This window comes from Cheilinus undulatus, linkage group 3, assembly GCF_018320785.1.
Source record: "Cheilinus undulatus linkage group 3, ASM1832078v1, whole genome shotgun sequence".
NCBI lineage: Eukaryota > Metazoa > Chordata > Actinopteri > Labriformes > Labridae > Cheilinus > Cheilinus undulatus.
Genome location: NC_054867.1, coordinates 21897751 through 22186108, shown reverse-complemented (window position 1 = coordinate 22186108; position 288358 = coordinate 21897751). Strand labels below are relative to the sequence as shown.

Sequence of the window (288358 nt, the reverse complement as noted above, 5' to 3'; positions counted from 1 at the left end):
ACAGTTTAATTGGTCGAATTAGTCACGATATTCAAATCGCCTCTGTTGACCAGCCAATGACTGAAGTGTGTACCACTGCAGGCCGGGCCAACCACAAAACTCCATCCAGATTGCAAACGAGACACATTAAGCTTTCCCTTCCTGCCAATGAAACCAAAGTCCAGTGGCACAGCTCTTTCAGCAATGCAACTTCTTGAAAAGTTTCATTGCTACTTTCAGGTTACATGGAAAACATTGAAACTCCTTTATAATATCTGTCAGCTCCCCTAGTCTCCAACATAAACAGGTGTTCCACCCAGGCTAGTGTATTTACTTATGTCAAGGCTGTGCTTACATACACAGACACTCAGCACACTTTTAACATTCTCCTCAAAGCTACAGTCGAGCAGCACTTGGCATCAGTGTCTGCGGCCAGCTACACTGTAGCAAGAAGACAAATTAAAGCCATATAATTTGCCTGCTGAAAGACTGGCTCTGTATCACAGGTGTCAGGCCCCAAAGCAGGCATTAACTCCCGCCAGCCTCCGTAAAAAACACATGCACTGCATGCCTTACTAACATGTATAAAAGAAACACTTCAAAAAATATCTCAAGCAGTCACTTAAGTCCCCATAGCATGGTTAACATGGCTGTAAAACATGCTGGCCGGCACATGGCTCCAGTTTGTAATAACTAGTGATGACAGTAATATGAGTTTGAGTGTGTGTGCTTGTAGATTGTGTGTGTGATTGTGCAAAAATGTGTAGAAATTCATCAGGTTCAATAGATGAAGACTTGTGGAGTTATGGAATTAGAAATTTTAACAAGCTTTGAATGATTAACATATGCATAGTCACAAAAGTCCCATTCACATATGCACTGTACTCTGAAAATGATCCCACGTTGTCTCCATGAGCCGCCTGTTTAAACACAGACTGCAACATCTTTCAACCTGACTTTTGCCAGAGTTTTTCCAGCCAGCCCCTTAGAACAACATGAGCTTGATTTTCTTTTTTTCATGTGCGAAAAATCCGGACTAAATAAACAGACTCAGTGTGCAAAGGCCTTTAGAGTTGTTCTCCTGCTGATTATTAAGTTTTACAGCTAAATATTAAAATAAGAATAACACAGGGGGCTGCATAACAGGCTCTTTTTTCTTTCTCCCCATTATGCTCTATTCAGGCAGCATGATGACACGACAGCCTGCCATTGGTTGACAGACCAAAAACACTTTTCTGCACTCTTTTCTAACCATGATTCAGTCTTTTGGCTTCTTTTTTAAAATCTTTTTTAAAATCTTTTTTAAATTTTTAAATCCATTTGGCAGCAGTCCATTACATTTTCTATTTAATGTTGCATATAGTTCATGTGTTGCTTTGTGGGACATGTTGAGATTTTAAGATCAAGATCTGTAATCTTGATTTTAATACGGTGCAGTGGTTAGAACATTCAATGGACAATGTAAGACGTCGGACTGTAATCAATGCATCCAACGAGACATAAGACATTAAACTTTTCCCTCTGTGCTTAACAGCAGAGCAGAAAAACCTCGCACCACTGTAGCCTTGGGTAGATAATCTGTAAGCAATCTTGAACGGCTATCATTTATGAATAAAAAAACCTAGTCTAGTCTATGTCCAAAATATGGCAACACAGCCCAGAGAGGTGTGGATATCCTCATCATCCTCTTAATTTCTGCTGTTAGCTGTCTGTTTACTGCTAGTTTGATTAAGTGCTCAGAATGATGCCCAGCTGGGCAGAAACTATCAGATAGATGTGGGACAGATGTCAAAACAAAAACAGAGCTTAAATGTGACGGTGTAGATTGTTGTTTTGACTTTCTATCAATTTGACTGGATACTGATCAACCAATTGATGTACTGATCCACATTGATGGATCTTAAAACTCCTAGAAGCAAGAAAAGAAGCTAGAGACAAGGGGGGGCTGGAAAAACAGCTAAATCGTGATGCATGTCATATCAGTCACACCTTACATACTGCATGTATTTCATTCAGGAAGTATTCAGACCCCCTGACTGTTTTCATCCTGGAGCCTGATGCTACTGTTGGAAAAAGTATTCTTATTAATCTACACTCAATACCCAATCATAAAAAAATGAAAACAAAACTGCATTTTTGCAAATGCATACAAAAAAAATAAAAAACTGTAAAAATCACACTGACATAAATATTCAGACCCTTTGCTAAAACATTTGAAATTTAGCTCAGGTTCCTCACATTTCTCTGGATCACTGTGGAGATGTTTCTATACCTTGACTGGAGTCCCCCTGTGGGAAATTTAACTGATTGGACATGATTTTGAGAAGCACACACCTCTCTATAGAAGGCCTCACAGCTGACAATGCAAGTTGGAGCAAAATCCAAGCCATGAGGTCAAAAAATCGATTGTTGACAGGCACAGATCTGGGGAAGGCTACCAAAAAAATTCTGCTGCACTGATGGTTCCCAAGAGCACAGCGGCTTCCATAATTCTCGAATGGAAAAAGTCTGGCACTACCAGGACTTTTTCAAGAGCTGGTTACCTGGCAAAACTGAGCAATTTGGGGAGAAGGGCCTTAGTAAGACAGGTGACCAAGAATTGGATGGGCACTGACTGAGCTCCAAAGATCTTGTGTGGAGATGAGACAGAGTTCCAGAAGGACAACCATGGGCTTTCACATGTTTTGACCTGAGGCTCCTGTCTAACCTGCTTTAAGCCCAGATCAGTGGAGGGAAGGATTGATGGTTGTTTTTTGCACTTCCATGACATTTTCAACTATAAAGGCTGCTGCTTGGCACTGAGAGGCTAAAAGTCATATGTGAAAGGTGAACTGTGGACTAGGGCTGGTCAATTCATTAAATTAAATTTAGATTCAATTGCAATATGACCTGCCACAATTTTCGAATCACAGAAGGTGCAATATTTTTTTAGCCTAAAATGTGCAATAACAAAAAAAAAGTTAAAATTTTTTGTTTGTTGTTATGAAGTATGTACTTAGAACTAACATACTCATTTTAGAGAGATGGGGTATAATACCACCTAATTACCAGAGAATTGCCACAATAGTAATTACCAGCTTATTAAGAAATGACTAGATCATTACATTTATAACTATGTTTTAAACTTGGAAAGTAACAGCATATTAAATTGTGATTGCAATGTTGGGGGAAAAAAATCACAATTAGATCATTTTCCCAAACCGTTCAGCCCTACTCTGATCATGTTAGAGACAGGCTGTCCTGAAATTTTCAAGAAAAGTAAAGGTGCATGTCTAAAACAGACTAAGGAGAATTTTTGATGTGAGAGAAGTTTAGGAGATGTTTTGGTTTGCAGCACCTGTGCCTCACCTATAACAAGAAATACTGTAGGTCAAGTCTATTTACATGCCTTTGCTTGAGACGCTGCAAAAAGACACAGTAATGTTCGTCAGAGATAGTTCCAACACATTACTGTTTTTGTCATTTTAACTTTTCTGTTGATAAAGATGTAAAACATATCTGCTTAAGAGTCATTGCGTGTTTTGTTTGGACAATTGTTTCCAGACTAAGAAAGGCTAACGGGCTCTGCCTGAATCATTAAGAGGACAGAAGGCTATGATTTCTTTCCAGTGTAAAAATCTTCACCAGGAGATTCCCTATTGGCTCTAAACACACAGGAATGGTTTTGCACAGATGTACTGATATGGCCATTTGACACTTGTTTATTTTAACTGGATCAACAGAATGAGTATTTATTAGAGCCCCGTTAGGACTTTGTGATCATTCTGCTATGATTGTGAGAGGAACATTTAGGGTTGCTGGCAGAATCAGAGCTGCACTTCTAACTGTGGCCCCAGCAAAACTCAGCTAACATGCCTAACTCATACTAATCACATAAAAATGTGACTGATATTGATCATAACATGCCACTATCAGAAGAAAAGGCCTTTCTCCTTCAAAAAAGGAGGTCTTAAAAATGGATTCAGCAGAGGATAAGAAGGGGGGGGGGGGGCAGTGATCAAATAGTGATGTGCCTAAAGTAATAACCCTTATGAGACAATAAGGCGTGCACTCCCTGGTGTTCGTATGTGTGATAATGTGTCTTGGCCTTCAGCCACTTCCAACAGTTAAAGAAAAAGCACTGGAGAGGAGAACAGAGGCTGTCCCGTCCACTAACCTCCCCCCACCGCTCTCTATATAAATGCTTGGCAGTTTTACGCATGGCTGGGAGCAATTTCCCACAATGTGTAAATTAGTCAATCTCCCAAGTCAGTAAAGTGGCCTTTGATGGGGAGGACATTAATGAAGTGTACCATTAGGCCTCACATTTGTATTCTTAGGGGCTCTCCAAGCTTTTGATGTCGCGGGGCCCCATGGCTGATTATCCACATGCCAGCGCTGCATGCCTCTGTTACTTAGACGAGAGGGAGGGAGGGAAAGGGAGAGAGAGAGAGGGAGAGAGAGCAAAGATGCTGGCTGTTTTATGTTCCATCTCGTCTTTTGCTGCCCCGCTGGACTGTCCGCACTGTCCGAAAAATTGGCAAGAGAAAGAAAAGAACGCGGAAAGGAAGGGAGCCAGAAAAGTTGCCGTCTTGGAGCTGGACTTCTCCTTGACACTTCAAAGCGCTGTCTGGAGTAAATTGCTGTGGACTGCTTCATTCAGAGTCGAAGGGCTTTCCCTCTGTGGATGACAGTTGCATGGTGACAAAGTTCAATTGGCACTGGTTGGAGTGGAGGGGGGGTCCGGGGGAGGGAGGGCAGATCAAAGTGGGACCATTGTAATGGTTTTGTTCCGTGGAAAATCGCTTTTTGTCCCCGGCCTTTTCAAGCCAAACTCCTGGCTCCAGTCAGGGTAAATGGGATTTTTAACTCCCTTGTGTGGGTGGAAGGGCGAGGGGAGGTGGAGGAGCAGAGGGAGGGGAGATTCTTAGCCTCAGGGTGAGGAACTCAGGACCCCCCTTCCCCTCCACCACCTCCTTTTCTGCTCCTCCTTTAACCCCCCTCGAGCCCCTCTCTCCGCCCTCTGACAATGCAAGGCCAACTATGTTGATGTTATTGAGCCTTTCATCTGAACTTGCATCATGAGCTTCACAGGGAAAGTTTAACAGAGCAATTATGCAATTACGTTTATTGTAATTACCCTAATGAGAGAATGACTTATGTTTTAGAAATGCTCTCTCTTGAAGGCTCATCTGCACTCACATCAAAACAAAATCTTAGCTTCTCCATCGTTCTCATTGAGAGCCCCATATAATGCATCTGATTTAGTAACCAGGAGATAAAAACAGAAATAGAGACGGTCTATCTAAGCCAATTATGGACACATAAACAGTCATCATCTATCGCTGAGCAGCCATCTCCTCCTCCTCCCTGCTTTCCTTTTTTTTCTCATCTGGACACTCCAAAGAGCAAGAGATGTAAAGTCTCCATGGTTAGCTTAACACACTGATCAAACTGTGAAAGGAAAAATCTACAGCTCCGTTCAAAGAAGTGTGACCTTCTTCTGTGTGTCACTTTCTTATTAATTTTAACCTAGAGAACTGTAAGCTGTTTCAGGGATGCTCCACACTAATAGGCAAACACCTTACCTGATGGTACTTGTGCAGATTTCGCCAATATTTAAGGCTGATATATTGGCTGTAAATATCGGCATAAATTTTCATATCTGCAGATACTGAGATTTAACTCAAGCTAATATCTGCCAGTACTGAAATCAGGCCAATAATACATCCCTTCTAAAATGCATTCAAATCTAAAGACTAAGACTAAAGTTAAAAGTAGCTGCCAAAATTAACACTGCAGTAATATTTCATTTGCCTGTTTGTCTTAACCTGACACGCCAGAAAACCTTTAATACTAAGCGTTTGGGAAAAGGCAGAGGATTTGAAAAACACTCTACCGAGGTGCGCGTGCGCCGCTACCGAGAAATAACGTGAACCATGGCATCTACAGACATGTCAGTACATGACTTCTGTCGTTTTTGAAAAGAAAACAACTCGCTGCTGTTCTTTGTTCTTCTTTTAACAAAGAAATGTTGTCAAGTTCTGATAAAACTGGCGCTTTAGCAGCATCCACGCTAATGTCTTCCACCATAATTGCACCAGCCCTTTGTTGCTGCTTGCTTACATCACGACTCCGCCGCACCTGAAAGTACTGCCCCTTGTCGCTGATTGGTCCTGTCACTTTCTAACCGGGCGCAAACAGTTCAGACGGGAGCTTTGCGAGATGGATTCACCAGTGAGAAACAAGAAAATGGGCGTATCCATCTACTTTGCAAGGTTATGTTTGTCCATCTCTTCAGACAAACTGAGACAGCATATGACATTTCCTATGATCTTTCCCCACTTACACTTTGTGTTTTGCTAGGTGGTAAAGGTAGGCTTGTTAAAACATCTACCAAGCCCTGAACAAAAAATACTTTATTAGATTTTCCCAACTTTTTGTGGTTTAAACCAAGACTTATTCCTGCCAGGGCCTTAGTAAAACTTCCTTAAGAATCTAGAGGATCTAATGCGTGAATGCAGCAGGAAATATTCAGAAATGTCCCACAGTGAGAGAAGATGATAAGAAATTGTGATGATGAGTGTGGTGAATCATCCGAAAGTCATTAGGAGTGGAAAGGAACCATTAAAGCATTACACCTGGTTGACACTATCAAATAGTGTTTACATCCCAGTAAACTGGAAGTAGAGATGGGCTGATGGCAGATATTCATCTGGTTATTAAAACAGCCAATAAGGCCAAATGTTAGAACACTAAAACAAAAGAACATTATGTTTCACCCACACTAGAGGGCAATAACATTCCTGGACCTCAGCTGACTTTTTGTCACTGACGTTGCCTCTTGATTACTTGCGTCAACTGTAAAACAACAGAAAACAGCTCAGATCTTTCACATGAAAGTAAAGACAGTAGAACTATAATTGTCAGGCTTTAAAGTAGAAGAAGCATACTTAAGGACTGTATTGGATAGAAGCAATAAGATGTGACATATCAACAGGAAAAACTATGAAATCATTTCACTAAGGTCACTGCAGTTGGCAAACTGTGACGTTAGAGCAAATCTGTGTAAGGTGAGGTTCTGATCTCACATAGTAAATGATGATCTTACCTGGTAATACCTTCACACTATTATAATCAGCAAATATCAAAACTTCTAACATAATGAGTGAAATAATTTTCTCTTGAAAACAACAAACCTAGAACAAGCTCTGAGTCAGACCAAGCGGCAACCTCCGGTCCTGAAAAATGAAGCCAATGCAGAAGTGCAAAAAATTGCTATACCGCAAGTGTTCACTTGAAGCTGGCTTCAAGAACACCAGACACATGTTAAACAGCCAGTTTTGACACAAGAAACAAACTAGTTTACAGCCTGGTTCAAAACACCAAACGTGTCTCATTAGCTAGTGTCTTAATGTTCTCCCACTGTAAGGGGGGGGGGATTTTTGTACCACGATTGTTTGGATTATATTTAGGATGAAAGCTGATTGCCGTGTCTCATTTGATTGGCAGATAGCTTGGCAGGTAGAGGCTCCATTTCTGTCAACCAGAATGCTAGCTAGCAGGCTGACAGGAAGTCGCACTTCGTGGGCGGGCCGTTAGATTCATCCAAAGTTTGGTTGAGACCGCAATTTCAATATGGAAGCCTCCATGGAGTGGCTTCAAGAGCCATTTTAGTCCACCTATTGTAAGCAGACGACTGACATCACACGGGGTTTGTCCAATTCTTTCTAGAGTCTATGAGTCAGACAGATAAAAGTAAGGTTTCACCTCTATTACTATTAGACTCTCAGAAGTAAAAATAATTCTATGGCACATTTAGTGTTTTTGAATCTGTTAAAGGCATGTTTTGATGGACCGTCTCTCTTGTCATGACGCCGCTCATAATACGAGCGATCATCTGTTAAAACAAAACATGCAAACCCTTACATCTATTAAAATCTAGAATGCAGAAAATCAAATATACATGACATTTGGCATTAACATGTTAAAGTCAACAGATTTGGACTAAAATATCTAAAGTGACATTCCTAATTAAAAGATAATCAGGAGTTCTTTGTTGAAATGAATAAAAAAAAACATTTACAAAATTAAAAAGGACAACGTAGTGAAACTCAAATCATCATTCTTTTTGTTATTTTTCTTTTTCATTATTAAAACCCAGGTACCTTTCAGCAATTAAATTCCTAAACCTGCTTTTCTCTGTAACCATGAAACTGATGCATAAAATTGTCCAATATCTATCATGGGCGCTTTTAATAACCAAAAATGAATCAAAATCGTATCGTATGGCAGATTCTGTGATATAAGAAATACAGTATTGTCTAAAGAATGAATCTTGTGTTGTATTGTGATGAAACTGGTGATTTACACTCCTATTACTGATGTGAGGCTGGTCCCCATGCCATCATCCATGATACATGCTGCTGAAACGCCAAGTGAGGGCTGCACAGTTTGGGCCAATATGATAAGCGCGTAACCTTGCAAAGCAGATGGATTTGCTTGTTTCCGTGTTTCTCACTGGTGAATCCATCTTGAAAAGCACCTGCCTGAACCGTTTAGAAAGAGACAGGACCAATTAGCGATGAGGAGCAGTACTTTCGGGGGCAGCGGAGTGGTGACATAAGCAAGCAGCAAGAAGAGGCTGGTGCAATTATGGCAAAGACATTTTCTTTTTTAAAAACAACAAAAGTCGTGTACTGACACGTCTGTAGTCTCCATGGTTCGCGTTATGCAGCTTTCTATGGAGTTTGCACCTTGATCATGTGTTTTGTTGCTCTGATTGGCCTGTAAAGATGTGACAGAACACTCATCCAATCACCCTCCGAGGTTTTTTTTCAAAGGCTCTGCCCTTTCCCAAACACTGTTTATGAGTGGTTTACCAGATGGATGTTTGAACCAAATCTATTTGGCATGCTAGGTTAAAAATCATGATGATTTTGATCAATAATGGGAACTTGATTATTAATCAAAATTATTTTTCATTTTAAAGGACTTTTTTTGTCATTGCTTATTTTTAATGTCTAAACCCTTATATCCTGCTACTAACCTCTTTCCAGGGCTTGACTGAAAAAAAAAAAAAATTCTGCTCTTGCATTTTAGCCCAAACCAACTGCTGCCTAAACCACTAAGAGGCTTCACATTTGTACTATGAAGTACAAAAAGTAAGGAGTGAATGTAAAAGAATTAGACCCTAGTGCTGAGGATTAACCCTCATCTTAGAATGGATTTTATAAAAGAGAACTTAATATTTTTGGCGTAACTATGACTGCTCTGGGAAGTAATTCGGTTTTTAAAAATTAAGCCAGGAGGTTTTCCCAACATACTGTTCTTTTGCTTTTTAAAAGTCAGAAGTGTCTATACCTTCCCTTAGTTTTTAAACTGCATGACTTGAGTCAAACATTTTGGGCATCCTTCCACAAGCTTCACATAAGAGTTTGCTGGAATTTTGGCCCACTCAGAGAAGAAGAAGCCATTACTCCGAAGACAACATAAAAAGTCAGATCACTGTTTGCAAATGCACACAGGGACAAAGACCTTAATTTTTGGAGGCGTGTCCTTTGGTCTGATAAAACTAAAACTAAGGGCAGAGCCTTTGAAAAAAAACTTGGAGGGTGATTGGATGAACGTTCTGTCTGTCACATCTTTACGGGCCAATCAGAGCAAAAAAATGTGATGTAGCCGTGACCGAGGTTTGCCCCTACGGAGGAGTAAACTCCATAGAGAACTGTATAATGCAAACCATGGCAACTACAGACATGTCAGTACACGACTTCTGTCGTTTTTTTAAAAGAAAACAACTCACTGCTGTTTTTTGTTCTTCTTTTAACAAAGAAATGTGACGTTTTGATAAAACTGGTGCTTTAGCAGCATCCACACTAATGTCTTCCACCGGTCTCTTGTTGCTGCTTGCATACGTCGCGACTCTGCCGCACCCGAAAGTACTGCCCCTTGTCGCTGATTGGTCCTGTCACTAACTGGGCCCAAGCTGTTCAGATGGGAGCTTTGCAAGATGGTTTCGCCAGTGAGAAACACGGAAACAAGCAAATCCATCTGCTTTGCAAGGTTAGACCATCCTTACATTTGGAGGAAAAAGTGGGAAGCCTCCAAGCCTGAGAAAACCATCCCAGCTGTGAAGTACAGAGGCGGCAGCATCATGTTGCAGGAGGGACTGGTGTACTTCACAGATGGCATTATAAGGAAAGAACATTATCTAGAAATACTGAAGCAACATCTCTAGACATCAGCCACAAAGTTAAAGCTTGGGGCGCAAATGGGTCTTCAAAGCGGAAAACGACTCTAAGCATACCGTAAAATTAGTAAAGTAGCTTAAGGACAAAAAAGTTGATGTTTTGGAGTAGCCATCACAAAGCCCTGATCTCAATCATATAACTTGTGGGCACAGCTAAGGAGGCATGTGTGAGCAAGGTGGCCTACGAACCTGGCTCAGTTACACCAGTTCTGTCACTCTTGTGGGAAGCTTGTGGAGGGATACCCCAAACGTGACCCAAATCATACAGTTTAAAGGCAATGCTACTAATTACTAATGAAATGTATGTCAACTTCTGTCTGGAAATGTAAAAAATAAACATAACTGAAAAACTAGTCATGGGTGTGGGATGAGTCATCAATATTTTTGTAATGAATCAGAGAAAAACAAACTTTGAAGTATCCCACATAACTTTCTTTTTGAGTATTTTTGGGGCAGACATTGACTTAATCTGCAAAACACAAAAAAACTCAGTAAAAAAGGAAACTTTTATTATGATTAAATGGTCACTTTCACATCTCGATGTTAGCATTGTCTTTCTGAACATGTTAGCCTCTGTCTCAGCACTGCTGTGTGGCCTCAGTGAACTGCTAACACGGCTTTAGATTCTCATTTCATCAATGAATGAACTTTGAAAAGCATGGCAATTGACTGCTCCAAAGTTAAATGCAATATGTTCAACATATTATAAAGATATTATCAACATTTACACATGCATTCAAGACGTATTAACTACTCCTCCCTCAAATTTGTTTAGCTAATTCTACATTTGTAATACTGGCTTACATAATGAAACAATAACAGTTTTTGCATGAAATCCTCAAATTTCATCACACTAGTGACAGTACGTCTCTGTCTCCATTCCCTTAGAGTGTGTGTATGGATATTTTAGTAGCCAAGTGCGTCAGACAGAGCTCCAGCTCCCTCTGTGTGATTGACTGTACAAGCTGCTGGCCAAAATGTCTCCATTTTTTCCCTTGAGCTTGGGGAGAAAAGTGTTATTTCTTCAAAAGCCCCATTTGAGAAACCCTGCAAGCCTGTAATTGCTGGGGAAAAGGCCGGCGTACCTGCCAAGCCAAACACTTGAGAGGGAATTGGAAATATTGTAAACAGTAGAGTAACCCACTCACTGTCGAGACTGGAGGGGAGAGAGGAGGCGAAGGGGTGATGAAGGGCCGGGGGAGGGTTACACATGAAACATAGTGTGTGAAAAAGAAAACCTTATAGATTTATTCACTGACAATGACAACAGATCAGTGTCTCCTTTTAAGCTTAGTCCCTTTAAAACCCATGATAGAGATGTCTGAGGATCCAACTTTCTCTAAAACCAGACAAAACTTCAAAAATGTTTGACACATTTCAAACAGTGGCTGTAGTTTATCACCAGTAACCTTCTTTTATCCGTTGACACGATATTTTTCTTGTGCTGTCAAATAAAAGCAGGAGATTATTTTCCTTGTGTGACCCCATTTTCCTGTCTTAATGACCCAAGCTGTGCTCTCCTGGAGTAGCAACCATTAAAAATCCCAGTTTGGGTTCAGTGCAACTCAGTGCATTTCTGTGGGCTTATTTTTCCCCCTCTCTGCTCCCCTTGCCCACTTTTTTTTACCTTCTCCTTTTAAAAACCAAAATCCCCCGACACCAATTAGAAGGCAAAAACGGAAATCTTCGACCAAACATGACATTTACAGGCAAGAGCTCAAGATTAACAGCCCCTGCCCCCACCCCTCTCAAACACATATTATGCAGGAGCTCAGCACAAACACATTGGATTTGTTATAATAGTTTGGCTATGAAAATGTTAAATCACTGCACATTCATGAGTTTTATCCTCATGTTACGCCTCATTGTTTGATGTTTGGATAAAGTTTGTGACCTAAAAAGTAAAGGTTGAAGGGGTTTGAACCTAAAGTAACACCTCGTATTTCATTGCTCAACAGCTTAGCAGATTAATTCCTGCTCACGTCAGACTGCCACCCTCAGTGTTGATCGGCGTGTCAGTCTCCACAAAATTACACCTACATGCCTTTGCTTTAAACAGACTGGACCACAGCATTAAATAAGATGGAAACACATCATTAACTCAGACCCCCCTCCCTCCTTCTCTGATCTCCTCCCCAAACCAGGCCTACAGAGCGTATACAAAAACAGCCGGGTAATTACTGATAATTAAATCAATTACAGGCGGTCTGTGCCGTGCCAGCTCTGCATGGCGGCAGCCGTGTCAGGGCACTCCAAATATTTGAACAGCACAATCCAAATACTCTCAGAGAGCTGCTTTTTGCCATGGAGCTAATCGTCCTGCAGCCTTGCTCTGACAGCAGCCATCAGCGCGGCCCCATGGGCAGTGCCAACAGGCCCCCATGTGAGCTTGTGTATTAATGACGAGGTGATTAGACAGCTTTTCCTTCCTCCGGAAAGAGGCTCTGCAATTCCATCCCAATCATAGTCTGCTTTGAAAAGTTTTGGGACGACTGTAAAAAGATTGCAGGGGCAATTAAATTGTTTTTACTGTTTTTTTTTCTTCCCTAGATTGCTATCTGGTGCTCTTTCAGTCACGGTTGACAGAGAAGAGATAAAATGGACCATTTAGTGCCTCCTTTGGGGGTGGGCTTAAGCAGAGAGAGAGACGCTGCAAGCATGGAGAGTACGATGCTGCTTCTCTTTGTCAACGGGTCAAAATGCAACCTTTGACATAATTTCTAGAGCTGCAAATTTTCTCCTGAATGTGCATTTTTATCTGCACTAAAAACCAAAGGGGATCCAAATAAACACTAAACTGTCTCAGTGAATCAAAAAAATGGTGCCACCTTTCTTTGGTGTTTCCTTTAATTGCTATCTATATTAAAATAAAACAAAGACAAACTGATTTATGTTCCAACATGAGTTGCAACAAGTCAAAAAAATATCTAATTATTTTCTGTGGGTTGTGGTGCAGGTGGGAGCTGCCTTTGACTCTCCAACTATGGCTTGTGTGGCATTATTAGCAGTGTCAGAGGAGGATGGGGGGAGTTTATCTGAGGCAGATTTGGTGGGTAAGTGCAGCCACATTGGGGAGTGGCCACCGGTGTCTCTGTGTGGTTTTGATAAAGATTGAGATTTATGATCCGTAGGGTTTATGGGTCTGGGATATTGCGGCGATGCCGACTCAGACCTGCCGCCATCTCTGTCTCGACAAGCCAGGAGGGAGGCTGATATTGTAAATGGCTCATTTTGCTTAAACCCCACTTCTGCCACTCCCATAGATGTGTAACAGACTGTGGGATTGGTTTCTTGTCAAACGCATGTGGTGACCTGACTGATAAAGCATTCACATAAAGAGGCAAAGATGTGACGGCAGCAGAGTGGAGCTCCCCAGGGTACCTGTCTGGGACCATTGTCTTTTTTAAGGTCATCACATTAAACCCAAGTCATCAAAAAACAGCTACGAAGTCCCTGATCTCATTCATAAATCAAAGGGAGTGTTGAAGGGAAAATGAAGCCTCACAATCTTACCAATCTGAGTATTTGAGGACGAAGGAAGAAAAATGGACAAATTAAACTGTATTCTTCTACAAGCTTCCTAAAATAATTATAACTTGAGCATTTTTCACTCAAAGAAAAAAATCAAAAGAACATGCAAAAGTGTTTTTCAATAGAGAATTCAAAAGAAGCATTTCAAGCCGCTCCAGCAGTAGCCCTACAGACTGACATTTGTTGCAGATAGTCCTCAGAGGCTTCAGTCGGAAGAGCGAGGGCACAGAGGGCAGGAGGGGGAAGCGGTGCGCCGCTGCGCTTGTCCCCCCTGGCTTATTGAATTACCTAAATGAGCAGAGGAGACCAGGCCGGGGCTCTCAGTCGTTTGAAGTTTACAAATCATCCTGACTGCTCTGGGGCTCAGGGGGGACGTCGCGAGGGAGGGAGCGGGTGGAGGGTGTCTTTTGATGCCTTAAATAAAAACATGAGGGAAACAAACAAACAAGGGAGAGAGGGGGGATAGAGATGAAGATGTTGAAGGAGTGGTAAGGATACGCCATGTTACTCATGGAAACATGGGAATGATGGTCGAGGAACCACTTCCTGTGCACGATGGGAATGTAAGAGAAGTTTATTGTCTGGACAGGCTGAAGGCTGTGTGTAAAAATAAAAGGGTAAATAAGTTCAAGTAGTGAAGATGGCTTTGTCTTCAGGAAAAGGTGGAATCTGATGTAATGGATATATATTAAAACCATATATCTTACAGCCAGTTAGTTCAGCCTAAAGCCTATAAAGTGTGAAGTGTGCTGCCCACTGGTACAGCTAAGGCTCATTTAGTAGGCAGCATTTACATGCATGGTAAAAGAGCAGCTGCCAACACCCATGATGCACAATCCAATAAACACCTGTTCCGTGGTATTCGAAATGTCTATATTGAACAAAAAGTGTAATATTCAGCTGAAGGTACATGTACAAGCCTGTCCATCATGCCTCCAAATATGAACTAACGCCAACTGAGCCTGTGGCAGGGCCTGAGCACGCGCAGCAAGCATCTCATTTCATTTTACAAGCACACTTCAGCTTAGACACAAAGTTCACAAACTTGGCTGCCAATTAACAAAACTGCGGCTAGTAAATCAGTAATATGCTTATTTCATATCAGGCTCATAACAGAAAGAAGATGTGCAAAAATAAGAAATAATGTGTGTATCAGTCACCAAATGCATTACTTTAACACAAAGCAGCAGAAAAAATGTGCACGTACTCTTTGATGAGAGAACAGTCTGTCTGTTTTTATGGTTGAGGACGAAGGCATCAATGGTTTTTTCCGTGGTCCAGGGCTCTTTCTCCATTTGTGTTGGTTGCCAACTATTTTTAGGCTACTAAATGACCAACTATACACCAAAGTCTCGACTCGTCTCTGATGCTAAACTAGCGAAAAGTTGCACTCTGCCAAACAGGAAGTGTACGTAGGGTCAAAGGTTACGTAATGCACAATAGGCTGAATTTAATCGCTTGCTTGATTTGGCTGTTAATTTTTTTTTTTTTTTAAATTGGGGTTTACATTTCAATAAAAAAAAAAAAACGTTCAAATAATGTCAATAAAATTAAATGCGAAAATAAAATTAAAATGTTGCAGGGCTGGGCCAGTGGTAATACTTTTAGCATCCCCATGCTGCTGTTTGGCGCCACCTATGAAGTCCAACTATACTTGTAGCTAAGTAAGGCAATTAAACTGGACTACTGTCCTTTCCCAGGTATGCATGCACAGCAAGAGAGGTGATTTCTTGACAGGAGCATGTCAGCCTCCATAACAGTAGGTAATGGTTCAAAACCTTTCAGGTAGTTACTACGGACCTTCTTCCAGTCGACCTTGCTAACAAGTTAGCATGTAGCAAACCAGTGGTTAGCTTACTGTGATAAGGCAGAAGACAACATAGACCTGGCATGCATAACTTAGCATTTATACTATTGAACATAGTGGGACATAGAAACTGTGGAGCATGGGCAGAAGGCCGAGTCCAGTTTTGAGCTTAGCGAGGTTTACAGAGAGGGGTCTGATGGCAACTCACTTTTTTTATTTTAATTCAACTTTATTCATAAACGAAGTCTGGCAGTTACTCATGGAATATTCACATTGCAAACATTACAGAGTAAGCAACATTTCATAAATAAAACAGAGAAAAAGGTCAGAGTGCTAATCGGGAATTAAATTATGGATAGACCCATTTTAGAGGTAGTTATATGAACAAAGACTTGCTTTAGCTTTCTTAGCTTTAGCTAAAGATAACATAGCTACACTAGCTCATGAAAGTTACTACTTAAGCCAATATATCTTAGTTAGCTTTAGCAAACATAGCTTCGTAGATAACATACCTACCTAGCATATATAGCTGCTTTGTGAGTTTAGTTAAACTCGAAGAGACTAAAATACAAAAAACATTGTCTAGATGTGTTCATCCAACTCTTAGAAATTTGATTTAGTAGCACTTCAGTCAGGCTGACATGTGAATGCATCTTATCCATTTTTAGTATGACTAACACTACACGCCCCTGTCTTTCTTGGCTGGGTGTGATGAATTTTTGGGTCTATGCTGTTCATCCTAGTATTGTCACTGGCATTATATAAACATAATATGTCCATATTTCTAATATTCTTTAAGCTAAGCTAGGCTAATTACCTGCTAGTGGTAAATATATGAACAGTACAGGACAAGGGCATTAACCACATCATTTCAGTCTTTGAAGTATCTGCTAAAAGACATTTAGACCTTTTTTCAGCCAGATTTCCTGGATAGTGATCACTGAGCAGTCTCTATAAGAATGCAGATTGATATATTTAGCAAATGTATGTTAGATGTTTAGTTGTTTTTCCCTGCTCATTTGTATCTCAGTGTAGTTATTTGAGAAATTGCTTTGTTCTTACGTTATATGATAAACTGTCAAGACTTCTTTTGAGTTTATTTTCTTTCTTTAAAAAATCAGATTGGAAAAACTCTTAAGTTTATTCCATTCAGTCAAAAAAGGCATATTTTGCAAAATACCGCATTAAATAAATGCATTTGAACTTTGAAGTGGATTTATCGTTCCCTGCCAATGCAGACCACTTCATTCTCCCGTAAAGAGCAATCAATAATTGATTGTGCCTGGACATGATGAAGAAAGGATAGCATGTTGTTAGTACAATCAGGGGCCTTTTCCAAACTATCAAGTGGAACTAATTAATTATGGCATGAAAATGCGTTAAAATGTCTCTCTCCCACTGAAGACAACATCCATTTTCAAAATGGAAAAGCCTGAAATGTAATTAGCTACATAATCACGGAAAAATAAGGTTGACTTGATTCAAACCACATTGTTCACATTGCATGTCCCCATTTCTCATTTCCATTCCTCAAAGCAGCCGTAATACGGTATTTTGTTTTCAAAAGATATTTACCGTTCTCTCTGGTCTTCCCATTTGCAGTTGATTTTTCAGATTCATGAGGCCGGCTCATTTATATGAAACACATGCACACACCACTCATGACCAGAAACTGACAAAGGGGAAAGAGTGATTTCAGCATGCAGATTACCAGGAACTCAATCAACAGCTGTCTGGGGACGGCAGGAATCCATTTCAACTTTAGTGACCTGTTGGCTTCGTGTCTCAGTAACCACGCGACTGAGCTCTAATGAGACTGCACGACGTCTACGAGTTCTGAGGCTGGACAGAGCTCACGGCAAATTACCATTCACTTCCTGTTCAATCTGAGCGGGCAATGCAGTCGAGGCGTTGAGGGAGCTGTTGGTCTTTGAAATGTGTTTGCTTAGCTTGGCATCTCCGGGAACCGTGACCCTGCTGTAGCAAAGAATCATTTACCATTTTGAAAAGTTAATTTTTGTGCATGCCTTATTTACAAGAGCAACACAACAACAGAGCAGGAACAGTTCCAGTAATGTCAGCGTGAACGTTGACTTATGAGATTCAGTCCTTGAAATTATCATATTCCTTCAATGGAAGCAAAATGATTAGCATTCTTCTGCTTACATTAAAATGGAGTGCACTAAAGTGAGTATATAAGGAAAACTTTTTTTCATGGCAGTTAATTTGCCTATCAGTTGTTGTTTTTAAAGATGAACACAAATGAATAAAGCCAATCCATGCCTGATGACAGCAAAACATTTTATGTAGAAAACTACAAAAAATAATGTTATTAATTTCAACTGATAATGAAAACCAATTCAGCTGAAAGAAGCAACAAAACTGACATATGCTCTATGTAATCTTAATCTATGCCTGTGAATATTGTATTATTCCTTTATTACATGCAAGAAGCAGCAACTCCAATATTTAAACAGTAAGCCAATGTGAAAGTGCAACAAATTGCAGTTTCTCAAATGTCTATTTGAGGTTTGCTGCAGAAGGAAAGGAATCCACATAAACACCCATTTTAAAACGCCCATTTTGGCAGTAGAGATAAACAATTTTAGAGTCCAGTTCACAAAAAGATGTTGGTCATGATAGCCAGTGTTGTTTGTACTCTCTAAATGGGGTTGATACTTTTAAAAGGCATCAATTTCTATTATAAAAGTCCATTAAGAGTTATGTGTAAATTAGGATGACAGACCAGTCTATCATTGTAACTATCTGTAGGAGAGTTGGGATCCACTCCAGCTCCACTTTTTTTGTATTTTACTAGACTGATTGAAAGTTATGGAACCTCCAGACTGACATTTGAAGGTCGAATAGGTCTATCTATGCCTCACCTGCAGTCTGCAGTCAGAGGCAGAATGTAGGTCGAAGTCATCACCACCCTGATCCACTGATTAAATTTGCAATAGCTTTAATGTGAGATATCAATTCCAATATGGCAACTGCCATTAACCTGACATACCAGATAGACTTTTTGACATATCCATGATGTGGGTTATATTTCACATCCATCTGGGCCATACCGTGTAGATGCTGTCAGGGAAGGCCAAAACCTTTCAGAAATAAAAAAATAAAATGTGAGGGTGATTGGGCAAACGCTCTCTCTGCCACAATCATTACTGCCCAATCAGAGTAAGAGTACACAAGGTTTGCTATTGCAGAGGTGTAAACTGCATTACACAAGCTCAGCAGGCCTCAGTTATCATTGTTTCCTGTCAGTGAAGCCAGTTGGTAAATCCTCTGCTCTTGTTTTAATAAAGAAATGTCCACTTCTGTTTAAACAACTGCTTTAACTGCTTCTTCACCTCCTTCCTCTGTTTATAGGCATGCAGTTCAACCAAACCCCGCCTGTAGCTACCACCTCTTTCTTCTTAAATAATGCTGATTGGTCTGGTGTTTCTCTGACCAGGAACAAGGTATCAGCTTGAAGCCTTGCAGGAGAGATCCACCTGATGACACACATGTAACCTGACTAATCAGTCAGCTTCGCAAGGTTAGTCTGCAATCCCCCCTCAGGGATGCCTCCTCGGATTGGCTGTAGTCACTAAGACTGTCCATGTTTTATACAGTCTATCTGTCATGAATAGATTTAAGTACAAAATTGCATATCCCTGGGAATCACTACTTCTCAGGGAATGATAGAAACGTTTTTTAAAAATTTAATACTGAATGGTCAAAGTCAGCATCTTTTTGACACTTCTATTGGTTTAAAATTGGTTAAAGCCCACTGACAGATGTAAAGAGTGACCAACAGCACTGATTTATGAGAAAAAATTAAGATTCTTAAAAGGGGAGATGCAAGATTTTGAGCAGCGATATGAGAATTTCAAAATAAGACTCATGTCTATAAAAGCTCCAGTGAGGAAAATTTGCTGATTTTGGTGCCCCCTGTAGACAAAGTGGTACCTTTGGATGACTTTGTCCTATGTTGGTGTTTTTAACTAAACTTAAAACATAAAGTAAGGCAATTTTTGTTTGGTACATTATTTCTTCGTTGTTACAATGCTTGGTAATAAATCTTATACCGTTAGAAAGCCTGTCTATTACCCTTTTAAATGGTGCCACATTTGTAAGGATCATGCATTTGTGGGATGAGCAGCAGAGCTGAGTATGTGGGTTGTGCCCATGAAAAATGTGCCAAATCTTCTCTGCCAATGTCAAACATCTTATTTTGCTGTTGCTACTGACCCTGTGAGCATGGGCCCTGCTACAGTGGTCAGTAGATGTCTGCTTCAAGAATCGGCATGCCACATTTGACTGATCTGGACAGGGCCCGTCAGTTGGGCAATTTCAAGCTGGTGTTCTGCAAAACCAAGTTACGGCATTGTTTGGAGTGAACCCTAGTACCATCTCCAAACTGAAGGCCAAGTTCCTGTCAGAGACATGCCGCAAATTGGGCGTCCCAAGAAGACAACACCCCAAGAATACTGTTTTCTCACCCTGTCAGCAAGAACTCTATCCTCCAAGATGACAACACTTTCCCCCACAGAGCAGGGTTTATCAGAGACTACCTCCAGAATTTGGGAGTGGAGAGGATGGAATGACCTGCCAGCAGTCCTGACCTCAACCCCATTGAACACTTGTGGGATCAGCTTGGGTGTGCTGTTCATGCCAGAGTGACCAACACAACTACTTTGGCTGACTTACGACAAATGCTGGTTGAAGAATGGGATGCCATCCCACAGCAGTGTGTGACCAGGCTGGTGACCAGCATGAGGAGGAGGTGCCAGGCTGTTGTGTCTGTGTATGGTTCTTCCACACTCTATTGAGGCTCCTGTTTGTTAAATGAATAAATTGTTAAATTGTCAATATGTCTTGTTTCTTCAAACTTAAATCATCCAATCCACCAAACACCAAACAAGACTCAGTGGCAGAATAAGCTGTTTGGCATTGGCAGATTTGGCACATTTTTCATGGGCGCAACCCACATACTCAGCTCTGCTGCTCATTCCACAAATGCATGATCCTTACAAATGTGGCATCATTTAAAAGGGTAATAAACAGGCTTTCTAGCGGTATAAGATTTATTACCAAGAAGCATTGATACAACAAAGAAAAAATGTACCAAACACAAATTGCCTTACTTTTTGTTTTAAGTTTATTATCTCCCTTGCTTTATTTAAAAAGTTAACTGGCTGCTTTAAATAGTAAAAGTGGGTTGACTCTGCTGCAGACCGTGGGTCTGACATCTACCCTCTCCAGAAACAGTTTCAGGCATTAAACACAACCTTTAGAAATATTTGATCTTGTTGAATTATGATCTCATTTGCTTTTGTAGTTCATATCAGTATTAATATCAGTATGTGTCATGATCATTAAAAAAAAAAAGTCTCTAGAGGAGCTTTAAGGTAAAGGAAGCATCCTGTACTGTCAAATAATCCCCAGGTATAAAGGAACAGTGTCCTTTATTTTGAATGGTATAGTTACACAGGTAATGAACTTGGTGATTCTCTCTCTCTGTATGAACTTTGTCATTCTCTGTCCATGTCAGTGTGTTGGCTCCAGCAGGCTGCGTGTCTCCATGCTGTGGCTGCCTGGTGAAAGCAGCGTCCAGTGGAGAACGATTGGTACTGACATCTGGCAGTTTGATAAAGTGGATTTGGTTTCTTAGGGGCAATTCCCGGCTGCTCTCCCCGGGCGCCAGGCCTGCTCTGGTTAGTATATGACTTACATGTGTAGGCTGCTGAGAGCGATGTGTGTGTGTGTGCATATGTGAAAGAGAGGGAGTGTCAGTATGTAGAGTTTACTGTATATCTAGGCAGGTACGGTGTATGTGTGGGGATGTGTGTGCGGTTTGGTTTTATCAAGTAGAGGGGAAGCGGTTTGTTCAAATGGAAACCAGCAGTCGCACCACCACATACATTAATGCAAGCCTTTCATCACCAGCTCCCCTAAAGCACGCCCTCTCCCCTTCTAATTTACTTTAAACACACACATTAGTCTCATCACTAAACACTAATGGCTCTTTATGAAACTGAGGTCTGTTTCCCCATTTTTCTAACGATAGTCCTTTTTCCCTTCAGAGCTCCTGAGTCCACTTTAATCCATCTCTGAGATGTCTGAGCTGTCCTGTTGTGACATCTTCCAACACGACTGCAAAGTGAAGACAACAAAGAACAAGGTAACATGTCTAAACACAGAGTCCAGAGTTCGCTAACATGTAGGTGTGCTTTATTTTCAGCACATATAAAAAGTCTTTAGACTTCCTTCTGAGGTAAACTACTCCAGCAACAAGTCTGATTTTTTAAAGCAAATGAAGCTTTATAGAACTTTTTATGACTGCTCAAATTTAAGAATCCTCCTGTATTAATATGATACAACAAAAGCTTTTTTAAGCGACTATATTTATCTAAATGGGAAGGAGGGTTTTTGTTGCAGAAATATTTCAATGCAGCATTCAATTAAACTCTAAAGAGTAGTCCAATGTAGCAAACTAAAATACTGGCATCTCTTTAAAAAGCAGTTCATAGAAAGGCTAATTTAAGTTGCAACATATTCTTGGTCATTTCCTTTATATGACATGATTTGTTCTTTATGTGGCCTCAGAATTGGCTGATTTTGCCTGCATCTGTCCTGAGCGGCTGATTTATGAACATGTTGTGGCTTCCGAGGTTTGCTTTAGGATCGGACCACATGAGAGCCGAGGTGAAGGGCAAAGGACTGCTGTGGCTACAAAAACATCACTGCTGTTTTTCTGCCACGGCTCACACGAACGCACTCCGCTCAAGGACAGTTGATGTATTCTGCAGAGCTGCCATCAGAAAGAGTGCTGGCCTCAAACATGTAAACAGGACTTATCATCAGCAGGACATTTCATGTGCACCTGAAAATACAGTCTGTGACGTGATAGTCTGTTCACTCAGCATACATGAGGAAAAAAGTCAGATAAGTTTGATGTATGGCATCAGTGTCAAAGAGTTTGTTCTGTGTCTTCTGATCAAAGTAAAATAGAATAAATGTGACTATTACATTAAAAGCTTTAATATAAACTTCTAACTAAGATGATGATCTGTTAACAAAAAACGACATCAAGAGAAAAACACATGGAAGAGACAGAATAGAATAGAATTAAAACAATAAGAAGAAATAAAACTGTAATAAAGGGGTAGAGATTATGAAGTCAGAATAAAACATTGGAAGGATAGAAGCAGTAAAATGAAATAATCATCATCAGGTAAAACAGAATTAATAGCAAAATGAGGTCAATACAATAAAAGTGATGGTAGGGGGTAAAATCTCTAAAGCCAAATAAGAGAAGATATAAAGACAATAAGAACCAAATTATAGCATAAATTACACAACAGAGCAGATAAGACCTACTAGCTTTAAGTAAAATGGGGATACTAGGTTAAATTAATAACTAAAATGGAAGCAGACAGTAAAATATAGTGGACAACATAACATAAGATAACATAAGCAGGTCTTTAAAAAATTATTTTTAAGAAGTGATTTAAAGCAGGTGATTGATCAGCAAATCTTTTCTCCTCAGTCAGGTTGTTCCACAATTGAGGGGCCCTGATTGAAAAGGCTCTATCACCTTTAGGTCTCGACTTTGGAGTGACCAGGAAGCCCCCACCCAAGGATCTGAGGCCGCGGACTGGCTCGTAGGGGATTAAAAGTTCTGTTAAGTAGCTTGGAGACAGACCCTTAAGTGTTTTAAAAGTAATAAGTAAAATCTTAAATTCTAAAACTTACAGAGAGCCAATGTAAGAAAGCCAAAACAGGGATGATGTAATGTCATCTGTTCAAACCAGTCAAAGTAGTACATTGCCTGAAATATCTCATTTCAGGACACTTAAAAAGTTACATTTTTTAGCCCCGTTGGCATTTTTTATTTATAACAAACAGTAAAGGCCTTATTTTTTGCTTTTGATATCTTGAAAAATATGTATGGAAGAGGATTAAGACGAGGGTTGAAGGAAAAAATAATGCTGTGCATTGAGAATAGGTGTCGAAATGATGAGGAAAAAAGTCAAAATGTCAAGAATAAAGTTGAAATTTGGAGCATAAAATTGAAATACAGTTTTATGATTAAAGTCAGAATTTTGAGAATAAAGTCAAATTTTCAAGAATAAAATTGAAATGCAAAGGTCAAAACTTGTTAGACCATAATAAACCGCAGATCTTGACTGTCTCTGCAAAATGCCTCGTGTCGATGACCTTGTGAAACTATACTTCAGAATTGGATTTAAAAACAAAGACTTCCTTTTTTGAGCTCATAAACACAGTGTGATTTTCTAAGATTGCTCTTTTGTTATAGTCTTATATAAGGTTTGACTGTATTCTAAGAATTTTGGCTGTCATCCGACATTTCGACTTTTTTTAAATTATTATTATTTTGAGTTAACTCTCAAAGTGTACGGCATGATTTTATTCCTCTACCCCTGGCCTTAATCCTCTTCCATGCATGTAGGCATTTCAACTTTTTTGAGTGTAAGGGTCAATAATATAACGTGCAAAAAATAAATAAATCAACTGATGGCATATATCAGTAGTTCTCAAACCTACATTGTTTATATGTTCAATATATGTTAGTAATATAATTAATATTTTTATACTTTGGCATCTCAAACACTATAAATGTCAGCTGGTACAACCATATAAGTAAATGAACAGATTATGGACACTATTGAAAAATGGCATTTTAATTGTGAGAAATTCAAATTAAAATACTTTGACATGATTATGTGATTGAAATTTTTTAAATATAGAAATATTTTTAAAATGTATCAGTTTAAAATTAGCAAGATCATCCAAAAACTTTTGTTCTGCAATTTGCACATTCTCAAATGTCTAAGTGGCGCAACCAAAATCATGTGAATTTTATTGTGAAATGAAGTAATGAAAACAGACTGTAGCATAATTTATCATTAATTCGACCCCAGCAGACACTCATAGACAATTTAATGGTTTATTGATCATTTTCACATTAAGATAAAAAAAAACAACATTAATTTTAAGTTAGAGGTGGGTGGGTACGCTTTCCATGTCAGGTGCTACAACCAATGTAAAACCGCAAAAAATATTTTTATTTTGAAAATGTACGTGACCTTTTTCTAATAAGAACAAAAGTAACAACATGTGTCTGAGTATTTGCCTGTTTGTTTGTTTTTTTAATTAGTTGCAAATGTCAGGCAGCACAACCAATGTTTCAAGGGGTAAACTACAAAAAGTGTCATAACGTGAAATAAATAAAATGATTTAAAGCTCTAAAATATTTAATTTACTTCTAATTGGGTTATAGATATTAGACATATGACGAAAAATTGATTAATTGCAGTTTTGCATAGGTGAGCGGGTACAACCAAGGTAAAACAGCTTAGTTTTATTTGAGCGTAAAATTATCTTTTTTTTTTTTTAAATATGTGTCCATTTTCTTACTAGAATAACAGAAACAATATGTTTTTAAGTATTTGCCTGTTTAATTTAAAATTAGTTACAAATTTCAACCACAAATAAATGAAGCCTTATAGATGATTGACCAGTAAAGAGGAGTATTTTATCAGATAGCTGTAGCAGTTTTCCATTGTAACTTTTATTTAATGTTGGACCAGCAAACCATTCGTAGCTACAGCTGTCTGGTACACACAGTGGAAGGGTCCATCAAAGCCTGTCATTGAAACAGAATTATGAAGTTAAAGCAAATGCATACTGCTCTTTGCTTGAGTGGTTTATCTTTATTCTGTCTTTCATTTGCTGACCAGAATAAAAATGTGCTTTCTTTCAGTAAAAGTCAAACTAATTTATCAGGAAACTATGAAACTATGACAGAATGATAAACTGTAATATCTTTCAGGAAATTAACAGAGGATAAAATGTTTCAACTACTCAAAGATTGCTTTGGATTTAAGTGAAAATAATCATAGAGCTCCCACTCAGTTTTTTCCTTATTTTCATGATCTGATCTTATCTGAGAAAGCCGTGAGATATGAAACTGTTCATGCTGCTTACTTATCCTGAGCTAAGTTGTCTATGCCAGGTCAAACGCCTGCTTTAATAAACTTCATGCAAAAATGTCTCAATTTTAAGTTGCTTTTATAAAGAACAAAAATTAAACAAAGAGACTAGGAGAAGTTGAAAATGTGAATTTCAAAGCTACAGCAGACACAAGAAACATTTTGTTGTAGTGTGGTAACCGTCCTGTCCTTTCCCCTGTTATCTGCGCCTCTTCGTCTCCCTCTGTGTCTGAGTGCTCAGGAGGGAAAAGGATCTCCAGTCGGGCCTTACCTCACCCGTGACATTGGCGGGGGAATTACAGGGCTTAGTTCTCTCAACTTGACCCCGCTCCTAATTACTTGTCGGCTAAGTCTTTTGGCTCCTCGCAGAGTGTTGTCCTAACCTCCATTTGTCTGCTGTGTGTCCAAACATGGAGAAAGGAAAACACGTTCCAGTGGAGCAGGGGGCTTAGCCTCCACGCCGCTTTCTCACAGAGCCCAGCAGCCCACCACGGGCTTCATGGGACCAAACGCAGGTTAGACAGAGGACTCCTGCTCACCTCTGTCTCTCTCAGGATGGGGAAAATTGACAGGTTAGAAGTGCATTTTGAAGCAAAGGAATTTATTTTTTTCTGCAAAGTTAAAAAACATGTGTCCCTGTTTGAAAAGAGGCAACAAAGATAGACAGATAAACTTTAAATGCAGCATCTGCTATCCTGTCTTGAAAGCAGTGTTTTCCTGTTTAAAAAAAACTGACAGTCACTTTTGAGTGGAGGCAACCTGCAGTGAATTTGTCTTCGTCAGCCTTTATTGTCTCAGACATTTCAAACCTTTTTCTGGCAACCTTCCCTATAATTACGGCCCCTTCAAAGACGATGATCAGTGCAACAACTTAGTGTGTAATAGACGCTAATGATGGATAATAACACCGGTGTGCAGAGCAGGGGAGAGGACTCGTCATAATCTGATCTGTTTTCTCATGTGACTTCACAGACAAATAGGAATGTGTACTTTTGTTCTTTTACTAATAAAATCAACATGGTGTAGCACACAAAAATGCAACAATCATGATTAAATACAGCTAAGAAGGTTGATTATTTTTACCAGGAGGGAAAATTAAAAAGTTCAACATTCTCATTCTCCCCCTCCTCTTTCTCTTACCCTGGGAAAGAGCTCTTTGAGATTACCACACTTCCAATCAAAACTCCAAACAGTGATTATCAGGCTTTTAAATGAGACCTCTGTAGGTATGCCATCAATTCTGTCAGAGAAAATAGGGAGCGATAAGGGGGAGAGGATGATCCTCAGGGGACTGGATAAGTTAAAGGAGGGGAGTTTATTCCATTATTGTCTAATAGCTTCCATAACCATCACCCTTTACCCCCAATAAAGACTCATTGGCCCGAGGATTGGGTCTGGATTACATGGTAGCTCTGCTAATAATGTCAAACACATGAAGAGACCTGACCCTGAAAACTCAGCCATCAACATGGCAACAGGAGGTTACCTTTTCACCAGTGTATCACAGCAGTAAGGATGGGCTTTTACAGCAGCATTATTCATCAGCTCTGTTGTGAGGCACTTTTGAAACATGTTGTTACAACGTGTTATATCACTCTGTAATTTGGTGTTTTGCAGCTTTTGAAAGGAGCCGTGTTGAAACAGACAAGATATAAAAAGGGAACAACCTGTAAAGCCACAGGCTTTTTCTCATGTGTGTATGTGCATACCTCATTTCATAGGCTGGAGCACTGTACGGCTCCCCTCAGGGCTGCACGGAGAGGCTGGTGCCAGAGAGTCTCACCTTGTCAGGTTAGCCTGGGAACAAACTCATACTGCAGGCATTTCTTACACACATACACGCACAGAAATGCTGGCACACTCGCATGTCTGCATGCACACAATGCTTCCCACATCATAAGCTAATGAGCCATTATATCGCCATTAGTGTTTTATTTGCACCACCCAGTCTCTCAGCAATCTGTCACACTGTTCACATGCTGATGATTCACCAACTAAACAGCTGTCGTTGATTTGAGCAAGTGTGTGTATGCATGAGTGTCACCCTTTTAAGTGTAGGTTTGCATTGTCCAGCTTGTGAGACTCTTTATGCACATGTTCCTTACACATAATCAATTTCCATTTGTCCAATACAGGCAAAAAGTAAATCCATCATGGCTGTTCCCTGCAGAATCTTTACATGATGTAAGTAGACATGAAATTTGTTTGAGGGGGCATTTACTGTTTATGCAGGGCCTGTTTATTTACATTGCATGTCATTAGCTTTGCATCGGGATCAGATTTTCCAGCATATCTTGTGTTTAAACACCTTAAAAGATAGAATAAGCTGGCAGGACCACCCAAAATGAGCAATCACACACGCGAAAGAAGAAGAGGGATGCTCATTATGCCGCAGACAGCTTGACGCTCTGTCTTTGCATAATCTGAGTATGTTCAAGAGGGCTAAAAGTAGAATACAGACATATTATATATTGAAGAGCAATAACTCTAAGCATCATACAGTATTTGTCTCATAAGTTGAAAAGGTGATTCATCTTCTGGTTTCACAACAAGGCGATAGATTAGCACATCCATCAACATCATCTCCTGATAGCTGCTGCTGCACTAATTCCTCCTGTGTTTGCTTCCAAATGATCCCACACTTTTAAGGTGCCATATTGTAAGTTAATAATCTTGTCAAAACAAACAAATGAAACCACAGTGTTGAGCAATCACTCTTGTTGCTGCTGAAGGGGTGAGGAGGAGGAGGAGGAGGAGGAGGAGGAGGAGGGCTGCAGGGAGCCGGGAGCTCATGGCGAGCAGACGGGCTCTCCCCTGTGTTCACTCTCAGGAATGCAGCCTTCCTGCACAGCATTTAAAAAGCACCACTCTGAGTTACCTTCATTCATCCTGCATGCCAAAGCACACATGCACTCATCCTTAGATTCATCAGTGCTCAGCGCTTTGGATCTCAAACTTCTTTTTGAAGCTGTTTTGATGTGGTGAGAGCAGCACAACAACATGTAATGAGGGTTTATTGTGCAGCTAAAGAGCTGGCAAATGTGCTAATAAGTTGCAGAAGAGGTTGCTCAACATTTTGAAGCAGTCCTCATCAAAAGTACAGCATGTTAGAGTTCCCATCACCTTTGGCACAGATCACTTAAAGACTTATTTTTCTGTGCAGATCACGTTACAGCTTTCTCGCTGAGCTACACACTGTATAAACTGACATTTAAGCGAGTGTGTTTGCTTAATTTGTTGTAAAAAAATTATCCCTTTACACTTATTTTAAGCAGCATGTGAGTGGCAAGTCAAAATAAATACAATATTTCAAGATATAACCAGAGGTGTCACAAGTATTCACATTCATTACTCAGGTAGAAGTAGATACTAGGGTTTAAAAAGACTTCTGTAGAAACTGAAGTATCAATTCAAGCTTTTTACTCAAGTAAAAGTATAAAAGTACTGGTTTCAAAACTACTTAAAGTATTAAAGTGAGAGTAATGTAAAGGGGGGAAAAATGCCATTAAGGACAAAAGCTTACGGCGCACCACAGGGGCCTATAGTGCACTACCTCACTTCCCCAAAAAACATTTTTCTAAAGGCCATAATGACTATAATGTTATATCAAAATGTTAATGTTGAAAAATTTGGGATGCACCTGTTATCTAATCACTTAAAAAGCCAGTGGCAGCCAGAATGCAATAGTTTCTAACTCTCTTTTTCCTGTAGTGTCTTTGATCTATTTATAAAAAGAGACCAACTTCTAAAGACACAAAGATTTAAAGATCCTAGGCTGCAGGAGCAGCATACCTGAATCTCCTTTAACCCATTTCTTTGGACATAGCAAAATTAAGTCACAGAACAAAGCCTCCGGCACTTTTCATATGAATAAAAACAAACAAATGTGATGGAAGCAGGTTAGATACAGCATTATATACAGCATGAGGATACGCCAGTGACAAAAATGGCATAGATTTACATTTAACAGATTGGAAGACACTGACACGCACAGGAGAAGGCGAGACTGAGGAATTTCCTGCTTATTAAAGAAATATGCTGGTTAATTACAGTCAGACTTCATTGTACATTTAATCAGAACACAACCAAAAATTCCCTTCTCCCAGAGATCAACACAATCTGAGATTCATTCATCGCGTTATATTTTCTGATTAATTAAAAATTATTTAAATAAATGATAGCATTGCTTGAAAAATACATTTTGTATCAGGAAACTCAACAAGTAAAAGTGAAAATACAGTTACTCTGGTTATAACGTTATTTATATAAAAGTACTGGCCTGTAAATCTACTCAAGTAAAATTGAAAAGTATTTAAAGTTTACTTTAGGTACTGAGAACTGAGTGGCTCCAGGGGCTGAAAGATTCAGGAAAATAAACTTAAAGCCTTGTACCAATCAGGAAAATTAGACCTGAGCAATTTTGAAAAATATCAAACTGATTATTTTGACTCATATTGAAAATGCAATGTGAATTGTTGTTTTGAAGGGAATGCTCATTCTTGTCATTCCTATTTTAAATGAGAAAAACATTTACAAAAGTAAGAAAAGTTTGATTTGTTTACAAACTATTTGAGAAAAAAACATTTCAAGTAAAAGAAATTTTGCAGTAGGATTAGATTTATTGCCAAGCATATTAGCTACTGAGGAGTTGTATAATAGGAACTCTTATTGTCATTAACAACATTAGAATGTAAATCTACAACCAGGTTTTTCAGGTAAAGTCACACCTGTATAATAAAGTTAAATGTGATGTGCAATCATTCTGTCTCTTTGTGCTATTGTAAAGTCGTCAGGGTGGAAAAGTACGAGCCTATTGTACTTACGTAAAGGTACAACGACTCAGGATAAAACTTATGTAAGTAGAAGTAAAAGTACTGGTTTCAAAATGTCCTGAAAAAAGTTCAAGCACCCCAAAAAAACACTCAATAACAGTAATTTGAGTAGATGTGATTAAGTACTTTCCACCTCTGCTTACTAGAAGCATTTCAGGTCTTTTTAATGTGTTTGTTCTTTAAATTCAAGCCAATATAGCCAGGAACATTTGGAGGCTTCGGAAGAACCCACCTAAAGGCCAGTGTCAAGAATTTAAGCCATTTTTAGACAACTAAATGTGTTTTCTTTTAAATAGCTAAAAATGGTAAAAGATGTGACACATGTATGTTGTCGTTGCATGTATTTAATGCTCAAAACTGATTGAAAAAGATAAGAGAAACAGCAAAAGGTCTCCTTTTTTGATAAAAAAAAGACACACCCCTTTCCACAAGGCTGTCTGCAGGCCTGAAATTAATTTATTAGCTTGGCTTGTCAGGCAAACGTGGCTAAAATAATCTCAATGGTATTTTATTTAACACAAACACACTTGTTTTGATGAGAGTTTTTGCAGTGCAACACTGAAATAGTGTATATATTATAAAAAGAGGCCAAAATGGATCATAATATGCACTTAAGATTCACTTCTAATGATTTTTCAAATAAATATTTGCTGGCCATAGCTGTCACAACATCTAAGCTGCATCCTGCAGTGATTTTGTGTGCTTATAAATGTGACTAATAACTTTAAATCATCAGAGAGCGGCTCAGCATGAAGCAACAAGGTAATAATGCTCCTTTCGTGCCAACAACCCACTTTCTCTGCTCCCCACACAATTTTTTTTCCAAGCCTCTGCCAGCAAGTCTGATTTCCTCCACATGAGATATCACTCAGTGTTTCTTTTGTGACAATACTAAAGCAATAATTATGAGGCCAACACAGTATTTTCATCATTAAAGTGCAGCTGTGATGGATGTGTGTGTTTCAGAGTTTAGCCTTTAATTACCTCCGAGTGATTGCTTCTCCTTGAACAAAGCACAATGAAGCCGAGACATAATTAAATCGCAATTTTAATCACAAAAAGTCTCTCACGTGGTTCTGTTGTGCTGCCTTTCAAAGGTTGAGTGGGTAGAGTCCGCTTGTCCAACAAATCCCAGGAAGCTTTTATGAATCTAGTATATATTTAGCTCCATTCAAAGCTGGCCTGGCCCTCTGAGCCTGCTCCCCTGTGAGTCAGAGTTTCAGCGTTACCTGAAGAAATCTTGGCACGGCTTCTTGGCGAGCGATGGAAAATTAAAAAGCCTAGTTATGGCCCATGGGTGAGAAACAATTATGGGTTTGTGTTCATTACAATGGCGTACAAAGGGAATGAAAATTCCTAAGCTAAGGGTTTTACCATCAAAATGCCAAGAATAAAATGAATGTAATTAAGGCCACAAATACCCCCAGCTTTAGATACAAAGCTCTTTTACTGCATTTAGCAGCATGGGAGAACTTCACTTTACACTAAGTGGTCAATAGAAGATCTTTGGCAGGGACTGACTGTGAAGGATAACACAGCATGTCAGTGTATCATGTTTCATGTTTGTTTATTGCTGCTCAAATGTTGCTAATTTAGAAACTATAATGACTTTAAATCTGTATAAACAGCCCATTTATCCTTTTATGGCTCTTCCATTACACCGCAGTGATGTGTCACAGTGGAAAAATCACAGTTTCCTTAATTTAAAAAAAAATCCTTCGATGTGTCTCTCTCTTTAGCTGTGAAAAATAACTTTAATATCACAGTGAGTAAAGCTCAGCCTTGCTGCTTTCATGAAGGTGAAAACCTATAATTAATTTGTCTAATGACAGTTACCTAACGTTAAGGGTGTTGAGTTACAAAATAAACTTAGGAGTGAGAAAAACAAAGATGTTTTAAATGCCTGCATAACTTTAATGTAAATAACACTGCAGTTAAGAGAAGGCTATGAAACATGAGGATGTTATTATCATCTAAAATAATACAATACAAACAGTTTCTTTGAAAAGTTTTAGCTGCTTGTGTATTATATTGATATGTATTTAAGGTAGAGTTTTGGGAATTAATACATTTATCAAGACTGATTAAGGTCCATAATTATAACAACTTTTAATTTCTCAACTATATACAGTATCTTCTTTCCCCTTTTAGCAAACTTTGGTGAAGCCCCTGCAGCATCTCCCTGTAGCCACTGTGATGTAAAACAAGCCCACCACTGCTTTGTATGTCCCATTTTACTTTGAAAAGCTTACAGACAGCTCAGTGGACAAGTCATAAGTCATCTGCACCTTGTGTTATCAAACATTTACCCATTTTTGTTCCCTCATTTTCCTTTAAATTTATAACACGCAAGTGATTAAGTTCATATTTGTGTCTTTTTTTCAAAATAAAAGCAGGTCCATTACCAAATAAGAAGTCAGTTACCCTAAGTTTAAGACGGTCTAAAAATCCAAAATGACAGAAAAAAGCACACAGTGGGGTTTTATACTGGAAAGTTCAATTACAGTCGAAATTTCAATAATTTTAACAGCCCTAATTTAAAGAAACCCCTAAGCTGAACATAGCATGGTGAATGTCTATATTTTTTGTCTGCAGATTATACAAGGGCTGTCAAAAGATTACAATTTATCTCAGGATTTCTATAATTAATCACAATTAAGCACACATTAATCACATTGTTGTTACTACATTTTAAAATTTTTGTTTTTTAAACAAAGTTTAAAAGTTTACTTTTTAAAGCTTTTGTGCCATTTGAATTTTCTACTCTCTTAAACTAAGGGTGACTGGCTTCTTGTTTGGATTCAGACCTACTTTAATGGGTAGATCAAAGATCTTAACACAAACCTCACCTGGAAAAATAGAACTCGTTATGCACCTTAAAGGAAATAAGTGAACAGTAAAAAGCTAAATGTTTGATTATACGAGGTTCAGATGATGTTGACTTGTCCACTGAGCTGTCTGTGAGTTTTTTGATATGAAATGAGACATAGAGAGCAATGGTGGACTTAACATGACTGTCGTTGCAGGGAGAAACTAAAGTGGCTTAGCTAAAGTGTGTTAAAAAGAATGAGATTAATTGCGATTAAAAAAAATGAGTGCACTCATTGTGGGACCTTGATTAATTGTGATTAACTTGATTAATCTTGACAGCCCTAGACTACACACATCATAAGCTGGTTAGAAGTAACTTTGCATATGAAAACATTTTAGCATCTTTTACTGAATTGAAAATATACCAAATACTGATGATATTTAAGCTAAAGGACTGCAAAAGCAGATCATTCAGTGTAACAAAATTTTATTGATTGCTATATAACGATGATGCCCAAAACAAAAAGTGATAAAATAGTCAGATTTATAAATGAGTGTATAACTTTGAAAAGGAGGGCTTTTAAGGCTTTATTTAAATAAGACAGCTGAAGAGAGACAGTTTATGGAAGACATGCATCGAATGCTTCAAGACCAGACTCAATCAACCAAATATGTAACTATTTAAATTGTCCCAAAATCATTAAAGCATTACCAGATATTGGTGCTTTTATTACCCTTATGTCATAGTCTTGATGAATACTCGATTCTGATTGGCCCTGGAAGTTCCATCGATGTTAATTAGCTTTTGATATTTGGACACCTAGGTATGGAACTTCTCAAGTATTTATAGTCAAAAAATCTTAAAACTGTAACAAATTAATTTGCTGCTGCTATTAGATGAGAGGAGTAACCATAGCAACATGAAGCAGTCGTGTTCTCCAAGAACACAGATAGCACATTGAATACAACAATGAGCAATATCATAATTTCATTTATTTTTTGTAAGAGACAGATTCGATGACGGGGATGCTGCTGAGGAATGTTGATGTGCGTTTAGTCATACAGCCCTGTGTCTCTGTCCCTCTGAGCTCAGCTCTGCCCTGTGATGAAACTTCAGCCTATCCAGGCTCCACTAAACACTGAGAGGTGAGTATTGCAAAGAAACACAGTTCCCACTCATTCTAACTTCAAACTATTGTCAGAAAATTTAGCTCTGTTTCACATCAGCTTGTAGAGCAATGAGGGACATTTCCCTTTTTATTGACACAGAGGCCATTGCTAAAACAAAACTTTTCTATCAGCTGACTGTCCATGTTAACTTACAGGTTTATAGTCCAATCACAGATGACTCTCCATCTCCCTCATCTTCATGCCTTTTCACTGATAAATCTGTTAACAAAGTACACTTAGGTTAGTCATTTCTCCTGTTGCTCCTATATTTCATGGTGCATCCTAAGCTCTGGAGAACTGAACTAGGTATATATTTTATAAGAACGTTATGGGATTGTAATTATTCCAGTTATTAGTCACACCCTTGGGTGTTGCAAGGGAAAAGGAATTGTTGCTTTTGTAAAACTTTCTATCTTGATCCTAAAAATTGTGGTTTTATTAATTATTTTTTTCGGCAAGTGACCATGGTTTAAGCGGGTTAAAGCCGTTTGAGGTGTCCAGTTATCAGGGATTAATGGACTTTGCAAAGGCAACTGTCCTCCATTGCTTGTCAGATGATTCATGCCACCGTTTTGTCCATTAATCCCTTATAACTGGACACTGGACACCTTTAAGGGCATTAACCCCTACATAATGCACCTTAAACATTAAAATTTGCTGTGCCTGAAATTACACCCCTTTCTCTATGTGACACAATGCCGAGTAGATGTGCCATTTTGCATTTTATGACCTATCAGTGCACTCATTGTATTAGAGAATGCACTGTGAAGTGAAGAGAACTATCAATGGCCACTATTCCAGTAATATTTACCATCAGGCATTGTGGTCAAGCTTTAAGAAAGAGATATTTGACTGCTTTATTACATTACATAATGAGAGAACATCCAGCAAAATCTTTAATCTGTTTTAGTAAAGTGTAAAACTCTACACACATTCTGTTTGCACGAACAAAGTTACAAAAATATGAGTAATCATTTGCTAAGAGTCCCAGAATTTCTTATTCATGTGTCTGTTTTTCTGTGAAAATCCATTGCTTGTTGTATCAGTTTTCAGTGAATGGTGCTGTTGAATTGTAACAGCAATTCTGTCATCCTTGACAGCTGGATTGGAGTAGAATTATTCTTCAGTCTGGATGAGGGGACTATATTCTACTACTAACAGCTCACTATAAAGGGAATCATGAGTGTATGCTTTCAGACACAACCAGAGACTCAAATATGTTTTGCTAGCACGGCTAAGGTAGCTTTGAACTTCGCTTAACCAGGAGGCTGGAAGCTTTACTCCTTTCTCAGTCCACATCCCCATATTTTTTTAATCTTCATAAACTGTGAATAGTCTCAGCTTCAACCTACATTACCTCAAATGACATCACATGAGGATTTTACAGCTCTCGTAACCAATATGCAGACTTTGATGTGCATAATAAGAACTGTTTTCTTTTAGTCGTTGAATGTTTTGCAGGTAAAGTCAGTAGGTTGTGTTCATATAAAGAGGAGCATTAAGAGCTTAAAATACTCAAAGTAAAAGAATGAAGGACAAACTTCAATCGTACCACACAGCAGGGAGTGAAAACCCACCTGATGTGACTCATGATGGAAGTGATCCTGTACAGTTGTTCTAGTATGGACAGCATATGTTTTGCACTGCCGTTGTTACACACAGTCAGTTTGTTTTGTCTGGTGGATATCAGGAGGTTAAAGTGAAAATAAAGCACGACTGTAGCCTCCGTATCAGCCTCAGGATATTTGGACACAGTCTAAACTTTGCTGTTTAGGCCACTGCACTTGTGCGAAAACAGTTACTCAGCTGAATTTATAAAACAGTGAATGAAAATGTCAAGTAGCAGCATGAATGCAGGGCTGTGTGGGTGTGTGAAAATTGCCAAGCCTTTTGTATTTCCTTGAGTCCGTTAGAAACGATGAGGATTTTTTAGTTTAAGAAGAACAGAGGAAAGGCTCAGTGACATGACACAGCGTGTTTTATTTCATGTGGCCTTTGTTATTCTATCAAACCCTTACTCTAGCATGCCCTCATATCTGAGCTCTACATTTCCTCCAATTGAAAACATCTTCATTGAGATACATAAACACATTAAAACTCCTATTTGGCTCTGCATTTGGGTCCTCCCTGAGATCTGATTTCGTTCTCTTTGATGTGAACATTCATATTCTTCCTCTTCCTGCCAACATGTGTCCCTCGTTACATCACGTCATGCCAACGAACAATCAGTTTGTCAAAACACTAAACTCTCCGTGCTCCCCAAGTCGAGACGAGGAGAGCCTGTGAGGGGGCTGAGGTCCTGGAATCACAGGAGACTGTCAGGACTATTATTAAAGCAGCAACAGATAGCTGCTCTTAGCGTCGCACATCCAGAGGCTTTGGCCCTCGCCCCTCTAGCACCTTCTCCTTGATGTTAGCAGCGGGCCACTGTGGGACCAGATCACTGAGTGACAGCTTCAATAAGGCTAATTACAGTGGGCTGCAGGGCCCAGTAATGTTGTCTGGCGACTCCACCTACCGTGGAGCCAGAGTGACTGTGTTAACTACGGTGTTAGAGCAAGGTAAGCATCAGTCAGCCACCGCCGGACCTCACAGCAGTAAACACATACTCAGGCAGACTGAGGATGACAAGCATTTTTACAGTCACACTTACAAGAACGTGAACACACATTCAGTAAAACAGACAGGAAAATAGATGACCCTCAGGGAACATCTAAAAACAGAATCATTTAAATTTTATATATTCAGAAGAATTGACAAAAATATGTTTCTTGAACACTCCAGTACTTGTGCTATACTTGAAGCTTATTTGAGGAAATTTTGTGGGGGATTTTAGCCGTTAGAAAAAGCACTACTTTTTCTTGCTTTTGATACATGCAAAATAAGTATTTCATTATAAATCTGCCCTGATTTTTCGAACAATCTCTCTGAGAATTGTGGTTAAAAATGTCAAAAGCAAAATTTAGCATGCTTTTCAGCAGCATTTCAGACCTTATTGATAACTACGCAAAGACTTTAAGTCTTGTTGTTGATGGTGCTTGTTTTTTTAAATTTCGTAGGTCGTAAAGAGGTGTCATCTTGAGTTTCAGCATAATAACAAGCAAAAGACTCTTTAACTTGTTTTTGATATACTTTAAAAAGTACAGAATAATGCTTTAAATGCAGAATACTTTATACATGTTATTTTGGCACATTTGGTAATCCAAAATAAGACCTAAGATTCAAAATATGAAGATAAATGTTCTGGATATGAATACACTAATTATTAGGGCTGGCAGCCTCTTTAACTACTGTTACATTCAAGCCAATAGAGGAGGACAGGGTTTCTTCGTTGTTTCAGTTACAGTAGGTAAAATCAAAATTTAGATCCAATTTTAGATTAAAATAAAATTTAGATCTCAGATTAATGTTGAGATCTTCAAGTGGAATGATTATATTAAAAGTTTTGGTTGAGAACAGGAACTTTAAGGTGAAAATTACTCAGCGCTATATTTTTTACTTACATACTGTGAGGAAAAATCACCATAAAATAACACCTTAACACTGGTACCATTGCACCGTTTGAATGGATAAACGTATCAATGTCATGAACAGTAAATCAGCCTCCCTCTTAAATATTTTGACCCTGTGATCATGTTTATTCAGCACCGTTACACTCCCTGCAGTTTCTCTATAAATGCACACAGACTTGTATTTAAAAGCTAAAATAACTAAAGGGCTTGTATATACTTAAATGATATTTTCTGTTTTTATCTTTATTGTTTAATTCTGTACATTCAGAGTAAAGCTAACTGGAGTCAAATTGTGTGTAAGCACACTTGGCCAATATGAGACAGCCCCTCTCACAGTGTATTCATCTGACACCTTGTATCTCAGATTGGAAATGCCGTAATTTGTCAGTACAACTATTTCCAGTTTTAGATTTTAAAAAAAAAGTAACTTTATTCATTAATAAAGTCTGGCTGTTGCATTCATAAAATAACCACATAACAGACATTACATAGTAAGAATCGTTTTATAAATAAAATAGAGATAAAGGTCAAAGGTCTAATCTGGGATCAAATTATGTATAGACCTGTTTTAGAACAAGTTACATGAATAGTGGCTCACTTTAGCTTCATTCGCTATAGCTTAAGCTAACTTTAGCTATATTTGTAGCTACACTAGCTACATAATTGACATTACTACATAAGAAAGTGTAGCTTAGTTAGCTTGAGCAAAATGAGCTTTGGTAAAAGTAGCTAAAGCTAACATAGCTACGTAGATAATGTATCTACCAGGGGTGGAAAGTAACTAATTACATTTATTCAAGTTTAGGTAATTAAGTAGCTTTTTGTGAACTTGTACTTTTTTGAGTACTTTTCAAAATCATCACTTTAACTTTAACTTTTACTTAAGTACATTTTGAGGGAAATATTGTACTTCACTACATTTTAAAAAGCATCAAGTACTGAGTAAAAAAATAACACCAAAAGCCAAAACGAGGAGGTTCTAACTTTCTGCAAACAAGAAAATGGTCAAAAGTTTACCTTTCACAGCACATGACGGTCGAAAGGAGAATGATTCCACATTTCATCCTAAACAGCTGTTGCATTTGACATGAGGCTAAGTCTCATCTTCTAAAAACCTGGTTATAGATTCATATTCTCTTGTAGTTTTTTCACATAAAGAAAGGTCATGTTCATTGTATAAACCCCTCAGGTATCAAAAGTAGCTACTTGGTACTTTGACTAAATTATAAATGACTTATTTTTTACTTTTACTGGAGTAGATTTATAGCTTAGTACTTTTACTTATATAAATTTTATCTGAAGTGACTTTACTTTCACTTGAGTAGAAGTTGTGTACTTTTTTCACCTCTGGTATCTACGTAGTCTACATAGCTGCTTTGTGAGTTTAGCTTTAGCTATGCAAAGCTGCATTAGCTAGAAAGCTCTTATCTTAGTTAAGTTAGCTTTAGCAAAGTGAGCTTTAGAAAACAGTCAAAGCTAACTTAGATATGTAGTTCAAGTAGATACGTAGCTTATGTAACTGCTTTGTGAGCTTAGCTTAGATATGTAGCTACATTAGCAATGTAGCCTACGTAGCTAACAGAGCTATGTAACCAACATTTGCTGGATCAGAATGTTTTCATAAAGGATGATCTTTTTTTCCTATAATTTACTCTGCTTTATTAAATGTTTTGGAATGAGGTTTTTCAGGTTCGTTTTTTTTACTTTTTGTTTCCTAATGGTTACTGTAACCCTTACAGGATAAGTTAAATCCAATTTTATTTCAAAATTGTTAGTGTTTTTTTCTATTCTTAAATATATAGCATCTAAGATGAAGGTCAACATGCCAACATTTTCTCTCATGTTTGTCCAAGAAAATACCTCAGAGTTTGTCAAACAGGTCACATCTTGTGCAAGATGATACATCTCTGAATTCTCTGAATCAGCAGTTAGGTGCCAAACACCAGCATTAAATTGAAACAACTCAAAAGATAAAAATCTGCTGCTGACGTCAGTCTTGCCACATTGTCAAAAGCGATAATTTCAGTCAAAACTGTTAAATCGATGCATCCGTCAATCCCTAGAAAGGCAGAATATGTTTAAGTCAGAGCTGTTAAAGGAGCTTGTAGCTTCTCAATGGCTTGAAATGACTTGTTGAACCGGTGTGACTGTAGTCTATTTCTGGCATCTGGTAACCCCATGAGGGAGGGCACTCTGTTTGGCATGACTGAAATAAAATACAATCGCTCAATCCCTAACTACCCATTATAAAGCACTGAATGCATGTATATAATAACATGTACAGTAGAAGAACATATTTACTGCATTTTGAGTATTTTTGACATTTCCAATTCATGGCTCTGGTTGAAATTCAGTATTTCTGGTTTATATTACAATATTGCTATTTATACTTAAGATAAGGATCAAAATATCTCTGTGCAGGAAATTGTTTTGAAGGGCAGCATGGACATTGATGCATTTTATTTCATGATTGATTTATTTTGGTCTTGCAAACTGTCTTTCTTTTCTTTTCCTTATAATGCTTTGTGTCTCAGAAAATCAATAAATGCCTCACAGGCCTTTAGGGATTTTTTTAGGTGAAATGGTTCTTCACTGTAATCACAGCTAATTAAAATCCTGGTGTAGAGAATAAAAGGGGGGTCAAACAGCTGAAACTGTATGTTGGGTGTACATAGCAGATATTTAGTATGATCATTGTGTGCGCATGCGAGGCCTGCCAAACTAACGACTAGTGCAGTGTTTAGATACAGTATCTGGATGTCTCGTGTCTGGCATGTTTACAGGATAATCATGATGCTACGTTCGTGCTCATCCTTTCCCCTTTTAAAGCTTCATGCTCAAAGTGATTTTCCTTGTCTAACAAAGGCCCAGCTAAGATTTAATGTTTACTAAAATATGCTGCAAGACTTTGAGACGATTACATTCTAGGAAAGAGATAAAAACAGTCCTCTAGCTTCCCCGCCTACACAGCTAGAAGCCAAACTGCTTTGCTTCCCATTATTGGAAATCAGGTGCAGTCCTGCCTGTTTATATACAAACTTCAAATGATGCTTAATTAGGATCCAGGTTAATGTCTGTCATTTAGTCATATTGTAATTCATTATGGTAATTATTGGTTGCTCATCACAATAACCGCAACACCATGTTGGTGCATGTATCATTACATGGAGCTGGAGCTCAATCAAGAACCTGATGTTTTTCTGGTGCCGTGGTCGGACCACCTGAGGTACTCTTGCTCTGAGAGGAGGCTTTTTTAAGAGATCACTGTTTTATCTCTTTGATTTTTGAATGACTTAGCAGCTTAATGATAGATCATAAGAGATGTTAGCAGAAGAAGAAGACAGTGTTTGTGGAGCAGGCGGCCCGGTGTGGGAGGCCCATTCCTCAGTGGTGCCAGGACAGTTTAGAGGCCTGTTGTGTCTGGAGCCTCTCAGGTCACTTTAATATCAGCCCAGGGCCTGGAGTCGGCCCTCATGTCGCTCATGCAATTACAGGAGGATCCCCCTCATGCCTCTTCCTCCCTCTCTCTCCTTCTGCTGCTGTTAAACTGTTTTTTTTTCCTCCATTTGCTTTTTGTTTTTCCATCACTTTTTTACTCTTTCATTGAACAGCAATGATGCTGAACACAAAATATGACATAATACTCAGCACAAATCTTCTTCCAAACATTGTGTTTCCCTCAAAGAACTTTTAACCCCCCGAGTCCTTCATCAACCTTTTCAACCATCTCTGTTTATTCTATCATTGATCTCCCACTAAACCCAGTTCCTGTGTGTGTATTTGTGCTGAAGCGTACACAAGCCATCCCCGTGAGCTCGCGTGTATACAATAATGCTTTTAGGGGATTGGGCCTTTTAACTTCAGTCAGCGCTGCATCCTGATATCCTGGTGTGACTGGTTTGAGGGGGTAATTCACTCCACCAGAAACACAGGCTTTTAGAGGTTCCACATGTGCGTTGGCACCAGACAGAGGAGAGGCCGGTAGGTTTCATTAATTGTGGCAACATTCCTGTAGTGTTGTCAGGCACTTTTATTAGTATTAGCTTCACCCGCAGGCTGTCATTATGCCTCATTTAGAGCCCCAACCCTTCCCATGGCTGTCAGCTCATAACAGTTTGGGGTGATTGTAAACCACTAACAACTTAATCATCGAATCAATACAGCTGCTTTAATATTGGGAACTAATTGATCCAATCAGCATAACTAAAAGCAAACCACTAAATATTTTATGGAGGAGTGTGTTTCACAATTCAGTGTAGAAGTTCATGTCCCAAATACAGAGGAATCTTCTTCTTATTCTTCAGTAAGGTGAAGAATTTCAAATCATCACTGCCTCAAACTCTCATTTATGTAAAATCATACCACAAAAATGCGTAGCTAATGTGCTCCTTTACAGAGATGGAGTTTCAAAACTATTTGCAGGTTTCCCGTGTCAAACATCCCAGAAGAAACGTCAAATGCTCCTTTAATCCTGGCAGCTCACTGGGTGGATTCATAGGAGCAATCATCCTAATAACAGTAAATCCTCAATAATTGACGTGTCAAAATTACCTCCAAAAATTGACTTTTTTCCCCCCTTTTGACAGAGACCTTTAAAGAAACCGAGATGATCCAGTAGGTAGAAAATGAAAAGCAGACTGATTGCTTCAGCGGGCTTTGACCCCACCTCTGGTTTGATCTCTTTTCGGATCAGGTCCGGCTACCGAAAACACAAGCCATTTGACGGATTTGATGCAAGCCTGCTGACAGGGTCAGCTGTAACTAGCTGTGAGGCTGTCATGAATGACTTGCAAGTGCTCCTAACTCATCTGTGCGATCATTTGTCAGCATGCCATGCTGCTCAAATGTGTGGTTTGGTTGAAAAAAGGCCAGAGATGACTCAAAATGATATCTGCTTGTGTTTTTGTTGGCAAACTTTAAAATAATTACCATAATCCTCTACAAATTGTTTGAAGTCATAGTTAGAAGAGTCAACACTTACTGGGTTTAATTTTAAACCGCAGAGGTTGAGGTGACAAATTAACAAAAATTTGATCAGAAGTATACTTTTAATTTTCTTAATTCTGGGATTTAACTTCTAAGCAACCCCGTCCTGGCAGAGAAATGAGACTAGTTGCGTATTGTGCTTGTCTGGACATGATTTGTTTGCACCAATAAAAGCGCACAAGAATTGTTTGTTTTTAATGAGCATGTTATCCACCGTGAAGGCATGAAATTTTATGTCTTTTTTCCACAGGGACTTCCAAAATCACCCCAGGATGAGCCAATGAAACTAAATTGCACCTTATTAGAAATATATTTAGTTGTTTCAGCATATGAGTTAATATTCCACTTTGATCATGAGTGTTTATTTGCTTATTGCATGCGAGCACATATGCATGAACTGTTTGTTTGTGCAAGATTTTGTAGAGAAAAAAGAAACCCTGACATCATTCTAACTCGGTCAGAGGTCTGTTAGCGAAAAACTGGATGTACAAAGCGTGCTGTAAGTGGCTGCTAATTCGTATTTTACCACTGGGCTCCCTGCTCAAGCAGTGGTTTGCCGTCTCTCTGAGCAGTTTTAAAGATGTGAGGAGTGAATGAGGAGCACTGCTGCCATCCCACTGCAGATCAAATACACATCAGGCGGCAGGAAGACGACAAACAGTCAAAACAGAACCTGATCTCAGGGCCAATTACCAGTGTTTGCTTAATCTTTGGGACGTGCTGTCAAAACCAGGGTCACTGGCGCTGTTTGACTCTCCCTTTTTAGCGGGGGCGAGAACAGGGATTATTACTCATTAGGACTTCACAGTTTGGTGTTTGGGAGGTGGGGGGAAGGGGTGGGGGGTCAATATACAACAAGAAGGGTGGGTCATCTGGGAGTTGTGTGTTTACAACAAAGTAAAGAAACGAAAGTTTAAAATGATAGTATGTAATACAGAGTGTCTATAAAAAGTATTAACCCCCTTGGATGTTGTTATAAACCAATCATGGCCAAAAAGTGACAAAAAAAGACAAAGACAACGTGAATCCAGATTTCTACAAAGTAATGCCAATCTAACCAAAATATGTAAGGTAACATAAGTGACTTCATGTGAAATGGGGATCAGCTGAGTGCAGTGAATGTACCTCAAGTAATTGAAGTACAAAGACACCTGTGTCTGGGAGGTCCAGTCACTGGTTGATCAGTATTCATGACTACCATTACACCATGGAGACAAAGGAACACTACAAGCAACTCAGAGACAGGTTATTGAAAAGTATAAGTCAGTGGATGGATACAAAAAAAATTCCAAGGTGCTGATCATCCTCCAGAGTTCAGTTAAATCCATCATCAAGAAATGGAGGGAATATGGCACATGTGTAAATCTGCCTAGATCAGGCCGTTTGTAATATAATATATATAATACAACTGTTGCCGAGGTTCTTTGCCAGTCAAAAATTTAAGGGAGTGGCAAAGAGAAAGCTACTGCTGAAGAAAACTCATTAAATCTGGACTAGAGTTTGCCAAAAGGCATGAGGGAGACTTCGTGGTAGAAAGTGGAAGAAAGTTCTTTGGTCTGGTCAGACCAAAATGGTGCTTTTCGACCATCAGACAATACACTGTGTTTGGCAGACACCAAACACTGCACATCACCACAAACACACCATCCCCACTGTGAAGCACCATGGTGGCAGCATCATGCTGTGGGGATGCTTCTCAACAGCCGGCCCTGGAAGGCTTGTAAAGGCAGAGGGTAAAATGAATTTGGAAGATTATAGGAAAATACTTGAGGGCAATCTTTTAAGGACAAGAAGGTGAATGTTCTGGAGTGGCCTTGTCAAAGCCAAGATCTCAATCCAACAGAGAATGTGTGGCTTGGCTTCATTTCAACTGGATTCGATTTGATTTAATCTTTAAAGCCCTTACAAAAAATTTTCTATTTGTGTCAATTCTGGCGCCCCCTTTGGTCTAAGCCGTACATCTGATCCTTTTACTAGTTTTGTTCTTTATGTAAGTGATATATTTTACAATAATAATAATGTTTCCATGATTTAATTTAGCTGTGGTTAAGATGACTGTCTCAGCAGGGGTGATAACTCACTTTCTCTGACACTGATCTCCCTGCATCACTTTCTGACATTGAATATAAATATAAAAATATTTAGTCTTACTGGTGGTAGCCTTGTTTGCTCATTTAGGTCACACACAGGCATTAGTATTAATTGCAGCATGTTTCACAGCCAGCTAAAAGCTCCTAGCAGGAGTTTTAAAGCTTCGACCGGTCTAAATAAAGATTATTTTAATCACACTCAGGTTTAGTTTTATATTTCCCTTAGCTTACCTTTAACTTGTTTTGTGTCCTGACACTGACACTATTTTCCATCGTTAAGCCGCTGGCAGTGCTTTCTCAATGATTCTGTTACCTGTTTGTTACCTCAGCATCAATTAAAGCTATTTGAAACCTCAACCACCCACAGGCTACCACAGCATACAATTAGGGTGGCGTGAGACCTGAGTTAGCTTCACACTAATTCCACACCACGTTTAAATGACAGTGTTGAGGGCCCCTGAGGGTTGTGTGAATGGCTTTATTGGATTGCTAAGGATTTATAATTACTTCAAAAAGTAATTGCAACTAATTCCACCCAGCCCTTAGGACATTACTCGAGCTCAAAGTGGAGGTGTTCAGTCTCTGATTGCTCATAAAGGGTTTTAAACATGGGAAAATGGTTCCAAGAACATGATTTGTCCTCTAATTCATGTTTAGAATAATGACGAGATTAAATTACATGGATGTGACTATTAGGAAATTAATGTTAAATATCTTTCCACAAATACTCCCCATCTACTTCAATCTATCCAGGCCATAAATCACTTTATTTGGTAGTAAACCTTAAGTGAGCACACAAATGGTTCCCAAAACTCCTCAGTCAAGCAGAACTGTGTGTGACTATAACAGGCAGTCTGGTACCATGGCCCGACCCAATAAACTCATAACAGACCACTCGACCTGTTTTTTTTTTCTTATTCTGCAAGTTTATGTTTTTGAAAAGCCCATGGAAACTTAAGACTTTCAAAACATGCGTAAAAAATCAAAAGATAAAGTGTGACTGACAAGTTTGAGTGACAGTGTTACTTACTTCTTACCTTCATCTTCTCCTCCAAATGAGTTTGCTAGCCTTTGGGCATCTGATCATCTTACTCTTCATGTTTACGGCCTCGTTGGCTATTTTAAGGAAAATGTCTGTTATCCTGGGCAATCATGTGGAGTGCACAATATGTATTATTATTACCAAAAGATGGATTTAACAAAATTCAGTCCAAAATAAATAATAATATATTTAGGATCATAAAGCCCTTATCTCATCTCTAAGCTAGCTACCTGCCTCTCTACAAGCTTCTGTTACTCAATTCCAGATATTCAGAAAGAAGCCATTTTCTTGTGATAGCATGTTCCCGCCGTCGCAGACTTCATGCTTTGTTTGAGGATACTAAACTAAAACTATGGTTGCACATCAGCTAACATCAGTATTCAAACCCTTTACAAAGTTCTTGCTAACATTAGCATTAGCTGGGATTTGTGAGGGGTCTGGCTGCAGAGCTCCCTTTCATTCAGAGACCGCTACTGTGAGACATCGCCTCTGTCAGAATGGAAGTGACGTGTTCCCAGTTTTAGACTTTCTTTTCAGTTTAACTTTATTCATGAACAAAGTCTTGTGGTTACATTAATGAAATAACCACATTGCAAATATTACAGACTCAGCAACATTTTAGAAAACAGAAAAAAGGTCAGAGGTCAAATCAGGGATTAAATTATGTAAAAGGTGGCTTGCTGTAGCCCTTTAAAACCTGCGAGAATGCCAACACTTCCAGAATATCTATTTCGAACCGTGGGTAGAATTGCAACCAAATGAGATAGAGCTATAATTCTTTTTGCCTATTAAACCAGAGGAGTAGCACTAACATATCACATATTCATTGTGTCCCAGAGTACTGTCTCCTTCCAGAAATGTCCTTCCTTCTTTTGCAGAAATGTGCATTGAGCCTTATTTATTTTCATTTTTGTCTTGTATAGTCTATGGTCTTCAGATCAAACAGATAAAATATATTAGTTTGAGTAACTGAATTCAGGAAATATGTAACATTTTTTTCTTTCTCCTGCATAGGAACTCATAGGAATCCTGTGTTTCCATCCCTCTCACACACTCTCTCTCATGCACACAAACATCTTGTGGTCATGTAGTGACTAACCCGGGGGATGAGAAGAGGTTTCATGCTGACAGGATGTCAGATCTCAGTGGGAGACGGCTAACTAGTGGGAGCATCAAAGAGCGGCTAAATCAGCTCCCTTCCACCGCAGCACAGTCACCGCATTCCTCCAAGGTGCAGATATGAAAGGAAGTTTGTGCTTTTGCAGTCTGGAACACAAAAAAATGTGGCCTTTAACCCACCCAGGATAACACACCAAGGATTAAGACAGGAGGGAACATTAATAAGTGCCATAAACTGCTTCAAGTCAGATAAAGGTGCTGCCATTCAGTGCTTCAGGCAATGCATGGGGTGTACATATGATGTTCTGCCCTTTCTGCCTGCATGGATTTGGTTGGTTTGGTTTCTTGGCTCAGCAGCCAATGGGCAGAATCAGCAGGGACATTAGCAGTAAACTATTCACAGCTGAGTTAATCAGGCCTAAGCTTATGATTATTTTAACTTTAATGTGTGATAAAGACACTTATATTTGTGCCTCAACATGTGCTTTAAATTCCTTAAAACTCTAGAATTTTTTTGGGGTGTGAGGTAAATGCCACAAACATGCAAATTTTCAACCTCAAATGTACAGCCCTTTCTTTGCAAGGTAAGCTAACATGAGAAGATAGTTAGAAATATTCAGGAAAATTCAATAAGACTGAGGCCCCGCCCACAAAGAGACAAATTCAGGAGTATACGCAAAACTTTTTTGTCGTATCGGCGCTTCATCCACATGGAAACAGCGTTTCGGGAGGCCATAAACGCTATTTTTGAAACCAGGTCCCAGAGTGAACAAATCTGTAACCACTTACCGTTTCGTCTCCGTGTGGATAGCCAACCGCATCTTTCTTGAAACGATTACGTCTCACATAGCGTAGCCCACTTACGCTTGTGGGAGTGGAACCAAAACAACAATGGCGGATTACAGGGTTGTGTATGTGCTGCAGATGCTATTGAGCTCATTATGGCTAATTAAAATCTGATGCGCCTTTACCACCACCAAGAACAGCATACACCAGATGTTCTTAAATCCACCAGACAACCAGAGAACAACCAGGAGAAAAGTTTGTGGTATGTTTCTGCAATCTTCTTCTCTGTTGTGGTGCATTTAGATGGCAGGGTTACAGCGCCACTTACAGGCTTGGCATATATACTACAACACTTTCAGTCGTTTTCAGTGCTTCCATGCTTACGCGGACATTTCCTGAAATGATTCCATATTTACGGAAAACTTTTTCAAATAAAATAGAAATATATTGTTTTTGTCTCTGAGTGGACAAGGCCTGAGTGAGAGGTGATAGTATCATTGTCCTGCAACTGGTGTAGCAGCAGTATGATGTTCATGCTTCATTATGTTTCCTGTCACCAGTATGTTCTTCTCTTGTTGATTCAATGAATATGTAGGAATACATATAGTCAGGCCTACCCAAAGCACTGGCTGAGTCCCTGAAAAACCCAGAAAGAAGGCCCTGATGCAATGAGTAGCACTGGTGCTAGCATCCTGGCTAACAGTTACTGGAATTGAAATCTGTAAAGTGTTTCAAGCTAATATTGATTTGTGCCACTTCTTAGCCCCTTTTCAATGCTGTGTCCACTCATTTTTGCCACCTTTTTTTTTATTTCAAGCCTACTTTTTACACTTGTAACTCATTTTTTGCCACTTTTGAATCAATTTACTGTAATTTATCTGGCAATTTTTGCGTCTATAACCAATTTTGCCTCTTTTCATGATTTTTTTGCCCATTTTTACCACTTTTCAACACCTTTTCCATTCATGTTGTCCCTTTTTTCCCTTTGTAACACATTTTTGCCATTTTATCCCATTATGGCCTCTTTTGACTCCTTTCCACCAATATTTTTACTAATTTTTGCCACTCTGAAAGTTTTTGCCCCATTTCTTGACTGTTTTTTGCCTCTATAACCCATTTTGCTGCTTTTCATGATTTTTTTTTTGCCATTATTTTACTGATTTTCATCACCTTTTCCACCCATTTTTGCTTTTTTTTTGTAACACATTTTTGCTACTTTTATCCCAATTTACTCTCTTCTGACCTCTTTTCACCAATATTTTTGCCAAATTTTGCCACTCTTTTGCCTCTTTGAAACTTTTTAGCCACATTTCTTGACAATTCTTGCCTTTATAACCCATTTTTGCTACTTTCCATATTTGCTACTTTTTTTTTTAACATTTTTCACTGCTTTCACCACCACCTTTTCCATCTAATTTGTGCCTTTTTTCATTTTATAATACATTTTTGCCACTTGTATCCCTTAAAGCTACCCATTTTAGGCAATTTTGCATTAACTGAGTAATTTTTCCCTCAAAGTTGTCTCAGTTCCTTCTACCTTATTTTTTGGACTCCAGATTTTTGCACAATTATGGCTTAGCTTTGACATCTGTCATCACTTTTCTAAGTTGTTTACTTCAGTGTGCCCATCCACATTGTTAACATTACCAAAAAAAGGCAATTCTGTTTGTTAAAGAAAAAGGGTTTACATTTTTAAAAGGGCTATATTGTACTAAAGCATAAATAAATAAAATTCACTTTTTGTTGCTTTGATAAGATTGGTTATCCTTCAGGATAATACAATTATGGTTATCACAGCTTAACTTTACAATGGATAATGATTTTGCAGACCTCTATGTGCCCTCTCATTTGGCTGGGCCCCAGAAAGCATTCTCCTTTATCCCTCCTTATGGACGGCCATGCTTTTAGCACTGATATGAAGACAAAAACTATCATAGCTCTGAAGGGATAGTCTTCTCTCTTGTCTCTGTGAACTCAGGCTCAGGAGACTTTAGGGGCAGCCTTCCTAAAATTGAAAGACATTATCAGGAGGGTAAAATGACGATATTTGCAGACATATATGTATCTCTGCTCAACAATGCTGTTTCCTGCAGCACAGCTGTCTTCACTTCATAGTTTATAGTTGGCTCTTTTCATGACTTTGGCAGCAATAACACTGTAAGCACCATCTCAGAGAAAATCCCATATACCACTCAACGCACACACTCAGGGGCCTGCATGTGCATTTATGTGTGAGTACTTCCTGCAGTGTGGAGTGGTAAAAGTTGCTGCAGAGTGGAAAGGGAATATAATGAGACATTTACTTGCTGACAGCTTCACTCGCTGTGTTTCTGTTTAACACTTGTGTAAAAGGATGCCGTAAATGACAAAGAGGAAGTCATGAAACAGGGACACTGTTTTGATTTGAGAGGAAATAACTTCAATTGAGCTCTCCGAGGGTTGCATAAATTTAAGTAAATGTTTGTCATTCTAAAAGTGCATAAATGACTTACTCATGTTTGTTTACTTGGGTTCATTCATAAAAATAGTGGCCCACTTTACAACTGCCCCTCCCTTTTTCAGCACAGAGTAACTATAGGTGAGTAAACATTGACTTTTTTTCATTTAAAGTGGGTTTTTCCCCTCTGCGCTTCATAGCCTCTCTATTGTCTTCTCACCATTCTCATTCATCCCACACTGCCACCTCGACCCCAAACTCTCCCCTGCCAAGCCCGTCACACAGGACCTGCTTTGACTGCCACTTAATTACACACCGTTTTACTCCACAGTTTACCAGTCAAAAGGAGGGGCCGACTGGGGGCCTGTGGATGGGTTAGGAAGGGGGGATGGGGGTATCAGGGCCCCAGTGTCCTCTCCATCAATGTCGGCGGCCCCCACAAAGGCCCTCATGACAGAGGATGAGTAGTTATAATACCGTAGCAGTGCCTGCCGCTCAAAGTCACCCCATTCCTAATTGCCCTCAGAGATGGCAGATAATGGAGAGGCTTTGAAGTGAAAATGGCCCCTAATGAGCGAGAGAAAGGGAGAGAGAAAGAGAAGAATTAGAGGATGGGGGTGCCAATGGTGGGAGGATAGTAGATAAAGAAGAGAATGTAAGAAAAAGAAAGTTGCTGTACTTTCCAGCTCACAGGAGCAAAGACGAGCCCGAGACAGGAGTCAGAGACGGACGCTCAGCAGGGGTCTTCCTCATCCATCTCTCCCGCTCACCTCCTCCTCCTCACCCCTCTGTCTCCAGTGTAGCCTGCAGGCACCTGTCTCCCCCCTCCAATGGTTTCCTCCTCTTTCCATCTTTTCTCCCTTAACATCATTCTCTCCTTCCTTTTATCCCTCTCTATGAACCTCTGTCTGTCCTCCCGTCCCTCCCTTTGTTCCCCCTCCTCCCTCTTCTCACTGTGTGTTTGATGGACAAACTGACAATGGCATCGCCGCTCGGTCTGGCGTCAGGGCCATCCCATTCCAGCGGCATGCCTCGGATTCTTTGCACTGTCTTGCATACTTTCACATGACGCCAGGGAAACTCCAATGATTTACATACAAAGCTTTTTTTTTTCTTTCTTTTTGCTGCTCTCTGGTGCCACTGTCTTTTAATGACCTTTTCTTTGTTATTGTAATGAAGCTCTGAATCTGTCTGCAGGATACAAAGACACGCCACTGTAGTTTTGATATTGTTGTATTTAAAACTGTTGTGAGGAGTTTAAGCTGGCTATTTAACAGGCTAAAGTTACAAACTCAAATTCCATTAAAGTTGGGACATTGCCAATAAAAACATACTACAGTGATTTGCGAAAGCTTTTCAACCAATATTAGTGGAATAGTAAGACATTCATGATCAAACACTTTTTTGGAAATATACGCAGTTTGATGCCTGCAAATCATTACAAAAAAGTTGGGACAGGAGCTTGTTTACCACTTTGTTACATAAACTATTAAGACTTAAAGCATTTAACAAAACTGACACTAATTTAACTGTGAAGGGTTTCTATTGTTGTATTTCTCTGGCCAAAACCTCCTATCTCCATTTTCATGATTCTAAAATTTTTCTTAAATCAGTGCCATTGGTCATCCTCTACATGTGTGAATGGGTTTTTACAAATTCAAGCCAATAAAATGTGTCAAAGGATGCTGACTGTGACCATTCAGTGTTCAGCTGTTTGAATAAATGCAGCGTTTTCTCCCTTTCCCTGAAAGGTGGTGATTTTTGAGATAGGAGGTTATGGCCTGATAACAGCAGAACGGATACAGAACGGCACATTGCTTGGATCTGGGCAAAACTCAAAGTACATGGTGGCTGGGAAATATCCATTGTGGATATCCTCACTTCATAGCTTTCACCAGGACAGAGGAAGACCGGACAGCCCCTAGCCACTATCCTCTCATCCTCCAGAGTGAATCTTGTGCAGGGCAGTGTAGCGGGTGGAGTTAATATAGTTTCGGCCAATGTTCCATAACATGTTGTACTTTTTTTAAGATGTATTTTTGAGTCAGTCTAGTCTAGTACCCACACTCTTTTACAGTAAAGCCATGAAACTCATGCAATAGTCTTGCTTTAAATAAGCGGGGAAACAATGGATGGAAACACATGTTGCTCCAAAACCTGTATGTATGTACCTCTCAGCATTGATGGTGTTTTCACAGATGTGCAAGTTACCCATGCCATGGGCACCTATATACCCCCATCGTTGCAAGTTTATTTCAAAAACACTTTGAAATGTGGACTTGTCAGACCACAGCACACTTCTGGATGTTGTTGATATATAGTATGGCTTTTACTTTGCATGGTACAGTCTTAATTGACATTGAAACATACTGTGTTAACTGACGTTGGATTTCTGAAGTGTTCCTGGGCCCATTTTCATATATCACAGAATGATGCCAGTTTTTAACACAGTGCCACCTCAGGGATCGAAAATTACTTGCGCTTCATGTTGGCTTTACTGCACTTTTACACATTTTCACACATTTTGAATTTTGCTGATGGAAATAAGGTGGGCTGGCTTGTGATTTGCTGGTTAAGATTTGTGGGCAGTGCCCACAGGAAGCAGTGTCTAAGGCTCACCTACACCCTCAGCGCTTAAAGAATTGACATAGTAGCAACAGCTGCTGCACTGGATGGTTTCTTATAGCTCACTCAGGTCTGGACCAGCCTTTAGTTATGCTACTACATGGCTAAAGCTAAGACTGAGCCAGTCCTAACTACAAACTTTATCACACAGGAAAGTTTCAGGCCTATAGCCCTAAATATAGAGTTATAGTATTAGTGCAAACTGCACTCAATTTATAAGCAGTTACCAACAATTAACAACAATAGCAAAATGTAACCACCATTTGTAACATTATAGCCCAATTATCACACTATGAGTTTTTGTTAATTTTTCATGCTATATTATGCAATCGTTGTTACATTATTAGCTCTTCCAAGGCTAGATGCTGGAATGCAGGGATTTTGATCATGCTCATGCCGGTTTAAAATGACATGACAGTTCTTAACATTAGTTATTAGATTTTTTTATTAGAGCAAAAATAAACATAATAACAAACATGGAAAAAGTCACAAATACCCCAAGCCTGTTAATAGGATTAGATTTTCATTACTCTATGTATCATTCTTTACTGTTTGTTGCCCATGTCCTTTTTCACTTTCTATGTTAACCACATTTCCCAGTCTCTAGTTTAACGATCTTTCTGCACTCTCAGTCTGTAGGTAATCTTCTACATTGCAAGGATGTCTATAATGGGCAGCCCCTGTTTGTGATTTGGTGCGTCAGTCTTTTGCCAGTTCTTAGTGGTAGCTTTCTTTGCTGCTGCAAGGAGGATCTATCCCAAGTATTGACCTCCCAGATCCTTTCAAATGACCCAGGTATAAAACAAGATATCATCAAGGAACAACATAGCTTAGGACTTTACAGAGAACTGAATGTGTACCATCCCAGAAAGATCTCCAAAAGTATGTGTGTTCAGTGTCTATGCTGTTGCATAGTCTCCAACATGGTTGTTGACAGGGACGTCGTAAGGCTGTTTTTGGGGGGCTGAAGCCACGCTAAAATGTTAATCAGCCCCCCTAACAATAATTACAGTTTATTTACTTTTAATCCATGTATTATTATCATCGGTTGCACGCGACGGAGGAACGTGCGTTAAGGCCTGGCTATGCAAACTGATATTCTTCCAAAAGCTAGAGGGCAGTGTCTTCAAGAATCACGTCTGTGACGTGTTTTATGCTATTTTGACATCTGCCATGTCCGCATCTGTAAATATTTCTAGGATGTGTACAGCCAGACGAAAATTGGCCGCACAGGACCCCCACAAAGGGGCGTTTCTTAATATTTGATGTCACGTTCGACACGCGGACACTTGCGTCCTGTCGGATGTGTCAAGCATAAAACAGGCTTTAGAGAGAGCAGAGGAGGTGGTGGTGTCTCTTCAGTAAGCTCATTCATTGAACTGTGCTGTCTTGTGTTCAAACTGAAGCTTCTCATGCCCTCGTTTGAACAAGTTTCTTCAGTCGCTTTCTGCCCATGCTCTCCCACACTGGTATTTTATGATGATCATTGATGATCATACGTGTCGTTAGTCATCAACGACCCTCGCACACACGGATCACGTTGAGATAACATAATATCTAGTGAAACTTTTCAAAACGTGGGTGTTTTACTTGATCTTTAATGTACTGCTAATAATAGATACAGTCAAAAGAGTAGAAACAGGACACCAAAGCTACAGAATGAGGCAGGGTGGAACGATGTGTCTAAAGCCTGATTTATGCTTCTGCCGTTGTTGACCATTCAAAGTTCTGCGTCGAGGGAATGCATCGCTCTGCAATTCAACACCATGACGCTAAGGAGGTGTGGCTGTGTGTGTGTGTGTGGTTTCAGAGGGGTCACATCCGAATCCTTTTTTATCTTTTTTATCACAGGCTCCCATCCCACCTTGGTCACACTGGCGACCGAGGTGGAGCGGGCGTGTTTGGAGTTGGAGCTCATTGATATCGAGGAACAAATTCTTTTGTTGCAAATGTTGAAGCGCAGGCGACAGGGAAGACATTTGCGGAGGTGGTCTGTACGACCACTAAACAAGTCGAGGCTGAGAACGGGTGAATGATGTTTTGAGTGGACCATTCACAGCCCTTGCGGTCCGCGTCACCACAACACATAGTTAGGAGTTTTTGGAGGTGCACATCAGGCTACAGCGTAGGGGTCCGCATCAACACAGAGGGCTACGCGTAGCCATGCCGTCGACGCTATACAGTCATTTTGAGGCCCAGGGCAAAGATCAATATGAGGCCACTCCCCTATAACTAAAAGCATCAGTAATGAGTGGAAAAAAATTAGAAAGCATCTTTTTAAGTTAATAAAGCCACAGAACTACAGTAAATGTCCCAATGTGAGATATAAATACCCAAATAGCCAACCATCATTATTAGTAACATATCCTTTCCTCTAACACTATAGATATTTTATGTGGCCTATTGTCTCCCATCTAATTACAGAATAATCCAACAATTCACTGTTTCATTTATTTCATCTATGGATTTGCTGATCTATGGATCTTCTTACATCCCAGGTTTTGGAATGTGGCTCTCGCTAAAGTATTTTAAGACAATAACACTCTTGGCTAGAACAAGGTTGAGTACCACTACTAAAGACTGTCTTCAGACCGAGAAATATCAGTGACTGGCAGAAATAAGCTAGTTTTATTTGGAAAGCATGAACAGCCTGAAAGAAAAAAGAGAGGAGTAAAATATACATTTTTAGATATTATATAACAAATTTATATTTTACTAAATGCAATAATTGATATGTTTTCCAAAATCGAATTAATGAATTAATTAAGCATTTTTAGGCATGGAGACAAAAATCTGGTGCTCTGCCAAGCATATAGAACCCTTGAGGCTAAGCCCCCCCCTCCCGCCCCGTCTTTCAATCCTAGTGATAGCCCTGGTTGTTGAACAATTGTGTGCTTTTTTTTTGGTAAAATGAAGAATGATTTTTTTTTTTTCCCCACACAAATTTATTCTCCATTGTTGTGACTGTGTAGTGTTTTGATTTCCAACTATCACACCACACTTTCTCTGGGATCTCCTAATTCATTTCTCTTTCCTATTAAAAACTGGCTTTTTTGTTAGGACAAGTGCCTTGTTTTCTTGGTATTTTTTCTGGGTTTATTCTAGCACATTCACGCCCTTTTTTACCAGTACTACAAGCTTCAAGAAAATTTCCAGGCCCCTGTTTTTTTAATTGTAGCTCAACATTTTTGAAGGCTTAAACTCAGGTTAAATATCTCTCACGCTTCTAGATTTCTAGATTTCTTTTGGTTTCTTGCAACAGTTTTAAAACTCCATTGGCTCGGTTGTTACTGTCCATTGTTACCCTAATTTGCTAATTGCCTAGCAGTCTCTCTATTTTAAATTGTAACATTGCATCAAACTTCCTTAAAAACTATTTTGGTTTATCAACAGTTATTTAGTATTTGTAACTAAAACCTACAAGAGCTTTCTTGAAATGTGTGACGTCAAGCAACATCCTGTCCTTGTTGCACAATAACAAACCTTCCTCTGCTGACTAAACGGTCAGTTAACTGTGATCTACCTTTATCAGTCCTCATCCATTGTGATACTCCCTTTAGCCTTTGTCTCCCTCTATAAAAACCAGTGTTTTTGCTCTGGCCTGCCATTTCAAAGAGGACTCTCTGGTCCTGACAAAGCGCAGAGCCAGCAGGGCCCTCATGAATGACAGTCGAGCAGGATCACTTGGTATTTACTGCTGAAGAGGCTGAGTGCATAAGCCAAGAGACTGATTGTTGTTGTGTTTGCCTTTACTAATTGGCTGGAAGGCAGTGAGCTGCTGATACCATTCAGAGGAAAAACAGTGATCAGAGGAGAATGAGAAAAGAGAACGAGGAGGAGGAGTGGAAACTGCAGATTAAAAAATGCACGCTTGGTTGGCGTTCTGAGGGCTGATGAGAGCATTCAGATTAGAAGGACGTGCCAGACATGCGGTCAAATCTTGTTTATTCAAAACTGAATTACACTGTGTGTATTCCCACATGGACAATGAGGTCATGACCCACCTAATCTCCAACTTTGTGTACAATGTTGACGTCTTTATAACATGTATCAAGCAGGAGATGACTGATTAAAAGCAGGTTTATTTAAGGAGCATCTACAATCCAATGGGGTCTCTTGTCCGTCACAGAAACCTCAGAGACAAGGAGCAGAGAGAGCTGGTTCAGTCTAACCATGGGTACTTGTCTACTTAGTAATTAGGGCAAGCTGTGGGGAGACTTGGCCTAAACGCTCAACCACAATGTCTTCCTCCTTGGTGGAAGAAGACGATGGGGAATAGCAGAGGGGGGATCTGTGAGCGCTGAACATTTTGCTGCAAGGGCAGAAAAGTAGCCATTCCTGTGATGTGTGGCGAAAAATGGGGGCAAGCCACAGGTCTAAATGGGATGTAGTGTATGTACAATAAGTGTGTGTGTCACAAGTGGACCAAAGGCATGCATCAGTTCAGTTTTTGCTGACAAGAGCTGCCCCCAAAACAGAAACACTACTCATCAGCTTTTAGGTCAGAGGGAGCCCAAATTGAGTGTGTGACATGCAGCTGAGAGCAAGACAGCAGAAAGAGGAGGGAGGGAGGGAGGTGGGCTAAAAATCAATGGGATAGCCAAAAAGTGGGGCTCTCAAATGGTCATGCTTGAAACCAGTATTCACAGTGAATTTCCGGCCGCAGTGCCATGCCTAAGTCCCCTTGATTATTTTCTGGTTCAGGGGTTGCCGCATTTCAAAGGCTCCTCTCTGCCCACGTCTGTGATTTGGTCTTGTTAAGAGGTCTATATTTCAGCAGACAAAACACACGAAAAAACCCAAAGGAAAATTGAAAGTGACAATCAGTCACACAGAGTCTTCAGTCTTCCATTCATGGTGTGGACCTGGGCGCTCGGCGGCATGGAGCAGGCTGATATTTGAGTGTTATTTTGGAATAGAACGTTGAATTTACAGAGTGACAGGGAAAGTTTGAACTCCTTTAAAGCAGAAAATTGGTAAGGGTTGGTTTCTTCAACACTGTGTAGGTCTTTGTCCTCTTTAAAGATGCTTCAGTGGAAGTGCACAATCATCCTCTGTTCAATGAAAGGCTCCCAAACCAAATTGACACGATGTGAGTCAGAGCTTTTTGTATGAAGAAGATGCTTTGTGATTTAAATCTGAAAGATATCCAGAATCCGATCTTGGCCGTTTGCAGGCAGACATGATTACTTGCAGATCACATAAAATGTTTTTGTTTGTTGGTATAAACCAAAAGATGACTTCAAGAACATTTAATCCATCCTGTTATGTGCACAAAGAAAATGTGGGATATCCTGTAGTTTTGATTACAGATTTAGTAAACAGTGGTTTTAACACAGTTTTTTCTTTATGATATTATCAATGATGTTTCTCAGGAGGGAGTACCGCACTGTGGAATGATCCCTATATTTTTTTATTTTGGACAAAAAGGATGACACTAACAGTATAACAAAATTGAAGTTCAAAAGCATGTGTTGATTGGTTTCATTAAATTGACTGTGCTACACAGCCATTCCAATAAGGTGTACTGTATTACGCACAGCCTGTGAAAAAAACAAAAAAAAAAAAACTGAAACTAAAAGCTTCTGCCCAGTTTGCTGGCAGATTGTGAGCAAATGAAAAAGCTGTAGAGGTTATCACTACGGTAATTCTGTTATCAGGCAGCAGATTCACAGTGCCTGCAAAAAGTATTCCCCCTTTGATGTTTTACTCTGTTATAGATTTTATAAATCAAATATCAATAGTGTGGATGCTCAGCATCCCCACTAATCATGGTCAATAAAATTTGCCTATTTTGACAAAAAAAAAAAAAAAACATGCAAAAAGCTGTAATGTCAATGTGAAACCAGATTTCTACAAGGTAATGTCAAAAACAAAAACACGTAATTTAAATCACCGCAAAAATATTACTCCCCTTTAAAATGATGGGCTTAAATCAACAGAGGTCCAGCCTACTGGTTCTAGTTGTCCCACAATTAATGAAATGAGGATCACCCAAGTGCAGTGAATGTGTCTCAAGTAATTGTAGTATCAGTATTCCTGGCTACCATTAAACCATGATGATAAAATAACACTCCAAGCAGCTCAGAGAAAAGGTTTTTGAAACTTATAAGTCAGGAGATGGATTCTAAAAAAATCTAGTTCAATGAACATCTCCAGAGTTCAGTTAAATCCATCATCATGTAATGTAAGAAATATGGCACATCTCAATCTGCATGGATGAGGCTGTCCTCACAAACTGAGTGACTGTGCAAGAAGGAGACTAGTAACATAGGCCGCCAAGACACCAAGGCAAGAGATGGGAGGGACTCTGAACCTGACAAAAGTTGTCTGGGTTCTTCGCCAGTCAAAGCTTTGTGGGAGAGTGGCACGTTGAGAAAAACTCATTAAATCTTGCCTAGAGTTCACCAAAAGGGCATGTGGGAGGCTCCATGGTCAAGTGAAAGAAAGTTCTTTGGTTTGATGAGACCAAAACTATGCTTTTTGGCCGTCAGACAAGATGCTATGTTTGGTCAACACCATACATGGCACATCACTATAAATACAACATCCCCTCTGTGACGCATGGTGGTGGCAGCATCATGCTGCGGGGATGTTTCTTGGCAGCTGGCCCTGGAAGGCTTGTGTAGTTAAAGGATAAAATGAGTGCGGCAAAACATAGAAAATCTTGGAGAAGAATCTCATTCAGTCTGCAAGAGAACTCTGGCTTGGGGAAAGATTTTGTTTTTCCATCAAGAAAATTACCCAAAGCATATAGGTCCTATCAAAATAAAGGCAAAAGCCCAAAAACTAAGAAAGGAAAAAAAGAAAAAAGGTAACATGCAGTACCATTTAATAAATATTGCAAGTAGTAACCCATTATAGTCCAAATATGTGGAATACTTAGCATAGTATGTGTATGTGCCATGGTTGAAGTTCATGGCAGAAAAGTAATAAATCACTTGAAGACTAATAAAATATTGACGAAACATTATCCATTGGTTAATCTCCTGCAGGGCATATAAAGTTAAAAGGGAAGCCTTCAAATGGGGGACTGACTATCTGTTTCACATGGTCCCTGTCGCTGTTCTTGGTGCACCAAACTGCCCCTCCTCCCTCCCTGTCATGAGACATGAAAGAGTGAGCCTCATAATAAAATGGAATAAACCATCCTCCAAGGTTGAATTATTGTAATTACATGTAATTGAGTGTTTGGCGGCAAAACCATTTCCTCCTCAGATCCTGTGTGTACTTTTTGAAAATCACGATGACTTTGTTCTTGGCCCCGGCCACCGATTGACCTTCTCCAATTGCAGCCTTTCCTGAACGCCTGTGACATGAGACAGAGTGGGACCTGGAGGGGGAGCGGTGCTGCGTGCTACGTTGTCACAAGATGAGTTACTCTCCACCAGTTCCATATGGTTTCAGTCATCTGTTGGGCTCATTTCTCTCTTTCCCCCTTTTCTTTTCTGCCTATTTATAAATATGCGAAGCTATTCAGGCCTTGGCTGGAGCCTGGGGTTAAAAATGGGAGAAACCAACAGAGACACTAACTGGTTCACAGTTCACTGAGGTTGGTTTCTTCAGGGGCAGGAGTGCATGTCTGTACTGTTGGGTACTGTATATGGTGGTGGCTATTGTTATCAAAAAGATGAGTTTTTGGTTGAAGTTGTTGGTCAATTAAAATGTTGTGTGAGTCCTGAGGACAAAATACTGTGCCTCATTAAAATCATTGATTTGACTCTAACTTTTGAAGAAGACGCCAAGATATTTGAAGTGCTTCACCTGAGGCAGAGACTCATTCCCCACCTAAGGGAGCAATCCACTGTATTTTGGCAGAGAACCATGGCCTCAGACTTGGAGGTGCTGACCCTTGTCGCGACTGCTTCACTCACAGTTGCAGTACAAAACTTGAATAACGGAAAAGCTTCAAGTGGCATGAATAGAAAACAGATCTGCCCATTTTACCCACTGCAACTATCTTTTGACTTCCACTGTAGCATCTCTTCCTCCAGTTACTGCAACATTCTCACGCAGAACAAATGACAACTGATATGATGAGCATTAAGAGACAACTTGATTTATGCACAAAGTCACGCCTCATTACTTGAAACTTAGAGAGACTGAGACCACACTATGGCATCCACTGAAGGACAGTCTGGAAGTACAAGGCCCATGTTTTAATGTAGAGTAAGGTGAAAAATGAGGGAGAAATGTACTTAAAAGTACACTTCTGCATTCATGCCGGAAGCTGTCCCAGAATGCTCTAGGATCCAAGGATGTTCATGCAGTCTTGCATCACTTCCAGCAATCCCACAGAAGTGAACTCCTCACTCTCTATGAGCAACTTATGAATGAAAACAAACATCAGTGTTCTGTTTAGTAAGTATGCCTGATCAGGTACAGGAAGTTTTCAGGAGTTTGTGTTTTTGTGACAATGACCTTTGTAAGGCGCTTACATTTACTGTTCTACCACATGACTTTTGACTTGCACCAGGGGTGTCCAAACTATGGCCCATATTTGGGACATTATTGATTGGCTCCCCAAAAATGTTCTAAATTAAATTAAATATGGCCCTCATTAGACCATCAAGCTTATGCTACACTGTATTATTCTTCTTAGTAGCAGCACATGGCAGTGCCACCATGCTAATACTGTAAACAAACATTTTGACAAGAACTCATCGTTTTTTGTTTTGTTTTGTTTTTTCAGAACTAAATTGTGATGACACTATAAATAGTTAAAATGTTGGCAACCAAAATAATAAAGATTGATTTATAACACCCTAATGGTTAAAGCAGCAAATAGCAGCACCAATGATGTTCGAGGGGCGGGGCCAGTGGAAGCCAGAGCTGACTAGGCCCCTTGAAATCTGATTGGCCTCCCCAAAATCCTTCAAATGTTTGGCCATTTGCCTTGTCAGCCATCAACAAGCAATTTAAGCATACACAGTCACTGAGCATATCTTAACCAACATTAGTTTGGTTTTAACAACTTCAATATCCAGGTGAGATATATAAAAGTTGCCCCACCATCCTCATGTATTTCTGTACGTGGTCCCCAATGGAAAAAGCTTGGACACCACTGTCTTGCACATTATAGTATCTCTCTCAACATCTTACTTTGGATGAGGCCCATGATTCTCGGAATCATTTCAAACTCAAACTTAGATTTTCATCATTACATCTGCCCAGTGAGGATGAGGCAATCTTCTGACCAATGACCTCCTCCTTAAAAGCATCCATGAAGCTTTTCTACCCCTAAAAGACCATTGTGTCAGTGTGCCTATACTCATCTCTGTCAGCTTTGTCAGCTCCTAATCGGGAAACTGAACAGTAATTGCACAAAATGTTTTTTAAGATTCCCGATGACTGTGTTCAGATTTAGCTCATAGGGTGCAGCTCTGTCACTGTCTACTATAACACTGAGGAAGCAACATGATTAACTCTGACATGCTGACTTAATAATTCACCAAGCCCATAAGTTATATTTCTACCGTAAAAGCATGTGACTCTTTAATCAAGACTCTGTGGTTTTTCTAGGTTGTACAGATTACACGAAAAATTTGAGCTGAGAAAGAGTCATTTCATTTATTTTAAATGAATGAGCTATTCTGCTTGCAGTGTTACAGTTACATAGCCCAAACTGAAAGCCCAAAACTTTGGTTATGTGCTGTTAAAAATGTTTATAGTTATGATGATGTTATACAAAAGTAATGAGCATTGCAAGGGGTTATTATATTTAACAGTAAGAGGTAAAATAATCTTAATGAAGCGTTATTTGACTTCTGAATATAACCTTGATCATATAAATAAAATTTCCCATGCATTACAGTGGAGAAGCTGTAATTCTAGTTCTCACAGCCGATTTGTCAGTGGGTCTCTGCTCTCCCCCGTGATTACATGGACTCCAGCTCAAACATAAGTTGCTATTGGGAATGTCAGGTTGCCATTTACTTATGATTGGCTGATGAAAGGTATAATTTGGGACTGCCAAGACAGCAACTTCAAAAGCTTCCAATGCCACATTAGGTTGGAATGTGAAAGCTGTCCAGGCAAGAAATGATCCAATTTTCTACTGGCTTTAATTACAAAGAGGATCCCCTTTCATTGGTGGGGCAATTGCTGTCCATTTCTGAAGAGCATTGTGGAAAATGATCAAGTCAAGCATAGCCAGAATGCTGAAATCTGGACTGTCTTAGTGTGACCGTGACATGGTTATATATGAAACTCACATATCCACAGTCTGAAAAATGACCTCAAAACAAATAGTAACAAAAAACCAAGTGACTCTGTTGCGCCAGACGGAGCTCATGATGGCTAAAGTCCAATCACTCAATGTCCAAAAAGTAGTTTCCTTAATAACCATTTGGTTTGTGTTGTGGTGACGCTAAGACAAAATAAAATAAGTGGATAAAAGGTTATGCGCCTTTTACTGTCTCTTTGGAAATTTTCCTTTCCTTGGCTTTAACCACGCCAACAAAATAAAAGCATAAATTGTGTTTAATCCCTGGAGCAGAGACATTATGCCTGAAGCCTGTTGGTAATGGACTATGCCCTTTCTAATCTAAATAAAGCTAAGCGTTTGTAACAGCAGCTGCATTATGGAAAATCCAATTTGTGATTGCAACATCTGTACTGAACTCATGGGTCGCTCTTTGCAAGTCCAAGCAGCTAAGCTGCATGTCTTTTCCACCATTGCCATTCCAGGAAACTAACATGCACATGACCTTGCATGCAATAATAATGATTCAAATGCAAAAACTGGGCCATGGTTTTTATGGGGTACAAAGAATTAGCACATAGATATTCTCCAGCATGCAAATGTAAGCATGCAGTAAAAAACCCAGCAATAATGTTTAAAACATGTTGACATGCACATACAAACATACAACCATTCAAAGTCCATACGAGAGCATTGATAATGACGATATTATTGTTTTAGTTCTTGATGAAATTCAATTTTATGTGCCACTGAATGTTGTATTTCTTATAGAATGTTATGTAGTAATAAATTCAACTTTGAGACTCTTTACACTGGTTTTTAAACATCTCAGTCCAACAGTGATTTCTATGTGACATCCAAAGACCAAAGTATCACTAAAAGGTTTTTATGTAGTTATTCTTAATTCCTGGCATCCCTTACAGTGAGTCCTCTTCCAGCTTTTGATTACATTTTCCCATAAGATTGCAATGAAAAATTACATTACCAGTAAAAAGGAAATAGGGGGTGCAGACCCAGATAGTAAAATGTGATTGGACCAGACATGGCCCAGATGTACTCCAATTTTTGGTCCATACTGGGGAAACAGGTCCACCCCAGTGTCTTTCTGCACAATGGGCCTAATCTGGTGTGGATTCATATGATGGTTCTGTTACATTTTGAACTAGAACAGGTCCAGATAAATGGAAACCAAGTTCATTTTTGGCCTAAATTTGGTGAAAAACTGTCCCAGCCTGTGCCAGCTTTGAATTTGATCTTGACCAAATAGTGCCAGCTTTGAGCTAGATTTTGGGACGAATAGAACCAGCTGTAGTCGGGTCTGGGCCAAATGTTTTCTGAAAAAAGAAACAGACCAATCCTATGGCTGATTGGTGGGCGCCACCATCTTGAGCATTACTGCGGTGGAACCGCGGTGTCCACTACCACCTGCTGACTTGACTCTCGTAGCTGACTGACCTCCATAATTCCACTCATATACAACTAATGGACATAAACAGCATTAAAAGCAATAACAGACACAAACACAAACACTGTGATCCAGTGTCACGTCAAGGCTGGAGCCACATATTTCTGCACAAAACCCGACCTGAGTCCAAAACAGTAAAATCCAAACTGAACCTTAATCTGAGCTGTCCATCCTGTCATTACAGCCTGTCCTTTAACACAGATTACACATGACCGGAATTTGAAAATGACTGAGAAAAGTCACTATTTTATTTATTTGCATGTAAGTCAAGTAAAAAACAGTGTAAAGTGTGACCATCTGTTCCTTACATATGCCCTTTGTTGCGTTTCACACATTTAACAACATGTAGCTTCACGTTAGCTCCCGTTTAGCCCTTAGAACAGTCAAATATCTTCCACAAAAAACACCAAATTGTTAAACCAAACAGCTAACCAGCAGCAGGTTAATGTCAGACACTGTGCTAAAACTTCGCCTTTTAAATGAACTTTGTTGCTTACCGAGTTGACGATTTTGATCCTCATAAGCTGATAAATTCAGCTGCAACCACTTTCAGCTTACAACTTTAAAATCCAGCTATCCTTGTTCTTGGAATAGTTGAGGAAAAAACATCCCTGTTGATAGTTTAGTGTTGTCCTCTTCTTGTTTCTCCATCCAGCAGCTGAAGTTATGTCTTCACTGCTGTTAGCCTAACCTTTCAAAGCAGATGGATACGCCCGTTTTCTTGTTTCTCACTGGCGAATCCATCTTGCAAAGCTCCTGTCTTGGGCCTGGTTCGTAAGTGACAGGACCAATCAGCTATGAGGGGCAGTACTTTCAAGCGCAGCGGAGTCGTGAAGTTTAGCGTGGTTGCTGCTAAAGTGCCGGTTTTATCAGAACTTTATGGCATTTCTTCATTAAAAGAAGAACAAAGAACAGCAGTGAGTTGTTATCTTTTCAAAAACGTCAAAAGTCATGTACTTACATGTCTATAGTCGCCATTGTTCACGTTATTCCTCAGTAGCTGCGCACCTCAGTTGCAGCTACATCACGTGTTTTGTTGCTCTGATTGGCCTGTAAAGATGTGACAGAACGTTCATCCAATCACACTCCGAGTTTTTTTCAAATCCGCTGCCCTTTCCCAAATGCTTAGTATTGAATTCTTTCCATCCATCTGGCGTGTCAGGTTACTGTTAGCCTGGATAGCCCTGATCATGCTAACCAGCTTCATGTAAACAAGTCCGTGCTGTACTCCGCAGCCAAAAAGATCTGTTCTTTCCTGTGTGACTCTAATCTGTTTTAAATACAGTCCCATATTTTTGAGAATTGGCCACAGGTGGATTTACCTACTCTTTAAGTCCAATATAGTATAATCCCTGGGTCTAGCCCAGTCTCCTCACTCAGCTGCTACTTCTTCATGTTTGTGTTGCTAAGCTGTCTTCAATCCTCTGTATTTCTGCTTCATTATTCGCTGCATCCTTGACTGATTCAAAATCCTGCCATACTGCCGATTATCCTGCATAGAGTTTTGTCTGTCAATTCCCCACTAGTTCTGCCGATGTCATAAATATTTAACTAGCCATGTGCAGCTGACGTAGATCAATAAACCTGAGCACTGAGCAGGAAGGAGTATGCTCTCACAAAAAATGTAGGTCATAGAAAAATGACTTTTAGTTTATATTAGAACTAGCCAACCCTTAACTAATTCTTCTTTAGAAGATAAAATATAAAATATGTAATTATTTGCCATTTATTTAGCAATTGGCATATTTTCCAACTGGACATGTTGGCCACTCATACCTTTATCTGCTTGGCAGTTACGTGTCATAATGTCCGAAAAAACGATGTCGGCTCACATAAACCCAGCGTCTGTAAAAAAAAGATTAAAGGCGGTTTAATGACATTCTATTCAAATTAATTAGCGTAATAATATAAAAATGTATGTATACATATGTACTAGCAAAAACATTTATTTTTTAATAGTCGCTCATTACGTACATATCTTAAGTTTTTGATCATTTTTAAATCAGCTGTGAATCCATATGTTGTTTACCACGTCCTCTAACTTGTTGGGTAAAATAAAGTTAAATTGAAAGTCATGGCAAAAGAAGAAACGTTCACTTTACAAGTCAACTTTCATTAGAATGCATGGCTTAACTGGCGAGAGTCCACCACAGTAATGGCGGCTAGTCAACTTCCATTGTTTCTCCGGATTCGTCTTTAGCAGTCATTTGGCCTAGATCCATCTTTCAGAAAATGTGTGCTGAAACAAGCCGTTCTCAGATTTTCCCCTCATGATGTCATGTGTGAAGTTTGCAGCACGCCCAGATTCGGTGGGCCCTCCCCGCTTGGAAGAAAGTTCTGCCCTCCTCTCCTGATTCTCTTCTCAGCTGAGGATCAGTAGAGCCACACCCATTAAGCTACATCCATGTCCTGAGAGGAGCGAAGTCAGACAGCTCAATAACATTCAAAACCACAGACACAGAAACAGCTTGTTCTAAGCAGGGCTGAAACAGAGGTGTGTGTTTTTGGAGTGTTTTTTCAACAACAAACTTCACAGGCATGTTTTGGGGACCTTTGAGACCAATATAAACTTGTCTTTAAAGGGTAAAATATGGGACCTTTAATTTATTTTGCATGAATAAAAACACTAGATTTGTGTATTTCAAAACATTAAAATATATTGGCGGCTTTTGTCATACAATGTAGTCTGTGTGGTGATGTTATCAAGCTGCATTGTTCTTTTGACATTTTTGGAGTGTGAACAAAAAACAAGATACTCTCAGAAGTTAAACAGTCCAAGCACAACATAGAGAACAAGTTTCACATGATATCAGTGTTTACCATGATATTAGCAAAGAGAAAAAGAGTTTTCACCTTCCACAGATGTGTAAGATTTCTATTTTATTTTGACAATCCAGGCCACTTAAGACATTACTGTTGATAAGCAGCGTCTACATACCTTACATGGTATTGATGCCATGTTACATCTTTCTCGCTTTTTAACATATAAAGAATTATTTTCTTTTCTTTGGAAAAAAGAAATTTACTGAGCAACTAAACTTGTTGCTGTAGGCCAAACCAAGTGTAAATCAAGTTTGCAAGTTTCACCATCACTGTGTTTTTTAACCATATATAGCCATGTAAAGATGCCTTACCTCATCTCTGCTCTTTTACAAACAGCTGTGTTTAAAAGAGTAAACTGTATTCGTCAGTGTGCATCTTTCTTTCACGTGCTTCCAAAAAATGCACACTGACGAATTCAAGATCTTAAGTTTTCACTCTGCTGCTCTAACCTGACATAAAGCAAAAAAATAAAAAATAAAAATAAAAAAATAACACCCAGATGATTAGGAACAGAGTCAAAAACTAAAAAGTATCTTCTTTTCTTGGCCCTTAAAGACTTCTTCTACTTGTCTCAGTGACATAATGCCAACCAAAGCAAACTAGATGAGTTAATTCAGGCCAACGCCTCGGCCTGTACCCCCACCTGTCAAATCCTGTCAGAGCATATGTCATGAGTAGAAGGAAACCATGAAAAGGGACCTTTCTCACACATTTGGTACATGTCCAGAGGCTTATTTGTAAGCCTGCAGGGTGTGGCAGGTAAACCTCCACCTCAAAGAGAACAGCTCCCTCCCATGTAATTGGCTCCATCAGATCAGGCTGCATGACATTCCTGTAGACTGTTTCAAGTGACGACTGCCAAAAGACAGAGCTAACTGCCATCAAAGGAGACTATCTCCAATCTGCTGGTGCTTAATGGCATATCATGGTGTCATTAGCTCAGGTTTCAGGCGACACCCTGCTAATGATTTATTCTAACAGAAAATACAGCTCACTGAGGGACACAGCCAAGTAAAATCAAACATTAAACCTCAGATTAATTGGCCACAACATGCATAAAAAGCACTCATACTGAACAGAGAGTACTTACCCCAGTCAGAGATCTCTTTATCAGAGCTGGGGCCGTTCTAGCGAGTCGAAGGAAGGATGCATCCTCAGGCAAAGCAGAGATAAGAGCCTTTGATAGAATTAAGCCAATGTCAAACAGCCAGTAGATGAGTTCTGTGAAGATAAAGCGACCAGGACTGACAGGTCTGATAATGGTCCAAACAAAGAGAAAGTGGAGATTAAGGGGTTCCTTTTCAGCCAGTTAAGTGGACTGCCCAGAGGACACTCCAAAACATGGCTCATCTGTCACGGACGGGAGGAATGGATACCATCACTGACGCTTCATCCAGTGGACAGATAGTATCTAGGAATGCACGTAATGCTTGGTCTGACGGGCCATACTTTAGTTTGAAGGATATTATCAAGTCCACTTTATCTGTATTTTTTTCTTTTTACATACTTTCTTTAAAAAATTGCTGACATTCTGAATTTTAGCAACACAGTCGGGCTAAAGACCATTCATCTGAGACGCCATGTTTTTTCCCCCGGAAATCACGTAACTTACCGCTACGATGTATTTCCAGTTTTAGATTTTTTTTTTTTTTTATTCAGCTTAATAAAAAAGCAAAGTCTGGCAGTAACTTTCATGAGAGAACCACATTACAAACATTACAGACTAAGAAACATTTAGTTATTAATTAGGGTCAAAGGTCAGAGGTCTGATCTGGGATTCAGTTATTTTTATTGACCCGTTTTAGAAGTAGTTACATTAATGGTTGCTCACTTTGATTTTGTTAGCTTTAGTTCAAGCTTACATAGATACGCTAGCTAATTTAGTAATTAACTACTAAATGAGCCAATGTTGCTAAGTAAGCTTTAGCAATGTGAGCTTTAGCAATGTGAGCTAAAGCTAACTAAGCTACATAGATAATGTATATACATAGTTTATGTATCCGCTTTGTGAGCTTAGCTTTAGCTATATAGCTACTTTAGCTTTGTAGCTAACATACATAAAGGTCTATTGTCAGCTCAAAATGTTAGCTTATCGTTAGCTAGTACTTAGGCGACAAAGCTAACAACGGACAACTTGAATACACTTTTTTTTTTATGTATGAGGTTTTTTTGATTAAAAGTAAATAACACCCAGTTCATAATCTAGCCAGATTATAAGAATATTGGTACAGGTCAAGTAGGCAGACGGTGCTGCAGAGACTAAAATAAAACAACAAAACACACTGAAAACAACTGTTTTTAGTATAATCTGAGGGAAACTGCACACTTTCATTTTTGAGACAACGCTACGCTGTGAGAAACATCTTTAGATAACATCAGTTGTTGAAATAGTCTAACGGTCTGTCAAACCCTTTTTTCATTTGAACTGAGAACAGTACAAGACATGCTCACAGCAAACTGAATTACAGTGTTTTATACTGCAGCAAGATAAAAGCTAGGAAACTTTGCCGCTCTGTTACACTCCAAATACAAATACATTAATTATTGCAGATGTTTAATGCCTTTTTTGTGCCAAGCTTCTTTAAAGCTGCCCACTCTCCACGGTTAAAGCTGTGAGAGAAAGTGAAAAAATGATGTAAAGTTCATGCTGAGATGGCAGAAAGTAGAGACAGTCCCAGCACTCAACTGTAACACAGTCTGGCACAACACTAACAAAGGAAATGAGCAAACCACATAGCAAATAACAGCCTTTTATTCAACACTCTGGGCCTCACTGCTTACATCTGGGTGCCAACACCAGTCACTTACAAATAAACGGATTTATGAGAAATATTACACACAAATTACTACATTTGTCTAGACAGAACATAATTGTAGCTTTACTTACACTGGCAAGACCAAGTTGAACTTTCATGAATATGTACAGTATAATGGTGTATGTCAAACATTTATGGCTTCCAAATTCGCACTTAGGAGTAAATGGCATGAATCAGCAAATAAACATCTCTCACAGAGTACAACTATACATGAGTTAAGCTTCTCTACCTTATAAACTAAACTAAAGTCCAATTCCTTAAAAAAATAAACAAGATTTCAAGAATTTGAGAACATATTTGTTGTAATTCCACATGGTCTATGGCATTTACCTGTGGAAATATTTCAGGAATGAGAGCTGCTGTTCACAATTCATTTGTTATATGGTTACGTGAGAAAAAGCTCCTCTCATTACAGTATATGAATATCTATAACATCAGCTTTCATCAAAATGTAATTAAATACACAGTTATAGAGGGAAAATTGAATAACAATACTCTTTTATTTTTCAGAAGTTTTAATAAAATATGCCCTTAGGTTAGTTTAGTAATCTTACAGTACATAGAGATTTCTATCATACTGTATTACTGGGATTCATGAGTCTTCATGAAACTATATTGTTTCTCTAAATATACACACACTCTTGATTTGATGCCTGCAACATGTTCCAATAAAGCGGGGACAGGAGCAAGTTTACCCACGTGTTACATCACTCTCTGTAAGAGCCTAGGGACTGAAGACACTAACTACTGAAGCATTAAAGTGGGATTATTTCCTACTCTTGATTGATGTACATCTGAAGTTGCTAAACATTGTAAGGTTTCCATTGCTGTATTTTTTGCTTCATAATGCACCATACATTTTCAGTGGAAAACAGGTCTGGACTGTATGCAGGCCAGTCTGGTATCTGCATTCTTTACTGTGAAGCCATGATGTTGCAACTAGTTCAGAATATATCTTACTGTTCTCTTGCTGCAATAAGCAGGAATGTCCCTGATAAAGATGTTGTCTGGCAGACACATAAGTTGCTCATATGTACCTCTCAGTGTTGATTGTGTATTCATAGATGTGCAAGTTACCCATGTCATGGACACTAATTCATTTCATTTCATTCCATGTATGTGACTCAGACTATGTTCACATAGTATATAGCACAAACAGAACATACAATACAAATAGCAAAAAGACAGCACACTGCGTATATATCACAAAAAGTATTACTTTCTCTGATTGCAACAAAAATATTAGTTTAAACATAGAAGGACAGTTTTGATAATACTTTGGTATAACCTTTCTCAATAACTCAGTATGCTCACATTCTTACACTCAAACAATAAATGGTACTCATCACCTGGACCATCATCATTACAGAGGTTACAGATCCTCTGGTTTCTGTCCAGCCCCTTATATCTCCCAGTGACCATAGGGATCCTGGTGTTGTTCAATCTAAAATTACAGATAGCTTGTCTATACTTTTGATTTCCACATAATGGATAGGCTACTTCTCCAATTTGATCTCTCTCCCACACCGTCACAGATGCTGGCTGGTGAAGTCTGTATCAAGAACAGTCTGGATGATCCTTTTCCTCTCTTACCCAAAGGACAGTCATTATGTCTGAAAACATTTGAAATGTGGACTTGTCAGGCCACAGCAGACTTTTCCACTTTACCTCAGTCAATCTAACATGAGCTCAGGCCCCGTAGTTGGCAGTGATTCAGAGTATTGTTGATATATGGCATTCACTTTGCATGACAGTCTTCACTTACATTTATAGACACAGCAATGTTCTGTGTTAACGGACAATGGTTTTCTACATTGTTCTCAAGCTTCTGTTAAAATGTCCATCACAGAGTGATGCTAGTTTTTAATGCAGTGACGGCTAAGGGATCAAAGGTCATGGACATTCAGTGTTTTCAGCCTTGCCCATCATTTGCAGATATTCCTAAAGTCCCCGATGATTATCTGGACTGTAAACGGTGAAATCCATACATTTCTAGCAACTGCACTTTGAGGGACTTTTTCTTTTTTTTTTTTACTTTTCGACTATTCGTCCATGTAGTAATTTCACAGTCAGAGCCTTTCAAGAGTTGCTCCCTTTATACCAAATAATACTATCACCTGTTATCACTTATCTACCACTGATTGTTTCAGAAGCATTCCACAACATTCCCAGCCTTTCCTTTCCCTTGTCCCAGCTTTTTTGAATGTGTTGCAGGCATCATATTAAGAATATATGGGTATATATTTCTTTTTCTAAAGTTTATTTGTTTGAACATTTAGTATTTTGTCACTTTGTTGTATTCAACTGAATATTGGTTGGAAAGAATTTGCTGGGGTGCAGATGGCCTTGTGGTTTAAGGCGCGCCCACTTCGAATTTGACTTGTGGCACTTTCCTGCATGTCTCTCTCGACCCTGTTTCTGACTCTACCCACTCTCCTCCTCTATCTAAAATAAAGGCACAAAAAGCTCAAAATAAATCTTGAAAAGAATTGCCAGTCAGTGTATTCTGTTTTAATTCACACTTTACAAAAAGTTGTAACATTTTGAAATTGGGGGTTGTGCATCAAATTCTACAGTATTTAGGTGTTTGAAAATGTAAAATTTTGGGCAAAAAAGAAATGTAAATACATTTTTGTAATAAAAAGTTACAATGGTAGATTATTTTTAAAAAACAAAAGTTATCTTTATGACTGAAGCAGGAAAAAAGATTTGCAAACAAAACCATCTTACTGTAGTATGATGGTCATGGGTGTTATAATGCAGAAGACAAAACAATTTTTGTGGCCTATACAAAACTTAATTTTGAAATATTAAAAAAATATTATTTAATATTTAAAAGATTTTGAGGTTTTATTTGGTTGTGATGAACATAATCAGCCTTTATTGTATTTCAAAATGTAGTGTGGTCATTCTCATAACAATATGACTGCCCTACACAGGCAAAGTAATTGTTAAGCCATAACCCAAAACACAGACATAGTATGCTTTAAGGATATTTCACTTTTTCTTAAAGCTTAACACTGACCGCTGGAGCTAAGAACAGAGCATTTCCTTGTTTAAACATCCACACATGCTGAGGCGCTGGTAGCTTGGTGGTTATGTCTGCATGTCCCATGTAGAGAGGCTGTTGTCCACAGATCCAGTCTCTTTGCTTAGATGTCATTCTCCACACTCTCCCCACAGGTTATCCACTGTACTATTTCTAAAATATTCAAGTCTGCAGTTAATATCCTCCTGCATTTAGGCTCTAGTGCATACAATTCACTTTGTGGGATACTGGGGAAGCCCGAGTTCGACACCGGCCTGTGGCATGTTCCTGCATGTCTCTCCCCAGCCCTCTCATCCCTGTTTCTGGTTCTGTCAACTGTCCTCCTCTGTCAATGAAGGTATAAGGAACCCAAATTTAAATCTTTAAAAATAAATAAATAAATAAAAAAAGAATTCTTATGATTTTCCACACTCTACACATGCACACCAGACAGCAGTGAAAACAAGGGTTTAGCCAATGATACTGATTGCTGCAACCTATTAAGTCCCAGGTTCATGGTAATGCACAAAAGAACTCTCTGGTAAGGCATAAAGGTACTCTTGGTATTGTGTCAACATTAGCATTGGTAGTGTTTGCTACTGTACTGATAAAAAAAGCTTAAAGACAGTCCTGTGAGCCATCTAGGTAATATAGCCAAAATAACAGGTATCACAAAAATTGCTGACTTTTATTTAAATGGAGAGAACAGTTGATTTGAGGTGATTCTTAGCATCAGATGTGAACAGGAAGACTTCAATATCCATTCATCCTTCCTCTCATTGCGTATAGATGTTTCTCAGTTTTTCCCGGTTCCCCTCTTTTCCTGCTCTGGTAAACAGATGGTTATTAGCGTTTAAAACAATCCTGTTTTGCTAGACCTCTCTTGGCCAATCATCCTGCTTTTGTCATATTTTAAAATCTGTTCTCCTCTCCCTGCAGTCAGTTTTTATTTCAGTGTGATCCTCCTCAACCTCAGCCACCTCCTTCCCATCTCATCTGTGTCCAGGTTTGGGTTCAGCTCCTCAGAAGTCCACTTCCTATCTCACCACAGTCTCTAGACTTCATAAATAGGGGAATCCTATCCTGCTGTTGGACTTACTACCCCTTTGAGGACATAAACACATCATGGTGGAGTCTATTCGCCAAAGACATTTTACATTCTGTTCTATCCACACTAGTAAAATAAATAATTGCTCACTGGTTTTCAAGTCTCGTCTGATTGAAATATCATTATACTTCACTATCCAAAGAGGAGTTTTGGATTTAACACAAATAATTCAGAGTATTACCAAGAGTTGTGTCGACCAATAGCCACATTTCACAGCAGGCACAAAAAAGGTAAAACAGTTTGCATTCCACAATTTCAGTCCTTTGAAAGCTGCTTTTCCATTTGCTGTTTCATAAGCTTTATTTTTAGAGTATAATATTCTTCCTGCAGCTTTAGGACTGCTTCTTGTCTCCTTAGCACACTCAGTTCCAAATCCATCCGCTCCTGCAGAGTTGTGCAGTGTGCGGCAGGTGTTGATCTAGGATCTGAATGTTCTGCCGAAGCGGTAAAACCAGCAGCACGAGGAGTGCCAAACTGCGATGCAACTGAGTTGGATATGTCCGGAAAAATAAGAACTTTTTGTTCTGGTGGAGAGATGGATGCTTCCTCATATGCAGGGATCTGAAGATCTGTGTGAGAATCGGAGTTTATGAAGTGTGACTCCATCATGTGGCCATTTCCATTTTCATCACTGCTGGAGAAAAAGAGTGAATATTTGAAAAATGTTTGCATTCATCTCAAAACATAAGGGATCTGAATGCTACAAACTATTTTTAAGAATTTATTTGAAAGTGTGACCTGTTGTGTTGAGTTTGCATCATCTCTGAAACTGAAGAGTCCTCTCTATCTTGTTGCAACATGTTTGATAGATTCATTACAGATACCACAACTCGGGTTACAGTACTTAACTCTGTGAGGGACACATCTTCTGTGAAAAGAAAGGAATAAACAATTCATGCTTTGATTTAAAAAAAAAAATCTTAAGGTTAAAAAAGGTTGCCTGTTTGTTATTGTTAATTTAATGACACAGATATAATCACTTTTTTTTTTTTTACTCATAAGTGGTAAATTATCCTCACCTGTACTTGATTGTTTTTTCTGTCGTCTGATCTCCTCCCTTGACTTTGCCAGCAGATTTTCCCACTTTTTGTTACAGTCTGAAACTGTGCGCTGGATATGTGGAAAGGCAGCATTAATAGCTTGGGCAATTTCCTCCCAAGCTTGTCTTTTATCCTGTATCGAAACTCCAGCGCTGCACTTTGCTTTAATTATTCCTTTTCTCTCATGCATTAACTGAGCAAGAAGAAGACACTCCTGGTCCGTCCAGTTAGGTCTTCGCTTTCTGCTTGACATTCCCCCAAGAAGTTGCTGGGGCATTTTTTTTTTTCTGAAAAAAACAAAACAACAAAAAAACAAGTGAATAACTATTTATTATGTATGTGCACCTTTTGGTCTTTATTACATTACAGCAAAACAATTAAGTGCAGAAAACTGAACAACAATACAACAAAACAAAACAACAAAATACATGATCACACATAAATAAGGTAGAGACTTATATTTAAGTTTTTCTCAACTTAAGTCATTGTGTTTAAGAGGTTCTTCAAATTTTATGATTTTCGCTACCTGCAGATCAGTCAAGGCGAAGAGTAATTTGATTCCAGGTCAGACACTTAAAGAATGTAAAAAAACAATGTGCAGGACACGCTGAATTAAACATTTACTGAAAAAACCTCAAGGCAAAACGTAAGGCTTTCTTCTCCGTCTCAGGGAAAATCCTCAGTGTCGCAGCTCGATGACGTCCTCACTTGGTGACGTGTCAGTTTGTTTACAGCGGTGCCTGAGCCGCAGCTGCACAGACATGGCTGTGGATATAACCCTGCTTTTCAAAGCCAGTGTTAAGACAGTGAAAACCAGGAACAAGGCGATAGGGATAGGCTTTGACTCTACAAAAGATGAAATTTTCAAAAGGAGCAGACCAAAAGGAGGCTTTTCCCCGAAGGCGAAAGAAGTGGTGAGTGTTTCCGCAAGCTAACTTTGGCTAGCTGTGCTAGCATCGACATAAAGTGACTGTGCATACTGTGACAGCTGAATGAATGCTGACTGTTTGAATGAACTATCACTCTTTATACACTATAAAAGCAGCGGTGAGCTTAGGAATGTATTTAGCACGTAAAGACACCCCTCTATGTCTAAAGTTGTCAAGTTGAAACCCAATACTTGGGTTTGGAACCGCGTGTGCCAGCTGGGCAAAGTTAGCAAGGCCTGTAACTTGAATACTGCATTAATTAAATAAGAGTTAAGCAATCAAAATAGTGTAAGACTGCGTTAATATTCTTCTAACTAACAGAAAGACTGTTGCAAAAAACACTGACAATATTGACAGTTTGATGCAAGTCATCTTATGAAACATTAAACTGTTAACACACCAATGAATTTATCCTGGCCATCAATCATATAGATCTAATATGACATCTGTGGCAGTGCTTTATTTTTAGAAACTAATTTGTTGTTGTTACATGTGTCAGCTCTGTTTGTTTATACTGTTCTGGTCTTATGAGGACAATATCCCAGCTGGATCCTAAATACTACAGTAATTTAGTCATTAGAGAGGACAAATAACTTAAGTTTCTTTGAAAAAAAACATCCATTGTCTGAGGGGATAAAAATGATGGAATAGTGATGATTCTGTTTTAATTTTGTTCTAATTTGTTATTTAGGGTGTTCTTGATGCTATCAAAATATAACTACTAGAAATCCAGTCTGGTGGTCTTTTGAGGACAGCAGTCAGATTTGTTTGACGTTTATATGAACAGAGGTGGGAAAAAATATGCAACTATTGTACTTAACTAAAAGTACAAGTACTCTGGTTACAGTTTAACTAAGTACAAGTATCAGTTTAAATCTACTCAAGTAAAAGTAAAAAGTAACTTATTTCACGTTTACTACGAGTACTGAGTAGTTAATGAAGAGTTGGAAAGTAAAAAAATAATCTTTCCTGATTGGCAACAACAATAAGAGAACTCAAGGCAACCTCTATAATAAAGTAAAATACACAGCAAAATTGCCAGCATTAATTAAACTCATATAGAGTTTCATTTAAGGATTTAAAAGTGTCTATATTGGTCCACAACACGTAAAGTTAGGCTATAATTTTTAAAGTGTTAGCCTAAATGAGGAAGGAAGAAAATGTTCTATGTGTCCTTTAGGAGCCCCTAAAGTCACAGATGGAACTCTAACTCAGTGGATAACTTCACTCATGGTGCAAATGTGTCTACAGTTAAAAACAATAACAATACAACGGGAAACATCTAAACACTAATAAAACACATCTAAACACTAGGGCTGGGTATTGCCACAGATTTCAATTCGATTTTTATTCACAAGGTCCCGATTCGATTCGATTTCCGATTTGATTCGATTCAGTTCAATATCGATTCATTGAGGGATATTTCAGCTACAGCACCTGTTTTGCTTGAATATGCAAGGGGTCTTAGAGATCTAATGGCAGAAATTATACTTTCAGTTGAATTATTAATAAGAAACCTTCTAACTAGGCCCAATATTTAAAATATTAAAGTTCACACCAAAAACTGACCCCAAACATGTTTCCTGAAAATACTTTTTATTGACCAACACATTTGACCAATCAACACAATAAAGTGCAACATAGACTTAAACATCAGTAATAAAAGATAGATCTTTGAAAAAAATGAATTGATATCGAAAAGTCAAACAAAAAAATCAATCTGAATCGGAAAATCGAATTGTTGAACCCAGCCCTACTAAACACTCTGACCAAGGGCATGATGGAGAACTCTGCCCAGAAATCCCCCCAGATTTGAAATCACAGCTGGCTGATCTTAGAACAACTGACTCTTAATGAGTTAAACTGCCACTGGTGGTAAAAGTACTGATTTCAAAATGTACTCAGAAAAGTACAAGTAGCCCCCCAAAAACACTACTCGATTAAAGCGCTTGGAGTAAATGTAGCTTGTTACTTTCCAGCTTTGATTTTGAAGGGACCATTTCACCATCATGGGTAGGACAAACTCTCATTTATACTCTATATTGTGTTTATAAGCACATTTTAAGAGCACCAATTCAAACCAGAACAATAATCATAGCAGACATTTTGCCTGAACTTTCCTTTTTAGAGGTGAATATGTCAGTTATTTACAACTCTTCAACAGAAAAACAAAAAATGTTGCTTTTGAGGGATGCATTTTTTTCCATTCCAAACATAGGACCTTTGCAAATAGTCATTACCGCCACAAAAACAACCTTTGTCTGTGTTTTTTGTCAAGCAGAAATCTCCAGTTTTTTAAAATTAAAGCCAATGCAGAAAAAACAATTCTGATCACAATGATAAATACCTTTCTGGGTATAAACTGCACAGGGAAGGAAGTTTTAGTTTGAAGGAGGTTATGATCATAATTAGAGGCATGGCTGATGAAAACTGCAAGCCACCAAAAATCTGATAATCAGGAGGCATAAGACCTGCCTTAGCTCCATGCCTGTCATGTAACTAGGTTGATCTGAAGTCAGTTTGAGACAGAGTATGGCACCTGCTGTGGATTCGACACAAAACACCCCTTCAGTTACCACATGGCTGACGCCACTCAGGTGATGTCCGATATTTTCTACTGTCTGTGGTTTTTCTACATTATTGTTTCAGTTAGGCTTAAGCTAAATGCTTTCTCTACAAAGTCACAAGGTTCGGGGAAGAGGGTTTAGATTACAGTCAAAAATGGGGAATGGTCTGAGATCAACACTCTTGTTGTTTTTGGTCAGTGATTAGTTGTATATAGTGTTGCTTGTTTGTATACCTTTATGTAAACAATAAAAACCAGTCAGTATGTTTTTTTACTTTGCTAGCTAGTTTGTTACAGCCCAGCTTACCTGTCACATTTCAGCAAAATGTGAGCATTACATTGCTGCGGCTGTTGATGTTTTGGTACTGTATTTTAATTTCTCATGAATATAAGAATGAAAGACACAAGAAACTTAACTCATTCCAGTCGACTTCTGCAGATAAATCACTTAGACAATAACATCTCATGTACAAAAAAAGAGAAATCCAGGCTACTGAAATTACATAGCTCTCTGAGAAATGCTTCTATTTTCTCTTGCACCTAGGTTAGACGACTGAAATGTTCAGACTCTGCCCAGTGTGGGAAGCTCAAAATAAATGACTGCTCTGCTTGAGAAGTGGAAAGACAAAAGCTAAGTTGTTTTAAAAAGGGGGAAAATCATCAAGCCAATTTCAACTTGCCAGACTCAGTGTATTTGAGCCCAGAATATTTTTTTGCCAAATGTCAGGTCTGAGTGCCACTTTTCCCAAAACATTGACAGAGCTGGATTCAGGGACTTGAACTGACCTGGAAAATTACCTGATGCGATTAAGACTTCAAGCTGCCAAACTAATTAGAACAGGCACTCAATCAACTATTGGTCAATTACACTGTCAGCAGTACAGAAACTGTGATTTTAGAACTGCTATTGAAAAGGCTAACTTTAGCATGTCCTGGGCTTTATTCAGATGTAAGAACTTTAACACAAATATACTGTCAAGAAAGGGTCATTTTGAGCCTCATTTGAAGCAAAACTGGCCTTAATTAGAAGAGGGCACTGTGAAAGATTTCCTGATTTTTGTTTTTCATTCATGTACGGACGCATCATGAATGCAGCAGAAGGATCTCTCGCTCCGTTCAATAATTGTTGCCTCGAGAGCCTGAAGTCCGTGGCCTGACATGTATATCTTGAACACAAACCTCTTCAAAGGCACCTTGAAGAACCATGTTACGTTTCCCTCGGGGAGTCGGGACTTTAAGTTGTACCTGATGTCTCCAACGATCAATGTGAGCCCAGTCCCAGCAGCTCCTCAACAACCAGGTTTTTGTTATGTTCTGTTACATTTATATTAGAAATGGTGGTTTAATAAAATCAGTGGTGCTGATTCAAAGAAACCTAAACCTATCCTGTGGTGCCTGCCCTCTGCTCTCCTCCCCCCCTACTGCTGTCTCCCTCTCTCTGCAGATGTAATCTCAAAGCATCTTGTTGAAGCAGCTTTTGTAGAAATTGAAATTGCAAGTTTGGAATGTCCTGACCGCTTACAGTAATGTCGCGGTTTTCGCCCACAACTCCACTCGCCATTCCTCTCTGTGCAGCATTTTTTTCATACGAGACCCCTCTTCACATGTATGATTCCATAAACATGCTGCAATAACATTTTCTTTCGGCTCTCGAACAATTTCTCAGGGAAAGCCGATCCTCCCAAGAGCCAGTGATTAAAGGTAGAAGATCAAAACAGAGAAAATATTAAATTAGGTCCCCAGTAACAATGTTGACGGCCGGCACCTAATGCACAACAGATGTGGGTGCCCTTCAAGACATGCCTAGCTCTCCAAGTTCCCACTGAAGCTCCACAAAAATAGAAAGGAAACATCAAAGATGACAAACACACAGTGGTCCTGTGAGGCTTTTTTCCTCCTTCACAAAGCGGCTCGATGAGAAAGGAAATCTAGCGTCTTTAGAAGCGATGCAGAAAAAGCAGCTTGATTGACTAATAAGAGGGTCAGTGTTTACAGGGTGGGGTGTGTTCTGGGGGAATCTTTTCCCTCTTAGGGGTCGGTTTGGGGCACTGTGATCTCCATTTCACCGCTCACCTCGTCTCTCTCCGCAGCATGCTGCCCTTCTCCAGTTTAAATGGAGGGGGTCACTTTAAAATTGGTAAATTGTGTGTAGAAAATAGTGCTCAGCTCCCCACTGTGCCTTTACTATTGGTATTCCAAAATTGGCTCCTTCTCACAGTGTTTTCTTAGAAACCCTGAAAAGTGTGGCCCTAAGCCAGCATTTAAAAGTACGCTGTGCTGTTTTTCCTTTGATAACTTTCACATGGAAATAGTGTGACCATATATTCTCATTTTAGTAACGATTGATCAAGTTTCACAGGCAAAAATGTTTTTAAAAAATGTGGGGCTATATCAGTTCAAATCTTATAAGACTTTGGCTTCAAAAGTTAATATTTTCCTGATGAAATAGACAGGGATATGTTAAACAAATAAAGGCATATTTGAAGGACAGCTTCATGATGCCACTGATGGCATATTTCAAGTAAAACTGCTATAGTGTTGCATTTAAAAAATACTGTTGTGCAGCCACTGCAGCAGATGGAGTACAGAGTTGACATTTATGAGTTGACATTAATGCCAACCACATAGGGAATAAAATGCACAACAGTGGCAATGTGCCTTTTTTATTTTAACAGGCTTTAACTCGGAAGTGAAATGCGTTGTCAAAGAAGTAGCAAAATTGGAAAACATTCACAAGTCCAGTAAATAATTCACATGAAAACCTGGAATGGGCAACCTGTCATTTTATACAGTATTAAAACTGCTGTATTGATAAAAATGAACAATTCTAACATCCTTCAGGCCTTTAAAGAGATTTTTCTTTTCAGTATCTTCTCTCAACCAGTCCCCACGTTGGCACACAGGTCAAAACCTGCTGGCACACAGCTGTCAAAGCCCAGGCTGCTCTCCTTCAGTACTCAGCCATAGGGAAGTGATTTGCAGGATCACTCTGAGATGAACACGCTGGTAAACGCTCTCTTTACCAGTCGGCCTAATCTCTGCAATGTTTTCCCACAAAAGCCGGGCAAATTGAATTCTGAGGTATTTGCTGTCAGGCCAGAGCACAATCTTGATTTTGTTTCACTGCGTGCAACAAAATGTCTTTGCATGATTCATGAAAATCAAAGAGGAAACTGTGGTGAAATACTGATTTGGTGATTTATGTCAACCCCTAAATCATGAGACAGGCAGCAGATACTCTGCAGGATGAATCATTTTAGCAGAACAAAAGTATCGCTGAGCTCGAGAGAACAGGTTTAACTTTAACATTCAAACATGAAACAGCTGCTGTGACAGTTTTTGAAGAATGTGTTGGGCTTTGTCATTAGACAGTTGTACTTACTGTGATTTACAGTCAGTGAAATGCTCCCGTACAGATGACAGCGGGCTGCATACTTCACCCTGACACTGAAAAGCAGAGTCTGAACCATGAAACTGCAGCAGATGTTTGTTCCTGTTCTCAGGCATCATGCTAAAAGGGAGCTCTGTTCCTTTTGTTCTACATTAACATGTTAGTCCAATCAGACACGGGGTATTTGTTCTGTATCGTCATTTCACATTTATATTGAATGCATCAAGTGAAACTGAGGCAGCTAATGTTGTTTAGCTAACAGTAAACATGTTGTTTATTTTCTGTTGTGGTCACCGTTCATGTAGAGCAGATGAAGGGGATTGTTTAAGATGAAGGTCAACAGAGAGGGATTGTTTTCAGACTCAAGCTCGGCTTGTCTGTTCCCTGCCTCTGAGCTGCAGACCTAACAAGGTTTGTGTCTGTGTTTTTAATGAGGCCTGAGCGCTACAAGATCATTACAATTTGTAATCTACAAAGCTAAAACGTCTGTTTCCAGGCCTACTCCATTTGTTTATAGTTATTTTTTTCATTCCTAAAGTTATATGGCTTTATTCATTCTTAAATTGTGTATTAGGTACTTATAAGACAGTTATTAGAGCATAGTGCCTCGGTTTTCTTCTTTCTGGATATAGCTTAACTTACAAATAAATAGAAGCAGCTTTGAAAAACAAACAGCTCATCATTTACCATTATAAACTAGCAGTTGTGAAATTGGTGCAAGTGTGAATTAAGGGCCAGACCACATAATATCACCAATGTTTCTCTGTTCACTTATGCAAATTTTCTCTTCAGTTGAAAGAAAGAACTGGTTGACTGTCATCAGTGTTGTTTTTCTGCTTTAATGTTCAATGTCAAAGTCTCTTAAAATGTAATTGGTTTAACGGTCCATAGTTATTGTATGCATTTTCTAATCACAGGCTTTATTGTCCCCATCAGTCCAGATTAAACTGGTGCTGTCTCCATGCAGCCACAGTGATGTAAAATAAGTCCACCACTGCTGCTTAGTCTCATTTCACTTTCAAACCTCACAGACAGTCCTTAAGTCAGAAGTCATCTACACCTTGTGTTCTCAAGTATTTCACTTTTTACTGTTCCCTTATTCAATTTCAATCCATGTCAAGTTCCTTTTTCCACAGTTAGTTCATGTCATAATCTTCAGTCTACCTAAAGTTTCTTGTTTAGCAGGTCCATATCCAAGCAGGAAGTCCATCACTCTTAGCTCAAGGCAGTACAACATTTCAAAATAATACAAAACAGTATAAGTTTAAAAAAAAATTTAGATTTCCTTTTAAACTTTAAACTTTTATAGCAATACCATAAGTAAAAGCTATTATTAGAAACTTTGATTTTAAGTTACTTCTGGCAACCCCATGAACAAAATGATCAATTTTTTTTACATATTGCTACAAACTGAAATTAAATGTAGGTTTTTTGTTTTTTTTGGGGGGGGGGGGGTTCCCTGATACTGATTCTGCGGCAGAGATGATAAGCATTCAAATACGAATACAGAGATAATCTATAATGTTCTGATGGTCTTGTGTAATTGCATAGGTCATGAAGAGACATCAGCATTACTCTCTTATTAAGAAGATAAAAAATAGTTCATAGCCTGAGTGTTCATGTGAATAAATCTCCATAGTGCACTTTTGAATTCAAAGCTTACAGCTCCCACTTTCACCTGTAATGGATAATTCAGTTCAATTTGGTTACAAATTGTTGAGAATAATAAAAGAACCCTGTCTAAGTACTTTCTTTTTCATTTGGAAAATAAAAAAAGTCTATTCAAATCGTAAATCAAGTTTGATGTGAAAAGATTTAGTTCTTATCCATATTGTCCAGCCCTAGGAATAGGCTAACTAAAGAAAATCTGAAATTTATCACTTGATATATAAACTTAAAACAAAAAGTAAGGCAATTTGTGTTTGGTACATTTTTTCTTTGTTGTAACAAATCTTCTTGGTAATAAATCTTATGCCATTGGAAAGCCTGTTTATTTCCCTTTTAAATGGTGCCACATTTGTAAGGATCATGCATTTGTGGGATGAGCAGCAGAGCTGAGTATGTGGGTTGCGCCCATGAAAAATGTGCCAAATCTTCTCTGCCAATGCCAAACAGCTGATTCTGACATTGACTCTTGTTTGGTGTTTGGTGGATTGGATGATTGAAGTTTGAAGAAACAAGACATATTGACAATTTAACATTTTATTTATTTAACAAACAGAAGCCTCAGTAGCGTGTGGAAGAACCATACACAGACACAACAGCTTGGCTCCTCCTCCTCATGCTGGTCACCAGCCTGGTCACACACTCCCATTCTTCAACCAGCATTTGTCGCAAGTCAGCCAACATGGTTGTGTTGGTCACTCTGGCATGAACAGCATGCCCAAGCTGATCCCACAAGTGTTCAATGGGGTTAAGTCAGGACTGCTGGCAGGCCATTCCATCCTCTCCACTCCCAAATTCTGGAGGTAGTCTCTGATAAACCCCGCTCTGTGGGGGCAAGTGTTGTCATCTTGGAGGATAGAGTTCTTGCTGACAGGGTGAGAAAACAGTATTCTTGGGGTGTTGTCTTCTTGGGACGCCCTGCCTCTGACATTCCCCGTTATACTGAATTTGGCCTTCAGTTTGGAGATGGTACTAGGGTTCACTCCAAACAATGCCACAACTTGGTTTTGCAGAACACCAGCTTGAAGTTGCCCAACCGACAGGCCCTATCCAGATCAGTCAAACGTGGCATGCCGATTCTTGAAGCAGACATCTACTGACCACTGTAGCAGGGCCCATGCTCACAGGTGCTGACAGCACCTGGGGGTACCAGAAGCTCAAAACAAGAGTCAATAGCAACAGCAAAATAAGCTGTTCAGCACTGGCAGAGATTTAGCACATTTTTCGTGGGCGCAACCCACATACTCAGCTCTGCTGTTCATCCCCCAAATGCATGATCCTTACAAATGTGGCATCATTTAAAAGGGTAATAAACAGGCTTTCTAACGGTATAAGATTTATTACCAAGAAGCATTGCTACAACAAAGAAATTATGTACCAAACACAAATTTCCTTACTTTTTGTTTTAAGTTTAGATTTACTTGAATGCACACATAGCTTACTTTACTTAATAAAAATTAAATTAATATTCTGTAAATAGACTTGACATTGCAGCTCTCTGTTAAACTTATCCATGCAGTGTGAAGGTATATCTGACACTGAAACGCATACATGCTGTAGGTTACTAAATCAGTCATTGCATAGGTCAGGGATGAGCATCTTTGATTTTATTCTCACTGCCACAGCGCCAAATTGTCACAAACTGTGAGATATTCTCAATTTTACCATTATGGTTACTTTTGATTTAACAAATGAAACATAGCTTTTATCATGCAGATGCAGAAATTAATGTTAATTGAATCAGCTTAACTCAGATATAAAGCCATTTAAACTGTTTTAATAATTCAATAAATATAATAGTTAATGGTTATTTTGGTATATTTTACTTGCATATATTTGTATTATACAAATGCAGTTATTATGCATATAAAAGATCTTTGCTGCAACCATTAAAACCAGTTATATCTCTAATTTCTTGCTCACTTGAACCACAAAGCAAAGATAATTATTGAAATGTTTCTACCTTTAATATTTTCATGGCAGATTTAAGGAGGGGGGGGCATGCAGGAAAGTAGCCACAGGCCAGCAGACCCGATCCCAGGCTGCCTGCATACATGGGGTGCCCCTTAAACCACAAGGCCATTTGCGCCTCTACAGAAAAGAAATAATAATTTAAAAAAGATATTGCAGGAGTCACACACGTCACTGTGTTCCATTCAGATCTGCTGGTGACAAGTCGCACATGCTCTTTAATATTCTCTCTGTCTTTATTTTATTTTTGAAGATGTTTATTTTATAATTGATTATTAAACTGTATTTAGATGCTCTAAAATGCTGCAGTGTAGTTTCAAATGGTAATTTGTCCAAAAACAGGAAGCAAATTTGGTCTCTTTTTTTAATTTATGTTAGATCTTAGCTTGTGATCGTCAAGGAACTTAAATAATCCACAGTACTTTGTTAAATTGCAGATAAAATATAGATGTTAGAGTGTTAGAGCACAATAGCACTCATACTGTTTCAGTCGTCTATCTAAGCACTGATGGGCATCAGTGTTTGTTTCTGTAAGCCAACATTTAGTATTCTTGCATGATCAAAAATGAAAAAACACGAGACGCTATTCATGAGCTGCTTATTCAATAATAAAACCTTGACCCATAATTCACAGAAGACGTCAAGGACTGTTCAGAAATAGACGTAAAAGTGTTTTTTAAAAGCTTTTTTGTTTGTTGTTGACAGTACTGAATGAAATGTTCTGACTGCAAATATCCAAAGACTAAACTTATTAGAGAATCCGAAATAAACATGATAATAGAATCAACATGCGGCGGAGTCTCCTTCGCTGAAGCATCCTCTCTGTATCAGAGCCCCATACCTAAACACAGGCCAGCGTGGCGTCAGTGTGGATCGCCCGGGGTCAGGACACACAGTCAGGGACTTAAATCAAAGCAGGGCAGTCATCATCAAATTCTGTCAGTTACCTGGATTTAACAAAACAAAGAGCCATCCAAGCTCTTTAGAAATCTGCTGGCTAAGCCCTTTTCTCTTTTCTTCCTCATAATAATCCCCCCTGATGGTTTGTTTGGGCTCAGCCTGGGCTGGAGGGGAGCAGGGGGGACGGAGAAAGTGAGGAGGTAAAGTGGGGGTCTTTGATGATGACGAGATTAGATGTAGCCCGGCAGACTGTCTCCTTCTGCCTTTTCGCTGCGAGCTCTGCCTCACACACACCTACAGACTGCACATATACACACATAATGCTACACACACATAGGTGTATACATACGCTGAGCTGCATGCACAAGGCCACCCCCTTCCTCATTGTTGAGGAATTACTTGCTCTTTAGGGTCTTAAGTTACAAGAGCAATTGATCCCACTGACCCCCTGCAAACCCTCGAGGTTGTGCTGGGAATCTGAGCTCCAATGTATACACACAGGAGACAGCTCAACCCCCAGAGCAGCACTCTTGACACTCCCCAACACCCACACAACACACACACCTCTTCATTTATGCATGCTTGTTTGCTGTGGATGTAGCGCTGCCTGCTGGTGAGAAAGGTGCAGCACCAACTCTGCAGGAAAACAGTTTGTACATAAATAAAAGGCTGCAGCCAAGCACTAATTGCGAGCAGAAAATATAATTTAAACTGAAAGATAAATTAGTCATGCCACATGAGAGGTTATATTTTCCACTTTGTGAGCTGCCATAACACTGAAATGTGCTTCATGGTGGTTTGTGCTGCTATATAGTTCAATTTTACCAGCAGATCTGAGATAGTGGAGTCAAAGGCTTGAAAAGATCACATCATGACAATCAGCCACATCTAAAACACTGAGTGTCAGGGATAGCCTACTTTTTAACTTCTTCCAACACAGAGATAAATATTTACAGAGGGATTCAACAGAACACTTTGAGAGTAGGTATTTAAAACATTTTCAAAGATTATTTTTCTGAGAAGAGACAGAAAATGTAAAAAAAAGAAAGGGGATGGTACGGACTAAAACTGTCACAGAGAAAAGCCAGACCCACATCCAGTGTATTGAGAACTTTAAGAGCTATAAATATGAAATATCAGCTCCACTGACTAAGCTGCAGCAGCCCATACTAAGATTATGTCTTATTGGGTAAAGTTATTGTTTGAAATGTTATCAGATAATTAAAAAAAAAAAAAAAACAGGTTTCAAGGACTGTGTCATAAATGTCCTATTTTTCCCTGAACAGTTTTTATAAACATAACTTTTAAAGGAGGAAATCAATCAAATGAAGAGGCACATCCCTTGCTAGGGGCTGGATCCAAAATGAAGTAGCATAAAGAAGCATGGTGATCCACAAACTTTATGTTAAAAGATTTATTAAGCAACAAGTGACATTTAGAGCCATCATGCTCTTCTTCAAACGTTCAAATGTATTTTTTGAGTTGCCATCTTTAATATGACACACACATGAGCAACACAGCTGAACTCCACCATTTATATTTTTTGTAATGTTACGGGCATGTCACTCATCTACATGTAAAGGGCTCCTATCTTTGAAGCCTGACTTACCAATGGATCTGAACAAAACACTTGCTTTTTGCTTTTTTTTTTTGGTCTAACATTTAAGAAAAAAAAATGAAAAAAGCAAAGCTTTCTCACTGCATGAGGATGTGTTACCCATGGATGGAAGTCTGAGTGCACGGATGATACACCATTTGAAATAGAGATGCACAATATTATCAGCGTGGCATCAGCAGATATGACCATTTCTGTCCATATTTAAAACTAGTACTGTAAATACTAGTCAGTGTTGGTGTTAAACTGTATGCACAAACAAGTTTGTGAAGTTTTAGTCAAAATCAACAGACCTACTTCAGCTGGAGTCTTATTTTTGTTCATCCTCAGTCCTTAAACTCTGGAGCAGAAGCTCTCAACTGATCCCGCCATAGGAGCCACCACCACCTCTGTGATGGGAAATGGCAACCCTAATTTCCCAGATTTTTCAACCACTAAACTTAATTTTATGAAAAATGTAGCATTTTGGACCTTAGATGGAACAAATTGTTACACTGAACAAAGACTTGACAAAACTTTGGAAGGACATGCACACAAGCATTTTATTTTACTTTGTTTTGCCATTGTAACGTTCACTTTGTTTTTTGTTTTTTTTTTGAAGGTCTTAAGCAATTAAAACATTTTCATAGCCAAACCGACTTTCTTTAAGATACTTATGTCCAAGATAACAGAATAAAAAAGTCAAGATGTCAAGGAAATAACAAGAATTTTCTCAGAGTAAAATGTATGAATGCACATCCGCCTTGGAATTCCTTGATATTTTGCTATATATTTTCTATTGTGACACTGAGAACAGCCCTGTGACCCACTTTTGGGTCCGACCCACCAGTTGAGAACCACAGCTCTAGAGTGTGATTTTTTAAGACCTAAAGTTTCTTTATTCGTTCATCTTTAAACTTTTAAGTGTGTTTTAAGGACCGATGTTCTAGGTCTGAACCATAATTATATATTGGTATCAATATCAAGACCACTTAGATAAATTTGTAAGTATAAGCACATCAGCAATAGTGTGCATCACAAATTTGAGGCTGTCATTTAGCTATGAGCTACCTGCAGATCAAATGGTGCAAATTTACTGGTCAATATAATGAGGAAAAAAACACCCTCTATTTCTCTCCCATCACAAAGTCTTCTTTCCAACCTGCACAGTCTCCCAGAGCATAAAAAAGTAGTTTGTTTTATGGTTGTAGTTTTGGGAAGTCTTATCAGTCCTCCAGGAGCTCTCTTTAAAGCTCCCTCAGTGACTGAGACTCGACAACATGGACAATATTTAGAAAGACTTAAAACCATAAAGAAAGGTTCTTTTCTCCCATAAACCCCCTCTAAGCTCAACAGCTCTGAACAACAATTAACTCTTGACCTCTAATAATTGTATTATTACAGGGGTCGGCTTGCTTTAACAACCCTTGCAGTGAGTTTAGCTTCCCATAGCAGCGTCAGACGTTTTGGAATAGCCCTTTAAACCAAAAAAGGAGCTTTTGGTTTCAAACAAATCACTCTGCTCCGTTTGTCTTGACACCTTCTCTCTGCTTTGAAAAACTTTTCATTTTTCAGGAGTCAGCTGAAATGAAATAGCACCTCGGGCCGCTGTGACACTGAGACTGAATGTTTAGAGACATTATTAGACGGCTGGTGCCTGGTTACCCCTCACAGACAGGGCAATTTGATAATTGAGGTTGTTAGAGTGAGAAAGCTAGAGCCAAAGACAGCGTGGTTTTGCTATCAAAATAATCTCCCACGCTCTGAGGTCACTGTCACAGTCACACTCATTGTGTCATTTTTCAATCCTCAGCTTGTCTCACTTCTGTCTTCTCCTGGATCTCACAGAGCTTGCTGTATTCACACCTACTCTCACCCTGCCAGCACAGCTCTGAGCACAGGGTAGCAATTTGTTTTTTTCTTTATATTTGACCGAATTACACGAGCAAATATTGGATTTAACAGAGTTTCCTCTAGTTTCCCTTTGCACACTCACATGGGCATTTTCTTTGAGATAAATAGCAACACATCATGAATTAGAGCTTATTAGAGATGGCTCTGTCAGTGCCCTGTCTGCAGACGCTCATGGTTTTTATTTATGAGAGCTGTTTGACGAGGAAATTGCATGTTTGTTTTTTGTATTTCCGTGACTTGATGAATTGTCAAAAGCAAATATTGAGCATTCACGGAGATAGACAGACACTGGTCGCCTGTCACATCCAATAAATACAAAATTATACATTTGCTCTGGCTCTGGCTAAAAGTCGTCTGGAGAAAATAGTTTCCTGGTACACGTTTAAAAAAACCTCTCATTAAGCCGTGTTGACATGGTCGACATATTTAAAGGAGCAACTGAGGCATAGCATTTCAAGAGACTCATTGACATGCAGTCAAGTAATGCTTCTTCTCTCTTTTTCCTTGGCAGATCACAAACATCACCAAGCTCAAAGACTTTCTGCTACAACACAGGAAAGATTATGTGAGCGCCGGAAGGTAAGCCTCTCCAAACAGTGGCAGTAATCCTCCGTAGTCAACAAAAAGCAGACGCGAAACCCTTCAAGGCTGCAGGGTAGAGACAACACTTTGATTCTGACAAAACTCACAGAAGGACATGAGTCAGGGCTTCTTCAACGTCCACTCGGATACGTCTGCAGTATGTGCTGCAGGGCCTGTGTACTGGCACGGGGTCAGCAGCGAGTAGGGTGGTCCGCAGCGGCAGGCTCCAGTCTAATTGTCTGGAATAATTGAGCTGCAACCAAGTGAAGAACAAATCACGCCCTGGGACTAATCCAGGCCTTCCTCCCACTGTGTTTGGTAGGTGTGGGTGTGTGGAGCAGCCTGTTGTTGATAAAGTCTCAACAGAACACATTAACATTACGATGTAGGTAGGTGGAGCACAGGCGTATTTAGTGGTGGGAAAATCCATCAAGAGGCTATCAGGGATTTGAGTGCAAGTCTCCAGCAGTTCCTGTCTTCTAGTTTTCTTATCAGCCTTCTCCTTCCAGCCAAAGAAAGATTTTAACCAGTAAGGACACTTTAAAGGGACAATCTGCAGAAATGACACACCAAAATGTAGAAATTAATTTAAAAATGACTGCTCCTATGAAATTTATTTTGTTTTCTGCATACCTATGTTACCTCAAATGTTTACAGCTGTTTTAAAAGCCAAAGAAAGCCTCATTTTTATAGTTCTAACATGATGTGTCAACCAGTACAGAGCAGCCATGAAAGGCATGGAATTAAATTTGTGGAAACAGGATGTTACATGAAAGAAGTGGGAACTGGCGCTGAGAGCTGCCATTCTGTTGCTGTATCTCATTCATGTTTTGGACCACGATTGTTCTCTCCTAGCGGCTGCACATTCCTCATAATGTTTAACTCCAACCCCTGACCCCGCCACATGACATTTCCAAGTCAAGTAGAAACATGTTGCTCATGTCTGTTTACTTCTGCGGCTCACTTTTTGTTTGTTTTTTTTCAGTTGAGGAGTCTTTCTACCAGAAGTTGAAGTTCGTAAGGCCATTTACCAAACAATAGGGCTGCACAGTTTTAGCCAGAGTGTTTCTCACATTTATTTTGATCAAAACTAAAACCATGATTATCCATCACAGCTATTCATTAATTCTACAGACCATTTTGTATTTTTTGAGTTTATTTTAGAGGTGTCCAGATTAATTGAGTTGATTGCGATTACTCAAGGTCAATAATTAGTGCACTTATTTTAGACTGTCCACCGAGGTCAGCACTACACATGGGTCTGTATGTCACTGAGTGACTGACTGACTGCTTAACTAAGTGAGTGACTGTACTTTCAGAGCCATACAGTTATGGTTATGTCAGTGTTTGATGGAGCATATAGGACCTCCACTACAGCTAACCCTTGCCCCCATGACTATCACAAAGTAATGCTGAAGCAGGTAGACAGAAGAACGAATACATCTTTCCCATCATGAGAAGCTTTTAGTGTTGTTTTGATTCTGTATTTCATACAGAAACATGGTCCAGGTGTAGTAAAACTGACGCTATGCAACAGCTACATCCGAGGTAATCACCGCACAGAGGCAGCCAGTGGAAACGGCTTTGAATAGAACTAAACCCTGGCTGTCGCTAGCGCCTTGTTGTCCTCAACTGACAGTGATTGTTTTGAACAATGTCTGGCACCAAGGTTGTGGATTGGAGCTTAATTTTAAGATTTACCTGATGATAGACATGGAGTCTGGCAAATCCATTTGCTTTGAAAGGATAACAGAGCAGGGCGTCAATGGAGGTCCACTACGCTCTATCAACCGCCATTAGATGCCGCAACTCCTCCATTAACGCAACTCTGTACGGCTCTGAAAGTAATGACACTCACTCAGTTACCCACTCAGTCACTTAGTGACATACCGGCCTTATGTATAGGGCTTACCACAGTGGTTAGCCAAAAATTAGTGCACTAATTATGGACCTTAATTAATTTGAGCATTCATGTCACTAAACCATAAGGCTCCTTTGAGGTCCTTCTGGTTTGGGTTGATATTGACCCACCTTGTGAACAAAGCAGTATGTCCTATCTCTTTGCTCCTGTTCAAATCAAGTGTGAATTTTATCATTTTATGATACCAAAATATTATATGGCTTTCTTTTAACAGTAAAATTTAACACTCACACTGATTTTTTTGTGTCAATTTTACAGCTGTTGAGCTGATCTAAAAGGGCAGTACTATTCATGTCAGTCTGTGTTAAAATCAGTTCATTGAGGCACAAACTTTGGAACTTGATTCAAGATGCTCAAGTTCCTTCAAAACCCCATTTTGTCAACTGAAATTCACTTTGTCATGGACACCAGAAGTGGAGCGTTGATGTCCACTAGAGGGAGCCACAGCTACACATCTGTTAATAATAAAGTCCTGCTGAATGTTTGAGCCATTATCATGTCAATGTCTGTTTCCTTTTTCTCCTTATATTTTTGAGTTTCCTCACATTGTCAGTTTTGCCACAAAGGACAGAGGGCCCAGATGAATCTGGAAGGCTCAGCTCTATGTAATCCCTAGTAGTATACATGTGTTGAGCACATAAAGTGTAAAATGTATGAAGGAACATCTCAGCAACTATCAATATACAGGGCTCTTGTGATAATTATTGCACTTTGTTTAAACTTCAACTAAAATGTTAGCACAATAACTGTGAATGGTTTTGTGTTTCAGTCTCATCTCATCAGATCTTACTCGTATGACAGACAACGAGCGAGACCAGATTGACCAGGATGCTCAGATCTTCATGAGGACATGTTCTGAGGCTATCAAGCAGCTACGCAGTGAAGGTGTCTGTCTGTTTTTCTCTTAAAGCAAACCTAGAAAAGCTTTCAGGCACTACTAGATTTGTTCTTGCATTATGCAGGATACATTTAGGATGCCATTCTGAAACTTTAATGTTTAAACCCAGCTTTGAACTGTGCTGACTTCATAGCATTAAGATGGAACTTAGAGGAATTTGATTTGTGTGTACCATTTGTCTTTTAATGAGTGAATATTTACAGCAGAGAAGCAGGTGACATCACTACAGGTGAAGGAGCACAGGGGAGCTGTGCTGGACCTCATAGAAATGTACCTGAAAGGTGAGATTATGCAGCTAATAGCCGTTCATGCAGCACACACCTTATTTCTTGTCCCCGTCAGAAGACTGGCATGGTAATGTCGTGTGTTTTGATTGTTCTACAGGAGTGTGTAAGCTGTACTCAGAGCAGAGAGCAATAAGAGTCAAGAGGATGGTGGACAAGAAGAGACTGTGAGTGTCTGCAGGATTAACCTTCACTTCCTCCACAAAACTGGAGCATGTTCACACTGCAAGCTTTAATGTCCTACTTTTCATATGACTTTTTGATATAAGACTCCTGTACTCACTTCAGGTGGTCCACATATACGTATCTGATTTGAAAAGATCTGATCCCATGTGACATAATTTGACATTTTTAAAAAAAGTCTCAGGTGTAGAAAGGCAAATCAGGTCACTTTGGCCTGCGGTGTGAATGCAACTTTAGTCTCACCCCAGAACAATATAATTTTAGAGACTTTTTATTCAACAGATATTATGCTTCATGGTTTCAGGTCCAGACTGGCACCAGAGCACCACAGTCGGGTGGAAAAAACACCAGAGGTGGAACCTACAGAGGAGAAGATAGTCAAGGAGGAAAGTTCTGGTAAGTAAGTGTGTAAGAGATACAGGCATCCCTGGGACTACGTGTTCTTTTGCAGTCTTTTTCAAATGGTGGGACAAGTCTAGGTGTGCCATTGGAATCTGAACAACCATAAGTAATCACTACAACTGTTGAACAAATTTAAGCTCTGTAACATGTTTTTATAGATGATTTTGTATGCCTGTGGATTTTGGCTTGATCTCAGGTGTGCCATGGCCCAAAAGAGGTTGAAAACCACTGTTCTTGTGTATTTAGTAGGGCTACCAGAATAAACACATTAATCACAGTGAGATTAGGCCCTAAATTAATGCATTAAATGTTTCATATCACATTAATCGTGTGCTATTTGTGTACCATTGCTAAGATACCACAGAGCAGTGTTACTTAACCCTAATCAACAGAAGAGCGTAACTGTTAAAAAATAAGTTAGATAATCATGAAATTCTGAGATGAGATGCTTCAGATGAGTGAGATATTTATAAAAAAATAGTGAAAATAATGCATTTTATAACTATAAATCATTACTGAATACCAGTATTAGGTAACTGAAAAAATCTGTTCCTTCACAGAACTGCTCATTTAGATCTCAACCTGCACAAATATCCACTTATTGACAGTCATTGTCATGAAACATTGAATCCTTAAAGTCAAAATTTTAAAGAACATCTCTTTACATTTATTTGATTCCCAGATAATAAAACTGCTATGAATTACTTCACACTGTCAATGCAAACTAAAAAAAAGCAAAAAAAATGAATTTTAACATGTAATTAAAGTTGTGATTTTTGCATTTGTTCATCAAAATTTTGCAATACTCATACATTTACCAAGTAATCTTATGACCGCATTAGCTCTTCTGTGCCTTAAAGTGGCTATTTGCTGTCATTCTGACAGTCAACAATGGATTATTAAAATGTTAAACATTACTTATTTTCCAGAATACCTTTGATGAAAATCATGTTTTATACTCATGGTTATGCAGTCTGAACTGCATAGAGGATTAATGGTGTTCTTATAGCCTCTGTATTATCCATTTTACATTGAATAACATTTACACTGAATACAAAAAAACTCCTTCCCCTTCTGTATGTGTCTAAAGGCAGTGGAAAGCATTTTTTGCAGTCAAATTTGAAACCTTTTATTTGAATACTGTGATTAATAGAGAGTGGTGAGTATAGAAGACAAAAAGTTGTATTTCTGCAACCTAATGCAATCTTAGAACTCAGGTTAATGATTTTTTCAGAACTTTTTAAATGTCATTTTTATTGAATTTTTTATGGCAACCTAAGAACAGAGCACAAAACAAAACCTATAGAGGTGACATCTAGAAAACAAAAGTCCTGAAGCTGAGTAGCTCATGCTTAAATGTGTGCGAAGGGAACGTGTTTCTCCACAAGGATAGTCACCATAAAAAAGAGCTCATGATAGGTAAGTCTGTAGCAGCACATTAGCTTTGCTGTTTTGTTGTTTTACAACTGAACCACTCAGACAACAATAACATGTAAGAAGGCCCTTGTCTCTCTCATCTTCATTTGATGAGTCTTTTTTAATATGCACCACTCAGTGCTCAAACAAGATGGGAGATGAGTAATATCTGATGATAATGTGGCCTTAACATTGTGGCCACTCCCTGCTTCATTATTTCAAGAATATTCCCTCTTCATCCAAACAAAAACCAAACTGGATTATATTTTTACTTTCAAAATGAAAATCTGCTGTCAAATGAGTGGTACAGGTGAGGAAAGAGAAAGGTAGAATAGTATTTTTGGAGTTGCATGAAGACATTTTATGTTGTCTGTTTCCTCTTCTGTAGAGAAGAGTTTATCGGAGGTCATGGACAACCCAGTCAACCTGTGGGAGGAAGGCCGAGTAGAGGACGAGCTTTCTCCTGAGGAGATCCAGATGGTGTTGCATCATCATTCAATTTTCATTTCATGTTTTTAGTGTAGATTTGTATGGTGCATGTGCTTTGTGAACATACAGCCACACTTGGACACCTGAATGCATAGAAGCAAGTATAAAAGCCACAGGAGACATGAACCAGGTCAGCCTCTTTAAGATGAGACTGGCCAGAGTGCTAGCATGGAAGGTAGCATACTGCTGGATGACTTCCTAAACTCTCTGTGCTTTTCAGTAGTTTATCTCACTGCTGTAAATGTCTCAGGAGCAAAACTTGGCTGCAGAGGGGGAAAGAGGTACTCTATCACCTTGATGTCCTACATTGTTGTTGTGCTCAATGTCACAGCAGTTTTGTGCAGTCAAGCTATGACAACATGTTTGCATTAAGGAGGTACTATCAAAGTATGCACTACAGTGGAAAACTAAGTGGCTGGTACCAAAACTGAGTAGGGTTGAGGCAAGTTAAGCTGGTATCATATATGAAAAAGTACTAAATGTGTGTGATAGAACTTTCAGATAGCATTCATTTGCCCCAGATACTACATCATTTAGCCTGGTTTCTGTGCACTCTGGTCACTCTCTCCTTGAAGGGGGCATGCTAACCAACTACTCTCCTGAGGCTAATACACTTACCATTGATTTGTACCTCATAAAATTTCTCTTCTGAAAAATAACCACAAACTATCCCTTTAAGGGAAGATCATTATTTTTGTAGATCACCAAACAACAGAAAAATTTTTTTTTAAATACTAAATAAGACCCATATGGTCAAGTTAAATCTAACAAAGCAACACAATTAAATCAATCATTCTTTCTACTTTCATGTCTGCATATCCAGATGTTTAGTAACACTGTTAAAAACATCTCGCAGTGACGTAACCATTACTGACGGGCATCCTTTATTTTTGTTTGTGTTTAGTTTGAACAGGAGAACCAGAGGCTGGTGAGTGAGATGAACAGCCTGGTGGATGAGGTCAGGTGAGTCACACTGAATCTCTCTCTCTCTTTTTATTAAAACTGTGGCGTTCCTGCTTTTACCAGGGATGCTACTGATATAATTTCATTCACAGGGAATCAGTGGTGAGAAAATGAAATTTATCTTTAGAGAACCTGTTAAATCCAGGGACATTCTACTGTGAAAGCATTAACACAATGCTGAATCCTGGCAGTAAAATACTTAAATGTCAGGAAATGCCAGGTGAGGAAAGACAATAATTATGTAAAAAACCATCCTGTGCACTTGGAGGCTGAAAAACAAGTTAGTGATATGCTTTTAACAGATGTGAAAATTACAAAGCATCAGGGGTGTTGTTTTGATGTCTTTTTCATGGGATATTTAATGATTTCCTTCCTGTGCCCGGCAGGCAAATTGAAGGTAAAGTAGTAGAGATCTCTCGACTACAGGAGATATTTGCTGAGAAAGTCCTGCAACAGGTGAGAGGATTACCCTCTATTTTGTCCCCCTGGTTGCCTAAATGTCCAGAGTCTGAAGAAACTCTTGAACTAATTCTCTTTCTCACTTTCATGGCAGGAAACGGAGATAGACAATATTCATCAGCTAGTGGTCGGGGCTACAGAAAATGTCAAAGAAGGCAACGAGGATATACGAGAGGTAACACACCTCTACTGCATGTTTAACTTTACTTCTTTTGGTTGATGTGAATAAATCTGATCAGTAAAATGTTTTCTTTTTTCCTCTGTCATAAGGCAATCAAAAACAACGCTGGCTTCCGGGTTTGGATCCTGTTCTTTCTTGTCATGTGCTCTTTCTCCCTTCTCTTCCTGGACTGGTACGACAGCTAACACAGCTAGCAGCATGGACTTTATACAACAGGAATGTTTGACTCCGGCACATAAAGAAGCAAAGGACAATACTAAGACTGAGAGTACACCATACAAAGACACAAAGGTGTTCCTCATGACAATCCTGCATTCAAGTGGAAACTGGCTGGTCGTTCTTTCCCTGATGCTTACTGTCTGTCTTCAGAGTTTGAAGCACTTCTGTAAAGGCAAGCTTTGTATTGAGCAGAGTCCACTTTAAATGTGTGTATGTTGGGTTGTCTGTCTTCCTGTACCACTTAAAGCAGTGAATTATACTTGTGTAACAGACAGAAAACAACAAAAATAGCTTCTGTTGATCCTTTTTGAAATTACCCAGAGGAAAAACTTCTCTGCAGACTGACATTTCATTTCATCAACTTTCTTACTATTAAATTAGATTGTTATACTTTGGCCCTAAGTGATATTCAGCTCACTTCACTGTGGAAATACTGAGTTTTTTTTTTGTTATTGCTTTTGCAGCCGAACCATTAATTTTGCATGAATTAAAGGGGACATATTTTGCTCTTTTAAGAGAAGTTTATATTGGTCTCAGACATCCCCAAAACATGCCTGTGAAGTTTTGTGATGTAAAAACACTTGTACAGGATTTTTGCATGTCTAAAAACCTCTCTGTTTCAACCCCTCTCAGAACGAGCCTTTCTGTGTCATTAAATGGTAATTAGCTTTCTGACTCCGCCCCTGACCACACCCCTATCAGGAAATAGATGTGGCACTCCTGATGACACACTGAGATATCCAGCATTTCAGCTGTCAGAAGAGAGGAAGATCAGGAGAGGAGTGTGGACCTTTCTTCTAAGTGGGGAGGGCCAACCCAACCTGGGGGTGGGTGCTTATTCCCCATGTGACATCATGAGGGTAAAATCTTAGAACAGCTTGTTTCAGCACACATTTTCTGATAGGTGGAGAAAGAGAGGGTGGAAGGGAATGGATTTTTCTGGTATTTGAGGGAACTGGGGACAGGCCAGGGGCACATATTTTTGTTAGCAAAGCCTGAAAAAGTGTATTTTGCATAATATGTCCCCTTTAAAACATAACTGTACTGACACACCACTCACTCTAGTAAAAATAAACAATTCTTTTCATTTCTGGATCATTTTCTTTACATTGATGCATTTGTTAGCACCGCTGCTTCAGAAGAATAAAGTATGATATAGATGTGTTACTGGTACAAAAACATGCAAAATTGTAGACAAATTTAAGAATGTGTGAAGTTATTAAATGCTGAAAAGTCTGTTTCCTCCCGAAGAGCTAAAATACACAGATCTTTAAATACACTTAATGAACAGTTGGTTGTTTACAGCTCACTTTTGCTACTCTTTTTTTTGGTGCTGGATATTCCACAGCCAACTTTAAGCGGTACTATCTGAAAGTGGAAGTGTTTCAGAACAACGGCAACTCTGCTATCAATAGAAAACCATGTTAATTCACAGGGTGGGGTCAACGACTGCTACAGCGTAATTGCTGCCAATGCACTGCTGATTCCATAACTGAAGAGTTCTGAACTTTCACTGGCATTAATGTAAGCACAAAAATGCAGTGGGAGCTTCATGGAGTAGGTTTCCATGGCAAAGCAGCTGCATCCAAGCCTCACATCACAAAGTCCAATTCCTAGCGCAGGATGGAGTGGTGTTGCCCCTGGTTTGTGGAGCAGCGGAAATGTGTCCTGTGGAGTGATGAATCACGCTTCTCTGTTTGGCAGTCAGATGGATGAGTCTGGGTGTGACAGATGCTTGGAAAACTTTATCTATCTGACTGCACTGTGCCAACTGTGAAGTTTGGTGGAGGAGGGATAATGGTATGAGGCTGTTTTTCAGGGGTTGGAGTGGGCCTCTTATTGTAAGTTATGTCCATAACTATGGATCTATGAGACCGAATGATGACCGTCACCACGGTCTAACCATGAATGAAGCCATCCTTCTACCTATCTTCAAGACCATAATTTCAACAAAGTCACGTGACTGACCTTAGGAGGCTGGCCTGAGGGCATATATTGCATCCAGGGCAGACGACTCTTCCTCTTGCCTGGAACGCCTCAGCGAGTTCCGAGCGACAAGAGATGGTGACGGTCATCATTCGGTCTCATAGATCCATAGTTATGGACATAACTTTGATCTATTTCGACCTCACTTAGACCGTCACCATGGTCTAACCACAGATGAATCATGGCAACAAGGTTGCGAGGAACTTAAGATTCTACCTCGTCATTATGTTCAGCTGCCGACATGAGAACCGTGGAGCCGATCACTGCAGACGTCACATTGACTCTGTAAAATCTGGCAAAAGTACATGGCGTGCTCCATGATGCTGCCGCACATATGTCACCGAGGGCTGACCCCCTCAGAGCTGCCCATGAGGTGGCCATACTGCGCATAGAGTGTGCCACAAGGCCCTCAGGAACCGGGAGCCCCTGAAGAGAATATGCCTGGGAAATAGTTTCAACCAACCAGTGGGACAAGTGCTGCTTAGAAAGTGGGTGTCCCAAGCGCCTACCACCATAACACAAAAACAGCTGAGTATGTGCCTGTCTCAGCTGTTGAGTACGCTCAACATATGCCCTCAATACCCGTACTGGGCACAGTGTGTGGAGAGCTATTCCCCCTTGGCAGGCTGGTTCAGGATGAAAAGCCTCTAAATCAATAGCCTGGTTCACAGTCTGAGGACTCACTACCTTGGGTAGGAAGAACGGATTTGGCCAGAGAGACACCCTGGCATTCTCAGGTTTCCACCTGAAACATTCATCACTCACAGAGAGTGCATGTAGTTCCCCCACCCTCTTAGCCTAGCACATGGCTAAGAGAAAAGCTGTCTTATGTGACAGAAGTTTAAGAGACGTCTGTTCTAGTGGTTCATATGGGGCCCCAGCTAATGTCCTCAACACCAGAGGGGGGTCCCACAATGGTGTTCTCAGACATCTGCCAGGTTGTAAACGGCCAGCCCCCTTGAGAAACTGGGACACTAGAGGGTGCTTCTCTACAGAAAGACCCCCTACCCACTCATGAAACACAGAGATGGCTGCGGTGTAAACCCTCAGGGTGTTAGCCGCCCTCCCCGACTCCAGGAGAGACTGGAGGAAGTGGAGCACAGAGGCCAGTGGGCAGGTGACAGGGTCGAGTTCTCTGTTCTGGCACCAGGAAGAGAACAGCTTCCATCTCTGCAGGTAATTAGCTCATGTGGAAAGTGCCCTGGCATTGTTTATGGTCTCCAAGACAGCCTCATTCAGATCCTGAGAGACAGACTGAGGCGGGGCCAGGCCCACAGCTGTAAGGTATCTAGGTTTGGATGCCAGATTTGTCCCGTCGCCTAAGAGAGAAGATCTGCCCTGAGTGGAAGAGGGCAGGGTTTGCCATGTATGAGGCGAAGAAGGGCCGGAAACCAGTGTTTCCTTGGCCAGTGTGGTGCTATCAACAGAACCCTGACCCTGGTCAGTTCATGGGCAATCAAGGGTAGTGGAGGAAAAGCGTACAGTAACCCTTCCAGCCACTTGTGAGACGGTGCATCCAGGCCCAAGGGCCCACTTGGATAAGTCAGGGAGAACCACTCCTGACAATGACTGGTTTCCTGTGATGCAAAGAGATCGACCTGCAGTGTACCAAAGCAAGCCCACAACCCTGTCACTACTTGTGGGTGTAGCCTCCATTCTCCCAGGAGTGGCCCTGACCTGGAGAGGAGATCCGCACCCCTGTTCAGGACCCCTGGTATATGAACCCCCACACATGAGCCCCACACAGATTGAAAGGGGTGTCGCTGACCTGCCGGGCTCTGCCTTGGCGCCCCCTGGCGTCTAAATGCACGCTGAATGTACCCTCTAGTTCACACAGACTGTTCTGTTTTGTCCAGCACACACTGTGAATCAGTGTGAAACACTCCCTGCTTCCACTGGCATATTGACCAGCTCCTTCCGAATGTTCTCTGGGAGGGTTGTCTGAGCTAGCCAGATCTGTCTGTGGGTCAGCATGGCCAACAAAATTGCTGAACCAACATCCCTAGTAAGTTGGGAGTGAGTGGAGAGGGCAGCATCAATTAAATTTATTGTATCCTGGTCATTTGTGTTTGCGGTCCTTCTAATAGCTGCTAACAAAATAGCGAGAGCATTTCCAGCTGGAGCGGCACGGGCAGCAGAATTTTAGGCCTTAGAAACCAAATGATCTGTCTTATCACACTCCCTCCGAGGGCAATGAGAGTCAGCTGTCACCCTGTCCAGGCCAAGAGAAGTCTAAGAGGCCATCTCCTTCTCCACTGGTGGCATATCACCCAGTCCAGTCCCAGCTGGATACTGAACTTTAGCTAGCTTCCTGCAACCTGCATTAAACTGGGGTGCACTGCTAGGCACATTCCAAGCCCACTTCAACATCTGACAATAGTCCCCCGCTGCCGGGATAGCCACTGAGGGTCTGGCTTCTGAAATTCCTGTCCAGACTCTGCTGGACTTGGGGCTTCCACTGGGGTTGTCAACCCCATAATCTTAGCAGCACTAAGAACACTTGAGACCACATCAGAGGATTAGAGTCTTCAATAACATCATCTACAGACACAGACCCCTCCTGGTGAGATGAGTTACCCTGCATGTCCTCAAAAGGGTCTGGATGCCCCTCTTCCTCCAGAAGGGAACCTTGGGCATAGAGGGATATGGAATCTGGGTGGACCACAGATGGTTCCTGATATGCAGGCAGGTGTGCAGGGGAAACCCCCTCAGAATGACCTGCTTCAGCTGGGGCTGCGTTCTGAGAGCGGGCCACTGGCCTCTCTATCACTCAGGCCCCGGTTGGCAGCCAATATCTGCAGCCGTGTGTCCTACGTATCCTCAGGGGGATGGGCAGGGCTGAGCGGTGGAGGAGTTGTACTCCCACAAGATCGCTTCTTATCATGCTCATGGGAATGCCTGCCGTAATGTTTGCGTGAATGGCCGTCAGGTTTACATCCCTTTTCCCTACTATGCATAGGGGAGAAAGGAGCTGCAGCTTGGACTCATCCAGGAGATGAGCTCTGCCCAAAGAAGAAGGACACTCACGATGGCCATCATGTGGGTCCATGGTGACCCCACAAAAACGGCAGGCCTGGGGAGCCATACTATAGACAGGCAGAAGGCAAAGCTTTGTCTGACTGCCGTGAAGAAAGGCCCCGCGCACCGCAAACAGCGCACAAGGGGCACACGCAAAGATATATAAACAAAAACACCCACTATTAGCACGCGAACATACAAGGGGGAAAATCAATTCCAGCATCCGTGCACGGAAGCAAAGAGAGATAGACAATACAATTAAACTATCAGATCAACTTATATCAGTCTGGAATAACCATTACCTGTTTAATTCACGCAACAGTAACTTAAATCACATCCCTTGATACGTAAACACAAGGGTAAATAACTTAAATCTTGTTCATTCTCTTGCAATAACAACATAAACATCACTCCTGTACGCGAACGTACAAGTGGCAACAATACAAGGAAAAACACTTCTCTAAACAATTATCTTCAAGATGGTAACAAATACCACACAACTTACGCAAAAGCACAAGTGGAAAAGAAAAAACAACCCAACTGGGGTACTCACCCAAACACCGACAGGCTATGGGAAAATGTCAACAGGTGTGTGTGATTACCAAACCTGCATGCAACAAACAGAGGAGAACGTGAATAACACTGCCGTGGAGCTAATATTAAAACTTGCAATGAATTAAGAACAATAAACAACCAGTTCACAATCCTCAGAGACACGAGGCACCTGCACAATAAGGTGACGGATTACTGGTCTGAAAGAATCAATTTACCGGTCTCAGATGAGGCGAGAAAGGCAAAGAGGAAGAGGCGTCTGCCCCGGATGCAATATATGCCCTTGGGCCAGCCTCCTAAGGTCAGTCACGTGACTTTGATGATATTATGGTCTCGAAGATAGGTAGAAGGATGGCTTCATTCGTGGTTAGACCATGGTGACGGTCTGGGTGAAGTCGAAATAGATCTCCAGTGAAGGCCAACCTTAGTGCCTCAGCATACCAAGTTAGACAACGCTAGGTTTTCAACTTCATGGCAACAGTTTGGGGAACGCCCTTTTCTGTTCCAACATGACTGTGACCCAGTGCACAAAGCGAGGACTATAAAGACATGGTTTGATGAGTTTGGAAGTACTTGACTGGCCTTTATAGAGCCCTGACCTCAACCCTATCAAGCACCTTTGGGGTTAACTAGAACGGAGATGATAATTCAGAACTTCTCATCCAACATCAGTGCCTGACCTCATAAATGCTCTTCAGAATGAATGGGCACAAATTCCCACAAAACAATGTCACTACAGTCTCAGTTGGTATAACAGTAAGGTGGCCAAACACTTCTGTCCAAACAGTGTACTATAGTCACGGTGGTGTCCTAACTATTGACTGCGGGCCAATTGCAGCCTGTGGTCCATTTTTGCCTGCTGCAAATTCTAAATAAGGCCCTGATTTAAAAAAAAAAAAAACTTGGCTATATTGTACTAGTAAGTTTCCACAATGGATTGTGCAGTTGTGCTTATTCTGTAAACAAACATCCTGACAAGAATTTGCTGGCCTGCTCATTTTCAAGACTAAATTGAGACAGCATAAAGGGTCAATGTACTGACAACCCAAACGATATCTTGATTCATAACACTCCAAAGAATAATGGCAGCAAAGAGCAGCATGATTTACACTCATTTGCTCTGATAGTATATCATAGTAATCATCTTTAATCACAAACACCTGTAAAGAATTGAGCCTCTCTGCTGCATGTAGTTTTTTTTCTCATCCTGACCAGAGGTGGATCAGGGTGCCCCCCCTCCAGCAAATAGGTTGGCCTACCCCAAATCCTGAACTATCATTGGCTATCTGCCATCAAAGCCAGTGGATACTGATTTCAGCAGTTTTTCTTTAAGTGTATTCAGTTACTTAGCATATGTTTAGCTACATTGCACTGTGGCCTGCAGTGAAAACTGTTTGGACACCCATGCTCTATTAGTAAGCTGAGTGCCTTTAAACTGTTTTTTATTACATGGCTAGAGTAGGACAACATAGGATAGAAAGATATTCCCCTTTTCTTTCAGGATTTCAATTTATGATTAGAAATTTTATTATGTGGCGCTTTCAGGTAACAACAAGACCATAAAAATCCAGTCTGTTCAGTTAATACCAGTTTAGGAAAAGAGGCTTTCAACAGACTTTTCCCCGAAGTCTCCTGATAATTCTTCTAATCGGTTTTTAGGATTATTACAGCTCAAGCTTTCAAATGTTTCTGGGAATCTAACTCAAGAAATATTGAGCTATGTCATACTTTTCTGACTTGAGACAAATTTCAGAAGTTTACTGTTCAACTAGTTTATGAAAACCTGCCTTCTGTTATAAAATCTTCTTGGACACTGGCATGAAATGTGGGCACTTTATTTCAGTTTTTCATTTACATTTTTATGTAGCAAATGCACTTCAATGGTAATTGTTACATTGTTTGAAAAATGTACAGAATTAGTGACATTTTAAGTTAAAAGACAATTACAGAAAAAGCAACAGGACAAGCGACAGCTGTCAGATTGTTTCACTACATCAACCTAAGTCTAGAATCAGGGATGACTACAGACAGCCATCTGTAATGGTGACATTTATCAATGCGAAGCATTGCACAATACAGTGTCTTCACTAGAAATGCAAAAAACATTCAGTACAGTAGCATCAAATTTATGCTGAGAAAAGTAACCATTATGTGAGTCAGTAAAGAAAAGCACGTGGTTTCACAGAGAGTTTAAATGAATGGAGACAATCATTAATGCTGGTTCAAAGATATGATGATTCATAGACTAAAAACTCCTAAACAGCACCTTACATTGAGATCAGTCTGGGCTGTATCAAAACAACTACTTTATATTTGTAATTTTATCGCTGGTTAAAAGGTTTCCTTCAGGTCAATTCCCATGTATTCACAATATGACAGTTACATAGTTTGATACAGACGACCTCAGGGGTAAAAATGCTGCAAACTGTGAACCATGAAAGCTTCATGGAGATTTTACCACTGGCTGAGGTCTGACATGCAATAACAGTACTTCATGTGTTTGAAAGGAAAGAAGATTCAAAGCAAACCATTTTTTAATCCTGCGTGCATGTATGTTCACACTAGCAACGCAGACGAGAGATGGTTCACAGTCATTTCACAATGTGAGTACTAAAGTGAGTTCTCTTACTTGTGTGTATGTACAAAGACAGTGAGTGTGTGTCTGTGTTTGTATTCCAGTGGCTTTTTTATACACCTCCGCCACCCTGTTTTGAAGTGTAAATAAATAACAACATATGCTATTCAAACAAACCATGAATCCACCAAACTGCAAGGCTTGTTCAAAGCTTCCACAGATTTCCTGCTACAGCACACATCAGCAGACCAAACTACATCAACAAGGCAGCAGAGCACCTCAGGCAACAAGAGAAGTCATTTTTTTCACCTTCAGAAAGTCACGGGACTCTCTGAGGTTTGCTTGAATGGCACGACCACATTATTTATTTGTTTATTCATTTATCTCTGCAGCAGGTGAGACCACCTCCTCATCTCAGGTTGGTTAAGCCAGTTTCTGGGCCGTCTCCGTCTCCTGCTGTGTGACCTTCTCCTCAGACATGATAGTCATCCACGGAGACACTGAACGAGTGATGGTCTGCTTGGCGAGGTTGTAGTGGTTGATGAGGGTGAAGAGGCGTCCGCGGCCCCCAGGACCCTGAGGGGGGTAGCCGCCATACATCCCAGCAGGCATACAGCGGCCTTGCTGCCACCAAAGAGAGAGAGGACAAGATTTTAAATGCCAGGATTTGAAAGTGTGAGAAGCACAGCAAAGGTCAGAAAATTAAGATTCAGATGATTGTAATGGAATTAGATTCTCAATACTACACAAAAAGCGGCTCAATACCAGTGATTTGGGTAAATGTAATAAGTTACTTCCATCCCTGCCTCTTATCCTTTTGCTAATTATATCCTGAATGTGTGTGTGTTTGTCATGTTTTTTCTTTAAACAAATACATCACTCATTAAGAATCTCTGCCATGAAAAATGTAAGGAAAGGCTATCTTGCAGCCTGCTGTAACCAGCATTGAAGCGCAGCCTGCAGATGTTGGTAGACATACAGTATAACCCACTTTTTTAGTGACCCATCTAGCATAGGATAAACAGTCTGTTATAAACTGCTCTTGCATCTTTAGTTCACCTAAAAAAATAGCCTTTTGTATGTGCACAATGCAGTAAAGATCAACATAAAAATTATGATAAGGGACGCAAGCTGACAGAAAGCTGCACTGCCACTTGTTTTTGCGTCACTCGATATCCCAGAAAACTGCAGACGTCACCCATATTTGCTCTCAAATTTTGACAGTATTATGCCACCATAATGCACGATCAACAATAGTCACGTGCAGACAAGGCTGCCCACAATGGGGTATAAATAATAGATATAGATATAGATATTTTTTAACCTGAATAATAACCGCTCTTATCAAATAAAAATTGTTTTTATTCTATTGTGCCATAGTAAGTAGCCTTCTTAAAAATGTAAATCCCTTTGCTCAAAAACAGAATTAAAATGAGTTGAAAATGGCAAAAATTGGTTAGAAAGGTGATGAAAAGGGATTTTGAAACTAGCAAAAATGGGTTTAAGTGGCAAAAACAGGCATACAAATTGGTAAAAGGGGATTACGCGGCTCTTCTGCAGCCGTGCATGCCGATCTCGTATTCGCTCTCGAATTTTGACAGTATTATGCCGCCATAGTGCATGGCCGTGTTCAACCACCTTCAGGTACAGTAGGGGTTCCCAGTCTTTGGCCCCTTTATTTTGGGGGTCGCGGGCTGAAAAGGTTGACAACCCCTGCTCTAAGGAGTCTAAAGAAGTGGGTATACTCCATATACCTTTGTATAACCTGCACTTCACCACTGGGTATTACTTTTTTGTATGACACTTACCCTGAGGCAAGAGGTTAAGCCTATTTCACCATGCAGAGATGCAGTGCCATGAAAAAGTATTTGCCCCCTTTCTGATTTCTGACTTTTTTGCATATTTAACACACTTAAATGTTTCAGATTTTTGTATTTCACAAATGCAGTGTCTGAACGATTATTTTATTTTTTTTAAGTGGGTAAAAAAATCCAAATCTATTTGGCCCTATGTGAAAAAGTAATTGCTCCCCTGAACCTAATAACTGGTTCTGCCACCCTTGGCAGCAATAACTGAAATCAAGCTTTTGCAATAACTAGTGATGAGTCCTGGAAGAATTTTTGCCCACTCTTCTTTGCAGAATTGTTTTAACTCAGCCATACTGGAGGATTTTCAAGGGTTTCCAGTCGTCGTCCTGCTGCATAACCCAAGAGTGCTTGAGCTTGAGGGCACAACTTGATGGCTGGACGTTGGCCTTCAGGATTTTCTGGTAGACAGCAGAATTCATGGTTCCATCAATCACAGCAAGTGGTCCAGGTCCTGAAGCAGCAAAGCAGCCCCAGACCATCCCACTGACACCACCATGTTTGACTGTTGGCATGATGCTCTTTTTATCAAATGATGTTATTTTCACTCCAGATGTCATGGGCCACATTCCTGCCAAAAAGCTCAACTTTTGTCTCGTCAGTCCACAGAATATTTCTCCAAAAGTCTTGGGGATCATCAAGATGTTTCTTGGCAAATGTGAGATGAGCCTTTGTGTTCTTTTTTGTCAGCAGTGATTTTGGCCTTGGAACTCTCCCATGATGCCATTTTTGCCCGTTGTCTTTCTTATGGTTGAGTCATGAACTCTGACCTTAACTGAGGCCAGTGAGGCCTGCAGTTTTTTGGATGTCATTATGGGATCTTTTGTGACCTCCTGGATGAGTCATTGTTGCACTTTTGGGGTAATTTTGGTTGGCCAACCACTCCTGGGAAGGTTCACCATTGTTCCCACTTTTCTCCATTTGTGGATAATGACTCTGACCATGGTTCGCTGGAGTCCCAAAGCCTTGGAAATGGCTTTGTAACCTTTTCCAGACTGATAGATTTAAATCACTTTGTTTCTCATTTGTTCTTGAATTTCTTTGGATCGTGGCATGATGCGTTTCTTTCTGAGATCTTGTAGCCTACTTCACTTTGTCTGACAGCTTCTATTTAAGTGATTTCTTCATTCAACAAATCTGGCAGTAATCAGGCCTGAGTGTGGCCAGTGAAATTGAACTCAGCTTTCCAAGAACTGTGGTTTAATCACAGTAAACTCGTGATTTAACAAGGGGGGCAATTACGTTTTCACATAGGGCCAGATAGGTTTGGATTTTTTTTCCCCCTTAAAAAATTAATAATCATTCAGACACTGCATTTTGTATGTACTTGGGTTGTCTTTGTAAATATAAAAATTGGTTTGATGATCCGAAACCTACTTTTTCACGGCACTGTAGATGATCGTTAAGCTGGTGGTCTCGTTTGCTTTTAAAGGTCATACAGAGGCCTCAATATTCAATTCAGGGTTTCTTGACACCAGAGGAGAAGTTCCCACAGGTTCTCTGTGTGCTTACAGGTGGGAAAAAAAATGTTTTCCACTTCTGATAGAATGACTTCTATAGCTTCATCCAGGTTCAGGTTACTTTATTTGTACCTGTAGGTGGATTTGTTTTGCAGTCAGTGAGATTGAACATCCATTATGACACACAGGTCACAATTCAGAAGTTGCATGAAACAAACAACAGAAAGAATGAAGGTTATTATTCCACACTTATCTCTTCACCAGCCACTATGTTCACAGGCTGGCAGTCTTTCCAACTAAACCACACATGCAGCTACAGCCTCTTTCTCCTCAAACAACTCCGATTGGTCCAGTAAATGTCAGACCAGGAACAAATATATCAGCTTAGAGCTTTCAAAGATGGATCTACCTGTTGACAGATATGGACTCTGGCCAATCCACTGGCTTCTAGAGATGCACCAATTGTAAAAATTAGGACTGATGCAGATGTTCAGCTTAACGATTCAGCTGATGATGATGATGTTTTTTTCAATCTTTTTTTGGTGTAAGACTCAGTTTGATTTACTGGAAATTTCTTCTGCCTCGTAAAAATAATCGTATTTGATTCAGCAGCCAAAGCTAACTGGACCCCAGGAAGACTAGATATGCTCAAGAGTACAGCTAATGGAAAACTAATTTTTGAGCAATAAAAAATGTCAAGAGATACGTTTTTTTTTTATTCCCTGAAAAGTGGTGATTTTAAGAGATACAAGTCTTTAGTCCCACACCAGCATTATGTAAGTTACATGTGGCCTAAAGCTTTTTTAAGATATTAAAATGAGCTGAGTTCAAGCAATGAGATGCTTTTCAAAGAGCTGATGAATTATGGTTGGCTATTTGGGTATTTATATCTCACATTGAGGCATTTACTGTAGTTCTGTGGCTTTATTAATATAAAAGAGATGTTTTCTAATTTTTTCCTCTCATTATTCATGCTTTAGCTAAAAGAGAAGGGGCCTCATATTGGTCTTTGCTCTGGGCCTCCAAATGACTGAAACCGGCCCTGCTTCACAACTGCAGCTCTCCCAGACACATCGATCCGCCCAGCCTCATTTTGTAGCTTTGGTTTCTGCTCTTTTGACACAATTTATTATCAGTAGTGTATTAAAGCTAAAAAAAAAAAACACCAACCTTTGGACAAGTTTCGCTAGATATTAGGTTATCTCAACATGTGATCTGTATGTGTTGGGCTTGTTGATGATGCATAATCATCATAAAATACGAGTGTGAGAGAGCATCGGCAGGAGGTGACTGTTAAAAAAACTTAAAATGAGAGCATAGGAAGCTTCAGTGTGAACACAAGACACCTCAATGAATGAACTTACTTCCTCTGATCTCTTCTCTTACACACTCCTCTGCCAAGCGCAATAATAATATATAGGTTGAAAAAAAATAAAAGTTTTCATTTAAATTTAGAAGTTAAAGCCTGTCTTCTTTGTGTGGGTAGCAGTTCTAATGATGTGACTTACAATGAATCCTAAAAGAAGCCTTAAAGAGAGCCGCAACTTATCACTTCAGAGACACATGCAGCTCAAGAGCTGGGGGTTGAGTAGCAATGATTTATACTATGATGACAGTCTGGCTATCTATGTGGTTATTTATAAGGCGTATTCATTGTATTTATTATTATTTAAACTACTTAAAGCACCACCAGCTGTTAAAATACTTAAACTAAGTACTGTCAAAGTCACTGTATAAAGTTAAGTGAGATAATCAACCAAGCTATCATTCGATTATATGAAGATATAATCATCACCAGGCAGCATTACCAAAAATGATGTGTCAAAATAATGTTTAAGTTATTACCGTGTAAACAAAGCTGTCAGGGCAGGGCTGCTCATACTGATAAACCTTGTAGACGACCAGAAACACCACACAAACCAGGAAAGCCAGGGCACATATCACCAGCAAGGTCACCTACAAGAAACACACAAAAGTCAAATCATCGGACCATCAGACACATGTACTGAACGGGTATCAATCACAGGAAATGGGACAGGAATGTCAAGAATTTAGCTACTAAGAATGTTTCCCTTGTCTCTTAGATAGCAGGTGTAGTGTGGATGTATATCTAGCTATATCTAAGATTTACTTGTCAGGCATTTCCCCTATCTAGTATCTCATCAGAAAAAATGGCTTGTGTGACCATCTGTACAGCCCAGCGCTTAGCTCCCTGGGGAGTTATGTAACAGCTACTGGTGCTTCTGGGGAGTGGGAGGGGGAGAAGACAAGGTGTGGGTGAAATCGCCCCATTACTGCTGTTACGTAGAGCCTCAAGGAGTATGGAAGTTATTTTCATGAGTTGAAGAATGGGTTACTTCCCTGTTGAGAACTGGAATATTTCAGACAGTCACTAAGAAACTGTAATATACTCTGATAAAAAGCTGCATCTGTGAATCCCTGATACAAAATGCTGGTTCTCATTACAGGCTGTGACAGAATATATTAAAGGATTTCTTGGACTCAGAGCAAGCTGCTGTGGATCTAAGTACATTTTGTTCTGTTTTCCTGTGTTATTGTTTCCGGCTTGATAAGACTTCCTACACCCAGTATTAATTTGAATAAAGAATATTCTTTTATCTGTCTTTTTAAACTCTGCTGAAACAGAGTAGGGAAACATACACAAAGGACAGCAACAGGAGATTAGAAAAGAGGCTATCTGTGATGAAAGGGCCGACTGAAGCATTTCAAAGCAGCGGTGTGAGGATGCGAGCTGTGTTCTCAGACACTCATGTGTCTCCTTTTCTTTTAGATGTTGGAGAATTAAAGCTGTATCTTGAAAGGGAGCTTGGCTCATCTCACAGAGACAAATTCAACTGTTGATTCTGAGTAAAGGAGGGAGATCATTGCATAATCTGAAGATTTATGAGTGTTATTTTCTATATTTGTAATTCAGTAAGTAGAGCCAAGATTGGGCTTTGACTCTTTACAAATTTTCTTATCATTCTATATTATGTGGATAGTAGAAGGCATCTGCTGATGAGGAGGGGGGTGGGAGAGATGCGGCCGTTTGGAGGCCATCGCCATGGCAGCGGCTGAATTAATGAGCGTTTCAAGGCGGGGTTAAGCGAATTATAGTGCATTATGGCTCCCCGTGTAGCCAGGCAGGACGAAACGGCTGCACAGGACACAGGAGATGGAGGTGTCCTGAGTGAAGAAGACACAGCGTGTAACTGAGATTGGTTAGGGGCTTTTAGCATGGAGGTGACAGCTGTCTCCTTCCCCGCCTCACGTGCATGTGTGTGGGAGTGTGAGAGACAAATAGGATGATCCTTGAAACACAGACCGTAGCAGTAATATTATTCTTACTTTGAGTCTCTCAGATACACCTTCAATGATGCTTATGGAGAACTCCGCAATTTTGGGAGATCGTAGCTTTCCCTTCTTGCCTTCCCCATCATAGTCTGCCTTTGTCTTTACCACCACCTGAGAGAGAGAAACCACACAAAACACACTGAAGAGGATCGGGAGGAAAATAAGTGTTCACACAGGGTTTAAAATCCACTGTGGAAATAGATATACACACTGTTTAACACTGGACACCAAAAATGTGTGACTGTAATTAACACTATATTAATTAATTGGGGTAATATTGGTTTTAGAAATGCAGAAATAAAGGTTAAACACCATTAAATCTTACCTTATCAGGTGGAGGGAACTGCAGCTGACTGGCATCTAACGGTGTTATAAGAGGAATGGTGTCAAAACCGTCTTCAGAAACCACCTTCCCGTTATTTTTCTCGCTGAAATTATTTCCTAGTTTAACCATTTTCCTTTCTCGAAAAAGCACAAACCTGAAGAGGTAAATATAAGCACAAATGTGGTATTCATTGCTCCTTTATGAATGCATTTAAGGCAAAATATTTGTTTTTACATACACGTAAACAGCAGCACAATTCAAAGAAAACGTTAGCATGGTATGGGTCGCTTTGTGGGCCACGAGAAAGCCTGTTATCCACAAAAGCGCAGCAGAGAGGACACACAACGCTTCGACATAATAGACTGATGAACCAAGGTGAAAAAATAAGATTTACCGCATCAAAACCCTCACCAGTTCAGTTGTATGGAGCGTTTTAAAACACCGTATTTCTCCTGATGTGCTGGCTCTGTGCTTCCAGCGCTCCTGAGTGTTTTTAAGGTGTGACGCAGCCGATTTACCGGGGAGCTCGTGCACAATATGGCCAGCCGGGTCTGTGCGTCGCGTTACCTCCGAGCTGATGCTGCTGCTGGTGTCTGGCTGCACAGCTAGTGATGTAACATCCTCATCACATCCACCCGTTCACATCTGAGCAGTGGCAGGATGCCAAGGCTGTGATTAGAAGCCAAGATTAAGTTTTATAATCTGAACGTCATAAACTGTTTTATTGTCTCCACTGATCATGTTGCTTTAGAAAAAAAGATGGATTTTAGAAACTACATTTCTTAGACATTTCCGGTGTGCTCGGTATAAATTTAAGCCAGCAAGTGTTGATAATTGTAGGCGATCAATTAGTCTATTCTTGCATAATTTAGTAACTTCATGCTGTGATAGGCTAATGGGTGACTGGGAGTATTTCTTATATCTCTACTGACTGGTGTTGTTTCACTGAGTAAACTTACTGATTACTTAGTTTTTGATCTGAAAATAACTGTAGTCCTCCAAGATTTATAGGCTACATGTTAATTAAGGATGGTTAGTTTTTCTGGGTAAATATTTTCTAATGTATTTGGATGATTTGCAATACTAATCAATACAGGTGCATCTACGAGAATTAAATATCATTGTTATGTTTTTTTTTTTTTTTTCAAATAACTTTGAATGGTTGGAATTTTTAAAGCTTTAAGTCTTGATTTCACATCTGGGAGGTGGTAGTTGGTCAACTAGATGTGTGGAGAACCACTGCTCTGGGCTATTCTCTGACTAAGACTGGGAGTTAACATTTTTTCAAAATTCTATGATCCATTCCACCAAACAACTCCAAACAAGAGTCAATGGCAGGATCAGCTGTTTGGCATTGGCAGAGAAGATTTGGCAACTTTTCATGGATGCAACCCACATACTCAGCTCTGCTGCTCATCCCACAAATGCATGCTCCTCACAAATGTGGCACAATTTAAAAGGGAAATAAACAGGCTTTCCAAGATTTATTGCCAAGAAGCACCGTTACAACAGAGAAATAATCTACCAAACACAAATTGCCTTACTTTCTATGCTAGGTTTAGAAAGGAGAGAAGTCAGGTAAGGAGACAGTTTACCAGTGAGTGTTCTTTAAATAAACAAACTGCTGTGCTGTTTCCCGCATTGACCAAAGAGGCAATAACAGAAAAGCTGCCACAGAAATATCTTACAGGTGTTAACCTCAAATCTTTCTCTCTAAAACTCGTGTTTTCTATTAAACCGGGACAATGTAGGTGCGGTTTGATCCTGTGTGCAGCTGTCATTCGATTTAGATTTAAATTCTGCTTCATACGAAATGATTCATACTTAACAAACTCTCGGAGAGCGCAGACCTCCGCCATTAGCCCTATCTCCCAATAATAAAGAATCCTTTAAAAAAATTCCTGGATCCAGACGGTGATCTGGATCACTCCCAAAATCTAATCAGTTCTTCCTTATGCCATTTCTGACATTTCCTGGAAATTTCATCAAAATCCGTTCATAATTTTTTGAGTTATGTTGCTTACAAACTAACAAACTGACTAACTAACAAACCCTGCCGATCACATAACCTCCTTGGTGGAGGTAACTAACTAACTAACTAACTAACTAACTAACTAACTAAACTCCTTGAACTACAGCTAAGATGCAAAGCAAATTCAGTTTTCTTCTGGTTTATTGTGAACACAGCTGATTAACTGATGTCAGAACTGATTCCTCTCTTCCTGCCTGTTCATTGTCTCTCTCAGTAACGACTTTATTCAGCACCTGAAGGTCAGATTGTTTTTCTTTCTCCACTCCCACCCATTGGAATCCAGCGAGATGACGAGCTTATAAGAGAAAGGTAAACAAAAAAATCAGCAAAGAAAAGCAAAGAACTGTTTTGCTCAGGAGAGAGAATATTGTTTAGAGACCTGACTAACCAGACAGCAGACTGAGAAATTTGTGATGTATTCTGTAGTGACTCACATTACACATTAATCACTATACCCCTCTGACTTAAAGCCTGTGAAGATGTTGGTATACAGAAGACTGTAGATGCATTTCACTGAAAGTATCTTGAATAACCAACAAACAAACTCACAAAAACTACTTAACCTGTGTTTTAAAAACAAGTTCTTCTCTATTACAGTGTGTCTCTGTAGGTCTTTCCATCATGAACAGTGCTATTAAAAAGTACCTAGAACTTATGACCTGAAGCTGTGCCGGTGCATATTATCTAGTACCTTGTTGCCTGGCTACTGTGTAAGTGAAAGGGTGTTAGAAGAGAATGAAAAAATGATCGCTTCTATTCTGTTTATAAAAGGAGCTGGAGAGAAAAGGATACTGATCTGATAGCCAATTGTGATAGATATCACAGACTGTTAACTGTGCTTTGACAACATACATTCACCGACCACTTCATTAGGAACATCTGTTCAACTGCTCATTAATGCAAATGTCTAATCAGCCAATCATATGGCACCAATCAGGCATGGTCAAGATGGTATGATGAAGTTCAAACTGAGCATCAGAATGGGAAAAGGGTGATTTAAGTGACTGAACGTGGCATTGTCACTGGTCTGACAGGTTTTCATGTTAACGCTACTCTGACCCCAGCGTTCAAATGTCACAGCACAAATCAAGACTTATCAGACAAGGAAACGTATTTTCGGTCTTTTATTCTCTATCTTTGGTGAGCCTGTTTGAACTGTAGCCTTTGTTTGCTGTTCTTAGCTGGCAGGAGTGATACTTAGTGTGGTCTGTAACCCATCTGCTTCTAAGCTTGACATGTCGGTGCATTCAGAGATGTTCTTGGCTGTAACAGGCGATTATTTGACTTACTGTTGCCTCTCTACCAGCTCTATTCCTTCTGATCATTCTCCTCCAGCTGCTGGCTTTAACAAGGCATTTTGGAAAAGCAGGTCACTGGATATGTTCTCTTTTTCAAACCATTCTCTGTAGAGATGGCTATGTGTGAAAATACCAGTAGATCAGGAGTTTGTGAAATATTCAGACCAGTTGTCTGGCACCAACAACCAGAGCATGTTCAAAGTCTATTAAATCACCTTTTTACTCATTCTGATGCTCAGTTTGAACTTCTGCACATCCTCGTCACCATGTCTACATGCCTGAATGCATTGTTCTCTGCTGTGTTATTGGCTTATTGGATATTTGCATTAATATGTCGTTTAACCAGTGTACCTAATAAAGTGGTCAGTAACTGTAAGAGGCCTTTAGTTTGAGACTCTGCAGAACAGCGCTTTACTCTTATTGAAATATTTATCCTGATTCTGATACCTGTGTTTTTTAAAAAGCCTCCGGGCAAACAGAAACTAAATATGATTCCAGCTCATACAATATGATGGTAAAGTACCCATATGATGATCTGAAGCCATTTTAAAGCCCTAAGCTTCAACCATAAGAAGAGGAATGTATACAGTGTCTATAAAAACTATTCAGCCCCTTGAATGTTTTACCCTTTTATTGATTTTTAAATCCATTATGGTCATTATAATTTTCATTCATTCAAACCTTTATTTATTCTCGAAAGGACATTGAGGTCTCTCTCATTTTCAATGCCATTCTTGGCTTTTGTGACAAGAAATTATGGAAAATAAAACCTCTTTAATGTCAAAGTGAAAACAGGTTTATACAAAGTAATGTCAATTAAATAAAGATGTGGAACACAAAAATAAGTGACTGCATAAATATTCACCTCCTTTAAAGTGTCTCAATTTAACAGAAGTTCAGCCAGTTGGTGCTAGCAGTCTCACAGTCAGTTAAACAGGGATCCCCTGAGTACAGTGAAAGTATCTCAGGTGATTGTGGTATAAAGACACGTGTCTTTATTCCTGGCTACCATTACACCATGAAGACAAAAGAACACCCCAAGCAACTCAGAGACAAGGTTATTGAAAAGTTAAGTCAGGAGATGGATACAAAAAGTTTCCAAGGCACCAAACATTCCCCAGAGTTCGGTTAAATCCATCATCATGAAATGGAAGGAATATGGCATGTGTAAATCTGCCTAGATCAGGCTGTCCTTGAAAACTGAGTGAGCATGCAAGAAGGAGACTAGTGAGAGAGGTCACCAAGACACCTTTGACTACTCTGAAGGAGTTACAAGCTTCAGCAGCTGAAATGGGAGACACTTTGAAAAGTGTTGTCCGGTTCTTCACCAGTCAAAGCTTTATGGGAGGGTGGCAAAGTGGAAGCCACTGTTGAAGAAAACACAGATTAAATCTCCACTAGAGACACCAAAAACCATATATCACCACATACAAAAATAAAATCACTAAAAGGGTACTTACAACAGGCACTGTATAGCAGTTCTACTGCAGTTGCATTCTCAAAAAATGCCACAAGAGGGAGACACCAGCTCACTTATTCAATGCAGATTTTCAGGGAGGCAATTTTGACTTTGGTAAATAAAAGTTCTGCGTTTCACAAATGTCCAAATTACAAAGTTTAAAAAGCACTGGAAGTTTAGAAAATACTACTTGTGCAGACAGGCTTCAGAATAATGTATGTTGTAATGTATGTAACACATTTTAAATTATTACACAGATGAGTGCACTAGTGCCTGTGGGATCCTAACAATGGGACAATAGTTTTAAGGTAATTCACCAAAGAAAGAAATAACAAGATTTGGGTTATGAAATAAAGTAAGACAAGATTACAGTAACCACTCAGGTTTTTTTTTAAGTTGTGAGCAGCAGCAAAGAGCAAGGAAACAACAAAAAGTAAATCACACGGTGCACAAATAATCAACAGTTAAGAAGCAGTAAGAGAGCTGTAAGTGTTGCATGAGTAGTTTGAAATTCACAGACAAAATACCAAACAGTCAAATAAAAATTTTAATGCACAGGTTATACTGCAGGTCGATATAAATACCAAAGTGTTGCAAAAAAGGAAAATGCTCAAAGTATCTCAACATTGCATATAAAAACAGTAATTTTATAAATGTACCTGTTAACTTACTTTCAAAGCACTGAAAGAGGGAAACTGAGGATTAAACAAGCCATTAATATCAAGATTAACCAATGAAGTTAATATGACATTATTGCCTCTGTACAGTAAATCAATGTAAAACAATCATGTAAAGTAAAAGTTTAAACAGACTGAGCAGTATTCATAAGATTGATAAATAGAGCAGCTGAAAATGTCTCTCCACAGCATAAAGTGTGACTAAACCCTGTGCTGCTCTGAAATCTGCTGTGTCTTTAAAACCCACTCTATGTTTGGCTCTTTGCCCAGAAAGTTCATTTCCCATTTCCCATCCAGCCACATGGACTGAGCTCCGCCACGCAGAGAGAACAAGTATTTTCACTCAGAGAGCGCGGCAGTCACAGAACAACCTCCCAAACAGGACCTTTGAGGATTTCTGTCAGAGGACTCTTACATCCCAGCAGATTGGTCAAAGCCTGTCAGTCCTCAGAGAAGAAGAGGTAGGATTCACTCTAAATGTGACAGCCGCTCTGTCTGTTTGTCTGTCTGAGGCCGGTGCCCTGTCACTCACATCACTGAGTGCTTTCAGTGATCTATGTTTGGTCTGGTAGCTGACATACAGAAGTATTGATCTGCTGACTTTTGGAGCATATTGTATTTTAGATGGCTCATTGAATGTGTCATGTGTGGTTTAAAAAATAATGCTGCCATGTTTGAACTTTTGTCTTTTTGCATGAACACAAAGCTTCTTTTCACAAATCTATGAATCTGGTCACAAGTTGATCCAGCAATGTTTTGTGAGAGTTATGTAGCTGCTGGGCTGGGCTTAATGTTCTTGTGTTCATTCATGCTGCGGCTGGAAGAAAGATAATAAATATATTAATGAAAGAAAATAGCAGAAGTGTGATTTTTAGCACTGGAGTAATCCCAGCAGTTTGAATGGGGGGAACAATGAGAATCAGAGTGAACTTTCTCACAGCAGGCAGCAGTAACCAGGCTGTGTAAACAGGATGCTAGTCTCCACACAGACAGACATGCTGGTTGATGCTCTGGTTATGAGCACACTGAGGCACCGGCACCACCATCAGCGCTGTTGATGTAACTAGCAAAATGGCATGTTTGTCCATAAACGGAGTAGTTTGTTGTTGTGTATCGTTGTCTTGGAGGCTGCATCATGTGACTGACTGTGCCGCTGAGGTTTCTGGAGGATTTTCTGGGAACATGAGGTCACAGTGAGGGAGACACACCCAGGGGCCCGGAGCAGGAAGGGGCTGAGGGTGGAAGAGCTCTGACTCAGTCACTTGCAGAGAGGAAGCTGTAGTTTCATTGGAATTTCCATTCATTTTGGAGCAAAGGAATTTCAGTGTGGATGTGGTATTTATTACAGTGAGACACATGGCATGAAGTACCACTCCACTTCCCCCAAATACTGAAACAGAAGCCTTATGAAGGCTTTAGTAGGATTACACAATCCACTTTATTTTTTGCACAAAAGATAATTTTGCAACAGTTTTCTGCTTTCAAGTAGTTTGTTTCCTAACTGGGAAATGGCCTTAAATGGGTCAAACAATTGGCAAAGAAACAAATATACTCATACTGGAATGTGGCTGGAATAAGGATCATTTCCTTTCAGCTAAAAAGATCAAGATGGATGACTTTTGGACTTATGGAGGCATTTAAACCCCAAACTTCCTGACAGCTCCTCACATGTGCATTCAAATCCAAACAAGTGTGCTGATTGTCATTCAAGCATTTCCAACTTCTGAGGAGATTTAAACACTTTTTAAAGTTCCTGTGTGTTCTTAGTTGTCTATAGACAAATTGTAATTAACACTGGTTCCTCTGTATGTCCTACAGATGCAAAGGAGACCATCAGATAAGGCACTGATCATTCTATATAGTAACTTCTGATGTCTGTAAACACTGCTTATCATTCTTCCTTGCAGGGTCGGCTCTAGCCATTTAAGTCCCTAAGTGAGAGTATGATTAGTGACCCCATGCCCCAGCACCACATCACCACATCTAAGCAACAATTTTCTGCCAGAATTAATAGATGATAGTATTCTGTGTGATCACGTAAAGGTGTACTGTTTGCATGCACAACCTCAGATGTTCTAGATATTTTAAAAATTCAACTCTACTATTAAACAAAATCTGACAGTTTCATTCATGAAATAACCACTTTGCAAACACTACAGACTGAGAGACCTTTCATAATTAAACAGAGAAAAAGGTCAGAGGTCTAATCTGGGATTAAATTTATGTATGTACCCGTTTTAGAAGTAGTTACATGAACTGTGGCTTACTTTGGCTTTATAAGCTTTAGCTAAAGCTAGCACGTATAGCTTCGCTAGCTATGTAAGTATCCTTACCACATAAGCCAAAGTAGTTAAGCGTAGCTAAACCTAACAAAGCTATGAAGATAACATACCCACATAGCTGCTTTATAGGTTTAGCTTTAGCTACATTAGCTATGTACCTACGTTATCTACATAGTTCATGCAGTTAATGGAGCTAACTTAGCTTTGCTTGCTGCATTGGAATGTTTTCATGGAGGACAAGCTTTTTTCCTGTAAGCAGACAGTTTACTCAGCTTTATGAAAAGTTTTGCAATCTCTGGCAGGTCCAATTTTTAACCTTTACATTGCAGTAACCTAGGCTTTAGTTAACCCTTACCTTAAAAAGAAGAAAGTTTTAGCGTGTATTTCCGCTCTGAAAGTGACAGTGATAGCATAACAAAATTTTAAAAAGTGAAGAGGGTCTAAATAAGAATGCATTGTTCTTTCTGTCAAAGTTTTTATTATCAGAGATCTTTTTTAGCTTATCATTCCATCTTCCTTAAGGAAAAGGTTGTTGAAAAACATTTTTAGTCATATTTTGGTCAGCAAAATGAACACAGTCTGAAATCTCCTATCTCTGTGATTGTAGTGGAGAGCAGAGTGGGCGAGCCCACACAAGAGAGAGAGGCTGAATAAATCTGAGCAGAGGGAAAGGAGCTAGGATTTTGATAATCTGGTAGTTAGTTTACAGTTGGTGTTTATGTAGAATGTTATCAGCTCATGCCAGCACCCCCTAAGGCAGTGTTTCAGCCCCCCGACATGTACCTAAGAAAAGCAGAGTCACCTCAGGACCCAAGAGAGAAGAAAAAGTGACACACTGCCGTCAAAAATCAAAATAGATTTTAATTGTTTAAGTGGCAAAACCCTAAAAAAGGCATGTTCATACTTTTCTTATCATAAAACCTTTGTATAAATTATTAAAAAACTGCTTTATCATTATTTAAGTCAACATTTGCAGATCTAATTTTGGCAGTCTCAGAGCAGACAAAGCCTCGTGCCTCCCCTCGCCAGTGCCCTAAGGAATGGTGCCTATGGTGACCACTTACATTGTCTATGCCAAGAGCCAAGCCTGCTTCCTTAGGAGTTACAATTCAGGCTATCAAAGAATAAACATGGATCAATTTAATAGCGATTAATGTTAGAATTTCTGTTAATTTCAATATCTTTTTTGGTAGCATTTTTCTATTCCATTGTTTTTGTCTAAAACTGTTTTGTTTTTTTTCATTTTCTTTACTTTTTAACGTCTTAAACGTAGGGTAACTGAATTTCCTTTGAAAGTACAGACCTGCTTTTATTTTGAAATAAAATAAGGAACCATAGATTGAAAATGATTATATGAACTTAATGGCAGAAAAAGGAACTTGTGATGGACTGAAGAGGAAATAAGAGTTACAGTAAAAATGTAAATGTTCCATAACTCAAGGTGTTGATGATTTGTCCACTGAGCTGTCTCTGAGTTTTTTAAAGTAATATGAGATTTCACATAGGAGTGGTGGACTTATTTAACATCGCTATGACTGCAGGGAGAGACTAACAGTGGCTTTACCAAAATGTGCTGAAAGGGACAAAAGGCATGCAATTGTAATTCGTAGAAATCAACACTAATTATGGACCTTAATCACACTGCATTAATGCTGACAGCCTTAATCAACTAAATAAATACATTACAACTGATGCTACCCATATACTCCACTGCCCTCTTTTAATGAATGTTAAAAGATGGATCCTGATGATGCAGTTTCACATGAAACCTCCATTTCCACTTGTATTGCAATGTTTGGTGAAATGATATTTTTAACTCTAAAAAGAAAGCAGGATGAGAATTTTGAGAAAAACTCTACTTACACATCAACAGGAAATAAAACAGCAAAGACACAGTGGTATCACTTTGGGCTAAAATTGACACACACTAGAGGACAGTTCCTCACAGGAGCAGGAGCTGCCGGAAGGGAAGTGAAGTAGAGGGGGCAGAAGTTAAGTCAACACAGGACTGTCTCACTTGTTTGGCTTTTGGTCTCGTGCCTCTCAATAGTCAGAGATTGTGAAAACATGGAGTTACAGGCGCAGGCAGAGAGATACAACAAAGTTCAAATGTAAAAGTCGATTTTCTGCTACTGTCAGGATACAAAGAAGGGAAATAAGTGAAACTTAAATGGCCTTTATACAGATTTATACTGCTCTTTATAGAGGTATGACAGGGCATATACTGATTGCATCAATCGACAAAACTGTAAAGGCATAAAGGGTTTAAAAAATGCTGGATCAGATAACTGAAAGCATTCTTCAGTCATACACAATTAACCATACATGTCTGAAGCTTTAATCTTCACTTCTGCTCCTCACATGACTGTTTTTGTGGAAACAGTGTATTACAAAAGGACTTCATTCATTCTGCTACACAGCTGCTCTGATTAACACATTGTGTTGTGTGACTGGTGTTTCGAAATAAAACAAGCTGTGGTCAGCACAGAGCAGCACAACACACCACACAAGCTCTTGCACGAAGACCTTTAAATAATAAAACCGGCATAATCTTCCCCGAGTTGCTCCAAAAATTACAGACTTTAGTCAGTCAGCAGCATAACCCAGCCCTGGACCGTGATGGAAAGTAGTAGAAATGAATGACGTCCTGCCTGGAGTAGGGAAACCATGAGCGATGATGAGGAGGAGTAAGTAGCTTCTATATCTGAACGACAGAGCATAGGCTTGTAATGACACCAGTCTACCAGTTGATGTCAGGCTTTATAACCTGCATATTTCATAGACTTCTGTCCAGAAAGTGGAGTAGTATATGAAAAGTATACTTCCAATCAAGTTGAGCAGCAGACACCTTTAAGCTGTTCAGCCTGGAGCATAGTTGCTCTTTAAACTGTTCCATCTAAAGAAAAGAATGAACAATTTCATATCAGAAATATTTCATTGTACCTTTAAGATCAGTGTTGCCAGGTGAGTGACTGGCCTTGTTTTTCTGTACAGCTGCTTACAAATAATGTCCATCACGGGCTGATTTTTCAGGGGCTTGCTTTACTCCCAGTATGGATCCCTCCTGTTTCTTTCCCATCTTTCTCCAACAAAGTGATACTGGATAGTTTGTCCTGTCACAGGATCCATCACACCAGGGCCAGTTCTGAGTAAAGGTTATATAGGCAGCGGTCTGGGGCGCCAAGCTGAAGGGAGTGCCAAAGGAACAGATTTTCAACTCCTGAGCTTCATACTCTAACCTCTGCGCTCCTTGGTCCAGCCTCTCTATTTTTCCACATGCGTGCAAATGCCCCACATTTCAAAATAAATTTAAGTTTGAAACAAAAATTAAAAATAAGATGCTGTTTGATACAAGGTTTCAGAATAAAATGCCAATTGAAACAGCAGTTCAAATCAAAACACTATTTTAAGCACTGTTTTAGACTGTGTTTAAAAAAAATAGACTGAACAGCAACAAGTATCAACATTATGTTGAATATAAACACTGGTTCCTCACCATTTATGATAACTGGTGGTAAAATAGATTCAGATATAGCCATATCTTACAGTGGAGGTCACAGCTTCCAGACCTGGGGGATTTTGCAAGGCTGTGCTACAGGACACTCCTTTTTATCCTTTTTAACCTGGGCAGATATTTTGTCTATAATTTCTTCTTTTATATAACATAATGCCATTATATATATATATATATATATATATATATATATATATATATATAAAACCAGACTTTTCACATTTTCAGTGACTAATCACAAATAAAGTGCTCTGAGTGCATAAAATACAATCAAAATTGAGCCTTTTATCAAAAACACCTGTTGGAGAAACCCCCCCCCGAGGTCTGGACTGTGCCTTAATACACTGCATTCCAAATTATTATGCAAATAGGATTTTAGTGTCATAAACATTCAGTTTTTTGGTTTTTCAATGAAACTCATGGATGGTATTGTGTCTCAGGGCTCTTTGGATCACTGAGCTCAATCTCAAACACCTGTGAAAATTAGTTTGCCAGGTGAGCCCAATTAAAGGAAAACTACTTAAGAAGGACGTTCCACATTATTAAGCAGGCCACAGGTTTCAAGCAATATGGGAAAGAGAGAGTGCAGTAGAAGAATGGATATGACCTCAAAGGGAAGATAAGTCAAAGGCACTGAGCAGAATTTGTATGTGAGATACACACAAAGAGATGGGCACGTTTCCTGCAAATAAAAGATTTTGTTAAGTCTGAATTATCCGCGGAGAATTTACTGACATAAATTAGCCTCTAATGTAGAAAATCTTGTTTGTATTCTGTTAGGAAATATTGACAAATAAATGTAAGATTACATGTTACAGATTATTGCTGATAACTTATAATCAGGTGGCCTCTCTCTGTTTTGGGGATTTAATATAATTATATCAAGCGTCAAGCCTCTTCTTTTGGGTTTGCTTACATAAACCTGAGTGAAGTTTTTCTCATGAGATCTGGCACACTGCTTCTTATATTCATTATAATTATACTAAAACACTTAACTCCCTTGATTAACTTGATTTTTTGATAAGATTAGTTTTATTCATGTTATATCCTGGTGTGCATGTGGCCAGACACCCAGTGTGGAGAAAAAGGTCATACCTTTATTCTGTTGTATATTAAATAATAACAAAAAAGATCAAATTAGGGCTGACATATCTTTAAACAAATCATCAACAACTAGTAGTAAAAGCTGAATGTTAGGACTCCTATGTTTTTGGTCTAAGAAATTTACCATTAGTGTGTTCTTAAAATTTTTATGCCTCCTTTGTAAGTTACAAGATCCAATTAAAACATTAGCTTTAAGACTGATTATTTCAATAGTTTTATTTTTGAAACCCCAAACCACTGCTACACAACGTAATTCACATCATACCTTCAACATTTGTTTTGTTTGGTAAAAATTACCCTGTAACGTTTCATATTATGAGATAAATATGACCACTCAAAAGAAACAGGATATGTTTGTTGTTGTTTCAGAAAAGGGCTTACACATGTAAGGGAAAAAATCAGTAAAGAAGAATGAGGTATTGTGTTTTTCACAAGGGTCTTCAATATTGTCACAACAAAAAAGTTTGTCACTGAGATTACAAGATCTTAATCCTGAGAGAAGTTCCATCTAATCTAAAAGACTCTCTGAACATGAGGTCATTTCATGATTGAATTTGGCCCAGTTTTGTCTTGCATTTAATTTATTTTAATTATGAAAAACAAGTATACAGCCATAATTCCAAAAAAGTTGGGGCACTGTGTAAAATGTAAAACCAGATTGCAATGATTTGTAAATCTCACAACCCCACATTTTATTAAAGGAAAATTATAGCTTATTTTGATGGCAGCAACCCATCTCAAAAAGTGGGGACAGGTCCATGTTTACCATTGTGTAGCATCCCCTCTTCTTTTAACAACCATCTATAAACATCTGGGAAGTGAGGACATCAGTTGTGGGATTTTTGGGAGAGGAATGTTGTCTCATTCTTGCAGCTCAACAGTCCTGGGTCTTCTATGCAGGCTGTTGTGATGGATGCCGAATGTGGTTTGGCATTTTCTTGGTGAAATACCTGTATACCTTTCAGCATTGACAGTACCTTTGCAGATGTGTAAGCCGCCCATGCCATAGGCACTAATAAAACACCATACCATCAGAGATGCAGGCTTTTGAACTGTGTGCTGATAATAAGTTGGATGGTCTCTCTCCTCTTTAGTCCGCAGCACACAGCATCCATTGTTTCTAAATAGAATATCAAATTTTGATTCATCTGACCACAGAACAGTTTTCCATTTTGCATCAGTCAATTTCAAATGAGCTTTGGCCCAGAGAAGATGGCAGTGTCTCTAGATCTTTATTGCACGATACCAGTTTAACTTGCATTTATGAGTTGCAAAGCCAACGGACAATGATTTCTGGAATTGTTCCTGAGCCCACGCAGTGATTTCTAGTACAAATTATGCCTGTTTACAATGCAGTGGCACCTGAGGGCCTAAAGATCATGAGCATCCAATATTGGCCTTTGGCACTGCCTCTTGAGCACAGTGATTCTCTGAATCTTTTCATCATATTATGTACAGTAGATGGTGGGATATTCAAAGCCTCTGCAATTTTAAATAGAAGAATATTTTTCTTAAATTGTTACACAATTTTTAGATGGTTTTTTTTTCGTGGATTGATGGACCTCTACCTATCTTTACCTCTGAGAGAATCTGCTTCTCTAAAAATCTCCTTTCATACCCAGTCATGTGACTGACCTGTTGCCAACAAACATAATTAGTGGCATAATGCTCCCCCTGCTGTTTTTTATTAGTACCACTTACTTCTCCAGCCTTTTGTTCTCATGTCCCTACATTATTTTAGATGTGTTGCTGCCATCAAATTCAGCATGAGCTAATATTTTTCATGAAATGATTTAATGTCTCACATAGTTTTTGTTTTTTTTCTGAATGAAATACGGGTTTATGAGATAGTAGCAATGCAAATCATGGCACTGTTTTCATTTACATTTTACACTTCCAACTTTTTTGGAATTGGGGTTTTACTTTGCTGATATTTAATAGCCTCTTCAACTGTGTTTCTTATTTTAGTTATAAATCTAGAATAATCTTCTAAGATTTTATTTAATATCACAAAACAGGATTTTATTTTAGGAATGATAAGTACCTAGCATGGGAGTGGTTAATGCTAATCACAGTTTTAAAGAAATGCTTTTCTTTTACATCTTTGAAGTGTAACATCAGATGTATTTTGTCACCCATCAAGATTTCAGTCTCAGGACATAAACCTCATCTGAATACCTGAAACAATCTATTGACAGTAGGAGCATGCCTCTGTTATCTGCAGATATGAAACCCGCCTTCCTTTTTTGTGATCTTCCTTTAAACGCAGCATGGGTCACAGGTCTGTGTGATTGGCTGCATGTGTGTGATGCAATGTTTGGTATGAAAAAAGGAGGGGTGACTTCTGCCTGATCCTTGATCTTTGACCTTGGTTCAGCTAAGAGTTTGACAAGTTGGAGAACAAGGTGTTATTGTGAGACATTGCAAAGGCCATTTTTGGTGACTGCAAGAATTCAGGGTAGTTTCACCTTTCAAAACTCTCATCAGTCCAGTCTTCTTGCCTGGTTTTGTTGGGCTTTACATGACAGAAATATTTCAGCAGCTTTCTTTTCCTTTGTCTGCATGTGATCCTAAAAAGTGTGACCAAAAACACAGGTGACAGCACCAGTTTCCACCATTTCACACCCCAGGAGAGATGCTGTTTCAAATGCTTATTTTGAAGGAGAAATGTATAAGCTGCATACATTTGCTGCAACACAACCAGAGCAGAGAAGGGCCTTGAACAATTTTGAGGATTTTTCATATCTGTGACTTACACCAGACTCCATTTCAGTTCAAAATTAAATGTCAAAGAACGAGTTTTAGCTTGCATGCGAGAGTCCCACTCAAGAAAATTTGACGCCTTAGGAAAAGCCACATTCTCTCACTGGAAGCCAAATTCAAGCTTATTCTAAGAGATTTATATGCTCTTGCACTAATTTTTATGTTCCGTACACTCCAGGGTTTAGTCTGAAAAATTTAATTCAGCATGGCCAGCTAACAGAATTACTGCTTTATCTTAAGCATGCAAAGGCTACAGCGAGAACTCAACGAAGATGACTTTGCCCTGAAGGACTTTGAATCACTGCATGTTTAGCTTAACAGCATCTGAAGAAATTACATTATGGAGAGCCTGCACTTGAAAACACAGTGGCTCTGTGTTTATCTGAATACTCCTGCAGTGTGTTGAAACTGGTCAGGCCAGATCTCTGGGAAAAAAAAAAACAAAACATCCTCACTATAGACTGGATTCCCACTTTATCTCATGACGCTCGTCTTTTTATGGCTGAGACTTTCTACCCGACTCAGCCAGACATCCAGGACATAGGCTGATCCCTCTTAGTTTTATAACTCTTCAGTATCAGCTGCTCAATGTTTACTTACAGTCAGAGCAGTTACAAGGGAGGAGACATCAAGTGGGAGGGACGGGAGGACCCACCTGTCAGAGAAAACCTGACAGTGTAGGGATTGTGCCGACTGATCAGTCTGATCACGGTGAAGAGGGTATGCCTACCAGCTTAAGGAAACGTACTGTTGTTGGGTTTAACCACTGACTGAAGAGAGATCAAAATGGGAGGAAATATAAGTCAGAGGAAGAACAGCAGGAAAGCCAGCTCAAGGAGTCACAACAACAGCGTCATGTGAGTCAAATCTCTCACCTGTTTGACGATTATGCCATTTATGGATTAAAGAAAGTCTGTTGTCTGTGACGTTTGAAGCAGTTACAAGCTAGCATTTTTGGATTTGGATAATTCTCCACTATTTTATATAAAATAATACAAAAAAGTGCCAAATCCTTCCATCTATTTTGCAGAGACAGGAGCGTAGGACAGGAATTAATCCAAAAGAACTGCAAGCAAACTCCCAAACACTGTCTTGCTTGCAAGAATATGTTAATATTCTCTTTTTGTGCAGTTTAGACAGTATACACGTTTGCTTGCATTTTTTGATAAAATAAAAATAAAGTCCCTCATGCTTTTTTCTTTCACCATGGTGCCAAAATATTTAACAAAATTGTCTCATTTTGACTAGTATCAGAAAGCCCTACAGCTATTCCTTTTATTACAATTAAAATTATTACACTACATGAAGCAGTGAGAATATAAAACTTTAACGCATGAGTTTTATTGACTTGTAAGCTACAGTGCTGATCTTGTAGCTCCTCTTGCATTCTTTTTCCATTCAGTGTGACAGTGGCATCTTTTCAAGTGTACGCTTGCACACACATGCAAATATTCACACACCCTCAAAATGAACCCACAGATAAAAGCCTGCACACAGATGGACTGTTAAAAGTGTTTGCTCACTGCCCTTACACCCAAGGAGATGTATCTTTCCACGCACTTTTGAGCAAACAAACCAAAGACAGTTAAATAGGATGTGATCTTGGCAATGAATCAAATGAGAAGGTTGGGAATTGTGTAACACTGCAACATTTATTTAAAAAAAAAAAAAAAAAGGAGGTCTGAAAGTGTTACGCAGAGCAGTTGTGACTGGTTTAACATGATTTGTTAGGAGGAAGTCTAATCAGATCCAATGTAGTGTCTTTAGAGCATGATCTCATTGTGAGAAATACAGCTTCACTGTGTCAATGTTTGCTGGAGGCGATTTTTGTCCTCTTTGTTGTGTGAGGTGTAAAGGCAGCTCTGCCCTCTGTAGGTTACACTAAAGACACATACAGCATCACCACACAGCTGGTTTTCTTTGAGGACAGGAATCATTTCCCAGAGTTCACTGGACACAGTCTACAAACTCACTGTGACTCAACTACAGTTACATTCACTTCTCTTTAAGCAATGTTTCCTAAGGCTGAACTCTGAGGTAAGACAAAATCTTGTATGCTTAGTTCAGTGCAGAAAAATAGGACTTCCTATACCGAGTATATAAATCCAACATGAATATCAACAGTCATTCATGCATAACTTGTCTTTCAGCCTGGCTGTGAGTCTGTCATCTCCATCTCTTCTGATTTGACCCAAGCCTTGGCACTGTCAGTGCTGTTATTCTGTGAGTCAGGCTGACATGTATCAGCAAATCTCTCTCGTGCTTTCTCCCAGTTCTTCTGGGATTTTGATTTGGTCACAGAGACACTATCCAAAGACATAGCAGCACTGGCCCCCAAACCTGACTGAGACTTTCTGATTTTCAGTTCAATCTGTGAAAGGAGGAGAAAATCATCAAGACCTCATGCTCTGCTTTCTGATACATTTATGTCAAATCTGTGTGATATCCTTACCGGGTCCTTAATTCCAGTCCCCTCTTTACCAAGTCCCTCTCCTTTCTTCCAGCCCATCTTTTCCAGCATTTTTCGTCCTTTATTGACTTCACTGATCTCCCTTTAAGAAGGCAAATAACACATGATTATAAACTCAATCATTGTTTACCTCTCTAACAGTTAGACAGCAGCATTGTACTTACTCGTGAACTGAAGCAGGTGCATCATCTCGCTGGAAGACTCCCTCACTACCCACCGTCTGTCTCCTAGACTCTGCTCGATCCTTGTATTTAGGGTTTTTCAATGCTTTGGTCCCCTCAAATTCACTGCTCTGTTCACAGAGATACACACAAAGTGTTACAAGTAGAAGACACAAACTTGTATGTGCTGCTGCTATCCATGATATCACTCACCTGCAGGCCATATTTAGCTTTCATCTGCTTTAGCTCCTTTTGTCTCAGTGCTTCTTTATCCTCTTTGGTGAGAGTAGGGCCTTTGGGAGAATACAGAAGTATGGTTTAGAAACTGAGATCAATGGTCTTTTTAAAACAATGTTAGCCACAGGATATTTCTGCAATTTGATCAATGTTTGGATGCATTTTCTCTTAACGTGGCTCACCCGTCATCTCCTCTCTCTTGTGCTTGCTGAGGTGAGCCATAATCTGACCAGGCTCACAGCCGTCACAGGTATCTGTCCCTGAGTGTATGTGGAAGGACAGCACAGTCTCTCCCATCTTCACCTCGTCACCGTGCATCAGTGCATGTGGCTCACACTTGGTTTTCGGCTAAAGAAGAAAGTGAAATAATATGTTACTACTGAGTTCAATGTTTACTTGTCTTTTATTGTTGAATTAAAAAAAAAACAGAAACAAACTGTCAACCTGTAATATCCTGTTTCCGTTAATGACGGTGCCATTCTGGCTCCCCTGGTCAACCAGCATGTAGCCCTGCAGCTCTTGGTCAAAGTACACCTCTGCATGGAACTGGAGACACAGATTACAGGGAAACAACAATGCATAACTCTGCAATAAAACAGTTAATCTCATTAAATTCTTGTGAAATTCAAAGAGCAGAAGGGTACCTTGCTGACTCCCATCTCTGGTATTCGGATTGCATGGTCCATTTCTTTCTCTCTGCAATAGAAAAACAGCATTCTGTCTTGAAGTTTGGACTATTATTTCCACCTCTGGTTTCTTGATCTAAAATCAAACTCTGCCACTTCTATGTATCAACAGTATGAAGTATCAAATTCTTAGTTGAAAAATACAACAAACCTGCCAATGGTGGCTAGAGAGTCAGCTGTGATGATGAACAGTGTGCCCACCTGCAGCACTGGAGATCTGACCACTGTCACTCTCACACAGGGAGGCCAAATGTCTTTGACTGCTACAAGGAAAGAAGACACATCATTATCAGAGACTAATGTGTCCTTAGTGGGATTTAACGTTCTTTAGCATTCTACAAGATCAAACCAATAAACCTAAGAATAAAGAGTGATGACATGTGCCTGACCAAACTCTGAATTCCTCTCCCCTCACCTTCCTGAATTTGAGTCTCCATTTCTGACTCTGGGCTTCCATGAGAGGGAGAAAGCGGAGAAGATGATGAAACTGAAGGAGATGATTCCCACTCCTCCTTCTCAGACTCTGTGATTTCACCCTCCTCTGGTTCACTGTTCCCTTCTGAGTCATCACTTTGGCTCTTTTTCTTCTTCTCCTTTTTCAATTTGGATTTCTTTTTTTTCTTCCTTGAACTACCCTTATCGTCACAATGGGTACCATTTTTCTGTTTCCTCCTCTTTGAGGATGACTTTTCTCTCTCCTCTCGTTTTGAAGAGTCTCTTCGTCGTGGTGCCACATCTGGACTGTGAGACCTTTGCTTGAGTTTTCGCTGTTCTGAGGTCCTTTTAGTTGTTTGTTTTTCAACCCACTTGGTTTCGTCTTCCTCCATCCTAACCTCATTATGCGTGACTCCCTGCCATCAGACAGTCAAGAGTGAGACCAACATCCCCCGAGAGTCTCTGACAGCGGGCAAGTTGGCTTTGTAGACATAAAACAAAAAGTAAGGAAATTTGTGTTTGGTACATAATTTCTTTGGTGTAACAATGCTTCTTGGTAATAAATCTTATACTGCTGGAAAGCCTGTGTATTACCCTTTTAAATGATGCCAAATTTGTAAGGAACATGCATTTGTGGGATGAGCAGCAGAGCTGAGTATGTAGGTTGCGCCCATGAAAAATGTGCCAAATCTCTCTGCCAATGCCAAACAGCTTATTCTGCCATTGACTCTTGATTGGTGTCTGGTGGATTGGAGGATTGAAGTCTGAAGAAACAAGACATATTGGCAATTTAATAAGTTATTCATTTAACAAACAGGAGCCTCAGTAGCGTGTGGAAGAACCATACCGCGCTACAACAGCCTGGCACCTCCTCCTCATGCTGGTCACCAGCCTGGTCACACACTGCTGCGGGATGGCATCCCATTCTTCAACCAGCATTTGTCGCAAGTCAGCCACTGTGGTTGTGTTGGTCACTCTGGCATGAACAGCACACCTAAGCTGATCCCACAAGTGTTCAATGGGGTTAAAGTCAGGACTGCTGGCAGGCCATTCCATCCTCTCCACTCCCAAATTCTGGAGGTAGTCTCTGATTAACCCCGCTCTGTGGGGGTGAGTGTTGTCATCTTGGAGGATAGAGTTCTTACTGACAGGGTGAGAAAACACTATTCTTGGGGTGTCGTCTTCTTGGGACGCCCACTTTGCGGCCTGTCTCTGACATTCCCTGTTATATGGAACTTGGCCTTCAGTTTGGAGATGGTACAAGGGTTCACTCCAAACAACGCTGCAACTTGGTTTTACGGAACACCAGCTTGAAGTTGCCCAACCGACAGGCCCTATCCAGATCAGTCAAACATGGCATGCCGATTCTTGAAGCAGACATCTACTGGCCACTGTAGCAGGGCCCATGCTTCTCAGGTGCTGCCAATCAGGCACCTGAGTGGCAGCACCTGGGGTACCAGAAGCTCAAAACAAGAGTCAATAGCAACAGCAACATAAGCTGTTTGGCATTGGCAGAGAAAATTTGGCACATTTTTCATGGGTGCAACCCACATACTCAGCTCTGCTGCTCATCCCACAAATGCATGATCCTTACAAATGTGGCACCATTTAAGAGGGTAATAAACAGGCTTTCTAACGGTATAAGATCTATTACCAAGAAGCATTGTAACAACAAAGAAATAACGTACCAAACACAAATTTCCTCAATCTTTTTGTTTTAAGTTTAGATCCCACATTTTTGTTGTATCTGGTAGTGTTTTGCACACGGTCTCAGTCTTCAAATACAGTTTACTTCAGGCCTCCACCAAATTCAGTGATTTAATACAAATTCACAAAAATATTATTACATTATCAATATTATGGAGTCAAGCCAATGAGACATTGTTGTGAATGACAATTTTCTAATGATCATTGGATCATCATTAAAAACAGAAATAATTATTAGATTTAAAAAAAGGTTTGAGGACTGTGACAAGACAAAGAGCAATACCTTTATATTCTACTTATACTATTCTTTTTTTGTTATTCCTATCACATCATTCATTTTGTCTAATGATTTACTTTCATGCTTTTTGTTACAATACTGCTCCTTCAGAAATCTACAATTATATTCAAACATTATATGGGTTACTTGTGTGAGTAAAAGACCCTGGCAGGTTTATTGTATTGGTATGAATTATACATAGTGATATATTTCAATAACTTTGATGGCAAAATATTTGGAAGTATGAATTGACATCCTTCTTAAGAGCTGTTTTGAATATAGAGATTTAAAGATGTACCTCTGTGATAAGCAGTATTCCAGTCAGAAGAAATCTTCATTTTAGCCAATGAGTTAGACACCTCTTGCACCTAGGTCAGAGGATATGCCTTTAGTCAACTATCCTCAATTTCATAAAAAAGAATATAAGTATTTGAAGGCTGAGACCCAAATATGACTAAACACACCAGTGTTCCAGAGGAACTACAAAGTCAAAAGCCAGCTGTCAGATATCGATAAAAACATATATTTGTTCATGCATCCATCCAGATCCATGTGTTACATACCTTCTCATCCTGCTGTGAGTTCTTCTTGAACCCTTTCTTAAACTTTCTGCCCTTCTTTTCAACATTGCTAATATCTGGATAAGGTTCTGTTGTGGCTTGTACAGCAGGAACCTCGATCCGGGAATGAAACTGGTATCGTCCACTCTCTGCATCATAGTAGTAGTAAATGCCAGTGTTGGCATCATAGTACAACTGACTGGCCTGCAGAAGAAAAAAAAACATTTATTCAGAATCCCAAGTTTCTGCTACTGGAAACCTAATGTTGATGAGATGGTAATGTTTGACAAACCGAGTCATAGTAGAAGCCTGTGCTGTGGTCATAGTACATGCCAGTGGTCTCATCAAAGACAAACCCAGTCTGTGTCATGGCCTCTTCAGCAGTGGCCCTCAACATGTCAGCTATTGATCCTCCATCACCGCCCTGAAAGAGAGAATTGCATTTATTGATCATTATATAAACCCCAATTTCCTCATTCATTCTTATAACTAAAACCAAATTAAGCATCTACAACAACCTCCACTCCAAGAAAATTTTGAGTACAGCCACTTTATCAATAACACAAACCTCTGCTGTGACAGCTACACTGCTGTCAGGTTGTTCTGACACATCAGCAGCTTCTGCTTCGTTTGTTGTTGGCACCTCGGCTGCCTCGCTGCCATCAGCTGTACTCACTGCACCCTCCGTGCGCTGGCCTTCCTGAATGTACGAGGCCTCTGTGTCGGGCAAAACCTGTGTGCTCTGAGTATACGAGGCTTCTTGGTTCTGTGTATAGCCTCCATAGTAATAGTTGTAATAATCTGGAGAGGAGAATGAAAATTTATTGAATAGGCAAATCCTTTCAGACAAAATTGAAGGCCCATTTCATTTAATTAAACCACAAATTGAACACACCTGTTTCTGTCCATACATATTCTTCTGTCTGAGTTTCACAGTCAACTCTGTCTTTATCTTTCTTCTTACGTTCATGAATCTCAGCACTCAGCTGGTCAACCTGGGAAAAAAAAAAAGATAAACTGAGACATTCTTAAAACAACTTCTGTAACAACGTACATCATAGTGTAAAAAACAGAGCAGATTGTTTTTTATGAAAGACTGCACATGATATGAACATGGCTATTAATTTCAGTGATTGGCTTTAATTTATTAACTGAACTAACCGCATAAAAGGATGTGTTAAGATCTGCTAAACAATTTTACTGGGGGAATCTCTGCACAATCTGACAGCCGTGAATAAAGTAAGGCAGTATAGCATAGGGATAATATTCTATTACTAGCAGCAAGTAACTGTTTTTAAGTGCATGTGATTTCAATTTAGGTCTTGAGTTGTGTTCAAATATCAAATTGGAATACAATAAACAAAAATTGAAGAGTAGCCCAATTAATGCATTTTTCATTGCATGATGTTTTGATCCTTTTGGTTGTCATCCCTGACAAGTAACCCATATTGCTGAAAAAAAACTAAAGCTAACAACAAAACCAATAAAAAAAAAAACCCTAAAATGAAGCATCTTTGCAAAATAAAAACTAAATTTACAAAACAGCAGTAAACAAATAAACTAAACTGAAAATGAAAACTAAAGGGGAAGATAAAATAAAGATAAAAACCAATGAAAATCCAAAACTGTTAAAGAGGTCTGGGTTATATCTTAAATAGGCATTGTCAATCTCTGACCTGTTTCCTCAGGTCCTCGTTGTAGCTCTCTGTGCTCCTCTGTAGTCTCTCTGACTGGTTCAGCTGTTTCTGTAACTTGGTGAGCTCAGATCTGCATTCACAGAGCTCTTTTTGCAAGGACTCTACTTTTAGCCGGAGATCAGCCACTTCAGACTCTGGTTCCTTTTCTTCTTCCTCGTTTTCCATCAGTTCAACTGAAAATTTAAACATTCAAACTTAACACAGGTGCGAATATTTCTTTCGATACTGACATTTTTATGTGGGGTTATGAAAGTGCCGAGATTAATCTTTTTGTTACTATTAGACTACAGACAGTACCTTTAGTTGTGACAGACCGGTTTCTTCAGTGTCTTTTGCTCACTTGAACAGACACTATCGGTGTCGGTGGCTGGCGTGAGCCAATTTATGTACAAATTTAGCTTTAAAATAAACTCTTTAGCCTAGCTTTCTTCTTGTCATGCTCTTGTGGATTGACTGCAACACTATCCTTATTGTCAAGAAGTGTTTTGACTATTGAATTACTCGTAGCCATTCTGATGTGTCGTTTGACTGTGTCTGTACCTCTTTTCGTTCTGATGCTGTTACTCGTTAGCTCCAGCATCTATCGTTATGCATCGCAGTTGTTAAGCGTTATTTGACTGCGCCGTTATGCATTATACATCGTCAAACAACACATCAAAACACATGGAAACAGCAGGGGATAGATGCCAAGACGACAACTGACGGAATACAGATGATGCAGATGTCTTTTTACATATCAACTACATCGTACTGTATCAACTACATTGTCTAACCAAGCACTACTGTTACATTAGCCCACTGACATGTAGACAACAGTAAATCAACTGCAGAGTTTGACTACACTACGCTGATATCACTGCCTCTGGTTCACTCTTACCCTTTGATTCGTTTTCGTCTCCTCGGCGGGGAATTTTCGCTCCGTCTGGGACATTTACTGACCTGAAAGTTGAAAATAGAAATTTTGTAACTACTCTGTATTTCCGACACAGTCGAGTACATGTTTGTTGATAATTAGACAGTTACAGTTAGAACCGCTGTAATGTTTACTGTCCACCCTGTTCGCAACCGCCATTTAGCATAAAAGCTAACTACGTCATAACGGAAGTACCTCTTCTTCTGGTTTGGCGGGCTTTCAGCCCCGACACTCTGAAGAGCTTTGCTGCCACCCATCGACAAAATTTACAACTTAAAATGTATAACCTTTACCCTAAACTGTTTCAATTTCTACATTACAGTTTGTTCACTTTCATTGTCTAATTTGGTTCCAGCGACAACCATGGAGCCCGATAAACGTGAGAAAACAATTTACAGCACTTAATCTGCTTTTACTGCTACAATTGTCTGCCCTGTATGTTTTTAATGAGGAGTGTACTGTAAGCCTGATGCCCAACTGTCTATTAGCTTAGCTTAATATAAGTGCAGCATTTGTGTCAGGAATAACATTGACGTTAAACAGCTTATTAAGTGTTAGGTATTTTAGGTCAGTTTAAGTGTCTGACTCTACTGAAATATCTATAAATATGCAAATTGTACAGTGTTGTATTAGCATATGAATTCAAGCAAACAGCACGTTGATGCCCTTTAGCCAATAAAAACCTCATTAATTTTATTTGATACCAGCAGCTTTACAAATGACAAACACATATTCCACCACGTTGACTCTTAAATCTGTTAGCTGATATCTATATGTCTAATCTGAACAATCTGGTTGGAGATCTGTTCTCTTGCTGTTCTTGCCAGTAAGAAGAGATCACATTTAAACGTACAACTCCTCAGTACTTAAAGTAAACTATAAATTGAATACTTTTTACTTTTACTTGAGTAGATTTGTCCATGCTGCACATTACAGAAAAAGTAATTTCTGCAAGTTCTCCAAACTTGGGGGAAACTTTCAATTGTAATTGAAGTAGTTTGCAGATTATCATAGTAGATGTTCTATTTGAAGTGTTGGTTTACTTTTGCACATTTAAATGAGTATTTAAATTGACAGATAGAAAGTCAATAATTACATTTACCTGCGCTACTTTGATTTTTTTTATGTGTGTGTACTTGTACTTTGATTTGTTTTTAAAACCTTTACTTTGTTTTAATATAAGTTTATTTGGAGGAAGTATTGCTCTGTATTATGTTTAGAATCCACGACTGAAAGAAGAAAAACAGCAAGAAGAGGAAAGCCAAGCTTTCTATAAACTCCATGAAAGTGGCTATTTGTTTGGATGGCACTTCCATATGATAGATCACAGCCAAAAAAGACAAGGATTCCTCATTACATCCCGAATTTCCAAAATATGTTGTGATTAATATGTGATTTTTTTCAAAGACTATCAATGCCAGGATATCGAAGTTGACTACAGTCCGGACTCCCTTGAGTAAACTATAGCCTAGATCAATTACTATTAATTTTCCTTTAGTTGATTCATAAAAATCTTACTTATATTTAAGTACATTTAATTAAAGTTACTGTTCTTTAACTTTAAAACTTCTTGCACTCTTTCCAACCCTCCACATTGATAAAAAGAAAGCATTTTAGGTCCTGCGTTGACATGCGTTTTCACCACTAGATGGCGTAGCAACACAGGGGTTCTGCTTTTGACAGCTCAGAGAATCAGTTTTCTGTTTTTCATGAAGACTTTTTAGGCCTGCAATGATACTTATCCTTTACAGGATGTGGTCATGGCCTGAAGTAAAACTATTCTGTCAGTAGCTATCAGCTTTGAGTGCAGCTGCTTGATGATGATTGTTTAATTTGTTTTACTTAAGTCTTATAGTTGTGTGTATTTGCTGTTTGATTATAGTTTCCCTCTCAGCAGTCAAAAGTCATAACCGCTGTATGCTAACAGAGGCTAACTGTTGCACACATTATCTCCTAACATGTCTAAATCTGGTGTTCTTTGTCCTCTGTTCCTTAAAGACACAACTATCCTCCTCACTTTGTCATTCTCTTCCTTCCGCTGTCTACACTTATTTTAGCCTGCACTTGGTGAATGTTATATAATAAGGTGGCTCCACTATTGTAATATGATTCAAGGAAAATATGTTTAAAAATATTTTACTGTTAGCAGAGCATAAATATACCGTGTGTTTATGTGAACATTTTATCACCGCTGCATTCTTTGTAACACATGAGCTGTGAAGTTACAGGGCTGAACAATATTGTTACAGGATGTTATGGCTTACACATTGAGAGTAATGGTGTCTTATTTTACAAAGATGGGTAGAGTTGAATTGCTGTGCCAGCTGAGAATAATTTCACAATAGGTGAGGAGAGCCACAATGTTTTCCTTTACTTCTATCTTTAGTGAATTTCTTTTCCTCAAAAACTCCCGTTTGTGTTCATCCCTCTGTTTGAAATCTGAGCTCTTCACAGTTTAGTTTTGGACCTTTGGACGAATGTCAAACTCCTTGGCAGGAGTTCTGGTGGCTGTGTTGGTGCTGGAGCAGCTTTGAAGAATAGGTTTGAGTGTTTTTTCTTGAAACACACAGCTGCACTGTCAAGCTACGTACTGATGTTTACTGATGCCATTTTTAGACTAGACAGGCAGGAGAGGAGAAGATGGCGGTAACAGCTCAGGTTTCTTTTGTGTTTTTTTGATTTACTGTAAATACATAGCCACAAATTTGGGGATGTTAAAATGATCCTGTTCTTATATAACCTACTGATCCCTGGCTACCATGAGTTATTACTGTCCCCAGCTCAACACTAGTGCAGGATGAAAAATGGTGACTTAATGGAAACAAAGAGTTGAATGCTTTTTCCACTTTAATGCATCAGTTTAGAGTTAAAAATAACTGCCACTATCACACCACCTCTCTAACTAATCTCAGGTATCACAGCTTTGTCTATAACTCTAATATGTGTTCATCAAGACGATGATTTCTGCTCATCATTTCTTTAAAAAAAACTTGTCTCTGTTCAGAGACTTCAGAAGCCTTGTGATTTTTGATGGCAGAGAAAAAAGAGATATACAAACCCCAGCATAAAGAGAAAAAATGATCCAGGGGCTTTGTTGATAATCTCTTTAGACTACCCCCTGACTGCTGTTCAGCATGATCAATGCGAGCAGAGATTACCCCCGCCTTCACCTCAGCCTCCAGATCTACCACTCAGACTTTTAATAAGTGGGCAGAGGACAAACCCCACCCTTTCTGGTCCGATGTGGAAACTCTGAGCCTGACTGAAGCACATTTTTCTCTGTTTCTCCAGAGGAATTTGGGAGGAGCTAAGCTGCAGTGTGGCCAAGTCAAACCCTGAAGGAGCTTCTAGAGAGAGGTTATTACAAAACAGCGTAGAGAGGATGCTTGATCATGATACATTAACAAGCTCACAAACACAAAAATCTTCAGCTATATCATCAAGGTACAAATCAAAATGACTAAATCATCTTAGACTAAATGCAACGACTCATTCAAATACCTGTCGATATCAGCCTGTACCATGTTATTTTCTTGATTGCATTAACTGAAAAGCTTTGTATCTTCAAATCCTACTTCTACTGCAATTTTCAAATCACAGATAGCGCAAAATTTCTTTAACCTGAAATGTGCCAAAATACCATTTAAAATAAAAACATATTTTGCAGTAGAGATTTTGTGCTCTAAACATTATTCAAACATTAAAGTTTCACATTTTAAAATAGTTTCCAAACATTCCTACTTTCATAATTTTGTTAAATGTTTTTCGTAATTAAAATAAGATTGACTTAAAAATAATCATTCCCTTAACTACAACAATTCATATTGTATTTGTAACATAAGTAAAAAAAAAAATCCCAATCAGATATTTTTTTCCAAAATTGTTCAGACCTAATTCAAATCTTAAGGTAATTTATTTTAAAAGTTTTTTTTTAAATAACAACCTCAAATTAAACATGAGCTGCTCAGCGGTGCAGGGGTCAGCGCTGTTGCCTCACAGCAAGGAGGACCCTGGTTCGCTTCCCGGTCAGGGCCTTTCTGTGTGGAGTTTGCATGTTCTCCCCGTGCATGCATGGGTTCTCTCCAGGTGCTCCGGCTTCCTCCCACCACCAAAGACATGCTCATTAGGTTAATTGGTGACTGGTTATAAGTGTGAGCATGCCTGGTTGTGTATTTCTATATATCAGCCCTGTGGTTGACTGGCGCCCTGTCCGGGGTAGTGATGGGGATTTTGGCTCTTTTCAGTGGTCTGGATCATTTAGTTTGGCTCAGCAAGAAGAGCTGGCTCTTTCGGATCCAAACAGCTCCTCATTCGGGTGCCAATTATGTTCATCTGACCTGCCAGATTTAGCAATGTCATGACTTATAATTGATATTTTTGCTAGTATTTTAGTCTAACTGTGCTCAATTTTTTTGAATTGATGAAGATATCATGCTATTATTTTTTTAAGAATATGCTGTCCCCCTCAAAACACCTTGTGGGCCGAATGAAATCTGCTCACCGGCTGGACTATATGACACACTTGATATAAAACATCAATGTCATACAATCAAGCTTGTGTCCCTAATGTGGGATGTGCCTGTGGAAGTTTATGTTGAATATATCATTCCTACTAATCAATGACATAACACACAAACAACTAACATAAAAATAATAAAAGTAAATGATATTTATAGTGATAAAAAACTGCTCTCAAACAGGATCCAGCTCTTCTCGTTAACATAAAGAGCTGGCTCTTTGAAGCGGGTCGTTCACGAACAGCCCATCGCTAGTCCAGGGTGTACCCTGCCTATCACCCAATGACAGCTGGGATAGGCTCCAGTCCCCCTTGACCCCCGACAGGATAAGTGGTATAGAAAATGGATGGATGGACAAATTCAGCTCAACAAAGTTAAATAAATAAGGCCAGTAAAAGTACAGATAATGAAATATAAAATACCACATAATAAGATAAGAAAAGAGAATGATTTGGGACCTTCAGCATGGGATCTCTTAAAACTGAGACATTGATGTATGTAGGCTATTGTTTCAGTGCCTTAAATGTGAGTATTAGTTATGTGACTTATGGTAAATAATTTTGATTGCAGGAGCATGGCTATAAGAACAGCAATAGGCCAAGGATGTAGCCCTGGGGAACACCTCAGGTCTGAAAGGTTACAGAGAGGAGGCATAATCAACATTTTGAAGAAAAGTGCCAGTTCTTCCTTACAGCATGCTTTAAGACAGTGTTTCCCAGTTATCTTTCCTTGCAGCCCCCCCTACATTTACTTAAGAAAAGCAGAGCCCCCCCAGGACCCAAGAGAGAAGAAACGGTGACATACTGCCACCAAAATCAACATAAATTTTAATTGTTTCAATGATAAAACCCTAAAAAAGGCATATGCATCCTTGTCTTATCTAAAGCCCAACCTGGGGGGTCACGGATTGGGAACCAATGCTTTAAGACATTGTGAGATGATTTCTCTGCGGCAGACACAATTGCTAGGATCAAATTAAGAGGTATGATTTAAAAAGATTAGCATTGCACTGCCATTAGCTCACATGTAAGTAATAGACTGTAATAGTTATTACCTCTGGCTATTTTTTATCAACTGTTTTTGTTCAGCCTGTAATGTGCTTTTTGATTTACACAGAGTCCTCTGTTGGCCGAACTTGATGGCTTTGCCTTTGCTGTCGTTTATTTGGAGAACAGTCTCCTTTATTGTTGATTAGCAATTTGTACGCGTGTCAGATGGTACAATGGGGTTTTAACCATCTGTTAATGAGTGCATTCAAGGCAATCCCTTGCTGTCAGCGCAGTGGTTTGAGCTGTTCTCTCAGACAAATTCAATCCAGCCAGGTAGATCTCCTGAGGCTAACAGAACTGGTTCCCCTGGTCATGCATGCCTGCCTACGGATGGGAGAAACAGTTAGTGGTTAAACTGCCCGGGGGAGCAGAGGAGGCTTCAAAATCCAGCCCCACATTCCTAACCTCTCTTTGGGCTATAAAGTGTGGAGCCCCAACAGTTCAGCTCCTCCTCTTCTCTTCCTTCTATGTTTGTTTTCTGACTCCCTCCTCCTGCTTCAGAGTGCATGAGCGGTCTGACAGGGACGTACCATTCTCCAGCCACAGGGGGAACTGGTTTATTTGAGTAAAGGGAGGCTGTGTTTGCTTGTAGCGCTTCAAGCTTCCTGCCTCCCCCACTGTGCTTTTCGTCAGTGGACCGGCCCGAGGTGGAAGGGAACGGTTGGAGGGAGGTTTCAGAGGAGGAGAGGGTGAGAGCAGCATTTGGAAACCCAGCTGATCAGAGCTGTGGTATTTTGCCACAGAGGCAGAGGAAGAGGGTGCGTGACTGGAAAAAAAAGAAGAGAAGATAGAGTAAGCAGATACATTTTTTAATCTACACAGTGAGAATTTACAGACAGAGGAGCTGTTAAGCTATGTCTTTTTCCTTTTATGAGAAAAAAGGAACTCATGTGAAGAGAGACTCTTTGGAAAGATGTGAGAGCTGTTGGCAGGGTGGGAATCTGAGGAAGAAACGCACAGAAAAGGATCTGTCAAGCTCTGGAAACACTTTCAGTGAACACTTGAGTCGACAGAGGGTTGAAGAACCCTTGTAGGAAGAGGAGGAGGGATGTCTTGGCTGTCACCGGTGTCATGGGCCAAATGGACGTGGACGGCCGTGCGAGGGGGAGAGGAAGAGGAGGATGGTGAGGGGCAGAAGGCCAGCGAGGAGGGAGAGCAATTTGGAGTGAGAGGAGAGGAAGAGGAGGAGGAGAGATCTCAAAGCTGCAGGCAAGTGTGCTGGAGCCCCTGAGACTACTGAAACTGTGATTCAGGCTGGGTATTTTCACATGTGTGCTCACGATCGTACATGTTGGTGTGTCCACCTGTCAGACTGAGAAACCTTTAACATTTGAAATATTAAATGAAAAGGGCAGACAAAAACAGGAACACATATCAGTTCTTATTTGCATCAAGGTTTTTGTGTGCATGCAGAAATGTCAGAGCTGATATGTTTGTGCCCTCTCTGTGGTTAAACTGTTTTTCTCAGCTTCACTGGTACATCCCCACATCTGTGGCTTCGCTGAAATAACACTCAGTCCAACACTGCAGTCAGGTAGTTTAATGATGTAATCATTGCCAACAGATTACACATGACTTATCTTTCCTCCTCATGAGTGTTGATGTGATCTTTGCCATTGTTCTCACTTTGTAAATACACACTTCTCTGGCTTGAGTTCCTGAAGTGATAGGTCATGTAGGTTATGTACTATGATACCATACGATGAACAGAACTGTCCCCATAGGGAAATTTGTTTTTGACTCCAGTTGTTATACATTTCCTGCTTTTAAAAATGAATAATCAAAGAATAGAAACAAACAATCAAAACAGAAAAGCATATACCAATTCAAACCAGAAAACCACAGAACATGTATTGCACATCACCCATATTGCACAGATCTGTATAAAGCTCAGCACAAGTAAGAGAAAAGATAAGAAAATATAAGAACATCATGATGCTATTGAGCAACCCACACAGCTTTAAGAAACACCATTTGATTGCCATTTTTATCTTGCTTTGGGTTGGTTTCACATGTAGCTTGAACATTGCAGTCTAATGCATTTAGCTGTCAAGTGCTAAAGAAGTGACAGGAACTGGTGCACTGACTTATTTCCTCTTTCTCTCTGACTGTTACTCAATCTTCCACACTCTTAACTCTAACTGGCCTGAGTGAAGGAGTGCTGTTTTCTGCCAAAACACAGCAGAAAAAAAAAACAGATCAGGACAAAGACAAGTTTTAAAAAGATGTCTTGAATAGACTTTTATTCGAGGTGTATTTTCCCATGAAATATTTAGTGTTGTGTGCTTTCATGGGTTTATGTACCTTTTGTGGTTTTTCATCTGGTGTTATGCCTGCTGTTGCAAAGTGAATTGGATTGGATGATACATAGAAATATTTAAGTTTTTATATATTTTCAAACAATATCTGGGATATGGCACTATCACTTTATCATCATAGTTTATTCTGGTATTGATTTGGACTCAGTTAAATGATTGTGCACAATCAGAAGTACTTACTTATAATAATCTATTTGAAATGTTTGGTGTAAGTGTTGAATTTTATTATTTTGTTTTGTTTAAGAGCATTCATATTATTAAAACTAGAAAAGCATTCAGAAAGTGCAGACCTCCGCCATTTGCCCTATCTCCCAATAGTACAGAATCCTTTAAAAGATTCCTGGATCCAGACGGTGATCCGGATCACTCCCAAAATCTAATTCCTTCTTCCTTATGCAATTTCTGACATTTCCTGAAAATATCATCAAAATCCATCCATAACTTTTTGAGTTATGTTGCTAACAAACTAACTAACTAACAAACCCTCCCGATCACATAACCTCCTTGGCGGAGGTAACAAAGCAGTGGACATTGATAACATTAATACAGTGGCAACCCACAGAGTCTCAGACACTACATACAGGGTAATTTATTGTTTTTAAAGATCAATAATTGCAGTCGAATGCATTCACATTGCCTTAAATTTTCAAGATCATGGTTTATGATTATTAAGATCATTAAGTTTCTGTGCTTCTTTTTACCAGTGAACATTATAGTTTTGGACATTTTACCATTTTAAAACAAACACTATTTTGAAAATTGAACAACTTCAAATGATGTTATTGTAAATTTGCCCAATAATTGATTTCTACTAGAATATCATAGTGTATAATTCTGATATTTTGATGGTTTTATTTACTATATAGATTTATATTTCAACAAAAAGACAACCAAATTTCTTTAATGTCAAAGTGAAAATAGATTAATACAAAGTAATGTCAATTAAATAAAAAACACTTAAGATAAAATAAGTGATTGCATAAATATTCATCCCCTTTAAAGTGACTGACTTAATTCAAGGTCCAGCCAACTGGTGCAATCAGTCTCACAATTAGTAAAATGGGGATCACCTGAGTGCAGTGAATGTGTCTCAAGAGATTGAAGTACAAAGACACATGTGTCTGGAAGGTCAGGTCAATTAATCAATCAGTTTTTGTTTGTATGATGCCAATTCATAACCAAAGCTGTCTCAGGATGCTTTACAAAGAGGGCATATCTAAACAATACTCTCTGTTGTCACTGGTTAATCATTATTCATGGCTACAATTATACCATGATGACAAAAGAACACTCAAAGCAACTCAGAGAAAAGATTATTGAAAAGTATAAGTCAGGGGATGGATAAAAAAAATCCAAGGAATTGAACACTTTCCTCAACTGATAAAATGTAAAGGTTCACATGCTAAAAAACTTCAAAACACTGCCTTATATAATAATACCATGAATCCAACAGTATCTTAAATCAAGTCATGATGCACGGATTAAAGAGAAACTGTTGAGAAGGACATAGAAATAACGCCTTGCACATTTTCTTTTACTTGCATGTTTCATTGCTGTCTTGCATTTGTGTTTAGTCAGGTGTTGTTTACACTTGTCTTGTTTATAAGGCCTTTTCGAGTGTACACGGTTCCAGCATTTACTGCTCGGTTATGTAAGGAGCTGTCCGTCCTCCTACTGTCTGCTGTTTGTAATGTTTGGAAACTTCATGCTCTCTCCTTCTCCTTCTTTTCTCCACAGCTCTGACTCAGAGGAGCATTTTGACACTCCTGAAGCGGCGACTCCTGTCCACGCTCCTCCTCCCATCCCAGGAGAGCTGGAGAACAACAACACTGATGCAGACAAAACTGGTGAGGAGACTGATAAGCATGTGAGAAACACAGCAAGAGAAAGATAAGAGGAATTAGAGCTAGCATACAGTCTGAGCCAATGCCTACCTTTGAGTTGCTTGGAGTTCTCAGTGAAACCCTGAATATATAAATCCCAGTGGAAGATGTTTCTTTTCTAGCACACAGCATATTGTAGAGAGGGTGTCCCTCCTTTTAGTTGCCATGGAAACAAGAGTCTTTTAATGCTGCTGTAAGTGAGCCAACATTACAACACGTTGCATGTGTTTGTCTTTATTCAATGAAGGAAAAATGTTTATAAGATGAATCAAAAAAGTAAATGTTTTTTTTTTTGAAAGAAATCACCCTGTGTCATTCTTTGGAGCCTTTATAAATTCCACATCTGTGTCTGACTGTGTATCAGGTTCACCTTGTCAGAGTAATTGGATACATATGTTGGCTGACTGTTCAGGAATGTACCTTCTTACTGCATTTAAGCATAAAAGTGGATTTTACCATGACATTTTTACTTATAAATACAGTGTTAAGTAGATTTCCAGTCCACTCAGTTCTTCTGCAGATGTATGGTTGCATTGTTTTAACACAGGTAGCCACCTCAGGTTAATAATTACTCTGATATGACCTGCATACCTGGTATGGGAGCTGGTATGCACGCTGAGAGGATTTTGGGTGTGATGATGGTGGAAGCATCATTGTCATTTGAATCACTAAGAGGAGGAGCTAGTAGCAGAGTCAGTGTGGGAATGGCCTTTGCTCTGGAATTCAACAGGTTCAACAAAAGCTTTGGTTCACCCTGTTTTTGTGTTTGTGAGTGATAGAGGTCACAGTGAGGGGAGGGACTGAACAAAGCATGTTATCTAACTAAAACCATCATGAGACATGCCTTTTAAGAAGAAGGAAACTGCCATGTGGTTATGTTGTGGTTAAGTCACCATTTTAGATGAAATCAACTGATCCTGTTGAAAACAGAAACTTTTCCAGAAGTGCAGATTGTAGAGGTTAATCAGTACCGATCGAGGAGGGAGTTCACTTTTGAGCCAACCATAAACATCTGTTTCTGCTGCAGCTGTGAGTGGAAGTTTTAATCATGGCAGGCGGGAGCAGAAATGCTATAAATAGCTGCTTCTACTTGTTTATTTGTTAGAAGCCCATTAGCTGTGCCCTGGAGAGTTGCTAGTGTTCCTGAAGTCCACTTAAAAAAGTAGAATAATAGGCATATCAGGTATACATTTAAGCATGCAACAAGTCTTCAAGGTCACACATTATGCAAAAATATCTTTCAGGCTTTTCTAACAAAAATATATGCCCCCCCCCCCCCCCCCTTCAGAAAATGTGTGCTAAAACAAGCCGTTCTCAGAATTTTCCTTCACGATGTCATGTGGGGAGTTAGCACCGACACCAGGTTCGATTGGCCTTCCCCACTTGGAAGAAAGTTCCGCCCATCTCTCCTGATCCGGATATACTCAATACACCCTGTAGTATGACAAAAATGACTGTGAGAAAGACAAGGGATACATACATAAAAGTCCTAAAAACAGTACAAAACTGCTATTAAGCTGCATAATTTGCATGGCAGACTGCCTCCTTTCAATGACGATCCAGCATGAAAACAAGGGAAACAATCCACCATAACTAGCAATAGAAAAACATATTAAACCTGGGTGTAGGTCAGTAAACTAATTGCCCTTTGGTTTTAATATCATTAGAAATATTTCTTTCAAACCAAAGCAATCATAATACAGATGTGTATTTGTCTAAAAATAACTACAATGCACAGTGTCAGTGCTGCATGCTGTAATAGTCACTCAAAAATATGAAGTATATGATAAACAAATGCAAACAATTCATTTAGAAATTCAAATTAGACCACATTTTTTGGTTCTTGATGTACGCAGGGTGCTGTGTCGTGTTCAGCCTTTATAAAAACAACAGGGAGACAACAGAAGGAATGTTCTACCTGTCTACTGAATATGCATGTGGATTTACAGAGAACATGTTTTTATGGGCATGTCGGATTGCAGGAATACTTTGAGAGTGACACTCTGGCGACATAATAATCTGAATGGAAGTAGGTAGAAACACAGCAGGCCGTGCTAGTCTCCTAGCAACATAATATTACAGGAATATGGTGAGGATGACAGGCGTACTGAAATATGTTGATGTGTCAAACTGCTCCCTTGAGGGAATAATTGCACAATAACAATCACTTCTGTCCCTGATGTCACACTACAAATCAATCTTATCTCTCTTGTTATTCTCTTTTTATTTTTCAGTCAGTTTATAAATGTCAGAGCCCTCATAGTAAGACATCGCCATGGCAACAGCAGCTAGCAGAACAGTTGGCTGGCTTGTAACCAATCAGGCATCAACTACACCAGACTCCAGATTTGATTGGAGAGATGATCACAGGCAGAAAAGTGTGCATGTTGTGTCTTTTTAAAATGTTTAATGTTTTATTCTCTCTTTTATTTTTCCTTCAGATGTGGATCAGGAGGAGCACCTGATAGTTACTGCTCCTGTTGAGGATCAGGATTCGTTTCTCAGTATGGGTCAGGATGAGCCTGCGGTGCCCATGGGACACCCACTGGAAGTAAACATCCAGACCCTGGAGGAAGAGCAAACAGAGAATCTTCCAGAAGCCTGTGAGTCTGTGTCAGAGCCTTCTGTTGCTGCATCCTCACACAGGGAAACACCTGAAGTGGCTAATGAAAATGCAGTGCCAAAGTTTGAGCCAACCCAAGCACCAGTCCCTGTCCTAGATGCAGAGCCTGTCCCAGATGAAACTTCAGTCCCTGCTCCAGCTTCAATTCCTGCTCCACTTCCTGACCCTGCTCCTGCTCAGATACAGGAGCCAGACTTGATCAAGAACAGTGAACTTGAAGTCAGCCAAGCTTTAGAGCAGAAACCAGAACCAGAGAGCATTGACCTGAAACAGACAGAGCCCACTAAAAAGACTAAAACAAATAAATCAAAGCCTCCATCCCTGAAGCTGAAGACCCCCAAACAAGAAGAGCCCCCCCAAACAAATGACGAAGAAGAACTTCCTGTTCCTAAGGCTTCCTACAAATTTGACCCCAACCAGCTGGATGACAGCTTTAACCCCTTCACAAGTGGCGGGTCTAAAATCCAGAACTCTCCCCCACCATGCGGTCCGAGCTCTCTCCCCAGACTCGAGCCTCTCAGTAGCTCACTGCCTGTCAGCGAGGCCAGCTCAGCAGCTCCAGCAGAAGCAGAGACGTCATCTTCAGAATCAAAGACTATGATGTTGGAATTTGGCATGGACGAGGGGACAGTCAGCAAGCCACCGCCGAGGAAATTAGGAGGTAAAAAGACAATCAGCAAACTTGCAGTAAAGAAGCAAAAGCCTAAAGGATCCGAGGCTTTAGATAAACCTGCACCAGAACCTGCTGTGCCAGAAATAGACTCTCAACCAGTTCCAGAAGCATCTTCAGAAGTAGTTTCAGACCCTCTTCCAGAGCCTGATCCACCAGTTTCAGACTCTTCCGCACCTTTGAACCTCGATGATGTCCCTATTCCTAAAAAAGGAGCGTATAACTTTGATCCCAGTCAGTGGGACGATCCAAACTTTAATCCGTTTGGGAGCAATAGCAAGATGAGCAGCTCTCCAGTGCTGCCCAGGGGAACGTACAGTTTTGATCCAGACAATTTTGACGACTCTGTGGACCCTTTTAAATCCTCAAAAACTCTTAACACAGATGACTCGTCCAGTAGTGCGCCTCAACCAGAGAAAAACGTGAAAGACGTGGACAAACAGACAGCAAAGCAGCCTGCAGGGCAGAAGAAAGTGAGGCAGATTCCCAAGAAGAGCAAAGAGAGGACGGTCAAGTAAGTACATGTTTTGTCCTGTTTTGTGCATTTGTAACATTAGCACCAAAAATTAAAATGCATATTTCAGTGTGATTGATATTCTCAAAGATATGGATTAGATTAGCTCCTACTGGTTTAGTGATGGCTGAATGCACAGCGAGCAATGCTTTGAACACATGCCAAACACTTAACACTGCACATTGATGCAGTTCTAGCAGGCTATAAATAGACTTTCAGAAGTGTCTTAGCTGGAGAGGTTTGGGCTTTACAGCGCCACAAAAATTAAGAGGCCTCGTGTGATTTTCTCTCTCTCTTTCAAATAAAATTGTCTCATCTCTCTCTCTCTCTCTCTCTCTCTCTCTCTCTCTCTCTCTCTCTGTCTCTCTCTCTCTCTCTCTCTCTCTCTCCCCTATATATATATATATATACAGAGCTTAGCAAATTTATTAGACCACCGCCCAAAGTAAGGTTTATACCACAGCTGCCCTAAATTAACAGCATTGGTAATTACCAAAATCATTTTTTATGTTTTTGCAATGGTTAATACACCAATATGTAGAAGCTCTTAAACCCAAATGATATTTTTAATGCTAAAACATAATTATTATTGTTAGCCATGAATTTTCAAATTTACTGATTTACAAAAAAACTGAAAGAATAGTAAAGCACACTAATATTTCTTGATTAATATGTCAAATTATAGTTATTTACTTGCATTCCTGAACAGAAAAATGAGTTTTAGTGGTTGAATGTTATGCTTGATTAATTTCTGACTTCTTAGAGAAGCCCAGTGAGCCGGCTCAAATTTGGGTATAAAAAGGTGAATTCAGTTTGAAATTCCTCATTCCTGTTCAAAATGGTAAAACATGAAGAGCTCACTGAAAATGAAAGAGTTCGCATTAAAGCACTTCATGATGCTGGATGGTCTCTGAGACAAATAGGGAAAGACATAAAGTGTTCTCACAATGTGGTCAAGTATGCATTGGAGTCAATTGCCGAGACTGGTACTTACAAAAATGCGCCAAGGAAGAGGCAGGAAATGAAAGTTAACTAAAGCAGATGTCAGACACCTCAAGATTTTAAGTACTAGAGACAGAAGGAAGACCACTGCTGATCTTCAGGCAGAGATGAATGCTTCTAGATCAGAGTCTGAGAAAGTCTCCTGAATGACCATATGCAGACGGCTGACGGAACTAGGGATGCACCGATACTGATCCTGGTATCGGGTATCGGCCCGATCCAGCCCCTTAAAGCTGGATCGAGTATCGGTGGGAAAGGGCCGATCCATGTTGCTGATCTAGGCAACCAGCTCTAAGCCTTTTTTACAAGGTTGTTTGCACTATTTTCTCACAGAATTGTCACTTTGTTTACAGTATGTGGTTAAAAACACTTGTGTAATACAGTTTTGTACTGGAATGTTACCTCTGATGCACTTTCTTTGTTTTTTTTGCTGCATTACCAGTCTACAGAGTATAGAAGTTTACAATTTAATTGTAATTTCTGTAAGTTCTGAAGCATTGTTTTTACCAAACTGCAGGTAAACATTTAAACACTTTATAGTTTAAATACATATCAACTTCATTTATCTATATATACTCATTTTTTGCCTTTTACCCAAAACAATTACCAGTCGTATCTTACAGAAGGGCATGCAGGTTATTCTTTTAAAACTGGTACCGGATCAGTATCGGTATCAGCTGATACCCAAAGCCCAGGTATCAGAATCGGTATCAGGACCAAAAAAGGTGGATCAGTGCATCCCTAGACGGAACAAGGCTTAAAGGGAAGAATAGCTGCTAAGAAGCCATTATTGAGGCCTGCAAACATCCAGAAACACCCCAGATTTGCCAGGGAGCACTGGACTGTTGATGACTGGAAGAAGGTACTCTGGATGGACAGGTCCAAGTTTGAACTCTTCAGTCAGCATCGTGGTGTTTATGTCCGCAGAAAAGCAGGAGAACATTTTGATGCCAGATGCATTGCACCCACAGTGAAACACAGTGGAGATTCCATTATGGTATGGGGTTCCATTTGTGGATACAGCGTGGGAAAATGGACGGTATCATGAACAAGAACGTCTACCACAACATCTTGGTGCATCATGGAAGCCCTTCTGGACTGAATCTGATTGGTCGTGGGTTCATATACCAACAAGACAATGACCCCAAGCATACTTCAAAGCTGTGAAGAGACTATTTTAAGTGAGAAAAAGGAATCTGGAGTACTGGAACTGATGGACTGGTCAAGTCAAAGTCCGGATTTGAATCCTATTGAACAAATTTGGGATTTAGTAGATTCAAATATTGATGGCACAGAAGTTACATCTAAAGCAAGGCTGTGGGAACAGCTAGAAACTATTTGGAACTCAATAACAAAAGAGACTGTGGAAAAGTACATAAAAACAATGCCAGTAAGAATGCAAGATGTTGAAGTGACACAGCTAGCCTCTCTCAGTACAAGACTGCTGCAGGCTCTTGTCTCCCTTCATCTGGCTAGACATGTAGTAGGAGGTCTGCAGGACCTCCTTCAAATCAATTTGCCTGGGGGGGGGCTTTTTTGGAAGGGATCATACCTTATGTACTAGAAAATCTGTGATGATCGTGAGGGTCCACCTGTTTTTTTTTTGTTTTGTTTTTTTTTTAGATTATTTTGGGTCTTTTTGCCTCTGTTTGGTAGGACAGCTGAAGGGAGACAGGAAACATGGGGAGAGAGTGGGGGAAGACATGCACTAGACATGCACTAGACTGGGAATCAATCCCATGACCAGTAAATGGGCACCTGCTCTACCAACTGATAAACAGGCAGTGTTGCCCATGGGATTTTTAATATTTAGATCTTAATGGCAGCTTTTATATGCCTTGGCATGCTTTCTACTCGTCTGTCATATTGCTGTTGGATGATACTGTACCACTCTTGGAGCAAAATTAAAGCACTTCAGTTTTTGTTGAACAATCATATCAGTGTCTTGTTAAGTGAAATGAGGTGTGCTTGTGTTGAAATCAACCAGACATTGAGAGGGGATGGTTAGAATAAGATAGAGATACTAAATTAAGGAAAAAGTGGTGTTTTAATTTTTAAGAGACTTCTTAAGCAATCATTCTGACTAATGTAGATTTAGGAGCCTTTCCCAAGCCAAATATTATTATTCTGCTGTTTAAAAATCCATTTGAGCTTGATTTTGTTGCATCATCCAGCCTGAAAAATACTCTCACACAAATATAAAAAAGTGCTTGAGGATAACATATTTTCTCCATTCTGGAGCTGTATTTAGTCCTACCAGATCTGTCTACGTCTTGTGTTTATGCTCAGACTTGAAACTTCTGCTGCAACGCTGAGCTGATCCCCTGTAGTCACTCACACGCTCTCCTCTCTCTGTTCTTCATCCTCTTCATCAATATCCCCCTCATCCTTCATCCCTCCCTCTTTCTGTCTGTTACGCAATCCCCCCAAACTCTGCTTTCTGCTCCTCTCTTGGCCTCAGGACATCTGAACAAGTCAAGTTTCTCTGTTTTCTGTTGTAAGTACTCACTATAAACGCTCTCTTTTTTCTTTCATGCATGCTGGCTTCTCATATTACTCTCACTGGTGCAAATGCTGCATCAGAACTAAATGTTTCAGAAGCACATGAGGGAAATAAATGTCTGTCTCTGTGTCACCTCATCTCAAAAAGTAGTCCCCTGCTACATCTGCAAGTTGATTTGTACCATCGTATGATCCCTTTAGAAGTAAGGCAGCACTGTAGAAGCTTTAATTGATATGGGAGAAAAAAGGATGTTTGGATCTATACATTCTGACATGTTGTCGTTAATGTGTGCTTTTTTTATAGGAACACCTGTAAAGTTCAGAAATATGACGAGAGCCAGTCGTTGGTGCTGGATGTGTGTAATCAGGTACAGTTTGACTTTCTGTGTTAGTGTTGTGTCAGCCAAAATGTTTTACCCCACTGCAGGGAGGCTGCAGTGCCCATTATTCAGCAGCTGTCCAACCCTGTGGCCTCACCTCCTTACAAACACGCACAGATATACACAGTAACACAAGCTGACAGGGCATCAGCAGCGTCTCTGCAGTGCTTGTCTGGCATGGTGACAGACCAGTGACTTAGCGCTGCTCTGCAGTCGAATATCAGACCTCTGCTCCCGTGTGCCCTTGACAGTATCTCTGATATGATAGAAGAGGCTGTAAGATAATTTTAACACCGTTTGTCAAGGCCAACAAATGACAGGACTCAACCACAATATTGTAGTTGTAACGTCATCGTTGTTTGGGTCTTTGCAGTTGTACTAAATCCTACTTTTAAGTTTTAAGGATTAAGGAATATAATAAACACAGAACTGCTCATGAAAACTTTTAATCCACAACTCTACTTCATATATTAACTTTCCTGTAGGTATTAAATTTGTTTTGTTGGTATTGTTTGTTCATTTTCACTCCAGATGTACCTTAAGCTCTTGTTATGTGAATCTAATCTTGCTTTCCTCTCCCAAGGAGGAGGATGAGGTGGTGGTTCGGACCCCAGAGATCACTCAGCGGGTTCATCACGCCACTGATGAAGAGAAGCTCGCCTCCACCGGCATGATGGGCCAGGCCACCGACAGCCAGGAGGAGAAAGCTGAACCTGAATGCATCAAAGCACCTGTCAAAAAGCAGCCAATCATCGAAAAGTCTGTTATGGATGGTATGTTTAGATACAGAATTCATTCACTGCATATAAGACATTATGTTTGGAGATTTACAAGAGACTTTGGGCTTTGAAGGCAAAGATGTTGTAAGTTCAGCATTTGGGGATGTACAAATACTGATACCAGCACTGAGTATGTCATCTCGTACTCTTAAGAAAAACATTGCCGATACTGCACTCAGTATCATTTTACAGCATGAAGCAGGTAGGCAAAGTTGGAGCCATGTCTGTGGTTTGTTGATGTTTTAACCTAAACAAGGATGTCAAAAGTGATGCAGAATGCAGAGTACGCACAGCTAAATTGTCAAGAGTAGCAGTGAGGAACCATCCATCCATTTTCTATACTGCTTATCCTGCTGGAGCCTATCCCAGCTGTCATCAGGCAAGAGGCAAGGTACACCCTGGACTGGTCGCCAGTCAATCGCAGGGCTGACATATAGAGACAGACAAGCAAGCTCGCTCACATTCACACCTACGGCCAATTTAGAGTCACCAATTAACCTAATGAGCATTTTTTGGTGGTGGGAGGAAGCTAAAGTACCCAGAGGGAACCCATACACGGGGAGAACATGCAAAGTCTGCACAGAAAAGCCCTGACTGAGAATCGAACCTTCTTGCTGTGAGGCAACAGTGCTAACCCCTGCGCCGCCATGCCGCCCTGCAGTGAGGAACATCTAATGAAAATAAAGATAACTTTGAATGTAATGCCAAGAACTGTTATGGTATTATGAATATCTGTATTTGTAATTGGTACCAGTGAGTACACAATTGTAAGTACTTACAGTGCTTACAAAAAGTATTCATCCCCTTGGATGTTTTACCCTTTTATTGATTTTTATAAATTAATTACGGTCAATATAATCTGCTTGACCCTACTAGAAGTGTTCTTTTGTCATCATGGTGTAATGATAGCCAGGAATACTGATTAACCAGTGACTCGACCTTCCAGACACAGGTGTCTTTATACTACAATCACTTCAGACACATTCACTACACTCAGGTGATCCCTACTTCACTAACTGTGAAACTACTAGCACCAATAGCTGGACCTCTGTTGAATCAGGTCAGTCACTTTATTTAATTTGTTTTATTTATTTAATTTTTTGTATCTATTTATCAAAAAGCCGAATTATATTGACCATGATTGATTTATATAATCACTGAAAAAGTAAAACATCCTATGGAATAAATACTTTTTATTATGCACTGTATATGTGGTCCAAAAAGTGCAATCGGTTCATCCCTTTTAACTTGAAACACCTGTATGATATCTATGCCCTGAACGACACTTTTCCCCTTAGATGCACTCTTATGAGAAAGAACTCTTCTGTATTAATAGTTCACAAAGCTCTGCAGTTAAACAAACGGCCCGCATAGACTAAACATCAGTCATGAGTGTAGAGTTATTATGCTTATGGTAAGTAGTGTTTAAAGGACACATTTAAGTCATTTTTCACAAGATATATGCATCAGACATGGTGCCAAATTATCAACCATGATCAGAAGGGTATGAACTAGACAACTGGAATATGAAACAAGACTGTGTCAGTTATATAACAAATTCTGCTAGACCATTGGAGATGGCAGTGCAGCCAGAGAGAAAGTTTAAGTTAATATAAGAGAAAAATAGAGCAAGCTTGCTCAGCAGAAATCTGTCCTGGATAGAGAAATGTTAGAATTATAAGACTTTCCAAGAAATCCATTATGCAGTTGGGTTTAACAATCAGTCTGTGGCAGGTATCACATGTTTTTTTTTTTTTACTGAGTAATAAGACAGTCCGCTAAGAAATGAGTCTTTAGTTCACTTAAGCTTTTGACAGATATACTTCTGTTTCTTTTCTGTCATTTTTGTGTAGCTAAGTTCAATTAACGTGAAATTTCTGTATTTTTTTCTCCCTTTAAGTTGCAGAGACTAAGATGTCAGACCACCTTGAGGAGAAGGACACCTGCAGTCTGAAAGATGAGACTGTAAGTAGATCATAGGAACTGGTATGTGAACACCAAAGTATATCTGGTTTGTTTGAACCAGTGGTTCTTCATCTCAGTTAGAAAGCCATAATTCTTTTCAAGAATTTTATAAAGCTTAATTTCTTTGGCCTTACCTGCAATTTTGGATAGATTTTAGTTGATGTTTCTTGCACAATATTTGTCTTAGGCAACCACACTTGCACCTTCAGGTTATTCAAATGTTTGATGAACAAATTCAACACAAATTTTAAACAGTGTTCCCTGAGCACTCCTTGCAAAGACATCATGTGATTTTAAATGGAAAGTTTAAAAAAGCAGCTTAAAGGATTTGTTACAAGCCATAAATCTGCCAAAATTTTGCATATCTCAAAGTGAGAGTACATGATATTTTTCTACATGCTTTACAGAGTGAAGTAACTATAAGCCAAAAAGCGAAGGTGACGTTTAGCGAGACCACAGATACAGCCGACCTGTCTCAGGATAACGCTCCCATGAGTGAGATGGACAAAGCTGCGGTGCTCACTCTAATCAGAGAAGAGGTACATCACTGTTATATGAGCACAAATAAGGCCTTTACTGTATCATCAAATTCATTTTAAACCCGTTTAATCTGTTCATGTTATGTCTTACAATCAGATCATCACTAAGGAGATCGAGGTCAACGAGTGGAAGAGGAAGTTTGAGGAGAGCAGAGCTGAGGTGTTGGAGATGAGGTATAAAGCTGCAGTGTCTTTAAAGGCGCATTTTTATTTTATCATAATGTGGTTTAGTAAAATAGCTGAATAATGTGGAGAAACACAGAGATGATTGGTGGTTAACTCTGCTCTTATCTTAACAGGACAATAGTTGCAGAATATGAGAAAACAGTTGCACAGATGATTGGTGAGTTGCTGCCACCTGCTGGTGATATTTTGTAATTGTATAGGCTGTTGATAAGTAGCAAGTTATTACCTCTGCCAAGGAGGTTATGAGATTGGGAGGGTTTGTTAGTTAGTTTGTTAGCAACATAACTCAAAAAGTTATGGATGGATTTTAATGAAATTTTCAGAAAATGTCAGAAATGGCATAAGGAAGAACTGATTAGATTTTGGGAGTGATCCGGATCACCATCTGGATCCAGGAATTTTTTAAAGGATTCTTTACTATTGGGAGATAGGGCTAATGGCAGAGGTCTGCGCTCTCTGAGTGCTTTTGCTGTTGCAGAATTCCTTTTCATAAAAATTCAGGGGTTTTCCTGACTTCTCAAAAATGGTATCAAGTTAAGGTTGATTTAATGTTTGTTGGCAAATTTTTACCTTTGTTTTATCTCTGGTTTTAATTTTGGCTCACTGTCATTCTTGTTTTTTTACAGTATGGGAATTGTTGTGTTTTTAATGCTCTGATTTTCTTTTTTTTTTATCAAATCAATACATTATTATTCTACTATTACTTTCTGTCTGCTTTCTGCCTGCATGTTTTTGTTTATGAAAAAAGCTTTACACACTATATGGACAAATACCATCATCCCTCCTCCACCAAACTTCACAGTTGGCACAATGTAGTAAGGCAGGTAATCTTCTCTCGACATCTGTCACACCCAGACTTTTTACATTAATGCCAGTGGAAGCTCAGAACCATTAAGCTATGGAATCAGCAGAGCATTGGCGACTTTTCGACCTATGCGCCTTAGCAGTCGCTGACCCCACTCTGTGGTCTTTCACTTTGTGGCTGAGTTGCTGTTGTACCTTGATACTTCCACTTTAATATCAGGGAGGAAACTTCCCAAACCGTTTTATAGCAAAGGTGCACTCATCATAGTACCCCGCTTGAAGTCACTAAGCTCTTCAGAAGGACCCATTTGGTATCACAAATTATTGCAAATGGAGTCTGCATGGCTAGTTGCTTTATTTTAGACACCTGTGGAACTCGGTCTGATTGAAACACCTGAATTCAGTAATTGACAGGTGTGGCCAAATACTTTTGTCCATATAATGTCGCTCTTACAAAGTTGGGTTGAATTGCGGCTGTTGGCAGAGATGGGCACAGTTGTTTAAAAATGTAACTCTGTTAACCATTAGTCACTTAAAAAAAGACATTAATGTTGAAAACAGTCTGTTAAATCTGCTCAAAATTAATGGAAGTTAATGTTAACGATATAACACTGACATTTATTCCTTATGAAAGTCAGACAGTCTGCCCCTGATCCTTTGTGTCTTTTCTCCTCATTCACAATCATTTACAAACCTGCCAGCTGTGCGATGCAACATTGAGATCTTCAGATGTTCATCAGATATTTGTCTTTGGCAATTATGTACAGTGATTAACAAATTTATTAGACCACCTGTTATATTTGTCTCAAAGACCATCCAGCATCATGAAGTGCTTTAATGCGGACTCTTTCATTTTCAGTGAGCTCTCCACGTTTTACCATTTTGAACAGAAATGAAGAATTTCAAACTGAATTCACCCAAATTTGAGCCGGCTCACTGGGCTTCTCTGAGAAGTCAGAAATGAATCAAGCATAACATTCAACCACTAAAACTCATTTTTCTGTCCAGGAATGCAAGTAAATAACTATAATTTGACATATTAATCAAGAAATATTAATGTGCTTTACTATTTTTTCAGTCAATTTGAAAATTCATGGATAACAATAATAATTATATTTTAGCATTAAAAATATCATTTGGGTTAAAGAGCTTCTACATATTGGTGTATTAACCATTGCAGAAACATAAAAAATGATTTTGGTAATTACAATGCTGTTAATTTAGGGCAGCTGTGGCAAAAACCTTACTTTGGTTAGGGTCAGGGTGGTCTAATACATTTGTTAAGCACTGTATATTTAGTTAAATTAATTTGAGTTTATTATCCAGTCTACGTTATTACATAAACATTGTGAAAAGAAACTGCAAGAATCAGTAAATAACTAGTTTTTTGTGTGTTGTCCCTGGCAAAAGTGTCTTATATAAACCAACAAAGCAATCTAGACACCACAGTTGTTTCAGTTCAGTCAGTTGGGATGACGTTGTACAGTCTCTTGCCTCCTTTAGTTCTAATACTGTGACTTTTCTGTTGGTCTCAGAGGATGAGCAGCAGCAGAAAACCGTGTCCTGCACTAAGACAGTCAGGCAGTTGACCTTAGAGAGGGATCAGGCCATAGCTGATCTCAACTCTGTGGAGCGCTCCTTTGCCGATCTCTTCAGGAGGTACGAAAATATGAAGGGCGTCCTGGAAGGCTTCAAGAAGGTCAGTAGAGAATCTGTATGAATCCCAAGAGATGCTGTCAAACGCATTGTACAATAACAGACACATGTCTCTGCATTTTCTATTATGTCTTCTCCAGAACGAGGATGTGCTAAAGAAGTGTGCACAGGATTACCTGATGAGGATCAAACAGGAGGAGCAGAGATACCAAACACTCAAGGTTCATGCAGAGGAGAAGCTTGACAAGTAAGCATTAAATTCCACTTGGGTTGATGATTGTTTATTAATGTTTCTAAGTATTTTCATAGCAAGGCTTATCATCTAAAAACGTCTCATCTCGTTCACTTCTTCCCTCACAGGGCTAATGAGGAGATAGCACAGGTACGTGCCAAGGCCAATGCTGAGAGTGTCGCACTAAACGCCAGCCTGAGGAAAGAGCAGATGAAAGTGGAGTCACTTGAAAGAGCTGTCCTTCAAAAGGTAGGCTGACTACAAATGGGATTAAATGGATTCTCTAAATTTATACAGGCTGAAGATCACTAAGGCTAAAGCCCTTTCACTAGAAGAGTCTCAGTGGTTTTGCATTGTAATTTCTTTGCTGTGGTAGAGATGCTGAGGTGGACATCATAAAATATCAATGACTTGTTCAATTTCAAGATGTATGTTTGAAAGAATTTTTAACGTTAAACATGCTCACAGTGGACTACTTTTGTTTCTAAAAATAAGGCTATTATCTCTACATGCTTCAAAATCTGCTCATCCCTACCCATGATTTTTGTTTCATTAAACTGATGTAGAAATGACTAATCTTATCACCTTTTTCCTGATCTGCAATGAACTATTATTCTTGCTTTTCTCTATTTCATACAGATTTATGTAAAAAAAATGTAAACAGTTCTGTGCAGGACTTTTAGGCATGTTTGGGCCATAAACTGAGGCTTAAGTAAGGTGTCGATGTGACAAGTTAGCCTGCCTAAGGGCACCATTAGGTGGGAAGTAGGACTTGCACAACTGCAGTTTTGCTTTGGATGTCCTTGTATATTACCAGGGGCATGGGAAAATAATCTACTGAAAAATTAACAAAGTCCTCCCCTTTAGGGCTGAGTAAGGGGTGGATGTGGCGAGTAAGCATTAGGGAACTTTCTGGGTGGGTTGTCGGGTTGCCACAAGCCCCTGGTAGTACTGTGGATGTCCCAAGGATCTAAAAACCACCAAGCATGAAAAAACCCTGACAAAAGAAATGCAGTTGAGTTTGACCTTGACTCCTGAGTGATGCACATGTCGACATGTATCAAGCCTGACTTTGGCCACGCCAGTCGCCATGCATGCCTAAAACTTATGCACACAACTGTATATACCGTACAAAATCCTTTTTCTTTTCACATATAGTATACACCAAAATTGTGCCAAATACTCAAAAATAAAAGTAGATAAAGACGTTATTACTGTGCATTAAAACCATAAATGAAGATAAAAGCAAAAGTATGAATAAAAGTAAGAAAGAAATTAATGAAGCAGAATCTTATGATAGGGAGTGATGCCACACCAAACATCCATACAGCTGTAAATATTGAAAATAAAATGCAGAATTATGCAGTTTGAATGCGTTAACTTAAGAAGTCCTTCATCTATAACTATGACCTTCAAAATCATCGTCTCCCACCATGTGCATGCAATGAAGGCAGACCCTGTCAATGTGAAGCTGCTTACACATCTGCATGGTACCTGACACAAGGGGGCAGTGTTGAATTGATCCTAACCAGAACCTGCAATGGTACAAAGAGCCCCAGGGTCATTCCCTTGAAATATTAGTGAAGGTATGCGATGAAAAGGAAATAGATTTATTTTGAGAACAGTACAGTGGATGAACTTAATTTATCGGTGTACACACGTGCAAAGCTGTGAAAGATGTACAGATACATTTTTCTCTGACTTACAGATTCAAAAACCGAAGATGATTCCTGTGTGTTTGTGTCCGTTTATTTCAGCTTCAGTTTTAACTTCTAAAGTCTCTTCTGTCTTTCACAGAATCAAGAGATCGAGGAGCTCACTAAGATCTGCGATGAACTCATTGCAAAACTAGGAACAGAATGAGAGGTCTTCAGACTAACAAACGACACTGATGTAAATTCTGTATAGCATCACCCATAAGCACACGTCACATTTTCTTTCTCTTTTTTGACTCTGCTGTAGAGAATGGCGATAATTGCTCTTCTGATATTTTCAGACCTAAATCTGAAACCAAGACTATGACTGATCCATGCGTTAATCATGTCATGGCAGTTTGAAGAAGCACAAAGTTTCATGATAGAGTAGATGTATTAATTCAAAAGAGATTGCCACGTTTTTTTTATTGGTTATAGCAAAGGTTAATTTAATGGATTATCTGTTTTGAACAATTGATCCGCTTCTTTTTGTGTGCATTTTCCCGAGTTTAATTTTTAGGGAAGTATGGAAAAGACAGAGCACAGACATAATTCACTACAGTATTTCCTGTGTGTTACTGGTAGTGATAATACTGTCTTCAAAGATAGTCAATTTCTTCCAACTGAGTGCCTGAACTCATCATGTAGAGTTATTTTCTCTCCTTGCTGCAGATTATTTCAGGGTGCAGACTTTTTGGTTCTGATGGTTTCCTTGCTCTGTAATTTAACAATTTCATGAGTTGCCTTTGTGTGCTTTTGTCTTATTGTTTAAATGGTTACAGAAAGTGCAGGTTAAGTCCTGCGGAGTTTTGATCTCATGTACATTACACTCCCCAAAATATCTTTGGGATTGTTAAAAATGAAGAGCACTTAAATGAATCAGCTTTTAAAATCACTTCTGTGATACTTCATCCATTTAATGACACTTTGACAGTGCTGGGTGGAAACTTACGTTTACTTTGAAGCTGAAGTAGTCAATATTATTCTGTATTATTCAATCATGTGCCATGTTTGATTTCCTGGCTCTGTGTTTGAGAGTTAAAGCATTTGAAACACATTCTGTTGCTGCCATGTAGATATCATCGACTGTATTCCTGTTTTCTCTTGGAGTCCAAATGTTGCTGGTGTGCCTTTTGTCTCTAATGTAAACCTGCTGTTTCCAAATGGTGTTGCCAAAGTGTACTGTAACATTATACATCCTTAATGATCAAAATATGCTGAACAACAGTGAGCTTAAAGGATTGATCCTGCAGCAAATGAATGAACATATCATGAACATATACGTACAGTCAGCGACATAACTCTTTAAGGTCTGCTTTCTGGTGAGCATGCAATAGCATCTTTTGGTCTGATTGAACCTAAAGGAGCACACAAGTGCATTTCTAGACAGAAATGTTTCAGATGCAAAGGGGAGGTTCTTCTTTACATCAGCACAATCAATTGCCAAATGTCATTGTAAAATAAATTGGTTTGTATGTGTCATATTGTAGTGCTGTTAGTCTGAAGGTGCTTTTTAATGCAAATTCATTGTCAGTACAATATGTGTAAATTTTATATTTTATCCTAAGAATATTTGTAAAATTTAAGAATTAAATATACCCAGATTGTATGTTAATTGCTATATTTTGTGCATTTCTGAATAAATGGTTAAGACTGAGTGTTACACAAGGTTCCTTTTATGTCTTTGTTGTGTCTGATTTTACTGCTGCTGCATCCCTGAACATAAACAGAGGTAAACCCAGACGTTGTTTATTCCTGCAGGTCAGCCAGGGGCCAAACTTCAATCCTGTGCTCATGTGTCTGTATCCAATGTACTCTGTCTTTTTCAAACATATTATTAGTGGTATTTTGTTTGTGAGTCGACGGCCTGTAGTTTCCTCCGGCAGACAGATAAAACAATGTAGTCATAAAAAAAATTTCCAAAACTGTGCTTACGGTCTGGTTCAATACAGTAGCGTGTCAGTGTTTGGAAGTAAACACCAAAATATGGAGTACATTTACATAATCAGATTTAAAGGAAAAGTCACAAACTCGGTGTTAGTCTTGCTCTCATTTGTGCAGTCTGCTGAAATTGTCTGGCTACAAGTTTCTTTACTTCGGCAAAATTTTACATCATAGGTTTAATTGACAACTAACAGTTAAGTCTTGCAAAAGATATACTGTTTAAGATCTGATTTTGATCAGAGGACTGAGAATTGCTTTTGCATATGAAAGGGATGGCTGCTGCATATTAACAACATGTAACAAACTGATTTGTGTTGGCATAAAGTGTGATCCCCTAATCTAGTTCCTCCTTTTCATTGCAGCTTTTGAAGTACAAAAAACAAGCAGAATTAAATACAGTTTTGATATATTTAAATATTATGTGATACCTAACCAGTATATTTTAAGATGTATAAGTTCTCATCAGGGCTTTTGCATTAAAAGCATGATGAAATACCCAGCTAATATGTTTCTAAACGTTATAGCTAGTTATAAACAGTTCCATTTGTTCAGTATCACTTATAAGCTGAAGACTGATCTTTAAAGGCTCAAAGCTCTGTGTTCTTAATCACAGCCACACTACATACATTTTCCAGAGCTCTATCAATGTTTCCATTAACTCTGCCTTACTTTGGGGTCACTCTTTGCTGCACCCTTTCCCCACACGGTGGTGTCCTAACACACAGCTGCAGCACAGACATGGGGTCTGTCCTGATGAGACCTCAAGTGGATTTTTTCCAAGATGAGTCAGAGGGTACAGAAAATGCAGGAAATAAGATGATTCAAACTCTTTGAGTTGAACTATCAGCTTTCCATTGAACTTCTCTGTAAGTCATGATGAAATCCAGTGGACTTGATGATGAGAACTCCAATCACACATGAGAGCATATACAATGTTCTCAACAAAATAGTCATCAATCTAATTGGAGCAATATGTCAAAGGAGTTGTTTTGCAGTAAAATCTCTTCCACTGAAATGCTTTAGCAGTCACTTAATTCTATTCTAATATCTACAATCAAGACTGCCCAAAAGAAGGGATATCAGGGAGAGATTTCTGGGGCCCTGCCAAATCGGAGGCCAATGGAGGTCAGAAAAATCATGATCCATTCTAAAGTTAAGCCGTGATAATGATATTCAATTTCTAACTTTAATGATAATCACTCTGTTCAGAGAGACAAAAATCAACTTTATATATTACTGCTGTAGTAAAATAAAGCCTTTTTCAAGACGTAAACCCCTTTTCATGGGCATACTGAAGTAAACTATTTGGAAAGAAATGCCAGATGTCAGGAATAATTAAGTAATTAAATAATTGTAAATTGACAAAATGGGCAACAGGTGACAAAATTGGGCTAAAAGTCTTAAGTGAGTGGGGTGATTTAAAGTGGTAAAATAGTTGTGAAGATGGGTGAAAAGCGGTGGAAATGGATTGAAAGCTGCAAACAAGGGGTAAAAATTGTTTTAAAAGTGGCAAAAAGATGGGTTATAAATGGCAAAAATGGCAGAAATGGCTAACAAGTAGGAAAAACGGAACAATATGTTTAAAGTGACAAAAAAGTGTCAATAACTTGGTTTGAATTGGCAAAAAAAGTTGTGAAATGGGTTACAAATGGCAAAAAAAAAAAACATACTGAAGATGGGTTATAAATGTCTGGAAAAAGTGGTGGGAAGGAGGTTAAAAAGTGGCTCAATTAACACTTTCAACATCAGATCCAAACAGCTTGACAAACTTTTTTGTTCCAAAAGGAGGAACAGTTAGCCAGGACTCCAATAATGCTACTGATACAACACACAAACACCGATACCCTCAGTACATCACAATTGGGGTGGGCCCATTCTGTGGGTTTTTTAGGGGCCCATCCAAATCTGTGGGCAGGAATGTCAATGTCAATAATATTATAGACTGAACGTTTATTAAGCACTCATAACTTACAGGCACTGTAATTGGTTAAAAAACGGTCATTTACAACGAAATCCAATGTGCATTAGCAAAAGATTTAGAAATGTGGAGCTACTTACTGATATAAAACATCGAATCCTCTATCTAATAGAGCATTTTATTGTTGTAAATAGTTGTTTCCTTATCTAAAAAGTACAAAAACATGTATAGCATTTTAAAAAATCAACAGAGGAAAGGGTGTATTAATCAATTAATTACTTCTTGATTTGTAACATGAAATAAAGAATGTATTGTCGTTTAAGTCGTGAGTAAATTAAAATTTTACTTAACTTAAGCCTTTTGTAACCAAAGAGCAGGTCCAGTCTGTTTCCAGCTCCTGCAGATTGTTTGTGTAACCCTGGTGATCGGGCAGGAGTGGGCGGGATCAGGATGCTGAGGCGGCCTCTGATTGGCCGCTCTGGCGCTGATGAGTGGGACTGGCGCGCGGCCAGCTGTGAGGGGAGCAGAGAGACGGGTACTAAAGGGACAAAGAGCCGAGGACTCACATCTCATCCTCTGCAGCAGGTTGGAAGCTTCTACGTCTGTGTCTTCTTGGAAAAATTGTACTTCATTTTCTCTGTCTGTCAAAGTAAGTGTATTCTCTCTCTCTCTCTTTTTTAAATAGCCAAGTTTACCGCCGCTGGGAAGTTGTTTCGCAACTGCCAATCTGTGTAAAGGTTATGACAGAAAACTATGTTTAAAGTTAATTCCTATGTATTCGACGATAAAATTATTACCATAGTTTTTTCTTATTAAGCCAGTATGTTTTGTCTTACATTTATTCTATGTCTCGTTTTTAAGTGTCGTTGCCTGCAGAAGTTGGCTTCATGACAATATTGGCTGCTTTATCATTCTGCAATTGCGCAAATGTCGCACTGAAGTAGCATCATTAAGCTAGCTCTTCGGGTGTCGTGCTGAGTTTCTTCAGAAGTGGCATATCTCTTTTATTAAACTGTTAATATGAGGATTAGTGCTGTTCAGGGATTAGCAGTCACTTTGATTTTTGATTTGTGCTTTCCCGAAATTAACAATGGGCTACAGCCCACTGTCAGAGAATTGGCTTTTGACTGAGCAAGAAATAAGTTCAACATGTGGCTCTCTGGTTTTCCCCCTTGATTTGACAACATTTGGCCTGAGCCTGCACTCATTGTTGAGCAGTTTTGCTCTTGTGCAAGACTTCATGTTCACATGTACATGCAAAAAGTCTGCGTTTAATACATTTACAAGCCCATATAGAAGCTGCTGTAAATATAAATCATGTATATTTGTGTTTAAACTGCGAGCATTCCTCCATGCAGGAAGTGGGCGTGTCTCCTCTGGTTTTGTTAACATTTTTATCTATCACACATCAGAAAGATTCAAGACAAGTGTTATGTTCTCATAAATCAGTCCGTTGAGTCGACAGGTGTGGCTGGAGGGATGTTTGTTCAGTGTAAGCTGTTCAGGAGTGCCCTCTGGACCCTGATGGGTTAATTTAAAACTTTCATAAAGCTGAGCCTGTGACTTTACTGCTGCAAACAGAGACACGCTGGAAAGTACATGGCAATATTTAAGTAGCTTCTGCTTCCTTTGAACTTGTTCCATTCATGGAAAGATTAACCAGATGTTTCAGATGATCAGAAGTGACGTGTGGGCGCTCCAGGGGTGTCCTTTCATGCCTGTATACTCTGCAGTTTGTTTGGCTGTTTCTATGACGTCAGCTCAGAGAGAACCCCCCTTCCTCCTCCTCACACTAAAGACGTGGAGGTCTCCTTACTTTCACTGTCTTCCTCCTCTCCCTTAACTCAAGAAACATTCCTCCCTCAGGGGTTTTGACCCCTCCCTCTGTTGACACTTTCATGGTTTACCATGAAATATTGAGGTGGAGTCAACTTTTCCCTCTGACCCTGAGTGGAGCCTCCAGGCACAGATCAGCAGCAGATAAATGAGAGGGGCAGCACCCACCCAGCAGGAGCCCACATTTGCTGCCCATTTGGCTGTCAGACAGTCAAAATCAGAAACCAACAGAAACCCTTCATTCTTACACAAACCTTTTAAAATGTTCTGTTTTTCTCTTTCTGGCAGTCAAATAGATTATCACTGTTTGCACAAAATACTGTAAAACTGTGGTCAGTTCTGTTAGTGATTCACAAGCTTCAACTTGTGGTTACGTAGAGGCCAGTATGGAGTCAGATGATGGCCAAACCAAACTGTTTCAGCACAAGACTTTATGCAGAAACTGCTCACTCGCTCAAATTATGGACAAAACTACCCTCATACACCACAAATTACCATCTGCCTCTGCGTGTCTTTAGATAACATCAAGCCTACTATTGAAGTGCCAAGACTTGGAAAATTTGGCTATTGAAACCTATCTTTAACAGAAATAATCAAATGCACAGAGCACCCAGAGAACAAGGAAAAACTGAAAATGGTTAGCATTTTTCAGTCTGGACATAAACTGTAAAAAAGACAGAAAGCTTGAAGAGCTTTATTTGTGTCTATCAAGGTTTATTATTCTGCCTAGTGGAATAAAATAGCCATAAGAGCTGCAGTTGACCTAAGAATTGCTCCTGAATGAGGTTAACTTGATGCTTGCCGAAACTACTGTAACTACCAATTAAGGTTGTCCCAATACCAGATTTTTTAATTCGATACTACTCTAGTAAAACTCACGTTACGCTGATGACACATACCTCAGCAGCAAAATAAAAGTCCTGACACCCAATGTGAGGGCATTTCTTGAACTGAAATAACAGAAAAATGATAGGAAAAAATTTAAATTGTGTTGAGGAGTTTACTTGCATTTTTTGATGGATTAAATCCTCTCCTACACACAGGTCTGAAGGAAAAGATGTAGTTTTTTTAAAGCTTCAGTATTTTACAAAACACTTGATAAAAATGTTCCATCAGAAAGTTTCAAAGCATTTTGAAAAACTAAATTGCATTACAAAATTTTTCTGTTTTTTTCTTTAAATAGTTTTTAATGAGGATGCACAGAGGCATCAGTTTCAGTGACACTGGCCCTTTTAGCAAACATCACAACAGATCTTCATATAGCATATCAATCTAATGCTAGCATCTGGCACACATAACCGCTGATTTATTTGTGGGCTCAAGAGGTGACCTGTTGGACAAACTCTGATCTGTTTTTCTGGTCAAACATGAGAGAAAATGTTGTGGAAGTCTTACAACAAAAGAAGTGGCATCTGTATCGGCCTTCATCATAACCTGACACGCCAGATGGATTTGTTTCACACATCCATCTGGGAAAGCTTCAATAGGAAACATTTGAGAAAAGGCAGAGGATTTGAAAAAAACTCGGAGTGTGATTGGATGAACGTTCTGTCTGTCACATCTCTACGGGCCAATCAGAGCAACAAGACACGTACGTAGCAGCTATCGAGGGATAACGCGAAACATGGCAACTATAGACATGTAAGCACTCGACTTTTGTCGTTTTTGAAAAGAAAACAACTCACTGCTGTTCTTTGTTCTTCTTTTAACGAAGAAATGTCAAGTTCTGTTAAAACTGATGCTTTAGCAGCATCCACGCTAAGCTTTTAATAATAATTGCACCAGCCTCTTGTTGCTGCTTGTTTACGTCACGACTCTGCCGTACTGCCCCTTGTCGCTGATTGGTCCTGTCACTTTCTAACCGGGCCCCTAGGTTCAGATGGGAGCTTAACAAGATGGATTCGCCAGTGAAAAACAAGGAAATGGGCGTATCCTGTTGCTTCGCAAAGTTACCTTCATCAACCATGGTCAAAAATGTTATTTTAGGGCTTGTGTCCACAGCCAGCATTTTTAGCACTGGCAGAGCTCATAACCTCCACCTCTCCCCCTGAGTGCTTCTCACCAGCCTTCATCGTTGCTAATTACAGAAGTTGGCTCTTTCTTTCCTTGGTAACATCAGTTACATTGTTTTGAAATAGCTACATGTGCCTTATGTTTAATTTTTTAAGGATGTATATCACAAAGAAAACATAAAGACAATGTAAATGGATACCCTCCTGACATAGGAAACAGCTGTAAACCTGAAAACTTTACCCTCAAAAGGATGAGTCAGATTGGTTAGTCTTTCAGCATTTAGTCCTGCTCTTTCTTTTATTTGACTGACAGGGAAAGGGACATTGAAGGGTGCAGCGCTGTTCCAAAACTTGAACCAGTTTTAACTGAGTGTGCTTTTAGAGCTGTGACAAAAACAGCTGATGCTGGGGGTGTTTCTTTCTGCTCAGGGCGCTGAGAATGCTGGACGTCATTGGGTTTGAACTGAAAATGAGTGCTGCCAACAAAAAAAAACAGCAGCTGTGAACACAGGCTGTTAAATATCAGTTTTGTCATTGGCCCTGATTTTACAACCCATGCATCTCTACTTTTAACGTCTTTGTTATAGATGAGAACTTAAGTCAGATTTCTGTCCAGAACATAGAGCGATGCAAATGTGTGGAGCTTCTATTATTATTCATACCAAGTTCTCTAAAGTCAGTGTGATAAGTTGTTTAACATTTTTAAACATTTAACTATGTGATTAAACGCTTGCTCAGCCACACCAAATGATACACTTTTGATAAAGAAAGAGATGTTATTACCTGAGATCTCCTACAGAAGATTTGATTTTTTTTCTGTATTATACATGTCCAATTTAGACGATGCCTATTTATTTGTTCTGCATAAAAAATAAGTAAACAAACGCCAGCTCAGAAAAACAGTTTAATTCCTGCTCCGTCTGTAGGGACTTGGGCTGGGAATCATGGAGTCCCAGAATAGACCAAAGTATTGAGACCCTGACTGGTTGCTGGACAGGTGCCAGCTCACATCCCAGGCACTGCTGAGGTATCCTTGAGCAAGGCACAATGATTTTAATTATAGTATAGTAAGTATAACAAGGGAAAACAATGATTAAACCTGTGGTTCTAATTGCATTTGAGGGTATTAATGGCTGTCTCACAAACTAAATAGTGCACAGACTTAAACTTGTATCTCACTTTTCTAATCTTTTGACTACTCAGTTCACATTTACAAACCTTGTCACATTCACCCATTTACACACTGATGGCAGATGATGCTATGTAAAGTTCCCAAACTACCCATAGGTCACACATCTAATCACCACTGCAGCATCATCATGAAGCTAGCTAAGCATCGGGGACAATTTGAGATATAACCCCGATTCTTCTGGTTGAGAGACAACTGAAAAAGGGGCTACCCTAAAACTAGCTTTCCCTTGACAAAAACCCTTTTACTATAGTGTTAATTACCTTCAATGTATTGCAGCCTGTAACATCTTCTATCTCTAATTCTTACTGTGTTTTATTTTTTTATCTCTTGCCAGATTGCCGTCCAGGTCCATCATGCTTCGTCTGATCATCGTACACTATTTCATGTCCACTCTGATGTTACTATGCAGCACCCAGTCAGACTCTGGCACCCCTGCTATCCAGCTACGTCTAGCCGGGGAGAAGCGGAAACACTATGAGGGTCGTGTGGAGGTGTTTTACAATGGAGAGTGGGGGACAGTATGCGATGATGACTTCTCCATACAAGCTGCTCAAGTGGTGTGCAGAGAGCTCGGCTTCTTGGATGCTGAGTCTTGGTCGCCTTCATCCAAATATGGAAGAGGAGAAGGTGAGAAAAGCAGCATCTTATACATTTCAAGTACTGACTGGTTTTAAGGGTTTGATCCGAACCTTTGATTTCTGGATCAGAACCCTTCAAAATAACCTTGAAATAAAGTTTCTAGGTGTCTCATGACTGAGGTAAGACTTTTAATGTGTATATTAGCAAAATGCTCAAAGTAAGTTTATTAAAACAGTTTAATGCATTAAATGAGAAGCGCTGAATGATGTATGATTTCCTGTAGTCTGACTGCTAGTACTCTCTGGTACTGGTTTCTCCATTAGAAGTGAACTTAGACAGTCCAGTCAGGTCTGAGCATGAGGGGGTTTCGGGGGAAGTCTGCGTGGTAGTGGGAGTGGAAACACTGATTGTGTAAACCAGACACATACGCAGACGTAATCTCACTCCTCCTGCTTTGTCTTGAATAAATTCCTGCTTTACTGTAAAAATACTGATGAGATTCCCAACAATAAACGTGCTGGCTGCTGGCTGCTTCTGGTAAATGTCAGTCAGTGGCTGTTAATTAACTCTGTGGCCCTCGTTAAAAGCACATGTTTTCCCACTGGGCTTGCCACATCCAGGCGGCCACTACAAAAAACCCAAGTGATTAAATTAGCTACTTGCTTCCAAAAGCACAACAGTTATTAGAGCAGCTTAAAGAAACCCATTAATAGCATATTACCTCATGTATATGATTTTAAATGAGTAAAGTAATAATTAGGGGCAGTTTTATCTTTGTATTTGCACTCTTGGACTGACAGACAGCTGTTTGGATGAATTTTAAGCAACGTGGCTTTAGAATTGTGTAAGAATATACAAATGTTCTTGGCGCTTCTCCAAAGACGCTTGTATCTGATTAAATGTTGGGATGCTCCAGTGAGAGGCGGGGCAGGAAGTTTAAGTTTAGCATCCATTGTTTTCTGAAATAACAAGTAGCCCTTTATAACTAGAATTACCAACTATTTTAAGTAAGGATTAAAGAGTTCTTATTGACTTGGCAAGTTTAGTTTATGGGAGGATCATCATGAAAGCAAAGAGGACTTAAAGTGAGTGAATGGAAACTACTGTCGTCATTGTTTAATGTTGGTGGTGTAGGCCATAAAAGTGATCAATAGCATTTTCTGCTCTCCCTCATGATGACTTATGGACCAGTGAAAGAAACCATGAAATGTCTTTAATTGAAGACATCACTACATAACCAGTAGAAGGATATCCTTTTTGGATGCATGTTTTCCTCCTGGCATGTTTAAGTCTGCTCCTTAGCTCCTTTAGACAGCTGTGATGTGCAGTAGTAATTCAACTGCACATCATAGCTGTGCAGCTGAATTACTGTTTATTTAGATGTTTTAAGGAGGATATCCTGCCTATTTTGTCCTAATTTTAAGTTGAGGCTATGTGGTTGAATTGAAGGGAATTTAAAGCTCAATTTAACAATACAATTTTAATGTCTCTGCTGTTTTTTTTATCATTGGCATCCGAAAGTGTGAAAGCTTTGAAAAAACTTCAAGTTTTAAGTCATGTTTTTTACCCAAAGCCAGTGGAAGCCAAAGGGGGGCACACTGTCTGAATTATACAATTACCTTGGCCATTGGCGTAGCACAGGGGGGAAAAGGGTACTGATTACCCCAGCTCACAGTAGGGAGAGGCCCTTGGGAAGCCTTCAATGAAAAGTATGTTTTTATTACATTTTTCTTGTATTAATTAGTGCCATTATTGAATCAAAAGCAACTCTTCCTGCAGACATTCGTAGCGCTCCATCTCTGGACATTTTCAAAAAAACGTCTCAAGCACCACCTGTTCACCACAGCCTACAGTCTTTACTTAACCACCCCTTACACTCATCCTACCCCTCACATAGTTTGTCCATGTATATGTGTTCCTGTAAAGCGTCCTTGGGTTTCTTGAAAGGCGCTATATAAATTCAAGATATTATTATTATTATTATTATTAACTAAATGAATTAGTCAACAGACAGAAAATTTGTATCAAATAAAATGAAATAAAATGATGGGAGGCCCCTGCTCCTCCCTCAAAAATGTCCAAATGGTATAGTCCAGTGCTGGGAAATAATGCAAGTAAATCTAATTTAACCATTGTAAAATATTGCTCATAAATCCAGAAATTATGGTTCAAAATTACATTTAAATGCATAGATATTTGTAAAAATGATGCAACATGCCAGTGGGGGGGTTAAGTGAGGAAAATGTGTCTGTTAATTTGTGTTGATATGTGATCCAAACCTCACTCTGATCATGAATAAAAACATTTGATCACAAAAAAAAAATGACGCAACATTTGTTGCTTGGCTAGGCAGTTATGGGAGGCCCTGTGTAATATTCTTTCTGGGGGTCCAAAATCCCTAGCTACACCCCTGACCTTGGCATATATGCAATTGTGCATTTTAAAAAGTGTGCAGGATTTTGTCTACAATTTTTGGTGGGGAAATGTTCCAATATTGGGTCCCTTGGACTTCGTTTTAGCTACCATGGAATGAAAACAGGGAATTATGTGGTCCAGTTTTCACCAGTATAAAAAGTTTGTCCCATGACAACCCTTATATGCTCTATACCCCCAGCTGTACTTACTGGCTAGTGAAAAAAAAGTTGCCATCAGGCCTTTAAATGGTAGTTTGAATGCTGTAAGCTTGAATAATCACAACTGGCAGTGCTGAGTAATGGTTAAGAAAACGTGTTCTGAAACGAAGTTGCTGTGATTCAGCTCCTGAAGACTTGGCTCTAAAATGTTCCAGAGGTAATCATCTCTCTGCCAAAAGGCAGCAACGTGAGCGTACAGCATGCAGTCAGTTCCCTGGTATGATCAGGATGTTCCCCAGAAACGTGTTGAGACTGTCACAATGATGAGCAGCCTAGTGGTTGCTTCCATGGTGACAGTCCTGTGGTTTTCACGTCTGAGTGAAGTCAGACAGCTGGACGACAGCTGACAACATTACAACATGTACTGGTCAGGTTTTTGGCTAAGCGATCCTAAATTAGTCAGTTTATGTTGGAGACCAAACACATCTCCACGTGAGTAGGTTTGTTGTCTCTGTGAATGGACCTCAGAGGAACTGATGCAATAGATGTCAGAGGAGGGTACTCTTGAATTTATACTGTCAACTGTTTAACCAATCTCATGTTTATTCTTTCACATGACTTAATTCTTTATAAGGGAAAGCTACTTGGAACAAGGGCTGTGGACTTGCATAGCTCAGTGAGAAAATGTGTTACTGCGAGTGTGGAGATGAAATTTGTCAGATAAATTACTTTGGAACAGTTATGTGTTAAGTCAGCACATTAGACTACAGTGTAAAAGTCTGGTGACCTAAAAATAAAAACGGCAACCCACAACTCTTATCTAAGGTTAAAACTAATATGAAATTATTGTTTAAACATCTGCTATTCTTTCAAAAATATTTTGTTTTGTAAATGAAGTAGGTTTCATATCGCGTCTTTTGAAAGGTTCTAAAATATAATAAAACATATAAAATAAACAGCCAAAATAAATAAAACCATCATGCTTATGACCTTCACCGACTAAAACGGAGCTAAACATTTCTGAATAAAACCTTCCTTGTGGGTGCTGTGAATACACTCTGCTTAAAAGCACATGCCCACTTGCACATATCTTTGCCTCTCGCCATTTCAGGCCACATCTGGCTCGACAACGTGCATTGCACTGGTTCAGAGAAGAGCCTGGCTCAGTGTGAGTCCAACGGATTTGGAGTGTCTGACTGCAAGCATTCAGAGGATGTCGGAGTGGTGTGCACGCAGAAGCGCATTCCTGGCTTCAAGTTCATCCGGAACCAGGCCAACAACGATGAGGTACATTCTCACAGAGAAACACTCTCACACATCAGCCTACTGTATATGCTGTGAATTTTTGCCCTTTATGCATATAAACTCACACATATGTGAAACACCCAGGGCAGGATTGTGTAATCACATAATTTATAACACTCCAGTAGCAACCACACATGGTACAAGTACATGTAGCTCAAACAGATGTTCAGAACAGTAAAAAGAGTGAGAAAGGATAGGCTAAAGATGAAGGAACGAACTTATCAGGGAGCAGACATTTCTCCAAGCAGTTAGAAGGGAACTATTTTCTTTAAATCCTTTCAGCTTTCCAGACAGAGCCAGACAGTTCAGTGGGCCTAGTGTAATGTCTGTCTGTTGGCAGGTATTAAGCTGAATAAAATGATGAGACTCGCTGAAACAAAACAGTCAAAAACTTGTCATGTGGAATATTCATTATCAGTGTGTTTTTGATTCACTTTCCCGCTCCAAATCCACCCTCCAGATTTGATGCAGAATAGGATTGCAGCTTGTTAATCTATCAGTGGATATCTGTGGATACAATTTTCAGTTTTATTCTAACAAGTTTCAAAATAAGAGTACGCCAAATCAGGTTGCTACATGAAAAACGGAGAGGTAAAAGCTGTTACTTTTTGCTGTAATGTTAGCCCTTCAGAAGAACATTTTTTTATTATTTTGCCTTTATTTGGATTGAATAGCTGAAGAGAGACAGGAAATATGAGGAGAGAGACTGAGAATCTATCCCATGACCAGTTTGTCAAGGATTACAGCCTCTTTAGATGGGCGCCTGCTCTACCCACTGAGCTAAACCAGCACCCAAAAATAGTTTAAGAGTGCCTTATTATGAGCCAAATTTAACCAGCCTTCCTCTTTTACATATATACAGTCCATGTGTGTACTCATAGAAAAAACGTGGTGTCAGAAGCTGTAGTATCAGAACAAGTAAAGAAATTCCCTTACGCAACAGTTACTCTGTCATATCCAAAAAATAATGGCTGAGTGTTTTGAAATTCTGAGTTTATTGTGTGGCAGAGATATGTCAGCTATATTAGCAAGCTAATGTTTTAGCCGCTAAGGTAAAAAACTGCATCATAACTTGATGTTTTGATATATGGGTTGTTAAATTTTATCTTAATTTACTCGTTATGATGGGTCCAACCTGCCTTAATTTAGGTCTGTATAAGATAGATACTTGCATTATAATAAGGAAAAGTTTATTAGGTACAAGCCAACAGCTGATGAAGCTCTATGTATTTTGTCGCATTAAAAGGTAAGACTTTTAGTTGAAAAATTGCGCTAAATCCACACGTCTGGACAAAATGAGATACTAGTGTTTCATATCTGCCATTACATCAGGCTTGTGAAATAGTCATAGAACCCTCCAAAGTTTGCACTAATGACTTTGCCAGGCGTGTCTAACCTGGCCCACAGCAGACCCCCGCTCTGCAGCTGGGAAGATTTTGGAGATGACTCAGAGAGAGGGGAAGACCATCCTATCTGGCTGCAGAGAACGCCTTTGTGCTGGATGGAAAGTCGGTGTGGGTTTGTGGACGTGACTGTAGAAAGAGAGGGAGGGGAGAACAGGGGTATTATTCAGCCTGTCAGAAAGCAAGTTATTAAAACACACTGCCATGAAGGGTTTCCCTATTAAAACCAGACAGACAGATGAAGCAACATTTCTCTGGCAGCTCACAAGACTGGATGCTCTAACAGTATGACTGCATTCATACCAGAATGCTGTGCTTGCTCATATTAGAAGGCGGGTCTGTTACAAGAGCAGTGCCTTTGTTTTTTACTGGATTCAATTAAGAAGACACACATCTGAAATCCATGTGTAGCCTTTTTCCCATGCTTAGTGTGTCAGGGACATAAAGAAAAATATGACAGTGGAATCTTTAATCATGATTACTGAACCCTTTTCAAAGTGGTCCTCATTTTAAAGCCCATGTATGCCCACAGCACCCTCTGGGCCTTATTTGTCGTGTGTATTTAGTGTCTCTAGGGTGTTAAGTCCCCCACCCTGTAAATATTTCCTTGGTCTGGCCAAAGCCTTTTAAGTTGCAGGGGAGAGGAATGGTAAAAGGTGCAGCTACACCTCTTTAACCATGTTTGGTCTGACGTCAGCAATGGCAGCACTGTTCCTTTAATCTGTTTACTCACAGCATGAATCGACATTTTGTGCTAAAATCTGGGAAGTTACCACCCTCACTGATTGTGAAACCCAAGGGCAGAGCTAAAAACGACTCAAGTGACTATTATTTTTACTTCCTTGGGAATGCTTTCACTTTAAGAATGCACATTTTCTTTAGTGTCTTCACCGCAGTTCAACAGCGCATTGCAATTGCTTTAAGCTCCAGTGTTTTCATGTTCATGCTGATATAATTTACAGTGCCTATAAAAAGTATTCACCCCCTTGGATGTTCTATCCTTTCATTTAGTTTATAAACCAGTCATGGTCAAACTAATTTGGCTTTATTGAAAAAAAAGTTGTGGCTCACCAAGTTACAATTAGTTTGTTTTTGTAAGGTAGACATCACGACTTCTCTGCAGGAAATGCAAGTATGCAAGGATAAAAGTGCAGCTTTGAGCACAGATAGCAATCTACTGAAAGCATCTGTCTGTAATTAATGAAAACAGATGCTTCACCTGGCAAGAGGTGCAACTGAGGACATTTACCTCATGAACTAATGTTTTGTCAGGGCATTCGCTTCACTAAGTATAAAGAGCCGTTCAAGTTTTGCCGTAAACTAATTCCCCAGTGTCTTTCAGTCCCTCCAGTCTTTCAGAGCTGTCATTTAACTGCTGACCTCTTTAACCTCTGCCTTGTCTAAGCAAAATCACTTTTAAAGCTGTCTGCTACTGATCTTTCTGGAGACAAAAGCCATGTCTCTCACCACTTTAACCTCTGTCAGCCTGTTACACAACACTCATAACAAAGTAGAAGAACATTCATTCCCGAGTGACTGAATCATCATAAATGTTGTTTAGCATTTTCCCATGCATCATTACGATTACACACCATCACAGCAACCCTCTCTGAAATCTGTTAATTTTTAAACAAAGGAAAGTACTGTTTTGTCTTTTTTTAATCCAGCTTGTCCTTTTATTAATAAGCATGTGTTTGTCCGCGTCAGATGGAGCAGATTACTGTAGCTGCTGTCTGTGAGTCAGTAGATGTGGGAGATTACATTCATCAGCAGAACCAAACAGTACGAATCCAGGAAACTTTGTTTAGCATCTGTTTGGGACATTTCATCCAACTCTGCCATGTCTCATTGTTGTTCACGTGTTAATGGCATGCTGCACGTGCCACCAGCCTCCACAGGGTCATTACTAAACACACTCTCTTTATTAGAAGATGCCTGAAGTTTCAGTCGGTATATGTTAGGTGTTTATAAGAGAGGGTGAGGTGTTATTTAGGGATAATTATAGGTTGCGTTTAATAAGAGCCATACTAGGGCATCTAACTGTGTGATTTCCTGAAAAGTCGGTGTTACGTAATAGATTGTCTCCAGCAGAGAAGAGTTCTGTGAGAACTGTTGCCTAGGTAAGCGGGATCACTGTTATATGAAACCTTTAGGTTTTGAATAAAAAGTGAAACTGCTTTCAGAAAATTCTGCACATTTGAAGTCTGCATTATCTCTTTAAGAACGACATAGTGGTGGAAAAATAATCCCCTCAAAAGCAGCTGCAGTTACCAACCAAACACTTACATCCAGGATCAACACAAAGACGTCAAAGGCCAGTTGTAATAACACATATACTGTGGCTAAAAGCATTTCCATTCTTTGCACATCTTCACAGGGCAGAGGTTGCACTTCTCCATCAGGCGCGATGGTTTCTCCTTACAAGAATTCAGTGCTTTACATTCTTTGCTGAACACCAAAGGAAACCCGAGCAAAAGTTGGCTTTGCCTCTTACATGATGTATGCAAAGGGCTTGTGAGGAGGAGAGGGACCGAGGGGAGAAGAGGTTGATGCGTGTCTGGAGGCTGAAGCTAGTTTCTCCCTTGTAGATTAAGTAGCAGACAGATTTACCACATGTTCAACAGCTGCATCTCACTGTGGCCTCAGCTCTGCTGTAGGTTGCAGAGAGAAAAATCCAGACTTAAAGTATTCATACCTACAATTTTTGATCAACCGATCATGCATTATGTTGACTGATGTGCAAGTAACATCTTTCCAGTTTTTGCTGGATTTAAAGTTATAGGTGTAAAGACTTTAAAGATTTGTTTTGGGTGTTTTACACTTTATTCGGAATAGAAAATTGGGGGGAGAGAGTGGTGAAAGGCATGTGGTAAAAGAGCAATATGTAGGTATAGTTCGTTCATATAGCACCTTTAAAGGGCAGATGTCGCCGTTTACAAGAGCCGTAGCTCAGTCCTAGACCCAGGCTGTCCTCTTGAGGTGCGATCAAACACTAGGCTGTTTACACCCCTTTATCAGGGTATTTTTGTCTGATCTTGTCCGTTCACATTCCCTAGACATGTCTCCAGGAAATAGCTGAATTTGGATAAGAAGTGTTTTTTTATTGCAGTCCTGTGGGAAACAACAAATTGCTGGACTGATTAAACTAACAAGATTAAAAAGGTTGAAAAGGATGCTGTCTATGTGCTAGTGGAGTCAGTTTTTAGCTTGGATGGAGCTAAGATGCTTCAAATCTTAAACTATTCTTGCTTTGGCTTTATATTTAAATAACAAAAATAAGAGACAAAAAAACAACACAAGTGGCTCGTCTGTTTCTGATCAAGAATACAGTCATCATTTCAATTCATTGAGCAACTGAGGCAACTTGAGAGCAAACCCTGGTGAAGTTATATTTTACACCGGTCTGCAGACTGGGCTTATAAAAGCTGTCTTAATAAATGACATATGATCTAGATATACTGTTTTTAAGAAATTTGTCATGATTAATACATGTGGTATGGCTTTCTCTTACCCAGTCAGTAATGATGGAGTGTAGACAACCTCACCAGGTTGAACTATTTCAGAAGGAATGTTATAAGTTGATAAATATTTACATTGTTTGAAGTCCAGAGGCCCATTTCAGAAGGCAGGTTTAGTGCAAACCTTGAAACGAGTGGCGCTCTGTGTTTTCCTTCTCAGAGAGGAAGGTATCTCAAACCTCAGTAAGAGGAGTAACTCAAAGCTGTTTCACAAAGAGCAATCATTAAAGCTCTGAGTCAGTAACTATAGTTACTGAGTCTATGATCCTAGTCAGGAGCAGGTTTTCCTCGAGTTTCTCCCTGTCTTCTTCCTCTTACAGAACCAGAAACATGGTCTCATTTCTGCATTTCTTCATTCATTCATTCAGTCTGTATCAGGCGCGTTATCTACATTTAATCTGGATACAATCACAGTTTATTTTATATGAATATAAACAAAAAAATAGGCTACAAAGAGCATACCTTTATAAATTAAACATAATATTCTCTTGTTGGGGAACAGATGAAGGGGCTGCATTACTCTGAAAGAAGTTGCATTTCCAGTTATAGTTACCAGAATTATACTGAGGATAAAGCTAATGCAGGGCTGCATGGTGGCGCAGGGGTGTTGAAACACTGTTGCCTCACAGCAAGAAGGCTCCTAGTTTGCTTTTGTTAAGGAACTTTCTGTGCAGGGTATCATGTTCTCCCTGTGCATGTGTGGATTCTCTTAGGCTCATTAGGTTAATTGGTGACTCAAACTTGGTTGGTGTGAGTGTGAGAATGCCTGGTTGTTTGTCTCTATATGTCAGCTCTGCGATTGGCTGGTGAAAAGACCAGGCTGTGCCCTGCCCAGTGACAGGCTGGTAGGCTCTAGCCCCCACGACCCTCAATGGGATAAGCAGTGTAGAAAATAGATGGATGAAGCTAATGCACAAAATGTTTACGTTAAAGATTAAACATTACATTAATCAGGCAACTATTTTATGGGCAATTTGCAGGTTTCTTTCCTTGTTTACTCCTAATGTCTGTTTTGTGTGCTTAACAAGTTATGAGTTAAAAGTAAATCGTTAGTGTCTTCAGAAGCTAGGATTCTCTTCTAAAAAGTTCATACTGTCTGTAGATTATTTCAACTATTATCTAAAAGCTAGCATATAGCTTGAATGCATTTGGCTACATAAATTTAACATGGTCCTTCAAAATAATAGATCCAACCATAGACTATAACTATGATTTTACTCCCATAACTCGTTTCATGAATCTTTCAGATTTACATCTTTATGCTAAAAATGTCAGACTTTATTCTTGTGGATTTACAACTTTAATCTTTAAAAGGCATTTTTTTATCTCTAAGTCATTTTTTCTTTTATGTGGCCTTTATACTCTGTCATTCTCTCCGTTGTCGATCAAGCAGAGTGACTTTTTTCTTTTCTAAACATAAGTTAAAACTTGCCATCTATCCACATGAGGGTTTCTGCATTTCAAAGCTAATGTAGTTACACAAGCAATGTAATTAACATTACTACATAAGCCTATGTAGCTAAGTTAGTTGTAGCAATGTGAGCTGTAGCAAACATTGCTAAAGCTAATGGAGCGACTTAGATAATATAGCTACGTAGCTGATTTGTTTTCATCGTGAATGACCTTTTCCCCTGTAAGCAGGCCACTTACTTGGCTTCATAAATTTTATGTAATTATGTTTTGCAGATCAGGTTTTTAATTTTTAGCTCTTGGTATACTAACCCTTACCTCATTACCTACCCTTACCCTATATGGAAGTTTAATCCGATTTGATTTTGCAAATTTTTTTGTTAATGCAGAGACGGCGTTTCACATGGAGGGTCTGCAAGAGAAGCAGCCGGACCCTTCTCACTCCCAGGCAACCTACTCAAAATTGACCAAACAAGTTTAAATAAGCTGTTCTGAAACCAAGAACTCAGTTTCTCATCTGAGGGTCAATCAACTCAGAGCTCAGGGCTATAATCAGAGTTTGTTGGACCTCATTTTTGAAACAGGCTCCAGTTTTAGGTGTAAGTGAGTTTTGGCTTCTATTTTCCTGTTAATGATGATTCTTTCCCTTTCCATGGCCATGATTGGAGTTTTAATACTAAGCTAATAGGCATTCCAGATGCAACACATGCACAGCTACAGAAACACATGCACATACACAGCACACATGCACAGCTACAGGCACACATGCACATACACAGCACACATGCACACCTACAGGATCACATGCACATACACAGCACACATGCACACCTACAGGATCACATGCACATAAACAGGCACTCTTTCTCAGTCAAATCAGGCAAACTTGGGGCCAGTGAGGCAGAGTGGGGTGGAGCAGATGTGAAAGTCATTTCAAAGAGTCTCCCTGTTCTCCTGCTTTTCAACTAAACTGTGGACTGATAATTATTCATACTGAACATGTTTTGTAGGGTGGAGCAGGGTTGGGTGGATGTGGGTGGTTGGGTGGGGGGCACGTGCAGATGAACGTGCAGCATGGCTGGGAGGCTGAATAAAGCGGAAGAAATGCACAGTAGTGGAAGCGTTAGTCAGACACTGGCTAGACCACCGGCTCATGTTCACACACCTCCTGAGTGAGGAGAACCTGGCAGAAAAACAAACCAGCTCTCCAACTGGAAACACTTCAGTAATGGTCAAAGCTCAAGTCACATACTGGTAATGAAAAGAGCTAAATGGAGACTGTTTTCTATTTTAGTGAGTCACCACAAGACCAGAAATGTGCTACTTTTTTTAAACATTTATTCTCATAAATAGGTGCTGTGTAATGTGTGTAGAGTGGTTTTATTCCTTAATTCAATAGATCCAACACAGCCAGTCATGATGTAGTCATCCTGCAAATATTTAAAGCATGAAATACTAACTATATGGTATTATTATTATTTTTTTTTTACCAGAAAAGATCTAGTTTTTGGGGAATAAAATACACAGAGTGATTTACTTACTGTGTGCAACATAGAGAGACATGCCCAGTGAAGAGTTGGCTTAAGATGGAAAAGGGTTTTGGTATGTTTTAACAACCCAAGTCTGCTGTTTTCTTGTCTTTGTGCTAAGCTAAGCTTAGTTGATTGGTGGATGGCACTTGTCTCATCTAGTAATAATGATGCATTTTATCTTTAGGCGCCTTTTAAAGGCAAAGCCTTACCTTCTAAGGCAAAGTTAAACAAGATATAAATAAGGCAACAAAACACATAACTTAGCAATGAATTTAAATGTTGAATTGAACAATGAGTAGGTTGGCAGAAAGAAATCAGTCCAAATCCAATTTGTAATTTTTAAAAGGTCAGTTTTTAAACAAGATTTGACAATGGAGAGAGAGTTTATGTCACGGATGTCTGGTGGGCGGGAGCCCTGGAGGTAAGGTGTAGAGTGGCTAAAGGCTCTAGATCCCATGGTGGTCAAGCAGGCAGGCGGGACAGTGAGGTGGATGGAGGAAAAGGACCTGGGGGGTGTGCTGATGTGCAGGAGGTCAGAAAGTTAGTAAGGGGTGAGGTTATGGATGACCTAGAAAGTGAGGAGCAGAATCTTTAAGTCAGTAAGATAGTTGACAAGGAGCCAGTGGAGCTGCTGGAGAACAAAAGTAATGTGATTACTAGATGGGGTTCTGAGAAATTTGGACTAATTGAAGTCTGTGAGGGAATTTCTGAGGGAGACCAAAGAGAAGGGAGTTACAGTGGGCAATCCAGGAAGAGGCCAAAGCATGCACTAAAATAGTGGCAGAATTAGGAGTGAGGGGTGGATGAAGATGATTAATGTTACATAGATGGAAGTATGCAGGCCTGGTAACGTTGTTGATGTGTGATTGGGAAGACGATCTAACACCCAGACTCTTAACCTGAAGGGAGAGACTGAAAAATTATCAGTTCTGACGAAAAAAAATGTAAGGTTTGGCTACGGTGAAACCAGGATTAATTTTCCTGTAGACATTTGAAAAGGGAGGAGGATGGAGTTAGTATGTTGGATAAGTAGCGCTGGGTGTCATCTGTCTAGCGGTGAAACCTGATGCTGAATTTCCAGAAGATACGTCCAAGAAGAAGTAAATAGATCATAGTAGGGGGCCTGGGACAGAACCCTTGGGAATGCCGACATAGACTGGAAAAGGGTAGGATTTGAATGATTTGAGTTATCTGAACTGAGTGCAACCAGAGAGGAATGATTTAAACAAGTGAAGGGATGTGTTTGTGAGGCCAGTTTGTCAAGGAGGTTGTGGAATCATGTTAAAGGCTGCACTCAGATTGAGATGGATAAGAATGGTTAACAGCCCAGAGGCAGCTGCCATGAGGAAATCATCAGGGAGTTTTGGCTGTTTTTCTGCTACAGAGGGGTGAAAACCAGGCTGAAGGTGTTTATAGAGGTTATTTTCAGATAAAGTTAGTGTGGAGCTGAGATGCGACTTTTTTTCAAGGATTTTGGAGATAAAAGGAAAGTTGGAAATAGGACGAAAGATAAAAATATTATCACTGATTTACAAGGAACTTTTGTTTTTTTGTCAGTTTTTGTGCTCCTATGTGGTACATCTTATCTCTTTGCTTGTCTTGTCCTGTGCATGTGTGTCATTCTTAGTGTGTAGTACTTCTACTAGTATAGTACTGTATTTTTTCAATCAAAATCTCATCCAGATTTATTTCAAGAGTCAAATTTCTATATGTCACTTGCTGTAAATTATTGGCATGTAAAATGGAAAGAAAATGCTTTTTTTGGCTTGGTGCTTTTAAAGCCTGTATCCACTTAAACGCCAAGGGATTTTTTTGTTTTGTTTTTAAAGATTATTTTGGGGGTTGCCTTATTTGATTGGGCAGCTAAAGACGGACAGGAAATTCGAGGAGAAAGGAGTGCCAGGATCATGATTTGAACCTGCAACCACTACAGCCTCTGTACATGGATCCCTGCTCCACTAGCCGAACCTGACAGCCACGCTAAAGATCCCCAGCTGTACAGAATTTTAAAGTAATTCTATTAATCTGATCTTTATTAATTTGATCCTTTCAGATCAAAATGAGACAGCTGTATTAATTTCAACCTATGTCATAATCAACAAAAAATCCTCAAGAGTTTAAACTCCAGTCTAAAGGTTTAAGTATTCTTTAAATTGTTTAACCATTTCCTTTTTTTCCTAGAAATGTTAGTTCAGTGTTCAAAGTTACAAACATGAATATTTAATTTTTCTAGACACAGAAGTGGAAACAGGATCTTCACAGGTTCATGTTCTTCTGCTTTACAGTAACTTTCCGGCGTTTTTCCACAAACAAAGCTGTAAAAGTGACCAGTGTGTAGATCTGGGCTTCTGCCAAGTGGGATTATGCTGAATTTATGTCTGGTGGTCTGACTTTGAGGAGGGGGAAATGTCTGGACTGATCCCAGCTGTGTGGGTGTGTGTTTGTCCTCTTCCTTCACACGTTCAGATGGGCAGTTTCCTCCGTCTGAGCCAAATGTAACAGCGGTCAAACACATTTCAAACTCACCTCATGCCCTCTGTCCACTGTTGTTTTTACTGTCACACCTGGATTCACTTTGACTGCTCACGTTTTTTATTTGGATCCACCTTCTCCAGCACTATATGTATGATTCTTTTCTTTTTTGTCATAAAGTTATATTTCTAATTAGCTTTGTGGTTTTGATATAATCTTTATTATATTTATGTTCTTGAAATAAAGCAAAGAAAACCAAAGCAGTGAGATTGCTGAGGTTTTAAGTTTAGAAGATGAGATCCCTGATTATGATCACGTCTCACCTTCTCCTCCTGCCAAGCACAAACGGAAAGCACTCTGTCATGCTACGGCCTGCAGGAATCTTTTCATGAAAGAGTGGTTTCTATCCGCTCCAACTGCTGCGGTCAGTGGGAGGACGGGGGTCACTGTAGAAACATTCTGGCTCCTCCAGTGCAGCAGTCCTTGGTGTGTAGAGACCCTGAAGCCTTGAACATTCCCTCAGGCTGACGCCATCTCAGGAAACCACCCTGTGGGCAAACGTTTAATATTTCTGCCTGGATGTACTTTTCTTCTTTTTACAGCGGTAAAGAAGCAGGCTGTGTCAGCGTTTGCATACCACAGAGCAGCTCAGTTTTGGCTCTTTTTGGCGCCCAGAGCTCAACCTCACAGCCAGCCAGGAGCAAACTACCGAACTAGGCACACGGAGGAAGCAAACAGTGGCAGGGTAATAAGGTTGTTGTTTTCCCATAAAGCCATGGGAGTCAAAGGTTACCATTCCTGACTGATTTAGGAGTTTTCAGGACATATGATATCCTATTAGCTGTGGTGCTGACCCTAATTCTAACCAACTGACTTTACAGCCTTTATAGTAGACTGGACCACCCGCAAACATGCTCCTTACCTGGACTCTGCCACCAGCTTCAGTCTTAAATAGCTTTATTTACAACCACATCTTTCAAGAAGATGTTTTTCTTTTTTCAGAGCTGACAGGTGGACTTCTTTCTGCAGGATTAATCCTGCTGTTTTGTTATCATCCAAGTTGTCAAAGATCCTCCGCTACACATTGTTTTAAAACAGCACTTCCCATTTTTTTATGAGCAATGAAACTGAAAAGTACAAACCTTTAAAAAAAAGTCCTTTAGTCCTATTTTTGAAAGAGAGAGCCTCTGTGGTTCATTAAAATTCACCCATCAGTTCAACTGGATTGTAAATTATTATCTGTGATAACTGAGATGGGATATTTTTGAATGGGCCTGTACTGTATTTGGGACAATAGAAGACTGTGTAAATTGGTCAAAACCATTGGCAGCTTTCCAAACCTTACCTAATAATTCAAAACAAGTGTGAAAATTGTTTGTCAGACTTTACTAGTGAGCATCAAACTTTAAACATCTATTACACTCACAGTCCTACAACCAATGTTGATGTGTCTCACACCATATTTTATATTTTGTTACTTTTCACAAAGATAGTTCCTTTAATTTCAATTCCAAAGGCTCGAGGTGCAACAAAAATGGGGGAAAATTCCAGAAATCCAACCTCAGACAGCTCAGCAACCTTAAACAAGTTTGGGCAAAAATTTTATCTGCAGATTTGTTCCACTTTTTTGTACTTTTAAGCTTATGTGCAAACTATGCAGCGTTTGAAAGGCCTCAGTAGAGTTTGTTTACATTTCTTCTCAGTATGCACCTCTTTTATGACTCAAAGGCTGTACAGTATTTAAAATAAATCAAGTGTAACAGTGAATGCAAAATGCAAATAAAACTACATATACAAGTGAAATGCCTGTATTTTTGACAGCTAACAATTCATGTGAGATTATGTTCACTGATTACATAACTATGTTTGTAAAGCAATAAATCTTAGTCAGTGTGGTTCATGGAAAGTTGAGCTGCACGTATATGGAGACATGATTGGAAGGAAAATAGATGAATCACCAAGTTTATTATGATTCATCCTGCAGCTGTATCAAGCTAAATAGAAATTCATCTGTGGACAGGTCTTTGGCCAGAGGTTGACTGATGCTTGTACCTGATGTGAAATAACACTTTTTAAAGTCTTTGTTGTCTCCACAGTTCCTTCTTGGTGTCTGCAACCTTTAAATGATCATATGTATTTAATGTGTTCTCAGGCTATGACGGTGCAGGTGGAGGATGTGAGGATCAGGGCCACGTACTCCCACAGGAAAAGGATTCCCATCACTGACGGCTTCTTGGAGGTGAAAGACGGGGGCAAGTGGAGACAGATCTGTAATGAGGGCTGGACAGCGATGAACAGCAGGGTCATCTGTGGCATGCACGGCTTCCCCGGGGAGAAACGCGTGAATACCCGACCATACAAGTGAGTGATGGTGCCAGGGGGCGAGCAGCTGGGTTTGAATACAGCCAGTTACATATAATGGGGTCTATATGAGTTCAACTCTTACATAAATGTTTAGATTTGGTTGAGTAAATAAGACAGATACATTTCTGAAAAATATATTCAAAGAATAGTACTATAAGGTCCTAAATCTATAGATTATAGAAGCCTTAAATTTACAACAAAATGTTATACTTTTATGCAAGTGTCAGAAAAATCCGTAAGATTTCAAAAAGATAGCGGATTGCTGTCTCATTTATTACAGGGAGCTAGTTGATCTTTTAATACTGCCCCATGACTTATTTTTCCTAATCTCATGCCTTTAATTTTGTAAAATTAAGATCTTTTAGTCATGAATTTACTGCTTTATTCTGGGATTTTTGTTTATTTATTATATAATTCTCTTAATTGTTTTCGGAAATTTAATTGTACAACTTGTTTTATTTAATTAAGCTTAGGACTTTAATTTGTATTTCTAACTTTATTGTTGTAGATTACTTCTCTTTATCTTTGTCTTCTTATGCTTCAATGTGACCTGTATTCTATACTAAGCTAATACTATTGCTAAATAAGTATTCTTTTTTTTCTGTTTTTAACAGTGTGTAAAAAAACGGTGTACTCTTGAAATTCCTAAAGATTGTTACATCTGTTGGGAGATCCTTTTTTAACAGCTGATTTTCAGTTTTAGTCCGTTTGGGAATGTTTCGTGCAAACACGCTGATGTTAGGGAAGATTACGTAACGTATTTGTTTACACTGGTCATCACTCAACCCTCCATCCCCTCTGCACACTGAGATTAAGCAGACGTGAGCTGCAGATTCTTGACAAGAAGCCAAACACAGCCAGAGGAAGTTTTAGTGGATGAAGAACGACTGAGAGCAGAACGCTGTGAAACAGTGGCTCTTTTGGCTTCATATAACTGTTTCCCTCTGGCGTGAGTGTGAGCACGCTGTCCTGTCCTGTGTGGGCACGTCTATTCCCCACAACACTTGTCCCTATAATTTTTATCTGTTTATGTGGGCAGGCAAGGTTGAAAAGAAAACAGACACATACTACACATTAGCTCAATCATGAGGAAACGTCTGATACTGCAGAAAAGAGAAAAACACATTAAACAGCTAAGCCTAAAATATAAATCGAACCGTTTTATGAAATAAAATTTGCTACCTGCTCCCCAAACAACATTTTAGCACAACTATTATCATCTTGATTTTATTTAATGGAAAAATGTAGAAAAAATGCCCCAAATAAAGTCTCAAACCTGTTTTTCTTCTCCAACACAGAATCCAGCAGCCAAATACTATTTTAATATCATACTAGTGGCATAAAAGCTAAAAACCTAATATTTTAAAAGCTTGAACTAGCTCTTCTGTGTTTGAAAACTAAATAAAACAATGTGTAATCAGACTAGATGTCAAATGATTTTATTGACATCAACTTGTTAATACACTTGCTAAGTGTTCTAGGTCTAGTTTGATGGTTAAGTAAAGTTTACACAATTACACAAGCAGGGATGTCCCGATCAGCATTTTTGGCCTCCAATTCCAGTGAAATTTATTAAAATGGATTATCTTTTGATTCAGAGTCCTGATCTAATACTCATATTTTCCTAGATAAGGGTTTCAGTGGTTTTTCTTTACAAAAATAATTTAGGTAAACAGAATAACAAGACTGAGACAAGCTGAGACTGAGACAAGACCAAGACCTTAAAAAAATAAATTTAAAAACAACATAAAAAGGTTGAACAGTTAAAGAGTAATCTCTCTTTGATTTTAGTTTTCTTTTCAATAAATTTGACAGATAAAAACTAGGTGTCTGCTACTGTTTCAAAGCACAACATGCAAAAATCTCAAATCTTAACAAATTTGTTCAACTAACTTCTTGTAAAAAATAAATCCTTGTAAGTATTTAAAAGCCACTGACAAGTCCAGAATTAATTCAAGTGTCTGAAAATGAGATGTTTATCTAGATTTGTCAGGTGAAGAGGCCTAAAGTAAGTGTTCAGAGGAATTTCTGACTGGCAACACGATGGACTGATGTCCGAGTTTTTGCAGGTAGAGCTACGTATTTGTTGTTTTAACAAGTGGTTCTTCTTATCACATTGATGAAGTTGGAGAATAGCAGAACAGTGCTGGATGGAAAATCCCAAGTTCCACACCACTGGCATTTTAGCCACCAGGTCGCAAATGTTGCTACTCCTGCTGCTACTGCTGTTGTCTTATTTGCATGGTTATTACCCGCTGCTCTGTTCACGACCGCTGACGTAAATTAACTGTTGGGCTGGTCGGATCAAATTACCGATCTCCGATCAATTAAAAGATGCCTCTATCGGCTCTGATTCAATACACGTGATCGGGATCAGGACATCCCTGTACACAAATGTATGCTGGTTTATTATGCACAGCCAGTCAATATGAGTACCAAGAGCCACAAACCAACTACACTGAAGACCTAGACAAGGAAGTATGTTCATCTAAAAGAGTGAAGCACCTGGATTTTCACAATGATTGTTTTGCTTTAAGCAGCATAGAAATGAAGACAAACCAGCTGACTTTGATTAGAAATGTTTCTACTTTTAAAGCTTTGATAAACATGATCTCATCTGGTTTGATGCAAACCTTACATGTGGTTGCATTCTTGTTAAAAGAAATATCAGATTCATCCAACCAGCATAGAACATCTTTAGTTGTTTATTTCACTTCAAAGCATATGTGTTCATCTAACAAAGTTTTTATTTGACTAATCTTTCACCAAACCTGCTGAATTAAAAACTTGACATCCCCTCAGATTTTACTAACCATGGCTTATTTTTGAGCTGCGTTCTGTTTAAAGCATCTGGATAAGCTGCATGAGGGGTTGTAAATAAAGCTCATGCTGGTTTCATTTCATGGTCTGCTTCTTTTGAGGCTCAGAGCAGCCTCAGACCTCACTGTTGTCAGGGTCTTCAGTGACCCCCAAGTTGATGGCTTCCATTCAAGTATGGGGGTCATGGGAATGTTAAGGTATTCTCACAACAATTACCTCCATTGTGCTTCAATAGGGGCCTCCTCTTCTCATTTAAAGAGGTAAAACTGTACACTGACGTATAAAGATGCTTTGTGCAGCCATTGTGCACTTTTTTTTGTGTTCAAGTGTATTTTAAGAAACTTGTGTTAAAAAGAAGTCGTTTCTAATCAATAGTCATAAATTCTTAGGTAACTTAAAACTTTCCTCTCTGCTTGTTGTGCCATGTGGTCTTCAAAAGCTCTCGACATCTGGGTCGTAAAAGTGAATTGAAACTCAAATGTAAGATAGCAGAGTCTTTCATCTGCTCCTGAACGCACCAAAAGGAACATTCTGAAATAACATATGCTATAGAAACTCCATGCCTTGATGACATAACATACAATAACAGAAAAGACAGATGATTCATGTCCTCTGTGATGGATTTTCCCTCTGAAGAAAGTTTCCAGACTGCAGGTTTTAGCTTGAACAGATTCACATGGTTACTTTAAAGGCCAGAAAAATGTTAGCCGTTCATTAACCCTCAAGACTTGTTTTATAACTCAAAACTTACAAGCTTGAACAAAAGTCTAAAAATCCATTGCATGCATTGTTCCCTTTCAGAATACTGGCCAAGCGTCGTAAGAAGAACTACTGGGGTTTCTCTGTGAACTGCACAGGCAATGAGGCCGACCTGTCTGACTGTAAGCTGGGCAAAGAGATAGAGCTGAAGGGCAACCTCACCTGTGAAAACGGCATGCCTGTAGTGATCAGCTGTGTGCCTGGACGTGCCTTTGCTCCTAGTGTCAGCGCCGGCTTCAGAAAGGCCTACAGGGTGGAGGTGGGTCAGATTTTTGCACATTTTGCTGCAGAGATGGCTTGCATTAAGATCTGTTGCTGTTAGCTAGATTTAAACTCAACTGCTTCAAGTGCGGAGATGTTGTTTTGTATTTGGAATAACAATGTTGTCCTGTTATGTGTTCAAGGATGTGGGTGAGGGTGAGGGTGAAGAGTTTCTTTGGAAATTGGTGATTTAGTTAGACACAAAACCAGATGCCTAAAAGACGAGTTTTTACTAAGGGAGAGGAGCTCTTCCATTTTAAGAACATAGCGTTACACCAGAGGAGAACAACAAGCCAGAAACATTCAACAGGCTGAGACACACTTTTATGGTGCCATGTGGATGATGTTAGCTCCACATTTGCAGATGTTTGTAATGTTTCTCTAACGCTGTCTTCAAGAATACATCTGAATGTCTCCAAAAGAAAATCTGCTTTTGATTTGAAAGGGCAGATTTAAATTCCCCTATCAAAGCCTGTTTGCTATGAAATCATGTTGCTGCATTGTTTTTACTTTGTAAGAGCCATAACATCTTCAATGTAGGCCTAAAGTTGAGTCAGCACATGAAATCACTTGTAGTTCAGCACTGGATTATAACACTGCCTGATTATTAATTAAATAAATGTGCAGACAAGCCACTGGAATTATCTGAATGAATAAATGCCAAACATCTGCCATCTTTGTACTCTGCTATCATTGTCCCACTCAGTGTTTTTAGTATATTTATCAAGTTGTTACTAAGGTAACACAAATTTATTACTGAGCCAGCAAAATGTGGAACAATGGTGATCCACCTTTATTTCAGCTCAGTCTGAACCGAGCTGGACACCACACAAGCTTTTTATTGTTCCAACTTGTTTTATTTGCATCAGTAGTACAGTTTTCAGCAGAGTGAGCAATGGTAAGACACAGTTGCTTTTTTATAGAACTTGAGAAAACCAGTATTTAATATGAAAACCAGAATGATATACATTTGTCATACATAATTGAAGCTTGTTTAATAGCTAAACTGGCTACTACTCATTGCAAATATATGTCCAAATTAAAGAGTAAAATGTATTAATCAAATTATGAAAACAGTATTTATTTCTTAAATATTTAAAGATTAAAGTTTAAAGATTTTTATTGATTGTTTTCATAGCAACCCTTGGTGCGGTTAAAAGGCGGTGCTATGATCGGCGAGGGAAGAGTGGAGGTGTTGAAGAACGGAGTGTGGGGGACCGTGTGTGATGACAACTGGAACATAAAAGCAGCAACCGTGGTGTGTCGAGAGCTCGGCTTTGGGAGCGCCAAAGAGGCCTTGACCGGCGCCCGACTAGGACAAGGTATGACCTCGAGACTGACCCCTCTAAAGCTGTGGTTCTCAACTGGTGGAGCCTCAGGACCCACCATCAACACCTGAATGAGAAATCCCAACTCAAAATACAGATAATATGACCAATCAGATTTATTTAATGAATATTAGTATGGTTTGGATCTCATACAGTACAAACATTGACAAAAGACAAAACAAGCATCTTACAAAAGAGGTTCTTGGACTTTTTGGCACTTTTTCCCACTTAAGAGGGCTCTATGATCCATTTTTGGGTCTTAGCCCACTGGTTGAGAACCACTGCTCAAGCATTGAGGAACTAGGCATTCTACATGATTAAATGTTTGAAAAAGTTCTGGTTATTGATTTAAAGAATTAATCAAGTTAATCACATAAAGACACTGCGATTAATCATGATTAATCATACATTTAAAATACTACCATTTAGCTTTTTTTTTTGGTTTGAGATAAAGGGAGTACAAGTACGGTAAACTATGGTTTTTAAACTGAATTTAACATCTCTGCTCAGTTGTATGGGTTTGAAAATTACAATAGCTTAATTTGGTGAGCATTAATATCCCTTAACTGCAAACTTAATGAGCAGACAAACACAAAAAAAGTATAAAATAACTTCTGCTGTGAATGTAAAATGCTTGCCTTGAAGCCCCGTGTCTTTAATGATGATGGTCTGTAGTCTTTGGTGGCCTATTTAGCGATTGCCTAAATTTCCATGTTTGGGATCAATAAAGCACATCTATTGATCTATCTATCTATCTATTGTAGTAGTTAGCTTTGTTGTTGTTGTTTTGTTGACAAATCCAGGTCTGCTGCGCTCCACCAGTGTAGCTTGATGACCACAGCTGTGTTGATATTAGCTTCTTTGCTAACATAACTTTTGGTTTTATCTAAACTTCCATTCGTTTTACTTTTAAAATCCTAATTTGCCTTTAAGCAGACCCGGGACTGTCCCATCACTCATCACTTTCACCATCACATCTGTGCTGTAGGACTACGGGAGGAAATTGTGGTCAAACTTGGTCATATGTTTAATTAGCATAATTTTTTTAAATGCTAAGGTTTCCAGATTAATCATGAGTATTAAGATTAATAGCCCCAAAAATATGATTTCAAAAATGTGTTTTCAAAAAGGAGGGATTATCATTGTCCCCTTTTTATACAGCTTTGTTTTGATCATAAAAAGAAGGAACTAAACTCCTTGTTTTTTAAAAAATGCTGTGAACTACCACAAAAAGTAAGTGAAGTGTTGAGATTTTCTTTAAAAAGTGAAGCCATAAAAAATGTCTTTGCTTAACTGCTTGAATATGCATAAGATATGTTGAAGGTTATTGCTAAACATTTGCACATTTAATAGAGTGACACCTGTGAGCTACTTCAAGCAAACAAGTCAAGCTGACGTGCATCTTTATCTACAGTCACCTGACAAACATCTTCCCTATTCGGCTGATTCCAGTCTCTCTTTCTGCTCTGTTGGTGCCAGCTCTGCCCCTCAAATGCGCTCTGACTTTCCACTCCACCACCACCCCAGAACCCACTTGTAGGCTTCAACTTAGGGGTTCAAATCACTATCACTCCCCAACAAAGCTTAGATGTTTAACTCCTGAGACCAATGTTGTTGTATATGAGAAGAAATGACAGGTGTTATTCAAAGCTAAAAAAGTTATAACCATAAATTGTAACCGCTTGTTTTTTCCTCTGTAAGCTTGCTATCGGTGCTTTCTAAGCTCTTACAGAAAGTTTTTTTTAGTGAACATGGAACTTGGCTGACTGACAGGAGTCTTTAGAGATTAAATCCACATCAGTAACTCTGATATTGAACATCTTTTTATCCATTTTATAAATCATTTTTCTATTTTCTTGCAGCTAGCGGCTAATGCCATCTACCATCTTGTGTGTTTTTATCCCATAATGCAATGTGCCTGGGCTGTGACAACCAATGGCAGGCTGTTCCATCGTCATGCCATGCTTTGTCATACATGCCATATTTGCAAACACTTGAGAGAAGAGAGCCTGAATGACTCAGAATTAAGAGAAAAAGAAAGAGAGGCTGTGGTGTGGCCCTCTGTATCACTGCAAAGAGAAACTGCTTTGAATAATGACTAAAATTTCCAAAAGTGCAATGACTTTTTAAAAAAAAAAAGTGAATCTTTTGAAGACTTTTTTGTCACAAAATGATTTTTTGTGTCATTTTTTTGGTCCCCAAGAGATGGGAGAACAGGTTTGTACAACAAAAACCCTACGTCCTTATTGTTCACTGTGTATGATACATAAAAATCTTTAAATTTCATTTCCATTAAGTTTTCTATTTTGTCTTTATAGTCCAATTACTTTAACATAAAATTCAAGTGACATTGCAGCACACATATTCTTAAAGCCGAGGTTGTCCTGAGAAAATTAGGTTTAGAGCTTGACTGTGCACCATAGGGTTAATGTTTTACAAGCTTTTAAAGAGAAAAAGTCTGGATGAGACACAATGGTTAAAAAATACAAGCTAACGGCTTAGAGGGTTAACACAATGCATTAAACATTTCAAACCATTCAAAACACAAGTTACCTGATTGACCTTAATGAACTACCTTCCCTTCATCATTTCTCCCTAATCGTAGGATCCTTGCCCAAAATGTTTGAAAATTAATAGATGTGTTTGTACCTTTTTTTAGAATAAGTCCTGAATGATCTGCAGATCTTTACACAACAATCATGTAATTATTCTGTTGGCAGCCCACTGCCTCCATACACTGTAACACTGGAGACCACAGTCATTCACTGATCCTGTAGCCTTAAACACATTTCACATGTACCGCACTAATCACTCAGCAAAAGTCCAAACACAACTTCAAGCAGAGCTCATTTCCAGCTGTGAAAATGAAAGGTGTGGTCTTAAACTGACCACATCCACCTCCACCTTATCTTTGGCCTCTGTGTCAACCAGCTGCTCTCGTCCACTTCAGTCAGTCTAGACCTTCAGTCAGCATTATCAAGACATGGAGAATGTATGGGGTTGCATATTAACATTCATACCCTGACCCAGATTCTGATTCTGTATAATATAAAAATTGAATGTGCATTGAAGCAGTTGTTCCCTCTCAGGCCTACTTCTCACAGCAAAACACAAGATCGCACAAAATGTTCCAGCAAAGAAAAAAAAAAATTTTATGAGATCCAGCAGAGGAATTCTGTCTTGGAAAGTGCATAAGGTTATTTCAGGGCTTTTCTGTATGATCTGACCACTGGTGTCACATATAGACCAGAGACTCAAAGGAGATGATTGTGTTTGTTTTCTGAAGTCTCTGAAGTTGACAACAGGAATGTCAATAAAACGTAAATGGTTGATTTACAGAGTTGAATGCATGTTTGGTTTCTAGAAAAAGCTTTTATATAATCTATGTACTTCTCTTTTTACATTTTCCTTATTTTCAGGTTCAAAAGGATGCCAACAAGGGATGTGTTTTGTTGAACTCATTGCAATTGTGGTCATGCATTTCATTAGTAAAATAATAAGTAAGATTTTCATGATTATACTTTTATAATCATGAGTCAAAACAGGAAACTGGTGATGAGATAACAGCATCACTGACTCTATCCTATTGAGGTTTTATTTTTCCTCCACTGGCTGCCACTCAGGCTCAGTCTCTGGCTGTAGTTTCAGAGCTCACATCACTGGAGACATTCCACCTCAGTCACATGTGAATAAAAGACAGCATGGAGGGAATATTCTCACATGTTATTGTGGAAAGTCTGATGATTTTTTGCTCTTGAAAAAAATACACAGAGGGATTTTTAACTTTTTTACAAGCCTCCAGTGCCTCATTTTCGTTTGACATGGCTGACTGCTTGTTTCCTTTGTGCTGGGGTTCTAGGAAACTGGACATCTTACATCCGTCTTCAGATGGACTTGTTGTTCTGGTGATACACACGTGGGCTCAACCACTGCTTTTGTAATCAGGATTACACAAACAAGATGTTGATGCTCCACCTGTTTGCCCATCTTTTAGTCCCAGCAAGTTCAGCCATGAGTTAAACTACGGATCTTTTATACGTTTGCCTGATGTTTTTGTTTCCCTGCAGGGATGGGGCCGGTCCACATGAATGAGGTGGAGTGCTCTGGCTTTGAGAAGTCGCTGACAGAGTGTTATTTCAACCGTGACGCACTGGGCTGCAGCCACGAGGAAGATGCAGCAGTCAGGTGTAATGTTCCTGCCATGGGCTTTAACAGTGGAGTAAGTACCTCTATTTACATCACAAAAAAAGCATAATTATTATAGATGTGGAGGACTCATCTGTCATCTCTTTCCTTAGCTGCGGTTAAATGGTGGCCGTAATCCCTACGAGGGACGTGTGGAGGTCCTGGCAGAGAGGAACGGCTCTCTGGTGTGGGGCACGGTGTGCAGTAACAGCTGGGGGACCATGGAGGCCATGGTGGTGTGCAGACAGCTAGGCCTTGGCTTTGCCAGTCATGCTTTCCAGGTAAGATTAGACGCTCCTCTCCACATTCACATCCATCAAGTCATTTTTAGGATTAGCTTATCTTTATGGCACAGGTTTTCAGAATACAGGAGATGGTTTAAGGAGCAGTTAAGGCCCTGGCATCTCACTGGTTCTCCACATTGTACTCAGTCATGCCAGTTTATTTTATAAAATTATGAGTAATCCCCATACACTTCAAGATGAATTGCATTTTTGTTTGTTGTATTTAACAGAATAACACAGTCGTAATAAATGCACATAGTTCATTGATGATACAAGGATGATATGCAGACATATTCACTATTTATTCTACTCTAGTTTTAAACTTAGAAAACAAAAGAAAGTGCATAAAACCAAGGACACCTAGGATGTTTTATGCAAAGTTTATAAGTTTTGAGCTTTGGACCTAATTCCATATTGACATTGAGAAAAAAGAACAATAAAATCAAAGAGATGCTCCAATTGTGAAAACTCGGGCTGATACTAAAATTTCACTTATCAGTTTAGCCCATACCAATTCTGGTGTAATTTCATCTATTTCTTGGTGAAACACTCCGAGTATGCCAAAATTTTCTCTCACATTTGACCATGACATCAGATCAGAGTTTGCCAAACAGGACACTTTTTCTGAACTGTAAAAAAAATCTTTTTAACTTGATCCAGCAGTTAAGTATACGAGGTACCAGCATAAAAACTAATTGGACACAACATCTTTGGCAGATGTTTGTAAACAGGGCTGTTATCAGCAGATACTCAACCAATACATTTATCCATCACTATTGAATTGGTTTAATTAAATGCATGCTATATCATACGTGACAGCTAAGGATTTCGGGACTATGTGTGTGAGTAGAATGTCTCTTGATAACAGAGTATGAACCTGAATTTCCCCTTATAATTAATCAAGTATGTTAAATTAAACAAAAATTAATTGGGTTTTATAACCAACTGTTAGCAGTTTAACTTACCCTACACAGGGTCTACATACTTCCCTTCCTAAGCCACTAATTCAACCTTAATTTATCCCCACAGTGCCCCAAGGTTAAATAGAAACTGGTAGTCTTACACATTGTCTGTGTTATTATAGAAAAGAAGAGCAGCTCTGGCAGATAGAAACAGATACAGTTCTGTCTACTGTTAGAGATGGTGACCCTTAACTTTTGCTACTAGGTATATGTAGCACATTTATCACTGACAAAAATAAGAGGAAATGTTACAAAATGCTACGTCTTTCTGCCAGAAAGAGTATTCTTTTAAACTGGGTTAGAAATAAGGCCTCATCTAAGATACAATCAATCAATCAATCAATCAAACTTTATTTATATAGCACCTTTCAAACAAATTAAATTGCAGTTTAAAGTATTTTATAGGATTGTACAAAAGTGATTTACAAAATGGTAAAATGGTAAAAAGGTTTAGTGACTAATGCACACAAAGTAGGTCTCTAAAAGATTTATAAAGATGAATGATTAAAAACAGACAGAGATTAAAGACAAAGCAGTAAAGGGAAGAATTTATAAAGTAGGAAACATTAAAAATAGCATAAAAACAATAAAAATAACAATGGTAAAAGATTGGACCTTCCAGATAATTCAAAGCCTATAAAACTGGACATAAAAACATAGATGATCATAACTAAAGTTAAATAAAAGCCTCACTGCATTATTTATCATGTAGGTTACAAAGCAAAGATAATGTTTTTCACAGATCATGGGAACCATTTCTGAGTTTTCCATTTTTGTTTTATGTACTCTTTTATAAATTAATGTAAGCTATACTGTGTACATAACTACATATGTATATATTCATTATGTATGAGGTGTGAATCCTGTACCCTCTGCCTGTATGTATTTTATTGTGTGTGCGCTATTGTTTGTTTGTGTTTTTTTATATCTGGAAAATTTACATATATTTAAAAAAGTTTAAAGAATGCATGCAAAGATAATGTTATCTCCAGCTATGTGAAGCATATGATAAATTTAGTGTGTAAGAGATAAAACGCAGGATATAGTTATGTTATTGACCATAAGAAGCCACATTGGCACAAACGTCCATTTCCATATCCGTGTCTCTGTACGTGCCAGTAAAAGCCATTAACTCTCACTCTGACAAGCCTGAGCTTTATTGACCCCAGAGGGCTAAATAAGTATGTGACTGTCTTGGAAACATCAAAAACACACAGTCGGTGTGTGGAGCAGGTCAGCGATGGTAAACCTATGACACAGATGAGCTTTTAACTCCTCAGCAGGAGAGACGGGGAAGCCTTCAGTTGTTGTTTGAAGTTTTGAGGAGCTTTCCCCCCTAAAGCCCCAGGGCTTTAGTGGCATGACTTGGCAGCGTCACAGTCCTGTGGTGCTTACGTTATACTTTCTTATCCCAAAGGAGACCTCAGTGCTGCCTTAATGTCACGAGGTGACAGGCTGGTAAAGTCAAAGCCCCCCTTGTGTTCTTTAAATATTCCTATTTTAAGGCGGAAACTAGTGTTGTAATTGTGGTTAATAGAAGATGATATAGGCCTGGAAAATATGTGTGAATCATGATACCAGCAGGAGCTTTTATGAGTGGAACCTGGACGGGATCTGCTGTGTTTAGGACAATTACTGCATGTGCAGCGCCCTTCTAATGGAGCAGCATGTAAACATGTCATTATGTGTTTGTGGTCACTGCTAGAGTCCTCATCCTTTAGTCTACTACAATTCAACACAAGTTTCTGAGATAAAGTGCCTATTACTACTAACAAGTATCAGTTTCCTTGAATTAGAGATCCTCTGCCAAGTCAAATAGGCAGATGAGAGTATCATAATAACACATTACTTGACAGCACACTGAGTTGTCGTCACATAAAAGTTCTCATGTTAACAGCAGGCTCAGGAGCGATAAACGTCTGCTCTCTGTTACTGCAGCATCAGCCCCTCCAGAGACTCTTTCCTGTCTGACTTTAAATACTTCTGCAGGCAAAAACCCACCACCACATGGAACAAATGACACAGAGCTGTAGCTGCAGCGCTGCACGTCTGTCCACCTCAGCCCACCATCACAACTCCCACATCCATATCCTTCAGTTTCTTTCCCATGAATCCCCTGCTTCCAGGGAAGATGATGGAAAGTATTCGGTCACAGGTTGTTTCCCTGTGGTCTGCAAAATGTTGTAATAAGGCTGAGTCAGCAATGTGAGGACAGAAGAATATCTCCTCTCCGTGTGTTGTGTGATGGACCCACTTTAGATTTGCCTCATGGGACTTATGGGATCAAATGTCTGCAAATTAAATGCAGGAGGAAAAACAGAATAATTTGAATGCTCCCACACAAATTTCCAAAACAGTTCAAGCACGAGATGCTCATCTTTTGATCCAAGTGAACTGGTAAACACGGATAGACCCACATGATGAAGCTTCAGACTTGAGTCTTACATTAAATCTCCTGTGTGGAGTTTTTATCTGGTTTTGAAACAGACTGAAATTAATGATAAGGTCTCTCTATGAGCTATAAAAGCAAATGAGACCACCAGAAAGAAGATGAGCTATTTGTTATGTTGTTTCAGCCGTCTGCAATCGATGCTAGGGGGTAGGTGTTAGATGAGGAGACTGACAAGCCTTATAAATGGTCCCATCATTTTATATTTGCCACAGCAGTTTCATGATGAGTGATACTCAGGTGGTTTAAAAAGGGAATCTGAGAATGAAGACAAAAGTAAGAGTCTTTAGATCCTTGATCCACCTGGTCTTATTATACTCTTCTGAGTCCTGGACAGAAATACCAGGTACGTTTTTAAGCTTAGTTTTGGTGTTATGAAAAATGTTCCTGATTAAGGCAAATTAACCTTTACCTTAATCAGGCCCAAATTCTTTGAGATAGAATTATCCTCTGAAAAGTTTTAAAGTGTATCAATATATTTATCTACCCTTTTAACTGTTTTTTAAGCAGCTCGGTGCTGTGAGAATGAAGTGTAAGGGGAAAAAAGTGGTGAAATGTGCAGTGGTACGGCTTTCAGCAGGTACTGCACCTCCAAACCAATAACACTGAGTCTTAGGTGAAAAGATTTCCACAGGATAGACTGGGGATTTCTTGGTCTGAGCTCCTGCAGGAGCCTCCTCTCTCCTCCATCCTCAACCCTTCCAGGTGCATTTAAGGAATTGGTAGGTCTTTGAAAAACAAAGGGAAAATGCTAGACTTCGTCTATCTCAATCGACAATGTCCTTCAACTTTTGTGAGCAGATTAAACTATGAGGTTTAATTGATTATTGTGCTTTTATTAGTGCTGGCATGTAGATTTTTGAACAAAGCCAGGGTAGCTGTTCATGCTTGTTTCAGTCAGTTTGGATAACTTAACATACTACGGTTTTTACCCATAGGTCTTTTCTATTCTTTTCAATGAGCATTTACAATTTCCCACCTCCAAAATAAAAAGTTATGTCTATCTTACAAAACTAACTAGCTGCTGGCTCTGTATTTTCAAACAGACATTCAAGTAATATCTATTTTTTTCATTAGACTCAACTTGAACTTGATCACCCAACTGCCCTGAAGCTTTGGCTAGACTTCAGTCCTGAAAGGAAAAACTGACATAACATTGGAAACCCCCCAGACCAATAAAAATAATGAAGACAGCAACATACAGGCCCTGCACGGCCACACAGCTTGAAATTTTAGCCAACAGGTCTTTGCGTTGTTGTGTATGAGTGACTTGAAAATACTCATACAACAGTTGTAAAGAAAATGTTGAGTTAATCCTGTGACTTTATAATCGAGTTAGATTTACAGTAGCTTCAGTCACCTCAGAAGCCCCTCTGAGCCATATTTGTAAACAGTGCTTCTCCTTTTTCAGGAAACCTGGTACTGGGCAGGAGATCCCTCAGCTGATGCCATCATAATGAGCGGAGTGAGATGTTCAGGGACTGAGCTGACTCTGAATCAGTGTCTACATCATGGGAAACACATCGACTGTCCTAAAGGAGGTGGACGCTTTGCTGCTGGAGTGTCTTGTACTCAAAGTAAGAAACCGTATGATAAAAAACACTGTGAACTTTCAGAATTTTAGTTTTTCACGATGACAGTATAGAATAACTGGTGCCAATGGTTACACAAATCATGTTTGAATTCAGTTTGGCTGCTCCGCTTTCACACTGAATAGGACAGAAAATCTAACTCCATACAGCTGATTCTAGTAGTTCTTGCTGATTCATGTTGTTCGTGACCACCGTGTTTTGTTTTCTTTCCCTCCCAGCGGCTCCAGACCTGGTCCTAAATGCCCAGGTTGTAGAGCAGACCACCTACCTGGAGGACAGGCCCATGTACGCACTGCAGTGTGCGGCAGAAGAGAACTGTCTGTCCACCAGCGCCAACAAAGCTGACTCCAGCTCTTACCGCCGCCTCCTCCGCTTCTCCTCCCAGATCCACAACAACGGACAGTCGGACTTCAGGCCGCGGGCCGCACACCACTCCTGGATCTGGCACGAATGTCACAGGTGAGGACTCGGCTACTCTGCCTCTGTTTTCAGAATATATGAAGAGATGTTTCTAGATCCTCTCTGTAGCAATTCTGATAGCGAGGCTTGAGTATGGGTCATCTCCATGTACCCCTCTTTTATTAGTGCATCAAAAAATCCCATTTTTACTAGAAAACACTTCATGCTTAGATTAAGTAACATCACTCTCTCCTTAACCAGCACCACACTGTTAGTTATTTATCAGTATGAATCTTTCTTTATTGGGGACTTTGTGGAGTAAGTTATGCTAACCATTGAACTGATTAGCATACTGGCTAATGCCTGAAACCTCATATGGCCCATTTAAAGGCTAATAAAGGTACAAATATGGGCTTCAGAAAAACTCCATATATAAAATACCATCCATCACAGTTAGAATGCACGTCAATGGGATGCATTTTAACAAACATTAGTTGGAGTCATATTGTGCATCTTCTTGACAGTGATTTGGGGAATCTTCTTAGGGGATTAATGGGAATACTGGGACAGACACGGCTGAGGTGTGGCACTGCTCAAAAACTTTGGTGCATAGCATCACTGAAAAGAACATCTGTGTGTACAGAGTGTAAATCATTTTGATTATTCTCCTCTTAGCTTCTGTTGGTTATTAAGATGAATATATAATATCAGTCAATTTCATAACCAAACAAAAACTTCACAGGGGCTTTAAATGGCGTACAGAAAATGAAGTTTATGGTTTCAAGAGTAAAAGATGTATAAATGTCCTACTTTCCCCTATATTCCTCTGGCCTTCAAGCTTTTTCTGTGTTGTTGCTTTAAGTGTTGTGTGGACACTGTCATGGATAAGTGCATGTTTGTTATTGTGGATCCTCTATATATAGTTTTAAATATATAGGATGTATGGAGATCATATTTTTTCCTTGTCCATTCCAGACATTACCACAGCATGGAGGTTTTCACCCACTATGACCTGCTGAGTCTAAACGGCACCAAAGTGGCTGAGGGACACAAAGCCAGCTTCTGTCTGGAGGACACGCATTGTGATGAAGGTAAATACAGCTTCTTTACATCCTTTTCATTTTAAGACATCCTGTTCTGGGTTTAGACTTACTGTTACAGACTCCATTTAAACTTTATTTTCTTTCATTGAGTAAAACTGTCGAAAAGGAGTCTCATTAAAGTACTTATATTGTTGAATGTTTCTACCAGGTATCCAGAAGAGGTATGAATGTGCAAACTTTGGATCACAGGGCATCACAGTGGGCTGCTGGGATACCTACAGGCACGACATCGACTGTCAGTGGATTGACATCACAGACCTGAAGCCAGGAGACTATATTTTCCAGGTACATTTGCTCTGCCGGTCCAGACATAGTAGTAGTTATACTACATCTGCTGCTGGAAAGATTGCCTCTTCTGCAGCCACTGTAGCCTCACAGACCCAACTAATATCTCAACTTTCCACCTCTCCACATCTGCTTGAGTTTGGCAGTCAGCCCAGGTATACTCTTACTGAGAGATGTATAAGTAAGAGCAGGGGTTGTAGAAGGACACAGAACTTTCTCTGGCTGCTGGATTGTGACATGAAGCCAACCAAAGAAAAAAAAAGTTCAAAAGATTCAAAAGTCATCACTTAATCTGTTTTAATTGAGTCACAGTCTTCAGCTTTTATTACGTTTGTCGTTATGCCTAAATGCTATGTATACATTAATAGATGGTTAATTTCCTGTTTAACACTTTTTTTAACTTCTCCCAGGTGGTGATAAACCCAAACTTTGAAGTTGCAGAGTCAGATTACACAAACAACATCATGAAGTGTCGCTCCCGGTACGATGGACATCGGATATGGACATACAACTGTCATATAGGTGAGAACTTAACTTTCAGGGTTCAGATTCTGCTTTTCGGTACATGATAAAAAATTACAAACAACTTTTAGTAGCTTTTTCCACACATTATGCAAGACTTTTTCCACAAAACAAAACCACTGGTTTACTGCAGAGTAGTGCTTAGCTACTCGTTTTGTTGTTTGGACTGAGAGCCCCTGCCGGTAAACTTTTACTGTGCATTTAAGTCAAAGTGAAATGACAGATTTCTAAAATACTGAATTTAAAAGTACACATTTACAAAAGACCTACTCTGTTACTGTAATGTGAGTAAATGTAATTAGTTACTTTCTACCCCTGGTATGAACTTGACGTGTCAGAATATCCCAGTAAATATTACTGTAAGTAGGACTTTGTTCCCCTGAAACTGGATATAGTTAAACTTCAGATAAGTTTTCATTGACTTCTTGCTTTAACTTAGTTTGGACCATTTTAAATCACAATAACAAAATATAAATATCTCAGCTGTCTTCTCACATTACTAGCTGTAAGAGAGGTCAATAAAATTCAACAATACTGAAACATCATCCACACAATAAATCTAGTTTAAAACCATTTATTGTTTTAATGGGACGTTTAATATTCAGTGCTACAATACAGACTTCTTTTCCCTGAATTTCCTCTTTAATTACAGTTACTTTTTACAATACTGTACATACCACAGTCTTGTCAATCAGACCAGGCACAACAAAAGATCAATTCATGAAGACTTTCCATTTCAGTAGGACAGAAAATGGAGTAGTAAACTCCTTTTACTAGATACAAACTTATACATCTCTGGGTTTAAGTGGTGATGGTAACAGAGTCAGAGATTTCCAAAGTGCAAACTTCAGTTGATCAGAAACCTGTGAAATGATGTTCACTGTAGTGACTTATGAAAGAAATTAACACTGCCTTTAAGGAAATAATTCTGAGTTAAACTTGTATCACATAGAGAAAAATGTATTAAAAATAACTTAAAATCTCAGAACCTGTTTAAAAAAATAAAAAACCTAAAATGAAATAAAATATTAAAAAAAAAACTAAGATTGCAGTTTGACATTACAATAATGTGTGAGTTAAATTGCTGGCTTTTCAAAGTAATAGTCCAATCTTAAGAACAGATCTAATTCTATTCAAATAACTACATTACATTTGTCAGTTGGACTTCTGTACCCCCTTTAAAAAACAGTCTGTATCTACAATAAACATTTTAAACTAAGTCCTGAGAAGTAATCCTAAAACTAAACTAAGAACTTTATTGTAGGGTTAATGACATCTAGTGGTGAGCTTGCAAATTGCTGCCACTTCATTATGCTTTGTTTCCACCAAGCGATTTGGTTTAGGCCCTGCGATTGACTGACCAATCCAGGGTGTACCGCATCTCTCGCCTAGTGACAGCTTGAATAAGCTCCAGCCTCCTGCAACCCTCAAAAATGGATGGATGGATTTGGTTCAGATTGGTTTGCAATTACAAGCATTTCCTCTGTTGATAGTTGGGAGATGTGAAAAAATAACTGATCTATACTGTCCTACTTTTTTTTGCACTCCTCTGCTGGAGTACCAAACATTGCTATATAACCCTGAAGATTGGACTTAGACACACTGCAGTCAGTTGATTTGTTGAAAAAATCTTCACTTGCTTGTGTCAAAATGGACAGACTTAAAACACGCTGTTTTGTACTGAGCTGGACTGCGTTCCTCCCTCATTTGCCCTAAACATGCTTCTAAGGTAAACAGTGATGGACTATTCAGTAAACAAACATGTTGAGCACTGGTTAGACTGAAATGAAAACTCAGTTCAAGGCAAGTTACAAGCCATTATCATTTGCAAACAAGTTAGTCCAGAGGCTCTTTCACATGAACAACAGGAGCCGGCTCTTGTTTGAGATTCAGTTTCTTTTCACATTTTTGGTGTCTTTTGTGACAAAAAAAGCCAAAATATTACCAAATGAGCCTTGTGGGAGCAGAGAGACCAGCTCTGTCATTTTTTTCACTATCGCGGGGATGGACGGACACTGGCTCTGGAAACACAAGCAAGATCAGGGTTTACAGTCACAAACTGGGCCCAATTAAATGGAACCAAACCACTTGGAGGAAACGCACAAATATGGCTGCTAAATTAAAGCCCCAAATACTGAGATAGATTTTTCCCTTTCTATAAGTGCATGACAGTGTAAAAAGATATTCTCTCTTCAAGATGAACCCCTACTTACAAAAAAGTTTATTCAATTACAACAAAACATACCAACTCTTATTTTTAGTTTTTCATAAACGAATGAAAACATTTTAACAAATATGGAATCCATCTCTGCCAGTGAACCCTCATAAAACTTCCACTTTTACTGATTTTTTATTCCTGTAGGAAGAGGAAACAAAACCTTCCCTGCCTGAACTCCTGCGAAACACAGTTTAGTTTCAAGCCAGCAGGCAGTCCAGTCACATCAGAACAAATTAGGAACTGTCATTTCCTCCAGTTATTTTCCTTTGAAATCTCTCTGTATCAGAGCTTTTCTTACATAGTTATTCAGCACTTATGCATTTTTATAAATAGTGATCCAACTCCTCAAACTCTTTCTATCACCATACAAAGCTGCTGTAAAAACAGTGTTGGATGGTGATCTTAAATCAGCCTGCTGTTTGCAGCACCAGTGGAGCCTCTTCAAAGTGCCAGTGAACAGGTGCAGGCTTCTGCTGGATCTCTGTCTAGTAAATACAAAGACTTTTAGAAGCACATTTAAGTGTTACAGCAAATCACAGCACAAATACCAAACAATCCACTTTTGTAGACAAAAGTTTGCCTAGCTAATATCATAATTTTTAACTCCAGATATTACTGGCCACTGTCTCATACAAGAAGTTCCAGTCAGAATTTCATTTGCGGGTGGTTACATTTTGTCCGATCACAACGGTCAACCTAATCTGAAGTTGGAATTTGTTTGACCAAGTTCTCCAGGGTTTGATTTATGAAACCAACTACGACTGTTGTTTTCATCTTCATTCCTCTGTCTGACTTCACAGGTGGCTCACTGAGTTCGGACACAGACGACATGTTCCCTGGGTTGCTGACCAATCAGCTGTCACACAGGTAGACTGAAGATGAAGTGCGCAGATGGATGGATGGATAAAGGGGAGTAAATATGAATATTTGACAACCACTAGAGAAGTGTTGGACTTTTGTTGGGCTCAGGGCTCAACTGTTACAACAGACAATTAATTAATGGGAGAAAGGACTGCTTGCTTACTCAATCTAATACCCACATTCAGTGGTACAAAGTACTCTTAATGCGTTAGTGCTTTTGTTGTCAGTGAAATGAAGGTTTTGATCTGGTGATTAACAGGAGAGACTGAGAGACAACATAACTTACCCGATACATGATGCCAACTGTTGCCTTCCGAGCCAGAATTTTTGTTTGGAGGGAAAAATTAAGACTGAATTTTCTTTTGATTGATGCAAATAGTCTTCTCCTGAACCTGGTGCTACAGCTGAATTTTGCACTGTTTTTTCCTGACGTCTCCACAATAGTAGATAAGTAAAAGCTTCAACTAGAAATCAAATCAAAGAGATATTCTACATTGCACAAGTGATGGTTCAATAAAAACTCCTGTTTTTATAAATACTGTATTTAACTTTGTACAAATGATGACACCTTGTAGCCAAAAGTGTCATATGGGCTTCCAAAAGCCAGTTTATTTTTACAAAATTGTGACAGAAGGCATCCAGTAGTGACTGCATTAGATTTTTTGTAAGGAGTCAATTAAATTGGATTTCATTAGATTTATTTAAGTATTTTCCAGCATTTTGCGTGCCACATACTTGACCTCCACGTTTTCAAAATCTTTTATTTATTATTTTTTTCTTTCTTGGTTTCTCTAGTAGACAAGTTTTTATATTCATGCATTGTACATCCCATCAGCTTCTCTCTTAATGTCTATGTTTTGTTACACCATTATCATCAGGGACTAAGATAATTTTGTGGATGATCTGTTAAGTGCCACAGATGTATGTGAAAATGCCTCCTCGTTGTTTTGTAAATTAGTTTTTTTTAATGTAGCAAATTCAAGAATCCTTAATTTTAAAAGGGTACTTGTTGCTTGCTGCCTGACTGTTTTTATTTTGTATGCATGGGTGAATGTAAAAGTATTACATTTTTGGAAATAAAAAATGGTCAAAGCAGAATTTTTTGTGTTGAGCCTTGTCCACATTGCTTCCTTAATAAATCTTCCTGTAAACTCAAGTTTTCCCCTTGTAAATCGTACAACATTTAGGGTTTTAAATACAAAGAAACAGGTATTGTGCTCTACATTTGATAGTGGTGAGTCTGTATTTCGGCCACAGTACTGACACAAATCAAGGCACAACTTTTCCTCACAGGTGTGGATACTGTCAAAGCACAATTTTTTCCACTATGTAAAACAAGCTAACAAGCTCTGTTGAGTGGAGAAAAGTGAAAGAAAATATTGTTTTCAGCACCTCATGGTGCCTTGTTCCTCCCCCATCATAATGCCAGCAACTAAAGGAAACAGAACGGGGCAAAACAGCACATCTGTCACACTGCTGCATTGTTCATGAGTTTTCAGGACACCACAATGGGAACTGATGTAATTAAGATGATTTTGACGCTGATGGGGGGGCAGACTGTGGACAGGCCAGGGGCACATATGTATTATATGTGACCTTTAATGCATCTATTTATAGAACTTAGAGGAAGGCCAAAGGAAAGCAGACAAAGCAGTGGAATGGCATGAATGTACTAAATGCTCTACAGACAGTTTTCCATGTTGTATATGCCAATACATGTGCCATAGATGTGATACATGTAGTGTTCAGCTCATCAGAAAACAGCTTCACCACCAACACAACTCTAACAATGGCTTATTTTACCTTTATTGCTTTAAGAAAACACTGTGTGTGAATGTAAAATGCTCATGACTTGAACTCTGATAAATCAGATTACCTCTATCAGCTGACAGAGTTAGTTTTTCTCTTCAGTATCTCTGCACTTTGCTGCGACCCTGCAGCCCCAAGGCTCTGCTCACCATCCGCTGGGCAACAACACAGTCTGTTTTGGGGCGTACCTTCACTGGCTGAATAAACTCTGGAATACAGCACACAAATAATCATGTTATCCATAATTCTCCAAAACAAAAAGAGAAATTAAATCACAAGAACAAACGGACGGGTTCTGTAATATCAACAAAAAAATTTACTGCATTGTGCTCAAGTTCAACCACCTTTTGTCTACCTGCATGTCTGAAGGCCTTGCCTTTGGCTTTTTTACTCCCTTCAGCCAGAGGTCTTGCCTTCAGCAGAGGATGGGAGATGGAGAGGGCATGAAGTGCTGTGATGATATTGTCATATGTGAGCACAAATAATCATTTTCATTCATCATTCAACTTTAAACCTGTGCAATTCAGAGAGCTCCTTTACCTGCAGACTCACTGGAGAAAACCCCCAGGGCATGTGTGTTGTCTATCCACTTGATCTTCATTCCACCCTCACTGACAGACAGAAGAGACATTTATAACACAAGATCAACTGTTTGAGATAGTCTTCATAATGTGAGATTCCTAGAATGATCATTTCTGTGTAGAAAATCCATTACAGAGACAAACTTACAGCTGGTAAAAGTTTTTGGTTTTAAACTCACCTGTACTCTGTGAAAGCATCCAAAAGGTCATCTGTTTTGAACATAGCTGGGAAGTTATAGATCTCAATCACATGGCGGAACTCATCCAGGTTTAAATACACTGTCTCATACAAGGAGTAGTCATTGTGAGCATGCTCAATGGAAAAATGTACTGCCTCTTTCAGATGTACCTTGATCTAGTGAGACAAACAAAAAAAATATCTGGTTACAATTTCTGGCTCAATGTGGTCTTAGCAAGCAAGAGGTTAGCGTGACTGGAGTGAAATATTACTCTTAAAAAAAATTACTTGTGTACACAGCAATGAACCAAGAGCCTTACCAAGCTAGCAAGATCCTCAGCTTCCTCATCCTCATCCTCCAGAGTCATATTAGCTAAGCTGGAAACAGTCTGATGTAATGCAGAGGACTCAGCTTCATGAAGGGTTTGAGCACAAAGTTCTAAAGTGTCACCAACATGACTGAGGACACTGTCTCCTACACTGGGGCCAGGTTCCTGCTTTGATGCAGAGGATGAATTTGTGTCTTTTGTAGTTTCAGGTCTGGAACAAGATTCATATGAGCTGCTGATGCAGTTGCAGCTACTTGAAGCTGGGCTGACCAGCTCTTGGTCTGCTGAGGCAGTCTGTGAGTTTTGTAAAGACATTCTCAGGCGAACAGCTCTTGGCATGTAAAGCGGTTTGTCTGGCCTCTTAGTTGCTCGGTTCCGCGCTGGGACTGAAGGTTTAGGCTTAATATCACTGTCCATCTCACAGGGGCTGTTGTTGCTCTCAAGGTCACTTTCTTCCTCCACCTCAAGCCTGCAAACAAATGTTGCATTTTATAATGAAAACGTTTTTAAAGTAGAAATGCATGATGCTGGATTTTGGCAGATATCCGACGTAGATTTTTACAAAATAATTTTAGCTGATACTGATATTCAAATGTAGTTCTGACCTAAAACTTCAGTTCTTTAAACACAATTTAAAGTTTGAGGATGAATAAATTGATCAATTTTAGCCCTTAAAACACTCTTTAAAGCATAAGGAATGATGATGAATTAAGAAAAAGACTTAAGCTGCAGTAGGTTGGTTCAGCCTGAAACCACACTAAATCATTTGTCCATATAGCCAATATTTACAGCTGATACATGCAGATTTTTATAGCCAAAATATGAGCGGAAAATGTTGCCTAAGTATGCAGAAAAAGCTACACTTATTCCACATACTTAGCATTGCTACCAGGATGGCTATTACATATCAAATACATAAGAGGCCAAAATAAAACATTTTGCAACTTTTGCACAAAAAAATGAGCTGCTTTCCTGATTACATCAGCCTGTTTAAAACACTGCTCTTTACATGCCATTTTAGCCTCCATACTATGCATTGTATGTCTGAATCATCATCCAAACGTATCAGTCCTCATCACTTTTGGAAGTTCCTAACGTTGAGAATACCTGAGCTCAGAACAGCAGACCACCACTCGTCTGCACCAGCTCTCTCCTATTGAAAAGGTGGTCAGCTCAGGCAGGTCTTCGATGGTCCTGTGGATCAAGTACCGCAGTCTGCTAGGTAAAGGGGGGAACAGGAGCACCCTGGGTAGAGATACAAAGGGGCATTGCAGCAAAGGAAGAAGTGAAATAATAGAAAAAATAGAATGTAGATTTAAACAATTGGGACAGGTGAATTGAAGAAGTATCTTATGTAACACAGCATTTCTAAATCAGCAAGTCAATTTAAGCACAGTCTTTTTACATTCACTTACAGTTACAATTACCTTGAATGAAAGGTTAGATTGAGACGTGTCTGTTCCAGTAAAGAATGAGATCAGATGACACTCAGCACTTGACAATCCTCTAATGAGCTGATCAAAACCACCTGTCAGTTAGTGTTCACACGGTATAATGATGGCTATACCCCAAGTTTCAAAAACTAGCTCTTCAACGTCAAATAACGGCAAAATGGATGTTTTCTTGAGGGGAATTGCAACTCAAAAAAGGTTTTGTGGAAACTGTCAGTTGTATGAAAAGCAAGACTAGAAAGTGGCCCCACCATCAAGAAGATCAATACTTTATTTCCTGAGAACTAAAAAAGACTGAGCATTTACTTTTGCATCTAAAAAGAAAAAAATAGAATCTTGTGGTAACTACAGTTTTCCAGTAATTACAATTAAAAAGGGACTCTTATAGAAAATCTAGCTTCATTGCACACAAAATAAAATGTATATTTTATTATCTTTATGACTACGGCATACAGCTAAGAAAAAGGGACTGTCAAAGTATCAGAATATTATGGAAAAGTTCAATTTCAAATGTTTCCTGATTCTTTATTCTCACAAAAGTTTACAAACAGCAGCAGATCTTAAAAATCCAAGTTATGGAGGACAAAACACAAACATTTCACTTGCTGACTGATGTGAAGGTACAACCCTCCCCTCCAACTAAGCCTTTATTCTCTCACTCTGGTTCAGAACACACAACCACACTCATGGGGAAGACTGCTGACTAAAGAGCTGTCCAGAAGACAATTAATTTTGGATTTGGATTTTTGAGAGCTGTAAGCTATAATCATCAAGGAAAAAAAGATTAATATAGAATATTTAGAAGTTTCACTCGTTTAAAAGAAATCACAATATTCTATTTCTTTAGATGCAGTGGTATTTAACAAAGAAGGCAATGCTGACACATGGTGGTGGTTTTGTATGTAGGTCTATCTGTTTTGCTGCAGTTGGACATTCACAATAAATGAACCACACTGTGATCAAGAATGCACACCCCAAACATGCTTTCAAATGAAGCTTTGCTAGACACATGTGTAGACCAAAGGGGACCAAGGAGTCCATTCATAAATTAAATAATAATTCACAGGGACACATGAAAACTGAGAAAGCCATGAAATCTGTGAGCATTCTGATATGTTGTTAAAAAAAAATACTGGGGTTACAACATCATCAGATTTTGCTCAAGCTTGTAAAGTCCATGGTGAATGAGTGTACTGTATCATTAATACAAAGGAGGAATGATAACATATCATATCAGGCACATCATCATATGTACAAAAGCAAGTTTAACTTTCAATGGAAACACTAAAAGGATTTTTTTTTTTTTTAAAGAGGCATTTTGAGTAGGCGTTTTTTTAGATCCCATGTAAACAATCCTAAACTTTGGTTAGTCATTAAAGCAGAATATCTATTGTAGTGTTAGCAGAAATAAGTCCAGAAAGAAGCAATAAGACAAATCATTATAAAAAGTGAATAGTTTTTATTATTTTAAAAAGGAATGGGAAAAAAACAAGTTTCAGAGCCATTCACTATTCTTTAAAATAACAAAATCCTTGGAGATTTTTCTGTGAATACATCTTAAAATACAATCTTATTTACGAGCTTTTAACATTGACTTACACAATAAAGTTTTGTCACAATCCTGGATGGGTTAGTATCACTCCGTAAGTATCACAGTGTGTTTTGATTTGGTTGATGAACAATTCAAAACTGGGAGAAGAGTTGGTTTACCTGTCCAAAAGGGGTGATGCTTAGTTATTCAGATGAATGGGACAATGTGTTCTTCTTGCCTGTTGTTTTACATGTGTTTCAAAGATAGGACTAACTAAAGGAAGAGAGGGGCAGACATCTTTTAGGACAGGCTTTGCCTGAACGGGAGAAGCATTTACTGACTTGAAAGCAGTGACGGGGAAAGCGAAAGAGCACGAACGTCACACAGGTGTTCTTTCTTAGTGTGAAACTTACCTTTTAGGGTCGCTCGTCTGCTGGAATATTTCCAGCTCAGCTTTGACATTATGCACGAACTGACACTCCTCCATAGGGGAAAAACCGGAAAATGCCATCAAAAAGAGGTGACGCCAAGGTGGACAGAGACGGATAGGTGCTGTAATGGAGATATGAAAACTTATTTTAGCTTGTTATCATTTACTTAGCTGTAACGCAAATATCAGATTCAGCTATATACAAATGTACGGTGACCGACAAATGAGCAACCATAGTTAGACAAGTTATCTTAACATTCTTGAGCTAAAGAAAGGTCATTTGAACGTTTTCACAAACGGGTAGCTACTTATGCGTTTTATTCCCAAAACAGTATCAAACCAAACATTACTAACTTTAAAATGAAGCTAACTGACTTCAGTTTACGTTAACGTGCGCGAAGTGACGTTCGGTGTACCAGACTACCTGGTGCTAAACAGTGACGGTTTGCCGGTGATATTAAAGTGTCCTGTTTTGTCGTGCGGTGGTTCCTTGTGAAACTGAGCCCATGGTAGTTCAGGTGACTAACGCTGAAGTCACGGGCAGCACCGGTTCTCTGTTTTGTTAGCTAACTAGCTCTTGTTTGCTTAGCTTCAGGAAGTAGCCGTTTTTCGAGATTTACTTATATCCGGTAAGATTCCTTCAAAATAAAACCGACCTCCCTGGGGCGTATCCAAGATGTTAGAGATGTGCGTTTTATGGGTGTTTGAGATTTTTTAGAGATGGGACGTTTATGAAAATAAACTGTGAGGCTTTTTGGTTGCTTTGCAACCAGCAACTGGTTCTCTCTTTACCTGCCTTCTCAGGTGTAAATTGATTTGCAATTCAACTTCCTGAGACAGGTTTGTGAGGGAAGATACTGAAAGTTTAAGGTTAGGCAAGACATTTACATGCATATGATATATATATTCTATCAACAACTTCAAGAGATATTCCTCTTTAAACATGATATGATATGCTTGCATCTATATATGTCAGTACTTTGGGTGAGTGCTTTGTGGTTGTTTGGCCGGTTGAGGACGTTATGATGCTTCACTGTTACTGACTCTGCTTTCATTTGAGGAGACTCACCCTGAGGAATGATGTTTAAATAATCTTTCTCAATGTACTTGTCCACTTAACACATAAAGATAGACAAAACATCAAAATCTGTCATGCAATTTTGACTGTGCAGGGTGACATCATTTATTGGGATGCTGGTTCAGGATTTTGGTTTATATTTTTAGTGATTGGAATATTATCTGAACTGGTGCATTTTGAAATACAGACTTATCTTTCCCCTTCTGGACCTACTAAGACAGCTCACAGCATCTTGTATAGTTCTATTTTAGCCCCTCACATTTATATTTTAGGTTAACAGTGCTGCCATGTGACAGAGCAAATGGTAAAAATTCAAAAACAATGCAAAATAATGTTTGATCCTAAATGATTGTTTTTTTTTCCCCGCCATTAAATTATTTTGACTGTGCTGGAATATTGTGTTGCACTTCAGTGCACGACAATCCAGTCAGACCTCAGGGAAGCAAACTGCACCTCTGTCTAACAAAGATAGACAACAGTTATTAATTTATGTCGTATATTGCATAACTTAGTATCAAGAATTATGATAGAAAATATGTTTATATTGACAGCATTTAAAAACTAGAAAAGCACTCGGACAGCGCAGACCTCCGCCATTAGCCCTATCTCCCAATAGTGACAAATCCTTTAGAAAGTTCCTGGATCTGTCCCCATGTGCCCCCCACCATGGCATTCGCCGATTACTCCCTCCCCGGTGGGGTGGAAACACGGTGAGGCAAAGCACTGACTTCCCTACGGGTGCCAACAGATGCACCCATGGTCTCACCACATGACTGGAAGTCATGGCAGAGGGTAAATATTCCGCTATTCCTCCCAGCATTGTGAGTATTCTCGCTACAATATGCTGTCTTTCTCTCTGTTACGCTCAGGCTCGTCTCCTCGACTGGGCGTGCATCTTTCAAACTCAGTAAACTCCAAAACTTTGTATAGAAACACACCCAAAAACTGCTGCTGGGATTGAAGTTACACATGTCCGCCAATTCCTGGTGTAAAGTAGTAACAGCGCAGACCTCCACCATTAGCCCTATCTCCCAATAGTACAGAATCCTTTAAAAAATTCCTGGATCCAGACGGTGATCTAGATCACTCCCAAAATCTAATCAGTTCTTCCTTATGCTATTTCTGACATTTCCTGAAAATTTCATCAAAATCCATCCACATCGTTTTGAGTTATGTTGCTTACAAACTAACCAATGAAACAAACCCACCTGCTCACATAACCTCCTTACCTTACTAATGTGCCTTTACAAACTATGATTTAAGATAAGACTTTAATCGTAGCAGCTGCCATATACACATGAAAGAAAAACCCACAATTGTCACAGAAATAATTTGAATCTGACAAAAGTGATAATAAATAAAAATTCATTGAAAATTAACCAATGAAAATCAGACATTGCTTTTGAATTGTGGTTCAACAGAATTATTTTAAAAAACAAACTTATGAAACAGGCCTGGACAAAAATGATGGTACCCTTAACTTAATACTTTGTTGCACAACCTTTTGAGGCAATCACTGCAATCAAACGATTTCTGTAACTTTCAATGAGACTTCTGCACCTCTCAGCAGGTATTTTGGCCCACTCCTCATGAGCAAACTGCTCCAGTTGTCTCAGGTATGAAGGGTGCCAGGTATGAAGGGTGCCAATAAGATTTAAATCAGGGCTCATAGAAGGCCACTTCAGAATAGTCCAATGTTTTGCTCATAGCCATTCTTGGGTGTTTTTAGCTGTGTGTTTTGGATCATTATCCTGTTGCAAGACCCATGACCTGCGACTGAGACCAAGCTTTCTGACACTGGGCAGCACATTTCTCTCTAGAATACCTTGATAGTCTTGAGATTTCATTGTTCCCTGCACAGACTCAAGACACCCTGTGCCAGATGCAGCAAAGCAGCCCCAGAACATAAAAGAGCCTCCTCCATGTTTCACAGTAGGGACAGTGTTCTTGTCTTGGTATGCTTCATTTTTGCGTCTGTGAACATAGACCTGATGTGCCTTGCCAAAAAGTTCCAGTTTTGTCTCGTCTGTCCATAGGACATTCCCCCAGAAGCTTTGTGGCTCGTCAACATGCAGTTTGGCAAATTCCAGTCTGGCTTTTTTATGATTTGTGTTCAACAGTGGTGTCCTCCTTGGTCGTCTCCCATGAAGTCCACTTTGGCTCAAACAACGACGGATGGTGCGATCTGACACTGATGTACCTTGACCTTGGAGTTCACCTTTAATGTCTTTGGAGGTTGTTCTGGGCTCTTTTATTACCATTCATATTATCCGTCTCTTCGATTTTTCATCAATTTTCCTCCTGCGGCCACGTCCAGGGAGTTTGGCTACAGTCCCATGGATCTTCAATTTCTGAATAATATGTGCAACTGTAGTCACAGGAACATCAAGCTGCTTGGAGATGGTCTTATAGCCTTTACCTTTAACATGCTTGTCTATAATTTTCTAATTTCCTGAGACAACTCTCTCCTTCACTTCCTCTGGTCCATGTTTAGTGTGGTACAAACCATGTCACCAAACAGCACAGTGACTACTTTTCACCCTTTAAATAGGCCGACTGACTGATTACAAGTTTGTAGACACCTGTGATGCTAATTAGAGGACACACCTTGGTTGAACATGTCCCTATGGTCACATTATTTTCAATCTTTTCTAGGGGTATCATCATTTTTGTCCAGGCCTGTTTCATGAGTTTGTTTTTTAAAATAATTCTGTTGAACCACAGTTCAAAAGCAATGTCTGATTTTCATTGGTTATTTTCAATGAATTTTTATTTATTATCACTTTTGTCAGATTCAATTCATTTCTGTGACCATTGTGGGTTTTTCTTTCATTAACAGAGGGGTACCAACAATTTTGTCCAAGTGTGTATATATATTGTAAAACATTTCACAGAGATACAAGCTGTTTAATCTGTAGGTAGTCTGGTCTACAACATATTTGAAGATGAGTTTCTAGTCAGATAACAACATCGGCATCTGCCCTTTCCTTTGCCACATAGTATGAATTTACATATTAAATAATTCCACAATTAATCAACATATAATGAAAAAAAAGATTAGATAAAACAATAAGACGATATGCTTTCTGTATGTTAATAGTCTGTGAAAATATATATAAATACATTTTTAAATAACTATAAATAAATATTTACTCTTCTGTGTAAACAAAGTTTATGGAGAATGGGTCAAGGTCTCAAATCACATTAGAACTTGTCAGAGATTGCTCATATTACTGTCAAACCAACTGGGTTAGGGTTACCCTCACCCCTTACCCTAACCCTAACCCTAATTGGCCATCACATTTAAACTTGCAGCAAAATCCATTAACCAAAAAAACAGTTGGTTCTCTTTTTTAATGTCAAAATATAAATGAACAAAGAAACAGAATTGTTTTTTAAAGTTATATTTATAAGTATTTATAAGTTATATATACCAACATATTAGACAGTTAAAATGTACCTTGGTCCAGTTAGAAGACTGTCCAGTGCACTGACAATATAAAACAATTTTAATGAGTAAATAAAATAATGATACAATAGGCAACCTGTCACATTTTCAGCTCAGATTTAAAGTCCTAACAGAATCAAATCATTGGCCTGATAATTGTAATGAAATCATCAGACCAGTCAAGATGCACCTGTAGCTATAATAGACATACAGGAATAAATAAATTGGTGGATTATTGAGAAGTAAAATGGCATACAAAAAAGTCTGATTTGTTGCAGAACAGACATTGCAACAAAAGTGAGCACTTAATGTTCAGTTATCATTTTTCTCAGATGTCATTTCATTAATAGAATAGTATAGAATAGTAGTAATGCTAAAGCAAATGGAGATCCTAATAACCTAAGACAGGGTTGTCCAAACTATGGCCCGGGGGCCAAATGCTGCCCGTGGTCCATTTTTGATTGGCCCTCAACATTCTAAACATTAAATCAAATAGGACCCACATTTGAATATGAAGCTTGACTTTATTTTACTTCTATGTTTCAGCACAAGGCAGTGCTACCATGCTATTTCTTTTAACAAACATTTTGTCAAGAAGACTTTTTTGATTTGAGTTTTTTGTGACTACATGAAGACAATACTGTAATATGGAAAACATATGGGCGAAAGACATAATAACAATATTCTTATTTATAATGCCCTGATGGATTAAGAAGGCTTATAGCAGTACCAATGGTGTTTTAGAGGCAGAACCAAAAGTAGCCAGGGCCAACCAGGGCCCCTGAAGTCTGACTGGCCTCCCTAAAATCCTTAAGATGACTCGCTATTTGCCTTGTCAGCCATTAACTAGCCATTTATGAACACCTAATCACCTAGCAAATCTTAAAAATCATAAAATTGGTTTTACTAACTTTATAATCCTCAGGATGAGACATATGAAAGTGGACCCACTATCCTGATATATTTTTGTATGGACCCTAGTGGAAAAAGTTTGGACACCCCTGACATAAGATAACAAAATTCTAATTGCTCTTAGCTAAACGAGTGACAGCCTCAAACTATAATTTGCCTGGGGCCTCAAAGAGACTAGAATCATCGTTGGGAGAGGAATGAGTCTAAAAAAAATCTAATTGGTGATCGTGAAACTATGGACACCTTGTGGACACCTTTTGCTATAACTACACCTTTGAATGGGAGCAGATGTCAGTGAAAACAAAGAGACCGTGAATGGTAAGTAGTGAACTAAGGATGGCTGTAATGCAATTAAATGGCAGCTAGCTGCTGTTATGTGTAACAGAATAGTCCAAAAAAAATAAGAATAGATGAGTACTACATACTATTTGCAAAAGTACATTACTTGTACAAGAGCTTGATAGCAATTTTTGGTGGATTTAATTTTTTGTGTCTTTGAGCATTAAAGATTTGTAAGTTTCCACTTAACACAGTTTGTTTTCCTTTTTAAAGTTAAAAGTTAAACAGAAATATTACATGATACTGCATATTTAATAGTGACTGTAATGTAGCAAATTTTAGTAAAGAATGAACCAAACAGGAAATAACATGGACAGCTTACATGTTTGACTTATATTTTAATATTTTTTTGAAATGGATATTGAAGCCTGTTACCCACACACTACAGTATGAAACTTGCTTCAAAGCTTTATACACTCTGATATAAATCAAACACAAGGAGCCGTACAGATTTAAAAGAAAAAAGGGCTATTTAATCAGATAAACAGTAATACACTTGTAAGAAAAGTACACAATTTCGATCAACCGCCCACTATCGCAATCATCAGCGGAGTTCAGAAAGTTTAAGGTTTCTGTGGTGTTAAGTGATAATGTAAAGGGAATGACATTCACAATTAAGATAGTGATTAATATGAGAAATATATAACAGGGCCGTTAAATGATTGGTGAGATCTAGTGCAGAGTCATGTCATTTGATAATATAGTAAACATGCTCCATCTATAAAGTTGCCAAAAACTCAAAGTCAGACCTTACATTGTGTTTCACATAATATTCTCCCCAAATCGCTCACATTCATTCACGGATAAGAAAACATTTGCCTTGATGTAGGCTACAACCTGGATGTTAATACTTTGGAGCACTGCCCGGAAAATAATCATCATTGAGAGACTGTGCTGAAAACTCGATCCCTACATATTTCACCAACATTTCCTGGCAACTACAGCAACTTTATATTATTTGCAAAACAATACACAAGTCCAATCACTTATATTAACCATGGTCAGAAAGATGCATTTAACACAATGGCACTATTTATAAAGTCTTGATAAACTAGGACATAATTTTACAGCACTGCATTTGTAAAAAGACATAAAGACACTTTTATAAACATAACGGAAAGGCAGACAGTTGAGTATTTATAAATAACAGAGAAAAAGATCAGATCAAAATTATATACATCCATTCGGGTGAAGCAGATGTCTAAATATGTGCTGCCACACAGATGTGGAGGATCAGTTCAAAGTCAGAAGCCTAAACAGAGAAATACAGACAAAAACAGCTTTACCATGGGCACAGACAATCAAGACTTCTGTGTCAATGTAGACTGCACCTGTGCAATTTACTGCAATTAAACACAACAGTTTACTACAACTTTTCCTTTAAAGAGGCCTCTTCAGTCTGACTTCTTATCAACAGTGTCAGAAAGGTAACAATTCTGCTTTATAGTTATTGGTGAAGTTTTAGTGGGTGTTTGTGTACTGGAGTGCTTTATACTGCAAGGTGTTCCAAATATTGTACTTCATTAACGTTCAGATCATTTTCAAACCTTCCAGCACACCACCACCCACTACAACTTCATTAATACGTACAATGCAGAATTATAAATTTTCTGACCATATCAACAAAAATTAAAATAAATAAACATTGTCTGAAAGTAATAAATGGTACAATTGTTGTACTGGATTGCATCAAAGTGGTCATAATGTTATGGCTGATTGGTGTATGTTTACCAAATGTCAGCAAAAACAGCCTGCTAAATCATTGGCGGATATATTGCAGAAAATATGTGGAACTTCAGTTTTTGTCTATTTTGCAGCCCCTTTAGAGAACTTGTTAATCCCCTCAGTTAGCTGGTCTTGGCCTGTGCTGGTCAGTGTAGTACTATCAACTAGTCATTCTTTCAAACTTCTACCACAAACAGCCAATTTGAATCTATATTATGAAATTCATTAAAGACTCTCTCAGTGTGTGAGCAGCATATGGTTGACCTAGCTGTAAAAGTGACAAGCATGAACAATACTAACATGGAGATAGTCTTCAAAAAATTTGTGTTTGGATCTTAAGTATTAAATGTATCGCTGGTATCTGGATTCAGTAAAAAAATGGAGCTCCAGTGAGATCAAGAAAACCTGACTCCATCAAGAACACAACAAAGGAACCATACCTTAAATTACTTTATCTTCCGGAGCCAATACTTCTGTCTTCAAAGATGGTAATTTCAACCTAAAACAAAGCAAGTTAAGGGGAAATACACAGTGCTAAACTGACAATTCACAAAATGTATACAACACTTTTATTCCCATTTGTTTACTACCACATGTCGTCACATGGTGAAAGTTTTAAAGGCTCAGTTGCAACCAATGATAGCTGATAGTGACTTCTACAATATGGCATATCAAAAATATCCAAGCTGTAACAAAGTAGTTTCACTGTGATTTAGTGTGGTCAGGTAGGAAATCCCAAAACAGGCCAACCATAGTCTGGTTAATGATTATATTAATGCGACAATAGCAGACTGAAGGATACAACTCTCAGGCCTCTCTCGATGGGGTCAGTCAACAGCAAACCTCTGGGAGCGTAGATCTTCTCATTTTGGTCCTTAATGTATCTGGCGATCTTCTTCAACACCTAGAGAGACAGGGTGGAAGGCAAAATAAAGATGTTAAGGTCAGTGAAAATCTGTCAGATCATATACAGCATACTGTATATAAAATGATGACATGCTCAACATGGAAAATTTTTAACCTTTTCATAGTGTGTCTCGATACAGAGAAAGATTGTATAGGCAGTTAGACAAGCAAGGCATCCCTCCAAGTATGACTTTCCCCCTAGTTTCTCTGCCTCTGCATACAGGTTGTTTAGAGTCTGGATGGTTTCTTCAAACTGCTGCTTGTCAAGCTGAAACCACAAAAGGGTTAATATGTTTTTCACAACTTTTTAACATTAGGTCAGTAATCAAAACAGGCATTTAAATGCCATAATTACCCTTGACTCAAGCTCAGAGGGGAACTTTGTCTGGAACTTGCAGATGGTTCCTGAGCTGTAGTCTCTTTGGACAAACACTTTGGAAGAGACAGTAGGCTGCTGGAGGTCCTGTAAGCTGTGGGTCTGAACACAAAACAATGTTTAGCAGGCTCTGATAATATCAGGTCTATTGGCTAGAAGGCAACACACAGCCCTAATTATCTCTTTTTGTAAGGAATAATTAAAGAATTGGAACAAATAGTTGAAAGAAACAAATTTAAGAAACAATATTTAATGAAGAAAATTAGCGAGATAGCTAGACAGATACGGTAAAAGAGGGATAACATCGTTGTGCTGAAATGTTACACTGTGAAAGGTGATGGTGAGTGCAAAGGCAGTGAGTTTTGCATGAATATTGAAATGATATTTACATCTAACACAAAGCTATCTAGACAGACATCCATCGTGTCATTACTCAGCCATATCTAAAAACCTACGAAGTGTTTCAGGTGTTGTATCAATATCGGTTCCCCAGTCAGATGGTGGTTCCGGTTGCGGCGTTACCCGCGAGCAATGGCATCAAATCCCATGCCTTTTACCAATGTAATGAAAATGGCTTTTAACCATCCGTCTAACTTAGACATTGTCTGGGCTACTGTGATTTCCTAAATGATATAAAGTCTGACAAAATCGGTGGTTTGGGTTAACATAGGCCAGCTGCATCGATGATAGCGTTAGCTCACGTTTGCTAACTCCTCGACGACACTGTGAATTCTGCCTACGTCGATTAACTCTGACAGTCTCCACATATCAACAGATTACAGAAAAACGTTTAAATAAACTCAGGTCGAGTTAGATTGTAACCCTAAATACGAACAAATAGCACTAAATCTTACCTCAGCCATGGTGGACTTTTGTCCTGGATGAGCTGCAAAGCATCAATGCTTCACCACACAGAGGAACATCCGGACTATTTCTTTCAAAATAAGAGTATATTACAAATAATATAGTTTTTTTTTTTGTTATTTTTTTTTAATAAAGTCTAGATTTAATATACTCCTACAATTATTTCCAGTTACGGTATATAATTCATGACTTTATTTTAATATATGAACGCGTGTTTTCCAAGCCAAAAAAGGTTATTGTACATTTCAATCTGGTACTGGTGGAGAGGGTTTTATACAAACATCGAACTACACATAGCTGAGGTTTTAAATGTTTCGTTTCTAGATCCAAAAATTGAGAAATAAGAAAATGGCATGCCGAATTTCACAGCCAATATAAAGTAAATGTCTTATTTTGCACTACTTGGCATCACGTACCACAAGATTTGCCACTAAAGGTGGCTAAATCAGTAATAAAATCATCGTATCCTAGAGTTAATTTCCGCAATTCGGTAGTTTCCAGTTATCCCCAGATGCGGTATACACTTGCAATTCTCTTTTCAACCTCATGATCCATTTTTCTCTGAAGGCTGACACACCCGTACAGGAAGTAATTTCTCTTTATGTAAAATTAAGCGAATGACGTTCCATTTAACGTCACTTCCGGTACATGTTTACCAAGCGTTGGACACTGACATTCCTGATGGCGCTGGAAACAGATTTCATATGCACTCTACACCTCAGTTTCTCAGTCAAAGCCCACATAAATTAAACTTGTGTGCATCAATGGTTGTAATCACCACACTGTTCATGATACAAACATTAACTATAGTTTTCCACTCTAGTCACAGAATGAGAAATAAACAAGAAAAGTGAGCTCAATAGAGTTTTTATTGAATCATTGTTTTTATTTGACTCATTGTTTCTGTTCGCTGTAAATGCTTAGTCGAACAGACCAAAGCCCATGTCATCATCTGATTCCTCAGACTCTTCCTTAACCTCCTCCTTTGCAGCAGCCGGAGCAGCAGCGGTCTCGGCAGCTGCAGCAGGAGCTGCAACAGCAGCAAATGCAGATGGGTCAGCCAGGAAGGCCTTCACCTGCAAGGACAAGACAAAAGTTGCCATTAATCAAAGAAATCCTGGTTCTGAAAAAAGATACAAGTTAGGTTCATATAAACATTTAATATATTCACATGGTTGATTGCAAATATGGCACAGATCAGAAACAAAGTGTTGGGTATTAAAAATCACATTAATCACAAGACTATAGTGTAACCGAGACAGCAATTTGATGTATATACCTTGTCTGCAAGGGGGAAGGAGTAGTCTGTTTCCACAGCGACAGCGAGGACTCTCTTGTATCCGTTGATGATGGAGTGGGGGACTGATGCCAAAGTGGGGTAGCCAATCTCCAGACACACACTTGCAATGTTCCTCACACCCTAAAGAATCACATTTTTGAAGTGACTTGTCAACAATGAGCAGATAAAAATTTTACATCAATTTCACATCAGATGACCTGTTGAGTCTTACCTCCAGGAATCTGGCATGCAGAGAAGCCTCTGTGATGTCAAGCACCTCAGGGCTGTAAACACTGCCATTGTCATACACCTGCTGGATGATGAGTCCATAGGAGAAGGGCGAGATGTTCAGCATGTTGAGCAGCGTGGCCTCGCTGGCACCAACCTTGTCACCAGTTTTGATCAAATTGACGTCACTCTGGGGACAGAAACACCCATTAACTTGATGCAAACGGTTTTACCCAACAGATTCCATTAAAAATACAAAATAATGACGGTTATCAATTGTCCCCAAGAGAGCTATGTTGGGACTGTCGGTGAAAGAGTTCATTTATGTTAAATATCATTTGTGTGGATTGGGGGAGCTTCTTGGATAAATAGCGTGGACTAAAGACATTAAGTACTACTGCCTGGAGTATGCATTCTAAGCAATCAAATTCCATCTGCTACAGTTCAGTTGTGTTTACTCACCAGAATTTCAATGGTTCCCCTAGAAATCTTTGTGGTGATACCCAAAGCCTGGAAGAAAGAGGTCTTCTCAGGACCCAGACCAGTGTTCTGGGCAGGCACAGTCACATCACAAGGGGCGATAGCTCCAGCACGGGCAGCTGCAGGTACCTGGGGTACAAGTTATAGTTTAGCCTACTGTAATTCTTCCCTGTGGCTATTTTCAAACCTAGAACTATATTTCAGAAGAACTTATTGATTCAAGTTTTAACTGAACTGAATTGTCTGAAACCTTACGTCCCTGACTGTCAAAAGAAGCTGACAGACAGGGATAGCGAGGAAACAATTTGTTGTTTGCAGGGGGAACGACAATACAGTACCACACAAGCTGCATTGTAACTAATCCTGCACACCATTTAAAGAATTCTGATGTTAGCCTAACACACAAGTCTCCCAAAAGCACTGCACAATTCAAGAATTGCTAGTGAGACCATTATATGCGCATTGACCTATGTTTCTGTGTCCATACAACCATTTTGTTAAACGTGTCTGGAGACTATTCAAAATGTAGTTGTATGGCAAAATTAAGCCCAGAGTTGTATGGGTGCTTTAACAGGCTATTGTAGGCCTATTAGGAAAATTTCTGGCAAGAATGCTTACCTTGTTGGCCAGCAGCATGTCCCTAACTTCAGCCAGATCTTCCTTGGTGAAGACAAAGCCCACATTTCCTTTAATGTGGGGCAGGAGCCTGTGAAATCACAGCATCAGCTGTTAAGATACATAAAGTCAACATTTGTACTTAAGGTATCAGTAGTTGGGTGTCTGAAACCTTGCGTCCCTGGCTGTCGTGGGATGTAGACAGACAGGGATAGCTGGAAACAGATTACTGTTTGCAGGGGGAACGACAAAGCAGTACCACACAGGCTGCATTGTAACTAATCCTGCAGAAGTGAAAACTCATGGCTCTGTAGATGACAAAACTCACTTCTCCAAGGCAGGGTTGTTCTCCAGGTGACCACGGATGGCTTTGCGCATCATTGTGTTTTTACCCATCAGCACAACAGCCTTCTCTCGCAGAGACAGACGGATGGTCTGCATCTGCTTGGAGCCCACATTGTCTGCCCCCACGATGAAGCATTTTGGATAGTCATCCAGGAGTTGCTAACACAGGAAAACAGTAAACCACAATGACATTCATACCTCATACAAACTGTGGCAATTCAATTCAAACAGACTCAAGGTTTACAAAAGACATATGAGAGCACATACATGCATGATTTCCTAACAGCACAAAAATGTCATTTCTATCTGGCACATAAACATAAAAATTAGTTCATGCTTAATAGCATCTACCATTGTTTCCTTAATGGAGACATACAAACATTCAGGGTCAAAATCACTTGACCCAGAAGAATCAAGTCAGATAAATTTATACACAAGACTTCCTAATACAGCATGTCGAGTACAGTTCTGCAGTTAGAAATTTAGCTTTGACTAGATTATCTTGTCTTTCAAACATCCTCTGCATCCTACAAGACTCCTTGTAGCTTCTACAAACCTTAAGAGTTATCTACAAGTATGCAGTATACAGGAATTTATAATAAGCTTTAGTCAATGGCATCTTCACATTAACTTTACACGAAACAAACCCACGAGAAAGAATGTTTGGCTGTCTTAAAGGACCGCCAGTAGAAAGATATTTTCATCAATTTATTAAAACCACTGCCAACTTCAGACCTACTTACGATGATTTTCATAAAATAGTTAGACTTCCACGTGGCCCTGTCTTCCCTGGGCATCTTTGCAGTGCTTCCAAGGATCGCTTCACAGCTGGTTTAAAGACAAGGTAGTACCTACATGAAAAGAGACAATGATAAGAAGCTAGTTTCAGGCTCAAGACTATCCTCCGTAGTATCCCATAGCCTAACATGTGGTAGGCAGCTAGCGTTAGCATGCTAATGGCAAACTAGCGAAACGCCTAGAGGCCGTGGTAGATAAAGAAACGCTGCTACAGTTCTATAGGTCACTAAACACAACTCTAGAGTCTGTAGTTTTAATAAAGATACTTATGCGCTAAAAGAGGAATTAATTTCATCAGATATCAGACGAAATATTTTGAGTAAAAGGGAGACGGAAAGATCCTCACCGATCACTCGAGGGTCGCGTGAAAGAAAGAGGAAGAGGAAAGGCTCCAGAAAGTATATGTACATAACATCTGACCAATCACAGCGGAGTCAATGTCGTCAGCTACACAGCTATTGGACAGTTGGTCTGCCATTCATTTCTGCAGCCGCGCACTTTACAAACAAGTTCGGATGACCAGCCGGACGATGGATTTTCGCTATGGAGCAACAAGGCAGGCAAGGTATTTGGTTTTTACACCAAGAAGCGGCTACACTGTGGGGATATCAGAGAGAGAAGTGATTCAGTTTTCCGCAGCCAGACTGTATTGTGGTAATAATTACCACTCACATCAGCTTCTATTAAATTACAGCTGTTGACTGAAGCAGGCAAGATTTGACATGTACTCATGTTTTTGGATATCTCTCAGCGGCAGATAAGTCCAGTGTAAGGGCATCGTGCAAACTCTTTAAAATACTTGTGGAGCAGAGTTAACTTTGGAAAGGCTGGACAGTCTAATTGAATTTCAGTGACCCTTCTTATAACAGTGAGTTCTAGGCCACTCTCCACCAGAGAAAGGTGACCAGTGTTGTGGTGAATAACTGCAGAACCAGAACCTTCAAATGAGACCTTATCCACCAGGCAGATGCAGCAACATTGGCTGGAATCCATACCAAGACAGATCCACCTCCCTTCACTACACCAGAGCTCCACCACCACAAGACAGCAGACCTACCTTTCCACCACCGCAAAGAACCCTACTTCCACAAGACCCTAGACCCACCCCTCTACAATTTGCCCTTCATCCACATCCTTTTGCAGGTCGAGAAAGCAGGCAACAACATCAGCTGTCACCTCAAATGCCTGCTCAAAGTAACAGCTATGGTATGCTACTGCCATGGATGGGTCTTCTCCACATAATGAACAGCATGTCAGTCAGATAAGAGACATAATCTCATTAATATGCATGAAATTACTTAGTTAAAAAGAAAAAAAGGGGTAAGATCATAGCAACAAATTTAGAATAACCTGCATTTAGTTGTCTTTGTGTTTATAAATTAGATATCTTCTAGTGGAACACCTACTACTTAAGACAAGAAACATATCTTTTTCTATAAGTAGCTGGAATATCCAAGGTTTGCCCTCTTCAGTCTTTGGTTTAAAATCTATGAACCCAGACTTTGTAAATCATATTAGGAATATTGATATAATCATTTTAAATGAAACGTGGATTACAAATCAAAAAACTAACTGTCCAACAAACTATATAGAACTTATTATACCATCTGTAAAACATGATTTTACCAAGAGTGGCAGGCATTCAGGTGGCTTACTTCTGTGGTACAAAGGGGAATACAAAAATCAAATCTCAATAGCAAAGAAAAGTAAATCATATATTTGGATTCAAATTAATTCAAGCATCCTGGAAAATGACAGAGATGTGTATCTGTGTGCAATATACCTTCCACCCTCAAGCTCTCCTTACTTCCAAGAAGAAGGTCTTGAGGAACTCCAAAAAGAAATTGTGTTTTTTCAAAGTTTAGGATCAGTCCTAATATGTGGTGATCTTAATGCCAGAACTGGTAGAGAGCCAGACTTCCTTAACTCTGAAGAAAATAAACATGTATTTGGATATCCCCCTTTCTACCACACTCACATAACTAAACAAATACAGATGACAGTGTGGTCACCAAAACTGGCAAAGGGATACTTCAGCTATGTAAAGACACGAGTCTGTACATTGTTCATGGTAGAATCAGGGGTGATTCTCTGGGAGATTCACATACTGCTCTGTGCTAGGTAGTAGTGTTGTAGATTATGCCATCACTGATATTAACCCAGAATATATCAGTGCATTTATAGTGTTGCCACAACTGCCCCTATCAGACCATAGTCAAATAACCTTGTTTCTTAAAAAATCCTTAACACCATCTCTGAAACCAAACTTGAAGAACAGATTATTTCCTCTACCAGTAAGATATAAATGGTCAGAGGAGAGCACCACTGCCTATACCACAGCACAAACAAATGACCAAATACAAAACATGTTGGATACTTTTCCGTGTACCGAGTATGAATTGAATGAGAAAAACATAAATCTCGCCACAGAACACTTTCAGAACATATTTATTAAACTGACAAAAAAATCTAAATTAACAAAAGTACAAACACGTAAACATAAAGTAAAACAAAAGCAACGCTGGTTTGACAGAGAATGTGCTACATCTAGACAGAACTTAAGAGCACTGTCAAACAAAAAACACAGGAACCCAAATGACCAAGAGGCTTGACAGGAATACCTCTTGGCCCTAAAACAATACAAGAAGCTTCTCCATAACAAAAAAGTAAGACACATGGAAGAAAAATTAGATCGGATTGAGAAGGCCATAGATGATAACAGCTTTTGGAATCTTTGGAAAACATTTCAGAAAAGGTCGAACACAGAGTCTAACGCAATTCAAGACAGCAGTACCTGGAAAACTACTTTGAAGGCCTGTATAAAAGTCCAAAATGTAAGGGCTTGAATTCCACTCAGATCGTAATACTGGATAAACTTAAAGAATTAGAGAGGGCTGTTAAAAACAACCCATGTGCCCTCGACTATCCCATCACATCAAAAGAATTACAAGACAAACTCAAAGCCATTAAAAATGTTAAGGCTTGTGGTATAGACAGTATAAGCTTGGAAATGTTAAAACACAGTAATGCTAAACTTCAGTTTGCTTTGCTGAAGCTCTTTAACTTGGTGCTTGCTAGTGGATACTTCCCTGTGACTTGGAATGAAGGTCTTCTTTCTCCTATTTATAAAAATGGGGACAAACACGACCCCAGTAATTATAGAGGAATCTGTGTTAACAGTAACCTCAGCAAACTCTTCTGTAGCATCTTTAACTCCAGGATACTGTCATACCTTATTGAGCATAATGTCCTGTCTAAAAGCCAAATTGGCTTCCTACCCAACCATCAGACCTCTGACCATATTTATACCTTACACACCCTCATCCAAAATTACATTAATAAACAAAAAGGAAAATATTTGCCTGTTTTGTAGATCTCAAAAAGGCATTTGACACAATTTGGCACAATGGTCTGTTCTATCAACTTATTCAGTGTGGGACTGGAGGCAAAGTATATGACCTAATCAAATCTAAATACTCCAACAACAAATGCTGTGTAAAACTGGGAAATAAAACAACAGAATTCTTTAAACAAGAAAGAGGAGTACATCAGGGATGTAACTTATCCCCTACCCTTTTCAACATCTATATTAACAATCTTGCCACTGCTTTAGAACAGTCATGTAGCCCCGGATTAAACCTTCAAGGCAAAGAAATCAAATTTCCCATTTATGCAGATGACCTGGTTCTGCTGTCTCCAACAGAACATGGACTACAGCAGAATCTCTCACTGTTGGAGAGGTTCTGTCAAGACTGGGCCCTTGACATTAATTTGCAAAAACAAAAATCATGAAATTTCAGAAAAAGGCAAGATCCCAAAAATCAAAGCATAATTTTACAATCAGAGGAAGCACACTTCAGCATACAATGGAGTATAATTACTTGGGCATAGTCATCAGTGCATCAGGGAGATTTGACAAAGCTATAAGCTCTCTCACTGATAAGGCACGAAGAGCCTACTACGGCATTAAAACATCTCTAAATAAACTTAATCCCCCAATTAAAATTTGGCTAAAATGATTCAGTAATGTTATTAGTCCTATTCTTATGTATGGAAGTGAAGTGTGGGGCCCTGTCCTAAAACAGTGGCAAACATCCTGGGACTTAACCAACAGAAAAATTTCATCTCCAGTTCTGTAAAGAGACCCTAAAGGTCCACAGAAACTGTCCAAACTTGGCATGTAGAGCAGAACTGGGGGAATTTCCTCTTTATCTACACATGATCAAAAGAGCCATTAAGTTCCAGGTTCACCTAGCACAAGCTGATCCTGAATCATACCTTCACCTGGCCTTTCTGAGCTACAGCCTCTGCCCAGAGACCGACCCCCTTAAAAATATTAAAGAAAATTATCAGCTAAAAAACAAAGAGCTACAAAATCTCTCCAAAACACAAATTTAAATGATTGACAAAGAAAACAAATCTAAGAAGCAAAATTGTGGAACAATATGAACAATCTCAAGGTTCCAAGACCATCTCCAGAGATCTTTAAAGTCCTTTGTCCAGTGTGCGTAATATAATCATGAAGTTTATACCCCATGGAACTGTGGCTAACCTCCCTGGGCGTGGATGGAAGAGAAAATTTGACAAAAGAATGCAACGCAGGATAGTTGAGCGGTGGATAAACATCCTCAGTCAACTTCCACACAAATTCAGGCTGTCCTGCAGACTCAGGGTGCAAGAGTGTCAGCTCGGATCATACGTTGTCATCTGAATGAGATGAAGCGCTATGGCAGGAGACAGAGGAGAACCCCACTGCTGACAAAGAGACATAAAAAAAACAAACTGGAGTTTGCAAAAATGTACCTGAGTAAGCCTCAATCCTTCTGGGAGAACATTTTGTGGACAGATGAGACTAAGGTAGAGCTTTTTAGAAAAGCAGGTCATTCTACTGTTTACAGAAAACAAAATGAGGCCTACAAAGAAAAGAACACAGTACCTACAGTCAAACATGGTGGAGCTTCAGGGATGTTTAGGGGTTATTTTGCAGCCTCTGGCACTGGGTGCCTTGACTGTGTGCAAGGAATCATGAAATCTGGAGACTATCAAAAGATTTTGGGCCACAATGTAGGGCCTAGTGTCAGAAAGCTAGATCTGCATCAGAGGTCATGAGTGTTCCAGCAGGACAATGACCCCAAACATACCTCAAAAAGCACCAAGAAATGGTTGGAGACAAAGCGCTGGAGAGTTCTGAAGTGGCCAGCAATGAGTCTGGATCCAAATCCCATTGAACACCTATGAAGAGATCTGCTGCTGTTGCCAGAAGCACCCTTCAAATCTGAGAGACCTGGAGCAGTTTGCAAAAGAAGAGTGGTCCAAAATTCCAGTTGAGAGGTGTAAGAAGCTTGTTGATGGTTATAGAAAGTGATTGGTTTCAGTTATTTTTTTCAGAGGGTGTGCAACCAAATATTAAGTTGAGGGTGCCAATAATTTTGTCCAGCCCATTTTTTGAGTTTTGTGTAAAATTATGTCAAATTTTTTTTTTTTTGTTGATTTTTTTGTGTTGTTCCAATGCACATAAAGGCAATAAACACATGTATACCAAAAACATTTGTAATTGCAACAATCTCTGGGAGAAATGGTGTATTTTCTGGAAAAATTCCAGGGGTGCCAATACTTTCGTCCATGACTGTATCTCAGGATCAAGTGGAAAAGGAACCCCTATGATAGAAGACATGGTATCGCACAAATCCTTCCAAAAGTTTTTAAGTTTAATACACAGCCATGTAGAGTGTAGAGAAGTACCTTCTGTGATGCCACATCTAAAACACTTTTCAGATACGAAGTTGTTGTATTTATGCAGCTTCTGAGGAGTGTAGTAGAGCTAGTGAAGGTAATAGTAGTGAGTTGTTCTGAACCTTGAATTAATGGTTGCTCAAACACTATCTTTGCATAGGTCTTGCCACAACAACTCATCTATTTTTATGTTTAGATCTGATTCCCATCTCTCTTTGGATTTATCAATATATGATGTATGGGAATTCTGCATCAACATTGAATAAACTTTGGTAATTAATTTTAGGTGCACTGATTGTCATGGAGCAGTTGTTCAACAGAAAAAAGGCCTGGCAAGGACATTTGATCCCCAAGAGTACTCTTAAGAAAGTTTCTTGGAGATATGCAAAAAAAAGGTTCATTAGAGAGTTTATAGGTGTCCTTAAGTTGCTCATATGACATCAGTGTGTTCCCTGTGTAAAAAACTATGCCAGTTCTTATGTCTGATAGAAGTTACAACCACTGTTCAGTATCACTATATGATCTAGACAAAGTAATGTCTTGAACAATCACTTTTCCTTACACTGAAGTAAATACATGCCTCTCACTGAGCTCAATGACAGACTTTGAGCTCAAACAGAGGACAGACTTGAGGTTGAGGTGTTATGTGATTGTGTTATGGGTGATGTAACATTATTGTCTTTTAGCAGGCTGGTCTTTTTTGTGTGACAAATAAAGACTCCATAGAGATCAAATTCACGGCAGAGGTTGTGATTTTCCATATAATTTGACTGCATTTGGTTCAGTCAAACACACACAGTAAACTGCCACACAATTAATTTTAACCCAAGCCTGATTTGGTCATCAGTCATTCATTGTCAGGGGGTCAGGCCTACTTAGAGTCAAGAAACAAGGGGATGGGGATTGATAAGGAGCATTTTTCAGCTTAACTAATTTAACCATACCACAATGCAAGAAATAAATATTAAACAATTATTAATATCTCATTTTTTGCCATCACAAATTGCAACATTGTTATATTTTGCCAATTTATTGTGACTAATCAAGTTTTCTGCTGAAAGAAAACTTCTTAGAAAAAACGCTGCCAGAAAAAGATGTTACTGCTGTTAGTTGTCAAATGCAGAGTGCAGATGTGAATTTCATATAGGCTCACACTGATTTTTTACTGTAAAACTGCTGACAATCCTGTTGACCCCTGTAAAATCAACCTCAACCTTTTAGAAGCCAGACCCATGAACCCATAAAGGAACCTTGCATGTTAAGACATGATGACTTTATTAAATTTACATTAGTACCCTCTAGATGTTTGTTGTATAAAGTCACACTAGGTTTCAACATTTTGAGAACATTTCAAAAGCATTCACATGAAGGCTGCTCTTTTTTTATGCAATGCATTTTGGGTGGTGATGGCATCCTGCTGCATTGTTCCTCTTTCCAAATTGATGGATGTTGGGCAATTGAATAATTATTGGTAATCGTACAGAATTGATATGCTTTCATAGAGACTAACTTGTATTGACCTCACACGAGTTTCTAATAACTTGACTAGTTCTTGTAAGTGGAATATTGAAGATAATACCAATTAAAGGAATGATTTTGTAAATCGGCAGACTGAGTTATGGAGGATAATACTGAAGAATGTGCATCTGTCTTATTTGACAATGAATGAAGCATTGAATTGTTTATCTTTTAAGTCAGTGAGGGGAAACAGAAAGTGATCCCATGGTAGGATGATGACCAAGGTACGTTTGAACCATCTGGTTTATTTCTTTGATAGAAATGACTAAAGAAACAAAAGTAGGTTGTTCCCTTTTTTTTTCTTTTTACCGAATAAGAATTAATAAATTACATTTTCCTGTTTTATTAATTATGGAGGGAAAACTAGAAACCAGATTCCCACCCATTTATTTGACTTTCTTTTCATTAAAGGAAACAAATAAACCACTCATTAAGGACAGTGGGCCTCCAGTAGCCTTTTGCCTCTGATTGGCTAGTGTGCGCCAGCAATCCTGTGTCCGCTGTATTCTTCAAAATAAAGGTACCAGAGTGCAATGTCCTGATAGTAATACATGTACGTATTTGTAGGCATATATTGTGTCACTTTCTGGGTTATTTACAAGGAGTTGGGTCGTTTTTCTTTTCTTTCTTTTTTTTTTTTTTTTTTTGTTATTCAGCAGTTTCTTAAGTTTAACTATTTCTTAAACAAAACTACTTACCCCCCACCCCCTCCGAATCCGTTTGGTTTTTCCCCATCAGAGAAACTAGCACTTCTTTTTTCTACACGAGCCTAGTGACACCTAGTGGATATTAAGCGAACTACATCATTAAGAACAGCAGTGACCTTCAAACAATATCTGTTAAATTTATGGGGGATTAAAAAATTTAAATGTATTGCTGGGGGGGGGGTTCTAAGTAACAAAAGGGCTTAAATAATTAAATAATCTTTTGTTTGTGCCACCCATAAAGACTCCACAGGAATAAAATTCATGTCTAAGGTTATGATCTTCATAATTGGGTATTATTTCAGACAAAAATAAAGGCTCTATGTTGACACTTCATAAATATTTATATCCACCTTGCACAAACAGTGAAAAAAGAGTAAATGTACCTTTAAAAAGAGGGGGAAAAAATCACTTATTTGACCAAACAATGCAAGAAATAAAGTTGTTTATTTGCTGTGGATATCAGTCAGAAATCAGGACCAATATATTTTTATACCCCACCCACACAAGGAGCCATGAGAGAATTCAGACTGTAAAATATCATAAGTATCTCCACGTGCAGAGCAAACTTGATTTAATCTCATGAACAGAAAAGTCTCATTTATTTTTTTTGACAAAAGTGAAATTTATAAGGCGATAGAATGAAAGTAGGTAAATATACACGGGCAAATTAACACAGAAATTCAGTTAATTTCTCCCTGCTACTTCCTGTAAATGTGAAATGAGCTACAAGTGAACACTATACTGTCTGCTGAATGATTCAGTATAGGTGATTTGTATCTTTACAGTGTAAACCTTTGAGTCAAACTTCAGCAGATGAAGCCTCTCCCAGAACTCACCACATAGAGTCAACTCACAGGAAAGGTTTACAACTCCACAGTGTATAAGACATTATTGCATTGACACATTTGGCACAAGAGCAAACATCTCCAAGAAAGAATGTGTATCAACTTGTTGCACACTTCGTGATCAAGCCAAAGACAGAAATATTGTCTTGAATAATCAAATTTTCTCATGTTGAACTAAGGCTGCAAGTATAAGATGCCATAGGAGTGTTAACATAGACTTTAAAAGCTAGGCCCTGGCTCTACATCTTACTCTGATTTCTGACCAGCTATCAATAAAATGGGCCGCGTTTCCTTAAAAGCATGACACTGGAATCAAAGCTGGTATGTGTTTTTGTGTAACGACAGCATCAACTATTGTTGGCCTAAGTGCCGATAGAGCCAGCTCTCTGCATATCAGTGTGAGCCCAAACAGCTCAAAAATATAGATTTATTTTAGTTAAAAACAGCGACAAAACACAGTTCTGTCACAAAGTCGAGCATTCTCCAGCTATATAAATTCTAAACTCTGATTGTAACAGCGACCGGCAGCAAGTGCTGATAAAAGACCACGTAAAAGAAAGCATGCTTAAAATTCATATGCACAACCACGATTTAAACCCTGAACCAGCCATATTCATAGTTTTAATACAGTGATCAATTCACAACAGTGGCAATGGTAAATATGAACAAATACTGAACTGAAATATTGTTTATTCTGACATCTTTTTCACTTTTACTTTTAAATTCAAGTTGAGAAATTCAACTCTGATTTGGCATGGCTTGATTGCACTTTATATATTTTTAAATCAGTAACCATTCTATTTAACTAATTATCAATATACAACTTTTTGTCATCACAAATTGCAACATTATGTTTTGTATTTTTGGAAAGAAAAATCCCAAATTGCTACAGGAAAAAAAAAAGTTTACTAATATTTGATTTCAATTCCAGTGTAAAATGATGAATTTACAAGAGCACAAATGTGAATGTCATATAGGCTGAAACTGATTCCTTTTCTTGTAAAACAGTAGAAAAATAATCTTGACACCTGTAAAATGCACCTTAAGACAATCTCATCAAGAGATCTGTGGTTGGAGTGTGCAAAGAGTGTAAACCGCTACTTTAAAGAAATGAAGATTTCAGTGTTAGTCCATGTACATCTGGAGTATTTCAAGGGATTTAAATGGCACCTCAACAGTTTCCAAAGCTAGAAAAATACATCTTTTACACAGATTATTCCAACACCCATAGGCCAAGAATCAGATATTTAACACTCGAAGGGTTTATAACTGCTCTAGTCGACCCTCTGTGGTCCATGCACACAACCTCCACATGGTTTCGCCCTGCGATGGCGGAATCAAAGCATTTACAAATAAGCTCTTACTTTGGCCTGTGTATGCTAGTTACACACATACAAGGTCAAATTGACTTACTTTCTTTGTTGCACACAGGAATAAAACTTGAAATTAAAATCTCTTTGGGCTCTGTTAAAAATGTCTTCAGCAAAAGTGTGAAATGCCGAGCCTGAGATGCTGCACAGACAGGGAGTGAAAAGTCACAAACATTTATCCCCTTAATGATAAGATCCTCACCTCAGCCTCCGTCATCACTACACCCACTCAAACATGCCAGACGTGTGATTTCACACACACCCACACGTGCACGCCGTCATGTAAATAAATGTGTAGACTTGTGCGCACACACATTTAGACACACATGCTCTAGCTGAAGAGTTTGATAAAGCAGCCATGGCAGTATGGTTTGTCGTTCTGCTCTTTGAAGGTGCCTTTGTTGAGCTGCTTGAGGCAGAAGGCGCACACAAAGTGCTCTGGGTGGAACTTCTTGCCCATGGCTGTGATGCAACGGCCGGTGATTGGCTTCTGGCAGCCGGAGCAGAGCGAGCCGCGCCGCTCGTGGTAGTGTGCCTCACAGTACGGCTGTCCCTCGTGGTCGAAGAAGCTGCCATTTATGAATGGGGTGAAGCACTCCTGCAAAAAAAATTACGTTTAAAGAAGGGTGGAATTTATGATGGTAAGTTTACTTTAAGACTGGTTACAGATGTCATCTCACATGTCTCTTATTTTGATGCTAGGCCCTAGTGTCATTTTCTTCCATCAGTTCCATTCAGTCACAGGTTTACCATAATTCTAGCTAGTCACTGAATAACTGTTTGTTCAGGTAACCCCTTATCTAGGACTTGACTGTCTGATATACAGAGGAGGACAAAATTATTAGCCCCCTATGAAAATTTTTAGTTTTTAGAAGTATTTTCCAAGTGCTATTAAAGAACAAGGATATTTTAACACAGCTTTTCCAAACATCTTTTCTGGAGGAGCTTGAGAAATTTGCCAAAGAAGAATGGGCTGGGATTCCTCAGGAGACGTGTCTGAGACTTGTTAAAAACCACAACAAACAACTGCAGGCTGTTATCCAGCAAAAAGGAGACACGATTGACTGTTAGTGCCAGAGGGGCTTATAATTTTGACCGTGGTTGTTTGGGTTTTTTGTGAAATAATTTTGTTTCACTGTAAGAGGTAAAATAATGTAAGCATCCGAAATAAAACTAGGATGTTTGGAAAAGCTGTGCAAAAAATGCCTTGCTGTGTTTAACTGCAGTTTGAAAATACTTGTAAAAAGTAGGACATGTTTAATAGGGGGGTAGTAATTTCATCTTCATCTATGTCTTATTATGCACCCTCACATTTCCAATGAAGCTCCCAACGCTACACAGTTCTGGTTTGCGTTATTTATAGTATGTTCAACTTACAACGTGTACATTTTGCTCTTAATTAGCTTTGCAATGGCTTGGTGTCACTATTTTTCAGGTCTCCTATAATTTTTTTGTGCTGACCACACTCACCAGCCCTTTATGATCTGTATATTGATATGAACAAGTTGTGGTGCATCATCTAATTTGACACAATTAGGATGTGTTTTGTACTCTTTGTTTGCTGTTGTGATTCATGTTGAAAAATTTTTCTACAGAGTTATGTGACTTAATCAAGTGTCACGTGACACGTCATGTGTTTTTAATCACTTGTTTTTGTCCATTATGTTCTGATGAAGACTTGCTGAAGTCATCCCTGTTTAATAAATACTTTTTATATCACATCAGACTATTTTGGACTACCTGTTCTGTTATGACTGTCGTTTCTACCGTGAACTTCGTTTGCAAATCCTGGTCACATTTTCAGACATTTTTGACTCGTTGTAGCCCTCCCCCTATTGTAAGATTGGCTACATATATGCTGATGAACTCACCCTGCAGACGAAGCATTCTGGGTGCCAGAGCGAGTTAAGAGCAGAGATGTAGTTCTCCAGGATGGCACGGGCACAGCCGCCACATTTAGGAGCAAACATGTCAAAGTAGTCTTTCCTGCAGAACGCCTTTCCATCCTTCTCATGGAAACCTGGAGGGCAGCAAGACACAGTGTGACTTACGCTGCTTTTATTCTACACAACTCATGTATTTTATTATTGATGAATGACCAGTTGGCACCTTCTGGTCCAAAAAAGGCTCCACATTGGGCGCAGAAGAAATGCTCTGGATGCCAAGTTTTGTCCAAAGCAGTCACAACTTTCTGCAAAACAGAAGAGAAGCACGTGAGGGGTTTATCACAAAGCAAGCTTAACATAGCAGGCTTAGTTTGGCTGAGCAGGCTTGTCATAGCCTAAGGCTTCAGTAAAAAGATAATGGGTATCATCAGGGGTGTAGAGCGGGGTATATGCACATATATGGAGTATATCCACTTATCATTATTATTCAGTCTAGAAAGAGTATACTTCCTCTAAATCTTGTCCCCAGGGATTTTAAAGTCAACAGAAAGTAACTGAGTACACCAGTCTGTTGCTTTGTAATGAAGAACCCCCAAAACTGCTGAGTACATGGAATAGTTCACTCAAAATGCATATTCATCTAGTTGTCTCATTCTTGTAACTGTGGGCCAGTGGACTTCAATGTTCAGTCTGCTCTTCTTCAACTGTTAATTTCATAATGACCCTTACTCCATAAAGCAGCAGAAATTAAGTGGCATTTTGCAAATACAAAGGCCCCATTTTAGGTGAGCTAAATATGCAACATAGTCTTACATGCCTTTATTCATGAAACAGGTTGGTTAGTTTTTGCTGTGTGGGCTTCTTGTAGAAATTGTGGGGGATAAATTACAAGTATATCCACTTATCCAGGCACCCATTACCACTAGGTGTCATGAAGTAGCTGATCTGTGAATTTTCTCTCTTCACTCTGGGTTTCTGCTGCAGTGAGTGCACTCACATTAAAGGTATGATTTGGCACGTCATTTGACATTTCTGCTGCACATTAAGTAATAATCAACGGCTGCTTGACTCTGTCAGTGGAAAACATGACACACAATAGTGAATACACAAATGTCACTGCACAGAAAGTTGGAAACATTGGAGAAATAATTGTGTTAATTTGTATATAATCAACTAGTAGATTTTACCATCAGACCAACTATTGATGCTTGCAATTCTTTTCTAATATGAGAACTTCATGCAGAACAACTCCTAACCTTTGAAAATAAACATGATTTCAGCAGTATGACCAGGAACTCCGATTAGAGCAGACAGCTTTTCATACTAAGTAAAATATGCATAAAATAATGGCCTAACAGAAGTCATACTAATTTCTTGAACTAATCTGATGTACAAAGCTTTACCATCTTTGGAGGACACCTGAGGTCTTATCCATGTTATTGTCTATGTTTTCTTTGTAACATCAGGAGGACTTTTCAGGTTAATACATCCAAATTTTAAAACTAATGTTTATTCAGGCCATGGATGCCCATCATCTTCTATGCAGTGATGATTAGCTTAAATTACACCTGTGAAATGTCAAAGCAAAAACCAGGCAAACAAGGTAGACTCTGTGGTGTGATGCATTTGGTAGACCTGTGTCACTATCAGAGCATGACTTTGTTCAGTGGTATTACAAATATAATTCTTCATCCCAAAAGTTTCCATTAACATTTTCAACAAAAAAAGATCTATAATGCCTGCAGAAAACATTTACAGACGATAATAATAATGGCAACACTTTACAGATGATTTAAAGCCATAACTCTGAACATGAACTCTGTGGATAATTACAAAGTTTCTACTTATAAGTGACAAACTACCAGGGAGCGGGTTGTTCCAAAATTACACAGATGGACATTAATGATCATGCCCTCCCAGTGTGACTCTGCAGGAGGAACTAACATTTTAGAAAGTCAGAGGCCAGAAGAGGGCAGACACAGTCCACAGAAGTAGTGTGGGAGGCGCTGCAATCCCATGACTGTTTGCTCATGTTTTCCAGGCCTGAGATCATTTCAGTGCACTTTCAGTTAAACCACATTTATAGTGTCTTTGTAACACATTTTGTAAGATGTAAACATCATCTGCTAATACTTTTCTACAGTAGGGCAGGACTTCATTTCAGTGTCTCATCCTTTACAAGAGCGTGAGTGATACTTAACTTTGCCACCAGGGGGTGCAGTTTTGAAAGAGAGGGGTTAAATCAGGGGAGGCAATCATTAACATTCATCACCTGTACCGATATGGAGTAACAGCAAAGTGAGGGAAAGATGCATTAAAATGAGCTTCAGTAAAATAACACATTAAGTTGAAAATGGTAAATACAAACATTTAAAAACAGATATACAAAGAAGAAGAGGAAGAAGCGATTTAGGGAAACTTGACAGTGATTCATGTTGGCTTTCTCCTAAATTAATGTCCACTGTTCACTTCCTTCCAGTACTTCTGGCAGCATGTACGTTGGTGAACGAGTGTGGCTGTGTTTAAGCCAAAAACTGAAAATCTCCCCATGGGAGTGTGTCACTGTGAGGATAAGACCGAGTGCTGACAAGTAAGAGAGGAGAGAAGCATGCAGGGAGTGTGACATTTGACTATCTGCATGCACAATGCGACTGGAAGCCACTTCACTTCTGCTGCCTCTGGGATACGTATGCGTGGGTCTAATCAACCGTCAATGTCTGCTTGAGCAATAAAGCTGTTTCCGACATGCAGAGATTTTTCCAGTAAGGACTTAATCCATTAAGTTATGAATAAATAAATATCATTATCCACCCATCCATCCTAGTGTGTGCTGTGTTTGCATTACTAACATCCAGTATGGGTCCGTTGCAGTAGTGGCATCTCGGCGAAAACAGGCTGTGGTAATCTTTCTCACAGTACGGCTGCCCCTCACGCTCAAAGAAGTTTCTGGAGCCGATCTCCTCCTGGCAGTGGGTGCACACAAAGTGCTCGGGGTGCCATGTTCTGCCCATGGCTGTCACCACCTGATGCAGGGAGACACAGTACATTAAATAAAAATGAGGTTCTGAGGGAAAGGACTGGGCTCAGTGGGGTAAATCACTGCAGCTCTGCATGGCAGAGGCAGAGGAGACATTGCTGACAGCTGCAGATACAGATCTCAAAACTTAGAGCTTAAAAATGCACACAGAAATTTCACTCAAAGATGGTGATTCATAACAAAATATCCCAGCACAACTTCAGTGGGATCATGTTTTAAGAAAAATATAGTTTTAGCCTGGTTACATTACAATTCAACTGAGTTTGTGCAAGCAATAAAAAAAATGAATGATATCATCTCAAGTTTACACACTCACTGCTTGCCAATTAAATGAAAGCTGAATTACTGATAGACTTACTGGCTTGGCCCTTGAGCATCGACAGCCTGAAAAATGTGGATCATGAGCCAACACTGCACAACTCCAACTTGGAGCTAAAATGTCTGCAGTGGATTCTTATATTCAACACAACTAAAAGGCTGTGAGGATATTTCAGCAGCTGTTTTGGGTATTATGAGCCATGTTCCACATGAATATTAAGTAAATTTAATAAAGCATGAGTATAGAAACATGCAAGTTTAATTTTAGCTCAAGTTTTATTTGACTGAGTTCAAACTTACATGCATATGATTCAGTATTATTTTATCCTCACCTGTCCAACTATGGGTTTCTTGCAGGCTCCACAGACACCTTTCGCCACCGTCTGAACTCCAAGTCTGTTGAGATCCGACTGCAGGCTTCCCAGCATGTTATCCAGCTTGTTAGCAGGTTTAGGGGGACCAGTGGGAGAAGTCTTTCCCTGAGACTGGATCTGAATGAAATGGGAGAACAATGCTGACCAATAAGATGTATGAAGGTTTGACAGAATAAGAGATGTTTTGAGAAATGCAGTCAAAACTTCTGAGGGTGAGTTAGAGGTATTGATTCACAACGAGGGTTGGTTTTGCAGCCACCCTGTGAGTTATTGCTGTGTATCTCTCTCTCATAAACGTCCTTCCTCAATAGATCATATAGATCTCAATAGATCAAATCTTCTGCATATGTTCTTATAGTTTTGTACTTTATAGAAGCCTTGAGTGGCATGCATCCAAATATTTTATTTTGTAAATCCTACCATGACAACAAGCATTTCAGGTTGTTCTCTCAAAAGCTCAGCTTATTATAACAAGTTATCTTTAGATGTTTTCTTGAGATCACCTAGTAATCCCTAGATTGAAGGATTAAGTCCAATTTGAGTGATTGATTTTTTTCTCAGGATAACAAAGCTTGCTGAGATCAGGGGATAATTTTCTGGCTTTCTAGCAAACAAAATAGGCTGGGCATTGTAGTAGGCCAGACCACACCACGCCATGCTGCCACTGTCCACACTAAGGAGCCAAGTAAAGCCTCTCTCTATGTCTGCTTTTGCATCTCTGGTGATGTGATTTAAAAAGGTTAAGATCCCTACAAAATCCCCCAAAAATATTAAAATAAAATAATAGTTTTTTTGATGTTATTACTTGTTAGTAAGGAACGACTGATATTGGTTTTCCAGGGCTGACACCGATAATGATTATTAGTAGTGCATGTGACCAGTGTTTGAAACTGACATGCATTTGTTATGACAAACAAAATGTACTTAATGTGGCAAAAGTAAAACTGTATGTTAGAAAATTAAGGAAAATAAACAATATTGCACTAGCTCTGTCAACATGAGAAACAGCACAGAGCAACACAGTAGCAGCAGGAAACAGGAAGTGATGCCGCACACTCGATGTGTGAGTGCCATCCAGACCTCAGTGTTGACTGGCTGGTAGTTGTGTGACATCAACCTAATTAGACCGTGTTGTGGGCAGGATATTAGTTAAGACTGTGGGGAGTAGAGACTGCATTTATCCTACCTACGAAATACTCGACCAGTGTGGAACTGGAAAGTTTCACTAATAGAAGTTTAGAGAGTAACTTTATTGAAAGAGACAAGTTTGCATTTTTGAAGTTGGGTTGTATGAGGTACTTAGCGACAGTAGTGGCATTACCCTCCAATGATTTAACAGAGCCTTGCCCCTTCATAGAGGCATGCTTGGAGAAGCTAGGCTATGCAGCATAGCTGATGGGTACAGTTTCACTGTGTTATTGAATGAGTTTAAGGTAAAAAAATTAGCCAAAAAGCAATGTTGGCTCAGTTGTACAGTATATCAAAAAAAACTGAAGCATATCATTATTTACCCAGAAAGCCTCTCAGTTTGGCACAAATAAAAAATAAATAAAACACAGCAAAAATTTTCAATATGGCATACATTCAAGCAAGCATTGGTTTTTTTGGCCAATTTTAACCTTGAGTTCGCTAAATTAAACAGAACTAGCCTAGCTTCCCCAAGCAGGTCCTGTTTGAGGGGGTAACGCTCTCAAAAATCACTGGAGGATAATTCCACTACTATCACCATGTACCTCAGACAACCCAACTTCAGAAATACTGAAATATCCCTTTAAAGCAACAAATTACAGCTTCATCAGGATCATCAAGGAACAGACTACAAACACATGTGGACATTCATATCTACTACAACACCATAAATATGGCCCTCTAATAATAATTTTCCTGTCAAATTAAGCCAAACGCCTTACTGAAAATATAGGCGAGCCCTCTATTCTCTAGATTCTTCTAGATCGAGACGTGCATATCAAATACATGAGACGTGTTGCTTTTGCAGGCAGTCTGAAAGCCCTGACTTTTTATTTATTGTTTTTAACCTTTACTTAACCAGATTAAAAAAAAACACTGAGACCGAGATCTCTTTCACAAGGGTGACCTGGCCAAGAGGTCAGCAGCACATGTCATAATAAATAATACATATTCAAGAGACTTCTTGACCTGCAAACCAAAATGAAAATATGCTGTGACACGGCACACTTCACACACCCAGTCTGAGGCCTTAGAGCTCCAGAGGTGCTTATCTCATGGCAGTATACATAAATCTGTAAATATAATGTTACTTACACATGCCTTTTGAAAGTGCACTTTGATAGCCTTTACCTAAACTGCTGAGGTTAGAACCAGTGAGATATTCAGAATGCTTTTAGCCATCTCTTTTAACTTACTCAGGATAAAATAAGAAGAAAGCCCTGTAAAAGTGTCTGGGATGAATGCTGTTCAACCCTTATTTATGTTTGGAGATATTAATGATGTCTCTCTTAATATCAATGTTGTGTGAGTGAATGTCTCTGGCTCCTGAAATGTAAGCAAGAGCAGGGTGTCTCAGATGGTGTGGTCATTGGAGATTCATGACTCTCACATTCCAGTGAGAGAGAAAATAGCATCTCTGCTGCATGTATTCTTTCTCACTCACATACACATACATACAACAGCTACTGATGTAGGTGCAGATAGTACTATTAATCTCATTAATCTACTGCTTTTCACAAAAGGCGTTCTGATTCTAAATGAGGAGACGTTAAGTGGCATTCAGCTTCAACGTGCTTGTATCTAACCCTGTAGGACCTGTTGACGGAAGTCCTGTGGGAGATGTTATAACCATGCTGGTAACTGTGCTGTCATGTGGCGGATTGGGTTTCAGTTGCACTGTGAGCATACCATCCCTGCTCATTGCAGGAAAGTTAGTGTAACTGGAACATGGGGGTTACACTCCTCTTTCCTCTAAGCTCTTAAACTCCACATTGCACTCTGAACACACAGCCGCTGACGCCGTCAGATGTCAGAATTAGAAAAGGGGCTCAGTCTTTCTAGCCTGGCCGTCATCACCACTCATAACCTGGACTGACTGGATTTCAAACAAAGCTTTAAAGAGACAAACTGTTGCCATCTAGCACAGCTCGACACCAGTGGCTTTAAACAGAGCCAGAGAAGTCATGCTTGCAAAAAAAGTTGCAACTGCTTGGATGTGAACCGAATGAGTCACATGCTCAAATAAAATCACTCAAAGCAGAAAGAAAACAGCTGACAGAAAATGAGGAGAGAGCATGACGTAAAAGAAAAGAGGCGATGCGTGCCTGCAGTGGAGGAAAGATGGGATCGTACTCGGTCTGACAACCCACTGATACAAAGACCTTGGGAGGTGGAGGAGGTGTAGCGGGTTTGGGAGGGGGGCTAGGCGATGGAGGAGGCTGTGCAGGGGGAGGCGTGGGCTCCCTAGGAGGAGGAGTGGGCTCCTTCGGGGGAGGAGGGGTTGGTTCTCGAGGAGGTGGAGGGGTCGGAGGGGGTGGAGGTAAAGGTGGAGGAGTCTGCTTGACTGGGGGTGGCTTTTTGGGTGCTGGGGGAGATTGTGGAGGGGGGAGAATTTTTCTTTGTGGGGCAGGTGATTCTGGAGGGATGATGATTTTCTGAGGGAGGGAAGGGAGAGAAAAGAGCAAACAGATAACAGAAAAAAGACGTCAGAAAGGGAGACAAAGGAGGAAAGAAACTGGCACATAAATAAAGTGTATGAAGCTGCCAAACACCCATAAAATGTCTATCTCTGTTCCATATTTACTAGTTAGTATCTTGACTTAACATTAGCGTCGCCTTTGGAGATTTAATTTTCAACTCTTAGTCTAACACTGTCCAAGGATAGCACTACAAAGGACAGACTCAAGCTGAGTCTACCTTATCCACAGCAGGCTGAACTCCCTCTTCCCGTGTTCGCTGTGGGTTGGACATGACGATAACTCCTTCTGTCAGCCAATCGTCTGGCTGCTGCTTGCGTCTGCGCTCCACTTTTCCAATTCCCAGCTTCCCCTGCAGCTCCTCAATGAGCCTGTCTTGAGAGTTGCTCTTATTCACAATGATTGGTCCCATTTTACGTCTCAACATCCCGTCTTTGTACATCGGATGCACATTGGAGGTCTCTTTGGTGCGGCGGATAACCGATTTGAGCTGGAGAGTACATGGTATGAGCATGTGCAATTCACCAGAAAGTCCATGTCGAGTTGCAAACACAAGCAGGCCAAGGGCAGAGTGTCTCATTCAAGAGGGAAATCTACTCAAGAAATCATTTTGTCAACAATGGCAGGTTTTTTTCAGCTACTGTCAATCCAATCAAACCTTTACTACAAAAGCCAGGCATAGCTTTTCACTGCATTCAAATTCATTCTCTACTTCTATTCAAACTATGCAGGAAACTCTGACAGGGCATGCTGGACACTGAAGTGAAAACATCACAGGCCTTCTACATCTTGTACACGAGTCTTCAATTGCCAAAGCAAGTACAAAAAGCAAAGTTTTTAAGCTCTTTCCACAACATGTGCGCTTTGCTGCATAAATGACACCATCAGTGATTAAAAACACATTTTGTGCATCATCCACGGGTTGCAAAAACACGACAGGCCAATCCCTGTGACTAACACGGTGAGGTCGACTGAAGCAAGTATAGGCGTGCAGAAACATCCCTTCAGAAAAGCTTTCAACATCAGCCACAAATAGCCTCTAAAGGGAGATTTCTCCCCCAAGGCATTTTGCAATTGCTATGCAATGACACCACATGCATCACACCAGAGATGGAGGAAATCTCTCATCAACACACTGTTTTTGTACTTTTTAAACAGCTCCTTGATTTTTGTTGGAGCTGCTCTCCCAAAACAAGTCTATTAAGGCAACTAAAGCCAGACTACTGCCAGAACATTGTGACTGAACGGCTCTGCCCTTATTGTCAAAGATAATTAATGTCTTGGGCCACATGGCCAAATAAAAGAGACCCCATGGGGTAATAAAGCCTCTCTTAGCTTGTATGCCAGCAGCTTATTTTGGGAGAGTCAAGTTGATGTGTCCTACTTGGCCAGAAGCAGACAGTCGCTCAACAGCAGAGGGCTGCTGCGTGGGCAGGTCCAGCGTTGCATCTGGTGTCCCGGGGCAGGTGGAGGGGGTGAAGCACTCATCCATCCAGCTGGACTCAGTCATGGGTGTCAGAGTTCCCTCTCGGCTGAGTTCAGGGTAAATTCCGTCTTCTTCCTCCCAAATTCTGTCTTCAACTCCAAGCATGATGCTGGCAGATGGCTGGTTGTCACTCGGTCGGGTAGATTCAGGGGCCAAGAGTTTGTCCAAAGCATCGTCCAACAAAGGCTCCCGGCATGGCCAAGTTAAATCCAGTATGTCCCCTACATGCTTTTCTGTCAGAGAGGGAGACAGGCTTTTGGATGGCACAACCGTGGGTGAAACTGGTGAAGCTCTAGGACTGCTCGTGGCTGGAACAGTGTAGTATTTTTTGATGACTGGAACAGGACTCTTAGGAGCTGTAGTTTCAGTTTTTGTAGATGGTACTGGACTTGAAAGTCTTGGGAGAACTACTGGGCTGACACTCTTTGATGATTTTTCAGGACTAGATGTTTTGGGTAAAGTTTCTAAACTGGTGATATTTGGTATTGTCACAGGACTTGCAGTCTTGGGAACGGGACTCGAAAGTCTAGGTATTGACATGGGACTAGCACACTTTGGAACTGTTTCAGGACTAGCACTCTGTGGGATGGTTAAAGAACTAGAAATAGTAGGGACTGTCACTGGACTTGCACTTTGTGGGACAGGACTTGATAGCCTTGGAACTGTGACCGGACTAGCTGTCTTTTCAAGTGGTTCCGGACTACTACTGACAGGGGTTGGACTACAGTTTTTTGGGACTGGACTTGGACTTTTAGGGCATTTAAGATCAGGGGGGCTGGGACTTGTTGCTGTGAGAGTAGGGCTGGGTTTTGTAGAAACAGTAACAGGACTGGGACTGTTTGAAACAATGACTGGACTGGAGCTTTGGGGGGTAGGTATGGGGCTGGAACTTTTTCCAACACTGACTGGACTTGAGCTTTTCTGAAGTGGACTTGAGACTTTACCATCAGAGACTTCAACTGGACTAGGAGGCTTTGTGCTACTAGAGATACTGATGGTCTCTACAGTGGAGATCTCAGAAGTGACACTGACACCATCATCTATCTGTTGGACCTGGGAGTACTGAAGGCTCTTCGATGATGAAATCACAACAGTGGAACGAGCTGATCCACCATCTTCGTCTATGTGTAGTTCCAGAGAAAGAGGGGTGGAGGAGGGAGTCTCATAACTAGAAGTTAGAGGGGTATCCACTGAACTCAAATAAGGATTTATAGATGGGGTGGTTACTGCTTCAACAACTGATGAACCAGTAAGAAGTGATGGCTCTACAACTACCTCCTGATTCATGGACAGCTGAGAACCAGACTAAAGCAGAAACCGTGATGTAAAGATAGTGAGACAGGACAAACAGCAAAAAAGAAAAGAGAAAGACACCAAGAAAAACAAAATGAGAATGGGAAGGATAAAAGAAAGTTTTCTTGAAGAGAAAGCAAGGTATGAGTGGAGTTCATTCAAATATCCTAATAAAAACATTTCTGTATAAGGACCAAATAAACTATTGCTTCTGATAATCTGACAAAAATATTCTGTTTTTGTAGTAGTCCTTGTAGAAGGACAGCCAACATCACTTAGACAGAATTGACACATTTTCAGCAACACTTCTTCTAAATACATCGTCATGGGCCTAAATAAGAACTTGCAAGCATGATTTCAAAACATGCAAACAAACTCCTACACACTGTTCAACTTGCAAAACAGCACAGGTTTGCTTGTAGTTTCTGAAGAACTCATACTCTTCCCTTTACATCTGTCCTATGAAATGAATAAAAAGAGCTTCTCTTTTTCTGCAGTGCATATTATTGACATTTTAATTTAAAGTAAACTCAAAAATTTCCTGCATCATCGCACAGGTGTAGAAAAATTACAACCATACAGATATAGAAAAACAGAATGTAACTAGCCTGACTTCAGCAGCAGAAACTGATTGAACACCAGAACAGAAAAATATCAATAAAGTCAGACAAAAGACTTAGTCAAATCAAACTTTAAGAGTTAAATGTCACGCAACAAAGTAGTACCTAAATACAAAAAAGACACAAAATCTACCCACTTGCTGACCATACTCACGTTGCTTTGGACCTTGAAGTCAGACAGGGAGGCCATCAGCTCATCCAGCTCTCTTGTGGCAGAGGAGGCCGACATCCTGGCTTGCTGCTGTGCTGGTGTTTCCTCTTGTCCTTCTGTTTGTTCATCTGACACAACCAGTGGTGTGGGACTAAAGAAGACAAGGACAAAATTTACTGACCATACATTTTCAATGCCTATGCTACACTTAAAATTATTTTTTACATTAACATTAAATAATAGAGTTTCTATAGCATTTTAATAGTTTGTTGCTTACATGGGTGAGGGAACGGAGCTCTCCAGCTCATCCAGAAGCCTCTCGACACTTGGTCGTACATCCTCTATCCCTCGAGTTGCCACACTACGTTTAGGCTTCTCCAGTACTGGTGGAGCTACCTTGCCTGTAGTAGAGACGCCATTCTCCTGGATATGGTGGATGGTGCTGCTAGCAGGCAGTGGAGGGGCTGTTTCCTCTGTTGAACATAATATTTGTAAATTAATTTCTCTCTTGGATTGATAGTCCAGTCTTTACTACTGTGAACACTAAAAGTATAGCAAGGGGCCACAGTGCAAAAAAAAGGAATTGCCAAATGTATTGTGGTGTCTGAGTTCCAGCAGAGAAACATTTAACTGTATGGACTGTCATAATCTTTTTGTGTACCTTCTGTGGGGAAGACAGGGGTGCTCTGCTGGACAGCATTTAGCTCCAACAGCAGTCGGTCCAGCTCTGACAGGTTGCTGCCCAAGGATGAGTTCATGGCACCAGTTGATGAGTCACTATTCTTCTGTTTATTAGGGAAACTGTACCAAGAAGGGAGAAAAAGCATCACAAACAGAGCTAGACATGGGTAAAAATGCTGTCACATCTTAAGACTGATAGTGGTTGGCTTGTTGATGACACAAGTACTTAAAACAGGAACATCATTTGCTTTTGGTTAGGGTACCTAAAGTTACAATAATATGGCGGTTACTTAAGAGTCCTCTGCACTAGGAGGTTCATGCTACTGACCTATTGCTTAGTCTAAACCACCCTCTAATACCACAAGCTAATCACATTTCTTGTATCTGCACAATACACTTGGACATGCAGCTCACAGAACTCCAGAGAAAAGGAGTGTGTATGGGGGAAAGGCAACACCGATCCTGAGAGGCTGGAGAATGAAGTGCATTTTATACAGTTTTCTAAATCTCAGATAAACACAGCAAAGTGTTTACTTTGGATTAAGCTATATGATAGACCACATAGACAGCTCAATGTAAAAAAGATTAATGATGTCTACATTTGTTCTAAGGTAAGGCAATGCAGTTTACCGCAAAGTGACAAGTATACCTCATACCCAATGTCTACAACATGGATGGCAGAGATCATCAAATACATTTTTACAAGGGCCAGTTTTTTCCTGAAAAGACACTTTGGGGCCGAACTTTCAAATAAACTCAAGAAATTTTAAAAAAATAATCCAACTAACAATTTTTAGTTCAAATAATTCCGTACATAATATTTAGGCTCTAATAGCGAGACCAGTCCCTATATCATAGCCAGCCACAAGGGGGCGACTGAGATATTTTGGCTGAATATTTCAATGACTGTCACATTGTTCATCACTGAATTTGATGCTTAAGTACTGTGTAGTAATGACTGAAAAATCTAAACAGGAAAAATGCACTCCCAATGAAGCTGAAGCTAAAGGTTGGCACAGAAAACTGCATTTTCTTTTTTTAATTAAATCAAGAATGGACGGATGAATATTTGTTTAACGTGCATTATATTTACCAGTATTTGTGGACTTCTGAGAAATGAATGAAGAAATAAGTCATTCCTGATCATTGTTTCAATCTCAATTGTTTTTTTTCAAAGCTGTAGGGAGTTTATAAAAAAAATCCTGAAATACCACAATATATATATTTTTCCTCTGCTCATGCTCTGAATTTTATAATGCTTGGGGGCCTGATGTGGCCCCTGGGTAGCCAGTTGATTATCACTGATGTATGATATCACCTTACTGCAATCTTTGCTATGTAATGTTACCATAAGTTAGCTAACTGCTGCTAAGGTTAGGTCAAGATCAGCTCTGTTATGTTGGCTACCCGTATTAACTTTTCAATTTAGCTTTAGCACTTATGTTCTTTGACGAGCAGACATCAGTGCTTAAAGCTGCAAAGACTGTACTAATAGCCCACCCCACTGAAAACCATTAACATTAACTTAGACAGCTTAATGTTCAAGTGACTGTAGTGATGGGTCAGTTGTAAGACTTTTAATTATCTATTGATCCAACACTATGTTCTTACCTGTAAACGTGGTCCTCCTCACCAATAGGCTGGGTTGGACTGCTGCTCTCTCTTGACCAGGGACTTTTCTGAGCTGGGCTAAAGGACTGAGAAAGAGAAGTAAAGTAACAACAGAGAATTTAAAAGACATTTTCACACATGAAGCAACTAGTTTGTGCTTTTTTCATAAGAGAGATAAAGAGTGGTTATGATATTTTTATTATATACAAACCATAGCACTTCAGTATGTTTCTTTACCTCTGTTTCATCTAGTCCGTTTTGCTCTGAGGGATTTGGTGGGACTTGTGGCGGAGAGCAGATGTCCTGCTGGATCGGACCCCCAACAGGGATGGAGTAGGCGGTGTCGTCAGACAGGAAGAGTGGTCGCTTGGAAATGTGGGATGTTGTGGACTCAAGGTCCGCCAACAAAGCATCTGTGGAAACAGACAACAGATCTTATTATTACAGGTCTGAAACCAATTATATCACAAGATAATGGTGGGTGGAAGCAAAGTATATACTGTAGTGACAGCAGCAGAGGCTAGTCGAAAGCTGCCATATCATGTCTAATGAGGTAACCTTCTGTTTAATATAAAGCCAATGTGGAAAGCAATCTGCATTCAGATCTTAAATGCAAATTCTATTTTTATTTCTTTTTAGTTGCTTTACCTAAATTAGACACTTCAGTCTTGTAATGTTCTCAACATGATACAAATTGATTTATTCTCTTTAAGAAAATTTATCTTTGACCGAAATGCTGCATACCTCTGTCTAGATCCTGATTCCAACATAGTAGAAGCCATGAAATAACAACAATTAAGAGTCCCTGTAAAAAGTATTCACCCCTTGGATGTTTTATCCTTTAACTGATTTCATAAATCCATCATGGTCAATAAATGCAGCTTTTTCCCCTCATAGAATTTATATAAAATATTTTTTTATGTCAAAGGGAAAACAGATTTCCACAAAGTAAAGTCAATCAAAGATAAATATGTGAGGTAAATAACTGACTGCATGAATATTTACCCCCTTCAGAGTGACTAAACCTAATTCAACAGAGGTCCAGCCAATTGATGCTAGTGGTCTCACAGTTAGTAAAATTTGGGATCACCTGAGTGCACCGAATGAATCTCACGGGATTGTAGTATAAAGGTGTCTAAAAGGTCCAGTCACTGGTTAATCAGTATTCCTGGCTACCATTACACCATGAAGACAAAAGAACACTCCAAGCAACTCACAGAAAAGGTCATTGAAAAGTTTAAGTCAAGGGTAGAATAAAAAATATATATAAGGCACTAAACATCCCTGGAATTCAGTTAAATCCATCATCAAGAAATGGAAGGAATATGGCACACGTGCAAATCTGCCTAGATCAGGCTGTCGTCACAAACCAAGTGGCCGTGCAAGAAGAAGACTAGTGAGAGAAGCCACCAACAGACACCTATGAGTACTCTGCAGTTAGGGCTACGAAGTTGCAAGCTTCAGCAGCTGAGATGGGAGATGGGACACTATGTTTGGCAGACACCAAACACTGCAAATCACCACAAACACACCATCCCCAATGCGAAGCACAGGGGTGAGCATCATGCTGCAGGGATGCTTCTCAGCAGCAAGCCCTGGAAGACTTGTATAGGTAGAGGGTAACACGTATGCAGAAAAATGCATGAAAATCTTGAGGGACAATCTTATTCAGTCTGAAGAAAACTATAGCTTGGGAGAAGATTTATTTCCAGTGAGACAATGACCTGAAGCATACAGCAATAGCTATATAGAAATTGTTTAAAGATAACAAGGTGAATGTTCTGGAGTGGTCAAGTCACAGCCCAGGCCTTGACTCAAAAGAGAATTTGTGGCAGGACTTGAAAAGGGTTGTTCATGCCCAGTCCCCATGCAACCCAACAGAGCTTGAGAGTTTAGCAAAGATGAATGGAGAAAAACTGCAGTGTCCAGATGCACAAGTCTGACTGAGACCTATCCACACAGACTCGGTGCTGTGATTGCAGCCAAAGATAAATCTACTAAATACTGACTTGAAGGGGGCGAATATTTATACAATTAATTATTTTTGACTACACATTTTTTGTTTAAATGACATTACTTTGTAGAAATCTGTTTTTACTTTGATATTAAAATGTTTTTTAATCAAAAAAACAAATTATATTAACCATCAAATCAATTTCAGGGTGAAACATCAAAAAGGGTGAATACTTAAAGGCACAGTATTAAACACAGTGGCAGAGTAGCACATACCAATCACAAATACACAATATATAAAACAAACACTACCAATGTTGCACATCATTTGCCTTATACAAAACAATGTTAAGTGTTAAGATATAACAATATACTTAACATTTATCACACAGCAGTATTTAATCTAATAAAAGCTGGATGGTTATACCATCAGGATTCCAAAATGCATATTATCAAGAATAAACAGATCAAATGCCAAGTAACTCCTATTTCCACAACTACAGGATGAAACAATAACGCTCTTTCACAACTGGCCAAATCCCCATGTGCTGTGACATCAGGTTAGGGGGGCTGTAAAAGTTGAATCACACAGACCGTCATAGCCGCTCCTTCAGTTACTCATTGACCCTGGTCTGCCTGGAGTACTGACATGTCTTAAATTCAAGAGTCACAGTAGTGTCTGACACCACCGGGTCATACCTGCTTATATTTACCTTCTGACAGCTACCATCCCTTCATGAAGGGGTCATTTAGTATTTTGAGAGGAAGAAAACAACTACCAATTTAGCGGTCCTAACCAGTAGGTAGAAGGACACATAACATTATGAGGGATTTAAAGAAGAGCTCAGACTGTATTACTGAATACTTGGGCTTATTTTAGCACGCTCACACACCACAGCAGGGTTTAGTTTCTCTTGGCGAACTTCACAAGTCATACAAAAAAACCTAAAAGAGTCTGACACAAAATGTTAACATGAACAGACTTATACATTTATACACAATGACACACATCTCTTTTTTCATACCAACAAACTTCAATCTATTAATGACAGCGGTGTTTTCCAAGTAAAATTCATCAACAGAAAACTGCTGAAAAATCTAAATTATGTATGGCAAAGTCACTTTTTGTTCCTTACTATAGTAAAACCAAATTACTCAGACTGCTACAAATAACTGTAATATTGTACACCAAAGAAACAATGACATCCAAAACATAAAGCCAACAGCCAAGAAAGTTTCAACTATAGTCACATAAAGATTGGACATACCTTAAAGAAAGATAAGACATTACATGAAGGGAAGTGAAGAGGAGATAACACAGAGGAAAAAGAAGAAGCAGAGGAGGAAGAGGGCAACCCAAACAGACTGTCTGCCAGGCAGGAACTGCCTTTCTTAACTCTACCATCAGCATAAGAGAGTAAGAGCCGGGGAGGAGGAGGACGAGGGGGGATTCAGCTGAAAGCAGAGGAGAGGGTCAGGATAGAGAGGAGAAGGAGGGGTTAAAATTAATGCCAGCTCTCCGACCTGGCTGCCTGAAAGCTCAAGTAAGAGATACTACTCACGCAAATGTCTTCCAACAGAAAACCGTCTCTGAGGATCGAGCTGTCTGGCTTCGACAGGTTAAAGGAAAGTTGAGAGCAAGCAGAGCTCTTATCATCAGAGGCAGGCCCGGTGGAGGGAGTGGTATCACAAAGGTATATAAAAGTACAATCAGCCCCTCCTTCACACCGTCAGCACAAACTCTGCTTAGGTTTCTCATGACTCATGCTCACTTTTACCACATTCTAATGCATTTATATATGGATACTAAAGATTGGGAACGTCACCCTTTTCCAGATTGATTAAACTTTATCAATAACATTAATTGAAATGAGCCTTCTTTAAAGAAAAAGCTAATTCTCTGTTTCCTGTTTCTTTAAAGTGAATATTTTCTGGTTTCTTCACTCCTCCATAAAAGCAATCTAAATAATTTCTGACTTTTTTCCACTAATATCTGACTTTAAAAAGAGTAAAACATCTTATTAATTAAGAGAAAAATCAACAAAATAAAGTACAACAAGAATGGTATAATTCATACTCTCTTAAGAAATCTCTCTGTTGCAGGTAAAGAAACAAAGCACACCAAGTCTTTGACATGGCATAAAAATTAAACTTTGCCTCATTATTTTTTGGGATGTATAGTTCATATTAATAATGAAAAGAAAATGACCATCATAGACAAACCAGAAGATAGATGATCCACTTTGCATTCTACTAGCTAAAATTAACTTGCTTTAATACATCATTTTTGATTTACTATATAACCTTTATACTGAGGAACATTAACAGAGATTTTAAATCTCTTTCACAGAGAAGTCCTGGTCAAGACAGCAGTAACAAAGTTTCACACAAAGACAAAACAAAAGGCAAGAAATTAAAATACTATGAAACAGCATCACTAAGCAGTAAAATATGCATCCATTGGTCAAATGACCCTTAACCTTGGTTTATAATTTTCCAAGCTCATAAAAAAACTCTAGTTAAAGCCGACGGTCACTCAGACCAGCCTTAACACTAAAGCACTTTTACCAAATGCATTTCACCCCTAGGCTTTATTTGTTTGAGACTTGATATGATGGATGGCGACACATTTAATTGTAGGAAAAATTCATGCTATTCATAAGTTAAGACTCATTCAGTCACCAGATTTTCAAAGTAAAAATCTGATAGGCACCTATAACAGTCCTCTTGGACCTGGAGAAACACATTTTTAACCTGCTAGGATTTAGCAAAGTCTTAATGTACAAGATTTCTCCATATAACATTAAACTCTGCTTACAGCTAAGAAGGACAAAAAAGTAGACATAATAGTGTCATCAGCATAAAGATAAAACTTTGCCTAAATACCTTTCATGTGTAAATAATTCATATAAATAATGAACAGAGAAGGACCCAAAAATGACCCTTGTGGGACACCATCTTATAGCTAAAAGAACTACAAGATAGATGATTCACTTAGCGTTCTACCAGCTAAAATTAAGCTACAATGAAAGCTCATAACTGCATACCATAGTATCATCAGCACAGAGGAGTGTTGGACTGTTATGTTGCCCAGACTCAGAGGAGACACAGCAGAACCAGAGTCAGATCAATACCAGACCCACTTGGCCCGACTCTACATTAGCACTATTAGCATAGCTGACATGCCAGTTGACAGGGTTTCACAGCGGAGACGCCGTTCTGGACACAGAAACCCAGCACATTCCTCTGAGCTTCATTATGGATACAGCACAGCCTGCTGTGTACACCACAGAAGCCAGCTCTGAGCTGGGCTGTGCAGGAAACAAACCCAGAGGAGTAAAGATGATGTCAATCTTTAATGCTCCTATAAAGTATTCACAGATGTTTCATACAGACAGGTGTTCTCAGAGAGGCAGTCTCATGGCTACACTCCTGCTCCTCTATAACGGGAAGTCTGTGTGTTTGAGAACCTTTGCTGAGAGGTTTCCCTCCTTTATAAACCAAGACGTTCAAACTTCTTCTTTACAACATTTCTCACGATGCTGCTACATTTGTCACATCGATTCAGACCAGGAAGCAAAGAAAAACAAGAGACAGTCTTACTTTTTTAGGTAAAAGGCTGCCCTACAAATTAAATATTAAAGCCGCTTTATAATAGTTTTCGTAAGCTTTCAAAAACTACATGAACGTAAGAGTGGATCCACCAAAACTTGCAAGCAAACGGTTACTCAAGTTTTTGGTGCATTTACGCTGACTCTGGTTCACAGTCATTTTAGACAGTGTGCAGATGTTAACATGCAGTTTTTTGAGAATTTAAAACAAGAAATGACATAATATTGGGATTTTTATTTCCATAATTTCAAACAGATAGATATGATTAGATTTTTTCATGAATCATATCAAGATTAAAATCTAATATTGTGAAATTCCTCATCTTTGTAAGACTATTAACAGCTAACTAAACTAATCGACAACACTGATTTATTCGGTACAATGAAATCCACTGCGAAGAAGAGGCGGGACTTCAGCTTCCAGCTTTCCTGGGAACAGATTTACAAAGAGTGATTTGTTCAACTGTTAAAGATAGTGGGCTGAAACTTTTTGTTAAATAAAGTCTCATACAAATCTGGACTAGAGTTCACCAAAAGGCATGTGGAAGACTCTGTGGTCAAGTGGAGGAAAGTTTTTTGGTCTGATGAGTCCAAAACGGTGCCTTTTGGCCATCAGACAATGCTATGTTTGGTGGACCTCAAACACCACACACCACCACAAACTCACCATCCCCACTGTGAAGCACAGTGGTGGCAACATCATGGGGTATGCTTCTTGGCAGCTGATCTGGTAAAGGTAGAGGGTAAAATGAATGCAGCAGAACATAGGAATATCCAGATGGACAATCTTAGGCAGTTTGCATGAAAGCTACAGCTCGGGAAAAAAGTTTATTTTCCAGCAAGACAATGACCCGAAGCGTACAGCAAAAGCTACACAAAAATGGTTTAAAGATAGCAAGGTGAATGTTCTGGAGTAGCCGAGACAAAGCCCAGACCTCAGTTCAATAGAGAGTTTGGAGCTGTACTTGCCTGATTCCTGTGCAACCTGACAGAGCTTGAGCAGTTTGCAAAGAAGAATGGAGTAAAGTTGCAGTATCCAGATGTGCAAGCTTGATTGAGACCTATCCACACAGACTCAGTGCTGTGATTGCAGCCAAAGGTGCATCTACTAAATACTAAATGGAAGGGGGTGAATATTTATGCTGTCACCTATTTTACCTTACATACTTTTATTTAATTGGCATTGCTTCGTAGCAATCAGTTTTCCCTTTTTTGTCAGAAAAGCCAAATCATAAAGACCATGATCGATTTATTAAATCAATACAAGTGTTAAACATCCAAGTGGATGAACCCTTTTATAGGCACTGTAAATAAGCCCCAACAGTTATATAGGATGAGGCTAAAAAAAGGCCACGAAATAACTGGCTTCTCATCAAATATTCTTGTGAAATGCAGAATTAAATAGCAAGGCCTCAGCCCATTTCTGCTGCTGATGTCAGAAAAGTTCTCCTGCAGCTGTTGGAGACCTCAGTCAACAGATGTTAGTCCAGATGGTTTACACAAGAGATTAGAGGTGGGCGATATTCCAGTATTAATATCGTCACCGGTAAAATTTTTGCCACAGAATGGATTTCTGCAACACTGTCATCGCCGGTTTAAATGCCTATGTTGTGCTGTGATGCACACACATGGCATATCTGCTCCCACAGCTGGTGGAGTGAATGATTTATGACGGACAGCTCAGGCTGTCCAGTCAATAGCACATTCAGCTCTAGTATTACGTGTACCCAGGTAACTAACCGAATGTCACTTGCTCTTGCCTATGAAACTAAGCATCGTTAGTCGGCAAAAACGTGTTCCTTCCTCTCAAAGTTTGCCGGCTGTATCACAACAAAGTCAGTGTGCCGTCTCTGTCCGCCTGTCTGGGGCTTTAACACAAGCAAAGTTCTGCTTTGGCTGGTCTCAGTTTGTGGAGACCCCAGCACTGCCGAACAGTTTAAACAACCATTTAAAGGTCTATTTTAACTTGTGATTTTCTTTTCAAAGTCCACAGTGAGTCAAAGATCTAGACTGCGATGCTAAATGAGTTTAGAAAAGCTGCTGTGAACTAGCTGCAAGAACTCTCCAAAAAGCTAAGCTAACGCAATGCTTATCACAGTTACTTCTGTCAAACTCTTCAAAATAAAGGCTGTTACTTTTCTGAAGTGCTTTTATTGGGAACGCCTTCACCAGGAAACTTGTTCAAATCATTAGCAGCTTAACACACTTCATCAGGATAGAGATAAAATGTGAAACTTGAGTGCACTTAGACAGAAGTAAACCTAGAAAGACTAAAAAAAAAACATTTGTGTTCCTATGCTTAGACATAAATTGAGTATGCCATCAAAGGCTTGTGTTAAGGGTAGAAAGGAGTTAATAACACCTGACTTTGGATTGAAAAGCATTATCTCTTTTTAATTTTGTAATACTGCGATATAATACCGTTACCGTCAAAGGCAAGAAAAATACCGTGATATGATTTTTAGGCCATATCGCCCAGGCCTACAAGAGATGTTAATCAACTTAGCTCTGGAGCTGTTCTGGCTTTAACCCTGCTCATAAAGAATCTGCTGTTACTAAACAGAATTCTGCTAAAATACAATCTCCAGGCTACATAAAATACATATCATGTTAGGCAGCAGCAAATATGAGATTTGTCTACCAGCTTTTATGTCTAAAAGGTCTCTAATTAAAAAATCAGCAGCTCATTTATCTTCAACAAAGTAGCCGGATTACAGAGCAATAATTAAATGATACAAGCTAAACATTTCACATAGAAACAAGAAGCATCAGGGTTGCTTTTGTTCACTGAATACTTTGTGTTAGACATGCTCTGGCCTATCCACAAACTACACAAACATACAGAGGTGTGTCAGCCCTCCTCTGCCAAGAGAACATACCGTGACACCGTGGTGCACAGCACAGACACGTTCCCCAGTGACCAAAAATGGAACTACAGTAAAAAGAGGAACTCATAAGAGACATGGAGAAGCTCAATCTTCTAAACGAGCCTCTTAAATCATCTCTATCCCTTTCACAGAGAGAGAAGATTCTTTAGATATGTTTTCTAGAGCATATTTGAGGAAATACAGGTAAGAGGCTTCCCTGAAAACTACTCTTTGATGTGTTACAAGAATAAAGCCAGGCAAAACCTTGAGAGACCCAGTTTCCTGAGATGCAGTGTTTATGAGAGGGTGACAAATCCACTCCTGCCTATCTAAAACAGGCTAAATCCACATTTAAAAAGCAGTCTGCTCTCTTCCTTTACAGAGACAAGCAAAACACCAGCACTCTGTTAGCTTTCATGTCCACGACACTCAATATGACATGGCAGGGCACAGCTGGGCTCAAACAATGAGGAATGGCGAGAGAGGGAGTGGCGAGAGAGATAGCGGGTGCAACTAAGAAAGTGTGTGTCTGTGTGTGTGTGCAGCAGGCAAATCCTCCGAGCCTTGAATGTGGGTTGATGCAGATTAAGGAGACTCCCTTCCTCCCAGATGAATGGTGTGCATTTTAATTACACAAACGCCGCTCAGCATGGGGCTCGTTACTGGAAAGAGAGAGGGAAACCAAGCAAAAGATTAAAAAAAGAGGAGCGTTAAAGATTGGGGTGGCCAAGGAAGGGTTGAAAATATAGATATGGAGGGAGGAAAATGAGGGGATGGGAAGGAAGACATTTGAAGAGTCATTCAAAGTATGTAAATAACAAATTGAAGGATGAACATTAGATCAGCTCTTTTATGAGTCTAGTCAAACCAGCATAAAGACACTGACAGAAAGATAACTTGATTTGTCTATTAGCTTTGATGGTTTAAATTCTGCATGTCAACATCCTGCCTGCTCAAGCCCCTATCAGTGCTGACTGCCACACAGAGTAAATCAATGCTGTCTACAACTCAACACACCTCTTGTTTATTTGGCCCTGCTGCTTGCAGATCATTTAAGGGAGTAGATCTAAAGAACTGCAACAAAATAAAGCTTTAAACAACCTGCAGGGGGGGGTGTCGAGTTGTGAGTGCGAGACAAGCACACCCCTGGCTTTTCTTCTTATAAAAGGGCTGGTATACAGAGCGGGCTTTATCTTCGGGAGGTTTGTAAATGTTGAGACATTTACTGAGATATGGGCTGACACCAAAGTGAAGAGAATATCTGCTTTAAGAATCTGTCTGTGCAGCAACTTCACCTGGGTTTCCTGACCTCCTTTCTGCATCTCCCTACCCTCGCTGCTGCAATTTCTCCCCTCTGTATCTGATGTGTTTCAAGGTGCACGCAGGCTGATATGAATTCCTAACATGCCACAGCTCGTCTCCCAAATATGAGAGAGACGGAGAGAAATGCGAGGTGAACACTAGATTGTGTGATAAGACAGAAATGGAGAAACTACAGGCAAGATGGGACAGATTAAAAAGTCAAGATGTCAGCTCTAAAACAAAGACAGTTTGAATAAAATCAGTTTGAGATAAAAGAGATTTAAAAGTGAGCATGTTAAAACAATCTCCATAGCAAGGAGAAGCCTTCAGCTCCTTGTATGTTTGTCGGCACGAAGTGACAGCCTTTCATGTTCAGTTGTTGGAGATGGTCCTTCAAAGTGAAGCGAGCTGACGGACCGTCACAGAAAAGATGAATCCCTCGCTCTAAAAAAATCAGGACAAGTCGGGCTCACATGCACTTATTCTTTACTCCCCTCCAGGCTCCTGTTACAGAGCAGACGGCTTGTGCCTTTGCTCATTTGGTGCACTTCAGCAGGCATACAAAATTTAATCAGACTAGAAACACACACAAACATGCACACAGGTGCAACGACACTGCGCATACACAGGTGCCTCTCAGCCTCGCTGCCTACACATACCAGGGACACACTGAGGCATCTAGGTCCGCTATAAATACCTTCACGCCCGACCCCGGCCTGTGGGAGCAGACACATACAGGAGGTGATGGATGAGCATGCTGGTCAGAGAAACATCACAGACCACCCAACCAGCCTTTACCGTTTATTACAATACATCTAAACAGTAACGTCTTATGCAGGTCTCAGAGACCAGGCTCTGCTTGTAGCTTCCTCATAAGATCAATGAAGTGCTGCTGCTACAAAAGCTTTTGAATGAAAATGCACAACAGCCCACACTCGCAATTAAGACATGAGTACAAATGCTTACACAGCAGCTTGTGCTCCATTCAATACAATCTGTAATTCTGTTCACACAAGTGCAATCTAAAACCTCAGACCAGACCCAGGGAAAAGTCTTTACAGTGCAAAGTGGCTAAATCAGCATGTCTCGGAAAAACAGACAGGGATTCCCCAAGAACAGACAATGGCATTGCAAATCTGTACATACACTATATTGCCAAAAGTATTCACTCACCCGCCTTGACTCGCATATGAACTTGAGTGACTTCCCATTCTTAATCCATAGGATTTAATATGGGAACAAAATTGGGAGCATGGAATTGTCCAACATCTCTTGGTATGCTGAAGCATTCAGAGTTCCTTTCACTGGAACTAAGGGGCCAAGCCCAGCTCCTGAAAAATAACCCCACACCATAATATCCACTCCACCAAACTTTACACTTGGCACAATGCAGTCAGACAAGTACCGTTCTCCTGGCAACCGCCAAACCTAGACTCCTCCATTAGATTGCCAGATGGAGAAGCGTGATTCGTCACTCCAGAGAACGCGTCTCCACTGCTCTGGAGTCCAGCGGCGGCGTGCTTTACACCACTGCATCCGACGCTTTGCATTGCACTTGGTGATGTATGGCTTGGATGCAGATGCTAACACATGGAAACCATTTCCATGAAGCTCTCTACGCACTCTTCTTGAGCTAATCTGAAGGCCACATAAAGTTTGGAGGTCTGTAGCGACTGACTCTGCAGAAAATTGCCGACCTCTGTGCACTATGCGCCTCAGCATCCGTTGACCCCGCTCTGCCATTTTACATGGCCTACCACGCTGAGTTGCTGTCTTTCCCAATCGCTTCCACTTTGTTACAATACCACTGACAGTTGACTGTGGAATATTTAGGAGTGAGGAAATTTCACAACTGGACTTGTTGCACAGGTGGCATCCTATCACAGTACCACGCTGGAATTCACTGAGCTCCTGGGAGTGACCCATTCTTTCACAAATGTTTGTAGAAACAGTCTGCATGCCTAGGTGCTTGATTTTATACACCTGTGGCCAAGGAAGTGATTGGAACTGAGTTCAATTATTTGGATGGGTGAGTAAATACTTTTGGCGATATAGTGTATCATTAAGTTTCACAGGTCAATGCCAGCCTACTCTGCTTTGACATGACAATTTAAAAAAAAACAACAAACAACACTGCAGAGTGTGTAATTCAAGTCAAAAAGCACACAGAGGAAGCAGATGCAAATTCTAGCTAATGTGACATAGTGCAATAAAAAAAACATCAACTTCATATTGCAGGGGCATAGCTCTGTCCTGTTCTGAAGCCATTTAATGAGTAAAGATACCTCAGTCTGATCCCAGACAATACAATACATGCATTAAACAATACATCTCCAGCGATGACCTGCAATCAGACCTCACTTACTTTTGCAATTAAAAATACTTCGGTTTTTTTTGCCAGTATAAGAAGAGATAGAGAAGAATTAGCCTCAAGCTAAGAGACTATTTGTAATTCTTTTGCTACTTTTCTAATTCATTTTGTCATAAACATGCTTTTAAAGAGGAACTTTTTCAACTGGTCTCAAGTAAATGTATATTCACTTTTGTTAAAATTCATTAAGGTAAAAGTTAAAGTATTGGTCTATAAATATACCCAAGTAAAAGTTAAAAGTAGATCATTTAAAGTTTGCTCTGAGCACTGAGTAGCTATGTGTGATGCCCCAGAGGCTTTTATAGTGAAATATTATCTTTCATTAATATGCAACAACAACAAGAGAATATAATTCTCCAACCAGGTTGTTTATTATGAGGCGTGACTTAACCAACTGGCCATTTTCTCACTGATAGCAGAAAGCTATAACCTCTTCATTTTGGCTTTTAGTGTTTTTGTTTTACTCTGTGCCTCATGATTTTTGAAACACAGTGAAGTAGAATACATCCCCCAAAATAAGTAAAACTACTGATTTTAAAGGTGCAGTGTGTAATATTTAGCCTAGTAAGATTTAGCTGAACAAACTTGGTAAAATAAAGCATAACATTTCTAAGGCAGTTTATCTAAATAAGTTTAGTCATCTAAATTCAAAAATAGCTATTTTGAAAAAAACAACTCAGAATAAACCTTTAATTCATACATAGGGAGGGTCCCCACCATGGATGCCGCCATCTTGGATTTTTACATGTTTCCATGGTAACATAGAGGAAAAAAGGAAAAAAGGATAAATAAAGTTATTGTATTGTATTGTATTGTATTCACATTACAGAGACACATTAAATTGAACTGGTTGCCACAGTTTCCAGCTGAGAAATGTAATCTAGAACCCACTTCTAGATGTTGATATTCAGTTTTACACACTGCACCTTTAAAAAGTAATCAACAAGAACATGTACACTAAAATCAACTCAATTACAGTTTTTTCAGTAAACGTATTTAGTTATTTTCCACCCTGCAAATCGCGACCTAAATTTCTTAACTTTTCCAGTCATAACCAAATGTTAATGAAGAATAGGGCAGTCTTAAGACAGCAGAAAAGATGTAATGGAACAAAGAAACTGAGACATATCTTTCAAAATAAAAGCACAGCATAGACTCGGAGTGAAGTAGCTAGTATCCATCTGTTAACTGGGTTTTTGTTGCAGAAAAACCACTTGGATACTGACCAGTACCTAAGCTGATTTAAAATTTGTATTAATTCATTTTTTATAGTTATTGAAAAAACTACTTAGCACTTGATGAATTGAGCTTATTGTTTTGTGTGCAGCCTCTGTACAGATCTAACATCAAAGATGGGAAATAATAGCCACATTCTTCACACCTCGTCTGTTCATTTATAGAAAAGTAACACCATCACTGACTTCTATCCAGGAAGTAACTGCAAAATGTGTCAAAAACCAACAAAGCATCAAAGGGAAGGTTTATTATCTACCTCTGAGTTTTTATATGTGATCAATAAACACTAACACACCTTACATCAGATATTGGCTTATAAGTAATGAATGACTCAGTTCCACAAACACTTCTTGCCAAAAAAATATTCATGTGACTTGTACAACTTAAGAGCAATACCTTAATGGCTCTTGGATCAATAGATGGCATTATCACTTTTATTTTTTATAAAAATCTGACTTATTCTGCACATGTTCTCTTGCTGTTAGGCCTCCTGCACCATCAACACAGTTAAAAGATGAGGCAGTGATGCATTAAACTGGATAATGTGACATTCAAGTCTTTTTTCATTATTCTAATATCATGTTTGCCCCCACAAGATAAAGAAATAATGTCAAGCATAAAGAATAATCCAATATCATTGTTGTTAAATTTGCAGCTGGAGTGAAAAAAACCCTCTTATGATGGAACAACAGATTTCTGTATCATTATCACACTAAGACACATGCATTATTAAATATGCCCTTTCCTCACATATTAACAGTTTTATTGATGTGTGCAAATTTTTCAAACCAATCATCCTGGGGGGACAATAAATTTGACTGAGCTGAACTGTTATATCTGAGCAAGTCCATTAATTAAAGGATTTTTGTATGTTTAAATAATGTATCAACCTCTGCTAGACTCGAGGAACTGATGGGAAAATGTAACTTATGTGTATCTGTGCCCAAAATAAAACTGAAAGATAAAACACCCTCGTCTTGATGTCTTCCACCCACCTCCCCTATTCCCAAAAGAGGCAGGCGTACAGAGGAACATAGAGGTAGTTTGTGGGCGCAAAAGCTTTCCTGTGGTTCATTCGGTACTCCTGTGGTTATTTTGAGCATCTGTGTGCATGCTGCAGCGGTGAAGGCACTAAATTACTGGGGGCGCATTTCTTAAAGGCAGTGTTAACACTGGCTTCTTTGGATTTTTTTTTGTGAAATGTGCCTTGGTTTCAGCAGACAATCATATCTTGCATTTTAGTGCACATTATATATTCATCATATATGGTTTGTCATTTTTTGCATTTGAAAAATATTCAAATATGCATGTATTTGTCAGCTATCGCTCTGTTATAAAAGTAAAATGTTCATTTTTACAATCTTTCTTCAGACATTTTGTCCCCATTTTCAGCACATCTCCTGGTCTATATCTATTTCTTATGTAACAGGGTGTACACGGCTTGTTGATAATTCTACTTGAACTAGAAAAAGTCACCAGAACTCCTCAGAGAAACTTAGTTTAGTTTAAAATGATGCGGAATATTTAATGTATGGGAGGGTGGATTTGCCAGCGGACGACCTTTGCTTCTCCCCCTGATCAGTTCTGTCCAGTTCTGTCTTTTCTGGGATGAAGTAGGTCACAGCACCAGAAACAAGCCGCTCTTTGTCCTCCTCCAGCAGGACGAGGACAGAAGGAAGAGGATGGAGAAGAGGCTCTGTGAAGTCTACAAAGCAGGCCAAATCATTTCACTGAACAGTCGACTCGCTGAGGGTGCCACAACTTGTTTGTGTGGTCAAAGCTCTTGCTAAGCTTGTACCCCTATAAACCTGACCTTAGCATCTCTTACACTGTCATTAAGACAAGTGGGGTCTAGATCAGACGTCCTGAATGATCCTCTTTAAAAACCAGATGCTGATTGTAAATCTACCTAAAGAACACGCAATCTAAAGCCCACATTTAAAGCTCACTATTGCTCACAAGCACACACACACACTGAATCTCCACCCCCTCCAACCTCACAATTCATCAAAGGCCTTCATTGTGGTGGCTTTATAGCCCAAATAGGGCAGTACCAGCCGTGTTTTCAGACTATTTAAACCTGCACCAAGGCCAGGGGAAACCTGCTGGGCTCATTTCCTAATAAAGCAACAATGTGTTATCTCAGCCTGCATGTAGGCTGACTGCACAGCCTCTGAGATAAATGACATTTAGAAGTTAATGAGAGGCAAGCGTGCAAAACCCAGCAGGTGTTTGAAAAGTAATACCACACTTTAATTGTGCAAAAAGATAATTTCAACTTATTTTGTTCTGTGCTTCAGTCCTGTTTATGTCACCAATAAAATATGACAACTCCTGTGGCATTGTTTATTCTTTACAAACTGTTAAAGCAGCTGTTTTCCTACAGGAGTCTGCATCACAGGATCGCATCAGCTTAGCTGTCAGTCACTCTCAGTGTCAGGATGAAAATATCTCAATGTCAGCAGGGGTACCAAATTCTTCAGGGCAGGGTTATAACAGCTTTACATATATCCACACTCAGTATTAACAGAAAACACAGATATTTTTTACCTGAGCCACGTTTCCTTCTTATTTTGCTCCATTTCTCTGTCAACAGCATGCAACATCAAACTAATGAGCTGTTTTTGTTGCCTGTAAAGAAACAGGAAAACAGCCAAAACATGAAACAAACTCAGGTTTAAAGAAGACCGACAACAAATTCTTTCCCTCTGGTCTTGTTCCAGAACTGATCAAAAATAGAGCAGGATGAGGCATGTCCACAAGTGATGATGACTAACATGATGTCTGCAACCTACAAGAGGCTATTCTGTTCAAGTCTGAGAGAGAGGTCACATCGGGCACTTCCTGTTCTGAAACATGTGTCATACTGGATGAGGAGCTGCAAAATTGAAAGGGCTGATTGTTGATGCGAGGACGGATGGAGATCACCAATTTTTATTGATATTGATACCTTTGTTGCTACTCCATATTGACCCTAGTCCTTATCAACACTGCTATCTATAGTTTTCTATCATTTGGTTGAAAAACAAAATGATGACAAATATTTACAACAAAAGTGGTCTAAACTGGGCAGTGCTTGAGTTAAAAAAGTATTTAGTCTGTTAAATCTATTTTATATCCTTCAAATACAAACACATTCCTCTAATTCACGACTGTATTTATTAAAGTTTCTAGTCAAAATTCACCTTTTTGGGATGTGGCATTTGAACACGTCATAAGATATAGGATATAGTCATCTAACTTACTGTGGTTACTTGAATGCATCATATATAACCGTCTTTCAGCTTGTTACATCCGTCGATCTTAACTATAACTGGTAGAGTGTCTGTCTGTGCCAATTTGCACACCACCCCATTGCTCCAATTGTCCTTGATACCTCTCAGAAGACTTCTTGGGTGTACTGGTTCAAAATTGGTGCCATGAAAAAATCATAAATGCTTAAAGATTTTCTATAAAATCCCCAAATGTTACGCCGAATCATCATTCAGGACTTCTCCTGCATTCCATTTACCTTGGAAGTAGAATGTCGGAGCTGATAATGACATCACACATTAATAAGACTGACTCGCTTAATAAGTCCAAATCTCAAATCTCAAGTCTCAAATCTTACATGTTTAAAAAATGTTAGAGAGCACAGACCTGAAAAATTCAACGATTTTCATCTTACAATCCTCTGAGCACACACACTAGATTGGTGGTTCAAAACTGGTGAGTGGGGCCCCAAAAGTGGGTCACAGAGTAGTTTTCAGTGGGTCGCAACTAGATGTCTGGAAAAAAAAATGGCGGCAAAAGTCCTGAAGTCCTTATTGGACATACATCGTTAACTTAACTTTTATTTTACCCTGTTTAACTGTGAAATTGGGTAAATTTTAATAGTTTGATTGATATTTCAACTAATTTATTTTTTCAACATCTTCTTGTTTTCCCATGATAATGAAGTAATTTCACAAGTTTTCTGGAAAGCTGGCAAAAATGGACACATAATGATTGGGAGAGAGGGTATAAAATTCATTTGTTTTGTCCCTTTTCTTTTTTATATCAGATGTTTTGGTCCAATCATGCTCCAAACTGCAACATATTCAATTAGCTAAACATGCGAAACTTGGGTCGCAATCTGCTCTAAGACAGGCTGGTGAGTCCTGAGCCCAGTCCAGTTGAGAACCACTGCACTAGATGGCTAAGCCAGACTGTGAGACCACACACCTGCTGACCTGCCAACAACCCTGCGTGATCACGACTTCAGTCGAAAAACAAACATAGATGTCTGTCAGTGCCCTCGGCTTGTTCCTATCTTGGCTATCTTGGCATGAGTTACAGTTGCAGCAAAAACATAAAACAAGGAAAAGAATACAAATGAAAGCCTGGCTGGCAGGAAGGTGAAGTTGTGCTTATGTTTGTGAGAAAGTATGCCCACGCAACACCCTGCTGGTGACGCTACCCTGTCTGCTTGCTCTCATTGGTTGTTGTGGCAATTGTGGGCAGTAAAATCCTCATCTTGACACCACACACATAAGATTATTCAGACAAATAATCATTTGTGACGAGCCTCATCTGGGGAGGCTAACCAGGCCTAGAATCGGGCTTCAAATCCTGTAGTGTGTCACCAGCCATACTCACGGGCTCAAATATATGCCATACATGTTTTCTGTGTTAAGTCCTCCCCCTCTAACTATTAGCCCTGCCACCATGTGAGGGAAAAGAGACAACCCCACCACCTCTGGGATGCTGTTTCTACAGGCATAACAGTGAAGTGTTGTCAAAGACCAAGGATTTTCTTTAGTCAACAAAGAATCTGGTTTTTAATGCTTATCGTCAGTTGTCTGTTAATTCTTTCTCACAGTATCTCTTACTGGTGAAACAGGAAAGGAGGGGTGGGGTAGTGTGAAGGCAGTGGGCACAGAAGAATAAAGGAAGTACATCTACAGAGTTTTAGTTTTAGTAGCTGCTAGATTTGTCTGTTGGGGCAGTGGCCCACGACCCCTGCAACCCCACCACTTCTAATGAGCAGTAGGGAAAACACCTCTTGGGTTCCACTTCTTTTTGTTGCCCATGTACTCAAAAGGGTATTGATATGTTTTGATTTTACTATTATCATAGCTAACTTCAGCATTCTGTATCACAACCCTACTTACTATACTGTAAGACATCCCAGTCTTTCATTTAAACTACACAAAATCTAACCACAGCCACTTTTAGCATGAACTCCTATAAACCTAAATATGTTTTTCAGCTTTAAGGCTTTTTTCCACTTAAACACCAGTTCCAAAAAACCTACAGTAGCTGTTCAGATATCAGCCCTTCAGGCTGTTGTTATGCTGCACTGGGCCCATGAGAGATGACATGACGGTTGGCTGAGTGTGGATCTGTCGCTGCTTAGTCAGCTTCCCCTTCAGAGCTGTCTGTCCACACCAGCAGACTGTGATCAGAAGCTTGTGTGGGTGCTTGGTGTTTCTGTATGCGTGTGTTTTTGTGTGTGTGGGGATGAACCATATGTTTCAAAAGCCTCAAGCATTTTCATTTTAAAGTCAAACAGATGGACTAACGCTGGAGGAGATACACGGGATCCTCTCAAGCTTTAAGATGCTACATTGATTGTGTGTGTGTGTGTGTGTGAGTGATTTATATGCATGTGTCACACACAGAGACTTATCATGTAGAGCAGGCTTGCTCTTTGCTGCATTAAGTCGAGGGTTACTGAAGATTTAATTTGCAATGACAAAGTGCAAGGCTTGGAGTTCAAGTGAAGAGGAAGTTAACCGAGGGGGGTTTCAGTAATAGGAACTTCTAAATCCGGACAGATTTTACACTCAAAATAGCATTCCAGTGTTATATTTCCATAAATCTGGGGAAGTTATAAGAAACAACCCTAAACCAACTACAGCAGCAGAGACTAAAATCTCCTGACTCTGATGTGTATGATGTGGGTCAAGCTTAAAACATGCTGAATCCTTCACATCCCTCCATGCAGTCAGTAGTGACTTTGTCAGGCAATCCTTGACTGACAGTTGCAATATTTACACAGCTTCAGTTTTAATCATAATTATGAATCCTGTGTACATCTCCTGGGTGACACACCCATCAAAAGAATAATTTAACCTACTGGATGGATTTTAAATTTCTTAAGAAAGAGACTGAAACTGAAACAAATGCCTCATTGTGACCCATTTTTACTTTGCTTGTCATTACTGCAGATGAAGCCAAGGTCCAACAAAGTGATTTACTGTGAATGAAGATTTTTTTTTTTAAGTTACAAAAAGCAGCATGAAGATTTAGTTTTTAAGGTTAGAATACTTTTGCTATTTTGTGACATTGTGTAGCGTCATTAATCCAGTTACAGGATAGGGTCGGTGGAGTGAGAAGATGTGCTGTTTTGACTACAGGGGCTGCAAAATCAACACAAAGTAAAGGTAACTCAAAATAGCTCCAAACAAATCAATGACACTACTCTCATGCTGGATACTCAATATGTCCTGGAGCTAGCAGCTGCTTTACTTCGCTTAGCCTGCCAACAGATTTAGCTGGGCCCCTGAAAAACCTCAGTGAACGGGCCCTCTGCACTTGTGGTTAATTGATGATATCAATGCATGTGTATTGGATCAGTAGCGTTGGTGCTAGCGTCCTGGCTAACAGTTACTTTTGGAGCTGATAAATGTACCAAGCTGTTGTTGCATTATGATGTTGAAATGACTTAATCATGCTACTTTTCAACTCCTATTCATCACTGTTTCCACACATTTTTGTCATACTTTTTCAACATTCAACCCATTTTCTGCCTTTTTAAACACATTTTTACCATGTTATAAACTCCTTTTTGTCTTTCCTAATCCATTTTTAAAACTTTTATCCCATTTTTTTCCCATATTAACTCATTTATTCCACTTCTAACCCATTTTTGCCTCTCTAACCACTTTCTGTCAGCCAGCTTCCATCATTTTGTTTTACCCATTTCAGCCAGGAACTCTTAACATACATCTTACCATTTTATTTCAAAGTGGATATACAGTTTTACCTGGTGGAGAATGCACTGCTCAAAAGATGCTCCCTGGGCTATCCAATTAGCATGCTTTGACTTTCCAGGGAGCACACAGCTAGAAACCCCATATGGCTGGATGTATTCATGACAATGCATACTGAATACCATAAAACTAGTTCAAAAACAATTAAAACATAGTAGCATGAATCTCAATATGAGGGTGTAACCAGCTTAATGCTATGAAGGAGGAGGCTGGGGTGGCGAAGGCGAGCTTTTGACCGGCAGCCTGATGTGTCAGAATTAATGCAAGCAGGGGTTGGTGAGAAGTACGTCATACTTGAGTGGACCGCTGTGTTAACAGAAAGAGCTGTGACCAGCTTGCTGTCAGCTGATCACAGCTGGGTGTATGTCTACTGTGTCCTGCATGAACTAACGCTGAGCTTCATTTTTGCAAATTCTCTCTTTTCTTTTTCCAATTAATTCAGTATTTTTCCCTTTAGTTATTTCAGTTCTTCTACTTTATTCTCTGGCACCGTGACAATCATGTAGATAATGGCTTTGCTATGAAGTTTGGTATTACTTCCCAAATGTTTTAGTCAATGTGTCCATCCATGCTGTAAAGGTAATTCTGTTTTCAGAAAAGGGGATTAAATTTATTTAAAAGGCTATATAAAACTACACCATAAATAAATAAATCCCAGTTTTTTTCTTTAATAAGAGTGGTCATTATTCAGGTTAAATATGAAATATAGTTATCACAACTTTAACTTTAAAGTTAAACTTTACAATGCACCATGATTTTCCTGACCTCCATGGGCCACCAATTTGGCTGTGCCCAAGAAAGCTCCCTCCTCTATTCACACTTATGGGTGGCCTTGCTTGCAAGTAGCTATTGCTTGGCAAGGAGAAGGAGCTTCATTGAGCCTAACAAACATTTTCATATCTGGTGCAAGTAATAATATATGGGTCCACTTGATAGCCGTTTCTTTTTTTGTACAGATTATTTCTTGTGTTGAATCAGAAAGCTATGTGATTATTATGTGCGCTGGTAGACGTATTTTGCTGCCTCTGGGGAGAGCAAGTCTAACTATTTTCCTTTTTTTAGTCTTCATTCTAAGTTAACCATCTACTGGATGCAGGCATATATTTAGCATACAAATATGAAAGAGGTATCAATCTTCTTGAATAAGCTGCAGTGGATTATATTTCCAAAGATACTATCAAATGATTGAATTACAGATCAGCACTGTGGACGCTCCATGGAAAAACAGCCACCATTTGTGCCCATATTAACAACATCACGAGTTATTTTGACAGCTACTGATTTCACTAGGACAAAAGTTGTGATTTCTTAAAGCAGAAAGACATAAAGACTTGTTAAATTGCCAATGGGTTCCTTTAAAGCATGAACATTTACTATTCATAAAACTGAAGGCACTGGAGAGTCAGTGAAACATCACTGAGTTAAAACTCAAATGAAGATAAAAGCTCAGCATTGTTGTGAATAACACTGCCTGATAAAGCTTCGCTGTCAGTCGGCATGAGAGAGAGAAGGTTTTTATTCAGATGAAGCGTTACAAAGAGGTGTCTCTTTTCATGTGAAGGAAATGTCAAATGTCCACATGCAAGCTGTCTGATGTTTCTTCTGGTGTACCAACAATGAGCGTACCTAAATTTAGACTGGGCTGAGTATCTAGACTGCATCAGATCTCATTTACTGGGTTAGTTAAGAACTACTTCACCCACGCCCATTTTGTGATTGACATTTCCAACGCTGCAGCAGCCGTGCTGACAGGACTCTGGGGAATCACTTCACACCAAACCACACTACTGGAGCGACAATAAAACAAATCAGAAACCAGGAATCAGCAGTTAGTACCAACATGAGAAAAGAAAATACTGAAAGGTACTGCAACTCAGTAGAAAGAAGTTAACTCAGGAGACTACTTGACATTCATGTCTTGTTAGTGCAGGCCCTGAGCAGTGAGGCACGGAGCAACGCTTGGCAGCGCTGATAGCTGAGGAGGGGAGGTCAATGAAAGTTTGCCTCAGTCCATGCCACAATATCAGAACTGCAACGATTGCAAAAGGAAAACAACCCATGTCTTGCAGAAAAAAAGATGGTTTTCCTGTGAAGTTCCAGCACTGACTTTGAAAGTAAAAACTTCATGACTGAAGATCAAGCAATTGCGATTGAGCATCACATCCGCTTCGATTCAAATCTTCCTAATCTGCTCTTCAGCAAACTCAGCCAGCTTTAAACTGTCGATAGATTCCAGCCTGCAGCTTCCTATGTGGTTTACCACAGGAATGGTGAGGAGTGGGGAGAGAGAGGGAGAAAGAGAGAGAGGGTGGGGCAGTGCAGTGTTTAAGGAGGACAAATTTTGGCTGAGGCCCAATCCCTGCATGTGGGATCTGATCCACCCAACGCCCCAGCTGTGAGCGGCGCTGCTCTGCTCCCACGCCTGCTGCCGGAGGAACGAGGATAAAGGAAAGTAAGAGTGGATCACAGGAGAGATGGTTTTAGGGGGAAAGCTGACCTACTGCTGCTTTCATGTCACAGCTATGAGGGCAATCAAAGAGTAGAGAAGTGTAAGAAATGAGGAATTAAAGTTGGGGAAATGGAAAGAGATATATCTGACGGTTGGAGGAGGGTGTCTTGGTGCTGCTGGTCGCACTTGAGATGAAGGAGTCCTCTGCTAAAAATACATCCAGGCTTTGTTGTCCTCTCTGAAGTCTGAGGTGGATAACTCGCTGCTCTCCCCTCAGCACTTTGATAGGCACTCTCTCTGATCTGCAACTGCATTAAAAACCACTTTTAAACTTCTAGACTTTTAATTTTTGTGGGAGATAGGACAAAACTTTCCCCTCTGTGGCTGCAAGCTCATAAGTCGAGAGAGCACTGCATCATACGGTGGCATATTTCTCCTGGTTTGTGTCCCGCATTTGTACATGTTTCTGCTAAAACGATGACAGAATTTACTACCCTGTGACATGGTAATTACACAGGGTTGTGTAACACTCTTTTTTTAAGCAGCTACTTTAAGGAAAGCCTTTAACCCTTGAAAGCTGAGAAGGTATCCATAAATATTGACTGGATATAGAATGACCGATATTCTTGGTGCTGTTTACTTTCACCACCGAGATAACAACCACAGAACAAGGTTTTGGTAAAAAGGAAAGAAAGATATATGTAGATCTTCCACTGTATTCAGATTTTATTTAAGCATCACAAAATGCACAAAATACCTTTACCCAACTCTGAGAGAAACAATGCAATACAACAAAGCTGTAATTGCAAGTCCACCTGCAGCTCACAGAGGGTGGTAATACTTCTCTGGACAGCTTTTGCAGGAGATTTATCATCTTTGACTTTACGAATGCATTTGCGTGTTTTTTTAGCAGCCAATGAACCTGACTCCTTCGATGCATTTCACGGATGTCCTGCTAAACTTAACCTTACAGTTGTCAGGGTAAAACTCAAAGGCTTGTAAACACAAACTGCTTCGTCGATGCATTTAAATGAATGCATGAAAACCTCTGATCCTGGTGGCAATGTGCAAGCTGCATTACTCCAGTGGCTTCCTTCTGTTTTTAATTAGGCTGCACACTTCTACAACACTGAAGGGGGTCTGCATAGCTACTTGTATAAATTATTCTGCACCATTGAAGTAAACTTGTGTAAGATCCCATAAGGTTTATGGCTGTCTTATTATATCCATTTCATGCAGTCCCAGGCTAAAAAAAAAGGAAAGATGGGGCTTGTTGCAAGAATTTTAAACAACTAAAAAAATAGCTAAAGAAACTGTCACAGGAGGAATCTGGAGAACAAGGATATTTTGAAGACTGTGAGCATTATGCTGAGCTTTACACAACCTCCCTGTCACCACACAACCTGCCCTGCCATAACTCACTGAGTTAAGCACATTTTTATAGACAGAAGGACTACAATTGCTTATCTGAGCACATTCAGGGCTAAATTCAAGCTGACAGAAAGTAGTAAGGAGGCTTTCGGCTGCAGGGGTTATAACTATTCAAGGGAATCACTCTCACTATATTGTTTTTTTTTATGTCAGATAAGGCAGCTGTTTTGATCCCACCTGCAGAACAGGCAGTTATGTAAACCTAGCAATCTGCAGGAGAAGCTCAATATATTAGTCTTATTGAATGCCAATAAAAATATTAGTGCTGAGTAGCTGGTGGGATTCAAAAAGTTTAAATAGCCCTGTAGCAGCATGGCATGCCTAAATAATAGATGTGAGATGAATAACTCGCCCAAATCACTGAGAATGCACCAGCCAGGGCTCCGAGCCCTGTATGACACGATTTTACCCCAAACACCTAAGCTAATGCACAGGTCAGAGAGGCTAATTATCACATTACACCCGCTGCCAGAGCCTCCTTATGCCAACACGAGGGGCCTTTCTGGGCATGTTGTGTCGCGCTGTGCTCAGCTGAACCTGAATAACTTAACCTTCCTTGACATGTATACACTGCACACCTAAACATTCAGCTGTTGTCGAAAACCCTTCTTTAAAACAGGTCGTTTGGTTAAATAAAGCTTCGGCACTAGCATGAAGTGTTTAGGCTAAAGCTGAACACACGCGCGTGCTGTGTAAATGTTGCGTCCAGGGCGGGTTGAACTTACCTAAATCATCCATGTTGGCCGGAAATCGATCCAATGCTGAGAACCGGGACCGGTCCTCCTCCGTCGATCACAGCTGGACTGTGAGCAGCCGAGTCAGCTCTTAAAACGTCAAATCTCCGGTCTCAGTTCCTCCTCGCTGAATGGAGTGAAGTTTCTAAGTTCCCCTGCTGCTCGACGAGCTTTAACCGCACTCACAAACACACACATATCTTACTACTGCCCCCCTGGAGGCTCCTACAGCCCACATCCAGCCCCCTGCCAGCCCACCAGCACCTAGACACGGGAGCCAGCGACATCTAGCGGCGGAGAGAGGGACTAAAATATGCTTTCTAATCATGTCAATAACTGGTACATTGGATTTTCATCAGCACATTAATATGCAGGGAAGACTGATATTTTTAGTCTTTTTATGTTAATTACATACAGTTTTCTTTCATTCAAATATATTACATCCAACCAATACGATAGCTGTTGCAACAACAATAGAGAATACATAGAAAACAATAATGACTCAGTAAAAAATGAAGAGCAAAACAATTAAGAAATTATAAAAGGACGTTAAATATACAAACATATCTGAACTCCAGCTAATATGAGGTAAACTAAATTTCTCAGAGTAAATAGAACATGTTAAATCCTATATAACATAATATAGGAAATAAAAATAAAAAATCTTAAAATACACTTAGAAAATATTGTACAAACTTAATATTTTAGGCCATGATTTTAAATTTTGTTAATAATAATAATAATAATAATAAAATGTAAAAGGGAAACGTGAATGTTTTGAGATTGAAAACTTTGGTCAAGTCAAGAATTTTGAAAATTTAATAACAATAACTACATAAATTAGACATTTGAACCTCTTGCTACAGGAGTTTGCTGTGTTTCAGCCCCTTAGGAGGTGTTCACAGAAAAGGGCTGGTAACATACAGTGCCTTTAAATAGTATTCACCCCCTTGGATGTTTTACCCTTTTTTAAATAAACTATGGTTGATATAATTTGCCTTTTTTTTTTTTTTTTTTTACAAAAAATGTCAGTAACGCTTTATATTAAGATCCTTGTAATATGCATTAATAAGCATTAATAAGGCCCTTATAAGTCCTTATAAGATGCTTATTAACATTATTATGTTTATAAGATTATATAAGCGTTAATCATGTCATTTTAACATAGTTAATATCAGACTATAAGACACTTGTAAGAACTTGTAAGAAACTTAACCCACCCACTGTATCCTTGTCATGTTTGCTTTATTAATATTAAAATATACTTTATTGCTCATCTATTATTAGTTAACTAGGCAGTTGTTAAACGTTAATAATGCTATTTGCAGCTACCAGACCTAAAGCTAGAACAATGCCTTATTATAACTATGTTACAATGACAATATAAAGGCTTATATAGTCTTATAAACACATAATAATGTTAATAAACATCTTATAAGGACTTATAAGAGCCTTATTACCTATGAACTAAGTTTTTATAATGTCTCATTGTCTGATATTAACTATATTATTATGACATTATTAACGCTTATATAGTCTTATAAACAAATAATGTTAATAAGCATCTTATAAGGACTTATAAGAGCCTTATTAACGTTTATTAAGGCTTATTACAAGGACCTTAATATAAAGTGTTACCAAAATATCTTTAATGTCAAAGAGAAAACCGATTTCTACAAAGTAATGTCAGTTAAATAAAATACTGCATGTAAAATAAGTGGCTGCATAAATATAGACCCCCTTTCAAGTCAGTAGCCACTTAATAGATGCAGCTTTGGCTGCAATCACAGCACTGAGTCTGTACGGGTGGGTCTCTGTTAGGCTTGCTGATCTGCATATTTACTCCAAGTCCACCTACAGATTCTCTTTGTAATGAGGTCTGGGCTTTGACTTGGCCAATCCAGATTCATCTTGTTTTCTTTTAACCATTTCTGTGTAGCTTTCTCTGTATGCTTCTGGTCATTGTCTTGCTGGGAAATAAATCTTCTCCCAAGCTGTAGTTCTTTTGCAGACTGAATAAGATCTTCCTCCAGGATTTTCCTATATTTTTCCTCATTCATTTTACCCTCTACCACCACCTGCTTCACAGTGAGGATGGTGTTTTGATGGTGATGTGTGGTGTTTGGTGTCTGCCAAGCACAGCATCTTGTCTGATGGCCATAAAGCCAAGAACATTTTGTTCTTCTCAGACCAAAGAAGTTTCTTCCACTTGACCACGGAATCTCCCAAATGCCTTTTGGCAAATGTTGGTCAAGATTTAATGAGTTTTGACTGGTGTAGAATCCGTGCAACAGTTGTATGCAGAGTCTCTCCCATCTCAGCTGCTGAAGCTTGTAACTCCTTCAGAGTAGTCAAAGGTGTCTTGGTGGCCTCTCTCAACAGTCTCCTTGCACGGCCACTCAATTTGTCTGGACCCTCCAGACACAGGTGTCTTTATGCTACAATCACTTGTGACACATTTGCTAAACTCCTTTGATTTCACTAATTGTGAGACTACTAGCTTCAGTTGGCTGAACCTCTGTCAAATCAGGTCATCCATTTTAAAGCGGATGAATATTTATGCAATCACTTATTTTACATTACACGTTTTTATCTAATTGACAGTACTTTGTAGAAACCTGTTTTCACTTTGACATTAGTCTTTTTTCCCAAAAAAAGGTCACATTACATTGATCATGACTGATTTTAAAATCTGAAAAAGGGTAAAACATCCAGTCACTGTATTTAATGCTTTTCATTGGATTTTAACCATAAATCAGTGAAACATATTTTATTTGTTGCCTTTTAAGTCTTACGGTAATACCTTGTACTAGCAACTAGCAAACTTGCAATCATCTCATTGTTCCTGCTTATATTCATCCAAATGTTTGCACAATCCATATGGTCTAAGTAATTATAATACACAGTGTTTATATTTATATGAGACCAGCTGTGAAACCAACGTTACAAGCTGAAATAAAAACTTTAATCTTCCCAACTTAAAGTCAGAGCTGCAGACAGTGACAGAGTAATGTGGACCTGACTATCTAAGGGACAAGAGTTTAAAATCAAACCCCAGTTCAGAGCATGGTGATCTTCAGGGCAGTAGTGTCCAAACTTCAGCCCAGCACAGCTGTGGCCTGTGGTCTATTTTCAATTCTAATAATAAAAGGAAATGTAGCCTCTATTACAACATGAAGCCTGTGCTTTACTGTAGTTTTCTTCTTAGTTTTGACACTAGGTGATGCTGCTGTGCCAGTTTGCTGTGCAAACCTTTAGACAGGAATTCGCTTGTGAGTGAATAAGATAAACATTTACAACAAAAACAATAACAGCGTCTTCGTTCAAAACACCCTGATGAATAAAGACCGAAGGATTGCAGGAGCAAATCAAAGATGAGCTATCAGCGGCTGACCAGGATTCACAAAATCTGACTGGCCACCCCAAGTTCCTTAACAATTTGCCTTGTTAGCTATTAATGGAAGGTTGTGATTTATTCAATTACAAAGCAGATCGTTTTAGATTTGATTTTATTAACTGAATATACTAAAGGTGAGGTGTACCAAACAGGCACTGTTATCCTTATATTTCCCTGTTTGTAGCCTTCAGTGAAAATAGTTTGAGCACCCCAGGTTATGAGTTAAATTCATGATCTCCTAGAATAAACAGGCCTCTGGTGATGTGTTGGATTCAAATCTTACAGTGGCCACACAATTAACAGAGACATACGCAAAGAGTAATTCTTGACTGAATGAAAAACTTCAGAGCAGCACTCAAGAATCTGATGAAAAAAAGAGCAGATCTAGATTCCTAGAAAGGAAAGATAGTCACAACGCCCAAAACAGCTCCTGAAAGTAAAGAGGTAAGGCAGGTAGAGAATAAATGATCACAATTGCAGATCAGCATCCTCTTCAAATAGAAATGAAAGTTTGAGGAGAGGCAGAGACCGACCATGCAACACAAGAAAGATCTAGAGATGAACACTATGGCCTGAAGAGTGGAGCTTTACCTGGAAATCACCAGTTTGACAGAACAGGAGCATGAGGTCCAGGAGAAGGAAAACATAGGCGATGCATCTCTGCAGATCTGTTCAGAGAAAAGTCCTGAGGTGTGCACCACAAAGTGAGCTCAACTCTGGGTATGCAGGCTTGAAAAAGCTTAAAGCTCCAATTAGAGATATCAGATATCCCAAAGCTGTTTTTGAGCTTTCTGTTTACTAAAAACAGAATTTCAAACACTCCCAATTTTAGCAGGACTCTCCTCCTTTTTAATCCTTTCTCCCACTGTAATGTAAGTGTGTGCAGCTGTGTAAAGACCTGCAACAATTTTTTGTCTTACCTGTCTGTTTCAAAACTGAAAGCAGCTAGGACCAAAGGGGGGGGGGGGGTAACCAGGGGACTAGTGCTAATGTTAGATCCAGTGAGCATGGAAGATATCAAACCTGCATCTGAGAGCTGGCCTTCACTCTGACCAGGGCTGACTCAAGCCATTTTGGCACCTTAGGCAAGATTCCAACTTGGCGGCCCCAAACCTCAGCACTTCATGATCGCCTCAGACAAAGTTGATAAAGTTTTCTCTCTAATATTAGCATAGGATTGTTTTGCCTATAGTAAGAAACATTTTTAAATAAACAGTGAAATGCTAAAAGAGGAATCCAGGGGAAGATAATTTGAGAGAACCTCAAATTGTAAATCTGTAAGGAAGTCATTGGGCCTATCAGGGCTTAGCCAAGACCTAGGGGGGTCTGGGGGTTTCTCCACCAGGATTATCCTTTAAATATAAAAGCTGTATTTTAAAGGTTGGGGGGGCGTTATTGGATTTAAGTACCCTCTGGGGTGACCCTTATTTATAAAGGAGGGAGTTAGGATTTCCTACATGCTGTGGCTACATTGAAGCTAGATAGTTAGCATATACCTCATTACCAACTCACCACTGATGTGATGGTGCTTGGAGAAGAAGGTAAACTCTTAAGAATAATCGTCCTGTTTTAAAAACAAAGGCATGCAAGACCAACTCACATGTTTTAGTTTAGTATCTGAAATAGGCCTACAGTATTTGCATAATGTCACTTAACTTCTGCTGCTTCAGAGATTAAGACTCATTATGAAATTTAAAGCCAAAGATAAGAAGGTTTTACAAACCCACAGACAACCGCACATTAGGCATTTCAGGTTAACTATCCTGCAAAAACCATTACAGTACAACACACGAGTGTACTCTGATCATACTTTTGATTTTCATTGCCATCCAGGAAGAGCAGGTGTTAAATGCAGACTGAAAAGTGTGTAGCAATGTTGTAATGCAGGGAACATGTGGGTTTAGTCTCCATAGAGTAATCCCCCTTACTTTTAAGTCTCCATAGAGTATACCCACTTACTTTTAAGTCTCCATAGAGTAATCCCACTTAAATTAGAGTCTCCATAATGCATACCCACTTTCTTTTTAGCTTTCATCCACACATTAACAGGCTATTAAAATGTTTTAAACATAAATTCCACCTATTCCCATGATGGTAGTGTAAAGCTTTTGATGAACCTGCCCTGAAATTTAAAGTATAGATTAGCCAAGACAGCTTGATGGTTTCTGCCTTTTGCACATAAGAACATGGTGAATATTTTATAATCTTTATTTAGACTCGAAAATCATTTTAATTTTTAATTTCATAATAGCAATGAATGTTAAACCCACTCATGTCAAACATCCCTCTCCCTGAGTCATGGTGACTTCCTGTCCTCATCTTATTGTAATAGCTGAGATTTCATTATTAGATTGTTGAGTCCAGCAGAGATTATGAAACAGAAAATTTTCAGGGCATGATATTGCAAAGTTGTCATGTATGTTTAAAAAAAAACATAAATGATGTCTCCTGATATTCAGTATGAACACATTAAGAACTGTATTATAGCTCATTATGAGGCTTTATGAAGGAGTATTATTGTTATTATCTCAGCACATGTTGAAAAACCTTCCTTGATCAGTGAGTCATATAACTTCCTCTATATTCCTTTTGAGATTTCCATATAGTTACCCCTAGATTGTAAAAAAAGGTCCTAACAGTCATGTAAGCAGGATTATTTGGGAGCTATCAATTTAACCATGCTCCATAATTATTTATAAGTTTTCTTTTAGGGAAAACATAAGCTCAAAAACTAATTTGCCTGTGTAATTAGTTTTGTAGGGAGTGTCATTAATATTCCATTCATGTTGATCATTTTGGAGGCTCAGTTGATTGATTTGATCTCATTTCTCTTTAACCACCAGGGGGTGCTCATGTATAATCTTGCACATGCTCATATTCTCCATAGAGATGAATCTCATATTTGCCGGTAAGATAGATCATCACAGTGATGACATCTAACAACATGATGTTTCTTGTTAAATGTGCGTGCGTGCCATGAGGAAGTCAGCAAATTCATGGTCTATTGTAAAGTTAACCATATTTTATATTTAAACAGAATAGGAATACTTATCAAAAGAACACAAATGAATTTTATTTCAGTAGAATTAGCTTTTTTTAGTAATGATAACTATGTGGCTGGGCACACTTGGAAAGTAATGTAAGACTTCATAGCTAAGCCACAGTGTGAACAAACAAAGATGCCAGAGATTGTAGTAGAAGGAACAGAGACAACTATAAGAGAAAAATTATTGAAAAAGCATTTTAAAGTGGCCTAAATTGGTTAGAAGTTGTAAATAACAGCAGGAAATGTGGTGCAAATGGGTTTAAGAGAAGCAAAAATGGGTTAGAAGTGGCAAAAGTGGCCAAGAGGATCTGGCTGCAAACCTCAGTGGTGGGCCGACCTTGACTGTGGGGTGGGAGGGTGGTGTAGGCTCACTGTCAGAGGTTACGCTATGTGGCTATCTTTCACAGCAACAAAACGTTATGAATAAAAGTCAAAAATGTATTGAAGGGGATACATTTAAACTAACACACCACAAACTGAGGAAAATCCCAAAGAGGGTTAGGGTTAGGCCCCTAAACCCTAAAGATTAGGGTTTGGGTAAAGGGGGGTAAAATAAGAAATAACACAGCAAAAACTAATGAAAGCCTAAAGAGGGTTGGGGTTAGGCATCTAAACCCTAAAAGTTAGGGTAAGGGGTAAAATAAAAAAATACCACACCACAAACTAAGGAAACCCAACACATTTCGCACCTCAGGGTTGAGGTCGCCCGATTGTAGAGGTCTGCAACAGATGAGACCAAAACGCCCCACCATAGAGTTCTACAGCCAGATACCTCTCAAAATAGCGGGAAAATACGTGATAATGGGTTAAAAAGTGACAAAAATGAGTTCAAAGACACAGAAATGACATAAGTGACATAGCCAGACACCAAATTCTGGCAGCGTTCCTGAGAAATCTTGGCCCATTTCTCATGTGCATTGGCCTCCAGTTCAGGAATATTCTTGGGTCTGCATGCTGCAACTGCCTTCTTCAAATCCCACCAGAGATTTTCTATGAGGTTCAAGTCAGGCAGCTGTGATGGCCATTGTAGAATCTTCCAGGACTTCTTTTGCAACTAAGCCTTGGTGGAATTTCAGTTATTCTTGGGATCATTGTCCTGCTGGAAGGTCCAATGACGCCTGAGCAACTGTGAGCACAGTGGGTTTTCAGCGTATGCTTCATCCTTGTTTCTCCACACATTCCGCTGATCCATCATGCCAAAAGGTTCCAGTTTTGTTTCATTGCTCCACAGGATTCCAAAACCCCTGTGGCTTATTTATGTGATTTTGAGCACATTGGAGCAGACCTTTCTTGTGCTTTAGGGTCAGTAGTAGCTTACATCTTTGAGTTCTAGCATGGAAACTGTCTATGTTCAGTACCGGGCTTACCTTACTCACTGAAACCTCAGTCCCTGTTGCCACTGAGTTTTGCTGGAGGTATTTTGCAGTCACTCAAGGGTTTTACACAACCTGCCTTCTCAGATATCTGGTTGCAGCCACTGATAGATTTATTCTTCTGCCCTGTTCAGGTAGTGTAACCACTGTTCCTGTAACTCTGACCTTGTGAACTCTGTTTCAAATGGTGTCTCTAGGAACATTCTCTGCCTTTGCTGTCTTTCTGTATCCTGTTCCTTGTTTGTGAAGGGCAATGATCTCTTCTCTTAACTACTGGGAAAATTCTTTTGACTTAGCCATATTTCAAACACGCAGACAAATGTGACACTTGTCCCCTCGCAGTTCAGGTGTGTAATGTGTTCCAGCTCAGGCAAACCTGATGAAATTAATGAAATCCTTGATTAGTTGCATCAGGTGTGACTGAAACAGCACTGGTTTTGCATATTTGAGCTGTTGTGAGGGATTCGGTTCAGGGGTTAAATAATTTGGACCAGAGATGTCATTATAAGTTGCAGTTTCAGTTGAACTTGGGGAAACCACTTGAAACATTCGTTGTGTTGAGCTATTTCAATTCCTTTTGTTTGATTTGTTAATTGAAAACAGAAATGCTGTACATTTTCACAATAAACCTGATTTGCAATGGGGGTTGAATACTTTTGATTGCAACTGTATATAAACAAAGGACTGAGTTGGTTTAGTTCTCATTATGTGGGTAGGTGAACACCCTGGATATCCAAATACATGTGCATAAATACTAAAAAGTGGCATTTTCATGGTGTGGTATGTTTTCTGGACACTTCAGGGAAAAGGAATTCAACAAGCACAACCCCAGGCAAATCAGTGCCAAGATCCTGCAAACACTTTTAAACCACAGAGGTGTTTGATCATTGTGTTTAGTTGTAAAATAACCTATTTTACAGACACTGCTGACAGAACACACTATTTGATACATGATGTCCCACCCTTTAGAGTCTTTCCTAGATAGTTAAAACAGGAAACATGAAGTGAGCTCAACAGTAAGTTAATCCAAGCTGTTATCCTTCAGCCCTTCCCACATGTCTCAGGGATTTTAACCCTCCACCCACATCACCCCACTCGTTTGGCAAGTGGTCTAGGTGAGGGTGGAAAGGATCATTTAGTTCCTATTGTGTTCATGTCGCCCAAACACCGCAGCATAGCCTCACCCTTGTCACATCATCAGAGCACTAAAATAACAGCAGGGCTTTGTCTTACTTAAGTCCCCTGTTTCAGTAGCCAAACATTTTAATGTGCACACAACAGACACACACTACTGTGTGCTCGCTGTGCACACATTCACAGGCAGAGACAACGCTGCACATGTTGAATCTCAGGGGGATTTAAGAGGACCACCAACCGCACTCCAGCATTCACT

The 288358-nt window shown here is 39.3% G+C and overlaps 9 protein-coding genes, 1 long non-coding RNA gene and 1 other non-coding gene across 25 annotated transcripts; 3 read left to right on the top strand and 8 right to left on the bottom strand.

Moving 5' to 3' along the window:
* Nucleotides 1-72770: 72770 nt before the first annotated feature.
* On the bottom strand, nucleotides 72771-76113 carry LOC121504037. Its single transcript, XR_005991421.1, has 4 exons — nucleotides 75976-76113; nucleotides 75429-75736; nucleotides 75148-75277; nucleotides 72771-75040 (listed from the first exon to the last, which is right to left on the bottom strand). It is a non-coding gene; the product is annotated as an uncharacterized LOC121504037 (long non-coding RNA).
* A 31-nt stretch (nucleotides 76114-76144) lies between these two features.
* stx18 (syntaxin 18) lies at nucleotides 76145-99261 on the top strand. 2 transcript variants are annotated; one of them, XM_041783173.1, is made up of 11 exons: nucleotides 76145-76363; nucleotides 90891-90958; nucleotides 93652-93767; nucleotides 93984-94061; nucleotides 94165-94231; nucleotides 94552-94643; nucleotides 96454-96545; nucleotides 97459-97517; nucleotides 97904-97973; nucleotides 98071-98151; nucleotides 98247-99261. In XM_041783173.1, exons 1-11 carry the CDS (start codon nucleotides 76145-76147, stop codon nucleotides 98340-98342), a joined length of 1038 nt encoding a protein of 345 aa, XP_041639107.1. In that variant the 3' UTR covers nucleotides 98343-99261. The 2 variants fall into 2 exon arrangements, with proteins under 2 accessions (XP_041639107.1, XP_041639108.1); XM_041783174.1 differs by having other exon boundaries at nucleotides 76286-76363; nucleotides 90891-91279.
* Nucleotides 99262-105751: 6490 nt separating this feature from the next.
* Nucleotides 105752-114082, bottom strand: LOC121504099 (neuronal vesicle trafficking-associated protein 1-like). 2 transcript variants are annotated; one of them, XM_041778722.1, is made up of 5 exons: nucleotides 113923-114082; nucleotides 113512-113665; nucleotides 113181-113297; nucleotides 111678-111788; nucleotides 105752-107131 (listed from the first exon to the last, which is right to left on the bottom strand). In XM_041778722.1, exons 2-5 carry the CDS (start codon nucleotides 113638-113640, stop codon nucleotides 106931-106933), a joined length of 558 nt encoding a protein of 185 aa, XP_041634656.1. In that variant the 5' UTR covers nucleotides 113641-113665; nucleotides 113923-114082; the 3' UTR covers nucleotides 105752-106930. The 2 variants fall into 2 exon arrangements, with proteins under 2 accessions (XP_041634656.1, XP_041634665.1); XM_041778731.1 differs by having other exon boundaries at nucleotides 105752-107127.
* A 15954-nt stretch (nucleotides 114083-130036) lies between these two features.
* aggf1 (angiogenic factor with G patch and FHA domains 1) lies at nucleotides 130037-137977 on the bottom strand. 6 transcript variants are annotated; one of them, XM_041779496.1, is made up of 16 exons: nucleotides 137894-137977; nucleotides 137748-137809; nucleotides 136850-137043; nucleotides 136069-136168; nucleotides 135742-135974; nucleotides 135466-135597; nucleotides 135177-135377; nucleotides 132610-133045; nucleotides 132346-132457; nucleotides 132153-132204; nucleotides 131953-132054; nucleotides 131691-131856; nucleotides 131485-131564; nucleotides 131275-131402; nucleotides 131093-131192; nucleotides 130038-131011 (listed from the first exon to the last, which is right to left on the bottom strand). In XM_041779496.1, exons 3-16 carry the CDS (start codon nucleotides 137033-137035, stop codon nucleotides 130787-130789), a joined length of 2253 nt encoding a protein of 750 aa, XP_041635430.1. In that variant the 5' UTR covers nucleotides 137036-137043; nucleotides 137748-137809; nucleotides 137894-137977; the 3' UTR covers nucleotides 130038-130786. The 6 variants fall into 6 exon arrangements, with proteins under 6 accessions (XP_041635441.1, XP_041635449.1, XP_041635402.1 ...); XM_041779507.1 differs by lacking the exon at nucleotides 132610-133045 and adding an exon at nucleotides 134912-134981 and having other exon boundaries at nucleotides 130037-131011; nucleotides 137748-137957; XM_041779515.1 differs by lacking the exon at nucleotides 132610-133045 and adding an exon at nucleotides 134912-134981 and having other exon boundaries at nucleotides 130037-131011; nucleotides 132346-132454; nucleotides 137748-137957.
* A 6067-nt stretch (nucleotides 137978-144044) lies between these two features.
* tacc1 (transforming, acidic coiled-coil containing protein 1) lies at nucleotides 144045-164753 on the top strand. Its single transcript, XM_041779455.1, has 13 exons — nucleotides 144045-144558; nucleotides 147405-147514; nucleotides 149992-151357; nucleotides 155166-155229; nucleotides 155825-156014; nucleotides 157921-157985; nucleotides 158393-158524; nucleotides 158622-158698; nucleotides 158824-158867; nucleotides 161050-161213; nucleotides 161311-161417; nucleotides 161531-161651; nucleotides 163200-164753. Exons 1-13 carry the CDS (start codon nucleotides 144398-144400, stop codon nucleotides 163263-163265), a joined length of 2667 nt encoding a protein of 888 aa, XP_041635389.1. The 5' UTR covers nucleotides 144045-144397; the 3' UTR covers nucleotides 163266-164753.
* Nucleotides 164754-167507: 2754 nt separating this feature from the next.
* loxl2a (lysyl oxidase-like 2a) lies at nucleotides 167508-210820 on the top strand. 2 transcript variants are annotated; one of them, XM_041781881.1, is made up of 14 exons: nucleotides 167508-167607; nucleotides 172333-172625; nucleotides 176262-176437; nucleotides 188943-189151; nucleotides 192776-192992; nucleotides 194133-194316; nucleotides 198390-198541; nucleotides 198621-198788; nucleotides 203614-203779; nucleotides 204013-204253; nucleotides 205169-205284; nucleotides 205445-205581; nucleotides 205992-206103; nucleotides 209122-210820. In XM_041781881.1, exons 2-14 carry the CDS (start codon nucleotides 172352-172354, stop codon nucleotides 209190-209192), a joined length of 2223 nt encoding a protein of 740 aa, XP_041637815.1. In that variant the 5' UTR covers nucleotides 167508-167607; nucleotides 172333-172351; the 3' UTR covers nucleotides 209193-210820. The 2 variants fall into 2 exon arrangements, with proteins under 2 accessions (XP_041637815.1, XP_041637824.1); XM_041781890.1 differs by having other exon boundaries at nucleotides 167518-167543.
* r3hcc1 (R3H domain and coiled-coil containing 1) lies at nucleotides 206662-216094 on the bottom strand. Of its 5 annotated transcripts, none has more exons than XR_005991627.1 (9): nucleotides 215916-216094; nucleotides 215475-215613; nucleotides 213187-213324; nucleotides 212071-212548; nucleotides 211752-211927; nucleotides 211532-211602; nucleotides 211336-211442; nucleotides 211059-211199; nucleotides 206662-208806 (listed from the first exon to the last, which is right to left on the bottom strand). XR_005991627.1 is itself a non-coding variant. In XM_041781899.1 (9 exons), the coding sequence occupies exons 2-8, from the start codon at nucleotides 215570-215572 to the stop codon at nucleotides 211090-211092; spliced, it is 1167 nt and encodes a 388-aa protein (XP_041637833.1). In that variant the 5' UTR covers nucleotides 215573-215613; nucleotides 215846-216094; the 3' UTR covers nucleotides 206662-208806; nucleotides 211059-211089. The 5 variants fall into 5 exon arrangements, 4 of the variants coding, with proteins under 4 accessions (XP_041637833.1, XP_041637826.1, XP_041637840.1 ...); XM_041781899.1 differs by having other exon boundaries at nucleotides 211347-211442; nucleotides 215846-216094; XM_041781892.1 differs by having other exon boundaries at nucleotides 211347-211442.
* Nucleotides 216095-221719: 5625 nt separating this feature from the next.
* Nucleotides 221720-225227, bottom strand: golga7 (golgin A7). Its single transcript, XM_041815606.1, has 6 exons — nucleotides 225130-225227; nucleotides 224255-224377; nucleotides 224015-224167; nucleotides 223796-223897; nucleotides 223434-223492; nucleotides 221720-222520 (listed from the first exon to the last, which is right to left on the bottom strand). The coding sequence occupies exons 1-5, from the start codon at nucleotides 225136-225138 to the stop codon at nucleotides 223445-223447; spliced, it is 435 nt and encodes a 144-aa protein (XP_041671540.1). The 5' UTR covers nucleotides 225139-225227; the 3' UTR covers nucleotides 221720-222520; nucleotides 223434-223444.
* A 763-nt stretch (nucleotides 225228-225990) lies between these two features.
* Nucleotides 225991-229279, bottom strand: rplp0 (ribosomal protein, large, P0). Its single transcript, XM_041816369.1, has 8 exons — nucleotides 229231-229279; nucleotides 228830-228937; nucleotides 228070-228245; nucleotides 227745-227832; nucleotides 227109-227255; nucleotides 226651-226836; nucleotides 226419-226559; nucleotides 225991-226215 (listed from the first exon to the last, which is right to left on the bottom strand). The coding sequence occupies exons 2-8, from the start codon at nucleotides 228881-228883 to the stop codon at nucleotides 226060-226062; spliced, it is 948 nt and encodes a 315-aa protein (XP_041672303.1). The 5' UTR covers nucleotides 228884-228937; nucleotides 229231-229279; the 3' UTR covers nucleotides 225991-226059.
* LOC121507594 lies at nucleotides 227366-227495 on the bottom strand. Its single transcript, XR_005991743.1, has one exon. It is a non-coding gene; the product is annotated as a small nucleolar RNA SNORA63 (small nucleolar RNA).
* A 7988-nt stretch (nucleotides 229280-237267) lies between the features above and the next one.
* LOC121506834 (nascent polypeptide-associated complex subunit alpha, muscle-specific form-like) lies at nucleotides 237268-279358 on the bottom strand. 3 transcript variants are annotated; one of them, XM_041782778.1, is made up of 14 exons: nucleotides 279141-279358; nucleotides 254417-254592; nucleotides 254180-254265; nucleotides 252549-252688; nucleotides 252165-252360; nucleotides 251891-252038; nucleotides 249722-251128; nucleotides 248558-248827; nucleotides 247966-248295; nucleotides 244631-244789; nucleotides 243793-243966; nucleotides 241167-241248; nucleotides 240929-241077; nucleotides 237268-239655 (listed from the first exon to the last, which is right to left on the bottom strand). In XM_041782778.1, exons 1-14 carry the CDS (start codon nucleotides 279151-279153, stop codon nucleotides 239389-239391), a joined length of 3597 nt encoding a protein of 1198 aa, XP_041638712.1. In that variant the 5' UTR covers nucleotides 279154-279358; the 3' UTR covers nucleotides 237268-239388. The 3 variants fall into 3 exon arrangements, with proteins under 3 accessions (XP_041638712.1, XP_041638714.1, XP_041638713.1); XM_041782780.1 differs by lacking the exon at nucleotides 279141-279358 and adding an exon at nucleotides 257695-257743; XM_041782779.1 differs by lacking the exon at nucleotides 279141-279358 and adding an exon at nucleotides 257424-257496.
* Nucleotides 279359-288358: the final 9000 nt, after the last annotated feature.

What these genes read in the sequence shown, in the direction of transcription:
- stx18 (XM_041783173.1), top strand. Translation starts at nt 76,145, where the DNA reads ATGACGTCCTCACTTGGTGACGTGTCAGTTTGTTTACAGCGGTGCCTG. An exon ending in CTCCTGAGGAGATCCAGATG is followed by an intron (nt 96,546 to 97,458) that starts GTGTTGCATCAT and finishes GTTTGTGTTTAG; the next exon opens with TTTGAACAGGAGAACCAGAG. An exon ending in GCAACGAGGATATACGAGAG is followed by an intron (nt 98,152 to 98,246) that starts GTAACACACCTC and finishes CTCTGTCATAAG; the next exon opens with GCAATCAAAAACAACGCTGG.
- LOC121504099 (XM_041778722.1), bottom strand. Translation starts at nt 113,640, where the DNA reads ATGGTTAAACTAGGAAATAATTTCAGCGAGAAAAATAACGGGAAGGTG. An exon ending in GTGTATCTGAGAGACTCAAA is followed by an intron (nt 111,789 to 113,180) that starts GTAAGAATAATA and finishes TGTTTCTTGTAG; the next exon opens with GTGACCTTGCTGGTGATATG. An exon ending in CTGACAGCTTTGTTTACACG is followed by an intron (nt 107,132 to 111,677) that starts GTAATAACTTAA and finishes CTTTGGTGGCAG; the next exon opens with CAAGGCCGCTGTATGCCTGC.
- aggf1 (XM_041779468.1), bottom strand. Translation starts at nt 137,059, where the DNA reads ATGTTTAAATTTTCAGTTGAACTGATGGAAAACGAGGAAGAAGAAAAG. An exon ending in GTGTAGCTGTCACAGCAGAG is followed by an intron (nt 135,598 to 135,741) that starts GTTTGTGTTATT and finishes TCTCTCTTTCAG; the next exon opens with GGCGGTGATGGAGGATCAAT. An exon ending in GGACTGGAATTAAGGACCCG is followed by an intron (nt 131,012 to 131,092) that starts GTAAGGATATCA and finishes CTCCTTTCACAG; the next exon opens with ATTGAACTGAAAATCAGAAA.
- tacc1 (XM_041779455.1), top strand. Translation starts at nt 144,398, where the DNA reads ATGTCTTGGCTGTCACCGGTGTCATGGGCCAAATGGACGTGGACGGCC. An exon ending in CGAAAAGTCTGTTATGGATG is followed by an intron (nt 156,015 to 157,920) that starts GTATGTTTAGAT and finishes TCTCCCTTTAAG; the next exon opens with TTGCAGAGACTAAGATGTCA. An exon ending in TCACTCTAATCAGAGAAGAG is followed by an intron (nt 158,525 to 158,621) that starts GTACATCACTGT and finishes TCTTACAATCAG; the next exon opens with ATCATCACTAAGGAGATCGA.
- loxl2a (XM_041781881.1), top strand. Translation starts at nt 172,352, where the DNA reads ATGCTTCGTCTGATCATCGTACACTATTTCATGTCCACTCTGATGTTA. An exon ending in CAAATATGGAAGAGGAGAAG is followed by an intron (nt 172,626 to 176,261) that starts GTGAGAAAAGCA and finishes TCGCCATTTCAG; the next exon opens with GCCACATCTGGCTCGACAAC. An exon ending in TGGAGTGTCTTGTACTCAAA is followed by an intron (nt 203,780 to 204,012) that starts GTAAGAAACCGT and finishes TTTCCCTCCCAG; the next exon opens with CGGCTCCAGACCTGGTCCTA.
- r3hcc1 (XM_041781899.1), bottom strand. Translation starts at nt 215,572, where the DNA reads ATGGCATTTTCCGGTTTTTCCCCTATGGAGGAGTGTCAGTTCGTGCAT. An exon ending in GTCTGCTGTTCTGAGCTCAG is followed by an intron (nt 212,549 to 213,186) that starts GTATTCTCAACG and finishes ATTTGTTTGCAG; the next exon opens with GCTTGAGGTGGAGGAAGAAA. An exon ending in CTGAGGATCTTGCTAGCTTG is followed by an intron (nt 211,928 to 212,070) that starts GTAAGGCTCTTG and finishes TTGTCTCACTAG; the next exon opens with ATCAAGGTACATCTGAAAGA.
- golga7 (XM_041815606.1), bottom strand. An exon ending in CCTCTGAGCTTGAGTCAAGG is followed by an intron (nt 224,168 to 224,254) that starts GTAATTATGGCA and finishes TTGTGGTTTCAG; the next exon opens with CTTGACAAGCAGCAGTTTGA. An exon ending in TCGAGAGAGGCCTGAGAGTT is followed by an intron (nt 223,493 to 223,795) that starts GTATCCTTCAGT and finishes GCTTTGTTTTAG; the next exon opens with GTTGAAATTACCATCTTTGA.
- rplp0 (XM_041816369.1), bottom strand. Translation starts at nt 228,883, where the DNA reads ATGCCCAGGGAAGACAGGGCCACGTGGAAGTCTAACTATTTTATGAAA. An exon ending in AACAACCCTGCCTTGGAGAA is followed by an intron (nt 227,833 to 228,069) that starts GTGAGTTTTGTC and finishes GTGATTTCACAG; the next exon opens with GCTCCTGCCCCACATTAAAG. An exon ending in CCTTCCCCCTTGCAGACAAG is followed by an intron (nt 226,216 to 226,418) that starts GTATATACATCA and finishes TTGTCCTTGCAG; the next exon opens with GTGAAGGCCTTCCTGGCTGA.
- LOC121506834 (XM_041782778.1), bottom strand. An exon ending in CCCTGTCTTCCCCACAGAAG is followed by an intron (nt 252,361 to 252,548) that starts GTACACAAAAAG and finishes TATGTTCAACAG; the next exon opens with AGGAAACAGCCCCTCCACTG. An exon ending in ACTTCAAGGTCCAAAGCAAC is followed by an intron (nt 251,129 to 251,890) that starts GTGAGTATGGTC and finishes TTTCTGCTTTAG; the next exon opens with TCTGGTTCTCAGCTGTCCAT.